Source organism: Cetorhinus maximus, chromosome 1 (genome assembly GCF_964194155.1).
Source record: "Cetorhinus maximus chromosome 1, sCetMax3.hap1.1, whole genome shotgun sequence".
In the NCBI taxonomy this organism is placed as follows: Eukaryota; Metazoa; Chordata; class Chondrichthyes; order Lamniformes; family Cetorhinidae; genus Cetorhinus; species Cetorhinus maximus.
Window position 1 is genome coordinate 223045525 of NC_135879.1, and position 279962 is coordinate 223325486.

The following is a 279962-nucleotide window of genomic DNA, read 5'->3' on the forward strand; positions in this document are numbered from 1 at the left end:
TATTTTACAGAAACACTAACCTGTTTAATATAGAGATGATGTGTATTTGTACATAACTGTGTTTGATGCAATTTTTAGGCTGTAATTCTAATGATATTTCTTTCCTGGTTCCTTTCAACATACCTTCTTGAGACCACAATTAACACTAGTGATACTTTTCACAGGGGCTCTTACGATATTATAACATCATGAGATTTTACAGAGAAATGTCCCATTACACAGAAATGGTTATGGTGGGACAATTATATTTGGCTCACCCACATTTCTGTAATCACACTCAATTATTTTCACCATTAGAGACCAACAGGACGTTCTGTTGTGGTGGTTTTTATGATTTGAAAGCAAAACTGTACCCTAAATATTCAGATAAAAATATGAGAAATTCAACACAAAAAAAGATATAGACCTGTATCATTCCATTAATTTATTGTTTGTGCAATAATGTCCTCACTGGGCCTCTTCAGCTAAACTGACAGTTAAATCATGAGCTTGACCAGCTCAGATCTTGATTTTCAAAGGAAAGAGTACATTAAGTTTCAAAACTGTGATTGAGAGATGGAGCATTGGCAGGTAAATGGAGTTGAAGTGCAGATCACCTGTGATCTCACTGAGTGATAGAACAGGCTCAAGGGATTGAATGGCCTACTCCGAAGTTCCGATATTAATTCACTTCTTCCTCTCCAACTCAAAATAAAAATCAGTGTTTGAGCACGTAACCCTCTTAATAAATGATGAATCCTGCCTGCTATTTAGCAAATGCCACATAGGCTAAACGCTATGAGGAGCACAGAGAGGAGGTTGACTCTTTTGCTTCCTGAATGGACTCTGTTGTGCTGAAAACTACACAGCAGTGAACAGGGAATCACAGAATATTTGTTAAATCTCACTGTTCCATAAGTAAACATAAAAGCAGTTACACTTTGTATTTTGGTGCAAAAATAAAACTTCTTCTGTCATCGTCAACAGTGCAAGAGTCACAGAACGTTTCTTCTCCTCAAAAGAAAAATAATCCTGATAGCCTTGTCAGTTTTACTGTCTTAACTTTGTGCACAATGTGCTTATGAGTTTCAACTTATACAACAAACACACCCAACTACAAATACAACAGATATACCTGCATACAGTACAAGAGATATACCTGTGTACAATGAAACAGATATACTGCGCACAATACGTCAGGTATACCATACACAATTCATTATACATCCCTGTGTACAGTGCAACGTATATAAACATGTACAGTACATTCAATACACTTCTGCACAGCATAACACATGCCTGTCTGCATTGTAATAGATATATCTGTGAACAGAATAGCATACATGCCTACATACTGACAGATATACCTGTGTATAGTATAACGGATATACCTGCGTACAGTAGGGCAGATAGCCCAGTTTACATAAATAATAGTTCAAAGTTTTGAACTTTTTTTACTAGATTGTTCTGAAGCAAAATAACTAATTCTGATGGTCGAGTACTACGGACGTGCTGGAATGTTCTTACACAAAAGTGAAGACGCGCTGGATATACAAACATTTCAATTATTTCAGCATCACTCTGAATTTTGTTTCACCACTTCATGTAAAGCAAACAAAGAAAAGAAAACATGTTTTGATGCAGATTATACTTATAGGTAGCCGCTAAAGACATCTGCAGAAAACGTGAAGCACTTTCCAGCCAGTGGTTTCTTAGTGGTTCCCAGTGTGTCACATGGTGCTTGGCTCGTGAAGGCAGGACAGTAAAACAAGAGGTCAAATCCAGGTGACTGTAGTCCAATGGCTCCTCAACATCACATGGATTCACTGTTACAAGTTGTGGCGCTTCTCTTTCTGGGAGGTGGCTTAGGGTGTCTTGGCTCTACCTGTAAAAAGAAACATATACACAGAATCATAGAATGTTTACGGCACAGGAGGAGACCATTTGGCCTGTCATGTCTGTGCTGGCTCTCTGCAAGTACAACTCAGCTAGTCCCACTACCACAGCCTTTCCCCATAGCCCTGCACATTTTTACCCTTCAGGTGTTTATATAATTCCCTTTTGAATGCCATGATTGAACCTGCCTCCATCACACACTCAGGCGGTGCATTCCAGATCCTAACCATTCGCTGTGTAAACCAACCACTGAACCTTGCAACTGCAAGATAAGCAGCTGCTTTGGTCATGAATTAGTGAGCAAACCTGATGTACGATTCAGCTATAGGAAGCTCTCAGGTTTAACCCACAGTCTGTGATGAGGTTGCTGGTCTTGGCTGGCACATTACAATTGGCTTGGACTTTGAAAACAAGGCTGAGCTCATTCTCTTGAACACCATCTACACATATGAATATCAGTTGAGCACAGACTGGGCTTAGAAAAGGTGATCCCTCCCATCATTTGAACTCTCTGCCAGCACACATCCTCTGAGCTCATGTTTGGTCACTTGGGTGAGGCGTCAGATGAACTGTCTAATGCCTGTAGAACTGCACCTCAGTTTGACTCACCCAATCCACAAGTTTTGGGTCCTGGTTCCTGACATCACTGTCAGGATGAAACGTGGGTTTGGAACCCAAAAATGCCTGATGTGGGATCCAGGGAGAAAATTTCGAGGGTGGCAGCCAATTAAATAGGCGCCACCATGACCCCCGTCCAATCAAGGATGATGGGCAGGTTCCACAGCCGGGAGAGCCAATCGGAGCGCCCGGGGCTTGGTGTGGCTGGCAACCAAACTGGGGGAGCTGAACGCCGCTGATGGAGGCAGGACAGCGAGGCTGAAGACTTTAAAAAAATAACGTGTGGACACGGCTGCTGCCAGACTGTCATTCTGAAGAGAGGAAGGTGCTGGGGCAGGGAGAGGAGAGGGGAGTGGAATTAAAGGAGGCGTCATTGCCCCCGCCAGCCTGCCACCTAGAGGCTGCCTCCCAGCCACCTGCTGGGCTTCAGCTGCAGTAAGTGGGGATGGGGGGCGGTGGGGGGGCCTGTCTGCCATCTGGAAAATTCCAGATGCTGTATGATGAGTGTGCTCAGCAGGCACGTTATTTAACCTAATTAGGGCAATTAGAGTGGGCAGGTAGACATCACCCTCCAGCAGAAACTTCACTGAAAATAGGCTGGAGGCAGGCAGGCATGCCAGCTGGTGACGAGAAATTGCCAGCATGACCACCTCTGAACCCTCCACCTTCACCCAATAAAAATACAGCCCATTATTTTGAAAAGGGAGCTGACCACAAGAAGCTAAATTTGGCAGGGTCTTCCCAGAAAATTGGCATAGTGGTTAATGTCACCGGACTAGTAATCTCTGAGGAGATGGATTCAAATCCCGCTACCACAGCAACTGATGGAATTTAAATTCAATAAATAATAAACCTGGAATTGAAAGCTAGTCTCAGTCATGGTGACCATGAAAATATCATCGATTGTCGAAAAAAATCCATCTGATTCACTAATGCCCTTCAGGGAAGGAAATCCGCCATCCTTTTCTAGTCTGGCTTACACCTGACTCCAGACCCACGGCAATGTGGTTGACTCTTAACTGCCCTCTGACCTAGCAAGCCAGTCAGTTCAAGGGCAAGTAGGGATGGGCAACAAATGCTGGCCTTGCCAGTGATGCCCACATCCCATGAAAAAAACGGAGAAAAAAAATTCACAGCACAGGAGTCAATCTTGCGGTCTGATACTCAATGTGTCTTTTACACATCATAATTGTTTACAGCAATTGAATAGGCCAGAATTATTCGCATTTTACTTTTCATGACCTGATTTTGCCCAAACAATCCCTGTGTACTTTAAAAAATGTGCTTTCCTGCACTCCCACCCCCATTTTATATCTGGTTTACTGACAGATTTGACATTAATGTTGCCATTTTGGAACCAGAACCAGAACTCTGGGGGATGGTTTTCACCTGAATGGCGCTGGGACCAGTGTGCTGGCCGATCATATAACTGAGCTGTAGAGAAGGCTTTAAACTAAATAGTGGGGGAGGGGGGTGCAGGTTCACATGAGGGGAGATGTGGGAGGTTGGAGAGAAAGGACAAGGCAATAGTACAGGGTAGCAATGCAGATAATGATAACCAGAGGGTAACAGGAAGGGACAGAGCATACAAACATAAGAAGGCATCAGCAAAATAGGTCAGAGTAGGGGGAAATGGTAAAGAGACAGTATTAAAGGCTCCTTATCTGAATCCACACAGCATTTGTACCAAGATGGACGAATTGATAGCACAAATAAAAATAAATAAGATTGATATGATAGCCATTACAGAGACATCGTTGCAAAGAGGCCATGGCTGGGACCTGAATATTCAAGAGTATTTGATATCTTGAAAGAACAGGAAGAAAAAGAGGTGGGGATTGCTTTGTTCATGAAGGCTGAGATCAACACAGTAGTGAGAAATTATCTTGGTTTAGAGGATGAAAATGTAGAATCTGTTTGGATGGAGATAAGAAATAGCAAACGAAAGAAGTCACTGGTGGGAATGGTTTATAGGCCTCCAAATAGTATCTACACTATAGGTTAGAGTATAAATCAAGAAATAACTGAGGGTTTGTAGGAAATGCACTGCAATGATCATAGGGGATTTTAATCTTCATACTGATTGGACAAATCAACATGGCAAAGGTAGCCTGGAGGATGTATTAATAGTGTGTATTTGGAACAGTTTCTTGGAACAACAAGTTCTGAAACCAAGCAGGAAACAGTTTACTTTGGAGCTGGTAAAGTGTAATAATAAAGGATTAATTAATGACCTCATAGTAAAGTATCATCTAGTAAGAGTGATCATAACATGATAGAATTTCACATTCAGTTTGAGGGTGAGAAATTTAAGACTGAAACGAGTGTCTTCAACTTAAATAAAAGCGGTTAGAAGGGTATGAAAACAAAGTTGGCTAAAGTGGAATGTGAAAAAAGGTGAGACAGTAGAAAGCAGTGGCAGACATTTAACGAGATATTTCATAACTCTCAAAAAAGATAGTCTTTATCCAATTTGATTCTCTCCACGTGATATCAAGAAACTGCTGAGGGCACAGGATACTGCAAAGGCTATGGGCCCTGACAAAATTCTGGCAATAGTACTGAAGATTTGTGCTCCAGAACTTGCCGTGCCCCTAGCCAAGCTTTCCAGAACAGCTACAACACTGGCATCTACCTGACATTGTGGTAAATTGCCAGGTATGTCCTGTGCACAAAAAGCAGGACAAATCCAACCTGGCCAATTACCTGCCCATCAGTCTACTCTCAATCATTAGTGAAGTGATGGAAGGGGTCATCAACAGTTCTATCAAGCAGCACTTACACAGCAATAGCCTGCTCACTGACACTGAGTTTGGGTTATGGCAGGGGCACTCAGCTTCTGACCTTATTACAGCCATGATCCAAACATGGACAAAAGAGCTGAACTTAAGAAGTGAAGTGAGAGTGGCTGTCCTTGACATCAAGGCAGCATTTGACTGAGTGTGGCATCAAAATTGATGTCAATGGTTGGAGTCATACCTAGCACGAAGGAAGATGGTTATGGTTGTGGAGGTCAATCATCTAGTTCTAGGACATCACTGAAGGAGTTTCTCATGGTAGTATCCTAGGCCCGATCATCTTCAGCTGCTTCATCAATTACCTTCCTTCCATCATAAGGTCAGAAGTGGGGATACTTGCTGATGATTGCACAAGGTTCAACACCATTCATGATTATTAAGATACTGAGGTAATTCATGTGCATATGCAGCAAGACCTGGAAAACATTCAGGCTTGGGCTGGTAAGTGGCAAATAACATTTGTGCCATACAAGTGCCAGGCAATGACCATCTCCAATAAGAGAGAATCTAACCATCGACCCTTGACATTCAATGACATTACCATCACTGAATCCCCCACTACCAATATCTTGGTTGGAGATTACCAATGACTAGAAGCTGAACAGAGCAGGTCAGAGGCTGGGAATTCTGTGGCGAGTAACTTACCTCCTGACTCCTCAAAGCCTGTTCACCATCTACAAGGCACAAGCCAGGGGTGTGATGGAATACCATCCACTTGCCTGGAATGAATGCAGCTCCAATGACACTCAAGCTCAACACCATACAGGACAAAGCAGCCTGCTTGATTGGCATGGCACCCCATCCACCACCTCCAACATCCACTCCCTCCACCACAGAGGCACAGTGGCAGCAGTGTGTACCATCTACAAGATGCACTGCACCAGTTCACCAAAGCTCCTTTGATGGCACCTTCCAACCACATGACCTCTACCACCTGGAAAGACAAGGGCAGCAGGCATATGGGAACACCACCAAGCCACTCACCATCCTGACTTCGAAATATATCGCCGTTTCTCCACTGGATCAAAATCCTGGAACTCCCTCCCTAACAGTACTGTGGGTGCACCTAAACCACATGGACTGCAGCGGTTCAAGAAGGTGACTCACCACCACCTTCTCAAAGACAAATAGGAATGGGCAATAAAAATGCTGGTCTCGCCAGTGATGCTCAGATCCCATGAAAGAATAAATAAATATTCCACTGAGAATGAAAGATTCTATTGGAAGGATGCACCATCTGAAGGTAACCAAGGAAGTCAAAGGTGGTATCAAATTGAAAGAAAAGATGTACAATGCTGCTAAGATTAGTGGTAGGTCAGAAGACTGGGAAAAGTTTAGAAATCAGCAAAGGATGAAAAATAATAAAGAGGGAAAAATTGGAGTATGAGAGAGAATAAGGAAGAAATATAAAAACAGATGGTAAAAGCTTGTACAAGCATATAAAAAGGAAAAGGGTAGCAACAGAGAGCATTTGTACCCTACAGGGTGAGACTGGAGAATTAATAATGGGGAACAAGAAAATGGCAGAGACTGAACAAATATTTTGTATCTGTCTTAAGTAGGAGACTATAGGTTAGTCTGACATCTGCCATTGGGAAAATTATGGAATCCATTATTAAGGGGTAGTAGCAGGACAATTAGAAAATCCTAATACAATCAGGCAGAGTCAACATGATTTTTGAAAGGGAATTTGTGTTTGACCAATCTATTAGAGTTCTTTGAGGATGTAACAAGCAAGGTGGACAAAGGGGAACCAGTAGATGTTCTCCAAAAGGCATCCGATAAGATGCCACATAAAAGATTACTGCACAAGAGAAGAACTCATGGTGTTAAGGGTGATATATTAGCACAGATAAAGGATTGGCTAACTAACAGGAAACAGAGTTGGATAAATGGATTTTTTTCAGGTAACTGACTTAAGGAATTGCCGTAGGTGGAGCCTCAATTATTTATGATCTATATTCATGACTTGGATGAAGGGACCAACTGTATTGTAACCAAAACAAAAACAGAATTACCTGGAAAAACTCAGCAGGTCTGGCAGCATCGGCAGAGAAGAAAAGAGTTGTCGTTTTGAGTCCTCATGACCCTTCAACAGAACTGAGTAATATTAGGAGAGGGGTGAAATATAAGCTGGTTTAAGGTGGGGGGGGAGGAGGAGGAGGAGAGAAGTTGGTTGGGGAGGGGTGGGGGTGGGGGGGGGTTGTAGGGACAAGCGAGCAGTGACAGGAGCAGATAATCAAAAGATGTCACAGACAAAGGAACAAAGAGGTGTTGAAGGTGGTGATATTATCTAAACGAATGTGCTAATTAAGAATGGATGGCAGGACACTCAAGGTACAGCTCTAGTGGGAGTGGGGTGGAAAGAGTAACAGGGTATTAAAGGTATAGATTTAAAAATAATGGAAATAGGTGGGAAAAGAAAAATCTATATAAATTATTGGCAAAAACAAAAGGGAGGGGGAAGAAATGGAAAGGGGGTGGGGATGGAGGAGGGAGTTTAAGATCTAAAGTTGTTGAATTCAATATTCAGTCCGGAAGGCTGTAAAGTGCCTATTCGGAACACGAGGTGCTGTTCCTCCAGTTTGCGTTGGGCTTCACTGGAACAATGCAGCAAGCTAAGGACAGACATGTGGGCAAGAGAGCAGGGTGGAGTGTTAAAATGGCAAGCGACAGGGAGGTTTGGGTCTTTCTTGCGGACAGACCGCAGGTGTTCTGCAAAGCGGTCACCCAGTTTACGTTTGGTCTCTCCAATGTAGAGGAGACCGCATTGGGAGCAACGAATGCAGTAGACTAAGTTAGGGGAAATGCAAGTGAAATGCTGCTTCACTTGAAAGGAGTGTTTGGGCCCTTGGACTGTGAGGAGGAAGTGAAGGGGCAGGTGTTGCAACTTTTGCGTGGGCATGGGGAGGTGCCATAGGTGGGGGTTGAGGAGTAGAGGGTGATGGAGGAGTGGACCAGGGTGTCCCGGAGGGAATGATCCCTACGGAATGCTGCCGGGGGGGTGAAGGGAAGATGTGTTTGGTGGTGGCATCATGCTGGAGTTGGCGGAAATGGTGGAGGATGATCCTTTGAATGCGGAGGCTGGTGGGGTGGTGCGGATTTCCAGCATCCGCAGTTTTTTGTTTTTATATCTGTATTGTAACCAAGTTTACTGATGATACAAAGATAGATAGGAAAGCAAGTTGTGAGAAAGATACAAAGAGTCTGCAAAGGGATATAGATAGGTTAACTGAAATGGAGAAAATTTGGCAGATGGGAGTATAATGTGGGAAGATGTGAGGTTGTCCATTCTGCAGGAAGATTAGAAAAGCAAAATATGTTTTCAATGGAGAGAGACTGCAGAATGCTTCAGCACAGAGTGATCTAGGTGTCCTTGTACATGAATCACGAAAAGTTAGCGTGCAGGTACAGCAAGTAATTAGGAAGGCAAATAGAATATTGGCCTTTATTACAACGGGATGGAGTATAAAAGTAGGGAAATCTTGCTACAACTAGACAGGGCATTGGAGAGATCACACCTGAAGTATTGTGCAGAGTTTTGGTCTCCTTACTTAAGGAAGGCTATACTATAGATCGCAGTGTACAAGTTGACCCAGCATATAAAGCAACTCAATTTCTTTGGTGCCAAAATGTGTGTTTAGGCCTATACTCATTATGTATGTTGATCTCCCACTTTTCTGCTAATAAATTTCCTAAGTCTACTTGGACAATACCAGTTTTGAAAGAATCAATTTTTAAAACAGCTGAACTGTAGTATGACTGTATGAATTCAACTATACCATGGGGAAACATGACAGAACTTTATAGTTACATGAAAAAAGATGATTTATAACTTCAAAAGATATCATTTATTGATACTATGTCAAGAATTTTTAATAAAATGTATGTTAAATTTTTTTGTCCTGGTTATTATAATTTTTCTTACCGTTTCATGTGAACTGTAAAACTATGCAATGGACAAAGCTCCATGGATGGCGTGTGTATCACATTGGCTTTTGGGGATTGCCGTAACCTGCGGGGATTTTGTTATTCGCTGAACCTCAACGTGGAACACTGGTGGACAGTATAAGTGCCTTAAAGGAAATTGGAGTTGAGTGTATGTCTAAAAAGAGTGTTTGAGTCATGTTAATAAATGAATAGTTTTTATGTTAACTGAACGTGTATGATTTTGATAGATTTGAACGCAGAACCATGGAATTACATATGCATGAAATAGTCAAATACTAATTGACCCCTATGTTGCTTTTCTGTTGGTAGGTTATAATTGAGTGGGGGAAATTTTTGCAATCAAATTAAATGTACGTTAAGTAAATCTTTTATTTCCATCGCTGGGTGCAGTTGGATGGGTGGCAATGATTTATTCTTTCGGCACAAATACCTACTGCAAGGCACCAAAACAAATTGGATTTATAGAGTCACAGAGTCAGAGGTCTACAGAACAGAAAAAGGCCCTTCGGCCCATTGAGTCTGTGCTGGTCAAACACGTACCCAACTATTCTAATCCCATTTTCCAGCACTAGGCCCATAGCCTTCTATGCCCTGGCATTGCAAGTGCACATCCAAATACTTCTTAAATGTTATGAGGGTTTCTGCCTCTACCACCTTTTCAGACAGTGAGTTCCAGATTCCTCTGGGTGAAAAAATTCTTCCTCACATCCCCTCTAAACCTCCTGCCCCTTACCTTAAATCTATGCCCCATGGTTATTGATCCCTCTACCGAGGGGAAAAGTTCCTTCCTGTCTACCCTATCTATGCCCCTCAATTTTATACACCTCAATCATGTCCCCCTCTCAATCTCCTCTGCTCCAGGGAAAATAACCCCAGTCTATCCAATCTCTCCTCATAACTAAAACTCTCCAGCCCAGGCAACATCCTGGTAAATCTCCTCTGCACTCTCTCTAGTGCAAACACATCTTTCCTATAATGCGGATTCCAGAACTGCAGGCAATACTCCAGCTGTGGCCTAACCAGCATTTTATACAGTTTCAGCATAACCTCCCTGCTCTTATATGCTATGCCTTGGCTAATAAAGGCAAGTATCCAAGTGTAAAATTAAAGCACATGGGATTCGGGGTAATGTATTGAGATGGATAGAAAACTGGTTGGCAGACAGGAAACAGAGTAGGAATAAATGGGTCTTTTTCCGATTGGCAGGGAGTGACTAGTGGAGTACCTCAGGGATCGGTGCTGGGACCCCAGCTATTCACAGTATATATTAATGATTTAGATGAGGCAACTAAATGTATTATCTCCAAATTTGCAGATGATACAAAGCTGGGTGGGAGGGTGAGCTGTGAGGAGGATGCAGAGATGCTTCAGTGTGCTTTAGACAAGCTGAGTAGGCAAAGGCATGGGAGGTGCAGCATAATGTGGATAAGTGTGAGGCTATCCACTTTGGTAGCAAAAACAGGGAGGCAGATTATTATCTGAATGGTTATAAATTGAGAGAGGGGAATGTGCAACAAGACCTGGGTGTCCTCGTACACCAGTCACTGAAGGTACGCATGCAGGTGCAGCAGGCGGTAAAGAAGGCAAATGGTATGTTGGCCTTCATAGCGAGAGGATTCGAGTACAGGAGCAGGGAATTATACAGGGCCTTGGTGAGACCACACCTGGAATATTGTGTGCAGTTTTGGTCTCCTTATCTGATGTTGTTGCTAGAGAGGGAGTGCAGCGAAGGTTTACCAGACTGATTCCTGGGATGGCGGGACTGACATATGACAAGAAATTGAGTCGGTTAGGATTATATTTGCTGGAGTTCAGAAGAATGAGGGGGAACTCATAGAAACCTATAAAATTCTAACATGACTAGACAGGGTAGATGCAAGAAGGATGTTCCCGATGGTGGGGGAGTCCAGAACCAGGGGCACAGTCTGAGGATACGGGGTAGACTATTTAGGACAGAGATGAGGAGAAATTTCTTCACCCAGAGAGTGATGAGCCCGTGGAATTCACTACCACAGAAAGTAGTTGAGGCCAAAACATTGTATGTTTTCAAGGAGTTAGATATAGCTCTTGGGGCGAAAGGGATCAAAGGATATGGGGAGAAAGCGGGAGCAGGCTATTGAGTTGGATGATCAGCCATGATCATAATGAATGGCGGAGCAAGCTGGATGGGCCAAATGGCCTACTCCTGCTCCTAATTTCTATGTTTCTGTCCCATATGCCCTTGTAACCACCTTATCTACCTGTCCCGCTATCTTAAGGGACTGGTGGACATGTACACCAAGGTCCCTCTGATCCTCGGTACTTCCCATGGTCCTACCATTTATTGTGTATTCCAGTGCTTTGTTTGTCCTGCCCAAGTGCATCATCTCACACTTATCCGGATTAAATTCCATTTGCCACTGATCAGCCCGTCTATATCCTCCTGTAAGCTAAGGCTATCTCCCTCACTATTTACCACCCCATCAATTTTTGTGTCATCCGCGAACTTACTGATCAACCCTCCTACATTCAAGTCTAAATTGTTTATATATACCACAAACAGCAAGGGACCCAACCCCATTGGACACAGGCATCCAGTCACAAAACACCCATCGACCATCACCCTCTGCTTCCTGCCACTCAGACAATTCTGGATCCAATTTCCCAAATTGCCTTGGATCCCATGGGTTCTTACTTTTGTTATCAGTCTCCAATGTGGGACCTTATCAAAAGCCTTGCTGAAGTCCAAGTAGACTATGACAAATGCATTGCCCTTATCTACACACCTGGTCATCTCTTCGGAAAATTCAATCAAATTGGTCAGACCTGACCTCCCCTTAACAAAACCATGCTGACTGTCCTTGATTAATCCCTGCCTCTCCAAGTGTAGATTAATTCTGTCCCTCAGAATTGCTTCCAATAGTTTCCCCACCAATGAGGTTAGACTGACTGGCCTGTAGATCCCTGGTTTATCCTTTCCTCCCTTCTTGAATAACAGTACCACATTGGCTGTCCTCCAGTCCTCTGGCACCTCTCGTGCGGCCAGAGAGGTATTGAAAATTATTGCCAACGCCCCTGCTATCTCCTCCCTTGCTTCACTCAACAGCCTGGGACACATTTCATCTGGGTCTGATGATTTATCTACTTTTAAGCCTGCCAGACCACTTAGAACCTCCTCCCTTTCTATGCTAATTCCTTTAATTACATCACAGTCCTTCTACCTGATTTCCATACCCACATCATCCCTCTCACTTGTGAACACCTACACAAAGTATTCATTTAGAACCCTACCTACGTCTTCTGGCTCCACAAACAAATTACCACTATGGTCCTTAAAGGGCCCTACTCTTTCCCTAGTTATCCTCTTACTCTTAATGTACTTGTAAAGTAACTTTGGATTTTCCTTTATTTTACCTGCCAATGTTTTTGCATGCCCCCTTTTTGCTCTCCTAATTTCCTTTCTAAGTTCCCCCCTACACATTCTACACTCCTCTAGGGCTTTCGCTGTTTTGAGCCCTCAGTATCTGCCATAAGCCTCCCTTTTTCTCTTTATCCAATCCTGTATATCCCTTGACATCCAGGGTTCCCTGGATTTGTTGGTTCCAACCTTTGTCTTTACTGGAAAATGTTGGCCGTGCACTCTCCCTGTTTCCTTATTGAATGAGTCCCACTGCTCTGATGCAGATTTACCAAAAGTAGCTGCTCCCAGTCCACTCTGGTCAAATCATATCTGATCTTATTAAAATTGGCCTTCCCCCAATTTAGAACTCTGACTTCTGGCCCATCCTTGTCCTTTTCCATAACAACCTTGGATCTAACAGAGTTATGGTCACTATCCGCAAAATGTTCCCCCACTGATACCTCTACCACTTGCCCGGCTTCATTCCTTGAAATTAAGTCCAGGACCACCCCCTCTTTTGTAGGACCTTCTGCATAATGGCTTAAAAAGCTCTCCTGTTTGCATTTTAAGAATTCCGCTCCCTCAAAATCTATCACACTATGACTAACCCAGTTAATGTTGGGGAAGCTGAAATCCCCCACTATTACTACCCTATTATTTTTACACTTCTCTGAAATTTGCCTACATATCTGCTCTTCTATTTCTCTCTGACTGTTTGGGGGCCTATAGTGCACTCCCAGCAATGTGATTGCTCCTTTTTTGTTTTTCAGTTCTACTCATATGGCTTCATTTGAGGAGCCTTCTAAGATGTCATCCCTCCTTACTGCTGTAATTGACTCCTTGATCAAGGTTGCGATACCCACTCCACTTTTACCTCCTTCCCTGTCTCACATGAAGACCCTATATCCTGGAATATTGAGCTGCCAACCCTGCCCCTCTCTCAACCATGTCTCTATGACAGCAATGACTTTTATCAAATAAAATATTGAAAATATTCCTCCTCCCCAAGAAGGGTAGAACTTGGCTTTGCCATCTTCTCATGTAAACAGTGTACAATCTTTCAGTGCCTCCAAATGGAGTCCGAATATTTACATTCCTTGTTGCTGCTTGGCTTGACACACTTTATAATTGGCTTATAAGTCGATCCCCATTTTTGGAAAGATTTTTCAAAGCTTCAAAGGTCAACTTATACACTGCGATCTATGGTAAGCAGTGCAGAGAAGGTTCACTCAGCTGATTCCTGGGATGAGGGGGTTTGTCTTATGAGGAAATGTTGAGACTATACTGATCGGAGTTTAGAAGAATGAGACAATCTTATTGAAACATAAGATTCTCAGGGGACTTGACAGGGTAGATGCTGAGAGGATTTTTCCCCCAACAGGGGAATCTAGAACTAAGGGACACAGTTTCAAAATAAGGAGTCTCTCAATTAAGATGGAGATGAAGAAGAATTTCTTCTCTCAGAGGGTCGTTAGTCTTTGGAATTCTCTTCCCCAGATTGTAGTGAAGGCTGGGTCATTGACTATATTCAAGGTTCAATTAGACAGATTTTTGATTGGCAAGGGAGTCAAGGGTGAGGGCAGCAGGCAGGAAAGTTGAGTTGAGGCCACATTCAGATCAGCCATGACCTTATTGAATGGCAGAGCAGGCTCGATGGGCCGAATGGCCTACTCCTGCTCCTATTTCTTTTGATATTATCTTATAGAGTACCCAATGTTTTGTGTTTAATCGTAACTTATGAAGTCGATGCTAAATTAAATCACATTGGTTGGAAAAATTCTAAAGATAAATATTTCCTTGATTTCATCAATTAGAGTAACAGCACCAAGCAAGCTGTAGTGATTTGCATCAGGAAAGGATAAGGGGGTAGATTTTCTTTCATTCCACTTGACAAGGAACAACCAGAGTCGATCATTTTGACAAAACCTTCAGGTCAAAGCTTTACTTCTACATTCGGCAGAGCTCAGTTTACATAAAGCTGAATTAGCACGAAAAAACAGCTTGTCACAAAAAATAAAGACATCCACTAAATCACTTGAAAAATGGACCTTGCTTAACTAGGCAGTCCACTTCTCTAACTCACTCAAGAGACAACTCCACAGAGCAGGTCCAGTGTCATACCTCAGGACGTTGCATCTTTTTTCTAAGTGGTTTATGGGGGCGTTTGAGCATGGCTCCTGTTATCTCCTCAACAGAATCCTCTACTGCTTTAGTCTTATACTGCTCTTCATCTGACCTTGGACCCCGATCAATATTTACTTCATCACCTTTTAGCGTCCAGTTAACAAGCTAAGAGGTGAAGAAAAATAATGCAAAAATAAAACAAATAAAATAATTGTTGGTTTAATAATGGCCTTAAGGATATGCTACTGACACCAAAAGCCAAGCATGCTTAGTTAGTGTTATCTTGAAAACACAAAAGCCGCAAGCTCTTCACATGAAAACTTACCAATCTCTGGAGTGCCATTCCGGTTAAGGTGGTAGAGGCAAAAGATCTAAAATCGGTTAAATGTTGTGATGCAACAATTTTCAGATTTAACATAAAAATATAAGGGCGATTATGGCTGGGCAATAGCTGGCTATGCCAATGATACCCACATCCCAAGAACAATAAAAAAAATCCTATTTATTTTGAGGAATCAAAAACTGATAAAATGAGGTAAAATGATGTGGGAGGAGGCTCGTGTGGAGCATTAACACTGGCATGGATCAGCTGAGTCAAATGGTCAGTGCTGTAAATCCCATGCAATGGTAAATGAAATTTTAATAAAGTTGAAATACATTATATAATCTTACAGCACAGAAGGTGGCCATTTAGCCCATTAAGTCTGTGCCAACTTGAACATCTCAATTAAATCCCCCTTTAAAAACTTTTCCAATTTCTTCTCTAGTCTCTCCACAAAACTGAAGTCCCTCATCTGTGTTAACATTGGAATTAATCTCCTCTGCACCCTAAATCTCTCTCATCTCTGGTTCACCCTTGTTGCACCCGCTTTCTGCTAATTTTGCATTAAGAAACAGCTCAGCAAAATACCCTTTCCCTTTAAACCTGCACTACAACTAGACAGTCTATTGTATTAATTAACCCACTTGTAAGGATGACCGTACATTACTTTGCAGGTTGAATGAGCAAATTAAAAGGGACACCGCCACTTTAAAAATGATGTGAGGCAAATGGCATAGGATGACCAACAGAAGCGAGATACAACAGCTGCTGGAAATGGTTCAGCCAAGAAAGTTATTCGAACACAATAATCTTACTGTCGCTGACGGGTCGATACGGAACAGCAAAACATGAAGCGAATCAAACATTGGCTTGGTTGCAGTTGTAAAACTGTGAGCCTGCTCTGAGTAAAAGTGTCAGTTTGCAGCAGAAGCAGAGAAGACCTTCCTCCTGTTTGTGTAAGCATCCATAGCAACACTGAGCACAAGTAGAGCAGCAAGACACAAGCAAGCCTATTCCACAGCACATATTGAGCTGGTGTTGTTGAATGAGTATTTTTCAAAAATGGAATCGAAATATATTTGGGCATGATTTCTTTAAATAACTAATTGCACTTGAAATGCTTGGTTTCCAATGGGTTTCCATTTAACTGTTGATAGATTGTTACAAAATATTGTTTTCACAAAACCACCGATAAGTAGCATGAAGCTAAATTGGATATCCTGCCTCAGTGGCCATAAACAAGGAAATTACAATTAAATTGTTAATTTAGCATTTCATAAGCATAACACTACCACAATAACTGTGCACTAATACCATTCAGCAGCACCATCCCAGGCAAAAACACTCAGCAGCTAATGAAGGAACATATTCATTATAGCCAACTGGAAGCCAGGCTTTAAGTCTTTACTAATTAAAGACAGTTCATGCAGACTGACATAACTTACACAAACGTTCCAGGTTGTTGATGGAGAATGAAGAGATGGAAAAAGAGTCGGAAGAAGAAAGCAAAGATGTAACATGATTAGGTTACAATGCAATAAACATTCCACCCCCTGAAAGCATTAACTTCTTGCTAGAGTATGCTTTCACGTGGTTGGTTGCCTTATTGTCCCTCAGCCATGTGATTATTATTCAAGTGTGAGCCTGGAGAATAGGCTTATTTGTCTTTGCTTAGCCCAGGTTACATGTCATCCAGGCGTCAACTCTTTCAGCAGGGGTTGCTCAGTTGTAACAACTGTTTGATACTCCTCTCCTGGGGTGCCAAAGTCAATTGTAATGCCCTGCATGACACCTAGCCTGAGATCAGCTACCTCAGCACAAGCCAGGGTACCAATTCTGGGCCCTTCGTGGGTCTGTACATCTTATCGATTCATTTCGTCCCACTCACTGAGGCATCAGGAGAGACAAGGTGCATCCCTCTACGATAAATTTCACGCAAAAATTCCTCACATTTAAAAATAAAAACTATAAGGCTAGCTTAAAAATCAAAATAATGAACTGTGTGTTGAATAATTCCTTAAATTTGTTAACATCGAACTAATAACGATGGAAGGGATATCAGTTCTTGATAAACCATAACTTGAATTCTAATAATTCAAGGACGCCCATTGATCCCTGTGCATGCCAACCCCTGTACAGTAATCCCAGGCCCAGCAGTAAGATCTACCTTTTGTTTAAAGTTAAGTCATGGGGCAGAAACCGTGGGATTGTAACAGTAAAGTGCAACATACAGAAAATATAGGAGCATGCGTTGGATAGAATAGTGGGGAGATACTGGAATTGAAATTGGACAGACTGCATGAGAAAAAGAGAGAGAAAGCTGTAGATACATCAGGAAAGAAGAGGGAGGATGGTGCAAGTGTTGTAGGAAACACAAGTCCATAATTTTAGTCATTTGGTTACTCCTAGAGGTGGACACACTTGGAGTCCACAAGCTGCAGCAATTACACTGATATTCAATGCATGGATTTTGGTATATTTTGGAACTAATCCAAAGTAGGGATTAGGAGATTATTCTTCAAATATCACTCGATTGCTTTAAATTGTTTGAGGAGCAAATCTTCAATCCATTGTCATTGGGCTAGACTTTATACTCCCCAGCCAGTGGGTTTGAAGGCAGGAGGGCATGTAAAACAGTCGGCGTCCTACCTGCCAGCTACCCACCCGCCTCTGACCTGTCTGAAACTTTATGGGGTGGGGGCAGGCATCGAGGGTCTATTCAGGCCAATTTGATCTGCGGCGGTGGGAGGCCCATGTTATGAGGGAAGTCTGGCAGCTTTAGCTATGCAGACTGGACAAGGGGGTCGGTGGTTTGGGAGAGCCTTCTTTGCTAGCCCCCTGGGCCAATCGGAGGCACCCCCTAAAGGTCATTCCCCCCCTTTAACCCTCCCCCAAGCCTCTTGATGCCAGCCCCCCACCCCACTCCCCCATCAACTTCTTCTCCCTCACCCACCTCGCTGAGACCCCCGGCCCTGGATTTACTGGGCTCCTCGACATGTTGGGACTGCCTGTAGTCCCAGAAATGGTCACCGCTCCCTGTTGGTGCTGCTGGGACTACAGACCTGCTGGCCATCAGCTCTCAAAGGCAGGACTTAGAGAAAGAGAATTAAATCTCACCTTAAAGCAATTAACACTGCTCCCAGCGTTGAATTGCTGTGGGGCAGCCATTGGGATCTGGGTGGGTTCCCCCTACAATTTTTTATCCGGGGGTGAGGGGGAGGGAACCATATAGAGTCATGGAAAGAGTGTGAGCAAAGTCATTAAGATATTTCATTTGACTTAACCATTTATTAATACAAACAAGTGCCACCATGTGGTGTCATTTTCAGCAACTCAAGTATCTGTTAGCATCCATAATGCAGGTGCACACCAATACAGTCAGAGTAATTACTTAACACAATTATTTTCAATCCCTTGCAGAGAGCAGTTGTTAAATCCAACTCAAGTTCATTCATGCTTGTGTAGTTAAAGGTTAATGGTAGATAAGTGGGATAAAGACTACCTTCCTGTGTAAACCTGGATGTGAGGCCTAGAAATTAGACCACAGCGTGACTGTTCATTGGGCATTGATGACTCCAGCGTGGCATCTGTTGTGCGTGCACATTTTGCGTTGGATGAGCACCACATGCTAACCAGGTTAGGGTGCCCAGGAGTGGTCAAGGATGCTCACCCGAAACTAGTATCAGGCTCCTTTCCAAAGCAAATCCAAGGTCCAATTCCAGTTTCAGGTACCATTCCCATATGCGACCGTGACTTACTGCAACATGAACTGTGCTATGTTGGTCACACAGGCATAGCGCTGAAACTAGGGATCCTTCGAGGGGCAGCTGGAGGCTGCTACGTGCTACATAAACACAAATTTAAAAAAACATTCTCCTCCTGCTTCCATGTTGAGACTGCAGCCAGCCATTGCTCACAGAATCACAGAACCTTAACGGCACAGAAGGAGGCCATTCGGCCCATCATGTCGGCACCAGCTCTCCAAATGAGCATTTGGAGCCCTCCTCTCCACCTGTCCCCATCTGATCTCAACTCACATACACTTTAGGACTGCTTGAATTTGGGCACAATCCAAATTTGACCCCTGAGTGTCATTGGGGTATGGGGCACACCATAGTCAACCCCAATCTTGTCCCTACCTGCCCCCTTTAACTGTAGGTTTAGGGACAGGAACCCTGGCAGTTTTCCTACTACAGGCGCTGAGGCCAATTTCAATGACTTGGTTGCTGTATTGGCAGAAATCAATGAATGCAGCAATAACTGGCTTCTGTAACATCATCTTTTCAAATCCTTTTCTTAATTTAATATCCATGAATGGCTGTGGCTCAATGCAAATTATTTTAGTTCTGTTTATGAGATAATTTCCCTTTAGTTCTGTTTATGAGTTAAAATGTGCCTGGAAATTCCCATGGAATTTACTGCAATTTAATTTGTTGTAAACTCACAGTGACATTGTCAAAAAAAAGAGAATGCTTGCTTTCTGCCAACACCACCAGGGGCTTCTCCTGGACCAGTGCAGCACTCTGGAAAAGGCCATTTGCAAAAACTGAATCATGTAAACCATATAAAATTCTACAGATAGTGGGAAGCGGGCTTCATGCTGAGTTCATGATGTTTATAAGTTGACTCAGCATACTATCTTCAGCATTGTTTGTGCATTAGCCTTTCACTAACATTCCCACTTCATAAAAACCTCGTCTGACAATATAGGACATAGCCTTTATCCATAAATCAGAGCTTCTACTTCACTGAAAGAACACGTTGTTTTTTAAGAAGGCATGAGTTATTTTCAGTCCCTAACAAAAGGCTGTGGTTGACCTGCTCTTGTGAATCATATTGTTGAGCCTTTTGACATGCTAAAGAGTGAGAGAGAGAGATGGAGAGACCAATTCAATCTAGATGCCCTGTAAGGATCAGATAGCATCTCCTCCCTCAATAATGGCTGGCTGGTATGGAAATTGCTCTAAAGTTCCCCTCTGTATATCAACTGGTAAAAGATATGCTTAAATTCATTTTTCTGCCTTAAGATACAGGCTTGTGCCAGACTCTTGGCAGTTTTCCCAAAGCCAAGTTACACTCCACAGAACTCAAGTAGTCCAGCAGCAGAGGTCTGACTCTGTTATCTGGAGCATTAGACCTTTTCTTTTGCTCCTGCAATGACCTCCTCCCCTATGGTCCTGCATAGCAGTGTCAGCCATGGCTCAGTGGCAACACTCTCACCTCTGAGTCAGAAGGTCATGGGTTTAAATTAGGACTTGAGCACAAAAATCAAGACTGAAAATCCAGTGCAGAACTGAGGGAGTGATACGCCGTTGGAGGTGCTGCCTTGTCTAAGATGTTAAACCGAGGTCCTGACTACACCCGCTCTGAAAAAGAGCAGGGGAGTTATAATATAAACAGAAAATGCTGAAAACACTCAGCAGGTCAAGAGAATTATCACTGGGGTCTTGGCCACAATTCATCCTTCAATCAACATCACGAAAATTGATTGTTGCATCAGCACATTGATATTTGTGGGAGCTTGCTGTGTGCAAATTGGCTGCCCTGTTTCCTACATGGCAACAGTATGTAGCACTTTGGGATATGCTGTGAAAGGTGCAATATAAATGCAAGTCATTCTTTTTTTCTTGCAGGCACTTACAGTGACTGGGGTTCAGTTCCATCAACTGATGCCACTCTCCTGTGCATTGTCTGAGTGGCCATTTTCATGTGTAAACCAAAGTCAGTTTTGGCAGGCTATCTGGCATGGAGAGCATAAGGGCTTATCAGTCTCATCCTCACTTAGGGCCAGGTTTTGCAGTCCTGAAATGGGACCAAACGGAGGTGGGACAGCAAAAGAAGGCGACCACCGAGTGGCGCAGGCAGAACATCCCGCATCCGTTTCTGCCGGCAGCCATTCTGCACTGGCAAGAAAAGGCACGGGAAAGGAAGCCCAACCCTATCACAAAGCCCAAAGTCAGACCTTGCTTTTGAAAGCCCTCTGCGATCCCATCCAGTGTGAAGAGGTGGGGACGGCCACAGAAGCAGTACAGGAGGCCAGGAAACTTCTTGAAAAGGTAAGTTAAAGGATTTTTAAGGGCTTAAGGGTGGCACTGGAGGCACGTTCACACTAAGGGAGATCAGTAGGGAGGGGGACGACTCCATATAAAAACAGCCAAATTTTGGACTAGCATCCTTTTTGGTGAGATTGCACCCAAAGGGCCCAGGAGGCTCATATCTGCACTTTTTAAGTGCTGGCAACTGAGGCTCAAATCTGTTGTCAGCACTTAGAAGGGATCATTGGAACTCTTCAACATATTTGTCTGTTTGCTGGGAGAGGGAGTGCTCTGCAGCAAAGGAAGAGGCTTTACCAAAAGGATGTTAGCAGACTTCAGGCATTTAGGGCTCGAAGAAGTCCTGGGAGCCATTGGTGTAGCAGGGAGTTGCAGTTTGGACCTCATGTGGTTTGCAGCACGTAGAGAAGCCCTGGGAACTATTTATAGCTCGGTATAGCCGGGGAACTGGAATTCGGAGAAACCCCAGGCAATGCCAGCTTAGTAAAGCTAGCAGTCTGTGAACAAGTTGGAAGAGTGCTGATAATTAGTCAGGGGTGCAGCTTTGTGAATCCCTTGGAACGCAGTCTCAGGAGGAGAGGTTGAACCATCCGAAGGTGAGCAGTCATTAAGGCAGTCTAAGTTGGAGTGGCTTTTGAGGGAATTCAAATCTTTAATAATTAAATCTTTAAAAATGAAGAGTTGAAATCCCTTGTGGAGGAAGACAGAGTTTTAACCAGATATTGTGATGCACAGTGGTCGCTGACTGGATTGCTGAGAAATCATGACATCTGTCTTGGTAACTGGGATTTCAAACTTTGTCTACTTTAAACAAAAATTAATAGTCTCTAACTGGATCATAAGTTGGGGAACTAAAAAAATTGCAGGGCTATAAGGGAAAAGACAGTGGATTGGGACCAATTGGATATATCTTTCAAGGACCAGCATATGCACAATGGGCTGAATAACCTCCTTCTGTTCTGTATGATTCTATGAATGCTTGGAGAACAGGAATAGAATCCCAAAGGCAGGTAAAGCCAGGTGTAGCAACTTATTGCTGCCTCCACTAAAAGCAGATAACTCAGTACAGATCAGGACACGAGATTAGAACTTTTGTGGTCCTCATAACTATAGTGTTACATGCAGAAATGCATTTTTCAACTGAACCATCAGGAAAGTCATTCCACCAGACAACTACGGAACAACACCAGAAAGGTCTGAGTCCATGTTAGTGATTTTGGTTTTAATATAGCAATCCATCCTTCAATCCAACTAATTCCAATGTTATTATAGCCACCAGGTTAGTCAGCACAATCAATAGCTCAAACAGTACGAGCCCACGATGAATTCCGCAGCCTCATTCCCAAAATCTTATGACTTACCTGTTATTATATTGAAAATGATGCCATTTCTAAAAACTGGGGGAAAAAATAGGAATATCGATGGAAAAACATTCACCAACCCAAATTAAACAATTGGCAGATCAGCAAAGGAACACAAATCAGCATGGAAATAAGAGAAACAGGATATTCCAGTGTAGGTAAAATCTTGTCCTGGCCATCATGCTCCTTCAAGAAGAGATCAACTGGTTATTCACCTCATTGCTGTATGTGAGGATCTTGGTATGCAAAATGGTTGCCATGTGGTTTTGCCTACAGCAGTAAATAAACTTTGAAAATAATTCATTGTATTTAATGCCCTTTCTCAATGATGTGATCAGAAGCTTTGCAAAAACAAATCTTTCTCTCACACAAGCTTATGACCTGCAGACGAAAAGAAAAATTGGAGAACTTCAACAGTATAAAATATGCTTAACATCTATTGGCGCAGAGCCCATATTAGCCTTACACAAATTTATGGAAACTAAAGAAATGGCCTATTGATGCCTCGAGGATGTAGCATTTCTCAGTGAGATCTGTTTTGCTGAAAGTAGGCTGTGTTCAACTAAAAGCAGATCCCACAATGTTTTACTGTATCAAAAAGGGAAACTTTCAAGCACCTTCACGATACATGTTGATGATTACTTACGGGGTGGTGCTGTGGAATTTGAAAAACACGTTGTCAATAAGATTAAAGTGGAACTTAAAATGAGAAGTTAGGCTTTAGCGGCTTTTAAATATATTGGTTTAGAAATTAAACAATAGGTTTGGAGTAACTTTGAATCAGCAATCCTATTTAGGCAGTGTTAACTCGTATCCTGATTAATCATGCTAGGTCATCACAGAAAGGTTATTTCAATCTAAAGAAGAAGCAGTGCAGTTGTGAAGCTTAATTAGTCAGTTGAATTAATAGTGCACTCAGAGAAGACCAGGTGCTACTGGAACTGAGTACTATGATGAAGCACCCCAAAGTCGAGGATGTTTTAAGGGAAAATAAAGCATTAAAAAAGAAGAAACGTGCACTTAAGTTTCCACCCTTGTGTGATCCAAAGAACATGTAATCAGTTATTCTCATGCTAATCTTCCTGATGGGTATTCCAATGCAGTGGGTTTCAGACTATTTTTTAGTGGATGGGAATGGAAAATGTTGCCCATTAGCATGGGAGGCTAAGAAAATAAAAAGAATTGCTAAAAGTACTTTAGCTGCAGAAACCCAGACTCCTGTGGAAGTAGTGAACATGAGATTGTATTTGTCAAATATTTTAGGGGTGTATTAAAAGCAGTTTGCCCTTTGAATGTTACATAGATAATCACCCCTTGTGGGATAATGTTCACTCAACAAAAAGTGTAAGTGAGAAAATATTAAGGATTGACCTTGCTAACTTGAAACAAATGTCAGAAAAAAAAAATAAATCTCCAAGATCAAATGAATTGATGTAAATCATCAATTATCTGATTGTTTCACAAAAAGGAGTGCTTTTGTGCCAAAAGATTATTGGGGTCCTAAAAAATAGGGCATCTTGTAACATAATGTTTTATAGAAAATATGGAAAATCATTTTTTACTTCCTCAATTTGTTTTGAAATATTGTTTGAGAATACTATTTAAGTTTTGTTTAGGAAAGAAGAAAGGGAATTGGTTAATTGTATGAATTAAGGTTAAGTGTCTACAAATGGGGGGGCACTCATTGGATAATGACTTGTGCACATGTGAAGATACACTTATTGACACTGGTGGTGGGTTGTAGATTTAGGAACTATACATTTATAATGTCTCACTTTGTGAATAAATCTAAAACTGAGTAAAGATTGATTTCTGGTATCCTCCTTCACCAACTGGCTATATGAAGCTTACTGGGGAGGCGATGGCATATTGGTATTGTCACTGGACTAGTAATCCAGAGACCAGGGTAATGCTCTGGGGACCTGTGTCTGAATCCCGCCGCGGCAGATGGTGGAATCTGAATTCAATAAAAATCTGAAATTAAAAGTCTAATGATGACCATGAAACCATTGTCGATTGTTGTAAAAACCCTTCTGGTTCACAAATACCCTTTGGGGAAGGAAATCTGTTGTCCTTACCTGGTCTGGCCTACATGTGACTCCAGGCCAACAGCAATGTGGTTTAATCTTAAATGCCCTCTGAAATGGCCTAGCAAGCCACTCAGTTGTAACAAACTGCTATAAAGTCACAAAAAAGGAATGAAACCGGATGGACCACCCAGCATCGACCTAGGCACCGGAAATGACAATGGCAATCGTAGCCCTGTCGATCCTGCAAAGTCCTCCTTACTAACATCTGGGGGCTAGTGCCAAAATTGGGAGAGCTGTCCCACAGATTAGTCATGCAACAGCCTGACATAGTCATCCTCACAGAATCATACCTTACAGATAATGTCCCAGACACCACCATCACCTGGGTATATCCTGTCCCACTGACAGGACAGACCCAGCAGAGGTGGCGGCACAGTGGTATACAGTCGGGAGTGAGTTGCCCTGGGAGTCCTCAACATCGACTCCGGATACCATGAAGTCTCATGGCATCAGGTCAAACATGGGCAAGGAAGGCTCCTGCTGATAACCACGTACCGCCCTCCCTCAGCTGATGAATCAGTGCTCCTCCATGTTGAACATCACTTGGAGGAAGCACCGAGGGTGGCAAAGGCACAGAATGTATCCTAGATGGAGAACTTCAATATCCATCACCAAGAGTGGCTCGGTAGCACCACTACTGGCCGAGTCCTAAAGGACATAGCTGCTAGACTGGGTTTGTAGCAGGTGGTGAGGGAACCAATAAGAGGGAAAAACATACTTGACCTCATCCTCACCAACCTGCCTGCCACAGATGCATCTGTCCTTGACAGTATCGGTAGGAGTGACCACTGCACAGTAGTTATGGAGACGAAATCCCGCCTTCATACTGAGGATACCCTCCATTGTGCTGTGTGGCACTACCACTGTGCTAAATGGGTTAGATTTTGAACACATCTAGCAACTGGGCATCCATGAGGCACTGTGGTCCATCATCAGCAGCAGAATTGTAATCGAACACAATCTGTAACCTCATGGCCCAGCATACCCCACACTCTACCATTACCATCGAGCCAGGAGATCAGCCTTGGTTCAATGAAGAGTGCAAGAGGGCATGCCAGGAGCAGCACCAGACATACCTAAAAATGAGGTGTCAATCTGGTGGAGCTATAACACAGGATTACTTGCATGCCAAAAAGCATAAGCAGCAAGTGATAGACAGAGCTAAATGATCCCAGAACCAACAGATCAGATCTAAGCTCTGCAATCCTGCCACATCCAGTCGTGACAATTAAACAACTCATTGGAGGAGGAGGCTCCACAAAAATCCCCATCCTTAATGATGGAAGAGCCCAGCACATCGGTGCAAAAGATAAGGCTGAAGCATTTGCTACAACCTTCAGCCAGATGTGCCAAGTTTGGAGGTCCCCAGCATCACAAATGTCAATCTTCAGCCAATTTGATTCACTCCACGTGATGTCAAGAAACAGTTGAAGGCACTGTATACTGCAAAGGCTATGGGCCCTGACAACATTTCGGCAATAGTACTGTGCTCCAGAATGTGCTGCACCCCTAGCCAAGCTGTTCCAGTACAGCTACAACACTGGCATCTACCCAGCTATGTGGAAAATTGCCCAGGTATGTCCTGTGCACAAAAAGGAGGACAAATCCAACCTGGCCAAATACCACCCCATCAGTCTACTCTCGATCATCAGTAAAGTAATGGAAGGGGTCATCAACAGTGCTATCAAGCATCACTTGCTTAGCAATAACCTGCTCACTGACACCAAGTTTCTGTTCCACCAGGGCCACTCAGCTCCTGATCTCATTACAGCCTTGGTTCAAACATGGACCAAAGAGCTGGACTCCCGAGGTGAGGTGAGAGTGACTGTCCTTGACCGAGTGTGGCATCAAGGAGCCCTAACAAAACCGGAGTCAATGGGAATCAGGGGAAAAGCTCTCCGCTGCTTGGAGTCATACCTAGCACAAAGGAAGATGGTTGTGGTTGTTGGAGGTCAGTCCTCTCAGCTCCAGGACATCACTGCAGGAGTTCCTCAGGGTAGTGTCCTCAGCCCAACCAACTTCAGCTGCTTCATCAATGACCTTCCTTCCAGCATAAGGTCAGAAGTGGGGATGTTCGCTGATGATTGCACAATGTTCAGCACCATTTGCAACTCCTCAGATACTGAAGCAGTCCATGTCCAAATGCGGTAAGACCTAATCAATATCCAGGCCTGGTCTGACAAGTGGCAAGTAACATTTGCAGCACACAAGTGACAGGTAAGTGACATCTCCAACAAGAGAGAATCTAACCATTGCCCCTTGATGTTCAATGGCATTACCATCACTGAACCCCCACTACCCAACATCCTGGGGGTTACCATTGCCCAGAAACTGAACTGGACTAGCCATATAAGTACTGTGGCTACAAGAGCAGGTCAGAGGCTAGGAATCCTGTGACATGTAACTCACTTCCTGACTCCCCAAAGCCTGTCCACCATCTACAAGGCACAAGTCAGGAGTGTGATGGAAACTCCCCACTTGCCTGGCACCCCATCCACAAACATTCACTCCCTCCACCACCGACGCACAGTAGCAGTGTGTACCATCTTCAAGGTGCACTGCAGGAATTCACCAAGGCTCCTTAGACAGCACCTTCCAAACCCACAACCACTACTACCTAGAAGGACAAGGGCAGCAGATAGATGGGAACACAACTACCTGGAAGTTCCCCTCCAAGTCACTCACCATCCTGACTTGGGGAGATATCGCCATTCCTTCACTGTCGCTGGGTTAAAATCCTGGATCTCCCTTCCTAGCAGCATTGTGGGTGCACCTACACCACAGGAATTGCAGCGGTTCAAGAAGGCAGCTCATGACCACCTTCTCAAAGGCAACCATGGATCGGCAATAAATGTTGGCCCATCCAGGAAAGCCCACATCCCGAGAATGAATAAAAAAATAGAGTACTCACATGCACTTGATGGGCCAAATGGCCCCCTCTGTGCTATAATGTCTCTATGACCAGCAAAGCTGAGTGACTGTACTTGCTTGACCATTTCAGAGGGCATTAAGAATAATCCCTGTAAATGTGGACTCAAGTCATGTTAAACCAGACTGGGTAAAGGAGTTAGGTTCCCTTCCCTTAAAGGACATTAGTGAACTAGTTGGGTTTTACAATAACTTGACAGCTAGGCCAAGTTTATTGAATCAATCTCACAATTTAATGTTGTAGGTTTAGGGTTCACAGCCAGTCCAGTGCCATAACCAGTCTTGCTCCCATAATCACCTTGAGGTTTGGGGAAAGGGAGACCAAAGCTTGAACAGTGCAATAAGCACCTGAGAAATTATCTGAATGGTGAATGAACAACTACAATAACTTGCATTTATATAGCTTTTCAAATAAAGAAATGTCTCCGAGCTTTTCTAAGGTGGAGAAGTGATCATCAAGCTGCAAAGACAAACTTTAATGGGGAGACAAGGGATCAGTTGAACAGATTTTTTAGGAGGTTTAAGAAGGAAGAGCTGAAGGTGAAAAGGTGAAGTGACTTTGGGAGAGAGTTCCAAATGATGGTAGTGGTGGCTGAAGATTGGATCACCTAAGATGTAGCAGAGAGGGTGAAAATATTCCAAAGTCACATGAGTGGAGGGTTTGAGCAGGGACTTGGGCATGAGAAATTCAATCAGCTAGGATACAGAAAAACCATGGAAATTCAACAGAAGAAAACAATGATCTTTAAGTCATCTCCTGGGATACAGTGAGCCAGAAGAGACTGAGAAGGGTGGATAATGAGTTTGCAGGACTTTGTACTCTTCTGGGCTTGAAGCTTGTGAAAGGTAAACAAGAAAAAGGCAATTAACAGAGTGTTTAAGAAGTTAATCCTGGAGATGATGAAACTGTCAATTAGTGTTTCAGCTACAGTTTGGGAGAGGGATTTAGAGTACAGACTAAAACCAGTGATAAAGAGATTATCATTGGGGTCTGCAAATTGAGCTGTTCAGATTACACCAACTGAGACTGTTAACAAAATATCTGTCAGTTGTAGGAGGAGTAACTGCAATTGGAATTGTCCAATCTTGCTGTGATTGGATTGACATATTGAACCTCTCCGGTAAATGTCAAACTTGTCTTGAACTTATCTCAAACTCCACTGAAATCCACAGATCATTCAACCTGTTTATGCTTTTAGATACATTTCTGACAAAACCTTGGCAGGTAAGTGAACACTTAGTTCAAATTTATTCCTGGAAATGTTACAGTGTTATACACTAATCTTGTACTAAGAAACTCCTTTAAACCCCCAGCTATATTTTTTGCAACAATATATTTTATTCGTAAAATATCTAAAACTACATTACAAAACATTTCAAAATGGTCATTACGGAAAGCGCTATGATATTCAAATTTTCTACATCGATCACGTTGCACTCTGAGATGCTTCAATACAATTGTGATACATGTAACATTTATTGCATACGTTCACTGTGAGTCATACAGCCCGAGAGGGTCTATAAAATTCCCAGCCCCTTGGTGCACTATGGCTGAAAGGCCTTATACAGCGATATTTCCCATTATGCCTCTGCGAAGGCTTCCCCAAGTTTTAGTTCATCCTTCAGCACATACTCCTAAATCTTGGAATGTGCCAGTCTGCAATACTCGGTCGGGTGCAACTCTTTGCACTGGAAGACCAACAAGTTCCGGGCAGACCAAAGAGCGTCTTTCACCGAGTTGAGATTCTCTAGCTGCAGCTGATGTTTGTCTCGGGAATAGCTCACAGAGCACAGAGTCCTGTCTCATGCAGCTGCTCAACATGAACCTCGATAAAACCACTGCATCTCTCTCCAGACCTTCTTTGCAAAAGCACATTCCAGAAGGAGGTGAACAACTGTCTCTTCCCCACCACAGCCACCTCGAGGGCAACGTGCAGGGGAGGTTGGGGGTGGGGGGTGGTGGGGTGAGATTCCGGGCCTATAGGAAGGATCTGACAGGGAGGGCCTTTCTCACCACCAGCCAAGCTAATGTCTTGGTGCTTGTTTGAGAGTTCTGGCGAAGAGGCATTCTGCCAAATGACTTTGACAGTCTGCTCAGGGATCTACTATCTCCTTTTCCTACAGGGCCTCTAGGACAATACTTGCAGACCACTGCCTGATGGACTTGGGGCCAAGGGTGTTTTTCTGCATAAACTTTTCCATGACGAACAGGTGGTTTGGCCCCTATCTATTTCAAAATAGATATTCACACCATCACTTGGAAAAGTTACCTCAGTTATATCATTATTTCTCCAACCCCTGCCCATCAATAGTTTGAGTGGGCTAAATTTCTAAAATGTAAGCTGCACCTAATTGGACAATTATATGACCCGGTTGTAATGCTGATGGGACCCATTGTACACAGGGTGCAGAATGAGTGAGGAGAACTGACCTTGTTTAAAATCACGGGCTCAGTCCATTTAAATATTCAACAAGGTCATCAAATTTAAATAATCCAGGCTGAAATTCCCAGTTCGGTACTGAGGGACTGACGTACTGTCAGAGGTACCTTCCTCCAGGTGAGCGGCTAAACCAATAAGCCATATGCCCTCTTAGGGGTGTATATAATAGATCCCATGACATTATTTCAAATAGAAGAACGAGAGAGTTCTCCCTAATCTGAATATTTGTCTCCCTCAACCTGAAATCATCAAAAGTGGAAAACCAGCGGTGCTGCAGTATCTCCATGAACTTCTGTGTCTCTGCTGGAAGGCAAGACTTGTGCCTCAAGACATGCGAGATGCAAATGTAGTCACCTTGTACAAAAACAAAGGGGATCTCCTTGTTAAATATCGTGGGAAAGGCCTTTGCTCACATTGCTCTGACCAGATTGTAGACCCTGGAGTCACGCATCTGTCTTGAGTCTCAGCGCAGCTTCAGAACTGGCAGATCGACAGTTGACATAATTTTCTCACTTTGGCAGTTATAGGAGAAGTGCAGCGAACAGCACAGACCACTCTACCTTGCCTTCATAGACCTCACCAAGGCCTTTGACCTTGTCAACAGAGACAGACTTTGTAAACTGCTGTGTAAAATAGGCTGCCCACCAGGGCTCATGGGTGTTATTTCTTCTTTCCACAAGAATATGCAGTTTCCTCAGTTACAATGGAGCAACACAGGAGGTTTTCAAGATCAACAGTGATGTAAAGCAGGGCTGCGTCCTGACGCCAACTCTCTTTGGCATTTTTTCTTTCCATGCTGCTACTATACACTTTCAGTGACTCAAATTAGGGTGTCTACCTGCATGCCAGAGCTGGCAGCAAGCTGTTCAACTTGGCAAGACTGCCTCCCAAGTGTGTAATGTCCTAGTCCATGAGTTGCTCTTTACTGATAATGCTGCACTGGTATCGCATACTGAAGTTCAATTGCAACAGCTTGTAGATTAGTTCTCCCAGGCCTACAAGGAGGCTGGAGTGACAATCAGTGTCAGGACGACCAAAGTTATGGGTCAGGATGTAGAGACTCCACCTTCCATCAACACTGATAACCTGGCTCTGGTGGTCATTCACAGCATCACATACCTAGGATCAACAATCAGCAGCAACCTGTCCCTTGATGCTGAAATCAGCACCAGGATTGCCAAGGCCACAGCTGTCAGCTCAAAGTTGAGAAGTCGAGTGTGGGCCAACAGCAAACTAACTGGAAATACAAAGCTCTGAGTGCACCAGGTTTGTGTTCTAAGCACCCTCCTTCACAGTAGTGAGGCATGGACAACTTACACAAGCCAAGAAAAGCAGCTGAACAGCTTCCACCTCCACTGCCTCAGGGCATCTCCTGACAGGATAGAGTGTCGAATGTGAAAGTACACCAGCATTACAGATATTCCCAGCATGTTTGTCCTCTTGAGTCAGCAGTGACTCCGTTGTTTGGGTGATGTGAGCTGAATGGATGACAGCCACATTCAGGAGACATGCCCTATGGTGAGCTTTGTTTCGGCATGAGACCAGCAGGTCACCCACGTCGGTGATACAAGGATGTCTGCAAGCGAGACCTCAAGCTGACCGGGATCAGATTCAATGCTGGGAACCCCTCACTGCTGTCCGGAGTGCCTGGAGGCAAGCAGTCAGGAAGCAAATGGAAAAAGCAGAAGAGAAAGGAAACGACCAGATGGTGTGAAGGAGAGTCCGCCAGAAGGAAAAAAAAAAATCAGTCAAACTCGGGCCAACGCTCTTCATCTGTGCCACAGCTGCGGAAGAGGCTGCCATTCATGAGTTGGCCAATACAGCCACAACAGACCATGTTCAATCCGGAGGGGACATACGCCCTGGGCACAGTCCATCATCACCTGAGACAGACGGATGCCATCACCAACACTACATTGCTATTTGTGGGAGGTTGTTGTTGCCAAATTAGCTGCTGCTTGACATTTTATGGATTCTCCTGTTCAGCAAAAAAAAAAATGACTCCAATCTGTGCAGTGATCCTGAGGCCACCTGTGTGCTGGATTATGGCTGAAGATTGCCAGTAGTATCCTCTATCTGTCCCCACCGTCACTTCCCCATCACCACAGGGTTTGGTATGTCTGATCTTTTTGTTGATGACTTGCTGAACAGCCAACGTGTTGAGTATATTTAAGTGGATGGGGTTTCTGCAGAGTCTCTCCCACTCTCTCATCCAAGGTAGCCAATACTACAATAGGAAGACAGTAATGTCACTGGATTAATAATCTAGGGACCCAGGCTCTGGGGACATGAGCCCGAATTTTACCCTTGGTGGGCACGCGCAATCGGCGGGCACAGGGGCAGCTGGGAAACGGACCCCCAACCGCGATCGGCCCCTGACCGTGATTTCACACTGGCTGCTCAATAAACAGCCAACCAGCTTTAAATGTGCACTGAAAAGCTCAGCGCTGTCAGGGTGGGGGCGGGAAGAGGTCAGGCGACGATATCACTGCGGGTGTGGGTGAGCGCTGCGAGAAAGCTCCCTGAAGGCAGACAGCTGCCTCAGGGAGCTGCAGACCTTCGAATGATGAAATAAAGGTGTAAAAAGCTGCAAAAAAAAAAAATCCATGCATTACAATCAAGCACCTGAAAGCATACCTCATAAAAGTGCTGTCCACGGATATTTATTTTTATTTTATTTCATAATGGAGATTTCATCCCGCCCTTGGATGAGGTTTGATGAAACATATAAAGGCCGCCCTGGCCAATTCACCTGTCCACCAAGCATAAGGTTGGATCGGCCACGAAAAATTGGAGAGAATTGCGCCTTTAATGGGCTTAATTGCCCCCTTAATTGTTGGTGGGCGCACTTCCGACTTCTGCGCGCGCCTGCTGAGCAAAGTATCGCACGAGTGCGTGATGACATCGGGATGCTCGACAATACCATTATGCCATTGCCTAGTTAACCCATAGCCCTTGACACTATAAGAGTGACGACACATCAAAAGTCAACTGCTTTGGAATGACTTGAGGCCATGAAAGGCCCTAAATAAGTGCAAGTTCTTTCCTTCTGTTAAGCTGAACATGCTCCCTGTGCAGATCCCAAATGTGCAAGGAGCACTATGACAACAAGCGAGCTGATAACGTGGGCTCCATTTGCTCTTAAGGGTCCTGACCATTCCGGCACAAAGAAGAGTGAAGCAGGAGAACTCCTCCTTTTGTTGAAGAAAATCTGGATCTGCTGGCGGAGGGGCAGCAGCTTGGGGGAACACTCCCGCCCAGATCAAAGTTCAGAGAGGAATACAGGAGGAAACCCCCACATCTATAGGTTGGGGCTTCAAATGAAAAATAAAAATGCATGCCACAAATTATTGCCTGTTCATATCCTTCATGTTTATTCCTCACCCATGGCAAGTCTGCTTCTACTCTTTCACAGCATTTTAACCATACCTATGCATCAGCAAAATTAAACACCCAGGACAAAACCGCACCACTCTACATATCTCTCTCATCAACATTTGCAAACAGCAGCATAGCTACACATATCACGAAGTGAGATTAATAAAGTAGCAGAGGGCGAGTCAAGGTGCATGTATGAGGAGGAGCAACCAGGGGATGACAGAATGAGAAGTGGGATCCTGAACTGGGATAGCTGTCAATAATGTCTGGCGCTTTGGGGAATCCAGCTCCACCAGGTAAAAGCACAGTACTTAGTCATAATCTTGGCTGCTTACCACAGGGAAATAATGAAAGAGTTATTCTTGCACAAACATGGCATCCTTCACCTGCTTTATGCAGTAATGTGCTTTTACTTGTAAAATTTGGCAGGGTACCCCGAGTTTTCTTGGAAGGATCAGTTGTTCCAAAGTCCAAAGAGTGTTCAGCTGCCTTGGCTGTCCCTGTTCGGTGATTAGAATGAAGGCCTGATGCCAGGAGGTGGCATATTCCTGCAACCGACTCTCCTGATGAATCATAGGCAGAGGAGGCAAATTTCCTCAGCCTCAGCTAGCTAGATCCACCTTGAGCTGCACCCACGGTAAGAGTGGATGCGGCAAGACTGTCTCAGGTAAATGCATCTCTCTCTCATGCCTGTTCAGAACCCTTCCTCACCTTCCCACATAACCAGCAAGTGATGAGGCATAACCAGCAGGGTGGCCATCTTGAGAATTTTGGTTGTAGCAACTGAAATTATAGGTGGGAAATGGGGATCCACAAATTAACGTGAAAAATGAAAAAAAAAGAACGAGTAAAACAAAACCAACAGACAATGCTGAGGAAAAAACGTGCAGGGCATCTCACCCAACAATTAACGCACTAACACAAAGACAGCTGTGAAGCTAATAATAAAAGCTCCCCTTTGACACTGCTGTGACCAACATGGATAAAGGTTGCTGATCCTTTTCCATCTCCCTTTGGGTGCAGCTTTCCTGCTGGGATCACAGGATTGCTGAATTGCATTACATAGAATTTCATGGAATTTACAGCACAGAAACAGGCTATTCGGCCCAACAGGTTTATACTGCCGTTTATGCTCCATTCAAAGTCTGCACTCACCTTATTTCATTCCACCCCTCCCCCTTCCCCTCCAAAAGAACACATCCTTCCTCCTTCATGTGCTTATCTAGCTTCCCCTTAAAGACATCCATGCTCTACATAGGAACCTAGGAACAGGAGTGGCTATTTAGCCCCTCAAACCTGTTGCGCTATTCAATGAGATCATGGACCCAACTCCATGTTCCATATTCCCTTATACTTATGGGTAACAAACGTCTATCAATCTCAGATTTAGAATTTACAATTGATCGAGCATAAATTGCCAATTGCAGAAGAGAGTTCCAAACTTATAACGCCCCTTGTGTGTAGAAGAGTTTCTTAACTTCACTCCTGAAAGGTCTGGCTCTAATTCTTTAGCCATTTTCCCTTAGCACAAAACTCCCCCACCAGCAGGAATAGTTCCTTTCTATCTACCCTATCTTTTCCTCTCAATACTTTGGAAACTTTGATCAAATCATCCTTTAATCTTCTAAATTCCAGGGAATAAAAGCCCGTTTTATTTTATGTCTCCTCATAATTTGACCCTTGGATGCTGTGCTGGAATTTTATGGCCCCTGGGGCGGGATGACAGGCAAGGGGTGCTTAAAATTGGGTGCCATGGCAGTGGCGTTCACCACCGACCCACCCCTGCATGGCCCGCTGGGGTTTTACGGCAGCTGGGGAGAGTGATGTCAAGTGTCCTGGCAGACTGGTGGCCGCACAAGGAAGGTATGGGTGCCTCCTTTTCAGACTCCCTGGGCCCATTAGAGGCTCCCCCTAAAAATGTGAACAACTCCCACATTCCCGCCCCCACCCTTGACCTCCCACCCCCTGCCTAACACCCCTCACCCTGGCCTGCCAGCTTTGCACCGGCAAGATCCTGGACGCATCTCACAGTCCGGGCTCCATCACTGCTCGCCTTCTTTGGCGGCTGGCTGCAGTCCCAGCAGTGGTCAACCCTCATGGTGGTGCTGCTGGGACTAAAGAACAGCTGACATTTTGATTGGCCAACAGTTCTCAGAGGCTGGGCCTAGCCTTGGAAGAGGGAGGAAGGCTTGCCTCAAGCCAATTAAAAGGCCTGACACCCGTGAAACGGCTGCGGGCCAATTAGCCAGTCAAGTGGGGGTGTGCTCATCCCCAACTTTACTCCGTCCCCACTGTAAAATTCAGCCCCTGGTATCATTTTGGTAACTCTATGTTGGACTCCCTCCAAGGCCAATATATCCTTCATAAGGTGTGGGGCCCAGAACTGTTGACACTACTCCTGTTGTGATCTAACCAGGGCTTTGTACAGCTAAAGCATGACCTCTACCCCCTTGTATTCTCGTCCTCTAGACATGAAGGTCAGCATTCCATTAGTCTTTTTGATTGTTTTCTGTACCTGTTCACCTCAACTACTACATTCCCATCACTCTGAGTAAAGAAATTTCTCCTGGTTTCCATGTTGGATTTATTAGTGACTATCTTATATTTATATTTACAGCCTGAGCTATGTTGTGGTTTCTGTGAAAGTTTTAAGAATCAAAGCTTACCTGAGTTATCAACTGTCTCTGTGATGTTCCGTGGTGGGCTCTGGGCTTGGGTCTGTGCGTTACTTATCTGTTCGCTGGGACTGTCAGGATTTTCCCCTCGAATTGTTGTCAGATCCTGCATGCTGAAGCTTCGTAGCCTTTCTGACAGTGCTCCTTGTCCCTGTGACACAGCAAAGGGTGTTCACTTTATTATTTGGGTTTTGGAAATGCAATGCTGTACTGGCTAGCTGGATTACCATAGTCATGTGACTCTGCCATGAGGCACTCTGCCTCTGGGGGCAGACATCTTAGGCCAATTCAATAAAGGCTCTTACAGAGTACGCACTGAAGAAGTACAGCTGTCCTTATACTTGAAACAGTGTGACCATTATACAAGGATTATGACCAGAAAGAAGTGTCTCTCGACATCTGTAAATATTCAGTAAGCTTCGTTTGCCAGTGAGGGAGCAATTTTAGCCTTGCTAATGCCCTTTAAACCTCAAATTTAAACTTGGTGCTATAGCACCAAGATAGTTTGGGAGTCAATCCGATCAATTTCTTCCCACTTGTCTGCCTGTTCCCATTTGTGGACAATTTAACTGGGCCGAGCTGCCACTGGAAATGGGCAGGAGCCATGTACATCTCCGCTGATCATACTACCATCCACAAATCATGGAGGGCACAGGAGCTGCAGTTTCTAGTGATATTTTAAGGAATCCTCAGCTGCTTTCACTGGGAAATTTTAGGTGACCTTCTGCTTGCACGATATTGCAACTTAGACCATTTCAAATCGTTGGTAATGGTTGTGGAAGTTTCTTAACTCTTCAGGAGCTTCTGGCAGCGTACCTTTTTCTTCAAGGTGGTCCTTTAAGCCATTCTACTGTGGCTTGACAAGGGGGAGGTAGCCCTCCAACCTGATGCTGACAATCTTTGATCAACGTCACTGATGTATCAGAGAAGCATTGGGACTCCAGTTGAAGTCCTGGTGCTTGCTGCTGCGGGATATTGCATTCATCATCAAAAGTTGGACCCCCCACCCTTTCAAGGGGCTGCTTTAAGTCTCAGCAGCCACTCTCCATCAGCAACTCATTGTGGGCAACTGGAACTGCAAACCCATCAACGGTGAGTCACCAAATCAGGGAAATGTTAGGAGGAAGATTTGCAGTGAAAGGAATGGCCACAATGAACACATCAGAGCTCAATATACTGTGTGAGTTTGTTTGCACTTAATGACTACTTTCTGCACCAGCTAAATGTCTGTGTGAATGGTGCTCTCTTCTCTGAGTCAGAAGGTCATTAAATTCCCCTGAAGGATTTGAGTGCACAATCTCGGCTGGTGTGGTGTGAAGGAGCACTTTTTGAGGAGGCATCTTTTAGATAATGCTTTGTATTTTCAGCCCTTGTGCCAGCTCTTTTAAAGGAGCTACGGACAGGTTTAAAATAAAGTAATGGCGGTGTTAATCTATTTAAAATAAAACAGCAGACTAAATAATACAACACAGATACTGCTCACCCAATAATACCGCAGAGTTAACGCCCAAACTTATCTTTTAATGCTTAATGATAAATTCTTCATCTGGGGAAATATCATCGGATTATTCTGGTCACTATGCATAGCAACATAACAAGCATATCTCTTTTGAAGGGACTACTGTGGTTTCGACACATAGGGAACATGTGAATGCCTTGGAGAGAGTTTGGATGTGATTTACTAGAATTATACCAGGGATGAGGAACATCAGTAAATTCACTAGTAACTTTCAAAAGGGAATTGGGAATTTATTAGAAAAGGAAACAGGCACCATCAGTTGAATGGGCTCCTACTGCACCATAAGATTTTATGATTCCGTAGCAATCAAGGTAGTTCTTCCCCTATTAATGGCAAAATCTGAATATTAGCCGAGAACAAGAAATCCGTGCAGCCCCTTTAAACATTTCTTTTATATTAATTTGGCTCACCAAGCAGTGTGTGGAAGGCGAGATAGCATCAGAGCACTGTGGGAGCGAATAGCATCTTAAACAGAAATGACAGGTTAACGTTTTGCCTATCACGTCCAAAATTAACCTGCCTTTCTCTATCGGCAGCTGACAAATTTGCTGCGCGCGTGGAGCACCTTCTGTTTCTATTCTGAATTTCAAGCATCAAATTGGTCTCTGCCTCGTGCCAATATCGGTGGCTTGCTTGTGACTCACAAGGCACTGCACCACGACACAAAAATACATTCAGAGCATTTGAAGTCTCTGTGTGCGTTACTGTAACTCAAACAACTAGCGTTCTCTCAACAAAACAAAATGACCGTGTGCAACAATCCAAAACACACATGCAGCTCAGTCAGTACACTTCAAGCAATCACTTTAATTGAGCTCTGTATGAGACTGCCCAGTTTAATGCACTCTGCATCAATACGCAGTGTGCCAGGAAACCTCAGTATTACCCGGTCGGCACAGGTTATAAGAAGCTCAGGTGCGATCATACACAAATTGCTCATTCTGCAGGGTTCTAATCTCTAGGCAGTTTAACAGCATCCAGCTGATCAACCTTTCCCCAAGCAGCCATAAAACTAGCAAACGTTTCCTCACTTCCAGCTCAATCATTTAGTAGAACATTGCTTTGGAGGTCAAGAAGGTCAAAGGTATTTTGAAAGGCCATTGACCTGAAATGTTAACTCTGGCCCGGATCTGCAATATCTGGAGAGAGGCTCTCCAGAAACGGCCGGAAATTCTAAGTCCCGCCCCCCACCCCCCAACACAGCATTTCCTAATTTCGCAAGAGTTAGGCCAGGGTTTGTACATCTGCATTTTCCAGAGGCAGCTAGCCATTTAAATCATCGGCTACTGCCACCGAAGTAGGGTTTTGGTAGACCAGGAATGTGGAACCCAAAGACTGCAGATTAGACCAGGTAAGAGCTGGTCTGAAATTGGTGGCTTTCGTTTGGATAACCAGGGTACTCCTTTGGAGAGGGAAGGATGTGGATATGGTCCTGGGACACCTTTGGGAGAGGTGGGGCATTCTTTGGGATTGTTAAAAGTAAACACGATTGAGTGTATAAAGTGCATAAACTCATTGAAACTCTGTCAAAGAACTGCCAAGCTGTCAAAGAACTGTCAAAGGATACTTCGAGAGTTGGCATGGAGGGGGTAAGGGGAAGGGTGATGGGTGGGGGACATGGGTTGGCATGAATTGGCACTAAGTTGGCATAAGAGTTATAAAGGGCCATGGGGGTATGAGGGGTCATGGGGGTTGGGTGGGGGGGCATGACGTGGCATAGGTTGGCATGGATGGGGCATGAGGGGTGAGGGCTGGAGAGCTGTTTTTTTCGCTTTAGCCTCTTTTAAAATAACTTAAATGAAGTGCTGGAGCACAGAGGCAGGCCTTCCGCACAGCTCCTCTCCGCACTCGTTCCAGGGCTGGCGGGCTCAACTTCCAATCCAGCCCACCTCCTCCCTGGAACGAAGATCCCACCCGCAGGTGGTGATTTTCAAAGATTCGCCGGGAATTCTCCCAACTCCGTGCACCCAATCAGGGAGCGAAAATCTGGGCCTCTGTTTCTCACGGCCATGGTGATCAACTGATATCCAGCTAAGGTCAAAGGTTTTTCCAAGACCTTGGATGCTGGTTCCTGCAAAAGCACGTCAGTGTTAGTTGTTCCCGAGAGCCCAAATGAAAGTTATGTCTGCCTTTGAATTAATGACAAGAGACAAGAGGCAAAAAATACAAGGACCCTTAATCAAAGTGAGTTCTTTAGTGCAGGGTTAGTAGCCGTGCAATCTGGATTACCTTCCCCTCTGTTATCTCTGTATATAGGATTAGGTTGAGAAGGTGAGATACCTAATGCAGAAAAAGCAGTTGGTGAACGCCTGGTGAAAGCTGACACAGGTCTTCAATTGAATCACAGAATCATAGGAACTTACAACACAGAAGGAGGACATTCAGCCCATCATGACTCTTGCCGGCTATTTGTAGAAGCAGTCATGCTTAGTCCCATATTCTCGCTTTTTACCTGTAACCATGTAGATTCCTCATACTCAAATACCCACCCAAATCCCTTTTAAAATTATTTATGGGAATCAGCTTCCACCGCCTTTTCAGTGAGAGAGTTCCATGTCCCGACAGCTCTGAGCAATATAAAAATCCTCCTCATCAACCCTCTAGAACTTTTGTCAGTCATTTTGACCTCATCATCTTGAAAACCTCTAAGGCACCTCTTAAGTGTTTCTGTTCCGAGGAGAACAGTCCTACCTTTTCCAACCGCTCCTCATAATTGAAGTCCGTCGTCCCTGGTAAAACATTTCACTACATTTAACATCACAACACAGATTGACTAAATGAGTCCTTGAGATTTTGTTCTGTCCATCAGAAAAAGATGGCTTCATCAGGAAATTTGAGCAGATGCACATTCAGCGCATTATTACTTGATGCAGGGGCCCTGAAACCCCATAGAGGTTTTACCAGAATCCTGGTGTAACCAGTTGAATCCCCCAAACCCCCCAGAATATGACTTCCACAGCTATTTTCCATCATGTACTGGGGTCTCCTGCTAGGATTAAAATTGGAGAATGGCAGAATCGCCTTTGAATGTCAGGGCCATATAGAACACTGTCAGGGGCACACGGAACACTGCCAGGGGCACACGGAACACTGCCAGGGGCACACGGAACACTGCCAGGGGCACACGGGACACTGTCGGGGGCACACGGAACACTGCCGGGGGCACACGGAACACTGCCGGGGGCACACGGAACACTGTCGGGGGCACACGGAACACTGCCGGGGGCACACGGAACACTGCCGGGGGCACACGGAACACTGTCGGGGGCACACGGAACAATGTCGGGGGCACACGGAACAATGTCGGGGGCACACGGAACAATGTCGGGGGCACACGGAACACTGTCGGGGGCACACGGAACACTGTCGGGGGCACACGGAACACTGTCGGGGGCACACGGAACACTGTCAGGGGCACACGGAACACTGTCAGGGGCACATGGAACACTGTCAGGGGCATATGGAACACTGTCAGGGGCACACGGAACACTGTCAGGGGCACACGGAACACTGTCAGGGGCATATGGAACACTGTCAGGGGCACACGGAACAATGTCAGGGGCACACGGAACACTGTCGGGGGCACACGGAACACTGTCGGGGGCACACGGAACACTGCCGGGGGCACACGGAACACTGCCGGGGGCACACGGAACACTGTCGGGGGCACACGGAACACTGCCGGGGGCACACGGAACACTGCCGGGGGCACACGGAACACTGCCGGGGGCACACGGAACACTGCCGGGGGCACACGGAACACTGTCGGGGGCACACGGAACAATGTCGGGGGCACACGGAACACTGTCGGGGGCACACGGAACACTGTCGGGGGCACACGGAACACTGTCAGGGGCACACGGAACAATGTCATGGGCACACGGAACACTGTCAGGGGCACACGGAACACTGTCAGGGGCACACGGAACACTGTCAGGGGCATATGGAACACTGTCAGGGGCACTCGGAACAATGTCAGGGGCATATGGAACACTGTCAGGGGCACACGGAACACTGTCAGGGGCATATGGAACACTGTCAGGGGCACACGGAACAATGTCAGGGGCATATGGAACACTGTCGGGGGCACACGGAACACTGTCGGGGGCACACGGAACACTGTCGGGGGCACACGGAACAATGTCAGGGGCACACGGAACACTGTCAGGGGCACACGGAACACTGTCAGGGGCACACGGAACAATGTCAGGGGCACACGGAACACTGCCAGGGGCACACGGAACACTGTCAGGGGCATATGGAACACTGTCAGGGGCACACGGAACAATGTCAGGGGCACATGGAACACTGTCAGGGGCACACGGAACACTGTCGGGGGCACACGGAACACTGTCGGGGGCACACGGAACACTGTCGGGGGCACACGGAACAATGTCAGGGGCACACGGAACACTGTCAGGGGCACACGGAACACTGTCAGGGGCACACGGAACAATGTCAGGGGCACATGGAACACTGTCAGGGGCATATGGAACACTGTCAGGGGCACACGGAACAATGTCAGGGGCACACGGAACACTGTCAGGGGCACACAGAACACTGTCAGGGGCACACGGAACACTGTCAGGGGCACACGGAACAATGTCAGGGGCACACGGAACAATGTCAGGGGCACACGGAACACTCAGGGGCACACGGAACACTGTCAGGGGCACACGGAACACTGTCAGGGGCACACGGAACAATGTCAGGGGCACACGGAACACTGTCAGGGGCATATAGAACACTGTCCAGCAGAAGAGAATGCTGTCAAGGCCATACAGAACAATGTCGGCCGTATGACCAGCTGCAGCTCCTGGAAGGCTGGGTTTCAGTGCTGGAGCGGCGCCGACACTATGGAGTATCCACGAGGCAGAGAGTATCGTGGATAGCACGTATAGAGAGGCGGTCACACCGCAGGCTAAGAGTCCATTGGCAGGAAGGGAATGGGTGACCACCAGGCAGAGCAAGAGGACTAGGCAGGCAGTGCAGGAATCTCCTGTGGCTATTCCCCTGCAAAACAGATATACCACTTTGGATATTGTTGAGGGGAATGGCCTCTCCAGGGAAAGCAGCAACAGCCAAATTCGTTGCACCGCGGCTGGCTCTGCTACACAGGGGAAGAGTAAAACTTGTGGGAATGCAATAGTTATAGGAGATTCAATTGTAAGGGGAATAGATAGGAATTTCTGTGGCTGCAGACGAGACTCCAGGATGGTATGTTGCCCCCCTGGTGCTAGGGTCAAGGATGTCTCAGAGCGGCTAGAGGGCATTCTGAAGGGGGAGGACGAACAGCCAGTGGCCGTGGTACACATTGGTACAAACGACATAGGTAAAAAAAGGGATGAGGTCCTAAAAGCAGAATATAGGGAGTTAGGAAGTAAGTTAAAAAGCAGGACCTCAAAAGATAGTGATCTCAGGATCACTACCAGTGCCATGTGTTAGTCAGAGTGAAAATAGCAGGATATATCGGATGAATATGTGGCTGAAGAGATGGTGTGAGGGGAGGGTTTCAGATTCCTGGGACATTGGGACCGGTTCTGGGGGAGGTGGGACCAGTACAAACAGGACAGGTTACACCTGGGCAGGACCGGGACTGATGCCATAGGGGGAATATTTGCTAGAGTGGTTGGGGAGGGTTTAAACTAAAATGCCAGGGGGATGGGAACCTATGCAAGGAGTCAGTGGAGGGGGAATCAAGGACAAGAACAAAAGACAAAAAGGGGAATAAGAAAAGTGATAGGCAGAGAAATCAAGGGCAAGAATCAAACAGGGTCTCAGTGAAAAATAGTGGGAATGGGACAATGTTAAAAAGACAAGCCTTAAGGCTTTGTGCCTCAACACAAGGAGCATTCGCAATAAAGTGGATGAATTAACCGCGCAAATAGATGTAAACAGGTATGATATAGTCGGGATTACGGAGACATGGCTGCAGGGTGACCAGGGATGGGAACTGAACATCCAGGGGTATTCAATATTTAGAGAGGACAGACAAAAAGGAAAAGGCGGTGGAGTTGCATTGCTGGTTAAAGAGGAAATTAACGGAATAGTGAGGAAAGATATTAGCTCTGACGATGTGGAATCCGTATGGGTAGAGCTGAGAAACACTAAGGGGCAAAAAACATTAATGGGGGTTGTATATAGACCCCCAAAACGTAGTGGTGATGTTGGGAATGGCATTAAACAGGAAATTAGAGACGCATGCAATAAAGGAACATCTGTAATTATGGATGACTTTAATCTGCATATAGATTGGGCAAATCAAATTAGTAACAATACCATAGAGGAGGAATTCCTGGAGTGTATACGGGATAGTTTTCTGGACCAATACGTTGAGGAACCAACTAGAGAACAGGCCATCCTAGACTGGGTATTGTGTAATGAGAAAGGAATAATTGGCAATCTAGTTGTGCGAGGCCCCTTGGGGATGAGCGACCATAATATGATAGAATTCTTCATCAAGATGGAGAATGAAGTAGTTGATTCTGAGACAAGGGTCCTGAATCTTAATAAAGGAAACTACGATGGTATGAGGCGCGAGTTGACTATGATGGATTGGGAAACGTTACTTAAAGGTGGATAGGCAATGGCAAATTATCAAAGAACGCATGGGTGAACTGCAACAATTGTTCATTCCTGTCTGGCGCAAAAGTAAAATAGGAAAGGTGGCCAAACCATGGCTTACAAACGAAAATAGAGATAGTATTAGATCCAAGGAAGAGGCATACAAGTTGGCCAGAAAAAAACAACAGACCTGAGGATTGGGAGCACTTTAGAATTCAGCAAAGGAGGACCAAGGGATTGATTAAGAAGGGGAAAATAGACTACAAGAGTAGGCTTGCAGGGAACATAAAAACTGACTGTAAAAGTTTCTATAGATATGTGAAGAGAAAAAGGTTGGTGAAGACAAATGTAGGTCCCTTACAGTCAGAAACAGGGGAATTTATAATGGGGAACAAAGAAATGGCTGACCAACTAAATACATACTTTGGTTATATCTTCACAAAGGAGGACATAAATAACATGCCAGAAATGTTGGGGAACACAGGGTTTAGTGAGAGGGAGGAACTGAAAGAAATCAGTATTAGTAGGGAAATGGTGTTAGAGAAATTGATGGGATTGAAGGCTGATAAATCCCCAGGGCCTGATAATCTACATCCCAGAGTACTTAAGGAAGTGGCCCTAGAAATAGTGGATGCATTGGTGGTCAACTTCTGAGATTCTATAGACTCTGGAACAGTTCCTACAGATTGGAGGGTAGCTAATGTAACTCCACTATTTAAAAAAAGAGAGGTAGAGAGAAAACAGGGAATTATAGGCCAGTCAGCCTGATACCGGCAGTGGGGAAAATTCTAGAATCCATTATAAAAGATTTAGTAACTGGGCACTTGGAAAACAGTGGCAGAATCGGGCAGAGTCAGCATAGATTTATGAAAGGGAAATCATGCTTGACAAATCTACTGGAATTTTGAGAGAATGTAACTAGTAGAGTTGATGAGGAGGAGCCAGTGGATGTGGTTTATTTGGACTTTCAGAAGGCTTTCGACAAAGTCCCACTTAAGAGATTGGCATGTAAAATTAAAGTGCATGGGATTGTGGTTAATGTATTGAGATGGGTAGAAAACTGGTTGGCAGACAGGAAACAAAGAGTAGGGATAAACGGGTCTTTTTCTGAATGGCAGGCAGTCACTAGTGGGGTACCGCAGGGATCGGTGCTGAGACCCCAGCTATTCACAATATATATTAATGATTTAGATGAGGGAACTAAATGTAATATCTCCAAATTTGCAGATGACACAAAGCTGGGTGGGAGGGTGAGCTGTGAGGAGGATGCAGAGATGCTTCAGTGTGATTTGGACAAGCTGAGTGAGTGGGCAAATGCATGGCAGATGCAGTATAATGTGGATAAGTGTGAGGTTATCCACTTTGGTAGCAAAAATAGGAAGGCAGATTATAATCTAAATGGTTATAAATTGAGAGGGGAATATGCAACGAGACCTTGGTGTCCTCGTACACCAGTCACTGAAGGTACGCAAGCAGGTGCAGCAGGTGGTAAAGGAGAGAAATGGTATGTTGGCCTTCATAGCGAGAGGATTCAAGTACAGGAGCAGGGATGCCTTGCTGCAATTATACAGGGCCTTGGTGAGACCACACCTGGAATATTGTGTGCAGTTTTAGTCTCCTTATCTGAGGAAGGATGTTCTAGCTATAGAGGGAGTGCAGCAAAGGTTTACCAGGCTGATTCCCAGGATGGCGGGACTGACATATGAGGAGAGATTGAGTCAGTTAGGATTATGTTTGCTGGAGTTCAGAAGAATGAGGGGGGAATCTCATAGAAACCTATAAAATTCTAACAGGACTAGACTGGGTAGATGCAGGAAGGGTGTTCCCGATGATGGGGGAGTCCAGAACCAGGGGTCACAGTCTGAGGATACGGGGTAGACCATTTAGGACTGAGATGAGGAGAAATTTCTTCACCCAGAGAGTGGTGAGCCTGTGGAATTCACTACCACAGAAAGTAGTTGTGGCCAAAACATTGTATGTTTTCAAGAAGGAGTTAGGCATAGCTCTTGGGGCGAAAGGGATCAAAGGATATGGGGAGAAAGCTGGAGCAGGCTATTGAGTTGGACGATCAGCCATGATCATAATGAATGGTGGAGCAGGCTCGAAGGGCTGAATGGCCTACTCCTGCTCCTATTTCTATGTTTCTATGGAACACTGTCAGGCCATATGGAACACTGCCAGGGACATATAAAACACTGCCAGGGCCACAAAAGACACTGCCAGGGCCATATAGAACACTGCAGGAGCCATAGAGAATGCTTGAACATGGTCCCCATCCTTGAGCTCCTGATCAAAGCAATGCCTCAGCTATCAGGAGGGGATTTTTTGTAAAATCGATAATGCTAACCTTTTATTTTGCGAACAGGATTGAGTTGCAGTCTTTGATTTCTAATGCTTTCTTTCCAGGCCCCATGGTGGGATCATTGAACTCACATAACATTTCTATTGAAATGATGAAACATGATGTTGCTACTTAGATCAGTATGAGCAATTGTAGTTCAGTACTTATTTTCATCGTGTTATCATGTTAAGGCAGTTTAGGGATACAAAACATGACTGTATGAGTGAGCTGTGACAAAATGAAGCTGAAGTTGAACATTATTGGTTTATGGTAATTGAATAAGTCAAATTTCACTTCTTGGAATATTGGATTAAGAATATAAGAACTGTGGAATGTGAAAAGGCCATTTGGCCCATCAAACATATTCCCTTCACTGTACAATGGAGAACTACATTGTCACTACATTGTTCCATCGAATCTAATCAAAAATACCCGGCAAGCCAATGGCAAACCAAACTTCCTTCACGTATTCTTGACGTGCACTGACTGGCATACAAGTTTCCATTACTCAAGACCTGCATCTATCCCTCCTGATAGCTGAGGCTTTGATCAGGAGCTCACGCATGGGGACCATGTTCGAGTCTAATGTAGGAGTGCCGATATGGCCTTGACATTCAACGGGGATTCTGCCATTCTTCTGTAGCATCTCATCTTAAAGGAGCACTAGTTCCACTGGATCTCCATTCCACACATCAATCTCTGAGAAAATGAATCTGCAAATATCTAACATTGCCTGTTAATTATCAAAGTCTTTAAAAGGTTGAATGACAAAAATGAGGATATAGGATCACCAACTTCGGGTGATTGCTTGGCATAGGCAATATCGATTCAGTCGCTTATTATATCTCTCTCTCAATTTCTATTGTTTCCAGTGGAAATGAAACTGGGAGAGATGTATCCAGGGTGGCTGAATCAATATCAGCCATTATACACTATTGACAAAAGCCTAACTTATCCCCACTGTGGGGAGAATTTTTTAGCCCGTTGGGTGACTCGATCGAGCATAAAATGACGCGTGATGACGTTGGCCAAGCGCCTTGACATCATCACGCACTCGCATGATATTTCAGTCGGCAGGCCACGCGCCGGAGTTGGCAGCATGCCCGCTGACAATTAAAAGGCCTATTAAGGCCATTAACAAGGTCATTGAAACAAACCTTTTTGCTGCCCGCAGCCTTTGCATTTCTTAGGAAACCTCATCCACGGGCAGGACGAGGTTTCCAACAGCAAATAAAAATAAAATAAAAAATTTTAAATTTCATTTAGGACGTGTCGCTGTTCATGAGACAGAGTCACATGAGGGGGCACATTTAATAACATTTTAAAAATCTTTATTTCTAATTTTTTAAACTCTTCATCTCCCTGAGGCATTTCTGTGCCTCGGAGTTTTTCCAGCGTGCGCCCGCGCACATGGGTGAAGCTCCCACTCACCCTCCCCCGCCCCAGCGCTGAGTGCCACCTCGCATGACTCACCCTGGGCGGGCCTTAATTGGTCCACCCGTGTGAAATTGCAGCCCGGCCCCGATCGCAGGCGGCGGTCGGCTTCCCACCCGCCCCTGCCAAGCCCACCCGATGAGGGAAAAATCCTCCCCATGTCTTCATCTATATTATCCCCTTCCTTTTGTCATTTTTAAGGCCTGAAACACAACCTCTCTCAAATGAATTATCTCCAATGAAAACAAATTTAGTTTCTCCCATCTAACATCAAAATAAACTGTCATTCTTCTCTATCTCCTCTCCAATACATCGGTCACTTTTTAAAACAACAACAACTTCTATTTATGTAGCATCTTTAATGTAATGAAATGCCCCAAGGTGCTTCACAGGAACAATGCATAATAAACTATGACATCGAGCCACATAATAGGTCAGATGACCAAAAGCTTGGTCAAAGAAGCGTCTTAAAGGAGGCAAGCGAGGTAGGGAGTTCCAGAGCTTGGGGCCTTCGTAGTTAAAGGTAATAATGGCAGAGCAATTATAAATGGGAATGCCCAACAGGCCAGAATTAGAGGCGTGCAGATATCTTGGAGGATTGTGGGATTGGAGGAGATTACAGAGATAGGGAGGGGCAAGGTCATGGAAGGATTTGAAAACAAAGATGAGAATTCTAAAATCAGGACATTGCTTGACTGGAAGCCAATGTAGGCCAGCGAGCACAGGGTTGAGGATAAAATTTGAAGACAAAAGGGTCAGATTTCCATTGTGGCACTGGCTGAACCAAAGCAGGATTTCCACCCAACAATTCGTGCAATTTCATTTATGCTCAAGCATCCAATTCAGCCACAAACCTTCTCCTCATGTCTTCGATGGGCCGGGATTGGGAACATCCACATTCACAGCTGATTCTTGGGAGCATTGCTGCAGGTATTTAAAGGTCTAAAGCAGCATCTCACAGGCGGAGTGAATGAATAATTTGGCTATTCAAGCTTAAACATCTTCCTACCAAATTTGCTATTTTATCAGTAACATCCCCACTTGTACCTTTTTGTAAAATCCTTAAGCATGGAAACTTATCAAATACCTTCCAAAAACCCAAGTATATCATACATTGTATCCAATATTACAGCCATTAGTTATCCATCAGTCACCAAACAGCCTTCTCAAAAGAATTCAGTGGATGTTGCTATTAAAACCAAATAGTAAATTTGGTTTACAAACAGAAAATGCTGGAAAAACTCCGCAGGTCCAGCAGCATCTGTGGAGAGAGAAACAGAGTTAACGTTTCGAGTTGTCTGACTCTTCTGAGGTTTGAAGAAGTCACACGGACATGAAACGTTAACTCTGTTTTTCTCTCTCCACAAATGCTGCTGCTGGGCCTGCTGGTTTTTACAGCACTTTCTGTTTTTATTTCAGATTTCCAGCATCTGCAGTATTTTGCTTTTACCTTCGTGAATTTGGCATCAATACTATTTTGATAAATATTAATTACATTTCATAAAACACGCTCCAAAATTTTCTCAAATACTGATTCCTATCAAACTGGATCATAATTATCTCATTCCCTTTTTAGGTAGTGTGATCCCGGGATTTCTATTGTTTTGGTTTTGTGAGGCGGGGGTCGCATTTAATGATGCGATCCATTTGTAATGTAGTGGGGGGGGGGGCGCTGTCGATGTACTAGTGACTCAGGGAGTCAAATTCTGTTTTTCTTAAATGCTGGCATTTCAGGAATTACATTCTATCCATTTTTCCACGATACATGATGCCAATGTCCACCCTCTCTAACGTGTCAACCATCTGTACAAAACAAGTAAGTTATAACGAGGAGACTCATGAGGCAATTTGCTCTGTGGCTCTTACCTTGGCAGCAGCTGTGACAGCAGCAGTTGCTGCCACATTCAGTCCACGCCTTCCGAACTGCACCACAGCTTCGTAGCTCCGATCCTTGGCCTGGCTCAAATAATCATCAATCTCCTGTGGGGAAAAGCGTGAGGAAACATTACTGGTTTGGACGATAGGCCACAACCTTCGAAATGATTTATGCATGTCAGTGTAAAATTAAGTAGTCCTGATTCTCTTATGCTTTGCACCCTCACCCCTCTAAAAAAAGATGTTTTTATTTAGTTTGGGCATCTTGTACCAGTCTAGCTTCCAACCAAGACCAGTTTCTGGTGCCGGAGCTTTTCCGTATGAAGGTGAGGGAGGATGATTCTTTGATTTTCTCAACCTTGCAGGCCCAACCAGCTCACTTGAGGTACCATCCAGTTCACACACAGACAAATTTGAGGCCCAATTATCCTCACAGATGAAAATGCAAAGTTCCAAACTGCTCACTGCGCCGCATGAAGATTAAGGCCCTAATCCCACTCACACTGAATTGAGGCTGAATTTCACACCCCACATGAAGAATTGAGGCCCCGATCCGTCCACACTTGAAGAATCAGACCCCGGGTGGAATTTCCATTCTGGAGACTAGTCCGGTGACGGGTGGGAAAGACAGGTGGTGGGGCAGGTGAACACGCACAAACTTCCGCTTGTCAGATCGTTAATTATACATCTGTGAGGAGCTCAGCGACTCTCGTGGCAGGGCAGGCAGCAAGTCACCCGTCCCGCTGTTACCTAATGGGGTCAAAGGTCCTAGCACCATATTTAAATGGCAGCCGGTGAGAAATTCACTCATTGCAGGCCAGGAGCTCCACACGACTCCTACAGAATCCTGTGGTCGCAGCTCATTCTGGATAAACTGGCAGCTGTACACAACCACGACGTTTTGAGACCTGTGAGTCATGAAGAAAGCTGCTGCAATGCGGGCTTAACCATAGAGAGGAGAACACAAGTGAGCACCTTTGACATCCAGATACCTCATTATTATTAAGGTATCCCTTTAGTCGGCCACATGTGCTGACCTTGAACTCCACCCACCAGACAAGACCCTCCTCCCAGGTCAAAGGGTCTCACTGACTGACTAACTGCGTCAAGGCCAGTTTGGAACAATGGTGTGCGTTACCTTTCAAACTCACTCCGCCAGCCTCCCCAGTCACCCACCAACGTTTATTTTATTCATTCTCAGGATGTGGGCTTCGCTGGCTGGGCCAGCATTTATTGCCCATCCCCAGTTGCCCTTGAGAAGGTGGTGGTGAGCTGCCTTCTGGAACCACTGCAGTGTGTGTGGTGTACATACACCCACAGTGCTGTTAGTGAGGGAGTTCCAGGATTTTGACTCAGTGACAGTGAAGGAACTGCGATATATTTCCAAGTCAGAATGTTGAGTGACTTGGAGGGGAACTTCTAGTTGATGGAATTCCCACCTATCTGCTGCCTTTGTCCTTCTAGAAAGTAGTGGTCGTTGGTTTGGAAGGTGCTGTCGAAGGAGCCTTGGTGAATTGCTGCCAGTGCAACTTGTAGATGGTACACACTGCTGCTACTGTGCGTTGGTGGTGAAGGGAGTGAATGTTTGTGGATGTGGTGCCAATCAAGTGGGTTGCTTTGTCCTGGACGGTGTCAAACTTCTTCAGTGTTGTGGGAGCTGCACTCATCCAGGCAAAGGAGGAGTATTCCATCACACTCCTGACTTGTAGATAGTGGACAGGCTTTGGGGCGTCAGGAGGTGAGTTACACGTCACAGGATTCCTAGCCTCTGACCTGCTTTTGTAGCCTAGTATTTATATGGCTAGTCCAGTTCAGTTACTGGTCAATGGTAACCCCCAGGATGTTGATAGCGGGGGATTAAGTGATGGTAATGCCATTGAACATCGAGGGGTGATGGTTAGGCTCTCTCTTGGTGCAGATGGTCATTGCCTGGCACTTGTGTGATGCGAGTGTTACTTGCCACTTGTCAGCCCAACCCTGGATATTGTCCGGGTCTTGCTGCATTTGGACTGCTTCAGTATCTGAGGAGTCACGAATGGTGCTGAACATTGTGCAATCATCAGCAAACACCCCCCACCTCTGACCTTATGATGGAAGGAAGGTCATTGATGAAGCAGCTGAAAATGGTTGGGCCGAGGACATGACTCTGAGGAACTCCTGCAGTGATGTCCTGGAGCTGAGATGACTGACCTCCAACAACCACAACCATCTTCCTTTGTGCTAGGTATGACTCCAACCAGTGGAGAGTTTTTCCCCTGATTCACATTGAGTCCAGTTTTGCTAGGGCTCCTTGATGCCACACTTGGTCAAATGTGGCCTTGATGTCAAGGGCAGTCACTCTCAACACTCTCACCTCACCTTGGGAGTTCTGCTTTTTTTTCTATGTTTGAACCAAGGCTGTAAAGAGCTCAGGAGCTGAGTGGCCCTGGCAGAACCCAAACTGTGCCAGTGAGCAGCTGCTATGCAAGTGCCGCTTGATAGCACTGTTGATGACCCCTTCCATGACTTTACTGATGATGGAGAGTGGACTGATGGGGCGGTAACTGGCCGGGTTGGATTTGTCCTGCTTTTTGTGTGCATGACATACCTGGGCAATTTTCCACATAGCCGGGTAGATGCCAGTGTTGTAGCTGTACTAGAACAGCTTGGCTAGGGGTGCGGCAAGTTCTGGACCACAAGTCCTCAGTACTATTGCTGGAATATTGTCAGGGCCCATAGCCTTTGCAGTATCCAGTGCCTTCAGCAATTTCTTGATATCACGAAGAGTGAATTGAATTGGCTGAAGACTGACATCTGTGATGCTGGGGATCTCTGGAGGAGGCTGAGATGGATCATCCACTCGGCACTTCTGGCTGAAGATTTTAGCAATGCTTCAGCCTTATCTTTTGCATTGATGTGCTGGGCTCACCCATCATTGAGGATGGAGATATTTGTGGAGCCTCCTCCTCCAGTGAGTTGTTTAATTGTCCACCACCATTCACGACTGGATGTGGCAGGATTGCAGAGCACAGATCTGATCAGTTGTTTGTGGGATCATTTAACTCTGTCATTTGCTGCTTAAGCTGTTTGGCAGGCAAGTAGTCCTGTGTTATAGCTTTACCAGGTTGACACCTCATTTTTAGGTATGCCTGGTGCTGCTCCTGGCATGCCCTCCTGTACTCTTCAATGAACCAGGGTTGATCCCCTGGCTTGATGGTAATGGTAGAGCGGATATGACGGGCCATGAGATTACAGATTGTGTTTTAGTATAATTCTGTTGCTACCGATGGCCCACAGTGCCTCATGGATGCCCAGTCTTGAGTTGCTAGATCTGTTCAAAATCTATCCCATTTAGCATGGTGGTAGTGCCACACAACACGATGGAGGGTATCCTCAATGTGAAGACAGGACTTCATCTCCACAACGACTGTGCGGTGGTCACTTCTACCGATATTGTCATGGACAGATGCATCTGCGGCAGGCAGGCTGGTGAGGATGATGTCAAGTATGTTTTTCCCTCTTGTTGGTTCCATCACCACCTGCCACAGACCAAGTCTAGTAGCTATGTTGTTTAGGACTCAGTCAGTAGTGGTGCTACTGAGCCACTCTTGGTGATGGACATTGAAGTCCCCCACCCAGAGTACATTCTGCGTCCTCGTCACCCTAAGTGCTTCCCCCAAGTGGTGTTCAACATGGAGGAGCTCTGATGAGGGTGAGTGGTATGTAGTAATCAGCATGGGGTTTTCTTGCCCATGTTTGACCAGGTAAGGACGGCGGATTTCATTCCTTAAAGGACCATTAGTGAAACGTATTGATTATTACAATGATTGACATGTTTGACCTGATGCCATGATACTTCTTGGGTCCGGAGTCGATGTTGAGGATTCCCAGGGCAACTCCCTCCTGACTGTATACCATTGTGCCACCTCCTCTGCTGGGTCTGTCCTGCCGGTGGGACAGGACATACCCCGGGATGGTGGTGGTGGTGTCTTACATTATCTGTAAGATATGATTCCATGAGGATGACTATGTCAGGCTGATGCTTGACTAATCTGTGAGACAGCTCTCCCAATTTGGGCACTAGCCCCCAGATGTTAGTAAGGGGGACTTTGTCGGGTCGACAGGGCTGACTTTGCTGCTGTCATTTCTGGTGTTCCATCTGGTTTCATTTCTGTTTTTGAGACTTTGTAGCAGTTTGATATAACTGAGTGGCTTAAAAGGCCATATCAGATGGCATTCAAGAGTCAACTACATTGCTGTGGGTCTGGAGTCACATGTAGGCCAGACCAGGTAATGACGGTGGATTTCATTCCCTAAAGAACCATTAGTGAAACGTATTGATTATTACAATGATTGACAATGATTTCATGGTCATCAATAGACTTCCAGATTTTTATTGAATTCAAATTGCACCACCTGCCGTGATTCAAACCCAGATGCCCAGAGCATTACCCTGGGTCTCTGGATTACTAGTCTAGTGTCAATACCACTACACCATCGCCTTCCCCCCATCATCATGGACCCACCCAATATCACCATTCCTGTCTCCTTTGTCATCCTTGAATCTCCCCACCATTACCCTATACCCTATCACGATCCACCTCCATATGCCTTTCCTCCCCTGAGAGTCTACATCCTTTAACACCCCCTGCCCACTGCTGTTACCTGAGCCACCTATCTTGTGCCCACCCTGTGACCTGCCCGATGAGACCTTCACCTACCAGATTGTCGCCCTGAACCTGCTGCCTGACTGCATCCCACTCTCTGCTCTGACATGGACTGTTCTGTTCTATCACCAGTAACCTGAGTTCTCCCCCTCCCGGCCCCCCCGCGCCTCACCACCGGACCCTGCCCTCTAAGATACCACCCCCTCCCTACTTCCCGGACACTCTCACCAATCCCCCCAACTACCCTGGACTCTCACCCTTCCCCCTTTCCCTGACATTTCCCCCCCCATCTTCCACTGACATTGTGCCACCCCAACTTTCTCAGGCACTCTCTCCACCATACCTCTAGCACTCTCCCCACATTTCCCCCATAAGCCTGCCTCCCTTATTCAGCCTCCGCACCAACCTTCTACCCTACCCCCTCGCCCAGCCTTCACCTGCCTCCCTTGTCCAGCCTTGGTGCAGCGTTTAAATGGCACTCAATATGAGTGAATAAAAACTGTTCCAAAGAAGAGTCATATTGGGCTTGAAATGTTAACTCTGTTTCTCTCTCCACAGATGCTGCCAGACCTGCTGAGCTTTTCCAGCATTTTCCATTTTTATTCAATGTGAGTTAAATTATACGAGGTCCATACTAAGGAGAAAGAAACATCTACGGACCTCAAAAGTTGTTAGTGAAGCGTGTTAGGTGCACACCACTTATATACAGCCAGGGAACAGAGCGTCCCAATAACCCACTGGCGGAAGGGGGTAATTCTGGCGAGTTGGCCTTTTAATGACCATTCATGAATGCCAACGTGGTTCCCGACATAAATCAGCTGGAAACTCGACCCACCTTTAACCCGCCATCAAAGTCGGGAGAACAAAATTCCAAACTAATTTCTTGCTGGCGGGAAACTGACTTTTTCCATCATGCCAAATTTAGTGCCCCCGCCTGTCAAGATTTCTGCCGCTGGCCGGAGCAGAGAATTCCACCCTCCGTTATTTTCCACTGGTTTTCCCCTGATCCTCCACCAATTGAAGATCCAGAGAAGCCCCGAAGAACACGCCATAAATGACATTTATGTTGGGTGACACCACAGAAATTTTCAACCTAAATCTCATTGCTTGGAAATTCAAGGATGTCCACTGTACTCTGGAACAACACTCTGCTGCAGCATGACCTCCGCTACAGTGGATGTACTGCTTTATTTTTGAAAAATCCTTAATAAGCACATGAAACTGTTTACCCCATGAGTGGAATTTTGTCGCCTTCCAGTATCTTACTACATCAGGAAGCGAAATGAAAATGTAATTAAGCCACTGGGCAACGTAAGTATGATAACACTCAGTTCAGTCACAAGGGGTTTGTTTACAACAGGCACATGGCATGTTACAGTACATCAGGTGCTGTGATGCAAGTCACACCATCTAAGGACCTTAACCTAGACCTGAATGTTTGACACAGGTGTGGTTTCAATGGGAACAGCACTAATTCCAGGCAGGTCATGGTATCTGCACTGGGTGAAAACCTGACTCTTCTGCAGAAATTGTTGATTTGTTTATTAGATAGTTTTCCTGTGACTGTTCTCAACAGACAACTTGGCAATCTTGTGCTAATGCTTCTCCAGACTAATTTTAGGTTTGGCAGCCTAAAGTCCATAAACATAACTGTTTAACTCTCAGCATCTGTCAACAAGTTGCAGTGATATCTACAACACCTAAGATATCATCTATTCTTGCCTTACTTGGCCTTGAGCCAACGAGTTGAGAATAGATATTAACAAGGATTGAGCCCTTATAAGAATAATATGCCAGTGCCTGAGTACGGGTTACGTCTAATAGAAGTAGTAAAATGAACCAGTTCAACACAATGAAGAACATAGGGATCTAAACTCAATTTTATTGCTTTTGTTTCTGAAACCAGCCTGACCTCCACAGGCATTCACACCTCTGACAAATTGGTTGGGACCTTTCTCGAGGTGGCCCCGGCAGCTGCCTACATACGAACATATGAGTTAGGAGTAGCAGTGGGCCACTCGGCCCCTCGAGCTTGCTCTGTCATTCAATAAGATCATGGCTCATCTGATTTTAACCTCAACCCTACATTCCCGCCTACCCCCCCAGATAACCTTTCAGCCCTGTTTTTATTAAGAATCTAACTACCTCTGCCTTAAAAATATTCAAAGACTCTGCTTCCACCACCTCTTGAGGAAGTTTCAAGACTCATGCCCCTCTGTGAGAAAAAAATTCTCCTAATTTCTGTCCTAAATGGGCGATCCCTTATTTTTAAACAGTGACCCCTAGTTCTAGATTCTCCCACAAGAGGGAACATCCTTTCCATATCTACCCTGTCAAGACCCCTCAGAATCTTATGTGCTTCAATCAAGTCACCTCTTCCAAATTCCAGTGGATACAAGCCCAGCCTGTCCAATCTTCCCTAATAAGACAACCCGTTTATTCCTGGTATTAGTCCAGCAAACCTTCTCTAAACTGCTTCCAATGCATTTACATCCTTCCTTAAATAAGGAGACCAATACTGTATACAGTACTCCAGATGTAGTCTCACCAATGCCCTATATAACTGAAGCATAACCTCCCTACTTTGTATTCAATTCCCCTTGCAATAAAAAATAACATTCTATTAGCCTTCTTAATTACCTGCTGTACCTGCATACTAACCTTGTATGATTCATGCGCTAGGACACCCAGATCCCTCTGCATCTCAGAGCTCTGTAATCCCTGCAATGCTTAAAATAAGAATGCTGTGTACATTTCTGATCTGGTTGTCTAAATACACATAGATTTAAAAACAGGCTGAATAAAGACATAAGACAGGACTGTAATGGAATAGGATTCTGTTCCGCGCAGAGCTATGTTTTGAGTCCTTTATGCTATCTATCAACAAGATTAGTTTTTTTATCTTCATAATATCACCATGTAGTCTAAGACTGAAAGCCAAAGGCTGGATGAATATTTTCCTACTGTGTTCTCTGTTTACTAAACAGACAATGGGGAAAGGGCACTTTACTGTGTTATATGTTTATGAAAATATTGCCTTGTTTATAGTATTGCCTGGTTCCTGTATTTTTTAAAATTCATTTATGGGATGAATAAAATCCCATCGCTGACTAGACCAGCATTTATTGCCCATCCCCAATTGCCCTTGAGAAGGTTGTAGTGAGCTGCCTTCTTGAACTGCTGAAGTCCACGTGGTGTAGGTACACCCAGTGCTGTAGGGAAGGGAGCTCCAGGATTTTGACCCAGCAACAGTGAAGGAGCAATGATATATTTCCAAGTCAGGATGGTGAGTGATTTGTAGAGGAACTTGCAGGTGGTGGTGTTCCCATATGTCTGCTGTCCTTGTGCTTCTAGATGGTAGCAGTCGTAGTTTTGGAAGGTGCTGCCTAAGGAGCCTTGGTGAATCCTGCAATGCATCTTGTAGATGTTACACGCTGCTGCTACTGTGCGTCGGTGGTGGGGGAGCGAGTGTTTGTGGATGCGGATTGCTTTGTCCTGGAAGGTGTCAAGCTTCTTGAGTATTTTTGGAGCTGCACTCATCCAGGTAAGTGGAGAGTATTCCATCAGACTCCTGACTTGTGCCTTGTAGATTGTGGACAGGCTTTGGGGAGTTGGGAGGTGAGTTACTCATCACACGATTCCTAGCCTCTGACCTGCTCTTGTAGCCACAGTATTTATATGGCTAGCCCAGTTCAGTGATTTAAGTGTGAACAAATACTGTAACAATCTGATCAAGCATGCTAATATTTACATTTGAATTAATAGGAGAGACAGTGAGAATCCTACTTAGACTGTGACTTACAGAAACCCTTCACAAAGATCAAGACATTAGAACATTGAACCTGTGTCCATACAGATGATCAATCTGAGTATGCCAAGAATACAGGGTAGATAAGGGGAAACAATTCCTGTTGGTGGAAGGATCGAGAATCAGAGGACTCCAATTTAAGACAAATGAAGCAATGGTAACATAAGGAAATACCTTTTTACGCTGCGATTGGTTAGGATCTGGAATGCACTGCCTGAGAGTGTGGTGGAGGCAGTTTCAATTGAGCCCTACAAAGGAGAATTGGATATCTGAAAAATAAATTCCAGGGTTACGGGAAAAAGGCAAGGAGTGGGACTAAGTGAGTTGCTCTTACCAAGAGCTGGCATGGACACAACGGGCCAAATGGCCTCCTTCTGTGCTATAATCATTCTTTGATTCTAAGATAATTAGAGTTTAAGGGTGCCCAGCTGTATAAGAATATAAGGGCACAATTTCCACAGGCCCCCACTGGTGGGTTTGACAGCAGTGGGGAGACCTATAAAATTCCCTAGGTGGCCTTTCCATCGCCCACCTGCCTGCCCCTCACATGCCCACAATCTTACAGGGGGTACAGGGAGTGAGGCCTAGGGCAGCCCACCTGCCCTCACCCTAATTGAGGCCCTTAATTGTCCACCCCAACTGCAATTTTGAGGCCAGCATGAGGGTTCCAGCGATGGGGAATATGCCTGGCAGGTTATTCTGCTTGGGCTTTGGGTGGAAGATGGTGGGGGGCACCCCTCTTACTAGCCTCCCTCCAATGTCTGGGCTCCCTGGGTGGTCCTTCTCTACCTGACCTTCAAATCACAACTCCCCAAACCCTTCACCCCCACTTCCGGGGCTGCTGAGACTACAGAGCTGTGGGACAATTAGTCTGGCCACCAGCTCCCTGAGGCAGCATTTCCACCCAAGTAAGGGACGGAAAACCCGCCTCCAGCCAATTAATGCTCCTCGGAGTATTACATGACTGTGGAGGACCCTGGTCAGCGGGGACTTCCCCAGTGGCTGGGTGGGAAACAAAATTCTGCTGCAGCACTCAATGGAGTTAAAGAAGACTCTCTCTACTGGAGAAGCCGAGAGAGCTACAGCCACTTATCTCTACTCTACATGTAAGCTTGTAACAGCTTAGTGTGAAATGATGAGTCTATCAATCATCCATGTTTGAACTGATTGAAGATGAAGTGGGAATTTGAATGAATTGCTGTGCGGTGTGTTTAATCAAAATAATGTTAACCCTGACTACTGATGCAGTGAATCGAGGAAAGCTAACATCTTCCCATCCATCAGGGTCTCAACAATGCTTGAAGCAGTGCAGCAGCCCTTTAGGATCCACGCAATTAACTTTCAACACTATGAATTTAACCCTAATGAGGCTTGAAAAGTTCACAAGATGTCACAAACAAACACCTTGTGGAAGACCCAATGCAAGAGATTCCTGGCTTCGATCTTCTGCAAAGATCTGATCTACACCTAAATTACATCTGCACAAACCATGGCTGATGCGGATACTTGAAGTATGAGTTGAAAATTAAAAACTCTACAGTGTGCGAATGTTGTCACCCAGAACAGACCATGGAGCACAAAACATCTCAAAGTCCAATCTACAAATATGAAAGACACATCACTGTGATACACTCTGGTACTCTTTACACAATTATTTGGCTTAGCCACCAGGACATAAAATTATAGTTGTTGCTTTACATCTACATCAGCAATAAGAAAGAAGAAGTATGCAACCAAAGACTTTCATTCCTGGACCCAAGGGACGTGGTTTACTCACAGGGAATCCATGTGAGGTGTTTAAGATGATGAAAGGAATTGATGGGGTAGATAGAGAGAAAGTATCTCCTGTGGTGGGGAAGTCCAGAACATGTGGGCAGAACTTTAAAGAAAGAGCCATTGAAGTTAGGTCAATTTAAAATTTCAAATCGGAGATCAGGTTTTAGTGGGGGTCAGGGTATTAAGGATTACAGAACCAAGGAACATAGATGGAGTTAAGATCTAGTTGAATGGCAGAACAGGCTTGAGGGGCTGAATGGCCTACTCCTGTTCCTCTGAGTCTGGTAGAATTTTTCAGAGATAAAAGCAGTGTTTAAACATCCAGTATAATAACTGTAGCAATGAAGTGTGTTGGAAAATTGAAGTTACATCATAACCTTTCTCACCTGTTCTTTAGAAGAGAGTGTTGGGTGCACAAACTTCCTGTAGAGAACGCTGGAGCCTTTTGTGTAAGGGGAGAGCAGCCAAATAACAAAAGCAATTTTAAGTTCATAATAAAATGGAAACCTGTGGGGACAAGCAGAGAAACTTCTGTGATTACACAGTCTACATACAACTACACGTACATCACAAGACAGAAGAAGATAAACAGATGGTATTCAAGCGTAATTAGATACTTGCTAACCCTTAATGTTACTACTGAATCTGCTGTTCATGGCCAAGTAATTTGCCCTAAAAATTCTCTGTATAAAAATAATTCTCATAACCCCTCCTTTCATTTTATTGGTGATATTACATGAATGTCCTTTGATTATTGACTCATTGACGAATGGAAGTATTTTTCTCCCATTTACTTTATCAAAACTTTCACTAGTCTGCGTACCTCTATCAATTCTCTTAACCTTCTCTTCTACAATGACAAATTTCCCCATTTCTTTAGTCTGTTCTTTTAATTAAAGCTTCTCATTGATAGTACTATCCTGGTGAATCTCTTCTGCAGCCTCTCCGTGGCCCTGACATTTATCCAAAAGCACCCTCAAAAACTGCATCCTAAACAATGAGTAGCGTATGTTTAGCATTACCCCCGCTTTTCTTTTATATTTGATACCCCTATTTATAAAACATAGAATCTCATGGACATCGACATGACAAGGAGAAATTTGCAGTGCTGTGTGGAAAGAGCAGGGCAATGGGTCTAAGTGTGCAGCCCTTTCAAAGAGCCAGTAGAGAATCACCTGCAAAACATACTGGTTGGACAGTTAGATGAAGCAGAATTTTAAAAAAGGGGGCAGGTTTACCTGTTCCTAACCAAGTGCATATTGGGTCACCTGGGCATAGGGCACAGAGGAAAATCAGGCCGGGAGCAGGAGCTTATTTCAAGTCTGTTTTTCTGAGCTCATCAGCGCTGGTGAATTGAACATTTTCCATTTCAGGTGGGAAATCAAGAAAATGGCGATAGGGCAGGATAGTGCAGCCGGGGTAGAAGAACAGCCATGAAACTACTGAATGGTGGAGCTGGCTCGAGGAGCCATATGAACTACTCCTCCTCCTATTTCTTATGTTCTTATTTAAGTGTGACAGATGCAGACAGAGCTGCATATCAAAGCTCCTCCAATTAGCATGCCATTTTCTATTTCCCACTTAAACCATCCTTAGCCCTGTCTAAATTACATTGCTAATATGTGATAAATCTGATGCTTTGTTCTGTAGAGAGCGTCGCTGAGTGCTGATTGGCACTGTCCAAATTCATTTCACAGAGGAGTCTTACAGTCATGAATCTTCATCCCATTATTCTATACTAGATTTGCGCTGTGATCCCAGTGTCATCTAACTGTCCAACCAGAACACATCCACTATTACTGGAGTATGTTTTGCGGGTGACTCTCTACTGGCTCTTTGAAAGGGCTGCAGAGGTGAAATGCTGGTTCTAACCCATTGTGCCTACCCGCTCCCAGAGCTCGGTGTTACAATCGGATTTGGTAATCTGCAGTAATCTGTTTGCTGATTCACAGTTCATGACTAAATACTCCACGCCGGAAGTCTTACCACTAAGTAATTTTTTTTTAAACTGGCAGGAACAACAGATTTAAAGGGTTTTGAAAAATTCAGAATAGCTGTCTTTAGGCATTAAAGGGCAGTAGCAGGCAGCATAGCACAATGGGAAAAAAAAATCAATGTTCCAATCAATGGCCGGGGGGGGGTGGGTGGAGTTCAGGAGCGGGCGCATGCGGGCCGATCAGGGGCGTGCTGCCATTTTATGTGGGCAGGCCAATTAAGGCCCGCCCAGCGTGATGTCCGCCAGGAAGCGCTATGCTATGGAAGTGCTGCCTCAGGGAGATTGGCGCCAAATTTTAAAATGGTACATGTAGAGAAATGAAATTTCCCTGACATGTCCCCTCATGTGACACTGTCACAAGAGTTAGGACGTGTCCATCACTTTTAAGTAAACTTTTATTAAATTTTTAAAAACCCTCAGGAAACTTCATCCTGCCTGTGGATGAGGTTTCATGCTTTTTCTGAAGCCCGCCAAGGCTCCCGGCCTGCCCGCCAACCTTAAGGTTGGGTGGGCAGGTCCATTGACTAGTCTAATTACTTTTTAAATGGCCTCAATTGGCTCTTGACAGGTTGGTGGGCGCACAGCTGATTCGGCTGTGAGCCCCCTCCGACCTGAAAATTGAAATGGCGCGGGGTGACGTCGGGAGTTCCGCCTGACATCATCCTGCATCATTTTACATGTCGGCGAGCGGGCCCTGCCCCCTGCTCGCCGACCTCAATATCCTGCCCATGGAAACAATGAAGGGAAGTTACTTATACATCTAATTCATCAAATGTTCTTGTCACATCTGCTTTAACTTTCAGTGGAGTGGAAGGTGCAGTGGCTTTAAATAATTTGGATCAGGGTGAGCACTTCGGTGGGAGCAGGTTCCCACCCAAAACTGACATAGAACCGTTGGGTCGAATGGTCTTTGTCTGTGCTGTCAATTATATGTAATACAATGTAGCATTTTGCTTACCTCATTTCACATTCTTCATTAAACCCGGACATGGAAAAGTCACGATTTAAAAACTGAATGACCCTTAGCAAGTTAAAAAAAATAGAAATTGCTTCAAGCAATGTTTCTATTCAGCAAAGCACAATAAGGTAGCTGATGACCTAGGAGAATAAAGATCTCGCTTTTGCATCAGACTTTCGGGTGAGGCATTAAACCAAGGGCCCATCTACCCTCTCAGGTGAATGCAAAAGATTCTACGGCACTATCATGACAAAGATCAGGGGAGTTCTCCCCAATGTCTGGGTCAATATTTATCCCTTAATCACACCACAAAACTAAATTGTCTGATCATTATATTCACTGTCATGTTTCCTACATTAGAACAATGAATACAATTCAACAGTACTTCATTGGCTGCACAGAGCTTTGTGGTATCCTGTGCTGTGAAAAACGCTATATAAATGCAAGCCTTTCTTTGCTTTCTTTTCAGTCAGGGCGGGCTTGCTGCTGCAACTTTCCAGCCAGGAACCTTACTGTCCATCAATATTTCAGCCATTACTATGTAAATGGACTAAATCCCTACATTGTGAGTTGGATTTACCTCTGTATATGACAAAAGAAAGTGGACATAAGAGAAATCAGATTTAGTGCTGCGGTTTTGTTGTTGGTGCTCCATTAGCTGGGCAGAGGTCTCTACACTTCACCACTTGTACATGACATATGAATAAATATAGGCTTACAATCTGTGCTGGGCCACCATTAACTAATAATAATTCAACAATCTGCCTTACCAGGAGAGAAATAGATCTGTGAAGGTTTCTGCTGTGGTGAACAGTGCAAATATGATCCAGTACATCATCCATTTTACCTGGTTTAAAAAGACAAATATATACCATGGTTTGATCACATCTTGCCAAAGAATGCAAAATAGAAATTGCTGCCACAAATTGACCCAAACTATCAATAAATCAACTTTCCCACAGCTTTTCTGTGTTCATTTACGGGATGTGGGCGTCGCTGGCTAGACCAGCATTTATTGCCCATTCCTAATTGTCTTCAAGAAGGTGGTGGTGAGCCACCTTATAAACTGCCTTCTTGAATCGTTGCAGTCCATGTGGTATAGGTACTCCTACAGTGCTGTTAGGAAGGGAGTTCCAGGATTTTGACCCAGTGACAGTGAAGGAACGGCGATATATTTCCAAGTCAGGATGGTGCGTGGCTTGGAGGGGAACTTCCAGATGGTGGTGTTCCCATGTGTCTGCTGCCCTTGTCCTTCCAGATGGTAAAGGTCGCAGGTTTGGGAGATTTAAATGTGCTCAGCAGAAATTTACTTCATTTAGATCAGTTTGAAGCATTTTTTTAGATTTGTCACCAGTTGGATAATCTCACCATAGAAGCTGATTTTTGTTTTTTTCCATTTATCCTGTAGCAATTCTGGTCACTATTTAACTGCAGTAGAAACAACAGCTGCAGTTCTATAGGGAACAAGGGAAAGTTGTATATTAACTGTTGGAGTACATCCACATAGTTCCTCTCATTAAATTCTGACTTCAAAAGGAAATTTTCAGTGGTTGAAAATAGATCCTAACTTTTGTTTAAAAAAAAATCACTGGCCACCAACTACAGATGGTACACATTGCTATGCAGGTATTTACATTTATTTACTAAAGAAAGGATAGTTCCTTCAACACCAATGTGAATTATAAAGCAGCCATTTAACAGGATTGTGTTTATACACAGTTGTGATTTCTATACCGGGTTCCATGGCAGCTAATGTTAAATTTGGTTTTCTCTCTTTATGCAATTCAAAATTAGGCGTCAAGTTTTTAAAAATTCAATTTCTCAATGTTCCCAGTCCCAACTCATTTCAACTGCAGATAATCTATTGTAAAGCAAATTTCTGTATCCAAATATCATACATATTCATGGGGACAATTGTGTAACGCTCTTTACATGAAGCCATAAAAACTATGGTGTCCTATAAAAGGATAGCGTGGAAAGTTTAAATACATTAATAGCATATTGTGGCTCTAGCATTAAAAGCAAAGCCAAAGTGCTGAAGCCATGTTATTAAAACTCTCAAATAGTTGGAGCGATTAGAGAGACATTGGGCTGGATTTTAAGTTCCTGATGTGCTGTGAGCAGAGTAGGACGGTGCCAGTAGCATACAGGCAACCCAGGATTAAATGCCACGCATTTGTCAGTGATTTTTTTTTAAACTAGTCACTGCATTAGCCTATTATTTCCAGATTTTCCAATCAATTAGCTTGAGCGGGTATAATGACAACCCACATGAGTCAATTTCAACTCTAATGTTTAAAGGGAAACTCCAAACGTGAAATTTGAGGGATTATGGAGGTAGGAGCAGAACACAAGGAAGTGACAGATTGGAGTGCAAACCTTCAAAGGCTGCACCTCATTTTAGTAACACCTTCTGGTCTGGGATGATGGGGGCTGCAAGGTCCAAAAGGGAGATTGTGTTCCCTATTGACAGGAGGAAGAAGCCTACCAGTGAAACCAAGAAGGTATGGCTGGAGGTCATAAGACCATAAGACCATAAGACATAGGAGCAGAAATTAGGCCATTCGGCCCATCGAGTCTGCTCCGCCATTCAATCATGGCTGATAAGTTTCTCAACCCCATTCTCCTGCCTTCTCCCCGTAACCTTTGATCCCCTTACCAATCAAGAACCTATCTATCTCGGTCTTAAATACACTCAATGATCTGGCCTCCACAGCCTTCTGTGGCAATGAATTCCATAAATTCACCACTCTCTGGCTAAAGAAGTTTCTCCTCATCTCTGTTCTAAAAGGTCTTCTCTTTACTCTGAGGCTGTGCCCTCGGGTCCTAGTCTCTCCTACTAATGGAAACATCTTCCCCACGTCCACTCTATCCAGGCCGCTCAGTATTCTGTAAGTTTCAATCAGATCCCCCCCTCATCCTTCTAAACTCCATTGCGTAGAGACCCAGAGTCCTCAAACGTTCCTCATATGTTAAGCCTTTCATTCCTGGGATCAGAATGAGAACCGTGAACCTCCTCTGGACCCTTTCCAGGGCCAGAACATCCTTCCTGAGCTACGGGGCCCAAAATTGCTCACAATATTCTAAATGTGGTCTGACCAGAGCCTTATAAAGCCTCAGCAGCACATCCCTGCTTTTATATTCTAGTCCTCTCGAAAGCAGCCAGGACAAAGCCAGGGCTTGTGAGCGGCAGGAGTCTTGGGCAGCCCAAAGCCCCCGAGTGTGGCTGAAGAGCCAGGAAGGGGAATTGGGACCTAGTCAGACTGACTGGCAGCATCCCTGAGTCTGAGAAGCCTCTTGGAGATAGAGGGAAGCAGGACCTCATCATCGCTGGGCCAAATTATGGAACTCCCTGCCTAACAGCACTGTGGATGTACCTATATTGCATGGACTGCAGCAGTTCAAGAAGGCAGCTCACTGCCAACTTCTGAACAGTAATTAAGGATGGGCAATAAACGCTGGGCTGGCCAGTGATGCCCACATCCTATGAAATACATGTAAGAAAATACTGGCCACTATTGCAAGAATTATCATGATTACTTACATATTCTTTGACATTCTTTGTTTTTACAGCCTTGTAAGATGAATATGCTGGATAAAGTGTGCCAAAAACCAGCCTGGAAAAGAAAATCTCAATTGTAATTACATACACCATACATCAGAAAAGTAACTTCACATTAAAGGCAATTGATTGAAGTTCAGTTGCCATTTAGCAATAGAATATTTAGAACATTATAAAAGGACAGATCTTGCTATTGGTGCCTCTTTTTTTAAGTCAGGCGGGTGTCTGACAAATATAGGAACACATTACTGTGTTTAAGTCCCCATATAGATTGCTGAGAGATCACTATAGGTAATTCCTGTTTGCATGTTATGGAGTGCACAGTCTTCACACGTAATGATACAATCTATTTACCCTGGTACCAGCAACAATAACTTGCATTTCTACAATGGCATTAATTAACATATTAAAACATCCCAATATGCTTTTCAGGAACATTATTGAACAAAGTTGTTACCAAGCCACATAAAGAAATAATACGACAGGTGGCAAAAAGGTTGTCAAGAGAAGTGGGTTTCAAGGAGTATCTTAAAGGAGAAAAGAGAAGCAGAGAGCTTTATGGAGGGAATTCCAGAGCTTAGGTCTCAAGCAGCTGAAAGTTTGGCTGCCAAGGGTGGAGTGATTAAATTGGCGATGCACAAAGAGGAGTCGTGCCGAGCACAAAGGAAGATGGTTGTGGCTGTTGGAGGCCATCACTGCAGGAGTTTCTCAGGGTAGTGTACTAGGCCCAACCACCTTCAGCTGCTTCATCAATTACCTTCCTTCCATCACCACTGCAGCAACTCACCAAGGCTCCTTCAATAGTACCTTTCAAACCCAGGACCACTGCCATCTAGAAGGACAAGGGCAGCAGATAGATGGGAACACCACCACCTGGAAGTTCCCCTCCAAGTCACTCACCATCCTGCCTTGGAATTATATCGCCATTCCTTCACTGTCGCTGGGTCAAAATCCTGAAGCTCCCTCCCTAACAGCACTGTGGGTGTACCTACATCACAGGGATTGCAGCAGTTCAAGAAGGCAGCTCACCACCACCTCCTCGAGGGCAACAAGTGGGGACGTTCGCTGATGATTGCACAATGTTCAGCAACAGCCGTGAGTCCTCAGATACTGAAACTGTCCATTTCTAAATGCAGCAAGAGCTGGACAATACTCAGGCTTGGGCTGACAAATGGCAAGTAACATTTACACCACACAAGCGCCAGGCAATGACCATCTCCAACAAGACAGAATCTAACCATCTCCCCATGACATTCAATGGCATTACCATCGCTGAAACTCCCACTATCAACATCCTGACGGTTACCATTGACCAGAAACTAAACTGGACCAGCCATATAAATACTGTAGCTACAACAGAGGTCAGAGGCTGGGAATTCTGCGGAGAATAACTCACTCCCTGACTCCCCAAAGCCTGTCTACCATCTAAAAGGCACAAGTCAGGAGTGCTATGGAATAATCTCCACTTAACTGCATGAGTGCCGCCCCAACAACACTCAAGAAGCTCAACACTATGCAGGACAAAACAGCCCGCTCGATTGGCACCCTACCCACCACCTTAAACATTCACTCTCTCCATGACTGACGCACTGTGGCAGCAGTGTGTACCATCTACAAGATGCACTACAGCAACTCACCAAGGCTCCTTCAATAGTACCTTTCAAACCCAGGACCACTGCCATCTAGAAGGACAAGGGCAGCAGATAGATGGGAACACCACCACCTGGAAGTTCCCCTCCAAGTCACTCACCATCCTGACTTGGAAATATATCGCCGTTCCTTCACTGTCGCTGGGTCAAAATCCTGAAGCTCCCTCCCTAACAGCACTGTGGGTGTACCTACATCATAGGGATTGCAGCGGTTCAAGAAGGCAGTTTACCACCACCTTCTCGAGGGTAATTAGGGATGGGCAATAAAGGCTGGCCCAGCCAGCGAAGCCCACATCCCATGAATTAATGAAAAAAGAGGCCAGAGTTGGAGGAACACAGATCTGGGAGGAATTTGGATACAAGGATGAGATAACTGGAGAACTTTGGCCTGACAGTAAGTATGGGGCCAGCTCAATGAGCATCTACATAGATGTATTTTGCAGCAGGGCTAGTAAACAGAAGTGTAAACCCTAGTTAACTATTCCCCTCCCTAATCTGAGGAAGAATAGATTCCAGGTGTTAGCCATGACCTGTGATAGTACTCTCGTCTCTGAATCAGGTGGCTGAATTTTCACCACAGGGATAGGAACCAGGAGCCAGATATGACTTCAGGTCAGAACCCCGCTTCTGGTGGGAAACAGGTTAAAGTTAAGATTTTCATGTGGGTGAGCCCTTAATAGATTTGGCGACAGATTCCCTGTTCCATTATGGTCCAATCAGAGCCCTTCCAGCTTTAGAAAAGCAGCTAATTGCTGTACAATTCAACATGAAAGAGCCCCCTCAGCCACTTTTTAAAAACTTTAAAACAAAAGAGAAATCACAGCCACATATGTAGTGGGGTGAAGATAGGGACAACCCCTCTACAAGGTGCCTTTGGTTGTACTCCCACCCAGGCAGGCAGTCGGGGCCTATAGGTCAGCCAGGATCGCCAGCACACTGGCCAGTTACTGGGTGCCCACCTCCAGGCAGCTGGTCTGCACCCACCACTCATCTCCGCCCCCCCCACAACATTGCGTTGGGAAACCGGGGGCCATCTGGAGATTCTCAGTCAGCCTCCTAAACGTACCTTTAACAAGGATTTTTAATGAGCCTAATTGCCTGCCCGGCTGCCTCATTGGGGTGGGCAGCCTTCCCAGGGCTTGAACCCCCACCGTCCCCCCCCCCAAAATAGCTGGGGGTGGGAATGGCTTCCCAAGACTGAGACACTGGCCAGTGTTGGTATTTTCAGCTCCCCCCACCCACCCACTCGCCCCCAATCCTGCAGCCTCCTTTCCCAATGTCAGTGGTGGGGGAGGGGTGGCAGGAAATCCAACCCAGGAGATTTAGTGTGAGTTTAAATCCCACTCCAGAGAGAGTTGAGCACAAAATCCAGGCAACACTGTAATGCAGGACTGAGGGAGAACTGTGGCCCCTTTCAAATGAGATGTTAAACTGAGACCCCGTCCGCCCTCTTAAATGGATGTATAAGATCGCATGGTGCTTTTTAAGAAGAACAATGGAGATTTCCTGGTGTCCTGAACAATTCTTTATCCTGCGAACACCACTTAAACAGATTCTGGTCATCATCACCTTGCTGTTTGTTGCTGTGTGCAAATTGGTACTTCATTGGCAACAAAGCACTCTCAGGAGACCTGAGGACATGATAGGTGCTATATAAATTCAAGACTTTCCTTTTCCAACAGAACTCCATCGACTGGCTAAGATCAGCTAACTCTGCATATACTAGGTCTGAACCTGGCCTGCAGAGCTCATTCAGGTTTCAGGTGATGTATTTGTTTACTGAGACATTGAAGTGAAAGGCTAAACCAAAGTTTAAAAAGATAAAAGTCAAGAGGTGAATGAGAATATAGTAATGATCACACTGAACTTGGGATTTAAAAACCTGACAAATGCAGCATCATTACAGAGTTCATGAATTTCTGAGCTGGAGGTACTCCATCAAACATGGGAGCCTGGGTGCAAATTCCAGCAGGTGTTGAACCCACAGGTGGTAGGGGAGCTAGCAGTCAGTCCAGGGATCTCCTGACAAACTGATATTCAATACTGAACGCCTGTGACAGACAACAACACAACGGACAGCAACAAGAAGCAAAACTACAGCAACATGAAATGGGAGTGCTACATTGCCAGAGGTGCTGCCTTTTGGGTGAAATGGGTGTAACATAAGATGTTACATCGGATTGGATAGGGCAATAGGAGGGGGGAAACCATCTGTAAAAGCCTTCTCTGACTTATCTAGGCAATCAAGACTAGTCTGGCACTAAAGTGCCTACTTTTTGTAATCTCTGTCCCAACCAAAAACAGATCCAGCACTTGCTTGCAGGAATTCAGAAAATTGGCATCCACCACACAAGATAGCAGCCTATCGTCATAGAGTCATAGAGGTCTACAGCACAGAAAAAGGCCATTCGACCCATTGAGTCTGCGCCGGTCAAAACAAGTATCTAACTATTCTAATCCCATTTTCCAGCACTAGGCCCATAGCCTTGTATGCCATGGCATCGCAAGTGCACATCCAAATACTTCTTAAATGTTATGAGGGTTTCTGCCTCTACCACCCTTTCAGACAGTGAGTTCCAGATTCCCACCACCCTCTGGGTGAAAAAATTCTTCCTCACATCCCCTCTAAACCTCCTGCCCCTTACCTTAAATCTATGCCCCCTGGTTATTGATCCCTCCACCAAGGGGAAAAGTTCCTTCCTGTCTACCCTATCTATGCTCCTCATAATTTTATACACCTCAATCATGTCCCCCCTCAATCTCCTCTGCTCCAGAGAAAATAACCCCAGTCTATCCAATCTCTCCTCATAGCTAAAACTCTCCAGCCCAGGCAACATCCTGGTAAATGTCCTCTGCACTCTCTCTAGTGCAATCGCATCCTTCCCATAATGCGGATTCCAGAACTGCACTCAATACCCTAGCTGTGGCCTAACTAGCGTTTTAGTGATCCAGCATAACCTCCCTGCTCTTATATTCTATGCCTCGGCTAATAAAAGCAAGTATCCCATATGCCTTCTTAACCACCTTATTTACCTGTCCCGCTACCTCAAGGGACCGGTGGACATGTACACCAAGGTCCCTCTGATCCTCGGTACTTCCCAGGGTCCGACCATTCATCGTGTATTCCCGTGCCTTGTTTGTCCTGCCCAAGTGCATCACCTCACACTTATCTGGATTAAATTCCATTTGCCACTGATCAGCCCATCTGACCAGCCCATCTATATCCTCCTGTAATCTAAGGCTATCCTCCTCACTATTTACCACCCCACCAATTTTCGTGTCATCCGCAAACTTACTGATCAACTCTCCGACATTCAAGTCTAAATCGTTTATTTATACCACAAACAGCAAGGGACCCAACACCGATCCCTGTGGAACCCCACTGGACACAGTCATCCAGTTACAAAATCGCCCCTCGACCATCACCCTCTGCTTCCTGCCACTCAGCCAATTCTGGATCCAATTTGCCAATTTGCCTTGGATCCCATGGGTTCTTACCTTCGTTATCAGTCTCCAATGTGGGACCTTATCAAAAGCCTTGTTGAAGTCCAAGTAGACTATGTCAAATACATTACCCTCATCTACACACCTGGTCACCTCTTCGAAAAATTCAGTCAAATTGGTCAGGCATGACCTCCCCTTAACAAAACCAAGCTGACTGTCCTTGATTAATCCCTGTCTCTCCAAGTGTAGATTAATTCTGTCCCTCAGGATTGCTTCCAATAGTTTCCCCACCACTGAGGTTAGACTGACTGGCCTGTAGTTCCTTGGTTTATCCCTTCCTCCCTTCTTGAATAACGGTACCACATTGGCTGTCCTCCAATCCTCTGGCACCTCTCCTGTGACCAGAGAGGTATTGAAAATTATTGCCAGTGCTCCTTGCCTCACTCAACAGCCTGGGATACAATTCATCTGGGCCTGGAAATTTATCTACTTTTAAGTTGCCAGACCACTTAGAACCTCCTCTCTTTCTATACCAATTTCTTTAATTATATCACAGTCCTTCTACCTGATTTCCATACCCATGTCTTCCTTTTCACTTGTGAACACCGACACAAAGTATTCATTTAGAACCCTACCTACGTCTTCCAACTCCATACACAAATTACCACTATGGTCCTTACTGGGCCCTACTCTTTCCCTAGTTACCCTTTTACTCTTAATGTACTTGTAAAACAACTTTGGATTTTCCTTTATTTTACCTGCCAATGTTTTTCCATGCCCCCTTTTTGCTCTCCTAATTTCCTTTCTAAGTTCCCCCCTACACATTCTATACTCCTCTAGGGCTTCTACCGTTTTGAGCCCTCGGTATCTGCCATAAGCCTCCCTTTTTCTCTTTATCCAATCCTGTATATCCCTCGACATCCAGGGTTCCCTGCATTTGTTGGTGCCACCCTTTGTCTTTAATGGAATATGTTGGCCCTGTACTCTCCCTGTTTCCTTCTTGAATGAGTCCCACTGCTCTGACGCAGATTTACCTCAGAGTAGCTGCTCCCAGTCCACTCTGGCCAAATCATATCTGATCTTATTAAAGTCGGCCTTCCCCCAATTTAGAACTCTGATTTCTGGCCCATCCTTCTCTTCTTCCACAACAACCTTGAATCTAACGGAGTTATGATCACTATCTGCAAAATGTTCCCCCACTGATACCTCTACCACTTGCCCGGCTTCATTCCTTGAAATTAAGTCCAGGACCGCCCCCTCTCTTGTAGGGCCTTCTACGTACTGGCTTAAAAAGCTCTTCTGGATGCATTTTAAGAATTCCGCTCCCTCTAAACCTATCACACTATGACTAACCCAGTTAATGTTGGGGAAGTTGAAATCCCCCACTATTACTACCCTAACATTTTTACACTTCTCTGAAATTTGCCTACATATCTGCTCTTCTATTTCTCTCTGACTGTTTGGGGGCCTATAGTACACTCCTAGCAGTGTGATTGCACCTTTTTAGTTTTTCAGTTCTACCCATATGGCTTCATTTGAGGAGCCTTCTAAGATGTCATCCCTCCTTACTGCTGGAATTGATTCCTTGATCAATATTGCAATACCCTCTCCTCTCTTACCTCCTTCCCTGTCTCGCCTGAAGACCCTATATCCTCTTGGAAAAGAATCATCTCCTGAAATCCAATCCAGAGCTGGCCGTATACAACTTAACATTGTGGTCCTTGGTTCTCCTTATTTAACTGGGAAAAACTATCAATTGGAACATAATCTATTCCTTTCATCGTCTTCTAAACCTAAATCAGATCACCCCTAAATCTACGCTTTTCTAATTGGGAGAGTATCAATTCTTTTAGCTTATCTAGATAACTAAGGGTGTTTTAAACTAAGAATCAGTCTCCTGGTCCTCCTCCACACCCTTTCCACTAAACTTTTCTCTCTCCTAATTCCAATCCTACAGCCGTACCCTGCTCCATGCAATGTCACTCCATTGAAATGAAGGGACAGAAAATCATCTGCCCTCTCTCTCCTGTCATAACCTTAGCAAGAGTTCATTCGAAAAGCTGGAAATTAGGCCAGAATCTGTATATGCAAAGCCTCAGTTGGAGATCTTGTGGGTCTTGTCAAGCCACGTGTTGAAAGGGGTATAGACAGTGACAGGAACACCCAAGGTGGATATTAACCCGTCCTCATCCTGGCAAAGCATTGCCAGGGCTGTGTGGACTCCCAAAGCACTTCCGACAAATTTTAGCACTTATATAGGGACACTGGCTGCAGGTTAACAGGAGCGAAAGAAGAGGCATGGCATCAGTTCCAATTATCGATTAAGCCCCCGCACCTCTATAGGATTCCCAGCCTACCCTCTCTGGCAGGTACCCGAAATCCACCCTGTGCGTCAAGGCTGCCGACCATTGGCACTATAACAAGGTGAGCATCCCACATGTCAGCAGCACTTCTGTCAGGGTCAAAGTCCAATAACTCTTCACAATGTCTCTCCTCAGGTTCATTATACATTAAACTGTGAAACCTCCTGCTTCCCTCAGAATTTCCTTTCCCCTACAGTTTACAGTTGTTTAAAGCATAAGCTTGTTCTCACCTATCCACTATTTCTTGATTTATCTTATCAGCACCCAAACTACTTTTCCAACATTGGTTATGTCTGCTACACTGAACATTAACTCTTCACCTGGAGCATGAGCTGAGCTTTCTAACCATGAACATTAATGACTAGAGCCATGCATTGGTTAGTAGTTAACTTAACAACTACTGATCATGGTGTTAGCAGACAAACATTTAACATATTCATTTTGAAATTCTGTAACTTAATGCAGGTATTAATCCATGAAGCATTTGTCCACTAATATCCGCGATACTAATTCCCAGCAAATCATTTTTAATAAATAAATATTGATGTTCTGGATTCCTATTTGATCCCTGTGGAGATGGTAAATCAAAATAACCAAATTTACCCAATGACCCCCAAATGAAGAAATTACCAACAAGCTTGCACTTTTTGTAGTTTTTACTTTAACACCAATCAGAATTAACAGGCAAATGATACATCAAATAAAAAGGTCAATTCCACTTTAAATAGTCAATACTACAAAAGCGCATCTTACACAACTAAAGCACTCACAGAATTCCCACAACGTAGCTACTTGATTGAAGTACATAAGATCCTGAATGGTCTTAACAAGATGGACGTGGAAAGGGTGTTTCCTCTTGTGGCTGAGTCTAGGACTAGGGGGCACTGTTTTAAAATTAGGGAGCATCCTTTTAGGACAGTGATGGGGAGAAATTTTTTTCTCTCAGAGGGTTGTGTGACTTTGGAACTCTCTGCCTCAGACGGTGGTAGGGGCGGGCTCATTGAATATTTTTAAGGTAGAGGTAGATAGATTCTTGCTAGACAAGGGAATCAAAGGTTATCAGGGGTAAATGGAAATGTGGAATTCAAAACACAAGCAGATCAGCCATGATCTTATTGAATGGTGGAGCAGGCTCAAGGGACTGAAAAACCTACTTCTGCTCCTATTTGGAATATTCGTATTTCCACAATATGCTGTTCTTTATTCATGCAAGGTAGGTCAGGAGTCCTATCTGACAACAGGTTTCGCCTACAAGTTTCACGGGTGCGATTGTCATCAGCAGGGCACACTTCTATGAATCTGTTCTCCCTCGGTTCACAGCAGTCCTGATGGTGTAGCTTTCCAGTGTTCCTTTTCAACCAACCAGCCAATAACACCCCAGTTCATGGTTTGGCCACTTCTGGGAAAACACTCAGCTCTTTAGCGTCTCCAAGCTATTCACACACCATACCAGGTTTTGGACCTTCATCCAGCTCGCACCGTACCTGTCCTGTCTGCTTTTCTGTCAAACACATAAACTGACCTCTCCCTGAGAGTGATTTGCTTCTTCTCCTCACAAGAATTCTCTGTGACCCTCTTTCTGCCTCTGTCTGCCTGTATCTGCATCTGTGCACTGATCACCTTTGCCTCCAGCTCCTCTGTTCGTAGCTCCCCTTTGTGTCTGCCAGCCACAAAGCTCCTTCCTCAACATCTTTTCTATTGGTACTGCTTCCAGATCAAGGGTCACCAGGTCACATGACCCACTATTTCTTAATATCCAAGAAAATTACAATTGATCCCTTTACCGTTGATACAAGCTCTTAAAAGTCCTTGAAAAACATCATTAAAACAATTACAGATTCCACAGACCTTTTAAAGAAATTACAAATTTCCTTACTGTACTGCTTCTGGGTAAAAGGTCATCACAGCTACTGAAGTGCATTTAAATGTTTTCCTCCCCCCAGGCCTGCCATAATTCAGTCAGAGGGTGGAGCATGGCCTGAGGGTGGAGCATGGTCTGACAGGGGAGCACAATCTGAGCATACAGCGCAACCTGAGGATGGAGTACGGCCTGAGGATAGAGCACAGTGCAACAAATCTTTTGCAACTCAAATTTCTCAACAAAAAAGAGCTCACACAGCTCTGCTGAGTCATAAAGATTTCACATAAACTTATTCATTGTCTGCTAAATTTGGTATTACGTACAATGCCAAATGTCAGCAATAGCTCGTGAAATCTTAGACCTGTACAAGCAAGGCCCATTTTTCTCCGCACACATTATGAGATCTGCATTGCTAAGTTTAAATTACACAATTTAATCCAAACATTAAGATATTTCCATTTCTTTATTGTTATTTCAGAATGATGGATTTTATATGGAAAACTGAAAACATGACATCAGTGAAACTATGTCAGTTAATATGCTGCTTATTAACTTAATTTATAGTTGATGCTTCCGTGACCAAATTTACCTCTAAGACATTTTACCCGTTAATTTGTAAGGAATCATGAAATACTGTTTATCTGGGTATTTAAACTCCGTTCGGGTGCTGAGGGATGACATCGGACCTGGGCTGGGACGCAAATCGCTTTTGTGGACTGTCAGCCGACATTTCATGGGATGTGGGAATTTTCCTTGCTCAGAGGGCATTTAAGAGTTGCTGTGGGTCTGGTGTAGGCCAAACTGGGTAAGGATGGCAGATTTCCTTCCCTAAAGGGCATTAGTGAACCAGGTGGGTTTTTACAACAATCAGCAATAGTTTCATTGTCATCTTCAGACTTGAATTCAAACTTCACCATCTGCCATGGTGGGATTTGAACCTGGGTCTCTGGAATACTATTACCAGTGGCAATACCACTATGCCACCACTTCCAATGTTGAATGCTATCTCAGCGAATGGAATTGAACACAGAGCAGGGAGCAAGTGCATCAGTTTTGAATCCCTGCCCTTGTTCAACTTCACCACAACTGACCTGACCCAAGTGGTTTTATTTAAGTGTGAGTCAAGATACTGTCAGCAGCCTGATGTATTAAAGTATTGTATATAGCTCTCAAGCTGGACTCATCCAAAATTCTCACTTTTAAACAGGGGTCACATTGATAAACTGGGACCCAAGCTGTAAAGATCATACCTGTCACTTTTGTGCTCTGTAATTTAGTGTACGGCCCAGAAACAGCATCAATAACTGGTACAGTTATTGATCCTTTGGCACTATTCAAAGAAAAGCATTGAGTTTTCCTATGGTCCCAGTGGTCACAAGCAGATCACTGCCCCGAATTACTTACAGGCATATTGAACTTGGATTATACTTGACCAGAGAGACCCTGGAATGCCGCACTTTAAAGGGGGTCAAGGCCTACCTCAGACAGAGACGCTTATTTTTGACTCGATTTCTCATTTCTGATCTGTGCATATGTATGTTGCGTTTTCATTATTTTTTCTCAGGTTTTTAGTAACTAATAAGCTTACTCTTTCTTTGACCTTCTAAACATAAATACATTTGGGCTGGGAAAGGGTATCCACGAGGGAGGGGATCCTTTTAAATTAACCTTGTTGCAGCCAACCGAGGGGGTTGAATAAAAGAAGGGGAACCAGTTCATTCCTCCTCACCCGGGAGCATAACAACGTTGGGGTCCCATTCGGGAAGTTAACAATTTGGGGTGTCAAGTCCCAGGATCATAACAGAAGGGGATGTTAGCTTTCGAGGATTTGAAAGTTCTGTTCCTCGAATAGTTAAAAGATTTAGCGAAGCACTTAAGGATAGAATTTTGCTGTAAGTCAGAAAACCCGAAACTTTAAAAGGGGTGGTCAACGGCCTAAAGGCAGAAATTGAGGACAATGAAACGGATAGAGTAGCGGCAGAGAGATTAAAGTTGGAGCAGCTGAAATTAGAGTTTCTGGAAAGAGAAAAGGAAAGGGAACGAGAGAAAGAAGAAAGACAGGAAAGGGCTTGGAGAGAAGAGAGAGAATTTCAGGACAGAGAGAAGGAAAGGGAGTTTAAATAAGAGCAGCTCGAGCTGAGAGGCAGGAATCCTACTGTGTCCTGTGAAGGCACCAGTAGCGCAGACTTGAAGCTGAGGCAATCTGGTTTGCTCGTTTAATCCCTAATCTTGATGAAGCAGAGGTCGAAGCCGCCTTTATCTCTTTCGAGCGGTTGGTACAGCAGTTAATGGTCAGTCCAACATTGGTCTCTATTACTGCAGAGTAAACTTTGAGGGAAAGCTCACGAAGTTTACTCCCTCTCGCCTGAGGAAAGTGCCACTATGAGGCAGCAAAAAGGGCTATTTTAGGTGTGTACCAGTTAGTGCCGGAGGCATACCATCAGACATTCTGTACCCTCAGGAAAAGGCCTGATCAGACGCACCTGGAATTTGAAACGCTTAAGCAACTTGCTTTTAACCAGTGGGTGCAGCACTGAAAAAAAGCAACTTACGAAAATCTCTGAAATAATTCCTCTTGAGGAGTTTAAAAACTCCATGTCCTTCCGGGTGATAACACAACTAGAGGAACAGAGGGTAATAGGGGCCAGGCAAGCAGCCACACAGGCTGATGATTATGAGCTGATCCACAAACCCTTGTTCCAGAAGGGACCCTCCTCTAGTCACCCCCAACCAACTGGAAATGATAGAGGCAGAGGGAGTGATAGGAATCTTAGCACCCATGGGAGAGAAGGAGATGCTGGTGGCCCTCCATAGGACAGAGAGGGTGGGACTGAAATGATGAGTAAGGCCAAAAAGCCTGTGTATTTTAACTGCCGAAAGGTAGGGCATCTGCGGGCCAACTGCTGGAGGTTACGGAATAAGCCTGTGGGATTTATCAGGACACGTACACCCCATGCAGAGAATGGGAGTCAGTCAGAGAGCATGGCAGACCAGACTATGGCTCTGACTGCGGCTGCTAAACCCTGTAGATGAACTCCTGAGAGTGCGGATGAGATTAAACAAATCCCTAAGAGTTACAAGGATTTTCTATCCGAAGGGAAGGTAGTCACAGCCCCCCAGGATGAAGTGAGTAAGCCTGTAGTGATACTGAGGGATATAGGGGCCAGCCAAACTCTACTGCTGGGAAAAGGGACAACCTTTCCACCAGAGAATGCATTAAGTGCCAAAGTGTTGGTAAAGTGGATTGAAGGAGGCTACATGCCCAAGCCCTTTTATACCAGGTGCATCTGGAGTGCGACCTTGTGTCAGGACCAGTGAACATGGGAGTCGTCCTTAGTTTGCCTGTGGATGGGGTCAACCTTCTCCTTGGCAATGGCTTGGTGGGATCAAAGGTAATAGCACCTCCTCAGAGAAGCCCAGCGAGGTCAGGGAGACTGAACTACCACTGGAGAAAGTGCCTGGCATGTTCCCTGACTGTATCGCGGTTTATGGACAGATAAGCTGTCAGCGGAGGCTGGAGTGGCACTGCAGACAGAGGACCCTACAGTCTGATTATCTGAAACCTTTTTCTGGAATCTAGAAGACCCTAAGGAAGTAATAAATAGATCTTCCTTGGTGACGGCCCAGCAAGCTGACCCACTGTTAAAAACATTAGCTCAGACTGCACACGCTGAAATTGAGGCAGAAGCTGTCCCTGAATGCTACTACATTAAAAATTAGGTGCTAATGAAGAAATGGAAACCCCCTCACAGACCTGTAAATGAGGAGTGGACCGTGATCTCCACCAAGTAATGGTGCTGCCGAGATACTGTAGGGAAATATCACAGCTAGCTCACGTAATTCCAATGGTTGGGCATATTGGTATATGCAAAACCCAAGCCTGCTTCAGCCAGCATTTTTATTGACCCCCCCTCCACAGGGACGTAGTTTGGTTTTGCAGAACCTGTCACAACTGCCAGGTTGTGGGAAAACCCCAGCCTACAATAAAACCTGCATCAATGATTCCCATGCCGGCTTTTGGGAAACCATTCAGTAAGGTCTTAGTGGAATGTGTGGAACCCCTACCTAAAACAAAAGGGGGCTACCAGTATATCCTTAACATCATGGACATGGCTACCCCCTGCTTCCCAGAGGCTGTTCCCCTGAGAACCATATCAGCTAAAACAGTGATGAGGTAATTGACCCTATTCTTTACCAGGTATGGTCTGCCCACTGAGATCCAGTCGAATCAGGGCTCAGATTTCATGTCCAAAATATTCCAGGAAGGCATGGGTAAGCTGGGCATGACCCAGCTGAAGTCTTCAGCGTATCACCCACAGTCACAAGGGGCACTAGAACGGTGCCATCAGACCATAAAAACAATGATCAGGGCATACTGCCACAAATGACCCCATGACTGGGATAAAGGACTAGGTTTTCTTCTGTTCGCCACCAGGGACTCACCCAATGAGTCCATCGGTTTTACTATATTTGAATTAGTTTACGGGCACCAAGTGCAAGGGCCTCTGAAAATAATCAAGGAGAGGTTTTTAGAGCAGAAGGTCTCCATGTTAGACTATGTAACTGTTCCGTGAGTGACTCACAAGAACCTGCGATGTGGCCCGAGAACACTTGAAAATCTCCCAGACAGCTCTGAAAAAGCAGGCAAACATGGCAGAGCCCGAATCTTTCAGCCAGGAGACTATGTGTTAGTGCTCCTACCAATACCAGGCGAACCCTTAAAAGCCCGGTTCAGTGGCCCACACAGAGTCGCAAAGAAGCTCGTGGAAGAAACTATCTAATTGAGATCCCAGATTGGGGGAAAAAGCAATGGATGTGTCATGACAACATGATAAAGCAATATCACAGCTGAGGAGGGGACACGCAGGTAACAGTCTGTCCCATCGCCACTGACCTAGAGGATGAGGGTAGCAGTGGGGATGAATTGGAAGGAAATGTGAGTGAGGCCCATATTGAAGCACCTACTACCCAGCTAACCAACACAGAGATACTAACCAACTTAGACCCTTTATTCATCCACTTAAGCGCAGAACAGCAAGCAGACTTGATGAGACTGCTTGCTGCATTTAAAGGCTTATGCATGGACAAGCCAGGCTGCACCACCCTAGCCCTACAAGATGTGGATGTGGATGGGGGAAAGGCCCCTCTCATAAGGCAACATCCTTATCGTCTAGGCCAAGAAAAGTTGGCCCTGGTTTGGGAGGAGATTAACTACATCCTGGAGCACCAAATAATAGAGCCTAGCAGCAGGAGCTGGAGCTCCCCAGTTGTGCTCGTGCCCAAGCTGGACGGCTCCACAAGGCTCTGTATTGACGACCGACAAGTTTTAATGCAGTGACCAGAGCCGACTCCTACCCAATACCCCGGCTGCAAGACTGCATAGATAGGGTAGGTAAAGCAGCCTACATCACAAAGGTAGATTAACTCAAGGGATACCTGACTGCCCGGCGAAGGAAATCTCTGCCTTCGTAACTCCGAGTGGGTTATACCAGTATTGAGTCACGCCATTTGGACTCTGAAATGCCCCAGCCACCTTTCAAAGGCTGATGAGCCAGGTAGTGACTGGCTTACCCAATTGTGTAGTGAGCCTAGACGACCTCCCAGTGTACGGCAACATCTGGGAAACTCACTGAGAGTAACTGGAAGCCCTTTTCCAGAAAGTACAGTCAGCTGACCTAATGGTCAATCTCTCAAAGAGCAAGTTCGCTAAGGCTCAGGTGACCTATCTAGGACACATATTGGGTCAAGGACAAGTACTGCCCAGGGCTGCAAAGGTACAAGGGGCAGCACGGTTCCCCATTCCCACAATGAAACAGAAATCATGAGGTTCTTGAGGATGTGTGGGTCATACCATAAGTTTGTCCCAAACTTCAGCACAGTAGCCACCGACTGACCAACTGTCCCCAGTTGTACTCGCGCAACTGTCAGCCGACTGACACAGGCTGACCGACCTACTACAAAAAAAAGCAAAGGTAGTCTGGACTCAGAAATGCCATACAGCTTTCGAAAAGCTGAAGGCCATTTTAATAGGTGAGCCTGTGCTTGAAGCTCTGGAGTTTAACTAAGCATTTAATATAGCCATCGATGTGAGCGACATTGGGGTGGGGGCTGTCCTCCAGGAAGAAGAATCAGGAACAGAGAGACCAATCGGGTACCTCTCCAAAAACCTAAACAAGCATCAGAAACAATACTCCACAGTGGAGAAGGAAACCCTCAGTTCATTACTGGCTCTCAAACACTTTGAGATATATGTCCAAAATGGATGCAGAGAGACCACAGTCTATACTGACCGCAACCCGCTAACCTTTGTGGAAAAGCTTAAGACACAGAATGCCAGGTTACTCCATTGGAGTTTGTTTCTCCAACCGTACCACCTGAAAAATCACCCACATTGCCGGCAAATCAAATGTCATTTCAGATGCCAAGCCAGAATTAAAGAGAGACCCGGTTAGAACTGAAGAGATAATATTGACCAAGGCTGGGAGAATGAATGTGTGTGTGAGAGTGTTTGTTGCTCTATAATATTTTTTCTCCCTTTGTAATGAAATGAGAATGAATCTCATTTCATTCATCGTGTGGGGGAAGAGTCACGACATTTGGATCACAGTCCTGAATTACTCACGGGCATATTGAACTTTTTAGGTAAGAAGTATTTTTTTTAAAAAGGCATACAAGCAAAAGTTGGCTGAGAATGTAAAGTAACAACTTTCTGGAAAATTCTTATGTGGATTATACTTGATCCACTAGTCCAGAGAGACCCTGGAATGTCGCACCTAAAAAAGTGTCAAGGTTCACTTCACACAGAAGCTGGGATTTCCCGTGCCCACTGGCGTCGGGCGTGTTCAGTGGTGTGAGTGGAAAATATGGCAAGAAGGAGAAAAATCGGTTTCACGACGTCGTGAAACCAGTTTGCTATCGCCCACTCCGCCCGCCAATGGCAGGCAGCGTTTCCCACCATCGGACGTCAGGAACTTCACTGTAATACATCTGCATAACACTCTACGCCCAGCCCGCTGGCATTGTCCCACCCCCGCTGGATCGTCTGCCCACGTCGGCGTGCTGTTTCACAACGGCATGTATAAGACGTGCACTTGGCGGGCTGCACTTTGAGGGGAACTCGGAGGTGAGCATACAGTAACGTTGCAGAGCGCTCGCCTAGGTCACCTGTTGGACTTCAAGGTTGAGACGTTTTGGGGGGGTGGTGGCGGGGGCAAGGGCTGCCCTACGGCTGAAGGTAGCGCACAAGCACGTGTGGGGTGGGGGCACTGGGTGAGGGAAGCGGCCACACATTAGGGAAACCTTGTATAAAGTTCTCTGCAGCTGAGACAGTTCAGGTGCAGCCACATTGATATGATTGCAGTCGGGCCTCTGGCTTCTCTGCTCACTCAAGCAAGGGGTGACTCCTCGGGGACAAGGGCTACCCGCAGAGGACATGGCTGATGACACCCGTGTGGCGGCCTCAGGCTGCAGCAGAGCGAAGATATAACGAGGCTCATGCTGCAACTCGCACCTTGATGAAGCAAACCATCGGGATGCTAAAAATGAGGTTCCGGTGCCTGGACAGGTCTGGTGGAGCCCTGCAATATAGTCCACAGAGGGTGTCACACATCATCATCGCCTGCTGCACCCTTTGCAACCTGGCACTGCAACAAGAGGACAAGCTGGCTGAGGAGGAGATGCAGGAGCTGGAGGTCTCCTCCGATGAGGAGGACACCGACTTGGATGAAGGTTAGGAGGTCCTCGAAGGCGAGGTTAACAGTGATAAGGCCCTTATAGCTGATAGATTTGTGGAGGATGATGACGACAGGCAGTGAGAAGACACCATAGATCCTCACATTGCATCTGTGAACGTTTGACTCCAGCATGGCTTATGGCAGCCACATACTCTCTGTGATAATGTTCCTGTCATTGAGACACAGTGAAGGCCCTAATATTCGCTCGATGGCAGGAGGATGATGACAACATGCAGCGAGGACACTCCATAAATCTTCACATAGCTTCTGAGAACGTTTGACTCCTGTCGCTTGCTCTCTGTGTTCAGGGTCATATCATTGAGCTGCAGCTGTGAAACTTTAAAGGCATCTGATCCTATGTCTGCCTTCAGTACCTGACCCCTTCAGGAGCACAGCATCACAGGTCACAGGTGCTGAGGGGATGGGGGCCAGCCCCACTTATAGGTGCTGAGAGCACACAGAGAGAATGACGGAACTCTGTGGCACCTGCTCACAACATTCTGGCAGCAATGACCGCTTCGTCTTGGTGCTCCCTGGACACTCACAGTGGAGGTGAAGGCAGCTGCTGACTGTGACGCCCTGTCTGTGATGACCTTGGCGGGTGTCCTCTGGAGGGCTGAGACTTGGAGGGCCCCGGCCTGCTTCAGGTTCCTGCTGTGTGGCAGTTGCACCCTCCTCAGCCTGTGAAGCTGCAGCTGCTGAGGTCACAGGAAGAGGGGATTCGGATAGACATTCCTGGAGTCAGCTGGGTGGATGGCCCCTGGGTGTGCACCTGCTGATCCTCCTCCCTATGGGTGCCCAAGGGCCCCTGGCTGACTCCATGAGGGGAAGGGGAAGCTGGAGTGAGATTGAGCTGCCCAGCACCCCTCTCACTTACGTGCTGTTGGAGGCCGTCAGTGATGGAGTTCCGCCCATGCAGGAGTGGAGTCCTGGACCAAGGTCTCCATGGCAGCCACCATCCTACCAGTGCTGACCTCAGTACATTGGCATTCTGGCGCTATCATTTCAGCCTGAAGACGGACAGACTCCTCCATCATGCCTTGTAACCTGAGGAGTGCAGCAGACATCCCTTCCTGATGTCCCCGAGCTTGCCTTTGCAGCTCCAGCAACTGTGACATGAAGGAGTCCAGAGGCTCATCATCTGACTCGGACTCAGCAGATTTCTGGCTTCCAGCAGTCCTCCAAGTGCCAGACACTTGGGAAGTCCCTGCCGCTACCTGCTGTGGATCAGACAGTGCGATGTGCTCACCAGATTGTGATCCGGGGGCTATTCTAAAGCTAGATCCCACTGAGATGTGTGTCTCTGTGCTGGCGGAGAGTGTGGGTGAGCACTGTGACAGGACATCAAGGAGGGTACCTCCAGATTCCTCTTCTTCGGGGATTGATTGGAGGCCCTGGGTCATGGACTCTGTCAGCTATTTCCCAGTTGTGCCTGCGGAAACAAGGGGAGATAATTAGTACATGGCAGTGGCCTGTGAAACAGGATACATCACTCACGGCATGGTTATCTGATGGATGTTGCACTGCTGGATCCTTACTTGGTTGAGCACCGCCGACCTCACCGTCAGCACAGGACTGGTCCCGATCGTCGCCAGCCAGCTAGATGGCTGTTTTCAAAGCCTGTGAGGACCTTGATTTCAGACATTTCTCCACCAGCCTCTCCTGTTGTGTGCTAGCTTGTCCTGCATGAATAGAGATGGAGAGAGTATAAGCAGGATGTCTGCCAGATGATAAGTATGCTGGCATGTGTGGGTGGTGTGTTCCCATGGATGGGATGAGGACAATGCAGGTGTGTGTGAGAGGGTGAATGATGATGTCCCTCGCACTGGCAGTGAATGAAGGTCCTGTGGATGTGTGATGGGTTTGTGAGTGTGTGAGATGAGAGTGATGAGAAGAGTGACTTACCCTGGGAGAAAGGAGGAGATAATTCATCCTCTTGCGGCACTGGGTAGCTGTCCTCTTTTAAAGGGCGATGGCACTGACCACTGCTGCCACCACATCCTAAAACAGATTACTGAGGTTGCTGCCCATCCTGCGGCCAGAGCGGGGGTAGAGAACATCAAGGCGAGCCTTCACTGTGTCCAAAAGGTGCTCGAGGGATGCGTCATTGAACTTAGGGGCTGGAGTCATTTTGCCCTTCAGGGCCATATCTGCAGCAGTCATGGACTGGAAGCACTGAGATGTGTTTGTGGTTGGACTTTAAATATGGCGTGTGGTATGCTGAAGTGGCAAGGTGATGGCGTGGCGGGTGAATGAGAACCCATCCGCTATGGAACTGGCATGTTTCCCGGGAATGCAGAATTAACGCAGCGGGGTTAGGACGATATGGTGCTGTTTTACCAGCCCACTACCACACTTAGTGCAAATCTGGGACGATTCTGTCCAGAGACACTTGAAAGGAAGAGACGCAATGCAAAAGACTGAACTTTAATTTCCTGTGGTTGCGGAGACAATGGAGACTGATTACCACACCTCAGCAGAAACCATCTCCTGTTGAGTTATATCTCAGAATGTGGAAATGGTCTGAGTTAAAAGAAAGCAGATTCTGGGTGAAAAATATTTGTTGTTTTCCCTTCCAGAAATATACAAGGAAATGGGTTAAAAAGCCAGCTACAAACCTGATCTGTGTGTTCTATTTCAGGTGTACTAATGTGTGGGCTGTGAGGGTCACAGCAGAAGAACATCAATTAGATATCCCTGCAGCTTACAGGTAAATAGCTATCTGTCTCTCTGGGTTGCTGGAGGCAAGTCAACAAAGCCACAGTCAAAAAGGAAATAGGACAACTCCTTCAGCTAACCTGCAGAACCACATGCCTCAAAACCAACTGCTCAGCTGCCAAAGTCAGCTCTACCGGAATCACCCAACTTAACAGCCACAGTCTTTCACCATCTACTCCTCACGGACAAGCCAAAGACTGATTTGTATATCTTTTTTAACTTTATTTTTGGACTCAACTTCTTATTTCTGATCTATGTGTATATGTGTTGCGTTTTTATTATTTTTTCTCGGGTTTTAGTAACTAATAAACCTACCCTTGGCTCCTTCTAAAACATAAACACATTTGGACTCAGTAAAGATTTCCATGAGGGAAGGGATCATGTTTGAATTAAACTTATTGCAACCAACCGAGGGGGCTGAATAAAGAAGGGGAGCCAGCCCATTCCTCCTCACCCGGAGGCATAACAAAATTGGGGTCCAGTTCAGGAAGTTAACAATTTGGGGTATCTTGTTCAGGGTCATAACAAATTGGGGGACCTCACCTGGAGACTGGTTGTAACACGGTCAACATTTCTACTTCAACCAAAAACAGATTAACTGGATCATTGAATCATTTATTGTCTATGGAACCATGCTCGGCACAAATTATCTGCTTCATTTGCCCTGATAACAACAAAGACAGTGTAAAGAAAGTGCCTTGAGACAACCCGAGGACATAAAAGGTGCTATATAAATGCAAGTTCTTCCTTTCTTTACAAAGGTAGAAAATTGATTGCCATGACGTTTTCCTGACATACTTAATATTTTACTTGAAATCAGCTGGAATACCATAGAATTCGGATTAGTGAGGCCACAACAATCTAACTCTCAGTTCCTTTGTAAATTCAACCCATGATATATTTCATGGAAACTGATGTCATGCGGTCAAGTTTTAAAGAGGAACTCCGTGGCTTTCCCTATGGCCCGGTTGGTAAAGCCAACCTGTGACTGGGCTATAGAAGATCTTGGGTTCATTTAAGGTTTGAGCCAAATTAGCTGTCCTCAGCTGGAATAGATTGACACATGACAATTGGTTTTAGCCTCCAAACCTTCACTGCTACACCTCTTTGACCAAGCTTTTGACCTTCCGTTCTAATATCTTCTTCTTTATGTAAGAACATAACAAGTTGGAGCAAGAGTAGACCATATGGCTAGTTGAGGCTGCTCCGCCATTCAATACAATCACGGTTGATTTCCCACCCACTCCCATATTCCTTGATTTCCTGAGAGGCAAGTGTCATTTTTGGCTTAGTGTCATTTACTTTTGCCTGTTAATGCTCCCGTGAACTGTCCAGGAATGTTTTACTACATTAAAGGTGTTATATTAATGCAGGCTGATGTTGCCATGGTTTCCTTCCCAAATTGAAAAGATATGGGGTAGAATTGTCCCAGATTTGCATTAAGAGCGAACAATGTTTTACCTGTCGGTAAACCGCAATAGCGGCTTTTCACGCTGTATCGTCCCAAACCCACCGCATTAATTTTGCATTCCCGGGAAACGCGCTGTTTCCGTGGCGGGTGGGCTCTCATTCGCCCGCCACACCATCACCTCACCGCTTCATCACGCTGGGCACCATGTTTAAAATCCAGCCACACACATGCCTCTCAGTGCTTCCAGCCCACTGACTGCTGCACGGAAAACAGGATGGCCCTGAAATGCAAAAAGACTGAAGCCCCCAGGTTTAGTGATGCGTCCCTTGAGCACATTCTGGACACCATGGAAGCCCACCATGATGTCCTCTTCCCCCTCTCTGGCCGGAGGATGGGCAGCAGCATCACCGATCCAGCATGGGAAGCGGTGGCAGCGGTGGTCAGCGCCAAAGCCCTGCAAAAGAGGACAGCCACCCAGTGCCACGAAAGGATGAATGGTCTTATCCATTCCACCAGGGTAACTCACTCTTCTCGTCACTCTCAATCCACGCACTCACAAACCCAACACACATCCACAGGGATCTCACACCTCAAGGGACAACACCACTAACTCTCACACACACCCTCACATCTCCATCAGGTTCATATTCTCTCGAGCTCACATCCTCATCCCGTCCATGGCTCCGCTCACCACGCAAACATTCCACCCAGTGCCATGGCTCCTGCTCACACTCTCTCCATCCGTTTTCACGCAGGAGAAGCCTGTTCGCATCAGCATGGAGAGGTCCCAGACTGGGGGTGGAGTGGCCCACATTAGGCCCCTCACTCACTTTGAGGAGGGTGCCATCGCGCTGACTGGTGAGGACGTGGGCCGTGCCTGCGGTGACAGTGAGGTCAGCGGTGAACATCCACCTGAGGATCCTGCATCACATCATCCCTTCCTCAACCCAACTGTGAGTGCTCTCTCTCCTGCTTTTGATTCTGCTGCCATTCACTGATTATCTCTACTTTGGTTCACAAGGAGCTTTGCCAAGTGACCTACCGACCCTTTACCTTCGGGGATGTCCAGGTGAACGTGCACATTCCCTTCCTTCCCGAAAATCCCACCTCCATCTACAGTAACCTCCTCAGCCCCCTCCTTCCCATCCCAGGATCCACGTCTGTCTCCGAGTCCCCAACAACCACCCTCGCCGTACCTTCTACGCTACCGTTGAACTCTCACCTCCGACCCTAACGCCTCACTCTGCCCTCGGTCTTTCTTACCATTCCCTCATACAACACCCACCCTCAGTTCACTCCCCTGGAGGCAGTGATGGACACTTCAGACCCCTCCTTTGCACGTTCACCTGGACATGCCCCTCTCCAGACCCATTCCCACCCCGGAACCCCTTCCTCCGGACCCCTTGCCCCCCTGGAATCCCTTGCCCCCCTGGAACCCCTTGCCCCCACTTAGTCCTCCAACCCCCCCAGACTCCTCCCCCCGCTTAGTCCCTCCCCCTTCCTGGCTCCCTCAGACACCCATTCCTCTTCCATCACCCTTAGTCCTTCCTCCCTCCCAACTCCTTCCTCCACCCTTACTTCTTCCTCCGCCGGGCACCTTTCACCGCACCTTGCACCTACCTCCCCAGTTGCCATCTTCTCCCCCATTACCCCTCCTCCCCCCTCCCAACCTCACCCCCCCCGATGCCTTCATTCCCCCTCTCCCAACCTCACCCCACCCCCCCGACGCCTTCATTCCCCCTCTCCCAACCTCACCCACCCGACACCTTCATTCATCCCCCCAACCTCACCCCCCGACACCTTCATTCTCCCCCCTCCCAACCTCACTCCGCCCGTTCCCGACACCTCTTCCTCTCCCAGTCGATCCTAGATCTTCCTCTCCCACCCCCTCGGCCATCATCATAAGCATCAACGGTGACTTTCCAACTTCCATGAGCTGCTTCGCAGCAGAGCCATGTCCAGGAGAATCCACCCATGGACGTGGCATGGACGTTCCTCCAGTGTGCTACTGCTGTTGGGCTCCAGCATCCTCTGCTCCTCGGATGTCCGCGATGTGAGCAGGGCCCTGGCGGTAAGTCCCGACTTCTGCACGTCACAGTTGTCAAGACGTGTTTTCCCGCCAACCTGGGCGGACAATCCAGCAGGGTGGGGTTAAGTCCCGCGGGCTGGCCTTATAATGATTTGCTGATGTATTACAGTGAGGTTCCCAAAGTCCGATAGTGGGGAACGTGGCCCGGATTGACGGGCTGAGCGGATGATCACAAACTGGTTTCACGACGTTGTGAAACCAATTTTTGGTTTTCTCGCGATATTGTCCGCTCATGTCACCGAACACGCCCAACACCAGTGGGCAAGGATGATTCCACCCCTGGTTATCAACAGGCTCAAGGAGGGAAAATCACCAATGCTCACTTCCACAGAGCCTAGAGTCAGAGTGGCACCATTTATAATGGCATGGTACAAGTTCCATTGTGCCTACCTGGAGCCAATCTAATATAATTTCATAGAGGGACCCAGGAATTCCCCCAGCAATGCCCTCTGGACAGGTTGGGGATGTAGTTACAGATGGAGGATCCCCCCCACTCTAACCCTCTCACATTCTCCCGACAGGATTTCCTGTCCTTGTTTAAACGAGGCAGAATTCAAAAGGAACTGAGTTCTTCCCAATTTAGCAGTCACTCTCCAATGCTTAATTTGGAGATACATCCAGGGCTGAATTGGAACTTTCGTCTCCAAAGTTACAAACATATAGCGGTCAGAGCAGTCTCCCTCTAAGCGCTGTAAAAGTAATTGTATCAACCTTTTGAGCCTGATTTCTCCTTTATTACCAGTATTGTTCTCAAGCATGATAAATCAAGCACTTGAGCTAAAGTCTGCAATAAAACAAATAAAGGATCAAGGAAGCTCAGTTCAGTGTGCATTGAATGTGGTTGCTTTATAATTTCTCTAAGTTACACAGAACACTGACATTCTATTCTTTCCTTTCTTCCTTTCCTCTTTGTGTCTGCATTATATTTTGGCTGTGTAAGCAAACTGAAAATCCAGTTTAAGGTCAATGCTCTGTGTAACACAGAGACTCATTGTAAAGCAAAAGTGTTCAGTAAATGCCCTAAGGCAGGCATCTCAGCAGCAAAGTCTTATGCAGTGATGCATATGGAAAAAGAAATAATACATATGGCAGGAGACAGAAACAATTACCAGGATGTTGGACAAACGTGTGACAAATCAGAGACAGTAGAGGGGCCGTGGGAAGTGGTGGGGAGGTAGAGCTGGGTGCCACCAGCCTACATGTAAAACTTGACATTATGTTTTCGGATGATGTCGCTGAGGGGCAGATGAGGATTAGGGTGGGTCAAAGGTAGGTCCTTGGAGAACACTGGAGGTAATGGTGTGGAAGCACTTTGCTGGGAATAAGGTCAAAGGAGTAGGAGGTGGATCTCATGGACATGATGAGCTGCAGGAAGGCATGAGGGAAGATAGGAGAGAAACTAGACAAAGATACTAGAGAAGGAGGGAACGTTAGAGGAAACTTAGACCAGTAGGCTTCGGAGAAGGAGGGCAGCAGCACAAGCAACTGAATAGCTGGTCTCAATCTTACTGACAAAGAAGCTCATGAGCTCCTCAAACATTGTTGGAGGTGAGGGTGGAGGATGAGGCAGGGTATTTAAGAAGGCAGTTTATAATGGAAAAGAGAAGTTGGGAGAGTAAGCAGTTTTCACCGAGGATCTGGTAGTACTTTTTTCATTTTGGTTAGATCTGGTAATAAATGGTTTAACAAGTTGTCTGCCTGTACCTACAAGAATGGAGAAAAGGGCAATAATGGTGAAATGACCAGGTTCAGGGACAGTAATGCTACTAGTGTAGAGGTGGCCATCAAAAGTGGAGGTGAGATTATGTTTGAGAAGACAGCCAGAAAAAAATGTTACGGTTAATAGAGGGAAAAGATTAGACAGTTGGGAGTTTGAAAGTGCTATTATAATTGGCCTGGGAAAAGTTCTGCCAGGGTCAGTCTCAGAAGGATGTGGGATTGGGAGGGGGAAGTGGAAGGGAGAGATTAAGGGAGGATGGTGAATTCAGATATGAGAGGGCATGAAGAATTGAGATGGAGTTGAAATCACCCAGGACTGGTAGCTGCTCGGTACAGATGTAATCTGCGCTCCCACCACACATGGCATGATCACAGCTACTGCCACAACCTCTGTGGACTTGTACTTCACTCCTCTGGCTAAACATAAGATCTTTCCATTTCCTGAATGAACAGGCTTAGCTACATAGCAAATAACAATTTTCAGAATGCAGCAGTGTAATTCTGCAAACAATCTGGGCAGAATTTCCAGAATGGACAATGTGGCACTCTGCAACCAATCTGTGCACTCCACCTACCAGAATCCAGATTTAGGCTGTCTCCCTTCTCCATTTTGGAGCCAGAGGGTTGGGGGAAATGATTCACAAGAATCATTTTTTATCACCTAGACATTCACAATACACGCCATGACCTGCCGTTTGAAATATCTGCCCCATCCCAATATCTCACACTTTGAAAAAAGACTGATAATATCTGACCCAGACTGTGACGATAGTTTTATTTTCTTTTAGAATACAGTAACTGTATAAAATGCTGGTTTAACTGTATAAAACGCTGGTTAGGCCACATGCTAGAGTATTGCGTGCAGTTCTGGAATCTGCATTATAGGAAGGATGTGATTGCACTAGAGAGAGTGCAGAGGAGATTTACCAGGATGTTGCCTGGGCTGGAGAGTTTTAGTTATGAGGAGAGATTGGATAGGCTAGCGTTATTTTCCCTGGAGCAGAGGAGATTGAGGGGAGACATGACTGAGGTATATAAAATTATGAGGAGCATAGATAGGGTAGACAGGAAGGAACTTTTCCCCTTGGTGGAGGGACCAATAACCAGGGGGCATAGATTTAAGGTAAGGGGCAGGAGGTTTAGAGGGGATGTGAGGAAGAATTATTTCACCCAGAGGGTGGTGGGAATCTGGAATTCACTGCCTCAAAGAGTGGTAGAGGCAGAAACCTTCATAACAATCAAGAAGCATTTAGATGTGCACTTGATGCCATGGCATACAAGGCTATGGGCCTAGTGCTGGAAAATGGGATTAGAATAGTTAGATACTTGTTTGACCAGCACAGACTCATTGGGCTGAAGGGTCTTTTTCTGTGCTGTAGACCTCTATGACTCTATGACCAAGACTGTATCAAAACAAGGTAAAGCATGAACTTTTTGAGCTTTATCTGAGGTAACTTTGACATGAAAAATTATATAACTATATTCAGGGAGTTGCTTAGTTATGCAGCTACATCATGTGACTGTGGTATGTGAAGGGAACAAATGTACTTATCCACTGCCATTAGTAAGATAAACATTAATTGCTTGATTTCCAGGAAACAATCAAAATCACAGATCTCTGTCTCGGAGCACATCTCCCACAGATGAGCCTCTTTTTAAATATTTTCAGTAGCCATGTGAACCCTTCACCAACCTGAGCAACTCTTTGGAGATACTGTGATCTTTTACAGCCCATAAGCAATGGCGTGAGGGCCTGATGTCTGTTTTCTTCCTGTCCTGTAGAGCCTCACTAGTGCTAAATGGTCCTTACAACACGGTAGCCAGCGCCCTACAAATGTTGTCCCTCATCTTCTCATTCTAACACATATGCCCAAGGGATTTGTTAGTCTTCAGATTCCTTAACCGTCAAGTACTTCTGCAACAATGACTTCAATATCCTTTAGAAGAGGGGTGGCCAAAGCACATCTCGTGAGCTCCTTTCTACCAGTACCTGGAGCTCTTTTCTACAGTGTATAGAGCTCCTTCCAGCCAGTGCGTAGGCTCCTGCCACTTCCTTTTTTCAAAGCTGATTTTGACTTCAGCTCTTTAAACTTTACAGATATGACAGACTAGAAAAGGCTGCTCTCTTGCTGGTGGATTTTGACCAGTCAGGAAACAGCCTTTTTGAACTAATTAGAACTCAGCTTTTAGCCATCCTCATATGCCTCCAAATGAGGCTTTTACTCCAGTTTAAGGGGAAGAGAATGGGGTCTTGTGGCGCAGTGGGTAGCATCCCTGCCTCTGAGCCAGATGCTCTAGGTTCAAGTCACACTCCAGGACTTGATGGCCAAGGAAGCTGTGTTAATAATGTGACCAAACAGATGGGGTACCAACTTAGAAATCCTTCCAACATATGCCAATGGCATACCATAAGAGCAGGAGAGATTCCTGGTCAGTCATGTGATAGAAATTGGAGCCTCTACCATCATTATCCTTAGCTCCAGGAATGTAAAAGTGCATGTTGGCACAGCAGCTTGGGGTGTTAGCTCAGTTGGCTGGTGTGGATCAGATGTTCCAACAGTGCAGGGTTTGATCCCTGTTCTAGCTGGTGTGGATTTGGGTCCAGCCTCCCTGCCCTACCCATGGTGGAGATTGCAGTGCTGTGGGTCAGACCTGTCTTTGAGCAAAGGACTCAAGAAGGGGAAGAGTCAGACAGTAGGAACAGGAGCGATAGGATGTGGGGAAATGAAGGAGTAAGAAGGGAAAATCGAGATACTTGGGGCCTGCTTTTTTGGATGCAGTCAATCTCGCTTTCTTGTGTATGGGTGTTTTAATTTTGTATGTATGGGAGGGCCTAACTTGTATTTGAAATTCACACTTTTATATGTTTGGTATTTTGCATTTTTTGCATTTTGGGGTCTTGCATTTCGTCGTGGCTTCGTTTTTTGCATCTGGCAGCTTGTACTTGTCAATAATCAATAGTCAATAACCCAGCCAGTAGTCTTGACACATGTATCTGGTCCACAGCACCAAACAATGGAGATCCCTGCTTTATGATATTGGGTGTAATAGGATAGAGATTATATTAAAAACTTTGCACTGCATTGAATAAATATTTCCAGGAAATATTCATTAAATATTTCAAGTAATTTCTCTTCTTCAACGTACCACTTACAACTCTAACCTCCGGTCTAACTTTCCCTGATATTATCAAACCGTTTTTTTAAAAATTGGTTTTATTTTACCAAAAGGGACAGTAGCAACGTGGACACAAAATTGGCTGCGTAATAGGATTCAAAGGGTAATGGTCAATGGATATTTTTCAGGCTGGAGGAAGGTTTGTAGTGGAGTTCCCCAGGGATTGGTATTAGGACCCATGCATTTCATGTGATATATTACTGATCTTGATCTTGGTGTTTAGGGGATAATTTCAAAGTTTGTGGATGGTACAAAACTTGGAAGCATTGCAAACTGTGAGGAAGACAGTACAAAACTTCAAAAGAACATAGACAAGTTGGTGGAGCGGGCAGATAGGTGGCAGATGAAGCTCAATGTGGAGAAGTGTGAGGTGAGAAGAACATGGACAGACAATATAAAATAAGGGGTACAATTCTTAAAGGTGTGCAGGAGCAGAGAGATCTGGGTGTATACGTGCATAGATCATTGAAGGTGGCAGGACAGGTGGAGAGAGCAGTTAATAAAACATATAGTATCCTGGGCTTTATTAATAGGGTCATGGAGTACAAGAGCAGAGAGGTTATGCTGAGCTTATATAAAGCACTAGTTAGACCTCAGCTGGAGTATTGTGTACAGCTCTGGACGCCATATTATAGGAAGGATGTGATCGTATTTGAGAGTGCAGAAGAGGGTTTCAAGAATGGTTTCAGGGAAGAGAAATTTGAATTATGAAGATAGATTGGAGAGGTTGGGACTGTTCTCATTGGAGAAGAGAAGGCTAAGAGGAGATTTGATAGAGGTGTTAAAAATCATGAGGGGGCTGGATGGAGTAGATAGGGAGAAACTGTTCCTGCTCGTCAAGAGATCGAGAACAAGAGGGCATAGATTTAAAGTGATTTGCAAAAGAAGCAAATGTGATGTGAGAGAAAACTTTCTCACACAGTGAGTGGCTCAGTTCTGGAATGCACCGCCTGGAAGTGTGGTGGAGGCAGGTTCATTCGAGGCGTTCAAGAGGGCAATAGATGATTATTTGAATGGAAACAATGTGCAAGGGTGCGGGGAAAAAGCATTGGGGAGAATGGCACTAAGTCATGATGTTCATTTGGAGAGCCGGTGCAGACATGATGGGCCAAATGGCCTCCTTCTGCATTGTAATGGTTCTGTTGGGGTTATGGTCGTGTAGTGCTTATGATGCTGGACAAATGATCCAGAGACGTGAGTACAGCATCCTCCAGAGCAGCTGGGGAACTTAAATTCAATTAATTAAATCAATCTGGAATTTAATAAAATATCAATAATGGTGACAAGAAACTACCAGATTGTAATAAAAACATTTGGTTTACTAATGTCCTTTGGGGGAAAAATCTGGAGTTCTTACCTGGTCTAGCCTATATGTGACTCCAAGCCAGTAATGTGGTTGACTACTCCTGTTCCTAATATCCCTATTTCTGAAATGGCCTATCAAGCCACTCAAGTAGACAGTACCCACTGATCTCTCAAGGGCAATTATGGATGGAGACTAGCACCCAAATCCCGTGAATGAATTAAAAAAAACTTTATAATTTATTCTAGCCTGTCTTTTACATCCTACAGTCTTCTCCTTCCTTACCCCATTCCCTGAGGTGTCAGCTGTGGCTCAGTTCATAGCACCCTCGCCTTTGAATCAGAGGGTTGTGGGTTCATATCCCACTCCTGGAAACCAAGAATGTTTGGTGATTGTACTCGAAAGAGTTGCAATCTGTGACTGTTGATAACTCGAAAGAGTTTCCTTACCCCATTCCCCACCTCCAGCCCACCCTGCACCCAAGTTTTCATTCTTATTTCTATTTTAAAGAAAGATGCATTGGATGTATTTTAAATGATGAGAATCTAGGAACTGTAGAGGAGCAAAACGGTTTGGCAGTCCATGTACACAAATCATTAAAAACAACTGGACAAGCTGCATAAAGTAGTCAAAAAGGCTCATGGAATTTTGGCCTTTATCGCGAAGGGACTAGAATACAAAATGATGGAAATTTTGCTTCGTTTGTACATCTGTGTTCAGTTTTAGACATGGGGCCTGAGGAAGGATATATTGCCCTTTGCGAGGTTGCACTACAGGGTCAACAAGATGGTACCGAGGCTAACAGGGTTAAATCATGAGGAAAGGTTGCACAGACGAGCCTGGTATTCCCTTGAGTATAGGAGGCTGGGTGATCTGATTGAGGTGTTTAAAATGTTAAAAGGATTTGATAGGGCAGATACTAAGAAGTCAGAGGGTGGTAAATCTTTGGAATTCTCTACCCCAGAAGGCTGTGGAAGTATTGAGTACATTGAGTATGTTCAAAGCAGAGGTCAATAGATTTCTAGATACCAAAGACATTAAGGGATACGGGTATAGTGCGGGAAGATGGCATTGATGTAGATGATCGGCCATGATCCAATTAAATGGCAGAGCAGGCTGGAGGAGCCAAATAGCCTATTCCTGCTCATGTGTTCCTATGTTCAGAGGCTGAATAGACTACTCCTGTTCCTAATGTCCTGAACAGAGAGACCCGGTGAGAGGCTAGAGGAGCGCAAAAGGGAGAGACCTAGGGAGAGGCTAAGGGAGTGTGAGAGGGAGAGACCCAGGGAGAGGCTAAGGGAATGTGAGAGGGAGAGGCCAGACGAGAGGCTTTTTAAAATTCATTCATGGGATGTGGGCTTCACTGGCTGGGCCAGCATTCATTGCCCATCCCTAATTGCCCTTGAGAAGATGGTAGTGAGCTGCCTTCCTGAATCGCTGCAGTCCCTGTGGTGTGGGTATACACACAGTGCTGTTAGAGAGTTCAAGGATTTTGACACAATGACAGTGAAGGAACTGTGATATATTTCCAAGTCAGGATGGTGAGTTGACTTGGAGAGGAACTTCCAGCTGGCAGAGGAGGATGAGTGGGAGAGACCCAGTGAGTGGCTAGAGGAGCGCAAGAGGGACAGACCAGGTGAGAGGCTGAAGGACTGTGAGAGGGAGAGGCCTGGTAAGAGGCTAAAGGAAGGTGAGAGGGAGAGGCCCGGCGAGTGGCTAGAGGAAGGTGAGAGGGTGAGACCCAGTGAGAGGCTAGAGGAGTGTGGGAGGGAGAGGCCCGGCGAGAGGCTACAGGAGGGTGAGAGGGTGAGACCCAGTGAGAGAATTTCTTGTCCAGTCCAATCTTGCCCAGTCCTGTCTAGTTCAGTCCAGTCCGTGGACTGCCATGTTCCGAGAAAAATAAAAAGTGACGTCAAAGGGAAAGAGGTAAGTGATTGGTTGGTTGGTATTTTGCTCATTTATCTTTCAAAACCTATGTAATAGTAATATTTTATTACTATTAGCAAGCTTTACTAGCACTAATAAGGCTTATTTGTAGTAGGGTTTATTAATTTTAAATTAATTAAGAAAAATAAATTAACACATAATAAAGATAGCAGGGCAGGTGATGTGTTGTGACTGCAACATGTGGGTATTTCTGGACACCAGTGTGATCCAGGACATCTGCAGTGAGTGTCTATGTCTTGAGGAGATTCTGCTCAAAGTCATTGAGCTGGAGGCCAAGATACAGACACTGTATCAGGGAAGGGGAAAGTTACCCGGATGCTTTGTTCCACGAGACGTTCACACCCCTTAGGATAGGGTCTTCTGATTTGGTCAGTGGTCAGGGATAGGAGGGCGTGACTGCAAATGAAGCAGGTAAGGGGGTTAAGAAGGTAGACTTGGAGGAGCCTCTGCTCTTGCAATTATCCAGCAGGTTCGAGGTTCTTGCAACCTGTAAGGGTGAAAACGAGAGCTGCAAGGTGGTGCAAACTGATCATGGCACCGTGGTACAGGAAACCACTCGAGGGGGGAGGTAATAGGAATATAGTGGTAGTAGGGGACAGTGTAGTCAGGTGGATAGACACAGTTCTCAGCAGCCAAGAGTGAGACTCCAGACAGACCTCTTTCCTAGTTCTACCTATGTCACTGGGACCTACATGATACCATTGGATCCTCCCCCTCTCACTGCAAGTTTCTCTCCCGCTCTGAGCAGATGTCCTGAATCCTGGCACTAAATAGTTTAAAGCCCTCTCTACCGCCCTAGTTAAATGGCTCACCAGAACACTCATCCCAACATGGTTTAGATGAAAACCATCCCAATGGTACAGCTCCCACTTTCCCTGTCCGCCCAGTGCCATGGTTCAGGACATCTGCTCAGAGCTGAAGAGGAACTTGCAGTGGGAGGGAGAGGATCAAATGGTCGTGGTCCATGTAGGTACCAACGACATAGGTAGAACAAGGAAAGAGTTTCTGCTGAGAGAATGTGAGCAGCTCAGGGATAAATTAAAAAGCAGAACCTCAAAGGTAATAATCTCTGGATTACTACCTGAACCATGAGCAAATTGACATAGGGTAAATAAGATTAGAGAGTTAAATGTGTGGCTCAGGGATTGGTATGGGAGGAATGGGTTTCGATTCATGGGGTATTGGCACCAGTATTGGGTAAGGCGGGAGCTGTACCATTGGGACAGTCTACACCCGAACTATGCTGGGATGAGTGTTCTGGCAAGTCATATCACTAGGGTGATGGAGAGGGCTTGAAACTAAATAGTGGGGGCGAGCGATTAAATGAGGGAATATGTGATAAATTGAATAGAGAAGACAAGGCAAGAAAGCAACGTAGGAATAAGGGAAATGATGATCAGAGCATGGCAGGAAGGGACAGAGTGTACAAACTTAAGTGTGTACCAGCAGATAGGGCTAGAGGTTACAAAAATAGTAAAAAGACAGAACTAAAGGCTCTGTATTTGAACGCACATAGTATTCAAAACAAAACAGGTGAATTGACAGCGCAAATAGAAATAAATATGTATGGTCTGAAACCCATTACAGAGACATGGCTGCAGGATGACAAAAGCTGGGACCTAATATTGAAGGGTACGTGATATTTAGGAAGGACAAGAAGCCACAAAAAGCTGGAGGGGTGGCTCTGTTAATTAGGGGTGACATTTGTGCAATAGAGAGAGATGACCTTATTTGGAGATCAACATTTAGAATCAGTTTGGGTAGAAGTGAGAAATAGTAAAGGTGGGAAGTCACTTCTGCTTTATAGGCCCATCCCAACAGTAACTACTCTGTAGAATGGGATATGCTGAAAGAAATAATGGGAGCTTGTGAGAAAGGTTCAGCGATCATCATGGGTGATTTCAATCTACATATAGGTTGAACTAATCAGATTGGAAAAGGTAGCTTGGATTTCATAGAGTGTTTTCAGGACAGTTTCTTAGAACAGCATGTTCTAGAGTCAACCAGACAGCAGGCTATATTAAATCTGGTAATATGCAATGAGACAGGGTTAATCAATGGCCTCACAGTGAAGGCACCACAAGGTATCAGTGACCATAATTTGAATAAATTTCACATTCAGTTTGAGCAAGAGAAGAGTAGATCTAAGACTAGTGTTTAAAACTTAAATAAAGGCAATTATGAGGGCATGAAGACGGAGCTGACAAAAGTGAACTAGGAAAGTAGGTTAAGGGGTAGGTCAGTGGAGATGCAGTGACAGATATTTAAGGAGATATTTTAGAATACTCAGAAAAGATACATTCCAGTGAGAAAGGAAACCTCTAAAGGAAGGACACACCATCCCTGTGGCTAACTAAGGAAGTTAATGAGTACCAAATTGAAAGAACAAGCGTATAATTTCATAAAGGTGTGTGGCAGGTCAGAAGATTGGACAGGATATAAAGAATTGCAAAGAATAACTAAAAGATTAATAGGAATAGGAAGGGAGAAATTAGAGTATCAGAGAAAGCTAGTTAGAAATATGAAAACAGATAGTAAGAGTTTCTACAGGTATTTAAAAAGGAAAGGAGCAATTAAAGTGGGTGTTGGACCTCTAGAGAGTGAGCCCAGGGAATTAATAATGGAAAATAAGAAAATGACAGACAAACTGAACAGATATTTTGCATCTGTCTTCACTGTAGAGGATACAAAGATGTGACTGCTGAGATAGTAGCCATATTGGTTTTAATTTTCCAAAAATCTCTAGATTCGTGAAAGGTCCTATCAGATTGGAAAAGAGTAAATGTGACTCCTCTATTCAAGAAAGGAGGGATACTGAAAGTAGGGAACTATAGGCCAGTTAGCTTAATATCTATCATAGGGAAATTGCTGAAATCTACTCTTAAGGAGGTTATAGTGGGACACTTAGAAAATCTCAATGCAAACAAGCAGAGTCAACATGGTTTTGTGAAAGGGAAATAATGTTTGATTAATTTATTGGAGTTCTTTGAGGAAGTAACAAGCAACATCGATAAAGGGGAACCTGTGGACGTGCTGTGCTTAGATTTCCAGAAGAGAATTGATAAGGTGGCACATCGAAGGTTACTATGCAAAATAAGAGCTCATGGTGTGGATAAAGAATTGATTAGCTAACAGGAAACAGAGAGTAGGTGTAAATAGGTCATTTTCGGGTTGTTGAGATGTGACGGGTGGAGTGCCACAGGAATCAGTGCTGGGGTCTCAACTATTTACAATTTATATCAATGGCATGGATGAAGGGACCAACTGTATGGTTGCTAAATTTGCTAACGATACAAAGATAGGTAGGAAGGTAAGTTGTGAAGAGGACATAAGGAGCCTACAAAGGGATATAGCTAGGTTAAGTGAATGTGAAAAAATTTGGCAGATAGGGAATGTGGGAAAATGTGAACTTGTCCACCTTGGCAGGAAGAATAGAAAAGCAGTATTCTATTTAAATGGAAAGAGATTGCAGAACTCTGATGTACAGCGGGACCTGGCTGTCCTGGTACATGAATCACAATCAGTTAGTATGCAGGTACAGCAAATGATTGGGAGGCAAATGGAATGTTGTTGTTTATTGCAAGGGGAATGGAATAAAGGATGTTTTGTTGTTGTACAGTTGTACAGGGCGTCGTTGAGACCGCATCTGCAGTACTGTGCCCAGTTTTGGTCTCTTTATTTAAAAAAAGATAAAAATGATATAGAAGCAATTCAGAGAAGGTTCACTCGACTGATACCTGCGATCGGAAGGTTATCTTATGAGAAAGGATTGAACAGGCTGGACCTGTATCCATTGGAGTTTAGAAGAATGAGAGCAGATCTTATTAAAACATATAAGATCCTGAGGGGACCTGACAGGGTGGATGCTGAAAGGATGTTTCCCCTTGTGGGAAAGACTAGGATTAGGGGACACAGTTTAAAAATAAGGGTCTCCCATTTAAGGCTTAGATGAGGAGATTTTTTTTCTCTCAGAAGGTTGTGAGTCTTTGGAACTCTTTTTCTTATTCATTCACGGGATGTGGGCTTCGCTGGCAGGGCCAGCATTTATTGCCCATCCCTAGTTGCCCTTCAGAAGGTGGTGGTGGACTGCGTTCTTGAACTGCTGCAGTCCATGTGGTGTGGGTACACCCACAGTGCTGTTAGGAAGGGAGTCTCAGGATTTTGACCCAGTGAAAGTGAGGAACGGCGATATATTTCCAAGACAGGATGTTGAGTGACTTGGAGGGGATCTTCCAGGTGGTGGTGTTCCCATCTATCTGCTGCCCTTGGCCTTCTCAATGGTAGTGGTTCTGGGTTTGGAAAGTGCTGTCGAAGGAGCCTTAGTGAATTCCTGCAGTGCATCTTGTAGATGGTACACACTGTTGCTACTGTGCATCGGTGGCGGAGGGAGTGAATGTTTGTAGATGGGATACCAAACGGTCTGCTTTGTCCTGGACAGTGTCAAGTTTCTCGAGTGTGTGGGAGTTGCACTCATCCAGGCAAGTGGGGAGTATTCCATCACACTCCTGACTTGTGCCTTGTGAATGGTGGACAGGCTTCCGGGAGGCAGGAGGTGAGTTACTCGTCATGTGATTCCTTTCCTCTGACCTGCTCTTGTAGCCACAGTATTTCTATGGCTAGTCCAGTTCAGTTCCTGGTCAATGGTAACCCCCAGGATGTTGATAGTGGGGGATTCAGTGATGGTAATGCCATTGAGCACGAAGAGGCGATGGTTGGATTCTCTCTTGTTGGAGATGGTTATTGCCTGGCACTTGTGTGGCGTGAATGTTACTTGCCACTTGTCAGCCGAAGCCTGGATATTGTCCAGGACTTGCAGCATTTGGACATGGACTGCTTCAGCATCTGAGGAGTCATGAATGATGCTGAACATTGTGCAATCATCAGCGAACATCACCACTTCTGACCTTATAATGGAAGGAAGGTCATTGATGAAGTAGCTGAAGATGGTTGGGCCGAGGACACTACCCTGAGGAACTCCTGCAGTGATGTCCTGGAGCTGAGGTGACTGACCTCCAACAACCACAAGCATCTTCCTTTGTGCTAGATATGACTCCAACGAGCAAAGAGATTTCCTCCTGATTCCCATTGACTCCAGTTTTGCTCGGGCTCCTTGATGCCACACTCGGTCAAATGCTGCCTTGATGTCAAGGGGCAGAGAGTGTTATTTTCCCAGTGGAGGCAGGGTCATTGAATATTAGATAGTTAGATTCTTAATTGATAAGGGAATTAGAGATTATTGGGGATAGACAGGAAATTGAAGTTGAGGCCACAATCAGATCAGCCATGATCTTACTGAATGGCAGAGCAAGCTGGAGGAGCCGAATGGCCTATTCCTGCTCCTAATTTGTGTGCTCATAGCTATGTTCATAACACAAACTCCCTCTTTAGAGTCCTTCTTCGCGTATTATTCTTAACTCACCAAATAGGGGGCACGGGGGGGAGACAGGTGACTACGCCAGAGTGAGAAGGAGGCTGAGTGAGTAGCAACTTAGGTTCACATGTAAGTTCTGGTAAGTCCTTTTAAGGTTTTAACTATAGATTAAGAATCAAGATCTGACATAGTACTAAGCTTCAAATAAGTTAGGTTAGCTTGTTAAACAGAGGACTGCCTCTAGTGGCAGTTATTTGTCAATCACCTGAAAGCGGTTAGCTCAAGTGGTGTTAATTACTGTAGCAGGAAGCTAAACCAGCTAATGACACATCAGAGGGTCTATAAAGTAAGTATAAGCAGCTAGGGGAATTCCGGATCAGGATTGTTAATCTGGAAGCCGAACTGCAGACACTGCGCAACATAAAGAAGGGGGAATAATACCGGGACATTTTGTTCCAAAAGATGATCACACCTCTTAGAATGGGGTTGTCTGTTTTAGTAACCTCTGGATTATTACCTGAGCCACGTGCAAATTGGCATATGGCAAATAAGATTACAGAGATGAATGCATGGCTGAAAGACTGGTGTGGGAGAAGTGGGTTCTGGTTCGTGGGGCACTGACACCAGTACTGGGAAAGCGGGGGCTGTACCATTGGGATGGTCTGCACCTGAACTGTGCTGGGAAGTGTATTCTTGTGAATTGCATAACTAGGGAAGTAGAGAGGGCTTTAAACAAGGGGTTGAGGGATCAAACTTGGGTAGATGAGGCAATTCAAGGGATAGTTTCAAAACAAGAGGCCATAATAGTAATATGGGAAATGATGGCCATAGACAATAGCAGGAAGGGACAGAGTGATAAAATCTAAGAATACCTCAATAGTCAAGAATAAATACTACAAAGATAACAAAAAGGCAAAACTAAAGGCTATGTATCTGCACTCATAACAAAATGAATTGATAGCGCACATTAAAGTAAATAAATATGATCTGGTAGCCATTACAGAGATGTGGCTGCAGGATGACAAGGATTGGGTCCAGAATATTGAGGGGTATATGATAGTCAAGAAGAATAGGAAGCTAAGTAAAGGTGGAGGGGTAGCACGGTTAATCAAAGATGGCACGGTGCATTAATTAGAGATGACCTTGGTTCAGGAGATCAGGATGTAGGTTTGGGTGGAGATGAGGAGTAGTAGGGGAAAGAAGTCACTATTGGGAGTGGTCTACAGGCCCCTTAACAGTGGCCACAATGTAGGACAAAGTATACAAAAAGAAATGTTGGGTGCTTGTGATAAAGGGACAGCAAAAACCATGGGTGATTTTAATCTACATATAAACTGGAAAAATCAGACAGGCAGTAGTAGCCTGGATGAGGAGTTCATAGAATGCTTTTGAGATAGTTTTTTTAGAGCAGCACCTTCTGGAACCAACCAGAGAGCAGGTTATATTAAACTTGGTATTGTGTAATGTGACAGGATTAATTCATGATCTCAGACTGAAAGCAGCCCTAGGTAGCTACAACCACAACATGATTGAATTTTACATCCAGTTTGCAAGGGAGAAGAGTGGATCTAAGACTAGTACTTTAAACTTAAATAAGGGCAACTATATGGGCATGAAAGCTGAGCTAGCTGAAGTGAACTGGGAAATTAGGCTAGAGGATAGATCAATAGAGAAGCGGTGGCAGAAATTTAAGGGAATTTTTCAGAATACTCAGAATAAGTATATTCCTACTGTTAAGAAAAATTCTAAGGGGAGGACTTATCATCCGCGGTTAACTAAAGTTAAGGAAAGCATCAAACTTAAGGAAAAAGTATATAACTGTACAAAGATGAGTGGCAGGTCAGATGATTGGTCAGAATATAAAGAAGGCATTTGATAAGGTGCCACATTAAAGGTTATTGCAGAAAATAAAAGCTCATGGTGTAGGGGGTAACATATTAGCAAGGATAGAAGATTGGCTGGCTGGCAGAAAACAAGGAGTATACATAGTTTCTGATTGACAGGATGTAACAAGTGGAGTCCCGCAAGGGTCTGCGCTGGGGTCTCAACTTTTTACAATTTATATCAATGACTTGATGGGAGAGTGAAGACACGGTAGCTAAACTTGCAGATGACACAAAGATAGGTAGCAAAGAATGTTGTGAAGAGGACATAAGGAGGTTGCAGACAAATATAGATAGGTTGAGTGAATGGGCAAAAAATCTGGCAGATGGATTATAATGTGGGAAAATGTGAAGTTGTTCATTTTGACAGAAGGAATAAAAAAGCAGAGTGTTACTTAAACAGAGAACGGCCGCAAAATTCCGAGGTGCAGAGGGATCTAGGTGTTCTGGTGCATGAATCACAAAATGTTATTATGCAGGTATGGCAAGTAAGTAAGAAGGCGAATGGAATGCTATCCTTTATTACAAGAGGAATTGAGCATAAAAGTAAGGATGTTATGCTTCAGTTATATATGGCATTGATAAGGCCACATCTTGAATATTGTGTGCAATTTTGGTCTCCTTATTCAAGGAAGGATGTAAATGCACTGGAGGCATTTCAGAGGAGGTTTACTAGATTGGTGCCTGGAATGAGTGGGTTGTCTCATGGGGATAGGTTGGACAGGCTGGGCTTGTTTCCACTGAAGTTTAGAAGAGTGACGAGTGACTTGATTGAAATATATAAGATCCTCAATGGTATTGACAAGGTGGACGCAGAAATGATGTTTCCTTTTGTGGGTGAGTCCAGAACTAGGAGGCACTGTTTTAAAAATTAGGGTGCGTCCTTTTAGGATAGAAATGAGGAGAAAATTTTTCTCTCAGTGGATTGTGCGACTTTGTAACTCTATGTTTCCAAAGGCGCTGGAGGCTGGGTCATTGAATATTTTTAAGGCAGAGGTAGATAGATTCTTCTTAGGCAAGGAAATCAAAGGTTATCGGGGTTAGACGGGAATGTGGAACTCGAAACACAAACAGATCAGCCATGATCTTATTGAATGGCAGAGCAGGCTCAAGGGGCTGAATGGTCAACTTCTGCTTCTATTTTATACGTTCATAAGCCTCCTTATACAGCACTGTCCAAACCCACAACCACCACCATCTCGAAGGACAAGGGCAGCAGGCATACAGGAATACCACCACCTGGAAATTCCCCTCCAAGCCACTCACCATCCTGACTTGGAAATATATCACCGTTCCTTCACTGTTGCTGGGTCAAAATCCTTGAACTCCCTTCCTAACAGCACTGTGGGTGTACCCACACCACAGGGAGTGCAGCAGTTCAAGAAGGCAAATCACCACCACCTTCTCAAGGGCAATTAGGGATGGGCAATAAATGCCAGTGAAGCCCACATCCCGTGAATGAATAAAAAAAACTGGCTTACAATGTTTTGCCTTGCCGTTAACGCGCTCTTCTTATTTTACTGGGCTCGGGGTGGAGGGACCGGACATTTAAATTATAGCTTCTTGGGAAAACAGTGGAAGCGCAACACAGGGCTCTCTCTCTCACTCATCAGTGAAAGGTCCTGCCGGACAGTTTATCGCAGGAATACTCAATGCCTGTGCTGCCCTGACGCCGCACGCAGGATTCTCGCCCTCTCGTTACTGTATTTGGTATTCATGTCCACTGCCAGCAACAGACAATCAATAAATTTAGTCTAGCTGCGATTTTCCTTATTGAACCACACCCACCCCCCGCCTCATCCGCCAAATACTACCACCACCCCAGGTCTTCCAGTTTATCATCAGCTTATCATTAGAAACAGAATATACCTGAAAGAATAGTTTTGTTTGTTTTTAATCCGGGTGTTTCTTTTGGATGATTGATTGGCTGAAGGAACAAGGAGTAGTTACCAAGGTAAAAGCAAAAAGCTCTGAATCAGCAGCAAACGCCGGACGATGCTGGAACAATCAGAAGGTGACTGAAACCTTCAGTCCCGTCACAGAGCGGGGCTTGTACCCTCTCCATCTCACATCGTTTGTTTGAACAAAGCATGCAGGAGAAACTCAATTGCACATTTTTTTAAAAAAGACTTATTTTACGTTTTGAGTCACTTCGCTAACCAACGCATCCACGGTGCGCATAGCAACAGTCAGAATTGTATGCGGCACTGTGTAAAATGAATTGCACATTGTGCAGGGTGTAATCACAAAATTTTACAGCACAGGGAGAAAATCGCTCTGCTTTTATTGGGAGGAGTTGCTGCAATTTCGGTCATGAGTTATGTTAGCTGCGGTTCCTGGAGACTTTTTAAAAACACGCTCTATAAATAAATTTAATGTTTGCCTTGCAGTTGCTTTGTTTGTTGTTGATCCTACAATAAGCCATGCCCTGGCCTACAACTCATTAACTGACATAAAGGTGTCAATGGACACTCTACACAGAGGGATGCCATTCAGCCCATCTCACCAATGCCTACACTCTTGAGGCAGCTATCCAATTAGCCCTGTACCCTTTTGTTCCTTGCTCAAATATTTTTCCACTTCCATTTAAATGGTATATTTGGGCAGTGAGTGTGTTTTATTGAGTGGCTGGTGCTGTGGCCTACCCTGGAGGTTGATACCAGCTAGCAACAGTTTGTCCAGATCTGATGCCTAAGTGGTGGTGGGGTGGGGAGGTGTGTGTTGGGGGCTGCTGCTGGTGTGTTTGGACTGCGCCAGGGAATGACATGTTTGGGGTCTGTCAGTATCTTCTGTGTTTGGATACTGTCAGGGCCTGGTATGTTTGGGCTATAGACCTGCTTTATTTGAGTTGTTTTAGTTAGGGCCTTGTGTGTTTAGCCTCTGTCCAGGTTTGGTGCGTTTGGATTGAGTCAGGACCTGGTTTGCTTAATTGGGCTCTGTCAGGGCCTGATCTGTCTGTCTGGGCTGTGCTAGGGCCTGGTGTGTTTAGGCCGTATCAGAGCCTGGTTTATTTGAACTGGGTCAGAGCCTAGTGTGTTTGCGCTTCATTAGGGCCTAGTTCATTTGAGCTGGGTCAGGCCCTGGTTTGTTTGGGTTGTGTCAGGGTCTGGCTTGTTTAGGCTGTGTCAGGGTCTGGTGTGTTTAGGCTGTGTCAGGGTCTGGTGTGTTTAGGCTGTGTCAGGGTCTGGTGTATTTGGCTGCATTGGGGCCTGGTTTGTTTGGGCTGTATCAGGGTGCACTGGGGCCTGGTTTATTTGAACTGTGTCAGGGCCTGGTGTGTTTGGGTTGTGTTAGTGCCTGGTCTCGGCTCTGTCAGGGCCTGAATTGTTTGGACTATGTTGGGGAACGTCATGTTTGTATGGGATCTGTCAGTATCGATGTGTTTGGCCTATGTTAAGGGCTACTTTATTTGAGCTATGCTTATGCTGGTCCTGTGTGTTTGGATTAAGTCAGGGTCTGGATTATTTTGGCTGTATCAGGTTTGTTAGGACTGTATCAGGGCCTGGTTTGTTTGGGCTGTGACAGGGTCTGGTGTGTTTGGACTGTCCCAACAGTTTTTTTTAAAGGTAATGTTCTGGAGAGGTTGGGGTCCATTTATGATGAGGGACATTGATTTATCATGCTTAAATGTCAGATTCAATATTTAGAACAAAATAATGCAGATTCCGAAAAACAGAAATACATTGGAAAGTGTTTAAGGTTGCCAACCCATCAAGTTTGCCCTGCAGTCTCTGGGAATTGGGAGAAAAATCATAGGAGTCCTAATAACAAAATTATGCTTTATTTTTCAATTTATTTGAATATTTTTGTTTCCTTGTTATGAAAGTGCTGGAGATAGAGGGAAAAGGCTGTTTACTGGGTGGGGCAGTTGGATACAGGAGGTCAGGTGGTGAAATCTTCAGGAATACGTCCAGCCAGAGTTGGCAACAGTCAAGGGATTGGCGGGGGTGGGGAGGGGGGTGGCGTGGTCAGATATCGTCCGTCGGGATTGAAAGGGGGAGTGGTCAGATATTGTCCGTGGGGATTGAAATGGGGGGGGGGGATGGTCAGATATTATCTGGATTGGAGAGGTTGGGTTAAGATTTCAGACCAATGACCTTTGCTCCCATTCTGTAATTCTGTCTTTTTTTCTGTCCAGTGAAAGCTGCAGATCAGAGGTCCTGTTTGTGCTCACTCGGCAGGTACCTAATGCCAGATTGTTGCTTTAACTGAGACAAAAATAAAACATGTAAAAAGCCAGGACAGGGGGGCCAGCTGAGCTTCCCCTCAATAACAATTCCAGCCAGATCGGTCCCTCTGTCTGCATGTCACCCATTTATTGCACTAGGGTTGTCTCTCGCAATCGCTCGTTTGCAAAATTAGAACAAAAGAGCCCAAAATGCCCTTTGAAAACGAAGCGATAAGACTTGACTGGCTGAGAGCAGGAATTCCCAGGTTTCATCCAGTCCCTTTAAAGGCGGAGACCAGCAGTTCGCACTTATGAAAAAAGAGGTCCGTTTTTTTTTAACCACACAGATTGCACTCCCCCACCACCCACCTCATCTCCAACCTGTCGTGTAGGTATGGCACTAGCTGAATGCAAACCTGAACAAGCAGCCCACATAACAGCTGCTGTTTTGACCAGGGTCGCATAACCCAACACTCCAGTGAAACTCAATCAGTGTCAAGCTAATTATAAAACCGTTTCATGCAGCGAGAGCAACACCGTGAGCTGCCCTGATCCTCCTGACTGTAAGATTGGGGAGGGAGGGGGAGCCTTCCTCATGTCTGTAATATTTAAAGGGAGTAGTAATTTCAGTCTCGTCCCTCTCCAGCCTCATGTGCAGCGTTCAGCGTCAGTCAGATCCCCCCCCCACCCCCCCCAACACACACAAGTCAAAAATACATCACGATTCATATTTCAAATCATGAGTTGCGCGGTCGCTGAAAGAAATCTTAAAATCTGCTGAATTAATGAGCGATCACAGACTAGTGCACAACACCCTCAACCTGCAGTCTGTCCTTGGCTGACTGCGACGCACCCCATAAGCAAGTCAAATCTCACCCCGTGATGACAACAATTTACAGAATTATTTTTAGGACTCTCCGTTTAGTGATGTTTATCTCTTCGAATGGCTTAGGGAAACACAGGCATGATACCAATTTTTATTAAATATACATATATATATATAAGATTATAAGAAATACTGCACAGGCTGACACGTCCCAAGTCACACAAAGGATTATTCCCTTGTTTCAGAGGTTGGTGGTGGGGGGGGACATATTTTACCTTTTGTAGGTTGGTTCTCGTACTTTAAGTAGAAGGGAAGCGAGGAGCGTTTACCTAACCGAACACGGCCCGTGACAGACAGATTACTGCAGCTGCACTGTCGAACATTTGCAGGTTGAAAGGAAATAAGCGCTAATATATATATATTAAAAAAAAACACCTTAAAATCCTGCAATACTCACACGACTAATCTAGAGATGATCCATGACACCATGGCGGTTGGAAGGGGGTTGTTTGTCTGAAAAGCAAGGGAGGAGTTTCTCACTCTAACGGAGCCCGGCCTCAACCATTCGCCTGTTTCGTCACCGCTACCGTCAAGTCCAAGTAGGGGTAATAAAGAGAGGAGCAGTGACCATTGTTTAACATGAACAGAATTACCTGGAAAAACTCAGCCGGTCTGGCAGCATCGGTGGAGAAGAAATCAGTTAACGTTTCGAGCCTTCACGGCCCTTCGGCAGAACTGAAGCATAGTTAGGAGAAGGGAGAAATATAAACTGGTTTAAGGTGGGGGGGGGGGGGGAGAGAAGTTGAGGGTGTGGTGATTCCGACACTGAGGGAGAGCAAAGTTGCCCTCTCAGTCACAGAAAAGGGCACAATCTGTGTGGCCACTCCGAGCCTATTTGTTGCCCTGATGCCCAACATATAAGGCAAGGGCGAATGAACTGGTACATTGTACCTTATTCCACCCTGAGGACCGTGCACAGGGTGGTTAAACTGGAATAAATCATTAAGTTATCCCCACACACACTGCAAGTGCATTGTGCGACAGATGAAGCATTGCAACAAGGGTGTAATTGACAGCACAGGCACAACGGGCCGAACAGCCCCTTCTCTACTGTTCCATTCTATGGTATGTAAAACAAATATGGCACGATAGCATTGCCTGCCTGCTGACAGATTATTTCAGTTTGACAGGCTGGGGAGGAGCAGGGGCGTGCGTTTCAACCGGGCAAAAGTAGGAATAGGCAGGGTGTTGGAGGGCATTTCTTTATTCCGAGAGCGCAGGGAGTCAGGGAGTCTCTGGAATGTGTTGCCGGCTGGTGCCTGGGTCTCTGCACTCGCTCAAGAGGCCATTGGCTGGGGCAGAAATCACATCACATAGGGAGGTAAGTGGAATATAAGGAGAATAGAATCAGAGAATGGTTACAGCACAGAAGGAGGCCATTCGACCTGTCATGTCTTGTGCGGATCCTCTGAAGCAGCACTTCATCTAGTGGCACCCGCCCCCGTCTTTTCCCGCTAGCCCTGCAAATACTTCCTTTTCAGATAATGATCCAATTCCCTTTTGAATGCCTCCATTGACCCTGCCTCTACCTCATCTTAGGCAGACCATTCCAGATCCTAACCACTCACTGCATGGAAAAGTTTTCCCTCAGGTTGCCATTGCTTCTTTTCCAGATTACATTAAATCCGTGCACTCTCGTTCTGGACCCTTCAGCCAGTGGGAACAACCTCTCCCTATGTACTCTGTCCAGACCTCACATGATTTTGAACACCTCTATCAAATCTCCTTTCAACCTTCTCACCTCCAAGGAAAACAGTACCAACCTCTCCAATCCATCCAGGTGACTGAAGTTCCCCATCCCTGACACCATTCTTGTGGAGCTTTTCCACATCCTCTCTAATGCCTTCACATCCTTGGTGCCCATACTGGACACAATACTCCAGTTAAGGCTGAACCAGTATTTCATGCAATTTTAACATCCTTGCTCTTGTATACTAGGCCCCCATTTATAAACCTCAGGATGCTGGATGCTTTATTAATCGTCGTCTCAACCTGTCCTGCCACCTTCAATGATTTATGCACATATACACCCAAGTCCCTCTGCTTCGGCACCCCCTTTAAAGTTGTACCCTTTATTTTATATTGTCTGTCTACATTTTTCCCTACAAAAGTAAATCACTTCGCACTTTTCTGCATTAAATTTCATCTGCCGCTTGTCTGCCCATTGCACCAACCTGTCTGTGTCCTTTTCAAGTTTTACACTATCCTTCTCATGATTCACGATAATTCCAAGTTTCGTATCATCTGCAAATTTTGAATTTATGCCCTGTCAACCAAGTTCTAGGTTATTAATATATATCAGGAAGAGCAGGGGTCCTAACACTGATCCCTGGGAAACTCCACTATAAACCTTCCTCCAGTCAGAAAAACAACAGTTCACCACTACACTTTGTTTTCAGTCACTCAGCCGACTTCATATCCATGTTGCTACTTTCCCTTTTATTCCATGAGCTCTGACTTTGCTCACAAGTCTGTTATGCAGCACTGTATCAAATGCCTTTTGGAAGTGTGTACACACCACATCAACAGCATTACCCTCATCAATCTTCTATGTTACATCTTCAAAAGAACTCAAGCAAGTTAGTTAAGCATGATTTTCCCTTAACAAATCCATGCTGGCTTTCCTAAATTAACTCTCATTTACCAACATGACTATTGATTTTGTCCCAATTATCATTTATATAAGCTTCCCCACCACCAAGATTAAACCAACTTGCTGGGCATATGGGCTTATCTTTAATCATTTTTTGAATAAGGGTTTAACATTTGTAATTTTCCAGTCCTCTGGCTGTATCCCTGAGTCTAAGAAATATTGGAAAACAATGTAATTTAATTATCCGCAATTTCCACTCTCACTTCCCTCAGTACCCAAAACTGCATCTCATCCAGTCCTGGTGCCTTACCAACTTTAAGTGCAGACAGCCTATCCAATACCGCCTCCTTATCAATTTTAAACCTCTCTAGGATTTGAATTACATCCACTTTCACCATGTCCTTGGCAGTGTCTTCTTCCTTGGCAAAGACAGGTGCAAAATATTCATTTATACCTCAGCTATGCCCCATGTCTCCATGTGTAAAATGCATTTTTTGGCCCCTAATTGACCCTACTCCTTTTAGAAGTAGAAGACTTCTGGACTCCCTTTTATGTTAACTGCCAGTCTCTTCTCATACTCTCTCTCTGCTTCTTTTATTTGCTTTTTCAATTCCCCTCTGAATCTTCTATATTTGGCCTTGTTCTCAATTGTATTATCCACCTGACATCTGTCATAGGCACAGTGTGGTTTACAGCTAACGCAAACATGGCCCATGTCATCTCTTCAATCACTTGAGGGGGTCGGACAGGAATTTCCTAGAGTTATATTTTTCTCCCTTATTCTCCCCTTTATTGCCTCTCCCAGGAGATACACAGCTGCAGGGTTGGTCAGTGGAGGTGGGGGGGTGGGGAGAGCCCAGCCACAGGAAGTGTCGTGACTTTTCATGCCTGTCATTTTTCAATGTTCATATCATTAATCGTGGTTAGTTTGAATAAATAAAGCATCAATTAGCTTGTTAGGCCCTTAGCTTCTTCCTTGAACAGAGGCCCAAACAATCCCCATCCACCACTACTCTCCTCCGTCTGGCTGAACTTGTTCTCACACTGAACAATTTCTCCTTTAACTCCTCTCACTTCCTCCAAATAAAAGGTGTGGCTATGGGTACCCGCATGGGCCCCAGCTATGCCTGTCTCTTTATGGGGTATGTGGAACATTCCTTGTTCCAGTCCTACTCAGGCCCCCTCCCGCAACTCTTCCTCCGGTACATCGATGATTACTTCGGTGCTGCTTCATGCTCTCGTCGGGACCTGGAAAAATTTATTAATTTTGCTTCCAATCTCCACCCCTCCATCATTTTCACATGGTCCATCTCTGACACTTGTCTTCCCTTCCTTGACCTTTCTGTCTCAATTTCTGATGATAGACTGTCCATCAATATCCATTACAAGCCTACCGACTCCCACAGCTACCTCGACTACAGCTCCTCACACCCCGCTTCCTGTAAGGACTCCATCCCATTCTCTCAGTTCCTTCGCCTCCGTCGCATCTGTTCTGATGACGCTACCTTCAAAAACAGCTCCTCTGACATGTCCCCCTTCTTCCTTAACCGAGGTTTTCCACCCACGGTCGTTGACAGGGCCCTCAACCGTGTCCGGCCCATATCCCACGCATCCGCCCTCACGCCTTCTCCTCCCTCCCAGAAACATGATAGGGTCCCCCTTGTCCTCACTTATCACCCCACCAGCCTCCGCATTCAACGGATCATCCTCCGCCATTTCCGCCAACTCCAGCATGATGCCACCACCAAACACATCTTCCCTTCACCCCCCCTGGCGGCATTCCATAGGGATCGTTCCCTCCGGGACACCCTGGTCCACTCCTCCATCACCCCCTACTCCTCAACCCCCACCTATGGCACCTCCCCATGCCCACGCAGAAGATGCAACACCTGCCCCTTCACTTCCTCTCTCCTCACTGTCCAAGGGCCCAAACACTCCTTTCAAGTGAAGCAGCATTTCACTTGCATTTCCCCTAACTTAGTCTACTGCATTCATTGCTCCCAATGCGGTCTCCTCTACATTGGAGAGACCAAACGCAAACTGGGCGACTGCTTTGCAGAACACCTGCGGTCTGTCCGCAAGAAAGACCCAAACCTCCCTGTCGCTTGCCATTTTAACACTCCACCCTGCTCTCTTGCCCACATGTCTGTCCTTGGCTTGCTGCATTGTTCCAGTGAAGCCCAACGCAAACTGGAGGAACAGCACCTCATCTTCCGATTAGGCACTTTACAGCCTTCCGGGCTGAATATTGAATTCAACAACTTTAGATCTTAAACTCCCCCTCCCCCCATCCCCATCCCGTTTCTTCCCCCTCCCCCCCTTTTTTTTTAATATTTATATAGATTCTTCTTTTCCCACCTATTTCCATTATTTTAAATCTACAACTAATACCTGGTTAGTCTTTCCACCCCACCCCCACTAGAGCTGTACCTTGAGTGTCCTACCATCCATTCTTAATTAGCACTTTTCTTAGATAATATCACCACCTTCAACACCTCTTTGATCCTTTTGTCTGTGACATCTTTTGATTATCTGCTCCTATCACTGCTTGCTTGTCCCCACAACCACCCCACCCTCAACTTCTCTTCCCCCCCCCCCGCCCCCCACCTTAAACCAGCTTATATTTCACCTCTCTCCTAACTATACTTCAATTCTGTTGAAGGGTCATGAGGACTCGAAACGTCAGCTCTTTTCTTCTCCACCGATGCTGCCAGACCTGCTGAGTTTTTCCAGGTAATTCTGTTTTTGTTAAAGCATCAATTGGCCTTGCTGTTAAAATATATCTGGGGAGAATAAGGGAGAAAAATATAACTCCAGGAAATTCCTGTCCGACCCCCTCAAGTGATTGAAGAGATGACATGGGCCATGTCTGCGTTAGCTGTAAACCACACTGTGCCTATGACAGATGTCAGGTGGATAATACAACTGAGAACAAGGCCAAATATAGAAGGTTCAGGGGGGAATTAAAAAAGCAAATAAGAGAAGCAGAGAGAGAGTATGAGAAGAGACTGGCAGTTAACATTAGTCAAAGGTAGACAAGTGATTTGGGATATTGTGAATCTTCACCCTCAATACAGCTGCCACTATTGCCTGGGTATTGCAATTTGGCGCAAGAATTCCTGGAGGCAGTGAAAATACCATTTATCAACAGATCAGCGTCCTGGTGAAAAGTAATAAGATTGAAAAAGAGCTATCTTAAATTAAAAGCAAAGATGCTATTGCTTATTCATAATAATAACTGGTAAACCAAAAGACAGGTTTATTGGGGCATGTAAAATAATGTAGAGCAAGGCTTGGGATTAAGCAAAGTAATTCCAGACACAGTAGATGGAGTCTGATCACCTGACAGTTATTTCTTAAAACTGTGAATCCATTTTTCATTTCTCTTTAACATTGTGAGCAACTGGGCCATCAGGTTGGAAGTAAAAAAGTTAAGCTTTCTCATGCCGTTTTCTCCTCTAACTCTAACGTTGATGTGCATGCCAACACTATCTCTATGGTTCTTTCTGCTTTACCATTGTGACCAAGACTAAGGGATTATCACCTCTTCCATGTCTGTGTGAATCCCCCACTCTGTGGATTCCAATGGTACCTCTAAATCCAAATGGCATCCTTTATTATAGAATTGTACAGCACAGAAGGAGGTCGTTCGGCCCACTGTGCCCATGCTGCCCAAAACAAGCAGGAGGCTGTTTAAATATGCAAATCGGGGTCCAATACCAGTTCTGGGAAAACCCCCTCCCTGGCAGTAATTTTCATGAATGTTAGTCCCACAATTGCCAATGGGCATTGACTCTGAGAAGATACATTTTTCTTTTTCTTATGATTTTGGGCCTATGAGGCACAATTGCCATTCTCTTAGCTGTACAAAAGTCTTTCAACCCACTGCTGGGCCATTCTCGCCCCTCCCCCTGGAAAATCCCCCCCCCACCACCCCTCCATCCACAACAACCCCACAATGGGCCCTACCTGCCAGCCAGATCATTGTAAAAGCTGACTGTTTTTCTCAGGTCTAAAATGGAGCGCTCGTTTAATATTCGCAGCTGGCAGAATTATTGTAACTGAGGCCGGAACCTGGGCTTGGTTCAGGCCTCCCGACTCTGGCCTTGTTTGGTTGTTGCAGCCTCACCGCCAACACACTTGTCTGTTTTGGGCCCAGACTGAAAATCTTCACCCGAGCATCTTGAAAAGCTTACAGGAAGTATCGCGTTGCTCCTGACTGTAGAACAAAGAGCTGTCGGAATTAATTCCTGGACGTGGTTTTAATTCATCTAAACACATTGTCATCTCTCGGTTAACTGAGCAGCAGCAGCTTTGCAGCATTTCTCCTTTGCTCGCTATTTAATTAACTTGTCACTTTCCAGCTGGAATTGTCAGCTTCATTCAATCCAAACACCCAGAACTGTAATCAACTCTCTCCATCACATAACATTAATGCAAATTCATCTTATTCCCCATTGTAAAAGCAACCCATGACTACTTTACCAGTGCTGCCCACAAATGAAGGCTTATCCTGTGACGTCACCCCAGCTGTTACCTTCTCTAAAATAGAAAATGCTGGTAACACACAGCAGGTTCATCAGCACCTGCAAAAAGTAAAGACAGGTTCACTGTTTGGTGTTTTTACACTGCATTAGAAATTGCTGGTGATCAGCGCAAGACAACCCTGGAGCTATGGAGACGGAACAGAGTAGTGGGACTAATTAGATATATCAGTTTGCAAGCATGACCCTGAGCTTCTGGTTGCCTACCATTTTTAATTCTCTGCCTTCTGATGCCTGACATCTCTGTCCTCGGCCTGCTGCAGTGTTCCAATGAAGCTTAATGCAAGCTTGAGGCAGGGCCGGTGCAACCACTGGGCAAACTAGGCAGTCGCCTAAGGTGGCAAAATTTGGGTGGGGGTGGCAAAAAACGGCGAGCTTTAAGCCAGCCAACGAGCCACAGAACTGCCTGAAGGTCTTTCGGGCTCCCAGCAATCGTCAATGTTTCTTTTACAAAAAATGTTAACTGACAGTTGCTGAGAGCCAGAACTGACAGCAAAGTTGTGATCGGAGGAGCAGTGAGCATGGGAGAGATGGAGTTGCTTTTCCAATCATAGATTCTGTCTCTTCCAAGCATGCTGTTCCAACTTCTCCAGTTATGAGTTCCTTCTCTCCCCTTTTGCTGCTGCCCCTCCAATTAAAGATTCGATACCTGGACGAACAGTAAAAGTGGCAGAGAGGGAAGCCATGATTGGAGGAGCTGGAATAGCAAGCATGGGAGAGACACAATCTGTGATTGGAAGAGCAGCTCTGTCTCTCCCGTGCTCACTGCTCCTCCAATTAGAACTCTGGCCGGCCCCAGTAGACTTTCAGCTTGTCCTCTCCCGCTGCCAAGCTGCGGGTGGTGGCTGAAGTAAGGAATTTCTCATCCGCTCTCAGTCCCTCTGCTCCTCAGGAAACTTACCTCTGTTGTGTGACTCCAGCAGTGCCTGATACCAGCTCTCTTGCTCACTCTCACAGTCGGTGGCCACGGCCAAATAATTGTCCTATTGTGGAAAGCCACTAAGTACTTGCTCTTAGAGTCAATCCTCTTATTAATGTTGAAGCAGCTCTGCAGGTGGACCGAACTCTGGAACACCTACATTGTGCCTCAATTTGAACTATCACTTTGAACTATCAGTTACTGTGTAAGTTATCAGTGACTTTGGTCATTATTCTCATTAATATTTAGATTGCAGCTTCCTCTCTGTTCTGCTAATATTAGTAGAAAACTTGGTTTATGGGACTAAAGTAAAACTAAAGGCATTACTCACATAAGATGTGTTTAACCCCCTTTTACAGCCTGCTAATACCACCTGCCATAGAGGACCTGCATGTTGGGAGTTGGCAGGACCATTACAGTGTAAAAGTGGTTTCAAAATCTGTACTCATGCTCCACCTAGTTTCAAGTGAAGTTTAATAGCTACTTTCATCATTATTCCCCGTGCCCTGTCCATTGCATTATCTAACTCCTTCTTGAAAACATACAATGTTTTGGCCTCAACTACATTCTGTGGTAGCGAATTCCACAGGCTCACCACTCTCTGGGTGAAGAAATTTCTCCTCATCTCAGTCCTAAATGGTCTACCCCGTATCCTCAGACTGTGACCCCTAGTTCTGGACTCCCGCACCATCGGGAACATCCTTCCTGCATCGACCCTGTCTAGTCCTGTTAGAATTTTATAGGTTTCTATGAGATCCCCCCTCATTCTTCTGAACTCCAACGAAAATAATCCTAACCGACTCAATCTCGCCTTATATGTCAGTCTCGCCATCCCAGAAATCAGTCTGGTAAACCTTCGCTGCACTCCCTCTATAGCAAATACATCCTTCCTCAGATAAGGAGACCAAAACTGCACACAATATTCCAGGTGTGGTATCACCAAGGCCCTGTACAATTGCAGCAAGACATCCATGGTCGTCTACTCGAATCCTCCGGCTATGAAGACCAACATACCATTTACCTTCTTTACCGCCTGCCGCACCTGCATGCTTACCTTTAGCGACTGGAGTACGAGGACACCCAGGTCTCGTTGCACATTCCCTTCTCTCAATTTATAGCCATTCAGATAATAATGGGCCTTCCTGTTTTTATTACCAAAGTGGATAACCTCACATTTATCCACATTATACTGCATCTGCCATGCATTTGCCCACTCACTCAGCTTGTCCAAATCACACTGAAACATAGCCCCCTCCCCAACGACCCTTGCCTGCTAGGAGCCCGAGCAATGAAAGCTGCTGGGCTTCACACTTGGTGCCAGCCTCTGCCCACTGCAGGTAAAATCCAAGTGGCGGCAGGAGGAGGCCCGTAAATAGCTATTAATTGGCCACCTAAGGGCCTCATTTCTACAAAACCTGGAGTTGTGACTCCCATTTGAACCTCATGTTGATGTCTCTCCAGCCTAGAATTACGTTTCAGGTTGATGACCTATCATCAGAAATGGAAGAAATTAAGAGATTCTTCCATTGACTTGGAATGCTATAGCTCCATTTCTCTCTCCATGAATGCTGTTTGGCCTGCTCAGTGTTTCTAGCATTTTCTGTTTCTAATTCAGATTTCTAGCATCCACAATATTTAAGCAACCTAAAGGTTTTGAGTTCAAATCCCACCATGGCAAGATATGAAATTGAAACTTATTTAAGGGCTGGCATTAGAACAATGTCCCTAAATGTTGGTAATTGTTATAAAGCCTCAACCTTCTCAATGGCAATTAGAGATAGGCAGTAAAGCCTGCCCTTGCCTGCAACACCCACATTCTGTGAATGAATGATAAAAAACAGGCTCCGTAATGTCTTTCAGGGAAGGGTAATCTGCCACACCTATGTGTGACACTGACATATGGCAAGCTCGTCAGTTGTAAAAACTGAACATCACTTGCAAATAGAAATAGGCAATGAACATTTTGGGAACACATGGAAAATTAAGATGAATAACCACAGTCTGAATAAAATCTCAACAGGTGCAGGCATAAGCTCAAACAAAATAACCTAATATTTGCCATATGTTGTATATCATATCATGTATATCATTGCACAATGTTCAGCACCATTTGTGACTCCTCCGGTACTGAAGGACTGGACAATATCCAGGCTTGGGCTGACAAGTGGCAAGTAACATTCGTGCCACACAAGTGCTAGGCAATGATCATCTCCAACAAGAGAGAATCTAACCATTGCCCCTTGACATTCAATGACATTACCATCACTGAGTCCCCCACTGTCAACATGCTGGAGGTTACCATTGACCAGAAACTGAACTGGGCTAGTCATATGAATATGGTGGCGACAAGAGCAAGTCAGAGGCTAGGAATCCTGTGGTGAGTAACACACCTCCTGACTCCATAAAGGTTGTCCATCATCTACAACCATCCAGGACAAAGCAGCCCGCTTGACTGGCACCACATTCACTCCCTTCACTACTGAAACACAGTAGCAGCAGTGTGTACCATCTACAAGATACACTGCAGGAATTCACCAAGGCTTCTTAGACAGCACCTTCCAAACCCACAACCACTACCACCTAGAAGGACAAGGGCAGCGGATAGATGGGAACACCACCACCTGGAGGTTCTTCTCCAAATAACTCACCATCCTGACTTGGAAATATATTGCTGTTCCTTCACTGTCGCTGGGTCAAAATCCTGGAATTCCCTTCCTAACAGCACTGTGGTTGTACGTACACCACATGGACTGCAGCAGTTCAAGGAGGCAGCTCACCACCACCTTCTCAAGGGCAACTAGGGATGGGCAATAAGTGCTGGTACAGCCAACAAAGCCCACATTCTGTGAATGAATAAAAGAAACCCATAAAATTAGAGGGCTCCAAAGGGATAGTAAATGGAGGGAACCATTTTGAAAGACACATTAATCCTTGGATTGGTAACAGTAGGAGATATTTCCCATTGATCATTTTTCTTTAGAAATTTCAAGTCACATACTATAAAATCCTCCTATATTACAGTGATTATGCTATTGAGATGGTTTATTATTATAATATTAATGTAATCCTGTAACATAAATAGCAAAAAAAACACTGCAATTTTTACCTATTGCATTGTCTTTCTTTTCCTATATTTATGAACATAATTTTTAATTTAATTCACAGTTATTTTATTTTATAGTCTGAATGTATCTGTTTAACTGTGCCACTACCAGCTTGGCTCTATTCTGAAGCCTGGACCCAGAATACTAAATTTGCACTTGATTGGCTAATATCCTTTTCAAAAGACTTTTTTTCAACCAATGAAACAACTGAACATTTAAGTGATAAAGGGGAGATTTAGACATCTTCACCTTCCTTTTCATAAATATGGAATTTGTGGTTTAATGGCAGAAGAAATAAATTAAAACTTGGAGATTTAGTCAGCTCGATGATAAATGCATCCAATCAAAGCAGAGCAGCAGTCAACAAAACCAGTATAATAGAGAACTATATAGCAGAAGCAGTAATCTGTAAATAGGCGGAAGTTGTGAATAGGTTTATGATGCTTTGTAACTGTGTAAACTCTATCCAGTTCCAGTCATTAAAACAGACCCATTCTACCAGTACTTCCAGAGACGAGGAAGAAAAGGGTTGGTGCTTGGGATGGGGACTCCCCCATCATTTCATTACTGGTGGGGTGCTCTGGCCTTGACCTTCCTTTTCTTCCACTGGACTTCTGAGCCATTGGCCTGTTTTCCCTGTTTCTCTCTCCACTTAGCTGTCTTGCTTTAGCTATTTACACATTTCTGCACCTTGTATATGATTTTTGTTTCTCTATTTGTGCATCCTTTTGTCTCGTGCTACTTTCACTTTCTGTCATTTAACATTTCCTGCCCTCGTTCTAATCACTTTAGAGCTCATCATTTTTAATTGCTGTTTACCGCTAATATATCCCTGTTCTGATGAAACATAGAAAATTTACAGCACTGAGGGAGCTTATTCAGTCCATTGTGTCTCTTCCATCCAGAAAAGTGCTATTCAGCCTAATCGCACCTTCCAGCTCTTGGTCTGTAACGTTACAGTACTTCAAGTGCATATCCCCATATTTTTTAAATGTGTCGAGCATTTCATCCTCTACCACACTTTCAGGCTGTGAGTTCCAGACCTTCACCACCCTCTGGGTAAAAATGTTTCTCCTCCACTCCTATTTAATCCTTTTGTCAATGACTTTAAGTCAATGCCCCCTGGTTATTATTCTCTCTGCTAAAGGAAATAGGTTCCTCCTATCCATTCCATCTAGCCCCCTCATAATTATATACAGCTCAATTAAATGACTCTTCAGCCCCCTCTGTTCTAAAGAAGAAAACTCCAGCCTTTCCTAATTGCAGAAACATTGCATCATAGCCATGATACATATCCCTACCTGGCTGCTTGCTGAGATTGAAACTGAGGCTTTGAATTTTTGCAACATTGGGGAGGGTCTCCGGCTTACCCAAAGTGGGACAGGATCCCTGATTCTGTAAGTCCTGCCCCTGAACTCGGCACCCGCTATTTTCGCTGAGGAGTGGAGGGGTGGGTAAAGAGAATGGGGAGAGGGTTGTAGTTTTTACATCCGTGGCTCATAGAGGCACTTCAGATGTTAAAGTGCAGCTGCCTTCAAACAGCTTCAATTTTCATTAGCGTGATGTCCAAACCACAACTTGCAGGCTTTATATTTTTCAAGAGAAAGTCAAACTTACCAGAGTCTTTTGAAGGGGTAGGGTACTTTTTTGGAGATGTAGGGTACACTTTTGTTTAGGTCCAGGGATACCTTTGGGGGAGGTGAAGTGCCCTTTGGGATTGTTAAAAGTAGACACGTGCGTAAAAAGTGGATAAGCTTATTGGAACTGTCAAACTGTCATGACATTTAAATCTCCTCTTTAAATTAAAATAAAAAATGTTTATAAATTTAACAAAAATAAGTCCTTGCTATTTCACTCTGTCTGTTGAAGTAAGCCTAAGGGTTGTCATTACAGGATTTATGCTGCATGACTGATTTCACAACTTGTCATTATCACAATTCACAGTTCACAGTTTGACTGACAGCTCCAAATAGTTATAAAATTTTGATGTGGGGCTATGAATATCCACATGGCTTTGTTAGAGGGAGGTCATGCCTAACAAATTTGATTGAATTTTTTGAGCAGGTGACCAGGTGTGTAGATGAGGGTAGTGCAGTTGATGTAGTTTATATGGATTTCAGCAAAGACCCAACAAGGTCCCACATGGGAGACTTATAAAGAAGGCAAATGTGCATGGGATACAGGGTAATTTGATAAGGTGGATTCAAAATTGGCTTAGTTGCAGGAAGCAGAGGGTGTCTCTCCTAGGCTCTCCTTTCTTTTCAGTTTTTTCATAATTTTCCATGAAGTTGAATCCACCCCCCCACATGCTAACCTGCTGCTTTATTTCCCATTAGTCATACTTCTTGGAGTTTTGCCCTTCGCTTCCCACCCACTTTCTAGTTGAAAGTCCTGTTGACCACCCTATTTACCCTTTTCACTAGAACATTGGTCCCAGATTTGTTCAGATGGAGACTGTCCCAACAGTACAGATCCCTCCTGTTCCAGTACTGATGCCAGTACCCACGAAATGGAACCCCTCTTTCCCACACCACTCCTTTAGCCATGTGTTTACTTCCCTTATTCACGCATCCCTATGCCAATTTGCACGTGGCTCAGGTAGTAATCTGGAGATTATAACCCTTGAGGGCCTGTTCTTTAATTTAGTTCCTAGTTCCTGCTAATCCCCAAACAGGTCCTCTTTCCTAGTCTTACCTATGTTATTTGTCCCGACGTGGACCACAACAACTGGATCCTCCCCCTCCCGCTCCAATATCCTTTCAAGCCGGTCAGAGATGTCCCTCACCCTGGCACCGGACAGGCAACATACCATGCAGGACTCTCGATCCTGCTTCCAAAGGATGCTATCAATTCCCCTAATTATAGAATCCCCTACAACTACCACTTGTCTTTTTGCTCCCCGCTCTTGATTGGCCTCCTGTGCCACGGTGCCGTGATCAGCTGGCTCATCCTCCCTACAGCCCTGTTCCTCATCCACACAGGGAGCAAGTACCTCGTACCTGTTGGACAAGGTCAAGAGCTGAGGCTCCTCTGTTCCTGAACACAGGATCCCTCTACCTGCCTCACTTGCAGTCACACCCTGCTGACCCTGACCACTGACCGAACTTGAGGTACTTAATCTACCGGGTGTGACCGCCTCCTGAAACAAAGCGTCCAGGTAACTCTCCCCCTCCCGGATGTGCCGCAGCGTCCGGAGCTCGGACTCCAGCTCATCAATTCTGAGCTGGAGTTCTTCCAGCAACCAACACTTGCTGCAGATGTGGTCACTGCGGTTCGCAATGGAATCTGCCAGCTCCCACATCATACAGCTACAGCACATCACCTGTCCAGCCATCTCGACTTAGATAATTAATTTATTAATTAGCTTTGCAGTGTTTTTTTTTAAAAATTTGGTGCAGATTCCCTACCATCCAATCAGGTCACAGCTTTCCTGTGATGTCACTTTTTCAGTTTTGGCTTCAGTTACTCTGTGCCCTGAGGTCACCGCTCTGGTGCTCCTCCCTCCGAGTCTGCTCCCTGGAGACAAGGCCGCGAATCCCGAGGTAAGCTAGATTTATACTCACCACTCTGGTGTTCTCTGTTGGATGCTCTTCCTCCTGGTAAGTGCAAGAGTCCTTCTCCTTGATTCCCTCCTGAGTCGCAGTGGCTGCGGTGACTTCTCCCAGAATGCTTCAGTCACTTCTCACCAGCGCCCTCTACTGGATCAAACTTGCCTTTATCAATCCAGACATAGATTACAAAAGTAGGGAGGTCATGTTGGAGTTGTATAGAACCTTGATGGGGCCACAGCTGGAGTACTGTGTGCAGTTCTGGTCGCCACATTATAGGAAGGATGTGATTGCACTGGAGGGGGTGCAGAGAAGATTCACCAGGATGTTGCCTGGGATGAAATATTTAAGTTATGAAGAGAGGTTGGATAGACTTGGGTTGTTTTCGTTGGAGCAGAGAAGACTGAGGGGCGACCTGATCGAGGTGTACAAGATTATGAGGGGCATGGACAGGGTGGATAGGGAGCAGCTGTTCCCCTTAGTTGAAGGGTTAGTCACAAGGGGGCATAAGTTCAAGGTGAGGGGCAGGAGGTTTAGGGGGGATGTGAGGAAAAACATTTTTACCCAGAGGGTGGTGACGGTCTGGAATGCACTGCCTGGGAGGGTGTTGGTGGCGGGTTGCCTCACATCCTTTAAAAAGTACCTGGATGAGCACTTAGCACGTCATAACATTCAAGACTATGGGCCAAATGCTGGAAAATGGGATTAGGTAGGTAGGTCAGGTGTTTCTCACGTGTCGGTGCAGACTCGATGGGCTGAAGAGCCTCTTCTGCACTGTGATTCACTGATTCTGTGATTCTGTGATGAATACAAGTACTTGTATTTATAAGGGATTAAGTAGTTGAAGGAATTTAAGTGTAATGAATGTGTTTTTATCAATGATAGTGTTTATTTTAATATTGAAGTCATCAATCGACACTTAGAACTTTGTTTTATTTCATCTCAGCATGGCGACTTAGATCTGCCCATGGTAATTACTGGGTGAGTTGGCATGAGGGTGTAAGGGCAAAGGATGGTGGGTGTGGGGAATGAGTTAGCACGAGTTGGCACCAGGTTTGGATAGATGATAGGAGGGTCCATGGGGTTGGGTAGAGGGGCATAGGTTGGCATGGAGGCTATGAGGAGCCATGGAGGGTGGGTGGTGGGTATGAGATGATATGGGTTGGCATGGATGGGGCATGGAGAGTGTATGGGTGGTTGTGAGGGTGAGGGATAGAGGGCTTTTTTTTGTCTGTTTTTTTTACAGCTGGAGAATCAAGGCTGGCCTTTCAGACAGCTCGCCTCTGCACCCGGCAACCATTGTGGCTGCCTCCACACTGTTGCCAGGGGCGACAGGCCCAAGTCCCCTTAACATCTGACCCCTAGGTATGAAAATCAGACTATCTAGGGTACTTTCTCCGAGTTGGGTTTGCAGAGTCATGAATTTTCCCATCTCAGGAACAAAAATTCAGGCCTGATAGTGCACATCCGTGATTCTACCTGTGAGAAAAGTGAACCTTAGTTTTTTCTCTATGGATGCCACCAAACATGCTGAGCATTTCTTGTATTTTCTGTTTTTATTTCACATTTCCAGAATCTGTATTTTCCTTTTTATTTTTTGTGAACTTTGAGCACAGAATCAATCAAGATACCGAAGATGTGAATATCAGTTTTACTTTCTGAGCAAACTGGAAAGGGGTTGGGATTGGGGCCAAAACGTAATGTTTCCGCCAGGCGCAGAACAGCTCAATTTGCGTTTCACCAATCTTGAGTTGCAGGAAGCACTGGTCTTACATTTAAAGAAGCAGGAGTAGGCCATTTAACTCTTGAACCTATTACACTATTTAAATAGATCATGGCTGACATTTAACTCAACTCCATTTACCTGCCTTGTTCCATTACCCTTGATACAATTAACCAATACAAATCCATCAATCTCAGTCTTTAAATGCCAATTGTCCTGACATCCACAGTCTGTTGGGCAGATAATTGCAGACGTACACTACTCCTTGTGTGACCTTGTCAAAAACTTCATCTCAATTAGTTGGGCATGATGTACTCTTCATAAATCCACGCTGACTCTTTTTGTTTGAATGCTCAGTTACTCTATCCCTGATTATAGATTCCAGTTACTTCCCCACAACTAACACTGGGGACAAGGTGGTATCATGGTACTGTCGCTGGATCAGTAATCCAGAGGGCCAGGCTAATGCTCTGGGGCATGGGTTCAAATCCATGGCAGCTAGTGGAATTTAAATTCAATTAATAAGTCTGAAACTAAAAGCTAGTCTAATGGTAACCACAAAATTATTGTCGTAAAAACCTATCTGGTTCATTAATGTCCCTTAGGAAAAGAAATCTGCCATTTTTACTTGGTCTGGATTAAATGTGACCCCAGACACATAGCACAGCAATGTCGTTGACTCTTAAATGCCCTCTGAAATTGCCTAACAAGCCATTCAGTTGTATCAAACCACTACGAAGTTTAAAAGGAAAGAAAGTGTTTGGATCACTGGGCATTGACCTAGGCACTGGGAACAATAATGGCACAGCCAGCTCTGCAATGTCCTCCTTACTCCATGTGATATCTAGAAACAGCTGAAGGTACTGGATACTGCAAAGGGTAAGAGCCCTGACAACATTTCAGCAATAGTACTGAAGACTTGTGCTGTTGAACTTGCTGCACTCCTAGCAAAGCTGTTCAGTACAGCTACAGCACTGGCATCTACCCTGCAATGTGGAAAATTGCCCAGGTATGTCCTGTCACAAAAAGCAGGACAAATCCAACCCGGCCAATTGCTGTCCCATCAGTCTACTCTCGATCAGCAGTAAAGGGATGGAAGGTACCGCTGACAGTGCTATCAAGCAGCACTTACTCAGCAATAATCTGCTCAATGATGGTCAGTTTGGGTTCTGCCAGGGCCACTCAGATCCTGACCTCGTTACAGTCTTGGTTCAAACATGGACAAAAGAGCTAAACTCCCGAGGTGAGGTGAGGTGACATCAAGGAAACATTTGACTGAGTGTGGTATCAAGGAGCCCTAGCAAAACTGGAGTCAATGGGAATCGGGAGATAACTGTCCACTGGTTGGAGTCATACCTAGCACAAAGGAAGATGGTAGTGGTTGTTGGATGTCAATCATCTCAGCCCTGGGACATCACTGCAGGAGTTCCTCAGGGTAGTGTCCTAGGCCCAACCATCTTTAGTTGTTTCATCAGTGACTTTCCTTCCATCATAAGGTCAGAAGTGGAGATATTTGCGGATGATCACACAATGTTCAGCGCCATTCGCGACTCCTCAGATACTGAAGCAGTCCATGTCCAAATGCAGCAAGAGCTGGACAATATTCAGGTTTGGGCTGATAAATGGCAAGTAACATGCATGCAACACAAGTGCCAGGAAATGACCATCTCCAGCAAGAGAGAATCCAACCATTCAATGGCATTACCATCGCTGAATCTCCCACTATCAACGTCCTGAGGTGTACCATTGACCAGAAACTGAACTGGACTAGCCAGATAATTAGTGTGGCTGCAACAGCAGGTTAGAGGCTGGGAGTCTACTACTTCCTTGTCCTACTTCAATAGGACCTTCCAAACCCATGGTCTCTGCCACCTAGACGGACAAGGGTAGCAGACACATTCTATGGAGGGTAACTCACCTCCGAACTCCCCACAGCCCGTCTAGCAACTACAAGGCACAAGTCAGAAGTGCAGCTCCAGCAATAGTCTCCACTTACCTGGATGAGTGCAGCTCCAACAACGCTCAAGAAGCTCAACAATTTGCAGCACAAAGCAGCCTGCTTGATTGGCAGTGTGTACCATCTACAACATGTACTGCTGCAGCTCAAAAAGGCTACTTCAATAGGACCTTCCAAACCCATGGTCTCTGCCACCTAGACGGACAAGGGTAGCAGACACATGGCAACACCACCACCTGGAAGTTCCCCTCCAAGTCACTTACCACCCTGACTTGGAAATATATCGCCGTTCCTTAACTGCTGCTGGGTCAAAGTCCACGAACTCCCTCCCTAATAGCACTGTGAGTGTGCCTACACCACATGGACTGCAGCGGTTCAAGTAGGCAGCTCACCACCACCTTCTCAAGGGCAACTATGGATGGGCAATAAATGCTGACCCAGCCAGCGACGTCCACATCCCATGAACAAATATTTTTAAAAATCCAACTGATAGGTTTGCCATTTTCTGGGGGTAGATTTTATGTGGGGATTGATTACCTGCTCCCCAACCTAAAAATTGATTGGCACCTCGCCAACATGAAGTCTGGCTACTCCATAGCGATATTGTCCTGGGAGCGGCCTTAACTAGTTAAGTGTGGAACTTCTGCCCTTCAGGGACAGGAAGTCCAGCACTAGTGATCTGATAACCAATTTGATTGGCTGGCAGCTCTGTAGTCCCACGAGTACCAGAAAAGAGTAGTGGCCACTGCTGGGACTATAGCCAATCCCCATGAAGAAATGAAGGTAGGTGCAGGGGTTTTGGGTGGGCATGGCTGCAAGACCCCAGCGAGGTGCTGTCATCACGTTAGAGGGGCCATGGAGAAGGCATAAATAGGGGGGAGCCATCTTGGGAGATGTGTCCCAAGTGGCCATCTACTTTATATTATATGGTCCCTGCCTTCAAATAAGCCAGTGGGGAGCTGTAAAATTATTTTTCCTTTCCTTGATTCTAGAGATTTGGAAAATTATGATTAATGCATCTACAATTTTTCTACTTGTCTCTTTCAGTTCCCTGGGGTGGAAACCATCAGGCCCAGGAGATTCGTTCATCTCAAGTCCCATCATTTCCTCCATTACCTTTTCTTATTTACTTACATTAAATCTCAATAAATTACTATTCATTACATTTTTTAGGTTCCCTTGTATTGCTAGTATGTCGTTATCCCCCTCTAGTGTGATAACAGGTACAAAATATTAATTAAACCAATCTGCACTTTCTTAATAGCCATTATTGTATCACTTGTAACTGTCTTTAATGGGCTCACATTCCCCCTTACCAGAACCTTTTTTTAAACTTTATTCTTTCATGGGATGTGGGCATTGCTGGCAAGGCCAGCATCCCGGATTGCCCTTGAACTGAGTAGCTGACTAGGCCATTTCAGAAGGCAGTTAAGGGTCAACTACATTACTGTGGGTCCAGGTTACCTTTCCTATAGGACATTAGTGAACCAGATGGGTTTTTGCAACAATCAATGATAGTTGGCCTGGTCGCCATTACTGGGATTCCAGAATTATTGATTGAATTCAAATTCCACCAGCTGACATGGTGGGATTTGATCCCATGTCCCCAAACATTAGCCTGGGCTCTGGATTACTAGTCCAGTGGCATTACTACTATGTTACCATCTCTCCTTCATAAAAATTCTAATTCATAAAAAACTTCTACTATTAGCTTGCAAGTTCACAACTTAATGTCAGACAAGCAGTTGGGCACTATAACATTGATTATGAAGTTGAACCTGCTGGTGGAGAGGTTGAGTTAGGTATCATCAATATACATATGAGAACTGAGACATAAAAGGGGGCCAGGAATGGAAATTAGGGCGTAACAGAAAGGTTAAAACAAAGGAGGAGCAAAGGTAAGATAATGCAAACTAGTGTTTAGGTGCCAGACAAGCTTGGACTCTAAAAGCCTAAAGGTTGCAGGAGAAAGGAAAAACTATGGGCGGGATTTTCCAGCCCCGCCCACCACCGGGGTCATCCGTCCTGCCGAAAGTCAATGGGCTTTTGGCTGGGCTGCTTAATCTCCCATGGCCAGTCCTGCTGGAAAATGCCAGCCTAAGGGATGTCAGGTGTGCCACCGTTTTGAAGCTGTAGGGAAATAGTAGGTTAGGTCGTGTAATGAATAATGGTTAAAATGAGCAAGAATGCTCTGAGACAACCTCCACCCCTAATGCAGTCAGCTTCTTGCTGTTTTTCAGTCCAGGGAGTTCCAAATCTTACTTTAGGAGTTGTAGCACACGTAGAAAATAGGAGCAGGAGTAGGCCATTCGGCCCTTCGAGCCTGCTCCGCCATTCATTATGATCATGGCTGATCGTCCAACTCAATAGCCTGCTCCCACTTTCTCCTCATTTCCTTTGATCCCTTTTGCCCCAAGAGCTATATCTAACTCCTTCTTGAAAACATACAATGTTTTGGCCTCAACTACATTCTGTGGTAGCGAATTCCGCAGGCTCACCACTCTCTGGGTGAAGAAATTTCTCCTCATCTCAGTCCTAAGTGGTCTACTGCGTATCCTCAGACTGTGGCCCCTGGTTCTGGACTCCCCCACCATTGGGAACATCCTTTCTGCATCTACCCTGTCTAGTCCTGTTAGAATTTTAAAGATTTCTATGAGATCCCCCCTCATTCTCCTGAACTCCAATGAATATAATCCTAACCGAATCAATCTCTCCTCATGTGTCAGTCCCGCCTTCCCAGGAATCAGTCTGGTAAACATTCACTGCACTCCCTCTATAGCAAGAGCATCCTTCTTGAGGTAAGGAGACCAAAACTGCACACAATATTCCAGATGTGGTCTCACCAAGGCCCAGTATAATTACAGCAAGGCATCCCTGCTCCTGTACTCGAATCCTCTCGCTATGAAGACCAACATACCATTTGCCTTCTATACCGCCTGCTGCATTTGCATTCTTACCTTCAGCGACTGGTGTACAATGAGACCCAGGTCTCATTGTACATTCCCCTCTCTCAATTTAGATTATTCAGATAATAATCTGCCTTCCTGTTTTTGTTACCAAAGTGGATGACCTCACATTTATCCACATTATACTGCATTTGTCATGCATTTGCCCACTCACTCAGCTTGTCCAAATCACACTGAAGCATCTCTGCATCCTCCTCACAGCTCACCCTCTCACCCAGCTTTGTGTCATCTGCAAATTTGGAGCTATTACATTTAGTTCCCTCATCTAAATCATTAATATATATTATGAATAGCTGGGATCCCAGCACCGATCCCTGCGGTTCCTCACTAGTCACTCTCTGCCATTTGGAAAAAGACTTGTTTATCCCTGCTCTTTGTTTCCTGTCTGCCAACCAGTTTTCTATCCATCTCAATACACTACCCCAATCCCGTGTGCTTTAATTTTAAAAGCCAATCTCTTATGTGGAACTTTGTCAAAAGCCTTCTGAAAGTCCAAATAAACCACATTCACTGGCTCCCCCTCATCAACTTTACTAGTTACATCCTCAAAAAATTCCAGTAGATTTGTCAAGCATGATTTCCTTTTCATAAATCCATGCTGACTCTGTCCGATTCTGCCACTGTTTTCCAAGTGTTCAGCAATTAAATCTTTTATAATGGGCTCTAGAATTTTCCCCACTGCCGCTATCAGGCTGACTGGCCTATAATTCCCTATCTTCTCTCTACCTCCCTTTTTAAATAGTGGGATTACATTAGCTACCCTCCAATCTGTAGGAACTACTCCAGCGTCTATAGAATCTCGGAAGATGACCACCAATGCATCCACTATTTCTAGGGCCACTTCCTTAAATACTCTGAGATGTAGATTATCAGGCCTTGGGGATTTATCAGCCTTCAATCCCATTAATTTCCCCAACACCATTTCCCTACTAATGCTAATTTCTTTCAGTTCCTCCTTCTCACTAAAACCTGTGTTCCCCAACATTTCTGGTATGTTATTTGTGTCCTCCTTTGTGAAGATATAACCAAAGTATGTATTTAGTTGGTCAGCCATTTCTTTGTCCCCCATTATAAATTCCCCTGTTTCTGACTGTAAGGGACCTACATTTGTCTTCACCAACCTTTTTCTCTTCACATACCTTTGGAAACTTTTACAGTCAGTTTTTATGTTCCCCGCAAGCTTACTCTCGCACTCTATTTTCCCCTTCTTAATCAATCCCTTGGCCCTCCTTTGCTGGATTCTAAACTGCTCCCAATCCTCAGGCCTGTTGTTTTTTTTAGCCAATTTGTATGCCTCTTCTTTGGATCTAATACTATCTCTAAGTTCCCTTGTAAGTCATGGTTTGGCTACCCTTCCTGTTTTACTTTTGCGCCAGACAGGAATAAACAATTGTTGCAGTTCACCCATGCGTTCTTTGAATGTTTGCCATTGCCTATCCACCGTCATCCCTTTAAGTAACGTTTCCTAATCCATCATAGCCAACTTGCGCCTCATATCATCGAAGTTTCCTTTATTAAGATTCAGGACCCTAATCTTATAATCAACCACGTCATTCTCCATCTTGATGGAGAATTCTATCATATTATGGTCGCTCATCCCCAAGGAGCCCTGCACAACTAGATTGCCAATTATTCCTTTCTCATTACATAATACCCAGTCTAGGATGGCCTGTTCTCTAGTTGGCTCTTCAGCGTATTGGTCCAGAAAAACATCCCGTATACACTCCGGGAATTCCTCCTCTACAGTATTGTTACTAATTTGATTTGCCCAATCTATATGCATATTAAAGTCACCCATAATTACAGATGTTCCTTTATTGCATGCATCTCTAATTTCCTGTTTAATGCCATTTCCAACATCACCACTACAGTTTGGGGGTCTAACAACCCCCACTAATGTTTTTTGCGCCTTAGTGTTTCTCAGATCTACCCATAAGGCTCTTTTTAACATTACTTGTCCCGTTCCCGCTATTTTTCACTGAGGCCCTGTTTGATTTTTGCCCTTGATTTCTCTGACTATCACTTTTCTTATTCTCCTTTCTGTCTTTTGTTCTTGTCCTTGATTCCCCTTCCTCTGATTCCTTGCATAGTTTCCCATCCCCCTGCCATTTTAGTTTAAACCCACCCCAACTACTCTAGCAAATACTCCCCCTAAGATATCAGTCCCAGTCCAGCCCAGGTGTAACCCGTCCAGTTTGTACTGGTCCCAACTCCCCCAGAACCGGTCCCAATGTCCCAGAAATCTAAAACCCTCCACCTCTCACCATCTCTTCAGCCACATATTCATCCGATATATCCTATTTCTATTCTGACTAACACATGGCACTGGTAGTAATCTTGAGATCACTACCTTTGAGGTCCTACTTTTCAACTTACTTCCTAACTCCCTATATTCTGCTTTTAGGACCTCATCCCTTTTTTTACGTATGTCATTTGTATCAATGTGTACTATGGCCACTGGATATTCACCCTCCCCCTTCAGAATGTCCTGTAGCTGCTCTGAGACGTCCTTGACCCTAGCACCAGGGAGGCAACATAACATCCTGGGGTCTCGTTTGTGGCCACAGAAATACCTATCTATTCCCCTTAAAATTGAATCCCCTATAACTATTGCATTCCCACAATTTTTACTCCTCCCCTGTGTAGCAGAGCCAACCATGGTGCAATTAATTTGGCTGTTGCTACTTTCCCCTGAGAGGCCATTCACCCCAACAGTATCCAAAGTGGTATATCTGTTTTTGCAGGGGAATAGCCACATGAGAGACAGTCGCCTGCCTAGTCCTCTTGCTCTGCCTGGTGGTCACCCATTCCCTTCCTGCTTTTGGACTCTTAGCCTGTGGTGTGACCACCTCTCTATACGTGCTATCCACGATACTCTCTGCCTCACGGATGCTCCACAGTGTCCCCAGCCGCCGCTCCAGCTCCGAGACCCGGGCTTCCAGCAGCTTCAGCTGGAGACACTTCCCACACACATGCTGGCCCCAGGCATTGGAAATGTTCCCGGCTTCCCACATAGAGCAGGAGGAGCACACCACGGCTTTGAGCTCTCCTGCCATGACTTACCCCTTTAAATTAAATTAAACCTTTTGGAAGATAGGTAATATCAAATAATATCAATTACTCGAGGGCCCTTCTTCCCTGCTCCTCGTTTTTACAGAATATAGCCCTTTCAAACGATGAACCACAAAACAATACCTTAAATAATATGAGCGATAAAAGTAGTAAATACTTACCTGACCGTACTCACAGTACTCAAAAGATTACCTCGTTCCTTCCACACGGAACTCCCTCAGTCACCTCTGCTCTCCCAGCTCCTTTCCAACTCCTGACTCCCCTCGCGCTCCTTTTCAACTCCCGACTCCCCTCGCGCTCCTTTCCAACTCCTGACTCCCCTCGCGCTCCTTTTCAACTCCTGACTCCCCTCGCGCTCCTTTTCAACTCCTGACTCCCCTCGTGCTCCTTTCCAACTCCTGACTCCCCTCGCGCTCCTTTTCAACTCCCGACTTCCCTCGCGCTCCTTTTCAACCCCTGACTCCCCTCGCGCTCCTTTTCAACTCCCGACTCCTCTCGCACTCCTTTTCAACTCCTGTTCCCCTCGCGCTCCTTTTCAACTCCCGACTCCTCTCGCTCTCCTTTTCAACTCCCGACTCCTCTCGCGCTCCTTTTCAACTCCCGATCTCGTTTACAGACAGATCTCTGTTGGTGAATCCATCACAATGAAATTAAAACCCCGTCTCTCTAAAAGGCCTTTGGTTCATATGGTTCCTGGTAAGTGAACTGGGAAGGAGGTGCTACTCTCATTTACTTGGTCTACACTGTAGTACATTGATAGATATAGGCCCAGATCTTCCACCCTCCAGATAGTCACACTCTGGTACCCTGCAAGATGCCATATGAGGCACCTTGGAAGTCCCAACCCAAGGACTCCGCGGGAATTGCCACAGAAGTTTCGTGGGTTTCGATGGGCACTTCCCCTACGTTCAGAACCCTCTGAAAAGGTCTCCAATTCTGAGTTAGAGTAGGAGACTGCAGTGGGCTCCAACTCACCTGGATAGGAATGCAGGAAATGTTAGAGAGGAAAAAAACATACTTAACTCCTGGAAAACTCTGCTACTGATCCCTATGACTGCCCACTGACCCTCCTGGACTCACAAACTGACCCTCCAATTCCCTCACTGGCCACCCGACTCCTCCCCTGACCATCTGACCTCCCCACCTCGCCAATCTGGCCTGACCCAAAGTCACCAGCCACCCACCCTGCCACAATACCCAGCTGGCACACTGCCACACTACCCAGCTGGCACACTACCATCCTGCCACACTACCCAGCTGGCACACTACCATCCTGCCACACTACCCAGCTGCCACACTACCCAGCTGCCACACTACCACCCTGCCACACTACCCAGCTGCCACACTACCCAGCTGCCACACTACCCAGCTGGCACACTACCACTCTGCCACACTACCCAGCTGGCACACTACCCAGCTGGTACACTACCACCCTGCCACACTACCCATCTGCCACACTACCACTCTGCCACACTGCCCAGCTGGCACACTACCACCCTGCCACACTACCCAGCTGGCACACTACCCAGTTGGCACACTACCACTCTGCTACACTAACCAGCTGACACACTACCACTCTGCCACACTACCCAGTTGGCAGACTACTGCCCTGCCATGCTAACCAGCTGGCACACCACCACCCTGCCACACTACCGAGCTGGCACATTACTGCCCTGCCACACTACCCAGCTGGCATGCTCCCAGCCTGCCACACTACCCAGCTGGCACACTGCCACCCTGCCACACTACCCAGCTGGCACACTATCACCCTGCCACACTACTGCCCTGCCACACTACTAAGCTGGCATGTTACCACCCTGCCACACTACCCAGCTGGCACACTACCACCCTGCCACACTACCAAGCTGGCACACTACCACCCTGCCACACTACCACCCTGCCACACTACCAACCTGCCACACTACCAACCTGCCATACTACCCAGCTGGCACACTACTGCCCTGCTACACTACCCAGCTGCCACACTACCCAGCTGCCACACTACCCAGCTGCCACACTACCCAGCTGGCACACTACCACTCTGCCACACTATCCAGCTGTCACACTACCACCCTGCCACACTACCCAGCTGGCACACTACCCAGCTGCCACACTACCCAGCTGGCACACTACCACCCTGCCACACTACCCAGCTGGCACACTACCACCCTGCCACACTACCCAGCTGACACACTACTGCCCTGCCACACTATCCAGCTGGCACACTACCCACCTGGCACACTACTGCCCTGCCACACTACCCAGCTACCACACTACCCAGTTGGCACACTACCACCCTGCCACACTACCCAGTTGGCACACTACCACCCTGCCACACTACCCAGCTGGCACACTACTGCCCTGCCACACTATCCAGCTGGCACACTACCCAGCTGGCACACTACCACCCTGCCACACTACCCAGCTCCCACACTAGCCAGCTGGCACACTACCACCCTGCCACGCTACCGAACTGCCACACTACCCAGCTGCCACAGTACCACCCTGCCACACTACCCAGCTGCCACAGTACCACCCTGCCACACTACCCAGCTGCCACACTACCCAGCTGGCACACTACCACCCTGCCACACTACCCAGCTGGCACACTGCCACCCTGCCACCACACCCACCCTGCCACCTTACCCACATACCTCTCTCACACTCATTCACTAACACATTGAAAAGCTATTTAAATGTCCCAAAGCTTTTCACTGTGTTACGGATAAAGACTTACCGAAATATGGCAGCTAGTGCCGTAATACAGGGGCGTGGTTTGGCTTTCATCGGCAATCCTGTCCTACAAAGAAGAACTTCCAGAACAGGTTTTTTCTTTATACGTTTTACAGGACTTGGGCGTCACTGGCTGGGCCAGCGTTTATTGCCCATCCCTAATTGCCCTTGAGAAGGTGGTGGTGAGCTGCTTTCTTGAATCGCTGCAGTCCCTGTGGTGTAGGTACACCCACAGCGCTGTTAGGGAGGGAATTCCCTCGCTCATTCCTGAAGAGGCCCAGTTAGGAAGCCTGGGCCAGAAGCAAGGTGCTCCGATGCTGTGTAAGAAAATAGGAGCGAAGTGCTCCGATGCTGTGTATGAAAATAGGAGCGAAGTGGCAATCCGACAGTTACTGCCGCTCCTTGGAAGATTCAGCTCATAAATACTTTCGAAGATAAGCACACTGAAGTTGTTGAAATTTGACTTATAATTGTTTATAATTGTTAAGGAACAATTTAAAACAATACAAACTTGTATTTAGACAGGCGAGAGCGCAGTCATCCATGGTGGCGCACTGAGCGGGGGTGCTCGAGAGGCCAGATTTAAAGTACTACAGGTATCTTAGGGGGTTGTGGGCCTGGAGGAAATGACTGAGAAAATTATAGAAGGGGCCAGGCCAGGGAGCGATTTGAAAACAAGGATTAGAATTTTAAACAAAAGAGAAAGCCGAGCATGCTGGAAACCTGAAATAAAAACAGAAGATGCTGGAAATACTCGGGCTACATCTGTGGCGAATGAAACAGAGTTGGACATTTCAGGCCAATCGCCTTTCATAAGTGAAAATTTTAAAATCAAGGCCTTACTTAACCAGGAGCCAATTTGGGTCCCTGAGCACAAGGGTGATGGATAAATGGGACTTAGTGTGAGTTCACACACACAGGCACCAGAGTTTGGGGTAAGGTGAAGCTTACAGAGGATAGGAAGTGGGAGGGCGGTCAGGAGCTCAATGGAATAGTCAAGTCTAGAGGTAGCAAGGACATGCATGAGGGTGCCAGCAGGAAATGAGCTGAGGCAGGGGCGGATTGGGCGATGCTACGGAGGTGGGACCAGCTGGTCTCACTGATGGCGCAGTTATGTGGCTGGAAGCTCATCCCAGAGTCAAATATGACGCCAGAATTGTGGAAAGTCTGAGGCTGAACCAGACTGTTCAGGCTCCGGCTAGTGCCAGGAAGTGGGATGGATTCTGTGACGAGGCAACAGAGTTTGTGCCAGGACAACGGATGGAATTGAATGCAGGCGACACGAGTCTCGGCTGCCAGCTGGAGAGACGGTGAAAGACCCACATGGCATTTATCCAGGGAAGGCCTGCCACACTCAAAATGAAGTGGCCAGCAGTGGCCTTCCCGGGATCAAGGACATCAGGGCCTGCTGAGAGCTGCCAGTCCTTCATTGTTCGGCAGCACCACCGGGATCCCTCGATCAGGCGTTGAGTGTCTTTGAATGAGGGACCAGCCCTCCCCACCCACCGAGAAGCCAGCAAGTAATCCTGACAGTCCCCTGCCCGCCGCTATGTGAATACCAGCGGTGGCAGGATATGGCCCTTAAATGGGTATTGGCAGCAGGATAGGAAGGCTGTCGATGGGCCTTCCCGCCACCAAATTAATCCGGGTGGAGGTGGGAATGCGGCCAGCATCCAACTCGATTAAATGACCCCGCCATCAAACTCATCATGGGGGAGGACTTTAAATTCTGCACAATAACTTTGGCAGCGTACATGGAAAAACTAACGCAGTGTTTTCAGATAATATCACTGAGCATGTAGTAGATAAGAAATCAGAGGGATCCAAGGATAGATCTTGAGAGATACCAGAGGTGACATCGCAGGAGTGGGAAGCAAAATCGTTCTGGCTACGATGAGATAGATACAATTGTAACCAGGTGAGTGAAGTCCTACCCAAATGGACAACAATAGAGAAGCAGTCTGGGAGGTGTGTCCTCTGCAGTAACCGTCGCCGAGAAGCAGTCTGGGAGGTGTGTCCTCTGCAGTAACCGTCGCCGAGAAGCAGTCTGGGAGGTGTGTCCTCTGCAGTAACCTTCGCTGAGAAGCAGTCTGGGAGGTGTGTCCTCTGCAGTAACCGTCGCCGAGAAGCAGTCTGGGAAGAGTGCCCTCTGCAGTCACCATCGCCGGGAAGTAGCCTGGGAAGAGTGCCCTCTGCAGTCACCATCGCCGGGAAGTAGCCTGGGAAGAGTGTCCTCTGGAGTCACCATCGCCGTGAAGCAGTCTGAGAAGAGTGTCCTCCGCAGTCACCGTCGCCGAGTGAAAAAACACAAAGCGTGACATCACAGGAAAACAGTAAGTTCATTGGTTGGTAAGTAACTGCCAGTTTGAACTACCTATTCCCAGTTGATTTCAGATTAAAGGTGACTACTGGGGCCCAGGATCAGAGGCCTAACACTTCAGCTTCAACTCAGCAGAGAGTGCTAGTTGATTTTAATAAGTGTATTTTGAATCTCTATTCTAACTTTCTTTCAGATTAAAGGTAAATAGGGGAAATATTTTACAGATTGATAATCTAAAGACCAGTAGGAAATTTAAAAACAAACTGAAAAACGAATTAAATAAAATAGAGATGCAGGGCCAGGCAATGTGTTGTAGCTGCATGATGTGGGAGCTGATGGACCCCATTGTGGTTCCTAGTGACCACATCTGTAGCAAATGTTGTTTGCTCGAGGAACACTGGCTCAGAGTTGATGAGCTAGAGTCTGAGCTTCGGACACTGCGATACATCAGGGAGGGGGAGAGTCACCTGGACGCTGTGTTTCAGGCGACAGTCGCACCCCTTAGATTAACTACCTTAAATTCGGCCAAGGACAGGAGGGTGTGACCATGAGTGAGGCAGGTAGAGAGATCCATGAAGTAGCACTGCAGGAGCCTCAGCCCTTGCCCTTATCTAACAGGTTCAAGATTCTTGTGGACGAGAGCGGGGACTGTAGGCAGGATGAGCAAACTGACCATAGCACCGTGGTACAGGGAGCCATTCAAGCGGGGGGGAGAAATGCAGTTGTAATCGGTGATAGTATAGTTAGGGGAATAGATACCGTTCTCTGTAGCCGGGATTGAGAGTCCCAAAGGCTGTGTTGCCTACCTGGTGCCAGGGTTAAGGATATCTCATCTGGGCTGCAGAGGAATTTGGAGTGGGAGGGGAAAGATCCAGTTGTCATGGTCCATGTAGGTACCAACGATATAGGTAGAATGAGGAAAGAGGTTCTGCTGAGGGTATACGAGCAGCCTCCTAGATAAATTAAAAAGCAGAACCAAAAAGGTAATAATCTCCGGAATACTACCTGAGCCACGAGCTAATTGGCACAGGGTCAATAAGATTAAAGAGGTAAATGCGTGGCTCAAAGATTGGTGTGGGAGAAATGGGTTCGAATTCATGGGACATTACCACCAGTACTGGGGAAAGAGGGAGCTATTCCTTTCGGACAGGCTCCACTTGAATCATGCTGGGACCAGTGTTGTAGAAAGGGCTTTAAACTAAATAGTGGGGGGGAGGGTTCAGTTGCATGGAAATCTAAAAAAAAAGTTTAAGGAGAGAGTAAGAGTGCAGGTTAGTGACGAGGCTGATTGTTACCAAAAAGTGAAAGGAAGAGACAGAGTGTGTGAACGCCATAATGCACCAAAGAATCATATAAAAGTAGGGAAAATTGACAATATGGCAAACGTAAAGGCTTTGTATCTGAATGCGTGTAGCATTCAGAATAAAACTAATGAGTTAACAGCACAAATAGAGATAAATAGGTATGATTTGGTGGCAATTACTGAGACATAGTTACAGGGAGAACAGGTTTGGGAGTTGAATATCCAAGGGTTCTCAGTGTTTCAGAAGGATAGGCAGGAAGGAAAAAGGGGGTGGTGTAGCTTTGTTAGTAAAGGAAGAGATCAGTGCTATAGTGAGGAATGATATAAGCACTGGAGAGCAAGACGTAGAGTCAGTCTGGGTAGAAATAAGAAATAGCAAGGGAATGAAGTCCCTTGTGGAAGTAATCTATAGGTCCCCAAACAATAGTTCAGCAGTAGGGCACAGTATAAACCAGGAAATACTGGGAGCATGTAAGAAAGGCATGGCAATAATCATGGGTGATTTTAATATGCATATAGGCTGGACTAATCAAATTGGCAAGGGTAGTATCGAGGGAGAGTTCATAGAGTATATTAGAGATTGTTTCTTGGAGCAATATGTTGTGGAACCAACCAGGGAGCAGGCTATTCTGGATTTGGTTTTGTGTAAAGAGATGGGATTAATTAATGATCTCATAGTAAAGGATCCTCTAGGGAAGAGTGATCATAGGATGCTAGAATTTCAAGTTCAGTTTGAGAGCGAGAAACTTGAATCCCACACTAGTGTTTTGGAGTTAAACAAAGCTAACTACATAGGCATGAGGGCAGATTTGCCCTAGTGAACTGGGCAGGAAGACTACAAGGTAGGACAGTTGATGAACAGTGGCAGATATTTAAGGAGATATTCACTTCCTCCCAAGTAAAGTATATTCCAAAGAAGAAGAAAGATTACCATCTTAGCATCCATGGCTAAGCAAGGAAGTTAAAGATAACATAAAGGCAAAAACTAAGCCATAACAAATTGCAAAGGTCAGTGGCAGGCTGGAAGATTGGGAAACTTTTAAAGATCAACAAAGAGTTACTAAAAAAATAATAAAAAGAGCAAAGGTCAATTATGAAAGAAAACTAGCGCAAAATGTAAAAACTGATAGCAAAAGCTTCTACAAGTATATAAAAGGAAAGAGAGTAGCTAAAGTTAATGTTGGTCCCTTGGAGGATGAGACTGGGGAGTTAATGGTAGGGAACGCAGAAATGGCAGAGACGCTTAAGCAATATTTTGCCTCAATTTTCACGGTGAAGGACACTAGTACCACCCCAATAGTAACAGGTAGTGCAGAGGGTATAGAGATGGAAGAACTTAGAACAATCACCATCACTAGAGAAAAAGTACTGAGCAAACTATTGGGATTAAAGGGTGACAAGTCCCCAGGACCTGATGGCCTACATCCCAGGGTCATAAAGGAAGTGGCAGCGGAGATAGTGGATGCCTTGGCTATAATATTCCAAAATTCCCTGGATTCTGGAAAGGTTCCAGTAGATTGGAAAAATGCTAATATTATTATTCAAAAAGGGGGGGAGTCAGAAAGTAGGAAACTATAGACCAGTTAGTTTAACGTCTGTCGTTGGGAAATTGTTGGAATCCATTATTAAGGAAGTAGTAATGGGGCATTTGGAAAGTCAAAATGCAATCCATCAGAGTCAGCATGGTTTTATGAAGAGTAAATCGTGTTTGACTAATTTACTAGAGTTCTTTGAAGATGTGACAAGCAAAGTGGATAATGGGGATCCTGTAGATGTAGTATATCTAGGCTTCCAGAAGGCCTTTGATAAGGTGCCACGCAAAAGATTAATACACAAGATAAGATAACATGGAGTTAGGGGTAATATATTAGTTTGGATAGAGGATTGGCTAACCAACAGAAAGCAGAGAGTCAGGATAAATGGGTCTTTTTCTGGATGGCAAGCTATAACTAGTGGGGTGCCACAGGGTTTGGTTCTTGGGCCCCAACTATTTGCAATCTATGTTAATGACTTGGATTCAGGGATAGAAGGTACTATAGCTAAATTTGCAGATGACACCAAAATAGGTGGGAAAGTAAGTTGCAATGAAGAGATAAGAAATTTACAAATGGATATGGACAGGTTAGGTGAATGGGCCAAAATCTGGCAGATGGAGTTTAATGTGGATAAGTGTGAGGTTATCCATTTTGGTCAGAAGAATAAAAAGGTGACTTATTATTTAAATGGAGAGAAACTTCAGAATGCTTCAGTGCAGAGGGAGTTGGGTGTCCTCGTGCATGAATCGCTGAAAGCCAGTATGCGGGTACAGCAGGTAATCAGGTAGGCAAATGGAATTTTGGCATTTATTGCTAAAGGAATAGAGTATAAAACTAGGGAAGTGTTGTTGCAGCTGTACAAGGCATTGGTGAGATCGCACCTGGAGCACCAGATACACTACATCTACAGGATCCCCATTATCCACTTTGCTTGTCACATCTTCAAAGAACTCTAGCAAATTAGTCAAACACGATTTACTCTTCATAAAACCATCCTGACTCTGACGGTTTTGGTTCACTTACTTGAGGAAGGATGTAGTTGCATTGGAGGCGGTTCTGAGGAGGCTCACTAGACTGATTCCAGAGATGCGGGGCTTGTCATATGAGGAGAGATTGAGCAGTTTAGGCCTATACTCGCTAGAGTTTAGAAGGCTAAGAGGAGATCTAATTGAGGTATATAAGATGCTAAAGGGGATAGACAAAGTAGATGTGGATTGGATGTTTCCCCTTGTGGGGCATTCTAGAATGAGAGGCCATAGTTTTAGGCTAAGGGGCGGGAGATTTAAATCAGAGATGAGGAGGAATTACTTTTCTCAAAGGGTCGTGAATTTTTGGAATTCACTACCTCAGAATGCAGTGGATGCCAGGACGCTGAATAAATTTAAGGAGGAGATAGACAGATTTTTAATTAGTAATGTGTTGAAAGATTATGGGGAGAGGGTGGGAAATTGGAGTTGAGGCTGAAATGAGATCAGTCATGATCGTATTGAATGGCGGGGCAGGTTCGAGGGGCTGAATTGCCTACTCCTGCTCCTGGTTCTTATGTTCTTATGTATAAATATATTAACAATGGAAATCAGGCTTTTATATAGAGGGACATGTTTAGGGAGAAGGAAAGGTCAGTGAATTCAGAGATGAGTGTGTTAGGAAAACTGAGATGAAGGTTGAAGTTCCCAGGGGGTGGTATATGCCTCCAGAGCCAATATTGAATCTTTGTACTGAGGTTTACATTTGTCTTGGGAGATCACTGAAATAAGATTCTCTGTAATATTCTTTCTATCTGTATCCATTCTCAGTAATGTTTTCATCTTAACTTTCCTTGGGTTTGACCCAGAATATTCTAGCTCCGCATTTCTTGACAAACATCTCTCATCATTTCTTAGAGTGACTTAGCTGCTCATAAGAATGCATCACCACCTTGTTCTTCCTCATGGAAGTGTAAATATGATATTTCACATTACACCCCCACCCCCAACCACCTCAATGTCGTGGGTTCTCATAACAACAAGCCACAGTTACTCTTGTTCCCCACAGTGACTCACAGAGGTGATTTCATTTCCCACAGGGAGTTAACACACCGCCATTTCGGAACTTTATTTTATGTTGTTACACCGATTTAACACAATATTCTTATACTTTGTAGGTACTCACTCACTCAATAATATTTCATTGTGATGCTGCCATCTCTCAGTGGAATTTTGTCGCAACTTTCTTGATTATTACATGGCTTGATGTACTGTTCCTGTTTGCTGCCATTAATATACGATAGTTTACTGGAACACTGTTTTATTTTCTTACAGAGATTCAATACAGACCCTTGTGTGATCTGTACAGCTCAGATCAATTTGCTGTGATGGACTAATTTCCCAAAGGTATTCTCCATAGTGCATTTCATTGCTGTGATTTATTGCGATTTGCAGCAATTCTCCATTTTGCTGGTTTCCACTTTCTCTATTTTCTTGCAGAATCTTGATACTATTGTGTGACCTCTCACAGAGACCAGCTGCCCTGATAGATTCATTGCGCTTAGAGATTTACATAATGTCATCGTTATTTTAAGTTTGTAGAAAAGGCGAACACCAGAACAAAAGAAAAAGACCATATTTCATTTCCAGAAATTAAGTTTTTTTTATTCTTTGATGGGATGTAGGCATTGCAGGCAAGGCCAACATTCGCTGCCCATTCCTAATTGCCCTTGAACTGAGTGGCTTATCAGGCCATTTCAGAGGGCAGTTAAGACTCCACCACACTGCTGTGGGTCTGGAGTCACACGTAGACTGGGCCAGGCAAGGACAGCAGATTTCCTTCCCTAATGGATTAGTGAGCCAGATGGTTTATTTTTTTAACAACAAAAAATGGTAGCTGTCATGATCACTGTTACTAGCTAACTTTATAATTGACGTGAGAATGACTGCCCTTGACATCAAGGTAGCATTTGACCGAGTGTGGCATCAAGGAGCCTGAGTAAAACTGGAGTCAATGGGAATCAGGGGGAAAACTCTCTGCTGCTTAGAGTCACACCTAGCACAAAGGAAGGTGGTTGTGGGTGTTTGAGGTCAGTCATCTCAGCTCCAGGACATCGCTGCAGGAGTTCCTCAGGGTAGTGTCCTCCGCCCAACCATCTTCAGCTGCTTCATGACCTTCCTTCCATCATAAGGTCAGAAGTGGGGATGTTCACTGATGATTGCACGATGTTCAGCACCATTCACGACTCCTCAGATACTGAAGCAGTCCATGCCCAAATGCAGCAAGACCGGGACAATATCCAGGCTTGGGCTGACAAGTGACAAGTAACATTCGCGCAACACAAGTGTCAGACAATGACCATCTCCAACAAGAGAGAATCTAACCATCGCCCCTTGATGTTTAATGGCATTACCATCATTGAACCCCCCCACTGTCAATATCCTGGGGGTTACCATTGACCAAAAACTGAACTGGACTAGCCATATAAATACTGTGGCTACAAGAGCAGGTCAGAGGCTAGGAATCGTGCAACGAGTAACTCACCTGACTGCCCAAAAACTGTCCACCATCTACAAGGCACAAGTCAGGAGTGTGATGGAATACTTCCCACTTGCCTGGATGAGTGCAGCGCCCACAACACTCAAGAAGTTTGACACCTTCCCAGACAAAGCAGCCCACTAGATTGGCACCACATCCACAAACATTCATTCCCTTCACCACCGACGCACAGTAGCAGCAGCGTGTACCATCTACAAGATGCATTGCAGGAATTCACCAAGGGTCCTTAGACAGCCACTACCACTACCATCTAGAAGGACAAGGGCAGCAAATAGATGGGAACACCACCTCCTGGAAGTTCCCCTCCAAGTCACTCATCATCCTGACTTGGAAATATATCGCTGTTCCTCCACTGTCGCTGGATCAAAATCCTGGAACTCCCTCCATAACAGCACTGTGGGTGCACCTACACCACATGGACTGCAGGCATCTCACCACCACCTTCTCAAGGGCAACTAGTGATGGGCAATAAATGCTGGGCCAGCCAGAGAAGCCCACATTCTGTGAGTGAATGAATAAAAAAAAATTCCACCAGTTACCATGGTGGGATTCAAACCCATATTCCCAGAGTATTAGCCAGGGCCTCTGGATTACTAACCCAGTGACACTACAACTATGCCCCTATCACCTCAAGTGATGTAGCGTTAGAAACATTGAGACCTAAGAACAATAATGGACCATTCAGTACCTCAAGCCTGCTCCACTATTCAATTAGATCATGGCTGATCTGTACGTCACCTCTCTTTACACACCTTAGCTTCCTATTCTGTGATATCCCTTTCTAACAAAAGTCTCCTATATGAAGAGAATACCAGTTATGCTTATGCAATAGGTTGACCCTCTAAGCCCTGGGATCATCCTGATGAAGCTATACTGCACCCCTTTGAAGGTCAGTATAACCTTCCTGTGGAGAGGTGCCCAGAACTGAAGCAAATACTTCAGATGGAGACTGACCAAGGCTCTATGCAATTGGAGCATAACTTCCCTGCTCCATTAAGATAAACGCTGAGGGCAGAACTTTGCCCTTGGCGGGCAGGCGCAGTGGGTGTGGGTGAGGGCGGTCAGAAAGCCGACTGCCGCCCGTGATTGGCACGGCACCGCAATTTCACGCTAGTGGGCCAATTAAGGCCCACCCAGCATGAAAGGCGGCTGGGGAGCTCCAAGAAGAGGCGGGTGGGCATGGGGGTGGGGGGGGCATGATGTCCGCTGGGTCCAGTGGCGACCCGGTGGCCAATTCAAAATCAGCCCAGGGAGCCCCTGGAAGGCTGCCATGGAAGGACGCCGAAGGCTCCATGGTTCCTGTTGCGGTTGGAAACGGCAGGCGGGAGGGCAGGTCGGCGGGGTCATCGGCCCCGCGTTTCTCCGATGAGTGCCTCGTTGCCCTCCTGGAGGAGGTGGCAGCCAGGAGGGAAATCCGCAGGGATGGGAGGAGGAGGCCCCTGCACCTCACCAAAAAGGCCTGGGAGGAAGTGGCATCCAGGGTGAGCAGCCACAACGTGGTGAGGCACACATGGGTGCAGTGCCAGAAACGCCTCAACGACCTGCTGCAATCAGGAATGGTGAGTATCATGTTGGCATGGGTCAGTGTGCGGAACAGTTAAGGGCTGGCCATTCCTCCCGTGGACCTGAGGGGTGTTAGAGTGTGAGTGGCAACGGTCAATGACACAGGAGCTGGCCAAGGGGGTAAGTCCTGCCAGGTGTTCCTCAGCTGGTGTTGGTCATGATGCAATGGCGCTGCAGGTACAGGGTGGACTAATCAATGCTCCTCTGTCCTTTCCGGAGAAGACATCCCATAACAATATTGAGAGGTCGCGGACTGGCAGGGGACTCCCACACCTCCTAATCCTGACTCGCTATGAGCAAGCGGCACCAGAACTCAAGAGGCAGCATGCACCTCAGTCAACCGCAGTGGTGAGGTTGGGGTGCCAGATGAAGGCAAGAGTGCAGTGCACTGAGTTGTAAATGTTGGCTATTGCAACCATTGTACTGTTGTCTCTATATTGATGTGAGCCTTAAAACTGGAGTCACCATTGATAATCGAAAGACGAGACCATGATGCAGTCATCTGTTATCTCACCAGGGTGCCTGGCATGCACAGTGACAGTGTCATGACTTAAATTAATGACATGTCCTTCTTGTCCCTTTTAGACTCACCAGCAGGTACTCGCCATGAGGACCCTGAAGGCCCACCCCTGACCCCGGAGGACCACCATGCTCAGCATGCATATGCGTCATACCCTCTCTGTCAAGCAGGCACTAGCGCAGATACCAGCAGCTTGGTGGGCATATCGCCATCTAGTATTTCGGTGCACATTGGTGAGGGCACCTCACACATGCTTGAGGCGCAGGCGGAAGCAGAGAATGCCCAGGGCGCCGGCAGTCGGAGGACTGCTGGAGACCGGGACAATGCTCAGTCGATGGCTGATGATGGGCCACTGGAATCGTCAATAAGGCAGCAGATGCTGGAAGTCCAGCAGGGTGTGCGAGAGGATCTGGAGGAGATACTTGAGGGAATGCGTAACATGGTGTCCATTTGCGGAGCGTGACCACTGCGCTGTCATTCATGGCCGAGTGCAATGCCTCCTCCATGGGGAGAGTGGCGACTCTCAAGGAGAGGCTCCTTCAGGAACTCAATCAGGGGTTCCTGGGGATGCACTCGGACCTGCAAGCCCTCACACCGGCAATGACCTCAGGTGGTCAGTGTCAGTGTGAGAGATGGATTGGGTACCCAGTATCCCAGCTAGGTGTCCGTCCATCAGTGGTGAGCCAGGAGGTCCAGAGCTACCTCACGTTGATGCATGAGCTGCCTGTCGTCTCTGTGGGCTCCTCTCAGGGCACTCTGAATGATGGCAGCAACTCTTCCACCCCTCTGCCAGTGACCGTTGCATCTGATGAGGCTGCGGCGACTGGGGAGATGCCAGCTATGGCATTGGCCGCTCCCTCCTGGGTGGGGTCTTCATTGGCTCCACGGGCCAGAGGATGGCTGCCAAAGTCATCAAGGCCAAATAACACAGCAGAGTGAGCAGGCTGTCTCCAATACCGGTGCCAGCGAGGGGGGAGCACCTAGACATAGCACCCACAAACATAAATGTAAAGCACCTTAAGCACAAGACAGCCTTATCACGGGTGACATTTTGTTCCCCCATTTTGCTTTAACTTTTTTAATGGTGCGATTAAGAACTCCGGTTTATGTTCATTTCAGCTATGTTTCACGTTCATAATTAAATGAGATTTTATTTTGTGCTATTGGCCTCTGTATGCTACATTTGTTCAGTAGGTGCAGTGTAGGCCATTATGTAATGATGGACATGTGTCTCCTGAAACTTTATTGCACAGGCACAGAATGTATGTTGGTGGCCAAGGAACTGGTCCTATCAGGGATCGAGTATGGAGCCTGCAGCCTTGGCATGTGATGGTGGCTCTTATTTGGTAGCCTAGCTGAAGCAGTATTGGATCAAAGCATCCCGGGTGTCCCTACCTCCCTGGAGGTTGCCCAGGTCAGAGTCCATACCCTCAGCGTTCTCCTCACTGTGCTCACCCTCGGACTCACTAATGGACTCATCGTCTGTGGCCTGCGCAGCTGCATCAACATCCCCTTCCTCCACTGGTCCCCTCTTGCCAGTGCCAGATTGTGGAGAGTGCAGCATGCAACCACTATCAGTGACACATGCTCTGGGGCGTATTACAATGTGTCCCCTGAATGGTTTAGGCATCGGAAGCGCATGTTGAGAAAATGTATGGTTCTCTCTACCACCGACCTTCTGGAGGCATGGCTCCTATTGTACCACTGCTCGGCTTCTGTTCTTGGATGGTGGAGAGGCGTTATGAGCCACCTTTTCAGTGGATAGCCCTTGTCACCCAGCAGCCATCCATCCAGTCGGGCTGGAGCACTGAAGAGCCTCAGGACCTGGGAGTATCTCAGGATGTAAGTGTCATGGGAGCTGCCAGGATACCTTGCACAAACTTGCAGAATCTGCATCCTGTGATCACACACTATCTGTACGTTCATGGAGTGGAGGCCCTTCCTGTTGGCGAAGGCACCCGGCTGACCCGCTGGCACCTTCATGGCCACATGTGTGCAGTTGATGGCACCCTGGGCGTGGGGGAAGCCAGCAATCGCTGCAAAGCCTCTGGCTCGCTCAGCCTGGCAGGCCTCGTCCGTGCGGTAATGAATGAAAGCCAATGCACACCTGAACATAGCGTCTGTCACCAGTTTGACACAACTGTGGACAGCTGATTGGAAGACTCCACACAGATCCCCCACTGAGCCCAGGAAAGAGCCGGAGGCATAGAAGTTGAGGGCCATTGTGACCTTCAGAGCCACTGGCATGGGGTGTCCACCCACACATTCGGAGCTGATCTCAGGCCCAATCCTCTGACAAATCGAGGACACTGTCTCCCTTGAGAGACGGAGCCCCCTTCAGCATTGCACCTCGGACATATTGAGAGAGCTGCATCGCTACCTGTAAACCCTGGCAGCAGGATAGTGGCATCTTCTGCGGTCCCTTCCGCCTTGGACTGCCAGCTGGCCCTGCGCCCCTTGTGCCTGCGCCTCTCCTCCCACAGGTCCCTCCCCTGGAAGCTGCATAGGGACACCTGCCCTCCTCTCCCTTCTGCCCCTCCCTTCCTCCTCAGAGGAGGTGCCTCCAGTGGAGACCACAATCCCCATTACCAGGGCTATGTAAGGCAGTCTGAGACCTGGAAGGGCCCACACGACCTGAATCCTCCAGGGGCCTAGAAGACACTAATGAGTCCTGAAATGAAATCTAGAAATGTTCAGAATGCAGCTCTGAAGCGAGATGAAGCTGTCCATTTCGCAAAATCAGCCAGCAGCACACGACCTCCAAAACTCCTCACGACTCACATTGACAATGCTGCTGGCCATTCTTATCCCGTCCGTGGATGAGTTTTTGTAAATTGTGGCCTGCCTGTTTTGCCCGTCCGACAGCCGGAAATTTGCACGGGCTACATAAACTCAGAGGCAATTGGTGTGTCGAGAGTCTTAACTTAATGGCAGGCGTGCCTCCGTCTCCCTTGCGTGTCCACCTAGCAAAGTATCGCGAGAGTGCGCATTGACGTTGGCACACCCGGCAGACGTCAACACGTGTCATTTCACGTTCAAGTGGGTCGGGCACACGCCCACCCCGCCCACCGAGCAAAAAATTCTGCCCTGAGATTCCATTAGCCTTTTTGATTATTTTTGTATCTTGTCTGCTGGCTTTAAATGATTCCTGTGCTGTAACTTTTTCATACAGAGAAGTAAATTAATGGAGCAAAGGTGCAATGGTGCCCAGGCACTTTGCATTAATCAGAAAGGTGAACTGTATCCAATGGAATCTGCAGTGTTTTCACTAGGGTATAAGAAACTTGCAATGCCTCATAGCACAATAAATACAAACTCAGCTGAAGTCTCCTAAGGAGGAAATGTACGAATTCCTAATTTGTAGAGGGCATGAGCTTGGTACCAAGGTAAAAGTCATCCTGGCAGGATCTGAACATGAACCTGCTCTATAGTGCAAGCTTGATGAATGACCTTTCCTCTTTCCTTCCTTTTCATTCTCTGCACTGGCCTCATTTCTTTCTGAAGCTAATCACAATATCTGTTTTCCTGGGAGGATTCACAAGTGAATCTTATTTCTCACAGATATTCACCTTGCTTCGCGGTGGCCATGAGAAAAGACACTGACGTCCAGAAGACTAATTACTTCTTAATTGCCCACTCCTTCAAATATGCGTCCAGTTTTCCGTCACATTTTTCCACACTAGCCTCCTCCATTGTCCTCACTGGTCCACCTGCATAATATGGCATTATGTAAGCTGTAATTAAAATAGAAGATGCTGGAAACAGTCAGCAGGTCAGGCAGTATCCTTTAATTCCAGCCTTTTGTGAATTCCCAATCTTAATTGCTCCACCATTGGTGGTCATGCTTTCAGCTGCCTTAACTCCAAGCTCTAGAATTCCCTCCCTACACCTTTCCACCTCTCTACCTCATTTTCCTCCTTTAAGACACTTCTTAAAACCTACCTCTTTGACCAAGCTTTGGTCATCTGAACTAATATCTCCTGATGTCACCATGTTTTTTCCAAAGGGAATGCCATTTGACGAATTCATTAGGCCGGAATTTTCTAGCCCCTCATGCCGATGTGAGTGGAGATTTCAATAGCTTACTGCCACACACACACCCCCCGCCCCCCACCTCACCCCCACCCCCAACCCCCACGTGGGAAACTTGCACTGGATGCGGTACAGTGAAGGTTCACTAAATTGGTCCCTGGGTTGAGGGAATTGTCCTAAAATGAGAGACGCTGAGGGTGGGATTTTCTGGCCCTGCCCACTGCCAGGATCGCCCGGCCCCGCCGAAAGTCAATGGACTTTTGGCTGGGCCGCCGCATCCCCTCAGCGGGTCCCACCACGAAGGGGCCAGAAAGTCCCAGCCTGAGTAAACTGGGCCAATGTCCTCTAGAGTTTAGAAGAATGAGAGGCAATCTGATTGAAACATACAAAGTCCTGAAGGGGCTTGAGAGGATGGACACTGAGAGCTTGTTTCTGCTGGACAGGGGAATCTAAAACATGGGGGCACAGTCTCAGGATAAGGGACGATTGTTTAGGGCTGAGGTGAGGAGAAATTACTTCACTCAAAGGGTTGTGAGTCTTTGGAATTCTTTACCCCAGAGGGTAGTGGATACTCCATTGTTGAATACATTTAAGGCTGGGCTAGACAGATTTTTGGTCTCTCAGGAAATCAAGAGATATGGGGAGTGGGCAGGAAAGTGGAGCTGAAACCCATGATCAGCCATGATCGTATTGAATGGTGAAGCAGGCTTGATGGGCCATGCAGTTTACTCCTGCTCTTATATCTTGTGTTCCTGTGTTCTTATGTGTCTCGGTGTCATGCTTAATTTTATAATGATCAGGTGAAGAGCCTTGGGATGTTTCATTACATGAAAGGCACTATATAAATACAAATTGTTGTTGAGGTAAACAGGGTTAATATTGACCTTTCATCATCTTTGATTTGGTTTATCAAAGTAGAATTTAATAATATTATGATCTGTGAAATTTTAACAAATTTTCAGGTTAATATTGCGAGATCATGTTCAGATTTTCCCTATGGGATATGTATTTTCCTATACTTTTCTTACAGTTGAAAGTACCAAGTACTTCAACCCAAAGTGCTTATACATCAAGAAATTACCACAGATATAAAAGAAAAATATACAACATAGGAAAGAGTAAAATTTGAAACTTAATTTACATAATTCTCTCTTGGCTTTGATTTTCTCTTTCTTTTCCTTTTTTCTTAGCTATTTTTTTTTGCTGGAGGATATTTTCTCTTCTGTTGCTTTGCTTTTTACTAATCATGGCTATGTTTCCATTCTTCTAGTTCTTCTCAGTTTCTGTTAATTATCTATTCACTTGTATCTTTGTTCTTATCTCTCTCTGTCTGATGCCAGTCCAATTGATACACCCCGAAACAGTGTAAAGCAGAAGTTACAGACCACCTGAAGACCATTCGGCCCATCCTGGTTCATCCACCTGGGAAGAAACAACTTTCCTAATTACATCATTCAGTTGTTTCTTAAATGATTTTTAGGGGTTTTATCACTACCGTACTCATATGTAGATCATTCTTTGTGTGGAAAAACTTCCTGAGAAAGGGGTTATATTTGCATTTCTGAATTTTGAACCTGTGTTGCTTTGTCCTAGTGTTAATCGTTTAGCTTGAAATGGTACTATTATTTACTCACTATATTTTTAATCCAAGCTCACCATAGACTCCATGTGCAGCACTACAATCTTCCGACAACTCAGCATGCCTCCATTCTGACCTCATGTGTATCCCCTATTTCGTTGATTGATCACCATGCCTTTAGCTACCCTGGAAATTCTGGAAATCCCTCCCTAAATCTTTCTACCTATCTCTCCTCCTTAAAGATCCTCATTATAATCTAACTTGTTGATCAAACTTGAGAAAAATCTGCAGTGCTATGGGGCAAGGGCAGGAAAAAGGGATTAATTGGATAGTTCTTTCAATGAGCTGGCATAGGCAGCTAAGAACATGGGATCTTGTGCTTCATAAGTGGAGGTATTGCGTAGAAAAGCAGGGAGGTTATGCTGAACCTTTATAAAGCTCTGGTTAGGCCACAGCTAGAGTATTGCGTCCAGTTCTGGTCACTACACTTTAGGAAAGATGTGAGGGTCTTGAGAATGTGCGGGGGAGAGTTACCAAAATGGTTCGAGGAATGGGGGTTGTTATCTTTGGGACAAAGGAGATTGAGGGGAGATTTGGCAGAAGTGTACAAGATTATGATACATTTGGATAAGGTAGGCAAAAAAAAATTATTCCCTTTAACTGACGGTACAAGGGCTAGGGAACACAGAATTAATGTTTTGGACAAGAGATACAGGGGGATGTGAGGAAGAACTTTGAGTGGTAATGACCTGGAACCGGCTGTCCATGAGGGTGGTAGAAGCAAAGACTATCAATGATTTCAAAAGAAAACTGGATGGGCACTTGAAGGAAGTAAGCTTGAAGCACCAGGAGTAGGGGAATGTGACTGACTAGTTTGGACTTCAGAGAGTCAGTATGGAGTCGATGGGCAGGATGGCTTGCCTCTGGGCTGTAAATGATTCCATGACCCTATGACTCTATGAGGCATGACGAGCCAAATGTCCTCCTTCTGTGCAGTATCATGCAAAGATTCTCTCAGCTTTTTGTCACCTGTCGTGACATCTCCTTATGTGGATTGGTCAAATGTTGTTTGACAATGTTCCTGTGAAGCACCTTACGATGTTTCAGTACATTCAAAATGCTATATAAACGCAAATTGCTGATGTACCCTGTTCCACAAAGTCTGTCTCACCTAACACCTGTCCTCACTGACATCCATCCATCAGTGCATTGATTTCATCATCCCTGAACTACTAAGGGAGAAGGGAGGATCTAATTTGAATGAAAGGTTCTCTCCATTTCCATGCAGAGTTTTGTTTGACCCTTTTCTTCTCTTGCCCTTCGTTTTTCTATTCTTTTACCCTGTTCATAACCTCCTTCTTTACTCAGGGCTGAGCATCCATGTGGTAGCCAAAGTCTGGATGCAATTTTCTCTTGTTTTTGGTTGCAGTTTTCCTTGTTTCACATGATTTTAGTGACAGGCAACTCCTGAGTTGGTCTCAACGACAGGAGGGTTTTCTTTTGCCACCCAGAAAGTTCATTGCTGCTAAAGCTGTTACTGTTGCTTTCTTCAATAATGTTAAATTTATTACATTGCATTCTATTCCTGCATGCTTAAAGCAGTGTATTTATTGATTACCCCAGCGTCAAAGCTATATATTCATAGCTTCAAATCATCTCAGCATGATGGACGGGTTAATTTTTAATAAGTTATGAGACAATTTATAGCCCATTTTAATATTGCATGTAAAACCAGGAACAGGATACCCAAGCCGTAACATAGTCCAAACCATAATGCATTACAAATAAGTAATCATATTGCACATTGATGGAATATATGAATAAATCATCATTGATGATGTATAGGTAGCCATGAAGGAAGCCATCCAGTAACTCACCTGCAGGGGAACTGTTGGTGAAGGTAAATTATTTCTTCCCCCTCCCCTCACCACCTAATTTTTTTTTTTTTGGAGACATTTAATTGGCCTGGAGATGTTTAGAAGTACTTTCAGGAAGCTTTTGAGAAGGAGAAGATTATTTGGAGAAGATTAAAGGGTGTGGAATTAGGTGGAATGTGAAAAAATGGATTAAAAACTGGTTAGAAGGGAGGAGAGAGGGAGCAAAAGTTAGCGGATATAACATGATATATCATTATATAGTATTTACAACATAGAAACAGGCCATTCAGCACAACAGGTCCATGCTAATGTTTATAATCCACACAAGCTTCCTTCCAGCCTTCTTCATCTAACCCCCACTAACAAATCTTTCTATTCCTTTCTCCCTTGTGTGTGTTTTGAGCTTCTTCTTAAATGCATCTAATGTGGCCCAGATCTTCCAGTCTCCAGATTGTTGGAGACTGGATGTATGACCTAAAATCCATGTCGGACCCTACGGAAGTCCCGATGTACTAACTTCTGTGGGAGTTCCCCAGGAAGTTTGAACCTCCAGCTGGTAATTCCCATCTCCCCTGGACCCTCCGTGAATGTCTCCGACTCTGAGCTAGATCTGGAGACTTTGGACAGTTCTGTAGGATTTACCTACCTACCACCTCACCCACCTGCCAGTCACCCACCTGCCAACTCACCCACCTGCCAACTCACCCACCTGCCAGTCACCCACTTGCCACCTCACCCACCTGCAACTCATCCACCTGCCAACTCACCCACCTGCCAACTCACCCACCTGCCACCTTACCTACCTGCCACCTCACCCAACTGCTACACTACCCACCTACCACCTTACCTACTTGCCAGTCTACCTATCTGCCACCCTATACATCTACCATCCTACCCACCTATCACCCTGCCCACTTACCAACCTAAACCCTACCCACTTCACCCACCCTACTCACCTACCACCTCACCCACTTGCCACCCTTCCCACTTACCCACTTACCTGATGAAGCTCTTCGTAGGACTGTACACTCTGCATTTCTGAAGATGCCAGGCTCAGAAGACCTGGCCTGAAATGTGGAGCAGTGTCGGGGTGCAGAAATGTTTGAGTGGAGCAGCAATCCAACAATGATTGCTGCTACGCAGAAGATCCAGGCCGATATTGCTTCAGCTACACCTGCAGAAGTGAGTTTTTTTTTATTCATTCATGGAATGTGGATGTCTCTGGCTGGGCCAGCATTTATTGCCATCTCTAATTGCCCTTAAGAAGGTGGTGGTGAGCTGCCTTCTTGAACTGCAGCAGCCCATGTGGTGTAGGTACACCCACAGTGCTGTTAGGGAGGGAGTTCCAGGATTTTGACCCAGTGACAGTGATGGAATGGCGATATATTTCCAAGTCAGGTTGGGGAGTGACTTGGAGGGGAACTTCCAGGTGGTGGTGTTCCCTGGAGTTGCAAAGGTAGGTGGGGACAAGATCATTTGGGGGGATTAAGAAATCAATTTGATTTGTTGGGTTACAGTAAGCCAATGGATGTAGTCAAAGACAAGCAGGATTTAATGTGGCACTAGGGCAGATCAGAGGTTAGGAACCTTGCGGCGAGTAACTCACCTCCTGACTCCCCAAAGCTTGTCCATCATCTACAAGGCACAAGTCAGGAATGTGATGGAATACTCCTCACTTGCCTGGATGAGTGCAGCTCCTACAACACTCAAGAAGCTTGACATCGTCCACGACAAAGCAGCCTGCTTGACTGGCACCACATCCACAAACATTTACTTCCTCCACCACTAATGCACAGTAGCAGCAGTGCGTACCATCTACAAGATGCACTGCAAGAATTCGCCAAGGTTCCTTGGACAGCGCTTACCACCATGACCACGACCATCTAGAAGGACAAGGGCAGCAGATAGATGGGAACACCGCCACCTGGAAGTTCCCCTCCAAGTCACTCACCACCCTGACTTGGAAATATATCGCCGTTCCTTCACTGCTGCTGGGTCAAAATCCTGGAACTCCCTTCCTAACATCACTGTGGGTGTACCTACACCACATGGACTGCCGAGGTTCAAGAAGGCAGCTCACCACCACCTTCTCAAGGGCAACTAGAGATGGGTAATAAATGCTGGCCCAGCCAGCGAAGCCCTCATGCTGTGAATAAATAAAAAACATTTGCAATTCTCCTGTCCTCCATCCCCATATCTAAGGAGGATTGGAAGATTATTACTAGTGCCTCTGCAATTTCTACCGTAACTTCTCTCAGCATTCTCTGATGTATCCTATATGGTTCTGATGACTTATCAACTTTTAAGTACAGCCAGACTTTCTAATACCTTGTCTTTATTGATTTTTATCCTCATCTAGTATCTCAACGACTTTGGATTCCTTTTACATGAGCTGCCACTATTCATAGCTGAATATTTGTTAGAGAGTGAGGTGCACTCAGGGGAGCCCCTGCACTGCCTCCCCAGGCATTCTTGATTGCCTTGTGGTCACCCATTCCCTCTCTGACTCCACAACATTAGGCTCTAGAAATATGCTGTCCATGTAGCTCTCAGCCTCACAGGTGCACCACAGTGACTCCTGCTGCCGTTCAAACTCCAAATACCTTAGTGGTGCCTCTGATTTGGCTAGCCAGCATCCTTTTGTCTGCATTAATTGTCTTCCAAATATATTTATGATCACCTCAATCAATGGGTTTAGGAATATTGGTGGGTGGGTGGCACAGACCACCCCTCATGGAGCCTGGCTTGCCAAACAAACCTGAAAAGAAAAATCTGCCTGTACACTACTATATTGGGTGCAAAGTGGCTGAAGTCTTAAAGGCAGGATTCTCTCTTATAACAGCACTTTTTGTTGCATAATGTTCTATTTTTCAGTTTATGCAGTTTTCTACCCTCACCTCATTTACCTGGTGGCAAAAACTTCCACAGGCCCAGTAACTCTTTTGTACCTCATACAAGTGACCATCTGTGAGTCTAAAATGGAACAGTTAAAGCTCAGCAGGTGGTTATTCAGCCCGTCTTGTCTGTGCTAGCTCTCTGCAAGAGCAATTTAGGTAGTCCCACTGCACCTCTCTTTCCCTGTGGGCCTACAAAACATTTTGCCTTCAGGTGCTTATCCAATTTTGAGCAAGTATCCTAGCTGATGTGTCCCATCCTATCATCATCTGACATCCATATGCATTAAGGTTACCATTGACCAGAAACTGAACTGGACCAGCAATATAAATACTGTGGCTACAAGAGCAGGTCAGAGGCTGGAAATTCTGCAGAGAGTAACTCACCTCCTGACTCTCCAAACCTGTCCACCATCTATAAGGCACAAGTCAGGAGTGTGATGGGATACTCTCCACTTCCCTGGATGAGTGCAGCTCCCACAACATACAAGAAGCTCGACACCGTCCAGGACAAAGCAGTCATCAGCTGGGTCCTGGCATTTGCACTGCTATATTCACCTCCCCTCTGCTAGTACAAAGTTCGTCATTTATATCAATGTGGTGAAGTCAGGACAATATTCATTTCTCACTCATTCCCATTATTTTTGTAAAGTAATAAGTGTTTTGGCCTGGTTGTCTCCAGCAAAACCTCAGATGTTCCTTGGTCTTTTTCTTACTGAACAGATCTTGAAAGAATTTCACACCATGGTATTTCTACAGTGCCTGCTGGACTACCATAATGTTCCAACTGTCCTTTACATATAAAGCAATCACTTTGCCTTCTTCTCTCCCTGAGCCCATCTGAATACCCTGCAACTCGGCAAGTTATGCTCATTTTAAGGCTTGCTGTATCACCTGTAGCTCAGTTGGTAGCAGTCTTGCGTGAAAGTCAGAAGGTTGAGGGTTCAAGTCTCTCTCCAGAGACTACAGCATAAACATCTAGGCTGACACTCCAGTGCAGTACGGAGGGAATGCTGCCTGTTGGAGGTGCTATCTTTCAGATGAGATGATAAGCTGAGGTCCTGTACGTCCTCTTGGGCATGTGTAAATGATCCCAAGATGCTATCTGAAGGAGAGCAGGGGAGTTATCATTGATGTGCTGGCTGATATTTCTCCCTCAATCAACATCACCAAATCAGATTGTCTGGTTGTTAAGAGCTTGTTGTGTGCAATTGGTTGCCACATATACTAACAGTGACTACAATTCTAGGGTGACCAGATGTCCTGGTTTTGCCAGGACAGTCGCAGTTCTTCATTAAATGCCCCGGTACCACGACATTTCCTACAAATAGTTCAAATATCCCAGTTTTCAACTTTCCTCTTTTTGTCAAATATAAACTGGGACTGGGGGGAAAAATCTGTGAAATGTCATCCTTGTTCCTGTAAACACACATCACATCACGCCGCACTGCATTGTGTGAAGCAGGCTGTATCCCTCCCCTGATTCTCCCCTTGATGTCACCAAGGGAGTTGTTACTACCCTTATGGTGCCAGTGGCTCCATTGTCTTTTAAACAATCTACGGAATAAGGTTGCCAACTCTGGCTGGACATATTTCCAGAGATGTCATCACATGACCTCTCACCTTCAACTGTCCCTCCCCAGACTCCTGCCATTTGTCACCCAACATGTCAATCATCATGGAGCCCCTGCCTCCCTGTGGCTTTTCAATGTTTCCCAATTTTGACTTCTGAAAATCTGGTCACCACATACACTTCAAAAGTACTCCACTGGCTGCAACACACCTTGGGTTGTCCTGTGTTGTGAAGGTATTATGTAAATGCAGTTTGTTTTTCTATTCTATCCAGACCAAATGCTATTCTTACATCATTCACGACCTTCTTGGTGTCTTCTTTAGGTGCAGCCTGTCAATGTTGTGTCAACACTTCTTATTTTCAACACCAATCCCACTTATTAGCCATCTTTTCTTTCTATCTTTGTTCAGCTGGACAATTTTTAACTTCCATTTTCCTGTTAGTTGCAGCACCCCTGCCTAGCACTAGAGTGTGCTCCAGAACACTGTCTAACATTCCCTCTATCAATTTGCTACCTATTCCCAAGTATGCCTTTAAGGGCCATAATTTGGTATCTTTCTAGATGATTTAGCACTATGTAGGTATCTATATTGTTTCCAAGCAGCTCCCCAGGCTCTCATCAATGTGAACAGTTCTGACTTCAGGTCGATAGTACACTATTCTGTTAACGTTATTCTGTCCACTTTCAAAAGCGTAAACCATCTCACTACCATAATCTCTTTGAGCCTTCTTGCTTGGTCCCCTGACCTGGCCATTTTATCTGCCTTCACATGTGTGGTCCACTTACCAGCCCACTTTACACAGTCAGGGCTTGCAATCTGTATCCTGGGACACTTTTCTGTGTCATCCTCCCTTCACTGCCTTTCTCCATTCTATCTCATCCATTGTTTCCCTTGTCAATGCCCTGGCTACTCTGACCATTGTTTCTTCTCCGTCATGTTCCACCAACATTACTCCCTAATCGCTTCCCTCCTTCGTCCTTAGATATGCCAGCTGCAGGGTTGCATGCCAACCACCTGTCAATAAACCTTTTTCAATTGCCAAGTTCCCTGAGTACCTGAACTCATATGCCATCACAGCTATCTGAATTCCTCACTCGCGACAGCTGCGAGCTTTTCACAGCCTATTCAGATTATTGTCCTCCAATCTCTCTTGTGTGTTTTCTTTTTATCTGATTTAACTGTAGGTGGTTTTTGACACTAGCATTTTGGATTGCAGAGAACATTATATGGACTAAGTGGTTTGTGTGTCACTGGAATAAGGAAGTCCTTTTTTTAGCAATGCAAATGTGGGAGTCAGCGCACAGGCACAGCTCTCCCTTAATCTGAACTAAACAGGCACCAATGTAGATAATTCTTGTGTCTGATTTACTGAATCTCAGAATAAAAACATAATAATGTTAATTAACTTTAACTTAATGGGATAGAAATTGGTATGCATCGTATCTGAAAAACTGACACAGAGCATACTAATTTAGCAATGAGACAACCTATGCCCAATCCATGCAGGTGTTGATTCCACCATTAAATTCAAGAGATCCATTTTTTAAACAGGAATATTGGAGCCTAACAACTGTTTGAAGGACCCTACCCAGAAACTAATCGGTGACAGAGAGGGCCGGGTTCCGGCCTATTCCCCAAAGGACCACACCTGAAGTGTCACATCCGGTTCTGAGCACCATGACTTAGGAAGGATATATTGGCCTTGGAGGGAGTACACTGTAGACTTACTAGAATGATACATGGACTCCAAATGTTAAGCTACAAGGAGATATTAAACAAACTAGGGTTGTATTCCCTGGAACTTAGAAAGTTAAGGGCTGATTTGATTGAAACTTTCAAGATATTAAAGGGAACAGGTAAGATAGATTGGAAGAAACTATTTCCAATAGTTTGGGAACCTAGGATGAGGGGACATAGCCAAAAATTAGAGACAGACATTTCAGGAGTGAAATTAGGAAACACTACTACACGCAAAGAGTGGTAAAAGTTTGGAGCTCTCTTCTGCAAACGGCAATTGATGTAGATCAATCATTAATTTTAAATGTGAGATTGATAGATTTTTGTTAACCAAAGGTATTAAAGAATATGGGATAAAGGCAGGTGATTATATGGAGATCGTTCGCAGATCAGTTATGACCTCAACGAATGGGGAACAGGCTCGAGAGACTAAATGGCCCACTCATGTTCCTACGTTCTTTGGATTCTTCACTGGCCCCCAAAGCCACCAATGGAAGATAATTTTATTTTCAGTAAACCATCCATGTGGAGCCAGGAGGAGCAGGAGTGCTCTGGAATCGGCCGTCCCACTTGTAGCCTGCTTTAACACCAGTCTCGGGACTAACCTGAGGACTGCTGATGATGTGGAGGCCCGATATTGATCACTTTACTCTGGCGGGCACCTCATGGGAATGCAATCAGTTGTGACAGTTTGTGTTGTTGGTTTTGAGCCCCTAATTGTTATGGGAACAGATTGGCCACAGAGTGCAATCGTGAGACCACTTTAATGAGATAAAGTCAGAACAAGTTTATTGAGCTCTCAAGTAAACTACATCAAGAAACTAAGGCAGTGAATTACAGTTTAACATGGGCTATACTTCCCGCATTAAGTCAGAGCAGGGAGCACCCAGTGACCTCTCTTCTTGTAGCTTTTGGTCTTCAAGCTCTTTGTCTCTATTTCTCTCTCTCTCTCGTCTTATCTTCTGGTTTCTAGTTTTCTCATTTCATGGACTTGCTCGGGAGGGTCTCTTTTGTCCTGGCTCTTATCTGATTAACCCCTCCATTTGCCCACTCATAGTTCATGTAAGCAATGCCAGCCACACTTAGTCACATAATGTTCTGCATTTTCATCGTTGTCCCATTTCCTCTTACCTCGAGGCTGCCACATCTTGTTGCTCCTCATCTCAAACAAAAGCCCCCCCCTGCATTAACTTACATAAGCAGCTTCAAGGTTTAGTTCTCAGCTGCCGTAAATACCTTTTATTTAAAACTTGATATAATTTCTCATAATCCTTCTACCTTGGCATCAATTTATATTCGGCCCTATTTCTAACTTTTCCCACTCTACTGCATTACAGTGAAGGGTACTGTATCTGATAAAGTTGTGTTACTTTCTGATAAAGTTGTGTAGGTTCTAATGGAGTTAAATGTTAATAACCTTACTGATAAACTAATAATCTTACAGTGCCAAGCATGCTGATGAGATCCAAGGACGTGCTTCCATTGCTCAGGCCTCTTGGTTTGGGCATGTGGTAGTCGTGCAGCACTGATTCCAGGCCAAAAACAAGCCCAGACCAAATTCTACCCCAATGTATCTTAACTGAGTAGTTTAGCACTCTTGCTCCCATTTCTTATGTTCTTAAAATGTATTATAATATACTAATGTAACACCTTTGAAGGAAGTCATAGCAGGAAAAGTCAGTTGAAACCCACTGAAGATTGCAACTGTATCTAACCGGCACTAACCGGAATAACTGGCATGCACTGGGGCAGCCGGAACAACTGGGAATCCTGCCCGAAATCAGTTGGCACCCAATTTTGTCAGCCGACTTTGGCTGTGGCCAGTGATGATTTACTGGGAACAGTGACTGCAGTTCCCAGCGCACAAGTCAACTGTTCCCAGTAAATCACAACCAGCTGCAGCCACTCTCTGAATGCGGTCCCCACTATGTGTCAGACTAGTGTTCCCCAATTCTTGTGTGTTAATTGGACAGTTTGTATATTTGCCCATGTGCTGGTTATCGAATTTTGCCAGGTACAGTTCGTGTCATCAGATTGTACACAGACTCTTTCCCGAGCCTCCACCCAGGATGATCAACTGTCTTGTATTTAACAGGATTGTCCCGCAAATTTGCATTGCTGCCCCATGCCCCAGATGTTAGTTCCCTGGGATGCCAATTTTCCTGGATTGGTCTGGGCAGTGACTCATTCACTCAGAGCCTCAGGCCTGAGTCAGAGTCAGGGGATGTTGGGGGAAGTGGCGTAGGGGGTGTTCGAGCAGCGATCAGGCCCGAGTTTTGTCAATACCCTTTTCCGTCTATCACACAATCCATAAAATAATATTGTTTAGCTAAGTAAAGCTAAAGAGAAAAACAAAAAAGTCACAGTCAAACCCTCAGTGGAGTGCAAAGTCTCCTAAGGATAATGCAATCACAGCTGTATAGTGTAAAGCTAACAATGTAAGCAAAGCTGAGGCATTAGGATACTAAAAATATAACAAATAAAAATCCTGCTAAAACAAACTGAGGAACTTGGGGAAGATTATTTTTCTTTTAAACAAAGGTGTAACTATAATCTTTAATACACCCTCAATATCAAACAATTAAAAATTGAACAATATTGCAATGAGACTCCAACAGAGAAACCATCTTATAGGTTAATTGCTGCCTCCTGGGTCTCTAGCATGGGTGTTGCCGGAGCTCATTAACAACAGTGCATCTTCTGAAATCCCTGTTCATTTGAACCCATCTCATGCAAATAACTTAGAATTTTGCCCTATTAAGTTTGATTTGTTAAGCTAAATTTTTTTTCTCGTTCTCAATTTTTATTTTGTGATTTTCTCTTGCTTTGCTGCCTGCATTTTGCTGTCATTTTTATTCGTATTTATTTTACCCACTGTACTTGACTGCGTTTGCCTATTTGATGTCACTGTTTCAACTTATCATTTTACACCTTGATTTTTTTTTTGCTGCCTTGTCGTAGTGGCTTATTCTCCTTTGTTTTTGCCGGTGTCACATGTTTTATTGTATAAGTTGAGATCTGCCACATTGCAGGCCCATCTTCTCCCTCCAGTTTCAGTTAATTGTAAGGCATGTCCAAGTTTTCAGTCCTTTTGGTTCACATAGCTGCATATCAGTGACCATAACATGGTAGAATTTAGCATTCAGTTTGAGAGTGAGAAATGTGGGGCTGAATTTTCCCCCCATCGGTGGGGGGGAGTTGATGGGCGGGCGCCATTTTATGTGGGTGGGCCAATTAAGGCCCGCCCAGTATCACGTCCGCAGGGAAGCGCTATGCTCTCCCCGTGCGGGCGGGGGGTAATGCCTAAAATCGAGAGTGCGCTCTTTCACCCATGCACACGAAATAAAGCACTCATCTCCCTGAGGCTAAGTGCTGCCTCGGGGAGATTGGCTCTACGTGCAAAAATATTAAAAATAGAAAAAAAAATTCCCTTACAGGTCCCCTCATGTGACAATGTCACATGAGTTGGGACATGTTCATAATTTCCAACAAAACTTAATTAAAATTTTTAACACCCTACATGAAACCTCATCCCGCCTGTGGATGAGGCTTCATGTTTTTTCTACTTCCCGCCGGGGCTCCTGGCCTGCCCGCCAGCCTTAAGGTTGGACGGGCAGGTCCACTAATTACTTTAATTGCTCTGTCAATGGCCTCAATTGGCCATTGACAGGTCGGCGGAGTTCCGCCCGACATCATCCCGTGTCATTTTACGCATCAGCGAGGGAGCCCCGTCCCCACTCGCCGACGGTAAAATCCTGCCCTTGGGTTGGAAACAACTATGCTAAACTTAAATAAGGGTAATTACAAAGGAATGAGGGCAGAGTTGACTGGAGAGTTCTGGGAAAGGGGTTTAGCAGAAAAGACAGTTGATGAACAATGGCAGTCATTTAAGAAAACAGTTCATGACTCACTACAAAGGTATATCCCAGTGAGAAAGAAGGATTCTAGGAAGGGGATAAACCAACCACAACTGACCAAGGAAGTTAAGGATTGTATCAAATTGAAAGAAAAAACATACAATATGGCAAAGATTAGTGGTAAGCCAGGGAATTGGGAAAGTTTTTAAAAACCAACAAAAGATGACCAAAAAATTAAGAAGGAGAAAATAAACTTTGAAGGTAAACTAGCAAGTAATATAAAAATGGACAGTAAGAGCTTCTTTAAATATATAAGGAAGAGAGATGCCAAAGTGAACATAGGCCTTTTAGAGAATGAGGCTGGAGAAATAATAATGGGGAATCAGGAAATGGCAGAGGAGTTGAATAAATACTTTGCTTCAGTCTTCACGGTAGAAGACATAATAGCATTCCAAAAATACTAAATAATCAAGGGGAAAAGCGGGGGGAGGAAATAAATACAATAACTATCACTAGAGAAAAAGTACTAGGGAAACTAATGGGGCTAAAGGCCAATCAGTCCCCTGGACCTGATGGGTTGCATCCTAGGATATTAAAGGAAGTAGATACACAAATAGTGGATGCACGGTAGTAATCTTCCAAGAATCCTTAGATTATGGAAAATTCCCAGAGGATTGGAAAACTGCCAATGTAACACCCCTATTCAAAAAAGGATGGAGACAAAAAACAGGTAACATAGGCCAGTTAGCTTAACATCTGTCATTGGGAAAATGTTAGAGTCTATTATAAAGGATGTAATGGCAGAACATTTAGAAATGCATAATATAATCAAGCAGTAAGCCTGGCTTCATGAAGGGGAAATCATGCCTGACAAATTTATTAGAATTCTTTGATGAGGTAACAAGCAGGATAGATAAAGGGGAACCAGTAGATGTAATAAATTTGGTTTTCCAAAAGGTGTTCAATAAGGCACCGCACAGAAGGCTACTTAACAAGATAAGAGCCCATGGTGTTGGGGGTAGTATATTAGCATGAATAGAGGATTGGCTAACTAATAGAAGACAGAGAGCTGGGATAAGGGGGGCATTTTCAGGATGGCAACCTGTAACTAGCGGAGTGCCACAGGGATCAGTGCTGGAACCACAATTATTTACAATATATATTAATGACTTGGATGAGGGAAATTAATGTACTATCACCAAGTTTGCGAATGACACAAAAATAGGTGGGAAGGCAAGTGGTGAGGATGACACAAAGAGTCTACAGAAGGATATAGACAAGTTAAGTGAGTGGGAAAAATACTTGGCTGATGGAATATAAGGTGGGAAAATGTGAGGTTATGCATTTTGGCAGAAAGAATAGAGGAGCTGACTATTATTTACATGGAGAAAGACTGCAGAAAGCTACAGCATAGAAGGATTTGGGAGTCCTCATGCATAAATCCCAACAAGCTAACAGACAAGTTCAGCAGGTAATAGGGAAGGCAAATGGAATGTTGGCCTTTATTTCAAAGGGAATGGAGCATAAAAATAGGGAAGTCTTGTGAAAACTATACAAGGCACTAGTTAGACCACACCTAGAATACTGAGAGCAGTTTTGGTCCCCTTACCTAAGAAAAGATATATTGGCATTGGAGGCAGTCCAGAGAATAGAGGAGGTTGACCCTGGGTGTGGAGGGATTTTCTTCTGAAGAGAGTTTGAGTAGGTTGGGCCTATACTCATTGGAGCTTAGAAGAATGAGAGGTGATCTTATTGAAACATATAAAATTCTTAGGGGGCTTGACAGGGTAGATGCTGAGAGGTTGTTTCCCCTTGTGGGAGAGTCTAGGACCAGAGGGAATAATCTCAAAGTAAGGGGTCGTCCATTTAAGACAGAATTGAGGAGGAATTTCTTCTCTCAGAGGGTAGTTAATCTGTGGAAGTCCTTACTGCAGAGGGCTGAACAGGCTGGGTCATCAAGTATATTCAAGGCTGAGATAGACAGATTTTTAATCAGTAAGGGAATCAAGGGTTATGGGGAAAAGGCAGGAAAGTGGAGTTGAAGATTATCAGATCAGCCATGATCTCACTGAATGGCGGAGCAGAATTGGTGGACCAAATGGCCTACTTCTGCTCCGACATCTTATAAAGCCCATTCTCATTAATTTGCAAATCTGGCCTCTTTCCATGGTCCTATAACCTGAATTTTAAAATTTGGGAAGAAAAGCAGCTTCCATTTTAATTTTACCCATAGTTAAAATATTTGTGTGAAATAAAGTCAGTGTAGAAGGAAAACTCTGGTTTGGTCACAGATTTTACTCTATACTCAGATCGCATGTAACCTTCACCCCTCTCGCAGTGCAAACTCTTGACGTCCTCCCTATTTTTCAATGGGCCAACGAAAATGACACGTTTCTTCATGTCCCTCAAGTACAATCACAGCTGGCACCTTTGATGGTTGCAACCTTGATCCTTCATCTACTGATTTTCTTAGCCTCACTACTCCTTTTAACCTCAGACCACTTGCAGACCCTCTGTTGCACTAGCTGCTCCCAAGTTTCTTCATCCATGAAAAACATTTATTTCTTGATAAGGAAATCATGACCTTCTGTGACTCCAGCAGAAAAAAAAAGTGACACTCACCTCACCACCCCCACATCTACAAACTCCCCTCACCCTCCAACACCCCCAAACCTCTCCCCAACCTCCCCACAACCCTACAACAGCCCCCAACCTTCTCCCACACCTCCAAACTTTTTATCACCCTCCATAAGCCCCCAAACTCCCACCCACTCCTCCAATATCCCCAATCCTCCACCCACCCCTCCAACATCCCCAAATTCTCCCATCTCTTCAATAGCCCTCAACCTCCCACCACCCCAACAGCCCCCCAACCACTCCAACACCCTCCAACCTTCCCCTGCCTCTCCAACACCCTCCAACCCTACAATAGCCTCCAACCTCCTCCTCACCCCTCTGACACCTCTCAAACTTCTCCTCACCTCTTCAACAGCCCCCAAATTCCCACCCACTCCTCCAACGCCCCCCAAACTCCCACCTCACCCCTCCAACCTCCCCTGACCCATCCAACACCCCCCATGGCCCTCCACCCCTCCCACACCCCAACCTCCAAAATCCCTCACCCTCCAACACCCCCAACCTCCCCCGCCCCTCCAACATTCCCCAACCTGGAACAGCCCACAACCTCCCCCGCCCCTCCAACACTCCCAAAACTCCCTCACCTTCCATTAGCCCCCTACTCCCAACCGTCCCTCCAACATCCCCAAATGCACCCCACCCCTCCAACATCTTTCAACCTTCCCCACCCCTCTAACACCCCAGAAACTCCCTCCCACCCCTCAACCTCCCCCACCCCTCTAACAGCCCCCAAACTACCCCCACCTCTCTCACAGCCCCCAAAATCCCACCCACCCCACACTCCCCAACCTCCCACCCAGCCCTCCAGCCTCTCCCCCAACCCTCCATCAGCCCCCAAACATCTCCCAGCCCCCAACCATCTCCCAGCCCCCAACCATCCAATTGTCTCTCAAATTGAGATTTCACTTGCCATTTTTCAGGCAGGAACACCCTCAGTTGCTGCACTGCTGTTGACCTACCGGGCAGCTTCCCGGTTTTCTGGCGGGCTTTTTAAAAAAAAAAATCGGAATCACCACAAAGCTGCCCGAAGGTTGGAAGCAGCAGCGCAGCAACTCAGTGAAAGTGACCTGACAGACCGACTTTAAAACTCTCAGGATGACGGTTCCGGTTTCTTTTAAAGTCGGTCTTCCAGGTCTGCAGCAGGGAAGGGGGGGGGGGGGGGGGGCAACAAGATACTCCATTTAGAGTAGCGAGGCTGGCACTCCCTCCCACAGTCCCTGGTGTTTGGCACTGACTGCGCCACCCTATTGACTCGATATGTCAACTCTGTTTCCCTCTCTCTCTCCCCAGATGCTGAGCTTTTCCAGCATTTTTCTGCTTTTTTGAGTTTCAGATCTCCAGCATCCGCAGCATTTTGCTTGTACTTATTGACAGGTTTCAATTCCGGTGCCCCTCTCCAACGAGGCTGCCTGACCGACTGCTGAGTATTCCTGTTTTGTTTTGTTTCAGGGATTTCCAGCAGCTGCAGCATTTGGCTTGTGGTCGGCAGCAGTGAAGTCTGCGAATTAAGAGGAGGAGAGTGGGTTGCAATGGAAAATGCGTTTGTTTTGGTGCCTCTTCGTGTGGTTGCACTGTACTCTCTGGGCTGCAGAGGGCGGTTATCGGTGGGGCTGACTCTCCTCCCCCAGCCCTCCTACCCACCAGCCCCCCTCTCGGTGACTACGCACGAATCGGCACGTAGTGTGAACCTGCTCGCTCCCCCACCACAACACTGTCGCCCGCCGCCTGCACGCGCCAGCGGGAGCAGCTTCTGCAGCGTCGCGGCCGCCTTTACCCCGAGCGGCCCGCGGTGACCGCTCGGGGCGGCTGGGACCGGCCAGCCGTCGGCGCTGCCCCGGTGCCGGGGCCTCGGAAAAGCGCTCGAGAAGGCGGCGAGCTATTTGGCATCGAGGCGGGGGGGGGAAAGCGGCGCAGCCGCCGCCGGGCGGAGGGTGAATGATTGACGGGGGGGCGTGGGCGCTGGAGGCCCCGCCCGCTGGGCGCGCAGCGTCCAATGGGCGGCGAGCGCTGGCTTGTTACAGCAGGGGTGCGCTGGGCACGGGATGCGAATGTAGCGCGGGCGCGTGGGTCCTGGAGCCAGGGTGAACGTTCTGAAGATGGAATTTTGGAACATGTCTCCGCTCGACTCGCAACAGCAGCGGCAAGAAGCTGCTGCGCCCTTAGACTTGGTGGGCAAGCGCTTCCTCTGCGTCCTGAGCAGCTTCAGCCAGGAGCTCGAGCCCGGGCGAATGTCAGAATGGAACTGGAGGGCAGGGATCATCAGAGCCGTTTCCCACAAAGATCTATCAGACACAAATTTGTTGGTAAATGTGAATTTTTTTCTCTCTCTCCTTTAATCTTACGGCCGGGGATGTGGATGAAGAGCATTTGAAAATCGTGAAACAGCTTTTAAAAGGAAACCCTGTACTTAGGAAAATACATTAAGATGTTTAATCAACAATCCACGTTTGGGAGGAAAAAGTAGGGAGACTTGTAAGGGTTAAAATTCGCAGTTCAAGAATTTCAGCTAATTTGGTGAAATGTAGTATTTGAATCAACAGGCTGTGACTTTTCGATCATCTTAAAGCTCATGGAAAATATTCCTTTCTCTTTGCTCTAAGAATAAAATGAATAATGTAACTTGCGCCCCTGCTTTTCCCCCTGGTATCAGTGCTGTGTTGCTTTGCTTTCGAGCGCTTTCCATAAATCTGGTCTACAATTGAATATTCCAGCTGGCTTGGTTACCTTTACCGAGATGAATTTGGCAGAGGGGAGGAAACTAGACAACAATTCACTTATCCGTTCACTGGATTTACCTGATCTTTAAATGACAACTACCGTTGTATCAAGCTAACTGGGCAGCAGCAGAGGGTAACAAGCCTTAACCTTGTTGAGGATTAGCACGGGGTGGGTGTGTGTGTGTGTGTGTTTTTAATTGATTGAGTTCACCGCCGGAGCAAAGAAGCCGGAAACTAGCAACTCCAGCTAAATCAATGCCCATCTGAAAGTGATCCTTCTATGCTTAGCAAAGCTAAGAGAGGCAACTTAACTGATGAGTGCCGATATTAAACAAAACTTCAGCGTGAAGGATCCATCCGTGGCTTACTAGGGAAGTTAAGGATAAGCTTTTAGCTTTTTGTTTTTATCTTAAGTTAAGGATAGTATTAGATTAAAGTAGAAGGTTTATAATGTTGGAAAGAATATTGGTAAGCCTGAGGATTGGGAGAATTTTAGAAACCAGCACAGAATTGTTACAGTGCTGAAGTAGACTATTTAGCCCATTATGTCTGCACTGGCTTTTGAATGAGCAGTTCACCTAGTAACAATCCCCTGTTTTTCTTCCCTGTAACCCTGCACATTCTTCCTTTTCAGATAGCAGTCTAATTTCCTTTTGAATGTCTCGATTGAACCTGCCTCCACCCCACTTTCAGGCAGTGCATTCCAGATCCTAAACAACTTGCTGCATGAAAAAGTTTTTCCTCACGTTGCCTTTGCTTCTTTTGCCAATTACTTTCAGTGTGTGCCCTCTCATTCTTGATGCTTTCACTAGCGGGAACAGTTTCCCTCTCTCTACTCTGTCCAGACCCCTCATGATTTTGGATAACTCGGTCAAATCTCCACTTCTCCAAGGCAAATTTGTTGCGCTATTAAGGGTGAACTGCATTTTTGGAGGTGCTGTCTTTTAGATCAGACATTAAACCGGAGCCCAAGCTGCCCATTTAGCTGGAAAAGAACTTATGAAACTTTTCTGAAAAATAGTAGGGAGGTCCTAGTCAACATTCCACATTCTTCAACTACCACCATAAAAACAGATTAGCTGGTTATTCATCTGCTGTTTTTCTGCCCCCCCCACCCCCAACCAAAAGCAACAGTGACTTCATTTCAAAATAACTTGATGCCTGTAAAGTGCTTTGGTATCTCCTGAAAATTTGAAAGATGCTATATAAGTGCACATTCACAGCACAGAAGGAGGCCTTTTGGTTCATCATGTCTGTGCTGGCTCATGGAATTGAGTACATATTTGTAAAGCATAGAAATGGCAGACAGATGGGATTAGAATTGACAACCCCAGCACTAGCATCGATGCACCTGCCCAGAAGGTTCCTCTACGCTGTAAATTCTGTTGTGATAATTAAAAACTTGGCATCCCTGTATTAACCAGTTGATGAGGGAAATATTGAATGCAAGTAAACTAATCAGGATTTTTTTTTAAAACTTTTAAACATGTATAAAGGAGAAGAGTAGCTGAAGTAATTTCTGATCCCTTAGAGGCAGGCAGAAGAGAAATTATCATGGGGAATGAGGGAATGGCAGGAGCATTGATTAAAAATGTTGTCTAACTTCTCCAAATAATATACCAGAAATAGGGGATAACCAAGGAGCTAATATATCAACAAAGGAAAAAGTATTGGAAAAACTTGAGACTAAAATGCTGACAAATCTCCAAGACCTGATGGCTTACATCCTATGGCTCTAAAAGAGAGAGCTATAGAGATAGTGGATATGCTAGCTACGATGTTCCAAAATTACCTAAGATTCTAGATTAGTCCCAGCAGATTGGAAGTTAGCAAATGTATCACTGCTATTCAAGAAAAGGAGGGAGCAATATTGGGAAACTACAGGCAAGTTAGCCTGACATCAGTCTTTGGGAAAGTGCTGGAATCTATTATTAAAGAAGTCTTAACAATGCACTAAAAATTATAGTTGATCAGATGGAGTATATTTGTCAAATTGAGTTTTTGAGGTAACTAATAGGGTAGATAAAGGGGAACCAGTAGATACACAAGGGGTTAATACACAAGATAAAGGCTCATGGATTTGGGGAAGTGTCACATTATTCACTTGGGTGATAAGAATAGAAAGATAGAATATTAAAACATGTGAAACTTTTAGATGTTGTTCAGAAGGAACTGTACAAGGAGCACAAAAAATTAGCCTGCAGATACAGCAAGCAATTAGGAAGGCAAATAGCAAGGGAATTGGATACGAGAACCTAGGAAGTCTTGCTACAATTGTAGAGGTTTTTGTGAGATGACACCTGGAATACTGCGTGCACTACTACCGTGCTAAATAGGATAGACTATGAACACATCTAGCAACTCGACTGCGCAACCATGAGGCGCTGTGGGCCATCAGCAGCAGCATTGTACTCAACCACAATCTATAACCTCATGGCCTGGCATATCCCTCACTCTATCATTATCACCAAGCCAGGGGATCAACCTGGCTCAATGAAGAGTGCAGGAGAGCATGCCAGGAGCAGCACCAGGCATACCTAAAAATGAGGTGTCAACCTGGTGAAGCTACAGCTCAGGACTACTAGCCTACCGAACAGCATAAGCGGCATGCGATTGACAGAGCTAAGCAATCCCACAACTGACATCAGATCTAAGCTCTGCAGTCCTGCCACATCCAGACGTGAATGGTGGTGAACAGTTTGGGTTCCGCAGGGATCACTCTGCTCCAGACCTCATTACAGCCTTGGTTCAACATGGACAAAAGAGCTGAACTCCCAAGGTGAGGTGAGAGTGACTACCCTCGATATCAAGGCAGCATTTGACCGAATGTGGCATCTAGAAGCCCTAGCAAAACTGGGGTCAATAGGAATCGGGATGTGGGGGAAAACTCTCTCCGCTGGTTGGAGTCATAACCTAGCACAAAGGACGATGGTTGTGGTTGTTGGGAGGTCAATCATCTCAGTTCCAGGAGATCACTGCAGGAGTTCATCAGGGTAGTGTCCTTGGCCAACCATCTTCAGCTCCTTCATCAATGACCTTCCTTCCATGATAAGTTCCAGCAGTGGGGATGTACGCTGATGATTTTGTTCAGCACCATTCGCAACTCCTCAGATACTGAAGCAGTCAATTCTGAATGCAGCAAGACCTGGCAGTGAATGTCTGGAATTCTCTACCCCAGATAGTTGTGGATGCTAGATCACAATGTATTTAAAGAGGAGGTAGATAGGTTTTTGAAATATCAGGGAGTTGAGGACTATGAGGCATTGGCACAAAAGAGTTGAGGCGTGGGGCAGATAAGCCATGATCTTATTGAATGGCGGGGAAGGCTTGAAGGGCCGAATGGCCTACTCCTATTTCTTATGGACAATATCTAGGCTTGGGCTGACAAGTGGCAAGTAACATTAACGCCACACAAGTGTCAGGCAATGACCATCTCCAACAAGAGAGAATCCAACCATTGCCCCTTGATGTTCAATGGCATTACCATCATTGAATCCCCCACTATCAACATCCTGGACGTTACCATTGACCACAAACTGAACTGGACTAGCCATATAAATACTGTGGCTACAACAGCAGGTCAGAGGCTAGGAATCGTGCGACAAGTAACTCGCCACCTAACTCCCCAAAGCCTGTCCACCATCTGCAAGACATAAGTCAGGAGTGTGATGGAACACTCCCCACTTGCCTGGATGAATGCAGCTCCCATAACATTGAAGAAGCTTGACACCGTCCAGGGCAAAGCAGCCCGCTTGATTGGCACCACATCCACAAACATTCATTCCCTCCACCACCGACGCACAGTAGCAGCAGTGTACCATCTACAAGATGCACTTCAGGAATTCACCAAGGCTCCTTAGACAGCACCTTCCAAACCCACAACCACTACCACCTAGAAGGACAAGGGCAGCAGATAGATGGGAACGCCACCACCAGGAAGTTCCCCTCCCAAGTCACTCACCACCCTGACTTGGGGAGATATCGCCGTTCCTTCATTGTCGCTGGGTCAAAAACATGGAATTCCCTTCCTAACAGCACTGTGGGTGTATCTACACAGGTACTGCAGCGGTTCAAAAAGGCAGCTCACCACCACCTTCTCAAGGGCAACTAGGGATGGGCAATAAATGCTGGCCTAGCCAGTGAAGCCCACATCCCGTGAATTAATATTTTTAAAAAAAGGCTTGGGCTGACAAGTGGGAAGTAACATTCTCGCCACACAAGTGCCAGGCAATGCCCATCTCCCAACAAGAGGAAGTCTAACCATCGTTCACTTTTGTATGTGTAACTGTTATAAAATGCTTACAAATAGCCTTCTTTCAAACTTTGAACTCATTACACAATCTTAATGCTGTTTGGCAAGTGACTTATTTCTGACAACTGCAAAAGTTGAGGAAAGTAGTGATGATAGATTAAAAATAGCTTATGTTGAAATCCACCAGGTATGCAGTTATATTGTAACTGGAGAGTTGGTATGAAAAGTTTTTGCTTTGCACTGACTCTGTAATTGTAGCTTTAATCCTTCAGGACCCTGATGGAATGGAACAAAGTGGTGTGTTTGCACCTGATTCTGGACTCCATTTTAGAGAATCCCCTTTTTGGTTTGGTGACTGCACCTAAACTGGATTTAAACTTGAGTCTCTAAACTTCTATGTTAAGTATTACAATCCCTTCCTTTGCTAGAGGCCTCTCTATACCCCTCTCCCTATGGTTGTGAACTCAAACTCAAGATGAGGCTTTGTCTGAATTGAGCATGTGGGTGTAATAAGCATACTAATAAACCCGATTTTACATTCTTCTAAAACCTGATTTGATCTTCATTTGCTTTGACAGTGGAATGAGGAATGATTTAGCTGAACAGTTAAATGATTAAAATTTATGGCGATGCACCAATTTAAACTCAAATGTGCTTCAGAGATATTGCCTTTTTTAATAAAGAAAGACTTGTATTTATCTTGCGCTTATTGTGACTATCGAACTATCAAAAGTGCTCTAAAGTCAATGAAATACTTTCAGTGTGTGATGTCCAGTATCAGCTGAGATCATAAGTCAGATTCCAGGGCAGAGCTGGCTTGATAGACCCTAACTTTTATTTTTCGTTTAGAAACGTGGAGGGTGGCTACTGAACAGAGCCACTGGAGTCAGCTGCTGAACTTTTAACAAAAGAGTAAACATTCTTTAAAAAAAAAGATGAACTATATTACACTACTCCTTCACCCCAACTATACCTTTACAGATATGTATACAAACTCGTAAAGATAACATAAGTTACAAAATCTGTTATACACTAATGTTAACAGTAAGTATATAGTCCATGTAAACTAATAGGCGAACTGCAGTCAGACACACAACACTCCAAAACCAAATGTTTATGGATTTCTCATCAACAGCACCCCAGATGCTTGGTGAGACCACACCTGGAATATCGTGTGCAGTTTTGGTCTCCTTATCTGAGGAAGGATGTTCTTGCTATAGAGGGAGTGCAGCAAAGGTTTACCAGACTAATTCCTGGGGTGGTGGGACTGATATATGAGGAGAGATTGAGTCGGTTAGGATTATATTCGCTGGAGTTCAGAAGAATGAGGGGGGGATCTCATAGAAACCTTTAAAATTCTAACCGGACTAGGCAGGGTAGATGTAGGAAGGATGTTCCCAATGGGTTCAGGGGTCACAGTCTGAGGATACTGGGTAGACCATTTAAGACTGAGATGAGAAATTTCTTCACCCAGAGAGTGATGAGCCTGTGGAATTCGCTACCACAAAGTAGTTGAGGCCAAAACATTGTATGTTTTCAAGAAGGAGTTAGATATAGCTCTTGGGACAAAAGGGATCAAAGGATATGGAGAGAAAGCGGGAGCAGGCTGTTGAGTTGGATGATCAGCCATGATCATAATGAATGGCGGATCAGGCTCGAGGGGCCGAATGGCCTACTCCTGCTCCTATTTTCTATGTTTGTCACAACGTGAGCCAGCTGGTCTCACCGAAACACTGTTTCTGACGAGGGCTTCCAATCTGCACATTCGAAGAACTCTCTCCCAAACAACGCTTTCACTCTGATGTCTTCAAAAATCCGCCTCCAGGGTTTCAACCTCTTTCTGAAGTTCATTTTCCCCTGGATCTCTACGTGCAATGGCATAGCGGTATTGTTGCTGGACTAGTAATTCAGGGTAATGCTCTGGGGACCCGGGTTCGAATCCTGCCACAGCAAACGGTGGAATTTGAATTCAATAAAAATCTGGAATGATGACCATGAAACCATGGTCAATTGTAAAAAAAAAACTAAACCCATCTTGTCCTTTAGGGAAGGAAATCTGTCCTTACCTGGTCTGGCCTATGTGTGACTCCAGACCTCACAGCAATGTGGTTGACTCTTAAATACCCTCTGAACAAGGGCATTTAGGGATACCCATATCCCATGAACAAAAAGAAGCATTCAAGCTTCATCTTCCAGGCAAACACACACACACACACTCTCGGATATTCAGCTGTGCCAAGCAGAACACCACTGTTCCAAAAGCCCATAGTAAGGGTTCACCAACCTTTAGCTGTCTCCTCAGACCTTCTAGCTTCTCTTAAGCCCCTTTTGCTTTAAGTTTGCTCCCTGCAGCTCTGTCTCTTTAATTCAGAGACTTTTCTTTTTCTGCTCCTTAGTTTCAATTCTGCTTAACAGGGCCTGTTTCAGATTCCTGTTCTTGTTCCTTGAGTTGACGGTCTTCCTCAGACATCTTTCTGCCCCACTCCCTGGTTTGAGACCACCTTCTTTGTTTTGGGATCTGCTCCTGGTCCCTCTCATTTGTTCAGCTTCCTCTGATACTCTCTTCCGGATGGTGTTCTCTTCTCTGTCACCTGACCCTCTTCGTGCTGTTTCACTTTCTTCCTTGTTTCCCTTCTGCGCAGATGCACAGAGCAGGCTTCCTGGTTGCAGATATAACCGAAACAAACTGCGCATATGCACAGGGCTGTCAACCAACCTGACGATGAGAAAATGGACCAACTGTGCATGGGATGTGGTGGCGTAGTGGTATTGTTGCTGGACTGGTAATCCAGACACCCAGGGTAATGCTCTGGGGATCCAGGTTTGAATCCCACCATGGCAGATGGTAGAAATTGAATTCATCAAAAATCTGGAATTAAAAGTCTAACGATGACCATGAAACCATTGTCATAAAAAACCCATCTGGTTCACTAATGTCCTTTTTCAGGAAAGGAAAGATGCTGTCCTTGCCTGGTCTATATGTGACTCTGGACCCACAGCAATATGGTTGGCTCTTAAGTGCCCTCTGAAATGGCCCAACAAGCCACTCGGTTGTATCAAACTGCTACTAAGTCTTCAAAGGAATGAAACTGGATGGACCATCCGGCATCGACCTAGGCACCGGAAACGATGACGGCAAACTCTGCCCTGTCAACCTTGCAAAGTCCTCCTTACTAACACCTGGGGGCTAATGCCAGAATTGGGAGAGCTGTCTCACAGACTAGTTAAGCAACAGCTTGACATCGTTATACTCATGGCATGGAATCGTACTTTACAGATAATGTCCCTGACACCACCATCACCATCCCTGGGTATCTCCCTGTCCCACTGGCAGGAAAGACTCAGCAGAGGTGATGGCACAGTGGTATACAGTTGGGAGGGAGTTGTCCTGGGAGTCCTCAACATTGACTCTGGACCCCATGATCTCTCATGGCATCAGGTCAAACATGTGCAGTGAAACTTCCTGCTGATTACCACTTACTGCCAGCCTGCCCCCACGTGCCCTCCTCCTCGTGCTGAACACCACTTGGGTGGCAAGGGCACAGAATGTACTCTGGTTGGGGGATTTCAATGTCCATCACCAAGAGTAGCTTGGTAGCACCACTACTGACCGAGCTGGCCGAGCCCTAAAGGACATAGCTGCTAAACTGGGTGTGCGGCAGCTGGTAAGGGGTGTCAACCTGGTGAAGATGCAACACAAAACTACTTGCATGCCAAACAGCATAAGCAGCAAGTGATAGAGCTAAGCGATCCCACAACCAATGGATCAGATCTAAGCTCTGCAGTGCTGCCACATCCAGCCATGAAGGGTGGTGGACAATTAAACAATTCACTGGAGAAGGAGGCTTCACAAATCTCTCCATGCTCTATGATGGAGGAGCCCAGTACATTAGTGTAAAAGATGAGGCTGAAGCATTTGCTACAATCTTCAGCCAGAAATGCCGAGTGGATGATCCATCTCGGCCTCCGGAGGTCCCCAGCATCACAGATGCCAGTCTTCAGCCAATTCAATTTGCTCCACGTGATATCAAGAAATGGCAGAAGGCGCTGGATACTGCAAAGGCTGTGGGCCCTGACAATATTCTGTCAGTAATACTGAAGGCTTGTGCTCCAGAACTTGCCATGCCCCTAGCCAAGATTTTCCAGTGCAGCTACAACACTGGCATCTACCCAGGTATGTTCTGTACACACACAGCAGGACAAATCCAACCTGGCCAATTACCGCCCCAACAGTCTACTGTCCATTACTGATGATGGAAGGGGTCATCAACAGTGTTTTCAAGTGGCACTTGCTTAGCAATAACCTGCTCACTGCTCAGTTTGGGTTCTGCCAGGGCCACTCCGATCCTGACCTCATTACAGCCATGGTTCAAACATGGACAAAAGAGCTGAACTCCAGAGGTGAGGTGAGTGTAACTGCCCTTGATATCAAGGCAGTATTTGACAGAGTGTAACATCAAGGAGCCCTAGCAAAACTGGACTCAATGGGAATCCGGGGGGAGGGGGGTGTGTCTCTGCTGGTTAGAGTCATAGCTAGCACAAAGGAAGATGGTTGTGGTTGTTGGAGGTCAGTCATGTCCACTCCGGGACATCAGTTCCTCAGGGTAGTGTCCTCGGCCCAACCATCTCCAGCTGCTTCGTCAATGACCTACCTTCTATCATAAGGTCAGAAGTGGGGATGTTCGCTGATGACGTTCAGCACCATTTGCGATTCCTCCGATACCGAAGCAGTCCATGTCAAATGCAGCAAGACCTGGATGATATCCAGGCTTGGGCTGACAAGTGGTAAGTAACAGTCATGCCACACAAGTACCAGGCAATAACCATCTAGAGGGAATCTAACCATTGCCCCATGACATTCAATGGCATTACCATTGCTGAATCCCCCACTATCAACATCCTGGGCGTTATCATTGACCAGAAAACTGAACTGGACCAGGCATATAAAAACTGTGGCCACAGGAGCAGGTCGAAGACCAGGAATCCTGTGGCAAGTAACTCGCCTCGCCTCGCTTCCTGACTTCCCAAAGCCTGGCCACAATCTTCAAGGCACAAGTCATGAGTGTGATGGAATATTCCCCACTTGGCCTGGATGAGTGCAGCTTCAACAACACTCAAGAAACTTGACATCATTCAGGACAAAGCTGCCCACTTGATTGGCATCCCATCCACAAACATTTAATCCCTCCATCACCGACACACAGTAGCAGCAGTGTGTACCACCTACACGATACACTGTAGAAACTTACCAAGGCTCCTTAGACAGCACCTTCCAAACCCACAGCCGCTACCATCAAGAAGGACAAGGGCAGCAGATATGTCGGAACACCACCACCTGGAAGTTCCCCTCCAAGTAACTCTCTATCCTGACTTGGAAATGTATCATTGTTCCTTCATTGTCGCTGGGTCAAAATCCTGGAACTCACCTTCCTAACAGCACTGTTGGTGTACCTACACCACATGGACTACAGCGTTTCAAGGAGGCAGCTCACCACCACCTTAAGGGCAATTAGGGATGGGCAGTAAAGGCTGGCCTTGCCAACGATGCCCAGAAGTTCAGAGGCCTGCTGGGAATTGTTAGTTCCGAACTCTGAAGGCCTTTGACCTCCAATATAATAGGCAACTTTTTTTTCTTTTTTGGTTTGTCACTTGTTCATGGGATGTGGGCATTGCTGGGTTCATTACCCATCCCTAATTGCTGTGGGTCTGAGGGCATTTAAGAGCCAACCACATTGCTGTGGGTCTGGAGTCACATGTAGGCCAGACTAGGTAAGGATGGCAGATTTCCTTCCCTAAAGGGCATTAGTGAACCAGATGTTTTCTTTTTAACAACAATCAGCAATGGTTTCGTGGTCATCATCAGACTTTTATTGAATTCAGATTTCACCATCTGGGTGGTGGGATTCTAACCCGGGTCCCCAGAGCATTACCCTGGAATACTAGTGACAATACCACTATGCCAGCACTAATGCACAGCACGCTCCTACAAACAGCGGTGTGATAATGATCCAATCATCCTTCTGTTTTTATGGTGTTGATTGAGGGATAAATATTGTCCAAGACATTGGGCATACCTCCCCTCCGAATCTTCAAAATAGTTACACCCACCTGCCTGAGTAGACGATTTAACTTAGAAGTTCACCTTAGTGGGTGGATTGACCTTCATAATTGCAGTTAGCACAGGCTAGAGATCTCTTTGCCCTTCCAACTCCGAGGAGGGGGAAAAAAAGCAAGTAAAATGCACAAATTGATCATTTGTAACTGTCTATGTGGAGTGCTTCTGTTGGAAAGGCATAAAACTGGGTTCAAATTTGAACTCAACTGTATGATTGGAGCAAATTCCAAAAATGTTTTGCAACAGGGTAACTAAGATAAAGGGTGGGAGAACCTCAAGGCAGGGCTGCAGAATATTCATCTGAATATAACCTAGGGTTGCCGTTGTATTTTCATTACAAATCTTTTACCAGAGGAGGAGGTAAAATAAATGGTGGGATGGAAAAGAAGCAGAAAAATCAGTGGGTGGATTGGCTGTTCTCTGCATACATAATATATACAGCAGAGAAAAAGACAGTTCAGCCCCTGTGCTCATGATTATGCCCCATATAAGCCACCTCCAACCTTACTACTTCCCACCTTTTATCAGCGTAGACTTCCTGCCCTTTCTTACTTACCTAGCTTTACCATTAAGGTAGGGTAGGGGGTTGAAGGATAGGAACCTTAGGATAATACTATGAATGAGTTTTTAAATAGATGCTGCTGTTTCCTACTAGTCATTTTACAGTGGAAAACTTACATTGTAGAAATACTCCAATTATTTTACTCACATTTAAAATCTAGCTAGCTACCTGCTGGTCCCATACGTTTGGGAAATTGAGTGGGCCCTTGCATAAGCTGAGAACCGTCCATTCAAAGTGCTGCTAATATTACAGTAATAAAGCTACTCAACTGCTAGACAACAAAAATGCTGATGCTCATTTTTATAAAGCCTATTGTAAGCCCTGTTCTGTGTAATAATCTATTATACTTTTACCTCTGTCCACCTTCAGTGGCAGAGGTAAATGTTTTCACCCATGTTTTAGTCTGTTTGTAAACAAATATATCTCAAAAGCTAATGAATGGATTAGCAAAACTTGGTATACAGGTAGGATATGGCCCAAGAAAGAACTGGTATTCGCAAAGATGCAGATCTGGATCCTGGACATTTTTAAAGAATCCGTTAACATTGCTAGATAGGATGAATTGTGTATTTTTTTTTAGAATGCTGTTGATTACCTCAGCTGCTGTGGTGCAATTTGTCACAGCTGTCAAAATATGAGCAGAGTTTTCAGAGCATGTTGTTGGGTGTAGATTGGCCTGAAACCTGCTCTGAGAGGTGGAAACTCTTACTACAAAGCTGAAAAAAAAATATTTTATGTACAGAGCATCAACCAGGCAGGGAAAAACCATGAGGATGAACTATGTAATTGTAGTAACGTTGAGTTAGCACAGCATGGTGGAGGTGTGCATTTCTTGAGCACACTCTTTGCTTGTTATATATAAATGAAAACAATTTTCAGATAATTGGTAAGGGTTCCAATATACAAACGTGTAGCACCTCGTCAGTACTGCAATCTTATCAGCCTAAAACTTTAGGTAACAGTGGATTAATTGGTCATATTCATTTATGTGTCTCTCTCTCTTTCCCTACTTCAGGTCTTTTTAGAATTCGATGAAAGCTGGTGTCGGTGGATGAAACTTCATGACGAGGAGCTGAGGGTCTTCCTGATCGAACACCAGTTAGTTTTGGCTGAAAGGACATCTCCAAGAGAAACTACAGATGGTGTGCAGTGGCCTGTGCTGGTAAGGAATTTTTCTTTTGTATTTTTAAGTATTGGCGGTTAGGGGCGAATGTTCTTGAACCAGACAAAAGTCGACAGACAACAAAGTTATTCCAAACATCTAGGAGATTTATCAAGCAGCGATCATACTTAACTGCTGCCATTTTTGTTAACGGACTGCAAACATTCTTTACTCCTCGATACAGCCTTGACATGGGTAAAGGTGTGAACTGGCTTCTTCTCTTGAATTCTGCTTCTCCTGGTTTCTCTGTTCATTGTCTCTCTCTTCTATAAGGTAAAACTGCACGGGACCTCTACAGAGAGCCCTTATCTCTCTCTAGCTCCCATCTCCAGGATTTCCCCTGCCATATTTGGTAAAAATCCAACAATCGATTTGCACAATTCATAACCTAATCTATATAATTTAAACCATTCACAGCTACATCAGTAGACTCTCATACCCTGGTGAGAGCTATATTCTGAAGTATAATTTACAAAGTTAGCATGCAGACACCTTTTAATAGTTCTTTACAGTTAGGGTCTTTAATAATACAATCAGAAGTATGCAGACCCCCTCCCAATGATTTAACTGTCCTTTACCTGTCTTGATTGTTAATTTATACATTCCACAGACAGACTCGAACAGTTTAAATTGTTCTAGTTTCCATTTAACCATTCTAACTTGTTCTAACTTCTTGCCCTTTGTCTCTATAAATGTCTAGTTTCATACAACATGTTGTCCCTAATGATCGCATGACATCCTCATTTACACCTAACCTAACTGATATAAGCAGTAAACTCCCTTTAGAACACAACCCAGCAATTAACCCTTTGCTTTACCAAAGGTTAATTTAAAACACATGTGAAAGGTACATAGCATAAAATTCATAATACAGAAATATATAAAATGTCCACTTTTTTTTACAGTATCTAATATCATCATTGCAGTTCAGTTTTTGTTTGTACCAGGTTCATTTTATAGAGGAAATCTTGAACAGTGATATTTTCTTGAAGATTTCTTCCCACTCCGTCAATCTGAAGAGCCCATGTTAACCAAGCTTCACAGCTGTGTGGCATGTTGCTAGAATCCTAAGCCTGTGTAACTTTGTCAGACCTGGATTCACAACCAGATTTTTTTCTTCTAAAATTAACATGCCTAGGCTCTCCCGGCCACGGAACGCTTCTCTTCTCAGTGTGAATTTTTGAGACTGTTGCTCATGTGATTGACTTCATTCACATCTGTTCTCTAATCTGAATTCCCTCTTTCCTGATGCATGTCTTCGTAGTTTGTGGGGAAACCCCTTTTGATCTGAAGCACACGGTTTTGTTCATTAAGTGACTGTACCAAAAATGCACAACCCGCTGAACAATCGTGAATAATCACTGTTGACGGCTGCAGACTAAATGTTAAGTTGTAGGGCTATGTGAATATGTCAGCAAAATTCTTCACGTTCCTTGGGCAAAGGTGATTTCAGCCTTGGCATCAAGCAATTCCCAAGTCAAATATACTCTGTTCCAATGATGTCTTCCAGAGCTAAGAAAAGGCTCCTGCAGCATGCGCACCCCCCCACAACCCATGCCCAACTGCAGCAAGGTACCCCTTCTGTTCTTTAGCCCACACAGTTTTGCCTGACCAAGACTGGCTAGTCGCAGTGCAACTTGGAATTTTCTAGCATCCCCATTTGTAAGGGAGGTGTCTCCAAGCACTTTCCAGGGCAATATATACAAGTAGGCTTTAACAGGAGAGAGTAGTGGAGTAAATAGATTGAGGGGATCAATAAGCGGGGTCTTTCTAAAAGGTTTTTGAATTCTAGTGACTGAAGGAATAGCTGCCAGTAGGGGGTGGGGTGGAGAGATGAAGGGTGCACTGGGGCCTGAGAAGATTGTGACTTCAGAGTTGGCAAGGCTGTGGCATAATTTCAAGATGAGAACAACAGATCTTAAAAGTCATTCGGGCTGGTAGAGCAATGGATGGAGGTTTGGATGCTGGCCTCTGTGTGAGTGAGAAATTAAGCCATTTATACATAAATTGGGATAATTTTGTCCTGTGAGCTGACCACCAGATTTGCTCATTTCACCTCACTTGGGATTTTTTCAGCTGACTTGAACTATTCACTCTGGGATCTGGGTTGGATCTGTAATAGATCCCAGATGTGAAAAGTTTCAGTCACTGCTGTAAGTCTCCGTTATGACCTGTTATCCTAATTTTGGGCTTTTATAGAGTCATAGAATGGTTACAGCACAGAAAGACGCCATTCAGCCCACTGTGTCCCTGCAGAGCTACCTGGCTAATTCTACTTTCCCACCTTTTTCCTGCAGCTCTCCATATTTTCTCCTCATTCTTCCTACCAACATTAATCACTTCACACTTCTTGCATTAAATTTTATCTGGCACCTATTGATCCATTCCATCAGTCTTTTGAAGCCTATCATTCTCCTCCTCACAGTTGACAGTACTTCCTAGTTTTGTATCATCTGCAAATTTGGAAATTGTGCCCTGCACACCCTAGACAGGGTCATTAACATAGATCCAAGAAAGCCGTGGTCCTAATATTGACTCCTGGGGAACCCTATTTTTATATACCTTTCCCCAGTATCAATATCAGCTGTTTACCATTGCACTGTTTCCTGTCGCTCGGCCAACTCCGTATCCATGCTGCCACTGTCCCTTTTAGTTCATAGGCTATTAATTATAATAGCAATTTCAGCGGAACCATGAGATTGTTTTAGCAATCAAGAGACAATATTCTAGTTCCACTTCCCTAAGGTGAAATGGAGCTCTCTGTCTCGGACCCAAATTAATGTAGCAACTGTTCCTGCGTATAGCTTAAATATGTTTTTGAGTCTTGCACATCTCTGTCTGACAGTAGTTTTCAGTTGTGGTGATTGTGTTTCAGACTTTTAAATGCTTGATGGACAAAGTTGGTTTTGGATCGGTGACCCCTGTGGAATTTCTTGTGGACAAGTACCGAATGTTTCTGCAAAAAGAAATCCCTCTTCAGCCATTAAAGGTAACTAGTTTCTCACTAAGTTTGAATGAAGGAGGCTCTTTGTCTCATTTGACTATTCTGCTAACAATTTGCTGAATAGATAGCACTCACCTTAGATGGCCATAATAATGTAGCACTTGGTTGCATGCGTGCATACTTTGTCTGGAGCTTGAGCCCATGCGTTTCTGCTACGTCCAAGCTGATCATTCTGTGAAATGAGACAACTGGAGATTGAAACTCCAACTGTGCCCTCAGTAATGTGTCACAGGTCTAACTATAGAGGATTGATCAATACCACACCTGCCATTCTTGTAATTTGACCCATGACCATGTACCATTCCACTTTCCCCCTGATTGCCCCATTTTGGTTTGGATTTAGTTTGTCAATGTTAGTTGATTTAGGTAGGCATTTACAAATATTTGTTGCTTCATGCCTTTCTGTGAGAAAGACAGGGATGGGGAGGGAAGAGAGTCTTGATTTTTGTCTCTGTTTAGCCAGATTTGCCAAAACCAGCCTACACCAAATGGAGATCCTGTTTGAAATTGGTAGGACCAATGTTGTTGAACCCAAACCAGAAGGATAGGATTGACACTGCTGATTTCATAAAGGACCATTGTGTTTTAGAGAGAAAAGGGTTAATGGATTGTCTAAAGCATCAGAGAAATTTCATGCCAATGCATTTGACTGCACCTGCATAGTATTTTTTTTTCATTTCCTCTTCCTGCAGCCCCTGGCCTCATGAACGTTTCACCACTAAGCAAATGAGATTTTTCACTCTTGACTGCTAGAACTATTTTGAGCATTTCTGTTGATTGCACCGAGCTAATGAAAACTGTGCAGTTTTTGTTAGTCTCTAAACACAGAGGCTGAGAAGCAGAACTATGATGATGCTGGTCTGTGGGTTACAGCCATTGCCACAAGTTCATAAGTTACATGGGATAAGCTTTCTTTAAAAATGAGGACTAAATTGACTTTGTTGGGTTGACATAAGCCTGAGTGCTTCCATTACTGGATCAGCGCTACATGACTGATGTCATAACCACCCATTATTACTGTAGGGTGCCTCCCATTTCACAGTTTGATTGACAACTACAAGTAACCACTCTTTGAAGTGGGACTATGAATTCCAGTACTTGTTATAAGGGATTGTGCACTTGAATAAGTGGGCATGTTATAAAGATCTATTTAGTTGAAGGAATGCAAATGTAGTAAATGGGTTTCTATGAATGAGCATTTTTTTTTCAATATAGTAAAGTCTGCAGTAGACACCTAGAACTTTACTTTATCTCATCTCTGCATGGGTCCTGAGCTCTACCATTGGTTGGCATGGGAGGTGTAAGAGTGGAGGGTCGGGGGAGCATGGGTTGGCACTGGGGGCCATGGGGGTTGTGTGGGGGACATGAGGTGGCATGGATGAGGCATGGGGAGTGTGTGGAGAGGTGAGGGCTGCAGGGATGTATTTTTTTCTCATTTATGGACACTGCTGGAGCCCTGAGTCAGGTCTTCTGCCCAGCCCGCCTCTGCACCCGGCAGCCTCCCCATTTCTTTGTGAATCACCCGCCCCAACTCCGCCTTCCTTCCTACCCCCAACCCAGACTGAAAATCCGATGTCCAGGCAGCATTTTTAAAGGTTGAGTTTGTGGAGCTGTGGAGCATTTCCCATCCCTGTGCACTGCTGATAGGATACAAAGCAGAACATTGAGGTGGCTTTCCCTCACTTGATCCTGATCAGCTTATGTGTGTGGGCATCATCGAGAAATGAGATGAGACACAGCTATAACGCAACCCAAAACTGAAAGACCTAATGTGCAGATGATGAATGGCTACATAGTTAAGGTACAAAAGGATGGCAGCATGACTCAGAATATAAAATATGAGTATTTTGTTACCCTGTTAAGCAACCGCTACTCATTATGTACTGTGACTTGTACTCTTAAGATTAGAAATTATTTATTAATTCTCATTATAGTATCCAATTGTAATATTGACCACGCCTTTCTGAAATCAATCACATTGCAAGGTCCTCTGTACAACTGAAGACTTAAAACTGTGACCTTTGAATGGCCTTAGCACATTTACGTGACTGACTGCCAATTTCTGTCTTTTTCCTGTGCCTTTTCAATAAAACACTTCACTGTGTTAAAGCTTGTAAATCAAAATTGAAGTCTTTAAAGTTTGATTTTTGTATGTTAAGTTTTTTTTTTTAAAAATTACATTGTAAATGTATTCAATAGATGAATAAGGATTGCTGGGCAAAACACCTACGGGACAACAAGGAGATTTGTGCCAAGATTAAGACCTGGTTCATTAAAAAATCAACCCAAGAACTGTTCCTATATGGTAAGTATCCTACTGTTTTTCCCAAAAATTATGAAAATTCAATTGTTAGTAATTTTGAAGACCTGTTTGTCTTGTAGTTAGTTTTCCTTGATGTGTTTGTTGCAATTAAAATTTTCTTCAAAAGAAGGGGAAATCATGTCTAACAAATTTATTAGAATTCTTTGGGGAGGTAACAAGCAGGATAGATAAAAGGGGAGCCAGTAGATGTAATATATTTGGATTTCCAAAAGGCATTCGATAAGGTACTGCACATAAGGCTACTTAAGGCCCTGTATTGGGGGTAGTATGTTAGCATGGATAGAGGATTGGCTAACTAATAGAAGACACCCAATTGGGATAAGGGGGATGTTTTCAGGATGGCAACCTGTAACTAGTGGAGTGCCACAATTATTTACAATATGTATTAATGACTTAGATGAGGGAAGTGAATGCATTATCACCAAGTTTGTGGATGACACAAAAATAGGTGGGAAGGTAAATGGTGAGGATGACACAGTCTACAGAGGGATATAGACAGGTTAAGTGAGTGGGCAAGAACTTGGCAGATGGAATATAATGTGGGAAAATGTGAGGTTATGCACTTCGGCAGGAAGAATATAGGAGCTGAATATTATTTAAATGGCAAAAGGCTGCAGCACAGCGGGATTTGGGAGTCCTTGTGCATGAATCCCAAAAAGCTAACCTACAAGTTCAGGTCAGTCATCTCAGCTCCAGGACATCACTGCAGGAGTTCCTCGGGGTAGTGTGTTCGGCCCAACCATCTTCAGCTGCTTCGTCAATGACCTTCCTTCCATAAGTCAAAAATGGGGATGTTCGCTGACGGCTGCACAAAGTTCAGCACCATTCGCAACTCTTCAGATACTGAAACAGTCCATGACCAAATGCAGCAAGACCTGGACAATATCCAGGCTTGGACTGACAAGTGGCAAGTAACATTTGTGCCACACAAGCGTCAGACAATGACCATCTCCAACAAGAGAGAATCCAACCATCGCCCCTTGATGTGTAATGGCATTACCATCACCAAATCCTCCACTATCAACATCCTGGGGGTTACCATTAACCAGAAATTGAAGTGGACTAGCCATATAAATACTGTGGCTACAAAAATATGTCAGAGGCTAGGAATCATGCAACAAGTAACTAACCTCCTGACTCCCCAAAGCCTGTCCACCACAAGGCACAAGTCAGAGTGTGATGGAATACTCCCCACTTGCCTGGATGAGTGCAGCTCCTCCAACACTGAAGAAACTGGACACCGTCCAGGACAAAGCAGCCCACTTGATTGGCCACCAAATCCACAAACATTCACTCCCTCCACCACTGACGCACAGTAGCAGCAGTGTGTACCATCTACAAGATGCACTTCAGGAATTCACCAAGGCTCCTTAGACAGCACCTTACAAATCCACAACCACTACCACCTAGAAGGACAAGGGCAGCAGATAGATGGGAACACCACCGCCTGGAAGTTCCCATCCAAGTCACTCACCATCCTGCCTTGGAAATATATCGCCGATCCTTCACTGTCGCTGGGTCAAATTCCTGGAACTCCCTTCCTAACAGTACTGTGGGTGCACCTACACCACATGGACTACAACAAGGCAGCTCACCACCACCTTCTCAAGGGCAACTAGGGATGGGCAATAAATGCTGGCCCAGCCAGTGAAGCGCACATCTCGTAAATGAATGAATTTTAAAAAACAGGTAATAGGGAAGGCAGATGGAATGTTGGCCTTTATTTCAAAGGGAATAGAATATAAAAATAAGGAAGCCTTGCTAAAACTATACAAGACACAAGTTAGACTATACCTAGAACACTGTGAACAATTTTGGTCCCCTTATCTATGGAAAGATATACTGGCATTGAAGGCAGTCCAGAGAAGGTTCATTAGGTTGATCCTGGATATGGATGGATTTTCTTATGAGGAGAGGTTGAGTAGGTTGATTCTGTACTCATTGGAGTTTAGAAGAATGAGAGGCGACCTTATTGAACATATAAGATTCTTAGGGGGCTTGACAGGGCAGATGCTGAGAGGTTGTTTCCTCTTGTGGGAGCATCTAGAACCAGAGGGCATAATCTCAGAGTGAGGGGGCGCCCATTTAAAACAGAGATGAGGAGGAATTTCTTCTCTCAAATTGTAGTCAACCTGTGGATTTCTTTACCGCCGAGGGCTGTACAGGCCGGTCCGTTAAGTATATTCAAGGCTGAGATGGACAGATTTTTAATCAGTAAGGGAATCAAAAGTTATGGGGGGAAAAGGCAGGAAAGTGGAGTGGAGTGGAGTTGAGGATTATCAGATCAGCCATGATCTCATTGAATGGTGGAGCAGACTCTGGGCCGAATGGCCTACCTCTGCTCCTATGTCTTATGGAAATAGAAATTACAGCTATTCCTGTTGGCACATTGGGGCTGTCAGTGAAGCAGCAGGAATCCTAACATCTGAGCAAAAATGTTCATAGCTCAAAATCTGAAATGAGAGACAGAAAATACACAGCAGGGTACTTGACATCAGAAAGAGACAGACGGATTAAGTTGGTGTTTGGTTGGTAACCGTCATTCAAACCTTCACCGGTTGTGGAGTAAAACTCAAATGATCTGATAGTGACTGGTCTTCTCTGTGTTTCCAAATGTTAAGATTTCTGGTTATGTGGGGCAAGGGGGGAATCTTAGTGCTGCAACATGTTCAAAATACCACTGTTGCCCCAAACCTAATTCTCCAAAGGATTAAATTCACAGGGCGGTGCATTTGGAAAATTAAATTCGGATTAAGATGGGCATCTGAAATGGTGCGCTGGAGTCAATAAAAGATAGTTTGACTTCTACTGATGGTTCACACTTTGTTCCTATGACAACTCTTCATCTGAACTCCATAGAGGATCATTGATCAGTGGAAGCTATTCGTGGGCAGGTAGTCAGTTTGATCACAAGTGGATTCTGGAGTTAAGCTAATAAGGGGAAAAGTCAGGAGACTGCAGGGAGAGGCGGTTACACTCTGGTCTGAATGCAGTAGTTATTCTGTAAGTCGAGTACGGTAACATGGGGAAACTTGGTGTCTTCATTATTTCGTATTACGTTGAGTCAAGCTGCATTGAATGAAATTCTTCTCGATGCAGCTATTGGTCTGCACGTTCACATGCTGAGAGATAAAACAGCTTAATACTTCATATCCAACTTTGTATCTCCAAAGTATTGACCTGCCTTTGTGGAGATTGAAGAAACGAGCATGCAACGGATGTGTCTGATCGGATCGGATCACGTTGGCATGCTATTGTTGAAACCATGGGTTATGTTAGCATGCAAGTGGATATATTTCAGTGTGAATGTACTCCATCATCTGCTTAAGGTGTGATTAATGTCACCGAGCCTGTGGTGTCAGCAGTAGACCTGAATTTATAGCATCAGCATTTTCTGGGTGGTTTTTGTTTCCATCTCTCTACCTTTCATGACTAAAAGGCTGAGACCACTGACACCCCCTCCACTCGCATCTCCCCTGCTTTTGACCCAGACACATTAAAGACCTAAGCAAGCCAGACATGAGTTCACCTGCATGTTGACTAGTTTTTGTAACTGACATTATACTTGGTCTTAACCTATTCAGATAATGATGGTGTGAAAATAATCTTGATCAGACAGTCTAGACTTTTGGATTTCAAATAGGGAAGAGCCAATTGTTTTCAACAATTAATTAATTAAACTTGATCTAATTGGTGGCTGTACAAAATGGTACTCTGAACCTCTATGAATAATTGGCAACCATAGACTGAAAGCTTTACAGTGCTTACTTTTAACCTATGTTCCTCTATTTATCAGGTAGTAGCAATCTGGCTGGCTATAAAGTTAAGGTGTTTGACTTGAAATCTGCTACACATTGGTGCCCAGCCACAGTGACTCATCACAATTCAACCACTCGATTAGTGCAGATCAAAAGCGAACAGGTAAAGGAAGTCTTTTGACAATAGCTAAACATGTACTCTTCTAGTCTGCCACTTCTTGTTCTTCGACTAAGATGGAGGGATTTCATATATAAACAAGCTGATTTAGCTCAGAGTGATGATGAACTTTAGTATCTGTTCAAGTATGTTGCTCCCTAAGTAGTAACACATTGAAATTCCAACAGACTCTGCTGCCCAGAGTGGGTGAATGTACCTAATTGGATGATCTTATTTAGATTCTTTATTATTATAAACGGGTTTTTATTGTTGTGATTCAAATATTGAGGCAAAGGAATACTCTTGAGAGAATTGTAAAAACTGTATTCATAAGCTAAGCCCAATGCTAAATTTGAAGGCTGCCCACTGGTGTCGAAGGTAACCCCTCTAATTGCTTCATGAACCTGTACTGAATTTGTGTAATCTATCTTGTTTTTGGATTTTTTGTAAACAATGTTGTCTGACCCCTAAGCCTCCTGAATTTAAACCCTTTGACTACTTATTGCTCTTCCAGTGGGCGACCCATTTTGAGAATTTTTGGTGAGATTCCCCTGGAGGATTTAAGTAGCATAAAATTTATTTTAAACTGTTGCAGTTTCCGGAGAAGCAAATAGTTGACCCTGCTCTGATTCACATGGCTTTCCTTCATGATGAAGATATTGAGGCACTGACCAATGATGAAATGGAATTTGGTGAGTGTCACTTCTGGTCCATTTTGTTTTTATTACCAACTGATCTCTTGTGTTGGTATTTATGGATGAGTTGGGGTATGGACACAGTTTGCTAACCTCATCTGTCTCTTGTAGGCCACTGTTCAGAGATTCTCTGGAGAAAATGGTCTGAGCAGGTCCAGAGTCACTTGGAAGTTGATCAATGTTAAGGAACTGCTGGTTTCTTGTAAATTTCTGGCTCCAAGCATTCATCCACTTACCTGAGCAAAAAGAAATATCCTGTCCTCAAGGAGGGGGGAAGAAACCCTTCACCCCACCCTCATTGTAACCTACTGCCCCATCTCTAATTTCACTTTTTCCTCGTCCTTAAATGTGTTGTCATCACCCAAATCCCATGTCCATGTTTCCCAGAACTCCATGTTTGAATCCCTCCAATTGGGTTTCCTCCTGTTCCACAGTACTGAAATGGCTCTTACCAAAGTCACAAATTTACTTCTGTGTCTCTGTGACAAATGTAAACTATTCCTCCTTGTTCTTCTTGTCCTGTCAGCAGCCTGTAACATTATTGACCACGGCACCTCCTGCACTGTCATCCAGTTGGATGGGCCTGCTTTCACTTGGTTCCATTCATATCTATTTAATCGCAGCCAGAGAATCACTTGCAATTGCTTCCCTTCCTGCTCCCACAATGTTGCTTCTGGTGTTCCCCAAAGATCCATCCTTGGCTCCCTCCTATTTCTCACCTACAGGCTGCCCCACAGCAACATCATCTGAAAGCAAAGTGTTAATTTTCACGTGTATGCTGACGACGCCCAACTTTACTTCACCTTTGCTATCACTGGGTCAAAACCCTGGAACTCCCTCCCTAACAGCACTGTGGATGTACCTACACCACATGGACTGCTGCACTTCAAGAAGGCAGCTCAGCACCACCTGCTCAAGGACAATTAGGGATGGGCAATAAATGCTGGCCTAACCAGCGATGCCCACATTCCAAGAAAGAATTATTTTTAAAAAATAATAATTTCTTTTGGCTCTTCCACTGTTGCTAAATTGTCTAACTGTTTATGAGCATCCAGTACTGAATGAGCAGAAATTTCCCACAATTAAGTATTGCTAAGATTGAAACCATTTGTTTTCGGTCCCCACTTCAAACCCTAGCTACTGACTCCATCCCTCTCCCTCGCAACTCTGCTACCCATGTCTTAACTCTCATCAAGTCCCATTTGCCTATCACTCTTGCACTCATTGATCTGCACTGGCTCCTGGTAAAGCAATGTGTTGATTTTAAAAAGCTCGTTCTTCATTTCCTATCTCCTCCAGCCCCGCAACCATGCAAAATATCTCTGCTCCTCAAATTCTGGACCCTTAATCACTCCAGCATTGGTGGCCACACCTTCAGTTGCCTCAGACCCAATCTCTGAAATTCCTTCCCCATACCTGTCTGCCCCTTTATCTTACCTTTCTTCTTTAAGACACTTCTTAGAATCTATTTCTTTAACCAAGCCTGTGGTCATCTGACCTCATCTCCTTGCATGGCTCGGTGTCGTACCTTGTTTTATGATGCTCCTGCGAAGTGCCTTGGGACGTTTTCATTACACATTAAAGGTGCTATATAAATATAAGTTGATTATTGTTGTAATTGACCTCCCAATGAAAAAACTGCACTTTTTTTTAAAACAAAGAAACTGGTAATTTGAAGACATCCATCACACTTCAACTTATCAATCTTGTGGCATTGGATAAGGGCCAAGTTTACAGTTTTTAAGCATACAGCAGATGGGCAAATGTACCCATTGCCTGTATCCTGATGCTCGAGCCATTTGGAGGCCTTAGCCCCTATGTGCATGCAGGCAGCAGTATCACATTATCCTAAGACTGTTCCTGATTGAAGAGAATGTGAAGCTGGCTAACAGACAAAGAGGAGGAGAGCTAGCACGAGTCTCAAATATTATTCCCCCCCCCCCCCCCCCTCTGCCCCACCCACTAACAAAGAATATGTAAAAATATCTTCCGGGTCGGCGTGCGGGCATGATCAGCAGGTCCAGGAGTGGCCGGGGAACTGACCGCCACCCACGATCGGCCGCCAACCGTGATTTCACACTGGCTGGCCAATTAACGGCCAGCCACCGTGAAGCACGCGCGCTGAAATGCTCAGCGCTGCCGGAGTGGGGGGCGGGAGGAGGGCAGGCGCAGATGCAAGTGCGAGCACTGAATGAAAGCTCTCTGAAGGCGGGGAGCTGAAGACTTTTAAACCAATAAATAAAGCTTTTAAAACATTGGAAAAAACGTCCACGCATCTCACCTGAACGTGATGATAAATTCTGTCCGTACATTTTTTTTATATTTAATCCCCGCCCTTGGATGAGGTTTCATCAAAAATGCAAAGTCCGCCTGGCAGATTTGCCCGTCCGCCTGTAAGGTTGGACGGACCATGAAAAATCGGGGACATCTGGAACTTTAACAACTTGAATTGTCAATGGGTGGTGCTTCTGACACTCGCGCGCCCGCCGACCGAGATATCACGGGATGATGTCGGGACGCTCGACTGATGTCATCTCGCGCGATTTCGCATTCAATCGGGTCAGGCACACGCCTGCACACTGACCTAAAAATTCTGCCCCTTTGACTCTTTTATTGAATGGCCCTTTTAAGAACTGCTGGTCTGGGTGCTCTGTGCCAGTACGAATAGGTGCAACATTGGTCTTGCATGCTCTACCCACTTGCACTTCACGATTTGATACCAGATTCTGTGTACGCTATAGGATACTGATTTGCATGTCAGTTCTTCAATACTTCTGTGAAGCAACTTGGGATGCTTTACTAAAGGCTCGATTATCAATCCAAGGTGGTGGTTTTGTTTAAAAGTGGCCTCTTGTCTGAAATGCGAGAGGCGGGGGACTGGAGCACACAGACAAAGAGGAGGAGAGCCAGCACGAGTCTCAAATATTATTACCTCCGCCCCACCCACTAACAAAGAATATGTAAAAATATCTTCCGGGTCGGCGTGCGGGCACAATCAGCAGGTCCAGGAGTGGCCGGGGAACTGACCGCCACCCACGATCTGGCCAATTAACGGCCAGCCACCATGAAGCGCGCGCGCTGAAATGCTCAGCGCTGCCGGGGTGGGGGGCGGGAGGAGGGCAGACGCAGATGTAAGTGCGAGCACTGAATGAAAGCTCTCTGAAGGCGGGGAGCTGAAGACTTTTAAACCAATAAATAAAGTTTTTAAAACTTTGGAAAAAACGCCCACGCATCTCACCTGAACATGATGATAAATTCTGTCCGTACATTTTTTTAAATTTAATCCCCGCCCTTGGATGAGGTTTCATCAAAAATGCAAAAATATCTGGACCCTACCTTAGAGAGCAGCTGGAGTGCCAACATAAGAGTTGGTAAGTGACCATATTTTTAGATTGCTGCTGTTAACCTAGCTGTTAAAATTGGGCCCAGGAAATCAAAACCAAGTGTAGATTTCAGGGGAAGCTGTATTGGAAGTTGAGGAATAATTGGAGAAGGGTGTGCTTACCTCATTAGTCTTTGTTGTAAAGTCTCCCATTCTGACATTCTTCTTAGCACTAGTATAAATGCAGAACCACATCTATGATGGAAACAGCCAATGTAAACTGGGCTGGGAAATTGGCGGGAAGCTAGTTTGAGACATTATAGTGGCCTTAATTGACAGAACATGTTTGCTGATGAGCATTGCACTCTTGCATTACACTGCAGCAATGCATGTATAATGGTACGCAATAGATTACAAGTCCAGCTCCCTATGTTAACTTCAGATATGTTATTTGCAGATAAATCTGTAAAAGCATGCTGTACAAAAAGAAAGTCTACAGATGGCCATGAGGACAGTGGAGTAAAAAGAACAAAGTGTGTCACATTGGCCGAGAGCAAGAACTACAGGAAAGAGCACAACCCCGAGGCAACTGAGCAAAGTGAGGCTCAATACCGTAATGAGCAATCGGTCCCCTCAAATCTAGGAAAATTAACAGGACTGCATGATGTGAAGATGCACCCGTTCCTAGAATCCAGAACCTGCCCTCTAAACAGACTACTTGCAAAGGAAGGTACTGAAAATGTGAAGATTGCAGATGCTCAAAAACCAAAGCCGTTGTTTGGGTTTGATGGCAGTTGGAATAGTTTTAACCATGTTTTCTCAACTTGGGCGACTGATAACGGAAGAACATTAGTGGTTGAAGACAAACTCCAGCCCGGGACTAACCTTCTGACACCCCATCGAGGCGCTGCTCCATCACAGTGTGTAGAGCCTGTTTTTTCTGGCTTTCAGAAACCTGAACGTTCTTTGATACGGTCGAACAAAGAAACAGCTACTTGTTCTTCTTCTGAAGTAAGGCTTATTTCACTTCCTGTTGTTCTTTTAGTGGGCTTTGGTTCTGATAAGGATTTATTTTGCATATTGACATTGCAGCTGACCATGGATAATGAAGAGCTGTTGAATTGATTAAGTAATAGGATAGTATACTGTGCACAGTTTTGTTCTCCACATTGTGTAGGAGACACTGGAGAAGGTGCAAAACCAAGATTCATAAGCATGATACTAGACCTGAGAGGATGTATCAAGAGGCTGAATAGACTGGGGCTCTTTTCTGTAGAAAAAAAGAAGGCTGAAAATTATCAAGGAGTTTGATAAGGTGTGGAGGTAGAGAAGATGTTTACACTTGGGTAGAACAAAACTAGGGGCCATAAGTATAAGATAGCCATCAATAAAACAGTAGTGAATTCAGGAGAAACTTATTTAGCCAAAGAATGTGGAACTCGCCCCTACATAGGAGTGGTTGAGATGAACAGGACAGATGCGTTTAAAGGGGAAGCTAGATAAATATAAGGGACAAAGGAATTGTAGGATATACTGAGAGTTAACAACAACTTTATATTTATGTAGTGCTTTTAATGTAAAAAGTATCCAAAGGTGCTTCACATGAGCATTATGCAGCAAAACTTGACACTGAGCTACATAAGGAAATATTAAGTGAGATGGCCAAAAGCTGGTCAAGGAGGTAGGTTTTAAGCCTTAAAATTTAAGGAATGTCTTAAAGATAGAAAGAGGTGGTGAGGTTTAGGGATGAAATTCAAGGGTTGGGACAGGCCTGCAATAGTGGAGCAATTTAAAATTGGGGCTGCTCGGGATCAGAATTAGAAGATTGCAGATATCTCGGAGGGTTGCAGGGCTGGAGCAGGATAGAGGTAGGGAGGGGGCGAGGCGGTGGAGGGATTTGAAAATAAGGATGAGAATTTTAAAATCGAGGAAAAGTAGACCTGTTTACAGTAACTTAGTAACGTTTTATTCAGTGACACTGTCTCCGAGATTCAGCAGATGCATGTCTATAGAGTGGGGATTTGGAAGAAATACTGTAACTTGATCAAATCTAAATTAGTTGGGGAGTCGCTAATGGGATCAAAGAATCTTACACATTTTTCGCTTCTTCCAAGAATGATAGGTGACTTTTTCCTATTTCCTTTGGGTGCTCACAGTTACTCATGACACTGAAGATCCTGATTTCTCAGTGTAGCATCCAAAGGATGAGGTGGTGTCTTTGAGTGAAGTTGTTGTCGGGTTAATGCTGACCCATTGCCTTGCTCCTGCTGTAGGCTTCTAGAACCATCCGCGCAGCTCAGTTTGTTCACTCCACTTTGGGGGACGTGTTGCTGGGCAGTGCTGCTACAACTCCTGAGAGTAAAGACTTGAGACAGACGACCCCTCCACCTGCGAATTCCCCTCCAACAATTACCGCAGTGGTGCCCCAAGGGTAAGTGGTCTGATTTAAAACTATGGGCCAAGTTACATTTTGTGCTGTTTGTTGACGTAAGGTGTGTTTAGCGTGGGGGTGATCCTGCTCAAAGTTAGCCTGGTGCCTTCGCAACTGCAGTAGAATCCATTCTGAAGGAACTTTTTCAATGGAATAATCTGGAAACTTGCATTGCGGTCTTAATTGTTCTTTTTTTAAATATCTTTTTTATCACTGTTAAGATGCAGGTGAGCAGAACTGCAGACTTTCATGTAAGCACAGTTTTCCTTCTTGGAGAAGCTGTGCAAAGCTGGCACTATATCGACGTGCCAGCCCCATACCTTTCCAAATGGGGATTAGTCTCCATCAGGACCACTGGTATCGCTATCTTCAAACACACGCTTTTTTTTTAATTTCTCTATTTATTCTCTCTCTTTCTCCTTCTCTGAGGATATTAAATATGTGTAAATAAAATGAAATATATATTTCTTGACTGACAAGGGAGTCAAAGGTTATCGGGGGTAGGCGGGACGTGGAGTTGAGGCCACAGTCAGATCTGCCATGACCTCATTGAATGGCGGAGCAGGCTCGAGAGGCCGAATGTCCTAATGCTCCTAATTCATATGTTCGTACGATCATGTGAAGCGCGATTAATGCAATTATGCTATAGGGCACAGGCTGCATTTCATCAGCCTGGAGCTTTGAATGATTTTTGGCTTTGTCTCTTTTGTAGGACTGTTGAAGAGCAAAGAATGGGAGAAGTGCCGGATGAAAGGCAGTATACTCCAGTAAGCAATGGAAATGCTAACCCCACATGTCCAGATTCCAATACATCAGGATTATTTTTGGAAGGTCGCCATAAACTGCCTTCAGCGGGAAGCTATACCAGTAACTGCCCGGTGACATCTTCATCAACAGGAGTGCCATTTCAGACTTCTAGAAACAGACTTCCTGACAGATGTGAGAAAGAGAAACCCCTTCATCAGGAGAAGGTAACAAACGTTCTGGCAACTGATCCTTCAAACTGCGAGGTGTTGCTTCCTGCCACAAACATTAAGGCAGGCGCAGCGACTGGCGTTCAGTCCCATTCGTCACAAACATTTAACCTGTCCAGTGGCTTTCCGGTCAGCTCGTGTAGTCGGGGAGCTGCCACGCCTTCAGGCCTCGCCGAGCACGTAGAGGCAAAAGATGCCAAGGCTTCACTGGCCAGTTCTCTACTACATATCGACGGAAATGAAAGTGACACAGAAAGTACAACTAGTGACTTGAGCTGCTCGTCGGGAATGAGTTCGGAACTAGGATCTGAGCCCCTGACCCCAAAAGGTTTGAGGAATTCGTCATTCCACAAGACCTGGTCTCCTAGTCGGAGGCATAAAGGGGAAGGAGGTGACCAGCTGAGAAATACTCTCTTCAAAGGAAGAAGAGGCAGGGGTGAGTAATTTATTTGGTTCTCTGATGTAAAATTTAACAATTGACTTAACATCAGTTGCCATTTCTGGAAGACTTCCAAACTTTTACTGCTCTTTGTGACTCTTGAAAGGACTGCCTCTTATTTTTAGACTATGCCCTCTAGCCCAATGCTTCCCAAACATTGGGAATAGTTTCTCTCTGTACCCTATCTGTTCTCCTTAAGCTTCAATCAAGTCAGCCCTTAACCTTCTAAACTCCAGGGAATATAACCATGATTTGTGTAAGCACTCCTTGTAATTTAACCCTTGGAGTCCAGGTATCATTCTGGGCAGCTGATACACCCTTTGAGAATTGTCAATATTTTCTCTTGTATTTGCGTCTGTTTTGTAAGTGATTCCACACAGGCTTTATACCCGTGATCTAGACCAATATAAACTATCACTTCGAAGGCAGTATTGTCTTAGAACCATAGAGAAGTTATGGCACAGGAAGAGGCCATTCAGCCCATCGTGTTTGTGCCGGCCGAAAAAGAAGAGAGAAAACCTAGCTGTCCATGCTTATCCCACCTTCCAGCACCCAGTCCGTAGCCTTGCAGGTTACAGCACTTTGGGTGCAGATCCAGGTACTTTTTACAGTTGAGGGTCTTGGCCTCACCCACCAAACCAGGCCGCGAATTCCAGACACCCACCGCCCTCTGAGTGAAGAAGATTTTCCTCATGTCGCCTCTACCTCCTACCAATCACCTTAAATCTATGCCCCTGGTAATTGACCCCTCAGCTAGGGGAAACAGGGCACCCCTGTCTACTCTATCTAGGCCTCTCATAATCTTGTACACCTCAATCAGGTCACCCCTGAGCATCCTCCGTTCCAAGGAAAACAGCCCCAGCCTATCCAATCTTTCCTCATAGCTGCAATTTTCAAGCCCTGGCAACCTTCTTGTAAATTCTTGCCTTGGTGCTTCTCTTCCCAATACATTACTGAGACATTGGGTGAGCCTGGTGCCCTTGAGCTGATCTTCCCAACTATTATAGCCCTTGCTCTGAATTTGGCTTTTAAGTCATTTCAGGCAGCACTCCCGGGGTATATACAGCAGCTGGGCAGTGGGTGGTTTAATAGGGTTCTATGTTGGGGGCTGTGTTTTTAATATTCACACTGAACTGCCTGCACATTTTGGGGCTCTGATGGGCTGTTTGCTGAATGGGTTGGTTTGGGAGGGTGGGGGGACCTCCAGAATGTTCTTAGAGGGAGTAGAGCTGGCATTTTTTCTGATTTGAGGCAGAGGCAGTCCTGGGATGGGGGTGATATGGTATCTGGGATCAGCTGGGGCCAATTTCCTAAGGGCCAGAAGGAGCATTAATTTTGGCTGAAATGCTGCTTAGGCGCATAAAGCAGCTCTGGTTGGCAGTGGCAGTGAAATCCTGTGTGTTTAGTATCTAATAGGACTGCTTGCTCATGGATGTTGCTGTATTTTATAGCCGATGTCTCGCAGTCGGTGCTGAATGATGCTCAGAAAGTCCGGGCTTTGCAGCAGAGCGGCGAGTCCTTTCTGCAAGATGGCTCCTGCATTGACATTGCTCCCCACCTGCACAAGTGCAGAGAATGTCGCTTGGCCAGTTACCACCGATACAGAGATGAGGCTGATTCCACTGTCTTCTGCAGGTTCTTCCACTTCAGAAAGTGAGCATTGGCTTTTCTAATGAACCAGAAGATGTATAATCTCTCTCCTTTCTGTTGCTTCTCTGTATTAACCCATTAACTTAATCTAGGTTTCTCACTGCAAGTCCAACTGGACACCTGTACCTAATAGAAAGTTATCACATGGTGCACTTAGCCATACAGAGCACAAAGGTTTCTGGTTCACTCTTGATACATCGTCTGACCCTAGTTGGGGGCACCATGGGTGCCATAATTAGCCCCTGGTCACTGTCACTCTGCTGATGAAAGGCATCACAGTTCAGTAGGTATCATCTTTGCCCAAATAACCTGTCCACATGATGAATGCACACTTGGCTAAGGCCCTGTTATTTTCAAGGGAAGGGCTCCAGTGGTTGTTTTCGTCCCATTTAATTTGGCTGGATTCTTCTTGTTGGTGGCCTGTTACCAATGGAAGGTGACCTGTGGTGAGTGAGTGCTATTCCTGGGTACTATTATTCTTCAAAAGAAAGACCTCTCCGCAAAAACCAAGGCTTTATGAACACACGAGTTATGAGCAGGAGTTGGCCACTTGGCCCCTTGAGCCTGCTGTGCCATTGAGTAAGCTCATGGCTGATCTGAACGTAACCTCAACCCCAGATTTCTGCCTACTCCCAATAACCCTTGTTAATCAAAAATCTATCTAGCTCTGCCTTACAAAATATTCAAAGACTCTGCTTCCACCACCGTTTGAGGAAGAGAGTTCCAAAGACTCGTAACCCTCAGAGAAAAAATTTCTCTTCATCTCTGTTTTTAATGAGCGACCTCTTATTTATAAACAGTGACCCCTCGTGCTAGATTCTCCCACAAGACGAAACATCCTCTCCACATCCACCCTGTCAAGACCCCTCAGGATCTAAAAGGCTTCAATTAAGTCACCTTTTACTCTTCCAAATTTCAGTAGGTACAAGCCTAACCTGTCCTGCCATTCCTCATAAGACAACCTGCCCATTCCAGGCATTAGTCTAGTAAACCTTCTCTGAACTGCTTCTAATGCATTTAAATCTTTCCTTAAATAAGTAGACCAATACTGTATGCAGTACTCCAAATATGGTCTAACCAGTGCCCTGTACAACTAAAGCATAACCTACCTACTTTTGTAATCAATTCCCCTCACGATAAATGATAACATTCTATTAGCTTTCCCAATTACTTGTTGTGCCTGCATACTAACCTTTTGTGATTCATGCACTAGGACACCCAGATCCCTCTGGTGAGAGATTGCCGAGCTCAGATTCATTTAGATAATTTTTTTATTCCTGCCAAAATGAACGATTTTATATTTGTCCACATTATACTCCATTTGCCAGATCTTTGCCCACTCACTTAACCTATCTATGTCGCTTTGTAGCCTCCTTACATCCTCTTCACAATTTACTTTCCTACCTATCTTTGTGTCATCAGCAAATTTAGCCACCATCCCTTCAGTCCCTTCATCCAAGTCATTTATATAAATTGTAAAATGTTGATGCTCCAGCACTGATCCCTGTGGCACACCACTCATCACATCCTGCCAACCAGAAAAAGACCTATTTATGTCTACCCTCTGCTTCCTGTTAGCTAACCAATCTTCTATCCATGCCAATATGTTACCCCCTACACCATGAGCCTTTATTTTCTGCAATAACCTTTGATGTGGCACCTTATCAAATGCCTTCTGGAAATCTAAGTACAGTACATCCACCTAAAGGTTCCCCTTTATCCACAGCACATGCAGCTCCTTCAAAGAACTCCAATATATTGGTTAAACATGATTTCCCTTTTACAAAACCATGTTTTTAAAATCTATAACCAGAAATCACTCTCTTCTGGTCATCTGCTTACTCTATTTAAGGTGTAGAATAGTGATCTAATTCAATGTGATCATTTTTGTTATTCATTTTTAGTATTTATGAAAGTTTTAAAAAAAAGATTTTAAAATAGACTGGGGATAGATAGAGGAAGAAAAATGCTTTGCTCAGATATAACCTGGAATGCACTGCCTGAAAGGGTGCTGGAAGCAGTTTCGGTAGCAACTTTCAAAAGGGAATTGGATATCTATATTTGAAAAGGGAAGGTTTGGGGCGGGAGGCCAAAGCGGGGGAAATAAAGCAGGAGAGTGGGCTAATTGATAGCTCTTTCAGAGAATTGGCACGGGCGCAAAGGGCTATATGGCTTCTTTCTGCTCAGCAATTTGCCTTAATATTTGCAAAGATTGTATTCTTCCCACAGACGGACTAGTTGGAGGCTGACATTGTAAACTGCCTTTCCTATTATTGCAACATGGCAGCTTGATACATTTCAGTAACTTTGCCATTTTAGGTTGCATTTTAACAAACATGGAGTGCTGCGTGCAGAAGGATTCCTCGCTCCAAACCAATGTGATCCAGAAGCCTTACGCTTGTGGATGCCCTCTGATGCTAACGTTGAGGGCTTGGACCTGGACACCTCCAAGTATATTCTGGCTAATATTGGAGACCATTTCTGCCAGTTGGTTATGTCTGAAAAAGAAGCGCTGAAGTTGGTGGAACCTTGTAGTAAGTATTTCTGACGTTGTTACTCTCTCAATTTTGTCTAATCGGCTTGAAGCCAGTTTTTTTTTCAACTCGAGTTTGTTTGAAATCATACCATTGGGCTGTAAGGGTCCTGACTCAGCGGTTCAAAAGATCTCACGCCAACCTTTCTATATTCACAACAGAAAACTACTGATGAATGAAAATCTCATTTAGTAGGACTACATAGAAGTTACAAGATTCAAGCAGGTACTTGACTGTGCCAGTGTTTACCTTTTCACACAAGCGAGTAGCCCTAATCACATTTACCTACCCTATCCCTTCATTCTCTCCCTCCCACCTTGTTCCTCGTCCACCCAGCTACCTAATCTTGAATGTTAAAAAGCTTCTGCCTCAAGCACGACCCATGCAACCATCCACCGCCTCACAGCTCAATGTGTGAAAAATCTTCTCTTGCTCTCTCAGACTTTCGTATACCAGAGTGAATCAGTGTTGTGCCCTCTCTGAAGCTTCAACATTTACTTATAATATGGAGCTCATGGCTGCACGTGATATTGTGAGGCCACCTTAAAGTTTTACATAGGCTCATCATTACTTGTTCTCCTATTCGACACTCTTTTTCAAATTAAAAATGCATCAGCTCACACTTGCTGACATCGAATTCATCTGCCACTTTTTAGCTCATTTCACCCAGCTTTCCATCTTGATGAATCATTGATGTACCCCAAGTGAACACAGTTGGCTGCGAAACTGAACTCTGTGGTTCAACGCTATCGTCTTCCACCCACTCTGTAGAAAGCTGCCTTTTAACTGCGACTCAGTTTGCTGTGACCCTTTTTTAATCGAATTTAACCCAGTCTTACTCCCAATTCCCATACCACTTTACAACACCACCTTCTGTTTCTATAGCACCTTTTAATATAATGAACTGCCCCCAAGGTTCTTCACAGGAACATTATAAAACAAAGCGTGACACCGAGCCACATGAGACATTGGGTCAGATGACCAGAACTTGGTCAAAGAGGTAGGTTTTAAGAAGCGTCTTCAAGGAGGAAAGCAAGGTAGTGAGGCGGGGAGGTAATTCCAGAGCAGCTGAAGGAATGGCCACCAGTGGTGGAGCGGTTAAAATCAAGAATGCTCAAGAGGCCAGAATTAGAGGAGCGCAGATATCTCAGACGGTTGTGGGGTGGAAGGAGATTACAGATTTGGGGAGGGGAAGGCCATGGAGGGATTTGGAAATTAGGCTTTTAAAAATCAAGATGTTGCTTGAACGTAGCCACAGTAGGTTAGAGAACACAGGGGTGATCGGGGAACAGAACTTGCTGCAAATTAAGACACGGCAGCAGTCTTGTTGGTGATCTCAAGTTTACAGAGGGTAGAATGCGGAAAAACAGCCCGGAGTGAGTTGAACAAGTTGAATCTAGACTAAGTAATGAAGGCATGAATGAGGGTTTCAGCAGCAGATGAGCTGAGACACACACAAGTCGAGCAATGTTATGGAGTTGGAAATAGAGAATCAGTGATGGTACAAATATGAGGTCAGAAGCTCATCTTGGGATCGAGCGTGACGGCCAAGGCTACGAACAGACTGGCTTAACCTTGAAATGACGGGATGGGGTCGGTAATTAGGAATTGGAGCTGGGGCTAAAAACAATGGCTTCGGGCTTTCTAACATTGGAGGAAATTATAATTCTCCTAATGTATTATAATTTCCCATCTGCTATCTTGTCAAAGGCTTTCCTAAAATCTCTAACAGAGGTGGGTATGGGGAGAGTTGGGGTTGAACTATTGGTGCACTGTAAAAAGAACTGTATTCTTCTGTCATCATTTGCTGCACTTGACCTTGCTCCTAGCTGTGTACAGTAAGGAAATGTTCTGTCTCTAGCACAGAATATCAATCCCATTTGCTAGACCCAAAACTCAATAATTTGACTTTTTTAAACTAAAGTAACCAGAGTAGTAGAGAGGATATGTTACACAGGAACAGGCACACTATACCGTAACCTAGTAGAAGATGGATCCTTTGTTCCTCTGTTGATCTACACTGTAGACAGGGGATGTGCTTCCTTGTGCAACCAGTAGGTTTTTGGTTTCGAGTTAACGTTATTTTAGAATCGTTATCCAAGAAAACGGGGAATTAGAGTATGCTGTGCCACTTCAAGGCCACTCCTTCCATCAACAAATACTACCCCCCCCCCCAACCCCGGTCAGAGGGCACTGTTGCTCTACCACATCCATTTTTGCTTCAGTCCTAATTTGGATGAAGGAAAGCTTGGTTTTCTTGAGTCACTTGTGACGCAAGGACCTGAGTCCCACGGTCATCCTTTTTAAAATGTTCTGAAAACTTCATTAAACCCTGTTTCTTCACACTCTTGAGCAAACAAACAAGAGATGTATTGGGATTCCTGAACCTCACTGACATCCTGCATAGAGAGGTATGAAGGCAATGAAGGCAAATGGCTGTTGCTGAGTTAGAATTCAAAGCTTAGGAGGGGAGAAAATGATTTATATTATTGGAATTGGCTCAAGTGTTTTCGACTTGAAAGGAGGCAGGTTGATTCTAACGCCCCGTTTTGCTAACAAAACTAAACGGAATTGGGTCAAAATTAAATTGCCCCCTCCGTTCGATAAAAGATTGAGTGAGCGACTTCTGATGAACTGCGGTTTTGTCGGTCAGGTAATTAAGTTTGAGGTGTGCGGTCTTTTGACATGGCATGTTCTCCTGAGCGCTCGTTTTCCAACCGTTCTGCAGTAGAAATGGTAATAGCAAGCGGGGGAAAAAGGTCATCTTCAACCTTCGTCTGTCTCCTCTAGAAAAAATCGCATGGAAACGAGCGGTGCGGGGAATTCGAGAAATGTGTGATGCCTGTGAGACGACCCTCTTCAACATCCACTGGGTGTGTCCGAAGTGTGGCTTCGGCGTCTGTCTCGACTGCTACAAGATGAAGAAGACCAGTCCACAGCAAGGTAAGCTGGGGGATCTGAACTGGCCGGTAATCTTTTAAATGGATAACTCCTCTCCTGGTGCATGTCTGTCTGCAGCGTTCTCCATTGTGTCTATGACCATGGGATCGAGTGGCGGAGACTTATTTGAATGTTGCTGTCCGGAACGTTCCAACTTTCACCCCACCACCCCACCCCCGCCTCCCCATGTGACAAACTCTCAATTTCAGCAGTGATGCGTTGATTTGGCCACTGGGATTTCACTGAGGAGAGTGCTGTATTCCAGTTCCACCCACCTCTTCGCAGCTGAAGTGGGCAGATGACACGTGGAGCAGCGGATCTGGTCAGGCCGGGAGGTGTGGGGTCCTAAATGGTCCATGAAAGACTTGGATTTACATAGAGCCTTTCACCACCTCCTCCAGGATGCCTCGAAAAGCTTCATGGCCAATGGAGTCCTTTTTTGAAGGGTAGTCACTAATGTCATGGGCTGTATTAAGCGTGTCACTGTTTCAGCATTGTGTCCTAACACTTTTACAATGTCAGGACTGCTGACTTTTTTCTCTCTCGCAAATCATTGTGCGTATTCAGTGAATAATGAATTGGGCGCGTCCGTGTCAATAGGTGGTTGTAATGCTTTTCAATCTTTTCCTTTTTCCTCCTCCTCCCCATAACCCAACCTAATGCACAGATAGCGAAGAGGAGATGTTTTCTTGGTTGAAATGTGCTAAAGGCCATGTCCATGAACCAGAGAAGCTGATGCCGACACAGATTATTCCTGGTTCAGGTAAACGGGCGTATGTTCAGCAAGTTTATACTGTTGCGAAGATTGATTTTGCTCTCATGGGGTTGATTTGAGTCAAACCTTTGATGAATAACACTAGTTTGCAGTCAAGCCAGTATCGGGCATTGTGCAATACATCTGCCATCAATAGTGGACATTTGGACCCCACGATCCTAAATTTGCCCCCCCACCTCCAGCCTCTGAGTTTGCTGTTCTCCATGGGGGTTGCTACAGTTTTTGGTGTCTGGGCTAAGGAGGAAAGGAAAGATACCTGCTCTTGATTGTTATCTGGCGAGTCCCGCACACACACGGGCATCAAGCAAGGACATGATCTGATTGACCTCTGTGTTCCCATTGGAAGTATACCCATGTATTCAATGTATACCCATTGGAGTTTAGAAGAATGAGAGGTGATCTTATTGAAACATAGGATCCTGAGGGGACCTGATAGGATAGACATCAGGAGGATGTTTCCACTTGTGAGGGAGTCTAGAATTAGGGGACACAGTTTAAGAATAATAGATTTTAAGACTGAGGTGAGGAGAATTTTTTTTCTGAGGGCCATTTAGTCTGTGGAATTCTCTTCCCCAGAGAACAGCGGAGACTGGGTCGTTGAATATATTCAAAGCAGAGTTGGACAGATATACAGATATTTGATAGACAAGAGAGTCGAGAGTTCTTGGGGGTGGGGGTGGAGGTGCAGACAAGTGGAATTGAGACCACAAGCAGAGCAGCCATTATCTTACTGAACGGTGGAGCAGGCTCGAAGGGCCGAATGGCCTACTCCAGCTCCTAAGTCCTACGTTCAAGTAGCTTTTTGTCTAGGCTTCCGCTGGAAGCATTGCTGCATAGCTGGAGCTGGTGATATTGTGGAACCGTATCTCAGCAAGAGTCCTAAAAGATGGCAGCAAAAATTAAAGCCCTGCATATGGTTACAGCTTGAATATGACTGAGCTGTCTTGCTGCCATTCCCATTGCAATGATCCCACCCTGGCAGAGAAGCAACACTATCAATGGGGAAAAGTTGATGAGTTGAAAATTTCCCTTTTGCCATTGTTCGGTAGTTTTGGAAGGTTTGACCGTTGCCCCTTCTAATGTTTAATTGACTCATTCTAATGATCCTGCTCTGAAGAATCATCCAGGATTTGAGTTTTCATCGCCCAATCCACTATCGATGTTTCTCCCTAAACCTTGCAGCAAATTAAAGTCCCTTGTGCAGGCTGCGCACAAGTTGGTCCCTTTAAGTTACTGTATATCTGCGGCCAGGCAACATTAATTTAAAGGGCCCACACGCCTCAAGAAGTTGCCCATGCATTTGGGGTTGAGGGGGGGGGCGGTGGGGGGTGGGAGGAGGTGTTGGGGGCAGGGGCACTTAACAGGAACAGTTGTTCAGCTGGGTCAAAATCCTGGAACTCCCTCCCTAACAGTACTGTGGGTGTACCTTACACCACATGGGCTGCAATGGTTCAAGAAGGCAGCTCGTCACCACCTTCTCAAGGGCAATTAGGGATGGGCAATAAATGCTGGCCCAGCCAGCGAAGCCCACGCCCCCCTCAATGAATTAAAAAGAACAATTGCGCAGACTGGCGTTGGATTTCAGTTTATTTTTAGGCGAATCTCACTGAATACGGCTTTAACTTGGTTGTCCGTGATTTGAATTGTGCAATAGCTGCAGCCACCACTCCCAGCAGAAGTTTAGATAGCAGCTGGGGGGCAGAGCCCTGATTATGTAACTTGGCTCCTGCTTGTGGACATTCAATGACCATTGTGTAGGCACCTGAAGCAACATAGCAACGATCTGAATCTTTGTGAATCCGTCAAATACTAGGATTAACCCAACAACAATTCAATTAACAAACAATTAATCCAGCAACAATTCTCTGCTGATCCATTCAAATTACCTTTTACTTAATCCTTGTGCTTTTTTTTTTCCCCTTTCTGTTCCAGCCCTGTATCAGATTGGAAACATTGTTCATTCTACAAGGGGGAAATGGGGCATAAAAGCCAACTGTCCTTGTACGATGAAGAAGAACAAGCCTTTGTTTAAGCCTCCCACAGCCAGTGAGGCAGATCAGGTATAGGACATGCTAAATTTATTTGAAGTCTCATCCTATAAATACGTTCAAGTATTCTCGAAATTCAATGCGTGGACCTCTTTGCTTAAGGTTGAAGTGTTCGATGGCTACAGATTTGTTTTCCCACATTTCCATTGATCCGTGCTCAGATGGTCGGACGTTCAGCTGTGGCTCAACAGGTAGAACTCTTTCCCCCCGACCCCCACACTGCCTGAGCACTCTGGCCTCATCATTACATTGCTGTTTCTGGGAGCCTGCTGCATGCCAACCTGATTCCCACTTTTCCTACATTATCACGGTGACTGCACTTGAAAAATACACAACCCCTCCTGAAAGGTGACACTACTGGCAGAGCAACACTCCCCTCAGTGTAGCACTTGGACTGTCACCCCTAGATTTTGTGCTCCAGCCTGTGGAGTGGGAGCTTGAATTGATGATGTCCTGAAACCTGTGTGAGACTGTTAATTAATACTGAGCCATGGCTGACACTTTAGAAATACCAAAAGACAACTCCTGTTGGTGGTTTCCTGTCTTAGATAACAAATCATCTGTTTTATGAAAGGTCTTGGCAATCTTGCTTTTATTTTTTTTGCAGTGACTGAGACTCATGTGGCCCTGTTGCGCCATAGCATGACAATGGTGCAGCAATCGGGTCTCAGTCTATTTTTATTCCTCACCCATGTTTCCTCTAAATGTTTTCCATTTCTGCACAGCCTGTTCATTTGACCGTGCGGTACTGTTTACATTATTTTCCGTGGCCCAGCATGCACGGGATCTTAAAGGGGACAACTTATGAGTGGCCTGTGCGGTACCTTCTGTGTTGCTGAGTGGCTGTGTGTGCAGTTTACAGGGAGCATTGTTCCTCACCTCAGTGCAATTGCTTGATGATCTTCTGTGGCCACAGGGGGCAGTGTAATGACTCTCTTGGATTTGAACATATTGTGCTGGTTATGTTGGTAGATGAGGCATTCTGCATGCTGTTCATTTTCTGTTTCTCAACTGCTATCTCCATCTCAGCAAAGCTAGAATGCCATTTACAGTGAAGTGCTCAAACCAAGTTTGATGAACAGCTAAGGAAGTTGATCTGTTGCAATTTTCATTGTAAATTTAACCGATTCTCCTTTTCCCTGTCGTGCTGAAGTCCTTGTGGTTCTTCTCGCATGCAGTGTTTTGAAAGAGCATGCCAGATGTGTGTTAAGCTGTGAACGTATTGTATTCAATTTTGAATGTCATTTATCTGTATTCTAGAAACTAAATAACAATGTGGCTTCCAGTGAGGCATCAGCCTGTAACAAACCACCAGCCTCTGAATATAACTCCACACCAAGTGTGACGAGCACCAGCAGTAACGTAACTCTCACTTCTGCTGCTGCAACCCTGAGGAAGAAAGAAGACTCTACCTTCAACTGGATGATGGGCCTGAGCGATGTTAAAGGCAAGGAAGAGAATAAAGGTAACCCCCCTGTTCGCCTCCTTCTTAAGATGTACTTAACCCTTCTCTTCCCCTACCGAATCCTCTTCAAACATCCCACCCCAAATTCCCATCCCTTGACCATGAATCCTCCAATCAAGGGGCACAAGGCCCTTCCACCCACTCCATCTAGGCCCTCCCCTGCACAATTCCACACACCTCATCAACCTCCTCTGCTCCAAAGAAAACAACCCCAGCCCATCCAATCCACCCCAGTAGCCAAATCTTTCCAGCCCAGGCAACATCCTGGCCCGTGCAGCCACATCCCTCCTACGGTGCAGTAATCAGAACCGCACGCAGTGCTCCAGCTACAACCCAACCAGTGCCACCAGTGGTACAATAATGTGATTCATGCAGCAGATCATCACACAGGACTCTAGTACTTTTCAATGCTGTTTAATGTCTTGAGCTTTTCTTTCTTCAAGAAAAAAAATGGTTGGTGGGATTTTCTTCCTCTGATATGAGTAATGTGATTCATACCATGACCTAATGTTTGAGATTGATTGATTGAGTGGGTGGAATGTTAAAACTGTATGCAGTTGTTACAGAATGTTCCTGTAATCATTTCAAATTTACTTTTTGATAAGCTTACAGTAATGACCCAGCATTTATTGATTCAATATAAACATCGTCCCGCATTGATAATCTAGCCAATGATAGCAGGAGGAGTCAGCGCTGACTGCAGAAAAAAAGACGGAATGAAATCACCTCATAAAATTTACAATGCATTCTAAAGTTCTGGAATGATTTACAAGATGGTAATCATCCAGTTCAGAAGGTGATTATAAATTGCCTGAGCTTTGCTCTTGATTTTTTTTTTAAACAACTGTCATGTCAGTGGCTTGGTTAGATGGCTGCCTTCTAATTGTTATGGTTCAGAGCTTATGTGAAACACCCTGAGGAAAATGTTGATGTTACAATTTTGAAGGGGTGAAAAATCTCATACTTTTTACTATTGGGAATTTTCATTGCTCACCTGCACCCTCTAGTGGTAGCAGTGATTTGTATTGCAGTAATAATCCTTGAACAGACATCAGATCTTTAGTGAAAAAACAAAATGCTGGGAATACTCAGGTCTGGCAGAATCTGTAGAGAGAGAGAGAGAAACAGAATTAACATGCATAGGACTTTTCTTCAAAACCTTACGTTCAACACTGGGTCACTGTAAGGAATCCCAACTTCTATTCTTCCACTCACCTCCTTTCCCATGACCTCTAAACTTCTCATGTTTCTGCCCATCAAGGTGGAGGGTTCAAGAGATAGTGGAGCAAAAGAGGAGAATGGTCATCAATGTGCATGTGTGTGTTTTAATTAGTGTAAATTTTCTGGGCCTGATGTTTAAAACTTCCAGGAATTGATTCGAAATTCGTCTACGTAACCATGGAGAAGGTCAGGATTTCAGTCACGTTAACTGTTTGTTTTTCCCTGAATTGTTCCCACAGGAAGCCTGCAGCTGCCCTCGTTGAATAAAGAGATAAAGCCCGTTGACTTGTTTAACCCCTTGAGCACTTTGTCGAAGCCTTCAGCATCCCTGCAAACGTTCAACAGTTTGTTAACCCTCACGCCGAGTAGCTGCAGCACCACCAGCTCACTGAGAAATCTCCTGTCCTTCAGCTTGGGGAAGGTGAGCCTCATTTTTACTCCCAGTGCACCAACCTGTCAGGAGTTTGGTTGGCCACTAGCTTTCCTGGTTGGTTTTTTTTTTTCGTTTGCGTGTTTACGTTTAAATGATGTGATAAATTGCGCCAAATCATCACTCTTGCATCCGTTGCTGTGAGCTGTTGTACTGAACCTCGATTTAAAGGGCAGTATGACTGATAATGAACATCCGTCTTTTTATAGTTGGTAGTCAAATAGTATAGGCGTCTGGCGGAAAGTTAAAAGAAGGAATCTGGAAATGAGTTTAGCTGCAGATGCAAAATAATAGTGGTGGGTGTTGTGGGGGGAGGGTGGGGGAGAAATGGGAAGATTTGCATGTATATAGCACCTTTCATACTTCGGGACATCTCGAAGCATTTTACTGTCAATGAAGCACTTTTTTTTTAAGTGTGGTAATCCAGGACATACAGCAGCCAAATTGCACGTGGCAAACTCTCATAACTGATACTGCGATAATGACCAGATAATTTTAGTGACACTGATTGAGGGATAAATATTGGCCAGAATCTGTTCTTTGAAAGAGTGCCATAGGATGTTTTAGCTCCAGAGCGTACACGAGGCCTCAGTTTAACATTTTCCTGGAAAGCACACCTCTCCGATAGCATAACACCCCCCTCGGAGCTTGGTGATGGCATTAAATAATTTAAAATCAAATATAACGCTGCCCAGACATAGGGTAAAATTGTTTTTTCTCTTGGGTGCAGTAGTGCATTAATTATGGTTCTGGACTAATAACCCAAAGACAGTCGCTTCAAACTCTAGCGTTGTAAATTGCGAAATTGAATTCAATTAATTTTCTGATTACTACCAGAAAAATAAAGTGCTAGCTTCTGTATTGTCACAAGCACAGAACTTATTCACTAATAATCTTCAGGAAGGCAATCAGCCACCTCCTACATCCCTGTGACTCCAATCCCACATTGCATGATTGACTCTTAATGTCCTCCAAAGTTGTTGAGCAAGCCACTGAGTTGAAGTGCAGTTTTTTTTTCAAGAAAGTGGCTCAGCACCACACTCCCAAAGCAGCTTGAGATGAGCAATTAATGCAGTCTTGTCAAGTCCCGACAACAAATGTATTAAACATGAATGGGAGTCTGCTGTGCCAACACGGTGCTGTTCCCACACCAGCCATCTTTAAAGCCTCTGTTGTTACAGTTGGTATTGTAGTGTGGACAACATTTTGTTACGTGTGTGCTGGTGACAGGTTTGTCTGAACGAGCTTTCTTCCTGTAAAATATCTGGATAAGAGTGTTTGGATTGTAACTTTTTATAATGTTTCTGCATTAGTCCGGTACAGGATCAAATAGCACCTCCAATCTCCTCGATGACATCTTTGCCTCGCTGGTGCAAAGCAAACCCCCCAGTGATGGACCGAAGGCACCAAGCAAAACGTGTGACACCCGAGAGCTACCTAAGGCTGCACCCGGGAAAGTGCTGATTTTTGGCTCCGACACCCCTCACACCTGGTACTGCGGTGGGCGTTTGCTGTGCTTGCAAGATCCAAGCAACAAGAACAATTGGAATATTTTCAGAGAGTGCTGGAAGCAAGGGCATGTAAGTGTGGAGCCTGAAATGTTTGAACAATGCAGGAGGGGTGTGCCAGCACCTGTGGGTGGCACAATGTTGGTTGATGTTGACTTTCCATAAATAAAGTCAACATAAAAGTACTTTATGCAAGAGTACTGGGCAATAAACAATAGTAAGCAAATAGGTCTTACCTATCCCTCTAGCTAGAGTTGCAGCCCTTTCCTCTTCCTCTGTTTGTTTTTTTTCCACCCGCTACCACTAGCTTTCTTCTAGTTTACATTCTGAGGGTTGCCTGCAGCTCCTAATCGCAGCATCTGTCCTACTTCCTCTGATCAGTACTTTACACAATTCGATCAAATAGTTCAAAAGCAAAATACTGCAGATGCTGGAAACCTGAAATTAAAACCAGAAAATAGTGGGAATAATCAGCAGCTCAGGTAGCATCTGAGGAGAGACAAAGAGTTAACGTTTCAGGTCGATGACCTTTCATCAGACCAGACAAGCTTTGAGCTTAGCCATGCTAACTTACTGTTGTATCACTGGAAACTCATTTAACCCTACATTTTATCCATCATAATACATTCTAAAAGGTAGTTCCTACCATTTTGTCCTGTTTCCTGATTGACTGTCTGTATAATATTACTTGTTCAATGTTTGATCGGTTGGATTATTCATACCTAATCACTTGCTCATTCTTCCCAACAACTGAATTTCTGCCGTGCTCTTTTTTCCTTCCACTCTCAATTAAGTGGGCACTTGGGTTCACCTCATCGCTACCTCCCGTCTTCTCTCCTTTTTAACTTTGGTGCACATCGTATAGGATTTAACCCCTTCAGCTGACGTTTGCTAAACGCCTGTTGGAGCTGCAGCTGTTAAGTGGAATGTCTTCAGCCAAGGCTGCCTTATGACAGGGTACGTTTCAATTAAATATGCTGTGCGACCAGGCAATGCTACACACTTAGCTATGTTCCATTTCCCCATGCCAAAATTCCTAGTGCTGCACATAAAAATAGGAGCCGATCATTCAGCCCCTTCAGCCTTTCACCGTTCAGTGAGATCACGGCTAGTCTGTGTTTTAACTCCATCCACCTGCCTTGGCACCATATCCTTTCGTACTCTGGTCTAGCAACAATCCATCAATCTCAGCTTTAAAATTATTAATTGAGCTAGTATCCAATGTTTTTAATGGGAGAGAGTTCCACACTTCTATCACCCTTTGCATGAAGAAGTGTTTTCTAACTTCTCAGCTGAATGGTTGGTTCTGAATTTAAGATAATGTCCCCTTGTTCTGGATTCCCCCCACCAGCGGAAAAAAGTTCCTATCTAGGCCGTCAGCTGCTTTCAAAATCCTTAAGACCTCAATCAATCACCCCTTTCGTCTTATATATTCCAAGAAATACAAGGCTAGTTAACCCTTGGATGCTTCATAACATTTATGGTGAACTATGTCACACACCTTCCAATGCTAATATATTCTTTCTAAGGTATGGTGCCCAAAACTGTACATAGGACAGTAGATGCGGTCTAACCTGGGCTTTGTCAAGCTATAGCAAAATTTCCTCCTCTATCTTCGAGCTACAGTTATAAGGGCAAACATTCCATTAGCCGCCTTTCTGTACCTGAAGTACTACATTTTAGTGATCCCTGTGCATCGACTCCTGGACCTCCACCTTCTAGATTTTCACAATTTAAATAATACTTTGAACTATCCTTGTTTGGACCAAAATGGATGACCTTGCATATATATCTACCACAGTTTTACCCAGTTGTAAGTATGAGATTGCAAAAATCCCTCCTTTTTCATCCTTTATAACGCCTCTTTGACCAAACCTTTGGCCACCTGTCCGAATATCTCATGTGGCTTGGTGTCAAAATTTTGTTTGATAATGTTCCTGTGAAGTGCTTTGTGACGGTTTACTAAGTTAAGGGTGCTACATAAATGCAGCTTGTTGTAACTGTAAATTTAACTTCTGTTACTCCCTGCCTCTGGCTGCTCTATTCTTCACTGAACACTTAGACCTGTTTTAACTACAGTTTGGATTTTTTTATTTTATTTAGCCGGTAATTGTATCTGGTGTCCACATGAAGCTACGCGAAGAACTCTGGAAGCCAGAAGCATTTGGGAATGAGTTTGGAGAGCAGGATGCTGACCTGGTTGACTGCAGAACTAACACAATTATCGCTGGTGCAAAAATACGAGATTTTTGGGATGGATTTGAAGACCTTTCACGTAAGTGGTGTTGGCAAAGAACTTGTCTTTATGAATAGCAGCTGTCACTGTCTCGGGGTATGCATAAGTGCTTTACAGCCAATGAAGTACTCTATTTTTGAAGTGTAGTCACTTGTAATGTAGGAAATGCATAAGAAGCTCCCACGCACAGCAGTAAGGTGACTGGATTATCTGTTCTGTTAGTGACGTTGATTGAGGGAGAAATATTGGTATTTTCTGCCCACCTGAGTGGGGCAGATGAGGTTCACCTAAAGGACACCAGTGCAGCACTCTCTCAGTACTGCACTGAACTATCGGTTTAGATTATGAGTTTACGTCTCTGCATTTTGGACTTGAACCGTACAACCTTCTGACTCCAAGACAAGAGTGCTACCACTTAGCTGCAGTTGACACCACTGCTTGAAGTGATGTACAGCTTAGTGGGGTAAGGAGGCAGCCACTTGGAGCCAAAGTAAATCAACACCAAAATTAGTCTCCTGCCTATTAATCCAGAAATACAGTACATGTTGTTCAGGTGGGGTAGTCTTGTCTACCAAGTGGGTGGACAAGACTACCCCACCTATACCACATGTACTGTACTCCTGCAGGTCAGAGGCTAGGAATCCTGTGACAAGTAACTCAACAGATGCCCTAAAACCTGCCCACCATCTACAAGGCACAAGTCAGGATTGTGATGGAATACGCCCCATTTGCCTGGATGAGTGCAGATCCAACAACTCAAGAAGATGGACACCATCCAGGACAAAGCAGCCTGCTTGATCAGCACCCCATCCACAAGCATTTACTCCCTCCGCCACCGATGCACAGTTACAGCAGTGTGTACCATCTGCAAGATGCACTGCAGGAATTCACCAAGGCTCCTTAGACAGCACCTCCCAAACCCACAACCACTACCATATACAAGGACAAGGGCAGAAAACACATGGGAGCACCACCACATGGAAGTTCCCCTCCAAGCCACTCGCCATCCTGACTTGGAAATATATCGCCGTGCCTTCACTGTCACTGGGTCAAAATCCCTCCCTAACAGTACTTTGGGTGCACCTACACAACATGGACTGCAGCGGTTCAAGAAGGCAGCTCACCACCAACAACTCCAGGGCAATTAGGGATGGACAATGAATGCTGGTCTAGCCAGTGATGCCCCATCTCATGAACGCATATTTTTTTTTTTAAAAAAAAAGTACCTGCTCCTTCAAATTGACCTGGTATAAGTCGTCACAGGTGGTCCCTGTCTTATTGGAGGCATGAAGATCATGTGATCTGTACCACTCTGCACCTGAACACAGCACAAGCAGAAGAATTTGTTCTTCCTTTTCAAAATAGTGGATTTCAGACAGCTGGTTGTGTAATTGGAGTAACCAGTGAAAGATACCTGGCAAGAAGGTGGTGTTGGTGGTTTTTGACAGAGCTGACCACTTTGTGAATCACTGATGATTAAAGTCATTATCTTTGTTCCTGACTCTGTGCAGATACTGTACGTTGTGTAGATACAGGTAAATTGGAGGGAGAAACCCAAACTGCAGGAAGTGAACAGATTATCACTAACCCATCTTTCCCTTTCAGCTAGTGAGTGACCTGTCACTGGAACAGGACTCTTAGCATTGCTGGCCTGGCAGCCATTCTTGTATTCCTTGGAATGATTGTTTACATTGAAGGTGTTTATTTAAATGTTCCTGCTGAATTGTTACAGCATCAGATGTGTGCTCCCTTGCTCCCCGTTGAAAAGTAGTGAAATCCCACAGTAGACTTTTGGATACTTCATTTAAATTTAACCTACTGAATCTTATGTAGGAAGAAATTAACTCTTTTCCGCAGCGAAGACCATTTATTTTGTGAGGTTTAACTAACTTTTTTTCTTTTTTTTAAGGACGCCTTGCCACAAAAGAGAGGGAGCCGATGGCCTTGAAGCTGAAGGACTGGCCCCCAGGGGAGGATTTCCGAGACATGATGCTTTCTAGGTACATGACCTACTTGAGTAAAGGTGTCCTTGTCAAAGAACTGGTTACGATGTACTGCAGGAAGATAACATTTAAGATCAGCATACTGCGCTGAAATTTATTGAGACTTTTCTAATTCTTTCTGGGGATGTAGGCAATGCTAACAAAGTCAGCATTTTTATTGCCCATCCCTCCTTGCCCTTGGTGTTGGTCAGCTGCCTCCTTAAAATGTTTCAATCTATTTGGTGAAGTTATTGGAGTGTCCATAAAGCAACAACAATACATGTCCACATTATCAAATGGTTTCCTACTGTCCTGTATATTTTCCTTACAGATTTGATGACCTGATGAATAACCTACCCCTGCCTGAATATACCAAGAGAGACGGCAAACTGAACCTGGCCTCCAGGCTGCCGGACTTTTTTGTTAGACCCGACCTGGGTCCAAAAATGTATAATGCTTATGGTGGGTGAGCTGTGTTTTTCCTTTCCACCCTGTCTGCTCACATTTGCACAAGTGGTGATTCTTATTGTGTACGGTTAACTCTCTTCTTCCTCTGTCCCTTAGGATTATTATCAGCAGAGGATAGAAAGGTTGGTACAACAAACCTTCACTTGGATGTGTCAGATGCTGCTAACGTCATGGTGTATGTAGGAATCCCCAGTGGTCAGCCCAACCATGAAGAGGGTGAGTTTTTAAATGGCTCAGACCCTCTAAACAAGTTATATTTAAATGAATTGCTAAACAGCAATTCTTTGTTACGTTACTTTCATGGGATTGCAAGCCCCTGTCAGCTGTAGTCCAGTGGTAGCTCTCGTGCCTCTGAGTCAGAGGTTGTGGCTTCAAGTCCCACGCTGGGTTGTTGACCATAAAATCTAGGCTGACACTCTAGTGCAGTACCAAAGGGGTGCTGCTTTGTGGATGAAACATTAAACAGAGGAATTGTCTGCCCTCCCGTGATTCTATGGCATTTTTGAAGTTCTCCCAGGCATCTGGCTATTTATTCCACAATCAGATGCAGTGGTGGTGGCTGAGGGATCAATGTTGGTCAGGGCACTGAAAGAAATCCTGCTTTTTCTAATAGCACCATGAGACTTTTTAACGCTTGTGTTATGGGCCAGGATTTTCCCCTCGGCGATTTGGGGGCTGGGCCCGCTCGCCAAGGGGAAAATGACGCAGGATGACGTCAGGAGGAATCCCCGACATCATCCCGAGCCATTTAAATTTTAAGGAAGGCGGGTGGACAGCGAAATCAGCTGTCCGCCCGCCAACCTGTCAATGGCCAATTAAGGCCATTGACAGGCTCATTAAGATAGTTAACTGCCCTGCCTGGCCAACCTTAAGGCTGGCGGGCAGGCCAGGAGCCCCAGTGGCCTGTAGATTATTAATGAAACTTCATCCACTGGTGGGATGAAGTTTCATGACCGTTTTGTAAAAATTTAATAAATTTTGAGTTTGTTATCAACATGTCCCATCTCGTGTGACATTGTCACATGAGGGGGAACATGTTAATAATTTTAAAATGTCTCTATTTTTTGACTCTACCTTTCACTAAACTCCCTGAGACAGGACTTTGCCTCAGGGAGCAGTGTGCACTTTGACAGTTGGGGATTCCCTCCCCGCCGGAACAGGAAGCGCATAACGATTCCTGTCGGGCAGGTTGCTGGGTGGGCCTTAATTGGCCCGCCCACTCAAAATGGCGGCGGGCCCCATTTCGGCGGCAGAGTTCGGCTGCCGAGCCGGTGGGGCCTGCCCACCAGCCAGGGGCTAAATTCTGCCCATGGGGTCAGACAGGCTCCAGTTGGAACCTTGTTGAAAAGCTTGGGCCTCCTGACAGTGCAGCAGTGCCTCAGTACTACGTCAAACTGGCAGCCTCCATTATGCACCTAAGGCTTAAATGTGTCAGGGTATGCAGGCAGACATTTCTCTTTAAATTTGCATATGTGAAATGTTGGCTGTGTAGCAGGAAACTTTACAAGCAAACCTCTGTATCGAAACAACTATGTTTGCTTATAAGCTGACATAAACCAAAATTGAAAGTCCATATTCTACAAGCTGCTACAGCAGCTTTTGCAAAAAAAATTGTACGAGTTCAGAATGAAAAACAATGATTCGTACTTCTAGGTGACCTTGTAATATTTTGCTTTGTTTCAATATAACAACTCCCACAGAACCAGTGGTTCAGTGGGTGAATACCAGATGGTTTGATAGTGGACCAGAGACCAATAATGTCTTAGGCTAATCCTGATTTGTGCCGACTTAATGATCCTGACTGGCACACTGTTGAGGACACTGGCTGGTTAACCTCAAGTGTCCCTGGTTAGGATGAGGAGGAAGAAAGATAGCCAGGGCTTCTGTTCGTGATTGATGATCAGTGATTGCTATAGGTGCAGGAATGTAGATGTTTGCAGAGGACAGGGTCAGACCTTTGGGAGTAGAGGGGAAAGTAGTTTTTTTTTTAAATCAAGCAAATGCTTTGCAATACTATTGGCTACACTGGTTGTTGCAGAAAGATCAGTCATTGCCTGTAGGGAGCAGTTTGGTTAACGATTTTATTTTATTTTGTTAGAAATTCTGAAGACCATGGAGGATGGTGATGCAGACGAGTTGACAATGAAACGCTTCACAGAGTCCAATGAAAGGCCTGGTGCCTTGTGGCATATTTACTCAGCCAAAGATGCAGAGAAGATCAGAGATCTGTTGAGGAAGGTAAGATGAGGGAAAAGGTTGGGGTTTGGCAGAAAACCTATGTAATTATTGTGAGATCGCTCGCTGGCAGAGAAGGGAGGTTTGTGTGTCTTCCTTGTTTTCCAAGGTGATCCAAGTGGGAGGTTTTGGCAGCTGAGATGGGAGACACACAATACTGTTTCGGGTGGCCATCTCTGATCATCTCTTCCACATCCTTTACCATTTGCACTTTGCTACCTGCCACAAATCCTTTGGCCCTCTTTTTTTTCTACGTCCAACCAAAAGAAACTCCTTCAGGAGTACCCTTTCTGATCCTTAACTCCTCCTCTGATTTTCCATATAGCGCAACATCGTTAGCTGTCTTAACTTGCTAAATGGCAGCCTTCACAGAATCACAGTATCTACAGTGCTGGAGGCCATTCAGCCCATCGAGTCTGCAATGGCTTGCTGAAAGAGCATTCTACCTAGTCCCACTCCCTGCCTTATCCCTGTAACCTTACACATTCTTTCTTTTAAGATAGCCATCCAATTCCCTTTTGAATATCTCAATCAAATCTGTCTTCACCACCCTCTCAGTAAGTTCGTTCAGACTCCAACCACCCCCTGGGTGAAAAAATTTTTCCTGGCATCGCTTCTACTCCTTTTGCCCATTATTTGGAATCTGTGCCCTCTAGCTCTTGATGTACTCTTGAGTGGGAACAGTTTCTCATTACTTACCCTGTCCATGCCCCTCAAAATCTTGAATACCTCCTATCAAGCCTCCTCTTAGCCTTCTCTTCTCAAGGAAAACAGACCCAACCTCTCCAATCTATCCTCATAACTACAGTTGTTTATCCCTGGAATCGTTCTTTGGAATCTCCTCTGTACTGTTTCCAATGCCTTCACATCCTTCCTCAGGTATGGCACCCAGAACTGGATGCAGTACTCCAGGTGAGGCCTAACTAGTATCTTATACAAGTTCAACATGATCTCCTTACTCTTGTACTCAATGCCCCTATTAATAAAGCCTAGGATACCATATGCTTTATTAACTACCCTTTCAACATGCCCTGCCATCTTCAATAACTTATGTACGTATGCACCGAGGTCCCTTTGTTCCTGCACCTCCTTTAGAGTTTCTCCCTTTATATTGTACCGTCTCTCCATATTCTTCCTGCCAAAATGAATCCCCTCACACTTTTCTCTGCATTGAACTTCTTCTGCCATTTGTCTGCCCAATCCACAAATGCCTTTGACCTTTTTGAAGTTCTTCTGTCGTCAGTAACATCTTTCCCACAATGTAGCTGCCTTCTCTATTCCAGCTGTTTCTTTTTTCCTTCACCCTTGCCAAGGGCTAACAAGCCAACCTCTGTGACCTCCCGTATGAGAGTCACAATCTTCAGTGAATTTCATCAGATGACCTCAAATTGCATTGCCCCTCCTCCCTCTCAGCTACACTATTCACCCAGCCAAGAGGAACTCAAAATTCCTCTTCAACAAATTTCTGCCTTTGATCTTGCACTCCCAGCCCCTTGATCCATCCCTCATGCCAAATGGGAGAAACGTAGATTCTACTTTTATGTGTATTCTGTTCAGTCCCTTCGTATTGCACTATTGTTTGCTTTTTTCTCTCTCCTCTTCCCCTACCACGCACCCACTCCCTGCCAACCAGGCTGTCTCTTCCAAGCCTTGTCAGATGAGGCTGGGACTGGCCACCACCACCTTTCATGCATCCTCTCTAATTATTCAACTATCTCTGCTTGGCTCAGCGCTTGCCGAAGTCACTAACTGCTCTCTTCTGCTCTGACACTGACTTTATCATTAAGTCCATCAAAACTGTTTTTGTCACCTATGATTTAAAAAAAATCCCAATTCTGCTCCCATGTGCTATCTCCTAGCTCCTCCAGCTCCTGGACGTGCCATTTTTACCAGATTCATGGATGGTTGCACCATCATTCCTCTATGTATTCTGTTGACCCATTGAGCCTGCCCTGCCATTCAATAAGGTCGTAGCTGATCTGAAGTTGGCCTCGATTTCTCTTCTTTGCTGCCCCTCCCCCCCCCTCCAAATAATTCTTGACTTCCTTGTAGATCAATAACGTGTCTCACTCAGTTTTGAATATATTCAATGACTCAGCCTCCACTGCTCTCTGGGGTAGAGAATTCAAAGATTAACAACTCAGAGAAAAATTCCTCATTTTCATTTAAATGGGAGATCACTTATTACAAAGCTGTGCTCCCTAGTTCTAGATTTCCCCCATGAGGGGAAACATCCTCTGAGTTTGCCCTGTCGAGCTCCCTCCGATTCTTACATTTCAAGAAGATCACCTTGCATTCTTCTAACCTCATCCCAGGAATCAGCCTAGTGAACCTTCTCTAAACTGCTTCCGATGCAAGTATATCCCCCCTCAAATAAGGAGACCAAAACTGTATGCGGAACTCCAGGTCTTGCCAATACAGTTGTAGCAAGACTTCCTTACTTTTATATTCCATCCTTTTTGAAATAAAGGCAAACATTCCATTGCCTACCATGATTTTATTGTAGGCTGCGTTAAATGATACAAAAGTTTGGAGAAATAACTTGCTTTCCTCAGCTTTTTTTATCCTTTTTTTCTATCAAAAATGCACAATACTATTACTGAATCTGTTTGTAATTGAGTTTGAAAAAATCTTTTTTATTCCCCTGGTCTTCCCCCTTCCCATGCAAGCTAAGCATATCAAAAGGGCTTGAGTTGTTGTGACCTTCTGTGACCCACCTAACTGCTGGTCACTGTCCAATTTTCATCCGTGGTGGAGCCACTTGGGGCAATTTGCTGCGTTAGAGATCCCACATAAATAAAGAGTGTTGATGTTACTAGCTGTACATTCACCAATGTTTTCTAGTACTTCACCTGGCAACTCTGCAACTTCAGTTGAAATGGGACTGAATTCAAACCCAGACCTGTTGGTGGTACTTGCAGAGCACGTACTAACTCCACTCTGAAACTGGTCTGAGCCTGGATTGTCGGTGAACTTTGTTAGGTTTTCCAGTATTTTGGCCATTGTTTGGGTTTTCCCTGTAATCCCTTGATTACCCTCTTTTATGCACTTAAAACCATTCTTGTGATTGTGGGTAAGGCTGGCACCCAACTCTGGTTACCCTACTGAGGAACTTACTAGGTCACTTCGGAGGGCAGTTAAGGATCAGCTACATTGCTAATGAGGCAGATATCTTGGATTAAATGGAATAAATTTAAAATATTAAAAAGAAATATTCTTCACTGGATCTCTATCTAATGATCGATAGGAACAGTTGGGATTTTTTTTTTAACAGACAAGTGGAATTGTAAATGATTGCAGCTAGGTACAAACAAAACTCTGCCCAATGTTTCAGGTGGCAGAAGAACAAGATCAAGAAAATCCTCCAGACCATGATCCCATTCACGACCAAAGCTGGTACCTGGACAGGACTCTACGCAAGAGACTTTATCAGGAATATGGTGTTCAGGGCTGGGCCATTGTGCAATACCTAGGTGATGTGGTGTTCATCCCAGCTGGAGCCCCGCACCAGGTTAGTGCTAGTGCAGTTAAACACTTGTGGCTTACGCTCTCTCGCGCTCGTGCGCTCTCTCTCTCTTTTGTGAGTGTGCGTTCTCTTGCTCATAGAACCATGTTTACTACTATCCTGTATCGATCAGTTATTCTCCATTGTTTGACCAATAGGTCAATCTCCTCCCAGGTACCTGGGCACCAAGATGTCTGCAGGAGGGACCTATGTTAACTGGCTTGCGTACTCCTTCCTTCCTAGCAAAAATGTGACCACTGTTTCCATAGCAGTGTAGTGGATTTTTGTGCTTAGATGAACTGACAGAATGGTTACGTTTAAGGAAGCTATATGTACAGGAAATGTGTAACACCACTAGTTAAAAGGCTAGTGTAACCTGGGTGAGGGGGACCCTGGATCTGCCAAGCTCTCTCAAATATTTGGATTGCTGTGGGCAGGGGGAAGTGGTGGTGGTGGCGGTGAAGAAAGAGTGTGCTCCTCGGCTGAAGAGGCCCCTCTTTCACATGCAACAGTAATCCAGATAGTGCTGTAAGTGGTGTGGGTGCTTGCTCCCTTAATGCACATGTCTGTGTACCTGAGCTAGGAGTCTAGACAAAGAGATTTCTGGCTTGGTGTTTAAACATACCATCTTAGAAGGACTTGGTACTTTTTTTAAATAAATCACTTTCTGTATTCTGCATTGTATTTAGCAACACGCAAATTTTAAAAGTAGAATATTATAGAAGACCAGGAATCGTTTTTCATATTTTTGCCAAGTTTCTATTTTTCAAAATTGCTAATTACTAATATACCATTTTCTACTCTACCCTCATAGCCAGTTCGCTCTAGGCAATAGATTGATAGATGATTGGCTCTATTCATGCCAATTGTTTTCTTTTGAAGACTTAAAAAAAAAATCTGAGACTGAATTGCTGAATGTTAAATGTTATGTGAATAGCTACCCAGCTAACTCTGTTAGCAAGTGTGGTACTGCTCCGTGCAGTCCATGAAAGTCTTCTGTCTGTGCTAAGTTCAGTAAAGGAGCAGCTGCAACTGGCCTCTGAATTGGAAGGTCATGTTGCACATGGAAAAGTGCCCAATGGGAACTACTGCCTTCAGGAGGAGGAGGAGGGAAGAGACTGGCAGCTGGAATCCTGCCCTGCTGAACTTCCAGAAGTAGAATTTTATTTATGGAACTAATATTCTGTTGCTTGCTACAGGTTCACAACTTGTACAGTTGTATCAAAGTGGCGGAGGATTTTGTTTCTACTGAGCACGTAAAACACTGCTTCCGACTCACACAGGAATTTCGACACCTGTCTAACACGCATACCAACCATGAGGATAAACTTCAGGTATCTGAACTCTTTCCCCTGCTTATGGTGAAGTGCTTTATTTACAGGCCATTGCTTTGCTGGAAATCGCACTTAATTCTCAACTGTGGCTCAATAGGTAGCGCACTGGCCTCTGAATCTCAAGGTTCTGGGTTCAAGTCTCAGGGCATGAGCACCAAATCAAGGCTGACACTCAGTGCAGTACTGAGGGAATGTTGCACTGTTGGAGGTGCTATCTTTCAAATGAGACGTTAAGCTGGCCCCATCTGCCTGCCCTGGTAGATGTAAAAGATCCCCCGGAACTATTTCAAAGAGCCAAGGAGTTGTCCCTGGTGCCCTTGCCCATATTTATCCCCCAGTCAGCATCGCAAGGGTCATTATCACATTGCTGTTTGGGAGTTCACTGAGTGCAGATTAGCTGCTGCGTTTCTTACATTACAACAGTGACTACACTTCACTTCAAAATATTTCATTGGCTGTAAAGGTCATTGAGACTTCCAGTGGTTTTGAAAAGCGCTATATAAATACAAGTCTGTCTTTTTCTGGAATACAAGTAAATGATACCCAAAATTAAATTCAAGGCATTCACAGTTTAACTCCTATTTGAATATTGTTTTAAAACATTGCACATGGGAAAAGGTGTGAACCACAATTGCTTCAGCTTTCCAGGGAGATGGGAATAAGTTCTGTCACTCAATTAGTGTCACTCTTGCCTCTGAATTGGAAGGTTGTGGGTTTATGTCCCACTCCTGGGATTTGAATACGTTCTAGGGTGACACTCCAGTACAGTACTGAGGGAGTGCTGCACTAATGGAGGTGCCCTTTTTTGGATGAGACATTTGGGCTGAAGTGGCAAGTAATATTTGTGCCACACATGACTATTATTTAAATTGAGAGAGAGAGACCCCCCCCCACCCCCAAAAAAAAAGTGCAACACAGAGGGATCTGGCTGTTCTTGTGCATGAAACACAAAAAGTTAGCATGCAGATGAAGCAAGTGATTAAGAAGGCAAATGGAATTTTGGCCTGTATTGCTAAGAGGTTGGGGAGTTTAAAAAATAGGGAAGTCTTGTCATAACTGTACAGAGTGTTGGTCAGGCCGCACCTGGAGTACTATGTACAGTTTTGGTCCCCGTATTTAAGAAAGGATATACTGGCATTGGAGGCAGTTCAAAAGAGATTCACTAGGCTGATTCCTGGGATGAAGGAGTTGACTTATCAAGAACGGCTGAACAGGTTAGGCCTTTATTCATTAGAGTTTAGAAGAATGAGGGGTGATCTTATTGAAATGTACAAGTTTCTGAGGGGACTTGACAGGGTAGATATTGAGAAGATGTTTTCGCTAGTGGGGGAATCTCAAACTAGGGGACATAGTTACAGAATAAGGGGACATTCATTTAAAACTGAGATGCACAGGAATTTCTTCTCTTAGAGGGTAGTGAATGTCTGGAATTCTCTACCTCTTTAAATACTTTGAGTGATCTAGCCTCCACCACTCTGATGTAGGTAGATTTTGGAATATTGGGGAGTTGAGTGCTATGAGGAGCTGGAAGAAAGAGGAGTTGAGGCCTGGGGCAGATCAGCCATGATCTTATTGAATGGTGGGGCAGGCTTGAGGGGCCGAATGGCCTACTCCTATTTCTTAAGTGCTCAGTGCCAGGCAATGATCATCCGCAACAAAGAATCTAACCATGTCCCTTTGGCATTTTCTTTGCAAAATCCCCCACTGTCCTGGGGGTTACCATTGACCAGAAACTCAGCTGGACCAACCATATAAATACTGTGGCGAGAAGAGGAGGTCAGAGTCTGGGAATTCTGTGATGAGTAACTCGCCTCCTGACTCCCCAAAGCCTGTCCTCCATCTACAAGGCACAAGTCAGGAGTGTGATGGAATACTCTCTATTTGCCTGGATGAGTGCAGCTCCAACAACACTCAAGAAGCTTAACACCATCTGAGAAAAAGCAGCCCCCTTGATCGGCATCCCATCCACCACCTTAAACATTCATACCATCCACCACAGAGGCACAGTGGTATCAATGTGCTCCATCTACAAGATGCACTGCAGCAACCTGCCAAGTTGCCTTTGACAGCACCTTCCAAACCCACGACCTCTGGAAGGACAAGGGCAGCAGACACATGGCAACACCGCCACCTGCAAGTTTCCCTCCTCCAAGCCCCACATCTGAGATCCTGACTTGGAAATATATTGTTGTTCCTTCACGGTCATTGGATCAAATCCTGGAACTCCCTCCCTAATAGCACCGTTGTGTACCTACATCACATGGACTGTAGCAGTTCAAGAAGGCAGCTCACCACCACCTTCTCAAGGGCAACTAGGGATAGGCAATAAATCCTGACCTTGCTGACGATGGCCACATTCCATGAAAGAATTTTTTAAAAAGAGAGAGGCCCCAGTTGCTCTGGGGTAGGTGTGAAGTGTTGCATGATATTATTTGAAGAAGAGTAGGGAAGTTTCCTTTCTCAGTATTTGTCCTGCAACCAACAAAATCATCTGGTCTTTAATCTCAGTGCTGTGTTTACCTACACTGCAGTTAATGAGGTACTTTTCATAGATTGCAATCATAGAAAGTTTACAGCACAAAGAGGCCATGTGGTTTTTGAAGTTGTAAAGTGCCATTCTGAGATCATGAATGGGGGGAGGCAATGGCATAGTGGTATTGTTGCTGAACTAGTAATCCAGAGGCCCAGGGTAATGCTCTGGGGATCCAGGTTCAAATCCCACCACGGCAGATGGTGGAATTAAAAGTCTAATGATGACTGTGAAACCGTTGTCGATTGTTTTAGGTTCACTAATGTCTGTCATCCTTAGCGGGTCTGGCCTACATGTGACTCCAGACCCATAGCAACATGGTTGACTCTTAAATTCCCTTTCAAATGGCCTAGCAAGCCACTCAGTTGTATCAAACTGCTACAAAGTCTCAAAAAAGGAATGAAACTGGACGGACTACCCGGCATCGGGTACCTAGGCACTGAAAACAGCAACAGCAATCTCAGCCCTGCAAAGTCCCCCTTACTAACATATGGGGGCTAGAGCTGTCCCACAGACTAGTCAAGCAACAGGAAGACAGTCATCCTCACAGAATCATACCTTACAGATAATGCCCCAGACACCACCATCACCATCCGTGGGTATGTCCTGTCCCACTGGCAGGACCAGCCCAGCAGAGGTGGTGGCACAGTGGTATACAGTTGGGAAGTTGCCCTGGGAGTCTGAACCCCATGAAGTCTCATGGCATCAGGTCAAACATGGGCAAGGAAACCTCCTGCTAATTATCACGCATAGCCCTCCCTCAGCTGATGAATCAGTGCTCCTCCATGTTGAACACCACTTGGAGGAAGCACTGAGTGGGGCAAGGGTGCAGAATGTACTTTGGGTGGGGGACTTCAATATCCAGAGAGTGGCTCAGTAGCACCAGTACTGACTGATCCGGCTGAATGCTAAAGGACATAGTTGCCGCAGACCCAGTCTAGCTGCTGGTGAGGGAGCCAACAAGAGGGAAAAACATACTTGACCTCATCCTCACTAACCTGCCTGCTGCAGATGCATCTGTCCATGACAGTATGGGTAAGAGTGATCACCGCACAGTCGTTATGGAGATGAAGTCCTGCCTCCATAATGAGCCTACCCTCCATCATGTTGTGTGTCACTACCACTGTGCGAAATAGGATAGATTTCGAACAGATCTAGCAACTCCAGACTGGGCATCCATGAGGCACTTTGAGCCATCAACAGAATTGTACTTGAACACAATCTTTAACCTCATGGCCTGGCATATCACCCACTCTACCATTACCAACAAGTCAGGGGATCAACCCTGGCTCAATGAAGAGTGCAGGAGGGCATAACTAAAAATGAGGTGTCAACCTGGCGAAGCTATAACACATGCTGTTTGGCGTGCAAGTAGTCCTAAGTGATACGGGGCTGAATGATCCCACAACCAACGGATCAGATCTAAGCTTTGCAGTCCTGCCACATCCAGTCATGAATTGCGGTGGACAATGAAACGACTCACTGGAAGAGGAGACTCCACAAATACCCCCATCCTCAATGATGGAGGAGCCCAACACATCAGTGCAAAAGATAAGGCTGAAGCATTCGCTATAATCTTCAGCCAGAAGGGCCGAGTGGATGATCCATCTGGGCCTCCTCCGGAGGTCCCCAGTGCCACAGATGCCAGTCTTCAGCCATTTCGATTCACTCCACGTGATATCAAGAAAAGGCTGAAGGAACTGTATAGTGCAAAGGCCACGGGTCCTGACAATATTCCGGCATTAGTACTGAAGACTTGTGCTCCAGAACTGGCCACTCCCCTAGCCAAGCTGTTCCAGCACACCAACAACACTAGCATCCACCCGGCTGTGTGGAAAATCGCCCAAGTTTGTCCTGCACACAAAGCAGGACAAATCCAACCCAGCAAATTACTGCCCCATCAGTCTACTCTCCATCATCAGTAAAGTAATGGAAGGGATCATCAACAGTGCTCTCAAGCAGCACTTGCTTAGCAATAACCTGCTCACTGACACCCAGTTTGGGTTCCGCCAGGGCCACTCAACTCCTGACCTCATTACAGCCTTGGTTCAAACATGGACAAAAGAGTTGAACTCCCGAGGTCAGGCGAGAGTGACTGCCCTTGACAGCAAGGCTGCATTTGACCGAGTGTGGCATCAAGGAGCCCAAGCAAAACTGATGTCAATGGGAATCAGGGAAAACTATCCAGTGGTTGGAGTCATACCTAGCACAAAGGAAGATGGTTGTGGTTGTTGGAGGTCCGTCATCACAACTCCAGAACCTCTCTGCAGGAGCTCCACATGGTAGTGTCCTCGGCCCAACCATCTTCAGCTGCTTCATCAATGACCTTCCTTACATCATAAGGTCAGAAGTGAGGATGTTCGCTGATGATTGCACAATGTTCAGCACCATTCGCAACTCCTCAGATACTGAAGCAGACCATGTCCAAATGCAGCAATTCCTGGACAATATCCAGACTTGAGCTGACAAGTGGCAAGTAACATTCGTGTTACACAGTGGCCAGGCAATGACCATCTCCAACAAGAGAGAATCTAACCATTGGTCCTTGACGTTCACTGAAACTCCCACTATCAACATCCCGGGCGGTACTGTGGCTACAAGAGCAGGTCAGAGGCTAGGAATCATACAAGAGTAACTCACCTCCTGACTCCCCAATGCTTGTCCACCATCTACAAGGCACAAGTCAGGAGTGTGATGGAATACTCCCCCTTGCCTGGATGTATGCAGCTCCCACGACACTCAAGAAGCTTGATATCATCCAGGACAAAGCAGCCCGCTTGATTGGCACCCCATCTACAAACATTCACTCCCTCCACCACCGATGCACAGTGGCAGCAGTGTGTACCATCTACAAGACGCACTGCAGGAATTCATCAAGGCTCCTTTAGACAGCACGTTCCAAACCCATGACCACTACCATCTAGTAGGACAAGGGCAGCAGATAGATGGGAACACCACTACCTGGAAGTTCCCCTCCCAGGTCACTCACCATCCTGACTTGGAAATATATCACCATTCCTTCACTGTCGCTGGGTCAAAATCCTGGAACTCCCTTCCTAACAGCACTGTGGGTGTACCTACACCACATGGACTGCAGTGGTCCAAGAAAGCAGCTCACCACCACCTTCTCGAGGGCAACTAGAGATGGGCAATAAATGTTGGTCCAACCAATGAATCCTGTGCATGAATAAAAAAAAAAGTTCTATAAATTGCAGCTTGTTCTTCTTGAATTTTACCTGTTGGGTCCAAGCATAATCTTTAGAGATGCTGAACAAGGGAATTTTGTAATTTGGACTCTGTCTCCTCCCTGCACCCACAAACACAATTTCCCTCCAATAGATTAACAAGTTTTGGGCTACACTATAGTTTATTGTAGATGTTATCTGAACAATTTGAACAGATTTTAGGGTTTGACTTAACTTGCGACTCCATTAGTCAGGTTTAACAATTTGTGTCTTTGGCTAGTGGAATGTTTAGTAACAATCGGGGGCGCTGGTTGCGAGGTGGCAATGTCACTGGACTAGTGATCCAGTGGCTTAGGCTAATGCTCTGGAGATACAGGTTCAAATCTCACCATGACAGCTGGTGGAATTTAACTTCAATTAATAAAATCTGGAAGTGGATGCTAGTTTGAGTAATTGTGATAATGACAACTATCAATGATTGCTGTAAAAACCCATCTGGTTTACTAATATCCTTTTAAGGGAAGGAAATCTGCCATCCTCACCTAGTCTGGCCTACATGTGACTCCGGACACTAAACTGCCCTTTGAAATGGCCTAGCGAGCCACTCAGTTCAAGGGCAAATTCGCCTCCTGACTCCCCAAAGCCTGTCCACCACCTACAAGGCACAAGTCAGGAGTGTGATGGAATACTCCCCACTTGCCTAGATGAGTGCAGCTCCAACAACACTCAAGGAGCTCAACACTGTCAAGGACAAAGCAGCCCACTTGGTTGGCACCACATCCACAAGTGCTCACTCCCTCCACCACCAACGCACAGTAGCAGCAGTGTGTACCATCTACGAGATGCACTGCAGGAATTCACCAAGGCTCCTTTGACAGCACCTTCCAAACCCACAACCTCTACCATCTAGAAGGACAAGGGCAGCAGATAGATGGGAACACCACCACCTGGAACTCAAGTCACCATCTTGACTTGGAAATATATCGCCATTTCTTCACTGTCGCTGGGTCAAAATCCTGGAACTCCCTCCCTAACAGCACTGTGGGTGTACCTACACTACATGGACTGCAGCGATTCAAGAAGGCAGCTCACCGCCACCTTCTGAAGGGCAATTAGGGATGGGCAATAAATGCTGGCCTAGCCAACGAAGCCCACATCCCCTGAATGAATTTTAAAAAAGAATAAAGGGGGGGGGGGGGAAATGTTGAGAATCCTGTGATACATTTGTGTTTTTCATTTTGTGTATAGGTGAAGAATATTATCTACCACGCAGTAAAGGATGCTGTCGGGATGCTAAAAGCTCACGAATCCAGCCTTCTCAAGACTTTGATCTGAAGCACCACTTGAAAGCTGGGTTTTCCTGAAAAATCCACACCATAATGTTAACAGCAACTATTTAAAGAAAATGACTTGTTCAAGAAGGCAATCTGTTGATATCTTTGCATTAAGCAGGTTGAACTTCGCTAGTAGATGGGATGGAAAAAAGGCATAAACCTGTACACTTTGTTTTGGATTTTGTAAAACAGAAACTAAGATGGTCTGTACAACTCTACATCCTATTTGTCGCAAACGAATTTTAGTTTCTCTCTCTCTCTCTCTCTCTCTCTCTCTCTCAATTTGTGGTTAATACAAAATTAGTTGCATTCTGCATCACCCTACCCTCCATTTATTCTCTCTCTTTTCCAAAGAGAGATCATGTACTGAGATCAAGCTGTCTGGAGAAATGTCTTGGATTAAAAACTTCTTTGGGGTTTCTACAGAGGTTGGAGCAGATGATGAGGAGAACCCCACAAAAAAAATAAGTGTAGCCCTATAAATTAGTTGAGGATGTCATTTTAAGTGACCCTGGTGTAATCGGCAGCATCTTACTCATGTGTGTATCCTGTTGGAAAACAAATGTCCATTTTCTACCATTGTCACTGCTAAAAACTAACTGAATCCTGCCTGAATGTCGTCTCATTGCTGCTTCAGTCATGAGTGGATGGTGCTCCTTTACCCAGTTAACCAGTTTTCAACACAAGAATTTAGTTTCTCCATTTTGATATCCACACGCAGCAGATTCTGAATAGAAGTCACCATATTTATTGCTTTATCGTCATCTTATATTTTTTGTGTAAATATTTTATCAAATTCTTTTTATATGTACTTTAGCTGGGGGCCCGTTAGCTGTTTTAATGTAGCTAAACCATCTGGAAAGGGTGCAACCAAGAATGAAAGATGTACAGAATTGGGATTGTTTAAATTTCATCTCAAGTTGTGCAGCAAGTGAGGGACATTCCACACACTGCTAATTAAATATTTTGCATCAATGAGGCAGATAAAAATACCTTATTTAATTTGTGGGGATGCCTTCTCATGTCTTAACACATTTACAAAGCCTAGGATTCCCAGGTTTTGAAATGACTTCTGATTTTGTTTTTCTCATTCAAAGCTTATTAGGAGATACGCTAGTCTGCATAGATGAATGTTCTAATCGGAGGCAGCATTTGCTGCACTGTACTCGAGATGCGTTTCTACTGGTGATTTTCCAAAACAACGTCACACGATACATTATGTAAGCAAATTGAACTGTTGGAGAAACCAGCATTACAAAGAGATCGGGTTTTTTTTTTCTAAACTTACCTCCATAGTAAGTCATGGGTCCAAACTAATCTCCAGCTCGAGCTGTGTTTGGTCCACCTGGTTGAAGATGGTGGTACTCAACTGTAATTTACATCCAGACTACTGTTTTTTTCTTAACCTGCTTGTTGCCGAAAAGTTGAACTTGAAGGCAACTTTGAAAGTCTTGTATACAGCCTATGTACTAATCAATAAGCAAGAGCATTGTTTCTTTTGAGCGTGTAATTGCGGCTGTAAAATTAAGAGGATTCTATCGGAGTTGCTTTTTTTTTAAATAGAAAATCTTTCAGAAAGTAAAGAATTTTGATTACTCAGGACCTACACTTGAAAGTTTAATGTATTATGTCGGTTTGTTTGATTTGTACATTTTTCTGTATTTTTTTTGTGTGGTTTAAATGCAGAGCATAACTGAAGGTTGAGGTCTGGAAAATGACAAATTAATTAATCAGTAGAATTGTTTACAGATTGTGTGCAATGAACTTTGTACACCAGATAATGTGATTTTTCTTTTTACACAATATATCAACATATTCTTGATATAACAACCTTGGTTTTAATGTGCCTGTTCAGCTCCTAGTTTGTTTTTTGACCCGATTTTGCCTATCAGTTTCTATGTATGAAAGCACTGATTAATAAAGAAATGGTTGGCTTGGAACGTTTCTTTCCCTGGACGCTGCATATTTGCAATGGGGTGGGAAAGCTTGATGAAGTCCCATGTGCATCTGATGCAGAAAAAAAATCGCTCAAACTATCGCTGTTGGGATGATTTTGATTTTTTCAGAAGAAAGGTAATTGCGGAAGCACCAGTAAATTGTGCTCTCCTAAGTGGCTGGACTGAAGTCTGGCAGATGGAGTTCCAACATGGAGAAGTGTGAGGTCATCCATTTTGAATCTTAAGAAAAACAAACCCAGAATGTTTTCTGAATGGCGAGAGACTAGGAACTGTGGCGAAGCAAAGGGCTTTGGGTGTCCTTGTGCACAAGTGACTTAATAGCTACTTTTTGTACCTGTGAACTAATCAGAAAGATTAAAGGAATGTTGGGTCTTTATCTCAAGGGGCGGGAAGTTGTTTCAGCTACACAAAACCTTGGTCAAGCCCCATCTGGTGTACCTTTGTTCAATTTTTAAAAAAATCAACTTTATCCCTCCCCACATTGTTTTGCTCATCCCTCACCCTATCCTCACTGATCTGTATAATTTGGAGCGGAACATGGAGCCAATCTCGGAAATCCTCAAATCTAAAATTATCTTGTGTGTTTACATCCCTTCATAGACATGCCATGCTCCACTTCTGTAACCTTCATGAGCATAAATTTCTCCTCCCCCCTCACCACCCACTCCTGATACATAGGGCAGAATCTTCTGTGTGGGGGCGGGCCCCGCATGCTGATGAGTAAAATGAGGCGCGGTGACGTCGGGCGTGCGTCCCGACGTCACCGCGCGTCATTCCAATCTTTAGTTCGGTGGGCGCGCACCAGAGGTGGCTGAGTGCCTGCCGAACTGTTAGAGGCCTGTTAAGGCCATTAATAAAGCAATTAAAGATATTGACGGCTGCCCAAGCGGCCTTTGCATTTTTCATGAAACCTCATCCATGGGTGGAATGAGGTTCCATGAAGGGTTTAATACATTAATAAATATTTTTCGAACATTTCAAAAACATGTCTGAGCTCGTGACCCTGTCAGGAGGGGACATGTGTAAATAGTTTTTTTAGCTTCTTTATTTAAAATTCACAGTCTGAAATTAATCTCCGAGGCAGCTCTGTGCTACAGGGAAATTTCTGCACTCTTTCATGTGCATGAGCTAAAGAGCATAGACTCTCCCTCTTTCTCCGCCCCCCCCGTCCCGTCCCGGCCCGGCTCTCACAGGTAGCGCTGAGCGCGCCTGGGTGCGCATCATGCTGGAGAGGCCTTAATTGGCCCGCCCACGTGAAATGGCAGCGTGCAGCCGATCATGGGTGGCGATCGGTTCCACGCCCGCCTGCTCCGACAGGGAGAAAATTCTCCCCATTGTTTCTGATTCCAGTTAGCTTAACATCGGACATAAGGAAAATGCTGGAATCCGTTATTGCAGGCACTTAGAAAATCTCAATGCAATCAGGTGGAGTTAGCATGGATTTGTGAAAGGAAAAACATGTTTGACTAATTTATTGCATTTCTTTGAGGAAGAAACAAGCAACGTGGATAAAGGGGAAGCTGCGATGTGCTGTATTTGGATTTCCAGAAGACAATCGACAAGGTGCCAGATCAAAGGTCACTACACAAAATAAGAGCTCGTGGTGTAACATATTAGCATGGATAGAATCTCAATCATAGAATTGTTACAGTGCAGAAGGAGGCCATTCGGCCCATCGTGTTTACCCTGCATATTGTTTCTATTTAAATAATCATGTAATGGCTTCTTGAATGCCTCAATTGAACCTGCCTCCACTACACTTTCAGGCAGTACATTCCAAACCCTAAATACTTGCTGTGTGAAAAGGTTTCTTCTCACCTCGCTTTTGCTTCTTTTGCAAAATGCTTTAAAACTGTGCTCTCTGTTTCTCGATCGTTTACAAGTGGGAACAATTTCTCCCTATCTACTCTGTCCAGACCCCTCATGATTTTAACAACTTCTATCAAGTCTCCTCTTAGCCTTCTCCTCTCCAAGGAAAAGAGTCCCAACTTCTCCAATCTTTCCTCATAATTGAAGTTTCTCATCCCTGGAACCATACTCATAAACCTCTTCTGCGCACTCTCCAATGCGTTCACATCCTATAGTGTGGCGCCCAGAACTGTACACAATACTCCAGCTGAGGTCTAACCAGTGTCTTATGTAAATTCATCAAAACCTCCCTGCTCTTATACTCTATGCCCCTAGTAATGAAGCCTAGAATAATGCATGCTTTAGAAACAGCGCTCTCTACCTGTCCTGCCACCTCTAATGATTTATGTACATATACACCCAGGTCTCTCTGCTCCTGCACACCCTTTAGAATAGTATCGTTTATTTTATACTGTCTCTCCATGTCCTTTTGTACCAAAATGCATCACCTCACACTTCTCCACATTGAACTTCATCTGCCACCTATCTGCCCACTCCACCAATGTGTCAATGTCCTTTTGAGGTTCTACACTGTCCTCCTTACAGTTTACAATTCTCCCACGTTTTGTGTCGTCTGCAAACTTTAAAATTGTCCCCTGCACACCAAGATCTAGATCATTTATATATATCAGGAAAAGCAAGGATCCCTATACCAACCCCGGGGCACTCCACTACAAACCTTCCAGCCCAAAAAATACCCATCAACTTTCTGTTTCCTATCCCTCAGCCAATTTTGTATCCATGTTGCTACTGTTCCTTTTATCCTGTGACCTATAACTTTCCTCAAGTCTGTTATGTGGCACTGTATCAAATGCCTTTTTGAAGTCCATATACGCCACATCAACAGCCTTGCCTTCATCAACCATCTCTGTTACCTCTTCAACAAACTCCAGCAAGTTAGTTAGACATGATTTTCCTTTAACAAATCCATGCTAACTCTTCCAAATCAATCCACATTTTTCCATGTGACAACTAATTCTATCCTGAACAATTGTTCCTAGAATTTTCCCCACCACCAAAGTTAAACTGACTGGCCTGCAATTGCAGAGCAGATCTTTACATAGTTTTTTGAACAAGGGTGTAATGTTTGCAATTGTCCAGTCCTCCAGCACCTCCCCCAAATCCAGGGAACATTGAAAGATTATTGCCAGTGCCTCTGCAATTTCTACTGTCACTTCCTTCAATGTTCTTGGATGCATCTCATCTGGTCCCGGTGCCTTTTCAACTTTATGTTTCAACCGACATCTTATCCAATACCTCCTTATCAACTTTAAACCCTTCCAGTGACTGAGTTTCCTCCTCTGTCACCACGGTCTGGGCAGCATCCATCTTGTAGGTAAATTCAGATTTAAAGTATTCATTTAACACCTCAGCCATGTTTCTTGCCTCTATGTGTGAGGCGATGCACTTTGGTAGGAAGAACATGGACAAACAATATAAAATAAGGGTGACATTTTGAAGGGGCAGAAAGACTTGGGTGTATATGTGCATGGATCATTGAAGGTGGCAGGACAGGTGGAGAGAGCAGTTCATAAAGCATACAGTATCCTAGGATTTATTAATAGGGGCATAGAGTACACAAGCAGGGAGGTTATGCTGAATTTATCAAAGACGCTCGTTAGAACTCAGCTGGAGCATTGTGTACAGTTCTGGGTGTTACATTATAGGAAGGATGTGAACACATGGGAGAGTGTGCAGAAGAGATTTACAAGAATGGTTCCAGGGATGAGAAATTTCAGCTGTGAGGATAGATTGGAGAGATTGGGGCTGTTCTCTTTAGAGAGAAGAAGGCTGAGAGGAGATTTGATAGAGATGTTCAAAATCATGTGAGGGCTGGACAGAGCAGATAGGGAGAAGCTGTTCCCACTTGTAAAAGGATCAAGAATGAGAGGGCACAGATTTAAAGTGATTTGCAAAAGAAGCAAATGTGACATGAGAAAAAGCTTTTTCACACAACGAGTGGTTTGGGTCTGGAATGCAATGCCTGGAAGTGTTGTGGAGGCAGGTTCAATCGGGGCATCCAAGAGGACGTTAGATGATTATTTGAATAGAAACAATGTGCAAGGGTACGAGGAAAAGGCAGAGCAATGGCACTAGGTCATAATGCTCATTTGGAGAGCCGGTGCAGCCATGATGGGCCAAATAGCTTCCTTCTGTGCTGTTAAGATTCTGTGATGTGTAAATCCCCTTTTTGGTCCCTAATTGGCCCTACTCCTCCTTTTACCACCCTTTTACTATTGATATGCTTACAGATTACTTTGGGATTTCCTTTTATGTTAGCCGCAAGTCTTTTTTCATAATCCCTCTTTGCTTCTCGTATTTGCTTTTTCACATCCCCTCTGAACCTTCTGTATTCAGCTTGGTTCTCAATTGTATTTGCTACCTGATATCTGTCATAAGCACGCTTTTTCTTCTTTAACTTAATTTCTATCTTCTTTGTCATCCAGTGAGCTCTGGATTTGTTTGTCTGACCCTTCCCTTTTGAGGGAACATATCTTGACTGTGCCCAAACCATCTTCTTTTTGAAGGTAGCCCATTGTTCAGCTACTGTTTTTCCCGCCAACCTTTGGTTCCAGTCTATCCAGCCCAGATCCGTTCTTGCCCCATTAGAACATAAGAAATAGGAACAGGAGTAGACCATTCTGCCCCTCAAGTCTGCGCCGCCATTCAATAAGGTCATGGTTGATCTTCCTGTTTCAATTTCCAAGTTCCCATCTTAACCTGATAGTCTTTGATTCCCTTGCCTAATAAGAATGTATCTACCTCTGCCTTAAAAATATTCAATAACTTTGCCTCCACCACCTTCTGAGGCAGAGAATTTCAAAGTCGCACAACCCTCTGAGAGAAAAAAAAATTCTCCTCATCTCTGGCCTAAAAGGGCGTCCCCTAATTTTAAAACAATACCCCCTAGTTCTGGACTCACCCACAAGAGGAAACATCCTTTTGACGTCCACCTTGTCAAGGCCATTCAGGATCTTGTATACTTCAATCAAATCACCCCTCATTCTTCTAAGCTCCAGTGGAAACAAGCCCAGTCTGTCCAACCTTTCCTCATAAGACAACCCACTCATTCCAGGTATCAACTAGTAAATCTCCTTTGAACCTCCTCCAATGCATTTACATCCTTCCTTAAATAAGGAGACCAAAACTGCACACAGTATTCCAGGTGCGGTCTCACCAATGCCCTGCATAACTGAAACATAACATCCTTACTTTTATGTTCAATCTCTCTCGTAATAAAGGATAGCATTCCATTAGCCTTCTTAATTACTTGCTGTACCTGCAAGAACTCTCGCTGTTTAATCCAGGTAGAAAATAATTTTAGTTGACCCTACTTAATAAACCTTACCAAAAAGTACAGTTCCTACTTTATTCTAAACCTTAGGAATAGAATAAACCGTAAACACTTACTAGATACTCACCAGATACTCAAACAGCTGGCTTCTTCTCCAACTAATCAAATTGCTTCTTTCCTGTAATGTCATAATTCTTTTTTTTCACTATCCTTTCGAACTCAGCGCAGGCCGGTTCTGAGCAGCTGAGAGGTCCACCTCTCCGACTGCTCTTCCCGAAGGTGAGTGATGTTGGCCATGCTCTCCTGGCTGTATTTATTCTCTCCCCGCTCTGTGTATCTCCCGCAAGTCTGCCTCTCCGATTGCTCTTCCCACAGGTGAGTGATGTAGGCGGCGCTCCCCAGGCTGTATTTATTCTTTCCCCGCTCCATGTATCTCCCTCAGGTTAGCTAACCAGAAACAGAGTAGGCATTAATGGGTCATTTTCCAGTTGGCACAATATGACAATGAGTGGAGTGCCACAGGGATCAGTGTTGGGGTCCTCAACAATTTACAATTTATACCAATGACTTAGAACCATAGAACCATGGAAAAGTTACAGCACAGAAGGAGGCCATTCGGCCCATCTTGTCCATGCCAGCCCAAGGACACCCAGGTGCCCTTTCCAATCCCACCTTCCTGCACCCGGCCCATAGCCTTGTAGCTTACAGCACTTAAGGTGCACATCCAGGTACTTTTTAAAAGAGTTTAGAGTTTCTGCCTTTACCACCAACTTGGGCAGTGAATTCCAGACATTCACTACCTTCTGCATAAAAAAGTTCTTCCTCATGTCCCCCCTACACCTTCTGCCACTTATCTTGAATCTATGTCCCCAGGTTCTAGAATTCTCCACCAAGGGAAACAATTTTATCCTGTCCACTCTATCTATTCCCTCATAATTTTGTACACTTCAAGCAAGTCATCTCTCAGCCTTCTTTGTTCTAAGCAAAATAACCCCAACCTATCCAATCTCTCCTCGTAGCTACACTTTTTTAACCCTGGCAACATTCTTGGAAACCTCCTCTGCACTCTCTCCAGAGCTATTACGTCCCTCCTGTAATGTGGTGACCAGATGAAGGGACTGTACGTATGGTTGCTAAATTTGCTGATGACAAAAATATAGGTAGGAATCTGCAAAGGGATAGAGATAGGTTAAGTGTGTGGGCAAAAAATTGGCAGATGGAGTATACTGTGAGAAAATGTGAACTTGTCCACTTTGCCAGGAAGAACAGAAAAGCAGCATTTAACTTAAATGGAGAGAGATCGCAAAACTGCGGTACAGAGAGATCCAGGTGTCCTGATACATGAATCATAAAAAGTTAGTATGTAGGTACAGCAAGTGACTAGGAAGGCAAATGGAATGTTGTCATTTATTGAAAGGGAAATGGAAGATAAAAGTAGAGATGTTTTGCTACAGTTATATAACATGTTGGTGAGACATCTGGAGTACTGTGTACAGTTTTGGTCTCATTTTAAGTGTTGTAGTTGATGATGTAAATCCAAATAACCCGGAGACTGAGGTACAGTTTATGATCGTTTATTATACAAGCAATGCAAGGAGAGTCACCTTGGGTAGTCCAAAGTGAACTCTACTGCTGCAAACAAACTGCCAGCTTAAATACACTTGCAGTCACGTAGTTTTGTGCTTACCTATCACTTGATTTTAGTTACGACGAATTCAAACTTCTGATGCTCAAGATACAATTCAACAATCTCTTTCCCACATCTGCTTTTTTTTCAGTGTTTGTATCAAGATCAACACCTACTGTGGCTCTCATAATGACATCTGGCTCCTAATCTACACTAGTTACAAGGTTACACAGAGACAGTTAACCCCTCTAATTACTTTATACATATCAGTGGTCAACTGACGTCCTTAGTTGTAGGTTCTTATTTCTTGTTACTACATTAATCACAGTAACCATGTTATGTTTAACCTACTGTGCTTGCAACACACTCCCTTATCCTAGCTTGGGCAAACATCTGCTAATTTGTTGAACTATCCTAATTCTTATGCCGGGTTGCTTTTTTTAACTTAACCCCTACATAAGAAAGGATATAAATGCATTAGCAGTTCAGAAAAGGTTCATCGTATGATACATGGGTTTGTAGGGGTGGGTGTTATCTTACAAGGAAAGGTTGGACAGGTTGGGCCTGTATCCATTGGAATTTAGAAGAATGAGTGGTGATCTTATTCGAGCATATAAGATCCTGAGGGGACTTGACAGAGTGTGCTGAAAGAGTGTTTCTCCTTGTGGACAAGACTAGAATTAAGGGACACAGTTTAAAAATAAGGGGTTTCCCATTTAAGATGGAGATGAGGAGAAATCTTTTCTGAGGGTCATGAGTCTTTGGAACTCTCGGCCTTAGAGAGTAGAGGAGGCAGTGTCATTGACTCCCTCGTTAGTCAAGAATATTCAAAGGTTATGGGGGTAGGTGGGAACATGGATTTGAAGCCACAATCAGATCCGCCATGATCTTATTGAATGGCAGAGCAGGATCGAGGGGCCAAATGGCTTCTGCTCCTAATTTCTATGTTCCAGACTTCAATGCATCCTCTTCCTTTCACCCACATCTTCAGGAATCTTGGCTCTATGCTCTGGCATTTCCCTCCTAAACCTGTTCTCCTCTTCATGTAAGACCCTTTCTGAAAACCCACTTATGTTCAGCCTTTCAAGCATCTCCTCCTTTGGCTCAGCGTATAATTTCTTGTTGCCCTTCTGGGGAAAAAGTTGTACTTTTTGTCCCCCCTATGTTGCAGATGCACGTTGTGGACATTTGCATGCCAGGCTTGTTCCATGCTGAATGTTTATCGAGGACCTTGGGAAAGGAAACGTGCATAATAAAACCATAAAATGCTGAGAAAACTTTTGGCTCTGAAGACTCGAAGATACGGACTCGAAATGTTAACTCTGTTTCTCTCTCCACAGATGTTGTCAGACCTGAGTTTTTCCAGCATTTTCTGTTTATATTTCAGATTTCCAGCATCCGTGGTATTTTGCTTTTATCTTAAAGAAATGTGCATGCCTTTGATGTCAAAGGGACCTGTACACCAATCACTGAAAGCAAGCATGTTGGTGCAGCAAGCAGTTAAGGGGGAAAATGGTATGTTGGCCTTCATTTAAACTTCTCTTGATGATAGAGGGAGATCATGCTAGCCCACACAACAGATAGTTTTTGTTCAAATGGCATCCAATTCATAAGACACTTGATGCCACCCTGGCATTAAATTGGAAAGTGACAAGCTGATAATTATTGCCAATTAGTTCAACCCAAAAACAGGAGTTACTGTTAGTCATTCAATTTCATGATTAGTTGCCAGTTAATGAAAACACTGTAATTTGTGAGAAACAATTCCTGTTTTAAGGTCAGTAACCTTTCATCAGAGCTGGAAAATGTTAGACATGCATCTGTTTAAGTACAGAGGCAGGGAAAGACAGGAGGAAAGAACAACAGGGAAAGTCTCATCAGGTGGGAGGCTGTCAAAAGTGACAGAACCTCATCTTTGGATCTGGCACTTTACAACTTTCTGTATTCAACATTGAGCTCAACAATTTCTGACCTTAACCACTGCTCCCATTTTTTTTCAGAAAGCAGAAGTTGGTAATGATTATGCTGTTGACATTTCTAACTCCTCAGACCCATTAATCCCTCCCTTTTGCCATGTCAGTCATGTGGCGTCTGTTATAAAATAAAAGCAAAATACTGCGGATGCTGAAAATCTGAAACAAAAACAGAAAATGATGGAAAAACTCAGCAGGTCCAACAGCATCCGTGGAGAGAGAAACAGAGTTAACGTTTTGAGTCCGTATAACATTTGAAGAAGGGTCATACGGACTCAAAACATTAACTCTGTTTCTCTCTCCACAGTTGCTGCTAGATCTGCTGAGTTTTTCCAGCATTTTCTGTTTTTGTGTGGTGTCTGTTATTGTGATGACCATCCTCAAGGTGCCACTGTTTATTATCAGTTCATTGTTTCCAAGGGTTAAGCACAAGCCTTTTACACACTTCATAGAAATAATAATTACATATCAAAATTTTGAACGTCTTGTCAGCAATGTCCTTGTTATCTCAGTGGAGCTATTACATCAGCAATGTCCTTGTTTTACGGCACAGATTTCATAGTGAGTGCATTTGACCTTTCACCATAAAGTGCTCAGTGACAGGTTAGAGCTCTGCCTCCTTGTAAGCTCTCGTTTCCTTGTAAACTCTGCCTCCCCTTTGAACAAGGGCAATTAGGGATGGGCAATAAAAGCTGGCCTAGCCAGCAACGCCCACATTCCATGAACCAATAAAAAAGAAACCTTTGGTTTTCAGAATCAGAATCACAGTGCAGAAGAGGCCCTTCGGCCCATCGAGTTTGCACCGACACGTGTTCACAGAAAGGTACATCTCGCTGGTGCTAGGTTTTAAAAACATACACGTCTCCCTCAACATACTGTGTTCAGTCCAGGCTTCACACCAAAGGAAGGTGTGCAAGATAAAAGTTTTAAATTAAAAGGACAGATTACATGCACTGAACTGGAATTTCCTTGATTATAAATTATGGGGTGATCTAATTGTGTTTAAATAATGTAATGGGGTAGGTAGAAACTTCCATTTGCAGCAGCTCAAAACAAGGGGCAGAACCTTGAAATTAAGAATTGCATTTTCTGAGGTGCTGTTTTTGACGTTTAAATGAAGCCTGGTCTGCTCTCTCAAATAGATGTAAAAACAAATTCCATAGTGCTATTGATAAAAAGAGCAGTGTCCTGGCACCATTTGTCACCTAACCAATATCACAAGTTGATAGAAACATAGAAAATAGGAGTAGGAGGTCATTGGGCCCTTTGAGACTGCTTCACCATTCAATATGATCATGGCTGATCCTCTATCTCAACACTATATTCCTGCTCTCTCCCCATAACCCTTGACGCCTTTAGAGTCAAGAAATTTATTTCCTTCCTAAATATATTCAATGACTTATCCTCCACAGCCTTCTGTGGTAGAGAATTCCACAGGTTCACTAACCTCAGTTTCTCCTCGTCTCAGTCCTAAATAGCCGACCCAGTATCCTGAGACTGTGACCCCTTGTTCTAGACACCCCAGCCAGAGGAAATATCATCCCTGCATCCAGTCTGTCCAGCCCTGTCAGAATTTTATATGTTTCAATGAGATTCCCCTCTCATTCTTCTAAACTCCAATTCCTGTAGGCTTAGTTGACTCAATCTTTCCTCATACAATCCTGCCATCCCAGGAATCAGTCTGGTCAACCTTAGCTGCACTCTGTCTATGGCATTTAGATCCTTTCTTAGGTAAGGAGATCAAAACTGCACACAATACTCCAGCTGTGGTCTCATCAAGGCCCTGTACAGCTGCAGTAAGACATCCTTGCTCCTGTACTCAAGTCCTCTTGCAATGAAGGCTAACATGCCATTTGCCTTCTTAACTGCTTGCCGCACCTACATGCTTGCTTTCAGTGATTGGTGTACAAGGGCACCCAGGTCCCTTTGACATCAACATTTCCCCAATATATCACCATTTGAATAATACTCTGCCATTCTGTTTTTCCTACCAAGTGGATAACTTCACACTTATCCACATTATACTGCACCTGCCATGTATTTGCTCACTCACTGAACTTGTCTAAATCGCCTTGAAGCTGCTTAACATCCTCCTCACCACTCTCATTCCCACCAAGTTTCATCTCATCAGCAAACTTGGAAATATCACATTTGGTTCCCTCATCCAACCCATTGTTATATATTATGAATAGCTGGTGCCCAAGCACTGATCTCTGTGGTACCTACCGGTCACCACCTGCCACTCCAAAAAAACCCCATTTATTCCTACTTCCGGTTTCCTATCTACTAACCAATTTTCAATCCATGCCAATATATTACCCCCATCCCACGTGCTTTAATTTCACACACTAACATGGGACTTTATCAAAAGCTTTCTGAAAATCCAAATACACCTCATCTACTGGTTCTCCCTTATCTATTCTGCTAGTTACGTCCTCAATAAACTCCAGTAGATTCGTCAAACATGATTTCCCTTTCATAAATCTATGTTGACTTTGTCTAATCCTGTTGATATTTTCTAAGTGTCCTGTTTTCACATCCTTTATAATAGACTCTAGCATTTTCCCTACTACTGATGTGAGGCTAACCGGTCTGTAATTCCGTTTTCTCACTCCCTCATTTTTGAAATAGTGGGGTAACATTTTCCACCCTCCAATCTGCTGGGACTGTTCCAAAATCTACAGAATTTTGGAAGATGACAACCAATGCATCTCCTTTAATACCCTGGAAAGTAGATTGTCAGGCCCTGGGAATTTATTGGCTTTCAGTTCCATTAATTTCTCCAGCACATTTTTTTTGGTAATAGTAATTTCCTTCTATTCCCCCTTCTCACTACACCCTTGGTTCCCTAGCATTTCTGGAAAGTTATTAAGGGGAGGTAGTGGCAAAGTGTTATTGCCACTAGTATTGCAGCAACCCAGGGTAATGCTCTAGGGACCTGGGTTCAATTTCCACCACAGCAGATGATAAAGTTTGAATTCAATAAAAAAATTCTGTAATTAAAAGTCTGATTATGACCATGACCATGAAACCATTGCTGATGGATGTAGAAGACCATCTAGTTCACTAATGCAGCAAGAGCTTCTACTGTCCTTACCTGGTCTGGCCTACATGCAACATCAGACCCACAGCAACGTGGTTGACTCTAAATGCCCTCTGAACAAGGGCAATCAGGGATGGGCAATAAATGCTGGCCAAACCACATCCCATGATCGAATAAAAAAAAAGTGTCTTCCTCCGTGAAAGCAGAAGTTAAGTGATCTGGTCATTTTTCTCACTACTACTCTTCCCCATATTCCATCAGACTACGCTTCAGAGGAAGTGAATTACTTTGACTTTAAGATACTTCAAAAGAGATGAACAGAGCTGCATAAATCTAAAATTTCTTTTCCTGCACCCTATCAGTTCATTCACAACCATGTTTTCTCTCTGTAGCTTAAAACCAACAGCTATTTTTTTCTATCTTTGTACTTCCATTTCACTGATTGTATATGAATAACAAACCAGTCCTTAGCCTAGTCTACTAGTAGCTCCTTGCCACTCTGCAATTCTCAGTTTCCTTTGATTCAGCCAGTTAGCAAATCCACTTCAGTAAATGATCATTTATTCTGAGATTGTGTTCACTTGATTAACCTGCATCTATGTGGTAAAATACTTTTGATAAATAGAGTCCACTGCATTCTCTACAAGCTTAGATACCTCCTGAAAGCATGATCTTTCCATTGCCCTAATAATTTCATAGGCCTTTCACAATGCAATTGCAGATAGTTTGCAACCTCTGTCTTATTGGCCCACAATTTCCAGAACAGGTTTTCCTCCCTTCTGATAACCGTGTTAATGTTCTTTTTTTATTCCTCATAACTTCCAGTTTTAATGATTTCCTGTAAAAACATTTGCCACTTCCTTAATTCCCTTTGTATGTAATACAGCCTAGGGTGCTCAGCATTTAAATGCTTTCAATACTCTTCTAAAAATACTTTCCCATCAGAAAGTACTCCTGTTTTAAAATCTTTAATTTCCTGGAATATCAATCCACGCTTCTGGGGCAGAATTTCACCGTCAGCGAGCAGAGGGCGGGGCCCGCTCGCCGACGCATAAAATGACACGGGTGGAACCCCTGACGTCATCCCGCCCCATTTAAATTTTCAGGAAGGCGGGCCTGCAGCTGATTTTGCTACGGGCCCGCCGACCTGTCAATGGCCAATTGAGGCCATTGACAGGATCATTTAAACAATTAAAGGACCTGCCCGTCCAACCTTAAGGTTGGTGGGCAGGCCAGGAGCCCTGGCAGCAAATAGAGAAAACATGAAACCTCATCCACAAGCGGGATGAGGTTTCATGCAGGGTGTTAAAAATTTTAATAAAGTTATTCTGTAAATTATGAACATGTCCCATCTCATGTGACATTAATATTTTTCAAAGTGGAAGCGATCTCCCTGAGGCTGCACTTAGCCTCAGGGAGAAGTGCGCTCTTTCGTGTGCATGCACAAGAGCGCACTCTTGCTTTTAGGGAATCCCTCCCGCCCGCACAGGAAGTGCACAACGCTTCCCGCCGGATGGACCTTGATTGGCCCGCCCACGTAAAATGGTGGCACGGTCCGCTTCGCTGGCGGGGATCAGCTCCCGGCCCGACGGAGATTGGGACGGGCCCACCCGCCCAACAGACAGAAAATTCTGGCCCTGGGGAAGTGTCGCCAATGGCTTTCAAAAACTCTAATACTTCCTTGACGTTCATAAGCACTAGATGTATTTATTAGATAACTAGTATTTTCTTTTATAGTTATTGAAATCTTCATCTACATTTGTTGACAGTGAAAACCAAAGCACCTTTTGAACCTGAATCCCGAAGTTCAAACTGGTATCTATCAGGACCCAAGTACAGATAAGTCAACACTGGGAAACAGGAGCTTCTTTCACTTTCACACAACCATAATGTTGCAACTTGAAACACCTATAAACATCCCACAGGTTAGCCCATTGCTCAGGATGGTGAAGATGGCATTTTAGATCCCCTAGGTGAGTCTGCCAACATCACAATATAAGCTGGGATAAAAAAAAAAAAATGACACAATTACTTCCAAAATACCTCATGTCCCTTGTGCTGCCCTCCAGCAAATCAGGGATGAAAACAATGAACAAATTGGGTGGCCATGTAGGATCTTGTTTTCTTCAGAGGAAAGATTCTTGCAGTGATTCTCCCTTTACCTTGGAACTGGAGTAATATTCTGGATAAGTCAAATGTTCATTCATGTATTCACATTCCGGCTTGTTCATCAGTGCAGAAGCTTTACAAAAGTTGTCAAAAGCAATGTTACTGGTTTCACAAAAAGCATTACAACATTCCACAATCTTAAAATATGTATAAACCAAATCCTTTATTAAGTTGCTTCAGAGGTTATGAATCTTTTACATCACAGAAAATGTCAATAAGCTATATGATTCCAATGAGTCACACAACCATTTGGGCAGATATGAGCTGGATCATTCCTCATTGCCTTCGCCTCCATCTCTAAATGTTTATTTGGATCAAGATACTGCATAATTAGGATAAAATTAGTGACAGTGCTAAACTGCAGTATAACCTGTGTAATGAATTCACACTTCTAACGTAATTTGGAATGCCCAAAAGGGTGTCACTGCAGTCAATCCTGCTTCAGTTTTACTTCAACATGAAGAAAGAGGCATCTGACTCATTCTGTCAAAAACAGATGATACAGTTCAATTGATGCTTCTGTGTAATAATGCAGTCCCCAGTAAATTAGATATTAACCACTAATGAAATTAAATTAAAATACAGCATATGATCCAAAATAGAGCTCAAGCCAAAATTCCTGTTCAATTTTGAGAATCCATGCCAATGAGAAATGTCTCTACAATCTGCTAAACCAAATCCAAAAACCACAATCCATTCATAAATACATATCAAAGCAAATCAGCCAGTTAATAAATGGTTTTAAAAAAATGGTGCTCCACAGGGTAGAAAGAGTGACCCTATAACTATTCCAATATTATGATTATTCATCAAAAAGTACTTAATTGGTTGTAAAATGAGATGTCCAGAGGTCATGAAAAGCTCCATTTGCTTTCATTCCTCAAGCTGAACAAACCCACAGTTGCACTTGTATGTCAGTATCTTGTGAGAGGGAACTCAGTTCCCTACAAGTTACCTACAAAAGATTCTGTAACCACTGTTCCCTCCCAGATGCGCAAAAAACAACAAAGGACCTGCACACTTAAACAAATCAACTGCACACAACAAAAAAAAGCTCATACATTGTCCACAACTTCTGGGGAGGGGAAAAAAACATTTGAAAATGCTAAATGACTAAGAATAGATAGCGCCATTTGTAAAGGACTTACTCACCAATGAGATTAGTGTTATATCAGTAATGACCTATCTCCTATTTAAAACCCAACACAAAGCCTGTTCTGATGAAAGGTAATGAACCCGAAACATTAGCTCTGTTTTTCTCCCCAGGGTTGCTGCCAGACCTGCTGAGTATTTCCAGCATTTTCTGTTTATCATTCATTCCATTATCTAGAGTATTTTGTTTTTCCAGTATTACTTGGGGCTGTTTGACAACAGCTTTAAAGAAATTGCAGTGATCAAAGACTAAGGCAAAGAACTCAAAATAATCCCAAAACCCTGGGTGAGTTAACACTCATGACACCTCCACAGTGCCATTAAAGCAAAGGATAGCAATAATGAACATTAGCTGCCCACAATTTATAAAGAGACTCGATTTAAAGTAAAACATAAGCCCTGTACGGATGACTACATCAGCTGTCGAACTTTTTTGTAACTCAAAAATATTATGCCCAAGTTGCATTTTGAATATTTCCGACAAGCAGCCATTAATAGTGGTGAGATTTTTTAAAAAGAATGTTGATGGACTGTTGTAATTAAATAAGGCCACAGAAAAAATGTCTTTACATATGTTATTCATGTAAAAAAAAAAGCTTGAAAGTATAGACAGGTTTGCTAATGATGACAGGATAAGATATAAACATACCACAATCATATGCTCTTGACAAAGATTAAAGTACAGGAACAGGGACCCCAAATGCCATTATATGCCCGGGAAGTGCTCTTTACACCATAAGAAATTAACATTAAAGTGCTGAAATTATTATGCTGAACTATAAACTGGTATGTTGGCTAGACATAGCTGATTTAACGTAAAGGGAGGAATAATGTTCACAAGTGCAATTTTTGTTTTTCTTGGGAAACTTTCTCCACCTGTACAAATTTAACCACATCTACCTTTCATAAAGATAGGAAATGTTTACTTTGGTATTTGGAAAAACAAAATTACGTTGAACAGAAAGGAGGGGTAATCTATTGAATGCAACAGAATGATGTCGCTATGGAGTAAAATTGTGAAGTGGGAACTGTACAGCCGAGTTATTTACACAGATCAACTCCGAAGGGCAGCCAGCCGTGACTGCATCTCTTCAATATCTTCCTCTGCCTCACCCTCATCAGATGCAGCTGCAGCCCCTTCAACCTCTGGCTCTGGAAGAGCATCTGTGACTTTGCTGGGAGCTTTCCCAAGGGCACCTGCAAAAATAAATGTAGCAAAAGATGTCAATAGTTCGATGAAAGGTCATTGACCAAATCATTAACTCTCCCTTTCCACAGATGCTGCTTGAGCCAATAAACATTTCCAACATTTTCTGTTTTTTCACTCAGCAAGTACTGGCTAATCACTATTGTGTATTAAGAAATAGAAAGAGAGCAGGCAAACTCATCCCTCTTTCCAACAGCGGACAGAATGCACTTCTGTAATCCCAGGGACCCAACAATTCAGCATTATCAAGAGTTACTCAACTGACATAATAGCAGTCATTCCCAGGGTCAGCATCCTGCTCTGTCCTAAATGTTGAACGCGAGCTCTCAGGGATACTACTAAATTCCATAAAATTTATATCCAAATCCCAATTACATATGGACTTCTCACTGATGGCATCTCAACAACCAATGACAATCAGATGTAAAATGTTGGGTCACAGCCAGGCAGCTCTACAGGCAATACATAGTCAGATTTTTTAAACTTTGATCCTTAATATATCGACTATACGACAGACAGGGGTATCCTACTTGAAGGTTCTCTCCCTCCATACTAACTTGACCTGTCAAATTGCCTCCACCCATTAAATGGCAATTTCTATTATAAATACTGTTAATAACAAAGGGATGCAGACTGTGGAAACTTGTTCCCTTTTCCAATTCATGTCCCAAAAATTTACTAGCGGAAAGAACTCATTTCTGGGAATGACATTTTTTTAAAAATTGAAGAGATTCTGTGTTACTAAAGATTTTAAACATATGCAGTGGCTTTAGTTTACCTGCAGTAACCTCAAAAAGTATCTTATCGATTTCCATCTCTGCTGCTTCTTCCATTTCTTCCTCATCTTCCATACTTTCAAAAGTATCCTCTAGCATCTCCTCAATAATCCCTGCCTGGCAATATAAAACGGTATACATTATGGAAAAGTAGATAATTTACCCTATTATGTACAATACTACTAACATCATTGCCTTGTCTCATATTCACACAATGAGAAAGAAATACAAGTTATTTAACTAATCTATGAAATAATCTGAAATAGCAATAAGCACAAGACAGATAAAGGCGCAAGAAACCCATTAATTGCTTTCAGTTCTTACAAATCATCTACAACTGAAATATTTAATCTTTTCTCTCCAAAGATGCCGACTGATCTGCTCAGTCTTTAAAGCATTTACATTCCGATTAAAATTTCTAGTAGTTTTTCACTTTTTGTTTAGTTCAGTAAATTGATCCACTGAGCAATTGTGCCAAATAGACCAGCTTTAATCTGCATTCTTTGTTGAATTGGTTAATCTCAGGTAGAGCAACAAGACACTATATACAGCCTCAGCAATTTATGTATACCTCCTCCAATATAGTATATTGCACCCACTGATAATGATGCTGCACCCTCTATATTGGGGTTGCTAAACCCCTGCTGAGGGTGTCACTGTGAGAGACACAAGATCACTCCCTCAATGGTCGAATAATCCTTTAGGAGGGGAAAACACTAGCAAGAAGATACTGAAGCAATCCAGTGCACCAAGAGATTATGCAGATCGTTAGGTCACAGGTTTGATTTCAGCATGAGGCAGTAGAATAGGCCTCATCTCCCACAGCTCTCTGGAAGGTACTGATGATCATTATCTTCTGATTCCTAGTGGAGTCACACAAGTCTGATAATCAGGATTAGTCCTAATACATATTCCTTCTAAAAGGAACGGGTCTGTATTTTTATGACAAGAATCAGGCAGCATGTCCGATACACACAATTGTACAGCACTGTAACTCTAAAGGCTGGAGCCTGGTTTCTGTCTCACCTTCATCATTTCTTTGGACAGATCTCTCATGGTGGCTTGAATTTCAGGGATTTTTACTAAATTCTGCATGGCTTTCATCACCTCTGTGCTCTTCTCTAAGGAACCAGTGACTCTTGTTATGGCTGTGAAGAGAAGGGCAGGATAAGGAATTAAAAACTGAAGACAGGAGCAACCTACTATAATTTTATGATCATTTCATGATGACTTCAAAAAGTTGCAGGGCTCCAATATTTTGAGCACAAAATCTCCAGCAATAGCAAGCGCTGTAGGCCAATCTACATATAAATGATTTAAATGAACATTGGGCCCAAACGTGGTAGCTCATAAAATAAATTTAACAGCAAAGGAGGCAAAACTGTGTTTGGAGAACTTGGCTCAGTTCATTTCAGTAAAGGAACTTGTAATGATCCTGAAGGGCAGTTATGTGGGAAGATGGAGTTGTGCCTCTCATATTAGGAGAATGAGGATCTGGAGGTTGGGGAGGGGTGGTGCAAGAAAGTTGGGCACGCAAGACAAAACTGAAGGAAGAGAGGCAAGAAGTAAAGCTCTGTTACAGATGCTGACCCTTGCACCTTTGTCACCAATCAGTAAATATGTTGTGTTCTGTATAGATAATTGTGAATAGACTCATGTCTGGGGAAAAAAAAAATGAAGATGCTCTTTTCCAAATGTTACATGGGTCATCTTATACCTCAAAAATAGTTTTGCATTTTTATATATTTTGTCGCCATCCAAACACAGATGTGTATAGTTATATACCTTGTTGGAAATGGGATACAATTTACACGTTGGATCTTAAGAGCTCTAGGCGGCAAATGTGAAATGATGCACAGACCTTCTGTATGCTGCACTCCAGACCCTTACATGCATTTCTACAGGATACCAAAGGCATGCGCCTCTGGGAAATGTGATTTTTTTTTTTACATTAAAAAGCGTTTGCTCTAGGTAAATATTTTTTGAAGAAGAAATTTTAAGCAATAACTGTGATATTTGGGTTTAACCACAATAAACAGACCAGGTTACTACTTCTCTAAAACCTACTTGAATGGGTACTCTCTCCTTCACAAAGACACTGCCTCCTCATCCCAGCACACCTCCAGTTCCGAGGCATTTCTTCCCCCAGTTGAAAGGGGAACCAGCCCCTCTAGTGCCTAGTTCACAGAGACACTAATTATCTTTGATGCTCTTCTCACTGCTTTTTTTTAGCTACAACTTCTATATAATGTCATGCTTCTGTCAATGAGTGGACAGGAATAGCTCATCTGTTGTGAAACCAGGTAACTCCCATTTGTAATCCACAGCACAGAGTATGCTCCCCAGAGCAAAACAACATGCATCAGATATAAGCTGCTGTCAGTTAGATCATTAGGGAGCACTATGTGGGCAATTAGGAAAATTTGGCTGACAGAATTGCTTAAAATTAAAATTATATTCAGTGGGGAAGAGAAATTATATATATTTTTTTAAAATACCATCAACAACTTCTTACAAAACATTCCAGGTTTTCATTTTGGGGCTAATTTGAAACCATTTTGGGTGGTACTTGGACGTGAGTAGCAATTCTAAAGCAACTTGCTCTATGTTTATGAACAGTTAGACTATGTTACGATTCTGCTTACAATTCTTCAGTGCTTTCTGATTTATTCATTGAAATTCTGAAGTAGTTTTTTTCTTATAAAATGAGCTGCAATAATATTTTGGAGAAAATTGTAAAATATTTTGTTATTCTTCAGTCTCCCATTATATAGAAAATACTATTGTTAAAGCATTAAGACTAAAAAACGTATTTAACCCTGCATTCATGGACTTTTTAAATTAATTCACAGGATGTGGGCATCTTTAGCTAGGCCAGCATTTATTGCCCATCGCCAACTGTCCTTGAGATACTGGTGGTGAGCCACCTTCTTGAATGCTGCAGTCCATGTGGTGTAGGTACAGTGCTGTTAGGGAGGGATTTCCAGGATTTTGACCGAATGAGTGAGCGAACAGCAATATAGTTCCAAGTTAGGATAGTGTGGGGCTTGGAGGGGAACTTGCAGGTGGCGGTGTTCCCATCTGTCTGCTGCCCTAGGTTGCACATTTAGAACGTATTGGCGAAGGAGCCTTGGTGAGTTGCTGCATTGCATCTTGTTGATAGTACACAATGCTGCCACTTTGTGATGTTGGTGGAGCGCCTAAATATTTAAGGTGGTAGATGGGGTGCCAATCAAGTAGGCTGCTTTGTCCTGGATGGTGTCAAGCTTCTTGAGATGTTGGAGCTCAAGTGGAGAGTATTCCATCACACTCCTGACTTGTGACTTGTAGAGGTTGTCAAACTTTGGCTACAAGAACAGGTCAGAGGCTAGGAATTCTGCAGCGAGTAACCCACCTCCTGACTGTCCAAAGTTTGATAACCTCTCCAAGCGGTATTTATATTGCTGTTCCAGTTCAGTTTCTGATCAATGGTAGCCCCCAGATGTTGATAGTGGGGGATTCAACAAAGATAATGCTATTGAACATCAAGGTGAGATGGTTAAATTCTCTCTTGTTGGAGATGGTCATTGCCTGGCACATGTTTGGCATGAACGTTACTTGCTGCTTATCAGTCCAAGCCTGGGTATTGTCCAGGTCTTGCTGCATATGGACACGGGACTGCTTCACTAACTGAGGAGTCGCAAATGGCGCTGAACAATGTGCAATCATCAGTGAATACCCCTACTTCTGACCTTAAGATGAAAGGAAGGTCATGGAAAAAACATACAAAATAGGAGCAGGAGTAGGTCATTCTCGAGACTTTCAAGACTGCTTCGCCATTCAACATGATCGTGGCTGATCCTCTTCTCAACGCTGTGCTCCCACGCTCTCTCCATACCCCTTGACGACTTGAGTCCAGAAATCTATTTCCTTCTTAAATATATTCACTGAGTTGGCCTCCACAGCCCTGTGGTAGAGAATACCACAGGTCCACCACCCTCTGAGTGACGAAGTTTCTCCTCATCTCAGTCCTAAATGGACTACATCGTATCCTGAGGCTGTGACCCCTTGTTCTAGACACCCCAGCCAGAGGAAACATCATTCCTGCATCCAGTCTGTCCAACCCTGTCAGAATTTTACATGTTTCAATGAGATCTCCTCTTTCTTCTAAACTCCAGTGAATACAAGCCTAGTCGACCCAATTTTTCCTCATACAACAATCCTGCCCTCCCAGGAATCAGTCTGGTGAACCTTCGCTGCACTCCCTCTATGCCAAGTATTTCCTTTCTAGGTAAGGAGACCAAAACGGCACACAATACTCCAGGTGTGGTCTCACCAAGGCCCTGCACAGCTGCAGTAAGGCATCCATGCTCCTGTACACAAGTCCTCTCGCAATGAAGGCCAACATACCATCTGCCTTCTTGACTGCACCTGCATGCTTGCTTTCAATGACTGGTGCATAATGATACCCAGGTCCCTTTGTACATCGACATTTCCCAATCTATCACCATTTAAGCAATACTCTGCCTTCTATTCCTCCTACTGAAGTGGATAACTTCACACTTATCCAAGTTATACTGCATCTGACATGTATTTTCCTACTCACTCAACTTGTCTAAATCGCCTTGAACCCTCTGAACACCTTCCTCATCGCTCACATTCCCACCAAGGTTCATGTTATCAGCAAACTTGGAAATATCACATTTGGTTCCCTCATCCAAATCATTGGTATGTATTGTGAATAGCTGGGGCCCAAGCACTGATCCCTGTGGTACCCCAATAGTCATGCCTGCCACTCCGAAAAAGACCCATTTATTCCTACTCTGTGTTTCCTGTCTGATAAAGAGCTGAAGGATGGTTGGGCCTAGGACGCTACCCTGAGGAACTCCTGCAGTGATATCTTGGGACTGAGATGATTGACCTCCAACAACCACAACCATCTTCCTGTGTTAGGGATGACTCCAACCATGGAAGAACTTTCCCGCTGATTCCCATTGACTGTAGTTTTGCAAGGGCTTCTTTATGTCACAACTCAGTAAAATGCTGCCTTCATGTCACTCTCACCTCACCTCTGGAGTTCAGCTCTTTTGCTCATGTTTGACTTCGATTTCTTTCAGCAAATCACAAAGTAACAGCTCATCTAATTTATATAAAAATCCAATCTAAGCTTTTCGTCTTACACTGCCCAAGACAAACAAAAGTGATGTCCTTCTATGCCCCATTTTATTCATGACTGGTTTGGCGCAACATGAATTGGCCAAAGGTTTGGGCGAGTTATTACAACTAGTTTTGACCACGTTTTCCATATACATGGTGAAGGACTCCTTCATATTTGCGAAGGCCATACAGGACTTACATATAGATAACAATACTGCGTCCATGTGCTCATTCGACATTGCTAGCTTATTCACCAATGCTCCACTTAAGAAAGTCTTAGATCTTAGCACTGCAGCACTATATCATGGCGATCTAGATCCGCCACCATTGAATTTATGAACTCGGCAACTTGCAGTTGAATTCAGTTTTAATGACACCATGTATGCCCAAATAAAGAGTGTTGCCATGGGATCCCCTCTAGGCCCAGCTCTCGCAAACGTCCTTGTTGGGTTCCATGAGAAACATGTCTTCGATGGAATGACACCTAACTTCCTAGCCCTCGCATATTTCCGATATGTGGATGATACATTTGCTATAATTAAATCTGCAGCTGTAACAATTTCCTTACATGTCTTAATGGGTTCCATCCTGTACTCAAATTCACCTACAAAATAGAGCAGTCAAATGAACTCCCTTTCCTTGACGTACTAGTTGAGAAATCTGCCTGGGGATTCTCTACCATGGTCTACAGCAAGCTTACTTCACTGGTCAATATATACGTTGGGATTCTTACAGTTCCAAACGCTATAAGATTGGTCTTACCAGCAACATTGTAAATAGGGCCCAAGCCATTTGCACACCATGCAAGCTTGATGCTGAAATTGGGCACAGCAAAAGCATCCTGCAGGGTAATGGCAACCCTGTTCAAATCATTTTGCGCTGTATATCATGCAAACTCATGAACAGCCCCAAGGCCATCACTTTCGGCCCTAAAAAGTGCCCAGTCTACCTCAGATTACCCTGGAAGGGCATGGTATCTCAAAAATTTGAGCAACAGGTGAAGCTAGCTGTTTCATACTTCTACTATGCAGAAGCAACACAAGTGGTAATCACCACTAACAGGATGCTGCCATCAAGCCAAAAAACGTTCTGCCTATCACACAAATGAGTAATATGATATATGAATTTCATTGCTAGTGTGATGCTAGGTATGTAGGCTGTATGTCCCAAAGGCTGGTGGATCGTATCAAACGGCATGTCCCAGCCGCTGTTCGCAATGGGCAGGGTACAGACTGTGCCCAACCAGCCCGTGCTTGCAAAACTCAAAACACAGTATCCAATATTACACGAGATTCCGCGATTGAGAATTATTTAGCAAATGTTGTCCAATGTGCTAAGAATTACACTGACAAACGATTTAAGATTAATAGTCGGATTCACAATGTGGCGCATGCGTGTACTGGAAGCTACATATATTAATATACAGGGCCCTGTTCTTTGCAGACAGAAAGAACATGTACATACATTGCACCTGTTTCAGCTAAGTAAATAAGTGACAGCCATTCGCTGACTCATTCCTCAGGGCAATGCCTTGACCAATTAGGGTCAAGCTGCCTGGTTTAAATTTCAAACAATGCTTGGCAGTTAACTGTCAGTCACCATCAGCGGTTCATTCTCGATGGCAACACCACTTGCCAACCAATCAGTACTCTCTTCACACACAGTATAAATTGTTGTTTTCCCCTTCTATTTGTATTTTTGCGAGTGTCCTGATGAGTGCAAGAAAAGCTTAGACATGTCTCTTTTTTCAGCAATATTCAAGGTCTGTAATACCAAACAACTAAAAATCCAGCCATTACGAGAAATTGAACTGGTATTGCTCATATATCCTTTATGATAGTCACTAATGACCCAAGCCCCACTATAATACAAAATTAAAAGCATCTAAGTCTAGACTAGCATGAATCAGACAAGTACCTGTTCACAAAGAGTGTGCACATTACAGCCACAAGGCTTTCAAATCCAAAACTGAAGCATAACCTCCCTACTTTTGTATTTCAAATCCAAAAGGACCTTTCAAATTTTACCTATTTTGGTTTAAAAATTTACCTGATTTGCAATTAAAATGAAAGCCAGTTAAATCTGCCCCTCTACTCTAAAGGCTTGAAAGGATCATGCTCTTCATTATAACTCAACTGTTTGGAGTTTGGTTATCATTTCAGAAAAAGCACAAACTTAAAACAAGTCTTTAATATTTTCATTACACTTTGAGACTTCAATTAAGATTACTGTCTCCTGGTAGTTCCATCCTTTTAATTTTAGAATGCTTAGAGGCCTTGATTTGGAAACCAGGGCAAAATTATAACCAGCAAGTAAAACCTTAAATTATAACTTCAAAGTACTCGGGCAAGTTTGTTTGAATGGGGTGAACTACAGTTAATTTTAGAATATTAAAATAAATAACAAAACAAAATGTAAAAATTAAGTTATTTGAGAATTTAACAGCTAATGTCCAATCCAGCTTAGGCTGAATAGCAAGTGAGTCTTGCCAGTCTTAAACCAGCTCCCGCCTTGAATATGAACATACGAAGCTACTGACAAGTAGTAGTAGGCCATTTGGCCCCTCGAACCTGCTCCGCCATTTAATAAGATCATGGCTGATCTGATAGTAACCTGAAATCTGCATCCTGCCTACCCCCGATAATCTATCACCCCCTAGCTTACCAAGAATCTATCCACCTCTGCCTTAAAAATATTCAAAGACTCTGCTTCAACCACCTTTTCAGGTAGAGAGTTCCAAAGATTCACTACCCTCAAAGAAAAAATTTCACCTCATCTCCGTTCTAAATGGGAGACCCCTAGTTCTAGATTCTCCCACAAGAGGAAACATCCTCTCCATATCCACTCTGTCAAGACCCTGCAGGATCTTATATGTTTCAATCAAGTTGCCTCTTATTCTTCTAAGCTCCAGCAGATACAAGCCTAACCTGTCCAGCCTTTCCTCATAAGACAACCCGCCCATTCCAGGTATTAGTCTTGTAAAAATTCTCTGAATTGCTTCCAAAGCATTTATATCCTTCCTTAAATAAGGTGACCAATACTGCACACAGTACTCCAGATGTAGTCTCACTAGTGCTCTCTAGAACTGAAGTATAACCTCCCTACTTTTGTAATCAATTGTCCTCACAATAAATGATAACATTCTATTAGCTTTCCAAATTACTTGCTGTACTTGCATACTAGCCTTTTGCAATTCGTGCACTAAGACACCCAGATCCCTCTGCATTTCAGAGTTCTGAAATCTCTCACCATTTAGATAATATGTTTCTCTTTTATTCTTCCTGCCAAAATGGACAATTTTAGATTTTCTCACATTATACTCCATTTGTCAGATCTTTGCCCACTCAATTAACCTATCTATATCTTTTTGTAGCCTCCTCATGTCCTCTCCACAACTTACTGTCCTCCCTATCTTTGTGTCATCAGCAAATTTGGCAGCCATCCCATCCATCCCTTAATCCAAGTCATTTAAATAAATTGTAAATAGTTGTGGTCCCAGTACAGATCCCTGTGGCACACCACTGATTACATCTTGCCAACCTGAAAAAAGACCCATTTATGAGTACTCTCTGCTTCAGGTCAGCCAGCTAATCTTCTATCCATGCCAATATGTTACCCTCTATACCATGAGCCTTTATTTTCCACAATAACCTTTGATGCGGCACTTTATCAAATGCTTTTTGGAAGTCTAAGTACAGCACATCCACCGGTTCCCTTTTATCCACAGCACATGTTACTTCCTCAAAGAACGCCAATAAGTTAGTTAAACATGATTTCTCTTGCACAAAACCTGGCTCCACAGGAGCGATGATAAGAATTTCAACAGCCAGTTATGGTATTTTGCTGAAATCCCGGGACCAATACCAACTACTTACCTAATTGGTTCTTCATGCTCATAAGGACGGAGTTCATTTGGGCTTTTGATGCATACAGCTTGCTGACGGCCTTTCTTGACCGCACAATTTCTTTAGCTAATATAGTGCACACATCCTTTTGGCCCTTTTTTGCAGCATCTTTCACAGATCTCTTGACTTTTTCCTCTTCTCTTTGAATATCTAACAAAGCAATAGGGAAGAATTTTTAAAAACGAGCATTAAGAACATGCACTTATATAGCGCTTTATTTATTTAATGCCTTATCACATTTCTCAGGACACCTCAACAGGTTTCACAAAATTACTTTGAAGTGCAGTTGTGGGGCGAGGTGAACCTGGCAGGCATTTTGTACATAAGATCCCATTATCAGCAGAGAGATGAATATATAGGAAATAGGAACAGGAGAAAGCCACTCAAGCCTGCACCACCATTCAACTAGATCATGGCTGATCTGCTACCTCAAAGCTATTTTCCTGCACAATCCGCATATCCCTTGATATCTTTAATATCTAAAAATCTATAAATCTCTGTCTTGAACATACTCAATAACTGAGCATCCACAGCCCCTGGGGTAGAGAATTCCAAAGATTCACCACCTTCTGAGTGAAAAGATAACTCATCATCTCAGTCCTAAATGGCCCAGCCCTTATTCTGAGACTCTGGCTCTTGGTTCTAGATACCCCACCAAGGTGAAATATCTGCATCTACCCTGTCGAGCCCTGTAAATGTCTGCTTTTGATGATGTTCCTTGAAAGAGGAACGTTGGTCTGGACATCAGCAGAACTTGATGTTCTTCTTTGAATAACAACATGGAATTGTCAACATTCAACTGAACATAGCAACGGGTTTCAAAAGCACTGCCAAGGAAGTAGCGCGCCCTCAGTGCTATACTGGATCACTAGCCTAGATTACAAACTAAAATCATGAAGACAGACTTAAACACATAACCTTCTGACTTAGGAAAATGCTAGCATGCCTAGAGCTTAGTCACTATCTAAAAAGAAACATAAAATTGTAAAGTCTAATGAGAAAAAAATATTTAATTTGTTGCTTTCAAAGAACTTGTAAAAATCAACAGCAACAAGCACAGAAAGAATATGCAAAACTGGCCAAAAGGCACGAAGACGCAACATGCAACCTCAGATTCTAACAGAGCATATCATGAATCGTACAAGTACACCTCTAACAAGGGTCACTAGGCAGCAATGAGGAATGAAAATCTTGTACAACTGCTTCCCTCTTGCTAACCAGGGGCAACGAGGCCCAACTGCATTACCCCTACCACCATCATGGCTGAGATTAGCTAACTCAGTGCAAGCTGGTAAATTAACCTTCTTAGTCTATATGGCGTGCACAATGGGGACGCCATTGTTATCTTCTTATTAAATCTGCACGAGTTCTGAATTCAGACTGACTTGTTGCCCTAAGGATTGTGGAGTGACCTATAATGATTTAGTTATCTCTAAACTGGCCTAGCCTCTCAGCAAACAGAGCTGATGGAGGGCTGTCAGGGTTTTCTGCAGTTATTGGCCCAAATTTGCAAATGTTGGAAATCAGGAACTATAGTTACCTCAGTGGTCTTCTTTTGTTGGCTTTCTGCATTCATGACTTCTATCTGTTTGATGTGTTTCATTTAAATGCAGAATGGTATTCCCAAATAATAAGAGCAAGAAGCAAAGAATGGCTAATCTGCCCACCCAGCAATATTTATTTCTGTCCTTATTAAATACATGGAATAAACAAGCTTGTGAATGTTATATTAATATCCAGTTTATTCTAATTTTTGAAATCGAAGAGAAATGAAGCCACTGTACTGCTCTTTCAGACAGCAAGTTGTCACCAGACTTGATTAGCACATTTGCTTTGTTTGGCCGGGGTGGGGGGGGCGGGGGGTTAAAAACTGCAGTTGAACCAATACGATTTAATGCTTTGCAAAATGTTTATAATAAGCCCAGTTCATCATCTAAAATTGCTCCCAACATAGAATATAACTTTGTCCTTCCAAACTTTGGCTATTTGTATTGCTGGGAGATTTTTTAAATGAAAGCATCTGGATTTAGGTTATAAAATATCGTACACATTTTACTATAAGACTGCTGACAAGTTTGATCAGAAATCCTAGGCCAATAGTTTTCCTCAACACTTCACATAGAATACTGCGTCAAACATTTAACTGAACTGTATAATGGAAAATAAACTTTACTTTCACTTACCTCGGATTTGTCTGTCAATCACTCTCATTTCCTTTCTTATTTTTAATGACCATTCTGTGACCTAATTAGAACCAAATTGTAACAGTATTAAAACCACAATTTATTTTGAACGTTGATGAGGTTAAAATCACAGAACGTCTTACCTAACAGCACTGCAAATGTACCTCCAACACAAGGACTGCAGCAGCCCTGGAGGAGGCCCACCACCACCTTCTCAATGCCAACAGCAAAGGCACACCCAGCCCAATCGACTCTCCTCGATAACATCTGGGGGCTTGTGCCAAAGTTGGGAGAGCTATTCCACAAACTAGTCAAGCAACTGCCTGACATAGTCATACGCACTGAACCATACCTTACAGCCAAGGCCCCTGACTCCTCCATCATCACCATCCCTAAGTATGTCATGTTCCACCAGCAGGACAGGCCCACCAGAGGTGGCAACACTGTGGTATACAGTCAGGGGGAAGCAGCCCTGAGAGCCCTCAACATTGGCTCCGGACCCCATGAGGTCTTATGGCATCAAGTAATATATCAGCAAGGAAACCTCCTGCTGATTACCACTTTCCGCCCTCCCTCAGCTGATGAATCAATACTCTTCATGTTGAACCCCTCTTAGAAGAAATACTGAGGGTTACCGAATGTATTTTGGGTGGCGGGCCTCAAAGTTCACCACCAAGACTGGCTCAGCAGCACCACTACCATGAGTTCTGAAGGACATATCTGCCAGACTAGACCTGCAGCAGCTGGTGAAAGAACCAACAACACAGGAAAGGAAAACCTACTTGACCTCGTCCTCGCCAATATACCTGCCCATGTCAGTACTGGTAGGAGTGACCACTGCACGGTCTTAGTGAAGACGAAGTCCCATCTCCACATTGAGGATACCCCTGTCATGTTTTGTGACACTGCCACTTTGCTAAATAGGATAAATTCAGAACAGATCTAGCAATTCAAAACTGGGTATCCATGAGGTGTTGAGAGTCAGCAGCAGCAGCAGAACTGTATTCAAACACAATCTGTAATCTCATGGCCTGACATATTCCTGACGCTGCCAGGAGCAGCATCAGGCATACCTAAAAATGAAATGCCAACTTGGTGAAGATACAATACAGGACTGCATGCATGCCAAACAGTAGAAGCAGCATGCTATAGGCAGAGTTATGCAGTCCCCAAACCAACAGATCAGATTTAAGCTCTGCAGTCCTGTCCTATCCAATTGTGAATGGTGGTGAACAATTAAACAACCAACCAGAAGAGACTCTCCATAAACATCCCTTTTTCTGGTTCACTAATGTCCTTTAGGGAGGGGAAATCAGATATCCCTACCTGGTCTGGCCTACATGTGACTGCAGACCCACAGCAATGTGGTTGACTCTTAAATGCCCTCTGAATTGGCCAAGCAAGCCACCCAGTTCTCAAGGGCAATTAGAGATGGACAATAAATGCTGGCCTAGCCAGCAACGCCCCCATCCCATGAACGAATAAAAAAAATCTTCAATTATGACAGAACCAAGCACCTGTGCAAATGACAAGGCTGAAGCATATGCAACCATTTTCAATCAGAAGTGCGAAGTAGATGATCTATCACAGCCTCCCCCTGAGGTCCACGAGATCACAGATGCCAGCCTTCAGCCAATTAGATTCACTCCACGTGACATCAAGAAAAGGCTGAAGGCACTGGATACTGCAAAGGCTATGGGCCCTGACAATATAGTAGTACTGAAGACTTGTTCTCCAGAACTATCTGTGTGCCTAGCAAAGCTGTTCCAACACTGCTACAACACTGGCATCTAGCCAAAATACAGAAAATTGTCCAGGTTCTTCCGGTCCACAAAAAGCAGGACAAGTCCAACCTTGCCAATTATCACCCTGTCAGTCTAGTCTCAATCATGTGCAAAGTGCTAGAAAGTGTGACTGACAGTGCTAAGAAGTGAAACTTATAAAGCAATATCCTGCTCACTGATGCTCAGTTTGGGTTCTGCCAGGGCCACGTTGCGGCCTTTGTCAAAACATAGGACAAATGAGCTGAATTCAGGTGAGAGTGACTGCCCTGGACATCAAGGCAGCATTTAACAAGTGTGAAATTAAAGAGCCCCAGCAAAATTGAAATGAATGGGCATCAGGGGGAAAACCCTCCACTGGTTGGAGTCATATCTAGCACAAAGGAGGAAGGTACTTGTGGTCGTTGGAGGTTAATCATCTCAGCTGTGGGACATTGCTGCAGGAGTTCCTCAGGGTAGTGTCCTGAGCCCAACCATCTTCAGCTGCTTCATCAATGACCTTCCCTCCATCATAAGGTCAGAAATGGAGATGTTCGCTGATAAATTCAGTGTTCGGTACCTTTCGCAACTCTTCAGATGCTGAAACAGTCCACAGCCATATGCAGCAAGACGTGGACAACATTCAGGCTTAGGATGATAAGTGGCCAAGTAATATTCGCACCACACACATGGCAGACAATGACCATCTCCAACAAGAGAGAATCTAACCATCACCACTTCACATTCAACAGCATTACCATCACCATCCAGGGGGTTACGATAGGCCAGACCCCATCTACCAGCTTAAACATTCACTCCCTCTACCACCAGCACACAGTGGCAGCAGTGTGCACCATGTACGAGATGCACTGCAGCAACTTGACAAGCCTCCTTCAACAGCACCTTCCAAACCTACAACCTCTACCACCTCGAAGGATAACAGCAGCAGATGTCTGGGAATACCACCATCCGCAAGTTCCCCTCCACCATCCTGACTTAAAATTATATCACCATTTCTTCACTGTCATTGGGTTAAAATCTGGGAATTTCCTCCCTAACAGCACTATGAGTGTACCTACACCGCATGAACTGGAGCTGTTTAAAAAGGCAGCTCACCACCACCTACTCAAGGGCAATTAGGGATGGTGGGCAATAAATGCTGGCTTTGCCAGTGAAGCTCACATCCATGAACAAATATAAACGAGCTAGGAATGGACAATAAATGTTGGCCTTGCTAAATGCCACCCATATCCCAAGAATAAATTAAAAATATATAAATTAAGCCAGTCAACAGTGAATTTTATAATTCAAATAGGAGTTAATAACAGCGAGACTGTCATTAGTAAGGCTGTAAATACAGGGGCGACACTAGTTTTAGATAACTATCAAAAAATGTCATTCTCATGGACGATTAGCAGAGCTGATAAACTCCTTTCTAATTTTTGTGCCAAATAACCCTAAATTTATTCATGTCAATGTTTCTGCAAAAGGTATCACTGTCTTTCCTCCATGATCAGACCACAGAAACAATAATCAAAAGATATAGGGAAGGAAAATAAATCACTGAATAATGAATCAGAGGGATATTTATTATTCTAATGCATTCATAACATAGTGAGATATTTATCTTGACACCGAGGGGCATTCTTTATCCAGATTGTTTTTTTTTTTAATTTTCTTAATTGGCCAGGGTTTTTAAATCTGTTTTCCACTTCTCCCAAGTGATTATATGGCTCCAGGCAAGTAGGGAGTGTCTCTATCATGATGCATAAGGCATCACAACTATAGGGGACAGGCAAGGCTCTGGAGTTCCACCCTGCATAAACCACATGTGCTAAACTGCAACACTCAAATCCTATTCCTCACTTTTTTTATTCATTCATGGGATGTGGGCATCATTGGCTAGGCCAGCATTTATTGCCTATTCCTAATTGCCCTTGAGAAGGTGGTGGTGAGCTGCCTTCTAGAGCCGCTGCAGTCCATGTGGTGTAGGTACATCCACAGTGCTGTTAGGGAAGGAGTTCCAGGAGTGACCCAGTGACAGTGAAGGAACAGCAACATATTTCCAAGTCAGGATGGTGAGTTAATTGGAGGGGAACTTCCAGGTGGTGGTATTCCCATGCATCTGTTACCCTTGTCCTTCTAGATGGTAGTGATCGTGAGTTTGGAAGGTGCTGTCTAAGGAGCCTTGGTGAGTTCCTGCAGTGCATATTGTAGATGGTACACATTGCTGCTACTGTGCGTTTGGTGGTGAAGGGAATGAATGTTGTGAATGGGATGCTAGCCAAGTGGGCTGCTTTGTTCTGGATGGTGTCAAGCTGCTTGACTGTTGTTGGAGCTGCACTCATCCAGGCAAATGTAGAGTATTCCATCACACTCCTGATATGTGCCTTATAGATGGTGGACAAGCTTTGGGGAGTCAGGAGGGGAGTTAGTCACTGCAGGATTCCTCGCCTCTGACCTGCTCTTGTAGTCAAAATACAGTATTTATATGGCTAGTCCAGTTCAGTTTCAAATCAATGGTAACCCCCCCCCGGATGTTGATAGTGGGGGATTCAATGAAGATAATGCTATTGAATATCAAGGGGTGATGGTTAGACTCTTTCTTGTTGGAGATGGTCATTGCCTGGCACTTGCGTGGCGCGAATGTTACTTGTTACTTTTCAACCCAAGCCTGGATATTGTCCAGGTCTTGCTGCATTTGGACATGAACTGCTTCAGTATCTGAGGAGTTGCGAATGGTGCTGAACATTGTGCAATCATCCCTGCTTCTGTCCTTTTGATGGAGAAAAGGTTCAATTGTACAATGACAATAAGAAACTGTTCAAATCCAAGTTTTTCATTTCTTCTTGTGTAACCCTAGACAGTGACTTGGCTATTCTGCCCAAACAAAGAGAAAAAAATAGCTGACACAAATTCAGTTCTCATCTGCTGGATAGATAGCAGTAATTTGCTCTCTCAAACCAGAATAGCTGAACTGAAGCCAAATTTAGTGCCCTATCTTCATTAGGGACTGTATCAATTAACTCAACACATATCATGTGAGCTTCCTAGTTTGCATGTTTAACTTTGTTCTTACCAAGTAATCCTGGGAGCTTGTCTTATATTTTAAAGGAATTACATTCAGACTTAGCATTTTTATACCACATTTAACAACTTCCAGAAGCTATCTACAGCCAATGTTAAACGTTATCACTATTGTAATGTAGGAAAAATGGCAACCAATTTGTGTACAAGGTCGTAGAAGTAGCAACATGATGCATTAAGTACTAGATAATTTGTTTCTGTGGTATTGATTGAGCAATAAATATAGGACAGAAAACTGGATAGAACACCCTTAATTTTTCTTTGAAGAATTCCATGGAATATTTTACATCCACCTCAGAGGACAGAGAGAACCTTAGTTTAACATCTCATCTGAAAGATGGCACCTCACACTGTACAGCACCGAAATGGCCAGCAGAGATTTTGTGGCACTGGATCCACAATCTTTGCAAAACTTGTATTTATATGGAACCCATAAAGTAAAACACCCCAGGAGCATTAACAGACAAAATTTGACAGCAAGCCACATGAGGAGGTATTAGGACAAGTGGCCATAACCTTGGTGAAACAGGAAGGGGTACAGAGCAGAGAGATTTTCAAAGCTTAGGACTTTATCAGCTAAAAGCATGGCCACTAATGTTGTGGGCTAAGGTAATGGGGGCTACAATTGAGGCCTGTATTTGGAGTGTTGGGTGTCAGACTGAAAATATAAAGACAGTGGAGGGGTTAAGAGAAGAGCTGGTAAGGCAGGGCTGGGTGTCATCAGTGTGCATGTGGAAAATGACACTGTTTGTTGCTAAGGGACAGCAAGTAGATGAGAAATAGGAAGGGGGTGGGGGAGAGCAAGGAAAAAATTCTTATACCGATGGACTTGGAATACCCCATTATAGAGCAGTGCACTGAAGATCTAGAGCAATGAAGCAACTCAGAACCTCTGTGTATATATGTATATAAGTCAATGAAGATGGCAGAGCATGTTGAGAGAGCAGTTAGTAAAGCATATAGTATCTTAGGCTTTATTAATAGGAACACTGAGTGCAAGAGTAAGGAAGTCATGTTGAACTTATGTAAGATACTAGTTAGGCCTTTTCTGGAGTACTGTGCCCTGTTCTGGGCACCATACTTGAGGAAGGATGTGAAGGCACTGGAGAGAGTACAGAAGAGATTCACAAGAATGATACCAGGGATGAAGAACAGTGGTTATAAGGATAGATTGCAGAGGTTGGGACTGTTTTCCTAGGAGAAAAGAAAGCCAAAAGGAGGCTTGATAGAGGTAATCCAGATCCTGAGGGTTATGAACAGGGCAAATAGTGAGAAACTGCTCCTACTCAAGGGAGCATCAAGAACTCGAGGGCGTAGATTCAAAATAATTGGCAAAAGGAGTAAAAGTGATGTGAGGAAACCATGAACTTCCTAAGAGGGTGGCGGAGGCAGCTTCGATTGAGATATCCAAAAAGGAATTGGATGGCTATCTTAAAAGAATGTACAAGGTTATGGGGGAAAAGGCAGGGGCGTGGGACTAGGTAGAATGCTCTTTCAGACTCGACAGGCCAAATGACTTCCTCCTGCTCTGAAGATTGTGATTCTCTGCTTCCCCATTATTTACAGCGACCAGCTCAACCTAACTCGCTGACCGCCTGGCATGGTGACATCAACCGACTGGCATCTGGATGACCCACTCATACACGGGCCGGAGCTCCAACGGTCCAATAAGCAGCGACAGGAGGCGGGAGCAACCCCCCCCCTCCCTCATGTTAGGTTTACACCGCGTCAACAATACCCAGTGTAAGGGACCATCGAGAACGCGTGCAGGGAAGGTGCTTTCGCCGACTGAAAAGTCGGACAAAACCGGATTTAAAACCGAGACCGAGGGGCGGGAGGAGGGGTAAACTGCAAAGTCACTTTTTTTTTTGCAGCTGTTCCTCGCTCTGCGCAGATATCCCGGCAAGTTGATAAATGTTACTCGGTTTCGATGTACAATGTATGGCAATCAGTAATTTTATATATAAATATATATATATAAAATAAAAATACTGGTAATATATAAAAATACCAAGTCCTTGGGTGGCCGCTCCTGCGATTTACCGAACAGCCCCATGTTGCCGAGCTCGAGCCTGACTCTTAACCCGCCCTCGCGAGCCACTTCCGATCCGTGACGTCAGCAGCCGCGGCCCTTTCGTTCTGCTGAACTGCCGCAGGAGGCGCTGTGGCGGAGGAGCCGGTCAATAACGACCACAAAGATTTATCTCGCACTTTTCACAATGTATCATGAGGAGGCCCCGCCCCTTCTCTTTACCTATTAAAAGTTTAGCAGTGTTTGGACACACACGTCATAATCACTATTGTGATGTAAGGTTGCTTCAGGAATGGAAAGCCACCCATTCATAGAACATAGATTAGATCTACCCACGTTGGTTGACAGGGCCCTTAACCGTGTCTGGCCCATCTCCCGCGCATCCGCCCTCACACCTTCCTCTCCCTCCCAGAACCATGATAGGGTCCCCCTTGTCCTCACTTATCACCCCACCAGCCTCTGCATTCAAAGGATCATCCTCCGCCATTTCCGCCAACTCCAGCATGATGCCACCACCAAACACATCTTCCCTTCACCCCACCGGCGGCATTCCGCAGGGATCGTTCCCTCCGGGACACCCTGGTCCACTCCTCCATCACCCCCTACACCTCAACCCCCTCCCATGGCACCTTCCCATGCAACTGCAGAAGGTGCAACACCTGCCCCTTTACTTCCCCTCTCCTCACTGTTCAAGGGCCCAAACACTCCTTTCAAGTGAAGCAGCATTTCACTTGCACTTCCCTCAATTTAGTCTACTGCATTCGTTGCTCCCAATGCCATTTCCTCTACATTGGAGAGACCAAACGCACACTGGGTGACCGCTTTGCGGAACACCTTCGGTCTATCCACAAGCATTACCCAGACCTCCCTGTTGCTTGCCATTTCAACACTCCACCCTGCTCTCCTGCCCACATGTCTGTCCTTGGTCTGCTGCATTGTTCCAGTGAAGCTCAACGCAAACTGGAGGAACAGCACCTCATCTTCCAACTAGGCACTTTTCAGCCTTCCGGACTGAATATTGAGTTCAACAATTTTAGATCATGAACTCTCTCCTCCATCCTCACCCCCTTTCTGATCCCCCCTTTTTTTCCAATAATTTATATAGATTTTTCTTTTCCCACCTATTTCCATTATTTTTAAATGTATTTCCATCCATTGTTTTATCTCTACCTTTTAGCCTATTTCGATTCCTTCACCCCACCCCACTAGGGCTATCTGTACCTTGCTTGTCCTGCTTTCTACCCTTAATTAGCACATTCCTTAGATAATATCACCACCTTCAACACCTCTTTGTCCTTTTGGCTATGCCATCTTTTGGTTATCTCCACCTATCACTGGCCCTCTATCCAGCTCCACCACCCGCCACCCCCCCCCTCCCCCCCCCCCCCCCCCCCCCCACCCTAAACCAGCTTATATTTCACCTTCAAGATATTGCTTGACAAGGAGCCAGTGTCAGGCAGCAAGCACAGAGGTGATAGGTGAACAGGACTTGCTGCGAGTCAAGACATGGGCAGCAGGGTCTTGAAAGGCATTAAGTTTCTGGAGTAGAATGTGGGAGACTAGCCAGTAGTGCACTGGAATACTGCAGTCAAACCTAAAGGTAATAAAGCCATGAATGACGGGTTGAGCAGCAGATGAGCTGTGACAGAGGCATCGTCAGCAATGTTAGGGTTGTGGAAGTAGGCGGCCTGAGTGATGGTCTAAATACGTGGTTAGAAGCTCATCACAGTTTGTGAATAGACTGATTTAGTCTCAGACTGTTGTCACGGAGAGCAATGGAGTCGGTAGCTAGGGAACAGAGTTTGGAACAGGAACCAAAACAATGGCATCGACAGTACCGATATTTAATTGCAATTAGTAGGTGCAATATGCCTGAGTATTTTTCATGTATTTGAACCATAACACCTACTTGCCCACTTCGCCTCAATATTATGGTTAAAGAATGGGACAGCATAGAAGGAGGCCATTTAGCCCATTCTGCCTGTGCTGGCTTTTTGAAAGAATAATCCATTCAGTGCCTCTGTCCCGGTCTTTCCCCATAGCCTTACAATTTTTCCCCTTCGGCTCACCACCACCTTCTCAAGGGCAATTCGGGATGGGCAATAAAAATGCTGGACTAGCCAGTGATGTCCACGTCCTGTGAAAGAATAAAAATGTATTTATGGAATTCTCTTTAGAAAGTTAATTATTGAATCTGCTTCCACCACCCTTCAGCATTCTAGGTCATAACAACTCACCATAATTTTTTCCCCTCGTGTCATTCCTAGTTCTTTTGCTAATTACTTTAAATCTTTGTCCTCTGCTTACTGATTCTTCTGCCAGTGGAAACAATTTCTCCTCACTCTAATACAACCCTTAGCAATCTTAAAAGACCTCAGGATAAGCATATGATGAGAAAAAAAATGCAGGATTACAGGGAAAGGGCTGGGGAGTGGGATTGATTCGTTCTTGCGGAGAGCCAACATGGACATGATGGGCCGAATGGCCTCCTTCTATGGTATTGAGTATCTTGAGCGCTGTCAGAGCTGCACAGAATTCCCAGCCTCTACCTGCTCTTGTAGCCGCTGTATTTATACGGCTGGTTCAGTTACATTTCTGATCAATTGTAACCCCTAGGATGTTGATGGTAGGGGATTCAGCAATGTTAATGTCATTGAATGTCATGGAAAGATGGCTAGATTCTCCCTTCTAGATGATCGCTGCCTGGCACTTGTGTGGCACAAATGTTGTAGCATCCGAAGCCTGAATGTTGTCCAGGTCTTGCTGGATATGGACACTGACTGTTCTAGATACAAAGCAAGGATCTTACAATTTCCTGTCAGCCACAGCTCAGTGACAGCACTTCTACCTCTTCAAACCCTTCTCTAGAGACTTGAGCACATAGCCTAAGCTAATACAGAAGTGAAGTATTTATGTACTGCTGAATGCTGCCTGGCCTGCAGAGTATTTCTGGCATTTTCTGTTTTTATTTCATATTTCCAGCATCTGTGGTATTTTGCTTTTATGGAGTTTTTGATGCCTCTGCCTGGGACTGGGGTTGAATCCCGAGATCACCTCTTGGACACGCAGACCTAGGTCAGTATCCGAGTCTGGATTTGACCTCTCGCACCATCCCCCCATCCCATCCAGATCGCAGATGGAAAGTTTGGGTTTATAAACAGAGGCATAGAATTCAAAATATTAAATCATCATAAAACACTGGTTAGGCCCCAGGTGGGGTAGTTGTGTCCAATTCTGAGCACCATATTTTTGCAAGTACATGAAGGTCTTGAAGAGGGTGCAGAGATTTACTAGAATGGTACCAGGCATGTGGGCCTTCAGTTAACGTGGAGAGACTAGAGAAGCTGGGATTGTTGTCCTTAGAGCAGAGAAGGCTAAGAAGAGATTTGATACAGATGTGTAAAATCATGAGGGGTTTAGAAAAAAGAGGAACTGTTTCTAATGGAGGAAGAGCCAATAATCAGAGGAAATAGATTTAAGATGATTTGCAAAAGAACCAGAGACATCGTAAGAAAAACATTTTCATGCAAAGAATGGTAAGGATTTTGAATGCACTGCCTGATATGGTGCTGGACATATATTCAATAGTAATCCTCAAGAGGAAATTGGATAAATCATTGCAGAAATATGGGGAAAGAGCAGACGTATGGGACCAATTTGATTGCTCTTCGAAAGAGCCAGCAGATACTTGATGGGCTAAATGGCCTCCCTCTGTGCTATACTATTCTATGATTCTATGAAAATGGGAACTGCTCTTCAACGTACTTAACTGGCTGTAAAGTGCTTTGGGATGTCATGAAATTCATTATATAAATGCAAGTTCTTACTTGGTCCTTTAGTAGAACTCAAATTTTGCTGCCTTCTGTCATAGACTACATTTTTTGCACTCACACATTACATAATACTATAAATACAATGTTTATAATCACGTTTTTTTCAATTGTAATATCATTTATATCCAGGGTATTAGGTGACTTTGTTTCCATATTTTAAGGTGATCAGTCTGTTGGGGACTTTACAATTATAAATCCCTTGTAAGTGTGAAACAAATATTTGTATGGGTTCAAGATGACCTCTGCCATTCAATAGTAAACAGACCACCATAAATACCTTATTTTTGCCAGCAGCTGAACAAGAAGTGCAGCAAAATGTACCTTCAAATATTTTCTGTATGACAATCTTTGATTAGTTAGTGAACTAATGTTGTTATAGTGTTTTCCCTCATATTTCATTCTCCCTACTCCCAGCCACCATTCTTCTCTCAAGCAACACACCAAAACACATACAATTCATTCATCTCATCGCTGTTTGCAATGATGATCCATGCAAAATGGCTGGCATGGCAACACTTCAAAGGAATACTTTGTATATTACTTGCTTTCGGACATAAGACATTGTATAATTGTGCACCATTCCTTTCTTCATCTCTTTCCTAAAGCTACTGTCCTTTATTGTGGAATGATTCCACAAGCATTTACATCCTCTGATCCAAGTGATCCTTCCTCAGTGAGCCTGACATTGATTCGATAGTTTTCTATCTGAACACTGCTTGCATCATAACCAAGTCTAATCTTATCACTTCAAGGCTATGCATGTACACTTTCCAGCAGGGGCATTGAATAGTGATTAGGAATAGGACTCTGGCTGACATTTCCTCTTTTCTAGCCCAGGAGCACTACTGTCAATTAGTGTCCTCCTGCTGCCCAGGCTGAGATCAATCGAGTGAATGTGTACCAAGATCTGGGATTTCCTGATCTGTATAGTTTCACTGCACGCTATGCAGAAAATGTACCGACTGACCCATTAGGAGAATTCACCTTATTAAACTTATTGTGCTATACCAATATTTTTCTGTATGAAACAATACCTCCACTTTTACCTCGCTGCACGTTACAGAAGTCTGTGCTCGAGTTGATACAGAGAAATAATTGGTACCTTGAACTGTGTTCCTCTCAACTGTTCAGCAATTTATCACCCATTATTCAAGCTGGCAAAGTACATTTGTTGGGAAAGTAAGGCACCATCCCATTCATAATGCATTTACTCTACTAGGCTAATCATTTGATCCTAATAGGAGAAACCTTAGTATATTTCAGATTTTGTTGGGATGGGGGTTTCACATGGTGGGGGTGTGTGGAATGGCAAGAGAAACACCAAAGCTGAGCACATGTTGTTTAGCTGAATGAAATACATTGTAACCTCTTCAGTTTGAAGCTCTGTTGTTCAGAAACATGGAAATATTTTGAACAGACCCAAGCATTTTACAGTACTTTGGGAGCAGAAACATGGCAGTTACAGTATTTGGATGAGTAAATTTTTTTTATCACCACTTTATAATGTTTCATCGCTCTTTTATGCTTCAGTTAAATATTTACATCTAAGGTGTTTTCTGGTTTACACACATCACAAATGTCATTCTACAATCCAGAAAATTTCAAAATCCAGAAACGACTTGGTACCAAGCATTCCAGGCAAGAGAAGTTACCATATAACTGATTAAAATGTTCTGAAAAGGTAGTGCAATGGTGCAAAATATTGAGGAGCTAGCAAACAACTGCAACCCACAGTTCTTTGAGTAGGTTAACCAAAAGTGTATGTGTGGTGATCTAGGTTCCTCTTGTTGACAGACCATTCTCCGAATTTTAATCAATTCATAAGTTCCCCAGGTCTCATTCTCTGGGTTCATTATCCATATCGAATTTTTTTTTATTCATTCATGGGATGTGGGCTTTGCTGGCTGGGCCAGCATTTATTGCCCATCCCTAGTTGCCAATGAGAAGGCGATGGCAAGCTGCCTTCTTGAACCACTGCAGTCCATGTGGCATGGGTACACCTACAGTGCTGTTAGGAAGGGAGTTCCAGAATTTTGACCCAGCGACAGTGAAGGAACGGCGATATATTTCCAAGTCAGTATGGTGAGCTGGTGGTTTTCCCACCTATCTGCTGCCCTTGTCCTTCTAGATAGTAGTGGTTGTGGGTTTGGAAGGTGCTGTCGAAGGAGCCTTGGTGAATTGCTGCAGTGCATCCTGTAGATGGTACACACTGCTGCTACTGTGCGCCGGTGGTGGAGGGAATGAATGTTTGCGGATGTGGTGCCAATCAATAAGGCTGCTTTGTCCTGGATGGTGTCAAGTTTTGAGTGTTGTGGGAGCTGCACTCATCCAGGCAAGTGGGGAGTATGCCATCACACTCCTGACTTGTGCCTTGTAGATGATCGACAGGCTCTGGGGAGTCAGGAGGTGAATTACTCACCAGATTTCCTAGCCTCTGACCTGCTCTTGTTCTGAAGGGGGAGGGTGATAAGGCAGAGGTCATGGTACATGCTGGTACCAGTGACATAGTTAGAAAGAGGGATGAAGTCTTGCATCAAGAATTCAGGGAGTTAGGCAGTAGACTAAAAAGCAATACCTCTCAGGTTCTAATCTCTGGATTACTCCCAGTGCCACGTGCGAGCGAGCTCAGAACTAGGAGAATAGTGCAGATGAATACGTGGCTTAAGAGTTGGCGCAGAAGGGAGGGTTTTAGATTCCTGGATCACGGGGACCGTTTCTGGGTAAGGTGGGACCTGTACAAGCGGGACAGTCTACATCTGAACCAGAGCGGGACTAACATCCTTGCGGGCGGGTTTGCTAGTGCTGTTGGGAGGAGTTTAAACTAATTCGGCAAGGGGAGGGGACACAGAACGTTAGCACAATAGGGACACATCATAATACAGTAAAACTATCAAGTCAGAGGGAGTACAGCTGCATAAAGTTTCAAGGGAGCAAGGCAAAGCTGGATGGCCTCTACTTTAATGCCAGGAGTGTTACAGGTAAAACGGATGAGTTAAGGGTGAGGATTGACACGTGGAATTGTGATATAGTAGCCATCACTGAGATGTGGTTGAGGGAGGGGCAGGATTGGCAGTTCAACATTCCAGGATATAGAATCTTCAGGCGAAACAGGGGATGGGGTAAAAGAGGAGGAGGCGTTGCATTATTAGTTAAGGAGTCAGTTACTGCAGTAAGGAGAGATGATATCGTGGAGGGGGCATCGAATGAAGCTTTGTGGATAGAGCTTAAGAATAAAAAAGGGGCAGCCACATTGTTAGGTGTTTATTATAGACCCCCAGATAGTCGGCGGGAATTTGAGGAGCAAATATGTGCACAATTTGTGGAGGTGTGTAAAAACAATAACAATAGGGTAATTATATTAGGTGATTTCAACTCTCCCAACATTAATTCGGATAGACATAGTGTTAAGGGCTTGGATGGAATGAATTTCTTGAAATGTGTATAGGAGAACATTTCAGGTCAATATGTAGAGGGTCCAACAAGGGACGGCGCAGTGCTGGACCTAATTCTGGGGAATGAAGTCAGACAGGTGGCTGAGGTGGTGGTGGGGGAGCATTTTAGTGATAGCGACCACAACATGGTACAATCTAATATAAAAGCAAAATACCGTAAACGCTGGAAATCTGAAACAAAAATAAAAATAGCTGGAAAAACTCAGCAGGTTTGACAGCATCTGCGGAGAGGAATACAGTTAACGTTTCGAGTCCGTCTGACTCATCATCTGATGAAGAGTCATACAGACTCGAAACGTTAACTGTATTCCTATGCTGTCAGACCTGCGTGGTATAATTTAAGCTTGTTATGGACAAAGAAATAGACAAGTTGCGAAAAAATGTTTTGGATTGGGGGAGAGCAGATTTTAGTAAAATAAGGCAGGATCTGGCCAAGGTAGACTGGGAACAGCTACTTGTGGGGAAATCTACAGAGGAGCAGTGGGGGGCATTCAAAAAGGAAATGGGGAGGGTACAGGCTCAACATGTTCCCTCTAGGGTGATAGGAAGGAGTAACAAGCCCAAAGAACCATGGATGACCAGAGATATTCAGGATACGTTGAGAAGGAAAAGAGAGGTTTTTAGCAGGTACAAGGGAAGCAAATCAGCAGAGGCATTAATGGAGTACAGAAAGTGCAGGGTGGTGCTTAAGAAAGCAATTAGGAGGGCAAAGAGGGGATAGGAGAAAGCTCTGGCAGGTAAAAGTAGGGAAAATCCCAAGATATTCTATAAGTATATCAATGGGAAGGGGATAACCAGGGAAAGAGTAGGGCCCATTAGGGACCAAGGGGGCAATCTATGGTTGGAGCCAGAGGACATCGGTAGAGTGTTGAACGAATACTTCACATCCGTCTTCACCCAAGAGAATGAGGATGAAGGTATTGAAATCGGGGACAGAGAATGCGAGGTTCTTGAGCAAATTGATATAGGGAGTGACAAGGTATTGGAGGTGTTGGCAGGCTTAAAAGTGGACAAATCTCCAGGTCCGGATGATTTCTGTCCCAGGCTGCTGAGGGAGGCAAGGGAGATCGCAGGGGCTGTGACCCAAATTTTTAATTCCTCTCTGGCCACAGGGGAGGTGCCAGAGGACTGGAGAACAGCTAATGTGGTTCCGCTATTTAAGAAGGATAGTAGAGATAAGCCAGGGAACTACAGACCAGTGAGTCTCAGGTCAGTGGTAGGGAAACTATTGGAGAAAATTCTGAAGGAGAGAATCTATCTTCACTTGGAGAGGCAAAGTTTGATCAGGGATAGTCAGCCTGGCTTTGTCAGAGGGAGGTCATGCCTAACAAATTTGATTGTATTTTTTGAGGAGGTGACCAGGTGTGTAGATGAGGGTAGTGCAGTTGATGTAGTTTATATGGATTTCAGCAAAGCCTTTGACAAGGTCCCACATGGGAGACTTATAAAGAAGGCAAATGCACATGGGATACAGGGTAATTTGATAAGGTGGATTCAAAATTGGCTTAGTTGTAGGAGACAGAGGGTGATGATAGAAGGATGCTTTAGTGACTGGAAGCCAGTGTCCATTGGAGTACCACAGGGATCTGTGCTGGGTCCCCTATTATTTGTCATTTATATAAACGACATAGATGACTATTTGGGGGGTAGGATTCGTAAGTTTGAGGATGACGCAAAGATCCATCTGGTGGTTAACAGTGAGGTTGAGTGTCTTAGGCTACAGGAAGATATAGGTGGGATGGTCAAATGGGCAGATAAGTGGCAGATGGAATTTAACCCTGAAAAGTGTGAGGTGATACACTTTGGAAGGAGTAATTTGACAAGGAAGTACTCAAATGGACGGCATGACACTAGGAAGTTCTGAGGAA

The 279962-nt window shown here is 44.6% G+C and overlaps 3 protein-coding genes across 4 annotated transcripts; 1 reads left to right on the forward strand and 2 right to left on the reverse strand.

Moving 5' to 3' along the window:
• Nucleotides 1-411: 411 nt before the first annotated feature.
• Nucleotides 412-110769, reverse strand: reep1 (receptor accessory protein 1). 2 transcript variants are annotated; one of them, XM_078553831.1, is made up of 9 exons: nucleotides 110592-110769; nucleotides 66455-66527; nucleotides 63681-63757; nucleotides 60343-60463; nucleotides 49718-49831; nucleotides 35985-36144; nucleotides 22482-22517; nucleotides 14743-14888; nucleotides 412-1864 (listed from the first exon to the last, which is right to left on the reverse strand). In XM_078553831.1, the coding sequence occupies exons 1-9, from the start codon at nucleotides 110621-110623 to the stop codon at nucleotides 1793-1795; spliced, it is 831 nt and encodes a 276-aa protein (XP_078409957.1). In that variant the 5' UTR covers nucleotides 110624-110769; the 3' UTR covers nucleotides 412-1792. The 2 variants fall into 2 exon arrangements, with proteins under 2 accessions (XP_078409957.1, XP_078409966.1); XM_078553840.1 differs by lacking the exon at nucleotides 22482-22517.
• Nucleotides 110770-169977: 59208 nt separating this feature from the next.
• On the forward strand, nucleotides 169978-235538 carry LOC144687569 (lysine-specific demethylase 3A-like). Its single transcript, XM_078553884.1, has 25 exons — nucleotides 169978-170610; nucleotides 182969-183115; nucleotides 185991-186104; nucleotides 188319-188424; nucleotides 192239-192363; nucleotides 192953-193049; nucleotides 196832-197385; nucleotides 198648-198805; nucleotides 199518-200215; nucleotides 201670-201871; nucleotides 204188-204402; nucleotides 207193-207345; nucleotides 208010-208105; nucleotides 210050-210177; nucleotides 211426-211630; nucleotides 213091-213272; nucleotides 214595-214861; nucleotides 216893-217064; nucleotides 218935-219025; nucleotides 219339-219469; nucleotides 219572-219691; nucleotides 221574-221713; nucleotides 225045-225221; nucleotides 226415-226549; nucleotides 233513-235538. The coding sequence occupies exons 1-25, from the start codon at nucleotides 170404-170406 to the stop codon at nucleotides 233597-233599; spliced, it is 4707 nt and encodes a 1568-aa protein (XP_078410010.1). The 5' UTR covers nucleotides 169978-170403; the 3' UTR covers nucleotides 233600-235538.
• Nucleotides 235539-249715: 14177 nt separating this feature from the next.
• On the reverse strand, nucleotides 249716-270880 carry chmp3 (charged multivesicular body protein 3). Its single transcript, XM_078553909.1, has 6 exons — nucleotides 270789-270880; nucleotides 263931-263991; nucleotides 261718-261897; nucleotides 253733-253854; nucleotides 252709-252823; nucleotides 249716-251920 (listed from the first exon to the last, which is right to left on the reverse strand). Exons 1-6 carry the CDS (start codon nucleotides 270831-270833, stop codon nucleotides 251778-251780), a joined length of 666 nt encoding a protein of 221 aa, XP_078410035.1. The 5' UTR covers nucleotides 270834-270880; the 3' UTR covers nucleotides 249716-251777.
• Nucleotides 270881-279962: the final 9082 nt, after the last annotated feature.

What these genes read in the sequence shown, in the direction of transcription:
- reep1 (XM_078553831.1), bottom strand. Translation starts at nt 110,623, where the DNA reads ATGGTGTCATGGATCATCTCTAGATTAGTCGT. An exon ending in CAAAGAATGTCAAAGAATAT is followed by an intron (nt 63,758 to 66,454) that starts GTAAGTAATCAT and finishes TTTTTAAACCAG; the next exon opens with GTAAAATGGATGATGTACTG. An exon ending in ACAGATCTATTTCTCTCCTG is followed by an intron (nt 60,464 to 63,680) that starts GTAAGGCAGATT and finishes TTGTCCCCACAG; the next exon opens with GTTTCCATTTTATTATGAAC.
- LOC144687569 (XM_078553884.1), top strand. Translation starts at nt 170,404, where the DNA reads ATGGAATTTTGGAACATGTCTCCGCTCGACTCGCAACAGCAGCGGCAA. An exon ending in GTGTGCAGTGGCCTGTGCTG is followed by an intron (nt 183,116 to 185,990) that starts GTAAGGAATTTT and finishes ATTGTGTTTCAG; the next exon opens with ACTTTTAAATGCTTGATGGA. An exon ending in AGGTTCTTCCACTTCAGAAA is followed by an intron (nt 201,872 to 204,187) that starts GTGAGCATTGGC and finishes TTGCCATTTTAG; the next exon opens with GTTGCATTTTAACAAACATG.
- chmp3 (XM_078553909.1), bottom strand. Translation starts at nt 270,833, where the DNA reads ATGGGGCTGTTCGGTAAATCGCAGGAGCGGCCACCCAAGGACTTG. An exon ending in AGCGGCCACCCAAGGACTTG is followed by an intron (nt 263,992 to 270,788) that starts GTATTTTTATAT and finishes GGTTCTAATTAG; the next exon opens with GTCACAGAATGGTCATTAAA. An exon ending in GAGCATGAAGAACCAATTAG is followed by an intron (nt 253,855 to 261,717) that starts GTAAGTAGTTGG and finishes TTCTCTTCACAG; the next exon opens with CCATAACAAGAGTCACTGGT.